This window comes from Anomalospiza imberbis, chromosome 10, assembly GCF_031753505.1.
Source record: "Anomalospiza imberbis isolate Cuckoo-Finch-1a 21T00152 chromosome 10, ASM3175350v1, whole genome shotgun sequence".
Lineage (NCBI taxonomy): Eukaryota > Metazoa > Chordata > Aves > Passeriformes > Viduidae > Anomalospiza > Anomalospiza imberbis.
Window position 1 is genome coordinate 1,324,243 of NC_089690.1, and position 246,450 is coordinate 1,570,692.

Sequence of the window (246,450 nt, forward strand, 5' to 3'; positions counted from 1 at the left end):
TTATCTGCTGTACACATGAGATTAGCAATCTCCTGCCTGGCTGTGATTGAAACCATGACTTGTTCCTCCTTAATGCCCTTAGAATTTGTTCTTCCATCATTTCTTCAAAGATTATTTCTCCTTTTATTGCTGCTCTGTGTAATCCTATTTTGGGCTGTCTTTTTATCCCTGTTTCATACTGCTGGTTAGAACAGCCAAATGTGGGGTGTCTAAAGTTGCCGTGGTTTAATTTGAGGCTTTTGACTGAAAAGAATTTGAATTTTTGCATGTGAAGCAGTGGTGGTTATTTACTGAGAGGTCTTATATAAGTAATTACTGAGTATGGGTTACATCAAGGCTTTGGCTTGAGAAAATGTTATTTCCATGCTCAAACATTCCAGGTTAAAGGCTGAAAGGTAGATCCTGATCCCCTCTTCCTTAATCCCAGGAAAACACAACATGGAGCTCCCATCCCAGCCACTTTATTGGAGAGCAAAGTGCCTTAAATCTTCTTGATTTATTTTATTAATTCTTCCCTGGTGCTGTTTGTAATCTGAGATTAACGGCATTGTTTGCTAATTTCATTGTTTTTACTATCATGGAAATCTCATTAACTAAAGGAAACATCTAAAACATCTCTAGGGCTTTATTTTTAAACAAATTAATCCCATTTTAAACAAATTCACCCCACCAACAGTTCTCTGTTGTTGTCAGCAAACTCCTCCAAGACTGGAGTTACTCCTGGTTGTTACATCCCAGGTTTGATGCCATGTTCCATAAGAAAACTGTGTCTAAACTAAGAAATCTCTGCTTTATTTGCACCTTCTGCCTTTCTCCTGGAATGTGAGGTTTTCCCAAGTCCATCCTGGTGTTCTCCCTCCCCAAACCTGTGTTCCTGGGAAGGGAAGTTGGTTCACCATGAGTGGGGAGCCACAGCTGGTCACTCCAGCCTCCCATTCCCTCTGTCCCCTGCTAACGAGCTCTTCAGCTCTTCGGAATCCTCTGCGAGCAACAAAAGCTGCTCCCACAACTTTTGGGAACAACCCCTGTATTCCCAAACCCCTGGTGGACACTGCCCTGCTCCCTGCAGAGGCTGGGCACTCGGGAGAACGGGGACCCCTGGGCTCAGGAGCCTTGGGACAGCATCCCTGCTGCTGGAGCTCCCAGTTCCTGATCTGTGCTGGGATCAACTGGGATTGCTGCTGGAGCTCCCAGTTCCTGATCTGTGCTGGGATGAGCTGGGATTGCCGCTGGAGCTCCCAGTTCCTGCTCCGTGCTGGGATGAACTGGGACTGCCGCTGGAGCTCCCAGTTCCTGATCTGTGCTGGGATGAGCTGGGATTGCTGCTGGAGCTCCCAGTTCCTGATCTGTGCTGGGATGAGCTGGGATTGCCGCTGGAGCTCCCAGTTCCTGCTCCGTGCTGGGATGAACTGGGATTGCCGCTGGAGCTCCCAGTTCCTGATCTGTGCTGGGATGAGCTGGGATTGCTGCTGGAGCTCCCAGTTCCCTGATCTGTGCTGGGATGAGCTGGGATTGCCGCTGGAGCTCCCAGTTCCTGATCTGTGCTGGGATGAGCTGGGATTGCTGCTGGAGCTCCCAGTTCCTGATCTGTGCTGGGATGAACTGGGATTGCTGCTGGAGCTCCCAGTTCCTGATCTGTGCTGGGATCAACTGGGATTGCTGCTGGAGCTCCCAGTTCCTGATCTGTGCTGGGATGAGCTGGGATTGCTGCTGGAGCTCCCAGTTCCTGATCTGTGCTGGGATGAACTGGGATTGCTGCTGGAGCTCCCAGTTCCTGCTCAGTGCTGGGATGAACTGGGATTTTACTGCTGGAGCTCCCAGTTCCTGATCTGTGCTGGGATCAACTGGGATTGCTGCTGGAGCTCCCAGTTCCTGATCTGTGCTGGGATCAACTGGGATTGCTGCTGGAGCTCCCAGTTCCTGATCTGTGCTGGGATCAACTGGGATTGCTGCTGGAGCTCCCAGTTCCTGATCTGTGCTGGGATGAACTGGGATTGCTGCTGGAGCTCCCAGTTCCTGATCTGTGCTGGGATGAACTGGGATTGCCGCTGGAGCTCCCAGTTCCTGCTCCGTGCTGGGATGAACTGGAATTGCTGCTGGAGCTCCCAGTTCCTGCTCCGTGCTGGGATGAACTGGGATTGCCGCTGGAGCTCCCAGTTCCTGCTTCATGCTGGGATGAACTGGGATTGCCGCTGGAGCTCCCAGTTCCTGATCTGTGCTGGGATGAGCTGGGATTGCTGCTGGAGCTCCCAGTTCCTGATCTGTGCTGGGATGAACTGGGATTGCTGCTGGAGCTCCCAGTTCCTGATCTGTGCTGGGATCAACTGGGATTGCTGCTGGAGCTCCCAGTTCCCGATCTGTGCTGGGATGAGCTGGGATTGCTGCTGGAGCTCCCAGTTCCTGATCTGTGCTGGGATCAACTGGGATTGCTGCTGGAGCTCCCAGTTCCTGATCTGTGCTGGGATGAACTGGGATTGCCGCTGGAGCTCCCAGTTCCTGCTCCGTGCTGGGATGAACTGGGATTGCTCCTGGAGCTCCCAGTTCCTGCTCAGTACTGGGATGAGCTGGGATTGCTGCTGGAGCTCCCAGTTCCTGATCTGTGCTGGGATGAGCTGGGATTGCCGCTGGAGCTCCCAGTTCCTGATCTGTGCTGGGATGAGCTGGGATTGCTGCTGGAGCTCCCAGTTCCTGCTCCGTGCTGGGATGAGCTGGGATTGCCGCTGGGCTGTGTCCCCTGGCCCTGGGAGGTGACAGGGATGCTCCCAGACATTCCCTGGCAGCTCAGCCTCGCTCCAAAGGCTCTGGACCTGTCCCCTGGCAGCTGCTCCCGCTTTTCCAAATCCCGGTCCGGGCGTTTCCCAGCCCTCCCGCCCGGGTTTAAGGAGCCCCTCCCGGCGGGAGAGTTCAGCCCAACCCCTGTTGGGTGGTGTTAGGGAATCTGAACGGCAGGAGGGAGGATTCATGAATATTAACAGCTTCTAGTGCCTCGGTGTCCATCGTGTGGCTGCTTGTGAGAGGCTGCTGGAAATAGATGGGACGGAGACAGGGCATTGATTCATTCCAGGATGAGGGGGGTCGCCCTAATGTGCTCCAAACAGCTTTTAAATAATGACTGCGGAGGAATTAAGACCAGTTTAATCCGACTAAATAATACTCCTAATGATAAACCATTAAAATCAAGTTGACTTTTAGATTCTAGCAATTGTATAAGACAAGGTGATTACACTCGCCATCAGTATTGATAATCATTAAAATAGATTAAACCATGGACTGGGAAATGAGAGATGCTGGGTGACTCTGGCAGAAACGCTGCTTTGACTTTCCAGCAGGGCCCCTCCTGCTCCCTGGAACTTCCTGCTGCTCCCTGGGGATTCAGGGACCAGGCACTGTTCTCCACGAGCCTCTGAATGAGCAACTCTTGAAACAGCACATTTTATCTCAAAGTGTCTTGGGAGGGTGGCTGCAGGCAACAGGAAGGAAAAGGATTGTGTGGTCTTGCCTTGGCCCACCCGCTCTGCCTGGAGCCCAACCCTTGTTCTGCTGGGGGACGTTTTCCAGGGTGGGAACACATCCAGAGGGAATGGCCCTCACTGGGAACTGAGCTTTGGTTTCTGCAGCAGCAGCCTGAGCTTTCTCCTCTCAAAGGAAGTTCTTGGAGATGTGGCCCAAAGTGACCCTGAGGAAGCTGAACGTTCGGAGCTGCCCACGAGCAGAGCCTCAGCTCTGAGCTGGACGTGGCTGGACACGAGCTAGCCCTAAAGCCACCAGCCCACGGGGCCAGAGCCAGGTGATCTTTGAGGCCCCTCCCAGCCCAAGCCATTCCGTGATCCTGTGACAATGGGAAGGACCAGAAGCAGCCAAGGCGAGGGGGACAGGAGGAACCCCCTCGTCAGAGCTGCTCTTTTCTTGCCACAGGCAGCACTTCTGCCCTGTGGATTGGCCGGAATCCCAGAGCTTGGTGGTAAAAATCCCCTCCACATGAAGAGAGAAGGTGTTCTGTGAGTGGACGGTGCAGAAGAGCTCTTAGGCACGTTGGAGAAGGAATTTCTCAGAGTTCCAAAAGGCTCCTTGGAAATGGAGCCCCCCCCTGAAGCGCTCCCTGCGAGCCACCTCATCCCTCTGAGGGCTCTAACTCAGCCTGCCGTGTTTGGGGGGATCCAGGGCAGCGTGGCTGCTGCTCTGCTCTGGGAATATTGATATGGAGCACTCACTTGTCTGTGCCTTCAATTGCAAAGGGCTTTTTAAAATTGATTACTGGTCTGGCTCAAGTTATTGGATGACCCTGTAAATACAGAGCGAGGATGGGCGTTTTATGATGTCTGACTTCCCTACAATATTTTTTTATTAAGTAAACCGTAATGGAAATATTGGGTTTTCATTCCTTGCTTGCTCCTTTTCCAACAATTGCCAGTAAATCAAAGTTGCAAAGAGCTGCTCCGTGCTGGCAGAGCTGACAGAGCCTGGTGGGCACTCATTTTGGAGATGATATCCCCTTATTTCTAGGCACTCAGCAGACTTCAGCGCTGATGTATTGACACTCCCAGCTTTCAGGTCAAGGAAATAGTGCAGGAAAGCATTTCCAGCAGAGAAATGCCCATATTTTAAAGTAAGGATTGCCAGTGGTAGCGACGCCAATTTGCTGAGGTACAAAAATGCCACGCTCAGAAAGCAAGGAAGTATTTCTTCCCTTCTTCTTCCAGCATCATGTCTGGGTGTCTCCATATCCATCGGGCACTTTGGACAGCACAGAAACCCCTGTGAGGGGGCCAGGCTTGGGCCACCTCTCCCATCACACATCTAGCACCCACAGCCAGGCAGCTGGGGCACCTCCCACCCTCCCGGGAAGGATTTCCCCCTCACATCTGATCCAAATCCCCTTTCTTTTTAAGTGATTTGTTCATAACCTGAGAGCAGCTGGCCTGGTTCAGCTCGGTTCCTTTAGGAGCAGTGATTCCAGCCAGGATTCCCTGGGATACTGGGAGCCCCAGGATGCTGGGACTGGCCGGGACATCGCTGCCACTCTGCCGGGATAAGAGCCGCGAGCCCTTATCCCATATCACATCCCGCATCCCTCATCCCACATCACGTCCCACATCCCTCATCACATCCCCCATCCCATATCACATCCCTCATCCCGCATCCCATATCACATCCCACATCCCACATCACATCCCGCATCCCTCATCCCACATCACATCCCACATCCCACATCCCATCCTGCATCACTCATCCCACATCACATCCTGCATCCCACATCACATCCCATATCACATCCCCTATCCCGCATCCGACATCCCATATCACATCCCGCATCCCTCATCGCATCCTGCATCCCTCATCGCATCCCGCATCCCCCATCACATCCCACATCCCTCATCGCATCCCGCATCCCACATCACATCCCACATCCCTCATCGCATCCCACATCCCTCATCGCATCCCGCATCCCTCATCACATCCCGCATCCCACATCAGATCCCGCATCCCTCATCACATCCCGCATCCCTCATCACATCCCACATCCCTCATCGCATCCCGCATCCCACATCACATCCCACATCCCTCATCACATCCCGCATCCCACATCGCATCCCGCATCCCTCATCACATCCCGCATCCCACATCACATCCCGCATCCCTCATCACATCCCGCATCCCTCATCACATCCCACATCCCACATCACATCCCGCATCCCTCATCGCATCCCGCATCCCTCATCGCATCCCGCATCCCTCATCGCATCCCACATCCCACATCGCATCCCGTATCCCACATCGCATCCCGTATCCCACATCGCATCCCACATCCCTCATCGCATCCCGCATCCCTCATCGCATCCCGCATCCCACATCGCATCCCGCATCCCACATCACATCCCACATCCCTCATCGCATCCCGCATCCCTCATCACATCCCGCATCCCTCATCGCATCCCGCATCCCTCATCGCATCCCGCCTCCCATCGCGGCCGGAGCCGCTCCCAGCAGATGGAGCAGTTGCTGTTCCAGCGCTGCCGAGCCGTGGATCCCAAACTCTGCGGAGCTGCGGCTCCAGCACGAACCCGCTGATCCTGCCGCTGCTCCCGGGTGTGGATCTGCCACGGGGCTCCCGGAGCCACGCGAGCCAAACCCCAGCCCTGCTTCGCCTCGCTCGTTTTAGCAGCCTCTGCTTGCCGAGCACGCCCCAGCTCTGCCCGTGTTTTCCCCGGCCTTGCCCGGCTGTGGCTGGGCACAGGGCCGCCGCTGCTGTAGCAAACCCCTTTCACCCGCTTTGGCCAAAAGGGCAATCGGGCGATCAGAGATCAGACAACACTTAGCAGTAAAACGTGCTCCAGGTGTGGACGGGGGTGTCTCCCCCCAGGGGTCAGAGGATGCCCGCAGAGCCACCCCATCCCTTGGCACAGCGCTGGGGCTGGGGCTGGACCTTGTGGCTCTGCACAAGTCCCCGACAGGGGCAGGAGGAGAGGGAACGGCCTCAGGCTGTGCCAGGGGAGGGGAGAGTTGGATATTGGGAGAATTTCTTCTCAGAAAGGGCTGTCCAGCCTGGCACAGCTGCCCAGGGCAGTGGTGGAGTCCCCAGCCTTGGAGGGATTTATCAGCCCTGTGGATGTGGCACTTGGGGACACGGTCAGTGTGGCCTTGGCAGCGCAGGGGGAATGGTTGGGCTCAATGACCTCAGAGGGCTGTTCCACACGGAACAATTCTCTGAGTCTGTTCCTTGACTCTGCTGCTGCTTTAAAAGAAATTGTTCCTAACCCATCGTGCCCTGGCTGCACACTGCCATGGGGGGTGATGTTAAACCCTGTGTGCCCGTACTTCTGTGATAATCACGAGAGGTAAAACTTGAGATTTTTCTATCTCTGCTGGAGGTGAACCTCGGGGTCCAGGTACCCCCAGAATTTGGAATGCTCAGCCAGAACTCCAGATGTTGCAGTTTGGAGCTGGCTCTGAGCTGGTGAAACACCAAGGTGTGATTTATTATTGCATCATTCGTCTGCACATTGAAAATAAGATTGTGTTACATAATCAGATCTCATTTGTTATTTATTGCTTTCTCTGCCTGCACAGATGGGGATGTTTCTCCCTCTCTCCTGGTGGATAATCCCTGTGGTTTTCCTGCTGGCTGTGGGAGGTGCCGTGGGATGGGTGGGGAGCCAGGGGCTGGAGGGACGGGATGGGTTGAAGATTTTCCAAAGAAAACCAACATCTTTTGCATGTTAGTGCCTTCAGGAACTTCTGCAAACAGTGAGTTCAGGGGCCATGGCTTGTTCTGAGAGGTGAAATGCTTGGATATCAAGCTGGTACTGCTACAAAAAATGCCCCTAAAAATGTTCGGTGACACCGAACCCCAGCACTGCTTGTGCAGGTAACTCTCCTGTGCCTGCCTGCTGCCTTTCCCTGGCAGTGGAAGTGCAGGCAGGGCAGGCAGAGTCACCCCCAGGCTCCTGCTGTGCTGCCTGGGCATGACAGTCCTGATCCACGTGCTGCCAAAGTGCAACCCTTGCTGCTCAGTGCAACAAAAACCTGCAGCACGAGCGCTTTCCCTGCCACTCTCCCTGCCCAGCAGCCTCCCAGAGCTCAAGAAGTGTTTGGACAACGCTCTCGGGGCGTGGTGGGATTTTGTGAGTGTTCTCTGCAGGGCTGGGAGTTGGACGGGATGATCCTTGTGGGTCCCTCCCAGCTCAGGATGTTCTGTGATTCTGGGACTCTTCTGTCCCACAGAGCATCCCACAGTGAGCTGAGCCCATCCACACCCCGGGTAAAATTCACATCCTGCTGAGAGAAAGTGAGAATTTAGAAATAGTGTGAGGTGAAAGGGCTTGGAGGGGCTCTGCATTGCACCAAAACCTACAGGTTGTTGTGGGTGCCCACCCTGCTGCTCACACAGAGCACTCAGAATAGATTCTGATCTCTAATCCAGATGGATCCAGCCTTGGAGCATGTCCTTCCTCCCAGTCTCCTCCATGCCCACACGTATCAGTTCCATCTCCCAAACCACAACAGACAAATGATTTGTGTTTTGGATCCTCCCAGCAAATTTAACAAGACCCCGGCGGTGCCGGCGCTGCAAGAACTTGCCCCAAGCACAAAGCTGGAGATAGGTTTGCTTTTAAACCCTCTTTATGCAATATTCCAGCTCATACTTAAAAGCAGGTGTATGATGGGGATGTAATAAATGTTGATCTTCTCGCTCCAACTCTCTGCTAATGTGATTTTTGGTGTTGCATCATGTAGAAAATATGAATTCTTGTTTTCTTATGTAGAAGTGCTGTCACAAACCCCAGCGAGTTTTCAGTGTGATGAGACCCTTAAAAAGGGGGGATTTTAGTTGTGTTGTAGTTACTGATGTCTTCTGCAAAGGAGATCCTTAGGACACGGGAACATCTCTGGCTGCCAGTGCTGGGAAACACTTGGACCCTCATGGGATGCAGGGACAGCGATGGAAAACCTCCTCAGCGTCTCGGCAGGGTTTGTGCTGCCCTGCTTTGTGCTTCTCTCAGGTTTTTCACTGGGGACCAGCCTGTGTCCCCTCCCTGCCTGTCCCTCACTGCTCTCATACAGACTTTTCCTGCCAGCCCATTGCTTGTCCAAACTCACTGCTGCCCTTAAGGTGACCTGGTGGCAGCAAGGGGCACAGGGACAGTTTCCTCTCCATGCAGAACTGCCCTCAGGAATGCTGTCCTGGCCCTGGCAGCTGCACAGCACGAGGGTTTCTCACTGACAGTCCCAAAGGTGAAGTTGTTGGTGAATGCTTGATCATTCCTCTGCAGCCCAAATTAACTAAACAACACCGGATCTGTTGTGTGGAATCAATGGGAATAGTTTTACGTGTTGGAGTGATCATAATGTGTGCTCTTCCGGGGCAAATATGGGAAAACAGGGTCCTTTGCTGGGTGGGGAGGGTGCTCCCCTGCTTTTCCATACATCCCTGAGCGAAGAGGGAATGCAGAGCAATGCAGGGTGACTTAATACCCAGCATGACAGACGGATAATCCACACCGATGTAAAACGTTGTAAGCACCAGCTGCACGTGACCAGCCTTCATCCGAAACATGTGTGGAACTCCAGCACTCCCTGCACCAACATTCCCCATACAGCACTCCCTGTGCTGCATTCCCTGCACAGCATTCCCTGTGCTGCACTCCCTGTGCTGCACTCCCTGTGCTGCATTCCCTGCACTGCATTCCCTGCACAGCATTCCCTGCACAGCACTCCCTGCGCTGCATTCCCTGTGCTGCATTCCCTGCGCTGCACTCCCTGTGCTGCATTCCCTGCACAGCACTCCCTGCGCTGCATTCCCTGCACTGCATTCCCTGCGCTGCATTCCCTGTGCTGCATTCCCTGCGCTGCACTCCCTGTGTTGCATTCCCTGTACAGCACTCCCTGCACTGCATTCCCTGCACTGCATTCCCTGTGCTGCATTCCCTGTACAGCACTCCCTGCGCTGCATTCCCTGTGCTGCACTCCCTGCGCTGCATTCCCTGTGCTGCACTCCCTGTGCTGCACTCCCTGCGCTGCACTCCCTGCACAGCATGCCCTGCACTGCATTCCCTGCACAGCATTCCTCGCCCTGCATTCCCTGTGCTGCATTCCCTGCACTGCATTCCCTGCGCTGCATTCCCTGCCCTGCATTCCCTGCCCTGCACTCCTTGTGCTGCATTCCCTGCGCTGCATTCCCTGCGCTGCACTCCTTGTGCTGCATTCCCTGCACAGCACTCCCTGCGCTGCATTCCCTGCACTGCATTCCCTGCGCTGCATTCCCTGTGCTGCATTCCCTGCGCTGCACTCCCTGTGTTGCATTCCCTGTACAGCACTCCCTGCACTGCATTCCCTGCACTGCATTCCCTGTGCTGCATTCCCTGTACAGCACTCCCTGTGCTGCATTCCCTGCGCTGCATTCCCTGTGCTGCACTCCCTGCGCTGCATTCCCTGTGCTGCACTCCCTGCGCTGCACTCCCTGCACAGCATGCCCTGCACTGCATTCCCTGCACAGCATTCCTCGCCCTGCATTCCCTGTGCTGCATTCCCTGCACTGCATTCCCTGTGCTGCATTCCCTGCCCTGCATTCCCTGCCCTGCATTCCCTGCCCTGCATTCCCTGCGCTGCATTCCCTGCGCTGCACTCCTTGTGCTGCATTCCCTGCGCTGCATTCCCTGCGCTGCATTCCCTGCACTGCATTCCTTGCCCTGCATTCCCTGCGCTGTATTCCCTGCCCTGCATTCCCTGTGCTGCATTCCCTGTGCTGCATTCCCTGCCCTGCACTCCCTGCACAGCATTCCCTGCCCTGCATTCCCTGTGCTGCATTCCCTGCCCTGCACTCCCTGTGCTGCACTCCCTGTGCTGCATTCCCTGCCCTGCACTCCCTGCACAGCATTCCCTGCCCTGCATTCCCTGCGCTGCATTCCCTGCCCTGCACTCCCTGCGCTGCATTCCCTGCGCTGCACTCCCTGCACTGCATTCCTTGCCCTGCATTCCCTGCGCTGTATTCCCACCCGTCTCATTCCGACCCCTTGCTGGGGCAGGGACACCCACCAGACCTCCAAGTATTCCAGAAGAAATGCCATTACTGACAGCCTGCTCAGGAGCAGTGCAAACATGCATTCCCTGCAAATTCGGGTTTTTAACTGAACATGGGCCTGTGGAGCCACCAGCCAGAGAACAGTGGTGACAGAGCTGTCGGAACCGAGCCTTGTCTTCAGAACCATCATTAAATCATCACGAGGTGCTGCTGGGAGAGGAGCACCAGCCCAAATTCCTTATCAATCCTTTCAGATAATAAGGCTGCAGTCAACAGTACACAGGGAAGAGGAGGAGATTTGGAAATTCCTTTGGAAAAGATCCAGCTCCTCTCAGAGTTCTCCTCCAGGGTGGTTGGAGCACTGGGGAGTAGCTCCAGGAGTGTGGGGGAGGCCGTGCCCAGTGATGTGCCCAGGAGCCCAGACCTGCCCAGGATGGAAGGAAAAACTGTTCAATCCTCTCAAAAGCAAGCAAAAAATTAAATTTTGGGTCTTTAATACATTAAATTTCCAGTTTCTAGGAGAATGCTTGCTCCTCTCCATGCTGGTGGTGCTCCCTCAGTCCTCACTGAGGACTTTGGGGTCCCTGGATTCTGCTCAAGGTGAAGGGAGCAGTGCATTTCGGGAGAGGGATTTTTAGATAATTATATTGATAATTTCGGGGTTTGCAACATTTCTCAGCTCCTGATCCCTCCCACTGCTGGTATTTGCTTTCCAAAAGACAAAATGGGGTTTGCATTTCCCAGCCACGCCAAACTTGGGCTCCTGATGCTCCACACAAATCGTGTCCCAGCCGAGCTCTCCGCTGCTGCCCTGAAGGAAAACGGGAATCTGAAGGAAGTGTGGGAAATGGGAAATCAAACAGAGTACAAAGAATAGAAGAGCCCAATTTTGGGGAGGGATGAGGAGCACTCCTGCACACAATCCCCCCCTCCTGTGCTGCCTGTGTTCACAGATTCTTGTTTTGACTCATCCTGCAGCTCCAGCTGTGGCAGCGGCTTCTAAGAGAGCGGCTCAAATACAGATTTGATGTTCAAGTGGAGGAATCAACGGAATTATTCAAGTGGTGCAGAAAAGCCTCAGCAAAGAGTGTGTGCAGCATCTCAGCTATTAATGCTTTATTCCCTAACAGCATTCCTCGCTCATTGAAAGAGCAGAAAGGCCTGATTTGGAATGCTCCAGTTTATATAAGAATATTAAATATGGAAAGCTTTTCCAAATAATAGTTTTATTAGTGCCTGCTGGGATCACACAGGGATCCAACCCTGCTCCGTGCAGCACCCGAGGCACCTCTACCCACACGTCCCAGGGTGACATCACACCTGGAGGGGCCACTCGGTGCTTCATTTGCATAAGAAGTTAATTAACAAGTAATTAAATGGCAGGAGTGAGGGCCCCACACCCCTGAGCAGCCGTGGATGGGCAGGGTTGGGTGGAGGAGCCAAGGAGCTCCTCTGGTAACCCTGACCTGTTTGGTGTTTTTGTAAAACCATCTCCGGATGCACCAGAACCAGGGGGTGTGGTTCTTATCAGTGCTGCTATCAGTGCCCAGGGTTTGGACTGCACAAACCTGGGTGGGGCAGGAGGGGAGCTCTGGGCATGGCCTGGGGGTGATTCCTGCTCGGGTGTAATTCCAGAGATAAATGCCCAGGAGGCTGATTTCTGTTGTGGTGTGATTCCACACACCCAAAGGTAAATACCCAGGAGTTTGATTTCTGTCCTGGTGTAATTCCAGAGATAAATGCCCAGGAGTTTGATTCCTGCTCTGGTGTAATTCCAGAGATAAATGCCCAGGAGTTTGATTCCTGCTCTGGTGTGATTCCACACACCCAGAGGTAAATCCCCAGGAGTGTGGTGGCTGTGTGGGGCACACAGCTTTACTGGAGAGTGCCTTTCCACCCAAGCTGGCTGCAGGAACACAAATCCATCCTGGACCCAGCTGGACAAGGGCAGTGAGAGCACCCTGCGTGCCACCAGCACGGTGCTGGAGCAGCATTCCCATTCCCAGGAACAAAGCCCACCAGAGCTGCCCCAGCGCTCCCCAGGCCCTGGCACAGGGGCAGCTGGAGCTGGGCACTGCTCTGTTGGCACGGGCTGCTGGGGGAAGTTCACCTTTTCCCCGTCTAGCTTTAATCCCGGCGTGGTGCCCTGTACACTGGCTGGGGGCTGCCACGTCCCCCGTGTCCCCTGGCTGGTGTCACACCCAGCCCCAGCTCCGGGGCTGCCACTGGAGCTCGTATTTGGAGCTACTCAGTATTCAGTGGCACCACTTACCTAATGCACGCGGATTTCATTCATTTCTGATTGATCCCATAATTACAAAATTTGTTTAAAGCTGTTATATTATCTCCTTATTTGACACAATATGGCACAATTTTGTTATAGTACTGAAAACCAAATAAGACAACTGCAGCTGGTAGCATTTCAAAGAGCCATTCCCTTTAAGATGAAATCAATCCTGTTTCAAGTTTATTCCCTTGCTTTAGGATCGAGGCTCTAGGGGTGTATTTTGCTGAAAAATGTCTTTTTGATTTTTCAGAAATTCTTCAGATTAATATGCAGCTGTCATTGCAAGGCAAATCCAGCCCGGCTTTCATGTGCTCCTCTCTCCCCGGGCTGTGGCGAGTGCCCGGCCCTGCCGGGAGCCACCGCGGCGCTGGTGGCAGCCCGGGCACGGCCACCCGGGCACGGCCAGCCGGGCCTCGCCCCTCGGCCCCGCCGCTGCCCCGTCCCGCACTCAGCGCCCCTTTTAAACCCGGCTTAACGCACGGGCCCGTGACAACACAGAGCGCTCGCGTGCTTTGCGCGGCCCCTGGAGTGTCCTTTGAAAAGTTGTTTAACTTGCAGATCATGTCGACAAAACTTTCCAAGGGGATGCTTTGGAGTAAATAGATGCTGAAGGCCTTAAGTGAAGTTGAACTATTTATATCAATATTTGACTTATTCTTTCAGCAGCATCGATCACAGAATCACAGAAGGGTTTGGGTCAGGAGGGACATTAAAGCTCGTCCAGTGTCCCACGGGCAGGGACATCTTCCACTGTCCCAGGTGCTCCAGCCCTGTCCAGCCTGGCCTTGGGCACTGCCAGGGATCAGCCCCAGCTGCTCTGCGCACCCTGTGCCAGGGCCTCACCTCCCTCCGAGCCAGGAATTCCTTCCCAAATCCCATCCATCTCTGCCCTGCCTCCATGTGAAACCATTCCCATTTCTCATGGATGTGCCCTACAGAGGCTCCACCTCAGCCCTGGCTCATCCCTGGTGTTCGGGGAGCAATTTTCCGTTTTCTCCCTGCATTCCATCCCCGCAGATCCACCCCGGGATGCTGAGGACCGGGATTATCTCAGCCCAGCAGTTCCTGCCCGGGATTTGCCTGGGTGGGCAGAGGAGACCCTGGGGGCTGCTGGAGCTCCTGCCCTGCAGAAAACACAGCTTTCGAGACGGCGTCAGAAAAAAGAAAAGGAGTTCTCTTTTTAATTTTTTTCCTTACTGAGTGGGAGGAAAGGAGGAAAAAGGTTATTTGAGTGCTCCTGTGGACTCCCGAGCCTGCCCAGCACCGCTCCTTCCCCTGCTGGAGCACCCGTCAGGTGAGAGCAGGGATGGAGCGCTCCGGGAAGGGGAGCGGGGCCGGTTTGGTGCGTTCCTGCAGGCTTTAAAGAGCTCGTCTCAGAGCGGGGACAGGGATCAGTCTCTTTTCTTGCAACTCGCTTCACAGAGAGCCCCGCTGTCCCCTGACATCTTCAAACGCGGCGCTGGCGGAGCGATTGAAGCGCGGCCGAGCGGGAGGCGCGCTCCTGCAGGGACGGGCCGGCAGCGAGATGAAATGCGGGAGATGCGCTCCTCTCCTCAAAGGCCGGGCCTCCCCTTCCTCACCAGCACCGAGCCTTTCAGAGCAGCATTCCTCTGCTTCCCCGGCTCCCCGAACCCGGCCTTGGCCCTCTCCCGCACCCAGCTGGGCACCAGCCACCCGGGTGCTGGGGTGCTGCCAGTGCTGGCTGGCACTGCCGCGGATACTGGGGGCTACTGGGGTGCGGGGGGTGCTGAGGGCACTGGGAGTGCTGGGGTTATGGGGGTGCTGGGGGTATCGAGATGCTGAGGGCACTGGGGGCATCGGGGTTCTGAGGGTGCTGAGGGCACTGGGGGTGATGGAGATACTGGAAGTACTGGGATTCTGGAGGTGCTGGGGGCACTGGAGGGTGATGGGGTTGCTGGGGGTTCTGAGAGTTCTGGGGGTGCTGGGGTTCGGAGGGTTCTGGGGGATCTGGGGATGCTGGGGTTGTTGGGGATTCCGAGGGATCTGAGGGTTTTAGGGGACCTGGGGTTGCTGAGGGTGCCGGGGGATCCGGGGGTGCCGGGGGTTCTGGGGGTGCTGGGGTGCAGCAGCTCGGGCTGCACCGAGCCCGCAGCCCTGCCAGCCTGGTCCCTGCCGTCACCCTCGGCCGGTGTCACCTCCCGGCTGTCCCACCCGGCCGTGCCCAGCCGAGGGCTCTCAGAGGCCGGGGCTGAGCCCCCGGCCGGGGCTGAGCCTGGCCAGGACCCTCCAGAGCCCGGAGCCGCCCCGGCTGCTGCTCCTGACAGCAGGGATGCAAAGGAACGGCTCTGGAGCGTGTTGGATAAATACAATGTTTGTTCTTCCTAATGGATTTCAGCAAGATATGGTAAATATTAACTCCCAGGTGGGGCAAATGCATAATTCATCAGCAGGCTGGCTCTGCCGGCTCCTGATGAACGCGTGGCAGCCCCGGCTGCGGCAGAGTTAATTCTCCTCACAGAAGCTGGGCTGGGATTTGTGCCGGGAGCAGCACCGATAACCCAGGGCTGGTTCTGCTCTTGCTGAGCAGAGCTCACACAGCAGCGAGGGCTTTGCTGCACAGCTGGGGCTGCACAAGGAGCTGGGGGACCCAGCCCGGACAGCTGACCCCAGCTGACCCCCGGGATTTCATTTAATCCCTCCCCAAATCCCTCCAGAGGAGTTAAGAGTGACTCTGAAAACCTCAGTGAGGTGATGCAGGTGAGCGGTTGAGCTGGGGACAGCTCTGACACCATTTCTGGGGGACAAGATGGGGTTTAGTCATTCATTATCCCTCTCTCCTGTGTCCACACACTCCTCTCTCTCAGCCAACACATCCCTGTGCAAACCCCACGGCACCCAAATGACTCCCTGCTGCTCCATCCATCTCCCAAACCCCAGTTTTTGGTAGGTGTGTGCTGAGGAAAGGGTTAAGAGTGGAAATCCTCCTGCATCGATCCTTGGCCATGTCATTTAACCCAATTAATTCCAGCACAGTAAATAGGATTTAAATTTCTGCTGAAGTGATTTGTTAAGTCAGGAGAGAAATACAGACCCTCACCTCCTTCCCGTTAATGAGATGTCAATTCATAAACGCAGGAATTTGATGCCACGGCAAAAATTGCCCCCAGAAATGATTAGAGCATCTCTTAAACTGGTGGAGGAAATCTGCTTTCACAGACTATTGGCCTTTCCACTTTTTCCTGGGCATAAATTAACCCCTGCACACACCTCGGAGGCTCTGGTGGCAGCGCTGGGTGACACCATCACCCTCTGGAGCTGCTCCATCACCGACCTGGCCTTGCAGTTGGATTTAAGCCCGAGCCTACGAAGTCAAGGCCTGTGCACTGACTTAGCAGTGCCCAGTTTTTCTCCTTGTTTGAAGCTGTCTTTGCCTTTGCCCCGTGTGGTGACAGCCCCACCAAAAGCCATCTCCCGAAATGAAAGCAGTGACATTCAGCACTGCGATTTCAGCCCTGGCTAAGTCGGATGTTAAACACCTTAGGGGTATAATCTCCTTTTAATGTCAGCACAACTCCCATTAACATTAATAGGGGGTTGTGTGGCGGCTTCAAAAGGAGAATATGCACCTAAAAGTGCAAATTAGCACTTACAAACTCTATTGATAAATTATTAAAGCAGATCATTAAAGCATAGCCACGCCTCCAGATCATTAGAGCAAGTCCAAAACAGCACGGGGGCATGCGCAGTGCTCCCTCATTAAAACAGCTCCTAAAATGCCATTTAGGCTCCAGAATGAATCCAGAGTAAATATTGGTTCATCAGCCCCTGCTTCGTGCAGAATTTGGAGCTTTAAGAGCTTGAACTTACCTTCTTTAAATGCAAATGAGCACCAGGCAATGCTTTAATGCAGGTCCCCGCTTAGAAATTGGTGTTTAAAAGGTAAATTAAAGCCCAAACCCCCAAGCTCGGGGCCACGCTGTCATCAGAGCTCTTTGTTGTTCTTTACTCCGGACAAAGCTGCACCCCCTGCCCAGGGGCTCAGGCCCGAATTCCCAGCTCTGCCACACCTCACCGTCCTCCCAAAGTGGTGCAGCGGGGCCCCTGGGTGACACCAGAGGCTTTGAGGGGACACTGGAACGCTCCTTGCCTTCCCCTCCTGGCTTCCCTCGTCCCCAGGTCACTGCACCCATGGCTGCAGCAGCTCATCCCAGCCCCGGCCTTGTCCAGCCCCAGGGATGTGCCTCACTGGGCACACTGGGGCTGGTTATTCCCCGCGGCGACGCGGAGCAGACCCCTCCCAGCTGGGTATTTATGGGAACACAGTCGCCCTAAAACCCCAAAAGGGGTTCAGCAGGACGCGGTCATCCTGTGGGGTATTTACTCAAGCTGTGATGATTTTCAGATTTCACTGCAATGGTGTTTCCTCAGCTTCAATATTCAGGTTGCCATGGTTTGTAGCATCCCAGTGCCCAACATTGCTAATTGATAGGGTATTGCCTTCACCCTTCCAAAGATATTTTTTTTAACTTAAAAAAAATGGTTTATAGTGTTACAACCAGTATCCTAAACACAAATCCCAATCTCCAAACCCATTCCCAGAACCATTAACCAAATTATTTTTGAAAATAGGAGTATTTATATTAATGTAGCAGCAAAAGGAGTAGAAGTCAAGAAAGCAGCCCCTCAGTGGTGATCCTGAGTTTGGGATGATGCCAGTTCTTTCTGCTATTGAGAATTTTGCAATGGGTGAATGCGAAGATAAATTTTATTTATTTATTTATGTAAATAAATAATGCTTCTGGAGGTAAATAAAGACACAAATTCAGCTGGGGAGGTTAGAACAAGAACAAGGCCTTGGTGCACCATCAGCCAGAGCTGGGTGCTGGCTTAGGTGCTGCTGTATTTTCCAGGAAAATTGAAAATGTGGATTTTGGGGGTGGGTTTTAGCACGGTTCAGCTCTGAGCTGGAGGCTTCGGGTGAAGCATCTGCCCAGGCACCTCTCCAACAGCCCCCGGTGTCACCAGAGCCACCAGTGCCCCCAGCAACGCCCCCCGTGGAGCCCAGCCGGGCTCAGCCCCATTAAACGAGTTTTAATTATTCCACACATTTCACTGAAAACACTCGTTCCTTTTTAAAAACAATTCTCCTCAGAAAACACGCTTTATCTCTCTAATAAGAAACCATTAATTAGGAGATGTTGACCCGACGAGCTGTGATAGTTTGGTGGCTGATGAACACTGCCTTTAATCAAACCTTTTACAAGCTGGTGGATGTTAACTTGTGGCTGTTAATTATTCACACCTTCAAGTATTCCGATGGTCGGAATATTTCATGAATGCCCTTCTTTTTATTTAACAGCGACGATGGATTTTATGAGCCAGGAATTGCACTTATTAATTTACAGTCGTTTCGCACTTCCATGGCAGTCGTTTGGCATTAACTCTCTGTTTAAAAATAATAAATGACCCCTGACTCTCTATTGTCTGTCCTAATTAGCATTTTGTCTTTTAAAGAGGAAAGCGTGTTTTCTCTTCATTAACAGTAATATTACCTCGGCAGACAATCAGTAGGTCCGTGATCTAGAAGCTGCTGTGGACGCCAAATTACCTCCTCTACCAAGACAAAATCAATTAACACCACTAGGGATGTCATTATTGTCACATTATGTCACCGGATATACTCCAGGGTAAATAAATGATTTGTGGAATTTTTAATGCCGGAAAGCCGCGGCTGAGCCCCCCGGCTGCTGGGACCGGGGGCTCCGGGCACTGCCCGGCCCTGGCCTTCCCCGGGGGAAAGGTCACTGTGAGCGGGCTGGGCTGAGCCGGGCTGGGCTGAGCCGGGCTGGGCTGGGCTGGGCTGGGCTGGGCTGGGCTGGGCTGAGCCGGGCTGGGCTGGGCTGGGCTGGGCTGGGCTGGGCTGGGCTGGGCCGGGCTGGGCCGGGCTGGGCTGGGCTGGGTTTGGCTGGGCTGGGCTGGGCTGGGCTGGGCTGGGCTGGGTTTGGCTGGGCTGGGTTTGGCTGGGCTGGGCTGGGCTGAGCTGGGCTGGGCTGAGCTGGGCTGGGCTGGGTTTGGCTGGGCTGAGCTGAGCTGGGCCAAGCTGGGCTGGGTTTGGCTGGGCTGGGCTGAGCTGGGCTGGGCTGAGCTGGGCTGGGCTGAGCTGGGCTGGGCTGGGCTGGGCTGGGCTGGGCTGGGTTTGGCTGGGCTGAGCTGAGCTGGGCCAAGCTGGGCTGGGTTTGGCTGGGCTGGGCTGAGCTGGGCTGGGTTTGGCTGGGCTGGGTTTGGCTGGGCTGAGCTGAGCTGGGCCGAGCTGGGCTGCGCTGGGTTTGGCTGGGCTGAGCTGAGCTGGGCCAAGCTGGGCTGGGTTTGGCTGGGCTGAGCTGAGCTGGGCCGAGCTGGGCCGAGCTGGGCTGCGCTTTGTTTGGCTGGGCTGGGCTGGGCCGATCTGGGCTGGGTTTGGCTGGGCTGGGCTGGGCTGGGTTTGGCTGGGCTGAGCTGAGCTGGGCGAAGCTGGGCTGGGTTTGGCTGGGCTGAGCTGAGCTGGGCCAAGCTGGGCTGGGTTTGGCTGGGCTGAGCTGAGCTGGGCCGAGCTGGGCTGCGCTGGGTTTGGCTGGGCTGGGCTGAGCTGGGCCGAGCTGGGCTGGGTTTGGCTGGGCTGAGCTGAGCTGGGCCAAGCTGGGCTGGGTTTGGCTGGGCTGAGCTGAGCTGGGCCGAGCTGGGCTGCGCTTTGTTTGGCTGGGCTGGGCTGGGCCGATCTGGGCTGGGTTTGGCTGGGCTGGGCTGAGCTGGGCCAAGCTGGGCTGAGCTGGGCCAAGCTGGGCCGAGCTGGGCTGCGCTGGGTTTGGCTGGGCTGGGCTGGGCCGAGCTGGGCTGGGTTTGGCTGGGCTGGGCTGCGCTGGGCTGAGCTGGGCCAAGCTGGGCCGGGCCGAGCTGGGCTGGGCTGGGCTGGGCTGGTCTGGGCTGCGCTGGCGGGGACCCCGAGTCCTGCCCGGAGCGGCACCCCGAGTGCCCCGCGTCACCCGCACCGGGCCAGCGCCCGTGCAGAGCTGGGAGAGGGCTCAGCGAGGGCAGAGAGCATTTTATAAACCATTTTATCGCCAGCCCTGCCCGTGTTCGCCGCTCCGACAGGAACCGCCCGGCTGCTCCTCGGCGGAGCGTCCGCAGCACCCGGGAGGTGCCGGCCTTAAAAGTGTCCCCAAGTTGTGCATCTGCCCTGCGTCGGGGGGTGTTTAATTAAGTCTGCTCTGTCTGACACGATCTGATGTCATTGTACAAGGAGATGTTCTTTGTTAGCAGCGCGCTTAGTTTCAGGCTCCTCTGTGTATTTGAAACCATGGTAACAGAAGAGTAAGCTAAAGCCAATGAGATAATGAGATATTCTCATTGTAATTGTGTTTCACGAGGGCACACGCTCCCATGGGTGGGATCCGACTGTCTTACAACTGCGAACAGAATTTAAGGGACAGGAATAAATTAGCGCGGCGGCGTTTGCCACAACAGCCGTCTAAACACTCCCGACGCGGCGCTGCCGCTGTCCCAGCGCCTTCCTGCGCGTCCTGCGCGTCCGTGGCGCGGGGAAAAACGCCGCCAAAGGGGGAGCGGTGTGTTGAAACCCCTCAGAACTTCAAGGAAGTTCAGGTCTGAAAGGCATTTAACGAGCTGCGAGGTGCTGGTTTGCATGATAATTGCGGTGGGCGCTGGAGAGGAGGCGATGGAGGCAGGGGAAGGGGGACCGGGCTGGAGCTGCCGCGGCCCCGGGTTGTTGGGGAGATTATGGGAAATCCCAAGTGGAACGCAGCCCAAGTGCCCGTGGGGTTCGTCCTCCTGCTCCCCTGGAAGTGAAATCCAAAGGTTCAGCCGTGATTTAAATTATAAAACTTTTTAGAGGCGCTGAGGAAGGGGGGAGTTTGTGCTCTCCCATTGTAAAGGAAGAGACATTTAAAGCGAGGGCTTGGGTTTGGAGAGCCCTGGGTGAGGTTTTCATTCCGCTCCCAGGCGGGGACAGCGGGGCCACACCGTGGGCAGCACTTCACACACGAGATGGACTCTGAGCACCACAAAAGCAAACTAGGAAATGTGATTTTAGGAGTGGAAACAGGATCAGATCTGCTTCATGCCCTAATTGTCTTCATCCTATAATTATCTTCATCCTGTGTAATTCCCAGCCAATGTACAATTACTGCTCTTTTCCCCAGAACATCTCCGTGCAGGCAGGGCCATTTTGGGTGGTGAGTGTGAGCCCAGGGAATATGGGATGGTCTCCTGAGAAAAGTCAAAAAACTTCTGGGAAAATCCATTTTTCCTGGAGCAGGAATAGCGAGGGGGTCCCCGGGAGCAGAGCTCGGAGCTGCTCCACCACTCGGGCAGGCTCAGGCAGGGGAGCAGCCACAACTTGCTCCACATTGTAGGCAGGGATGATTTTTATTAATGTAATTATTACTGTTGCTCAAAGAGTGCACTTCTGATGTGGGGACAGCTGACAAGATAAATTATATCTGTTGTCAGCTGCATGGAGAGACCTTTGAGAGATTTTAATTAAGAGCAGGTTCCCCCCAGCCCATTGTGAATCTTCCCCAGAGTGGGGCTGGAGCCGCACAGCAACCACCCCATCCAACCTCCCTCTGAACCATCCAACCTCCTTCTGAACCATCCAGCCTCCTCCCCAACATCCAGCCTCCTCCCCAACATCCAACCTCCTTCCTAAACATCAACCTCCTCCCCAACCATCTGAGATCCTCCCCAAACATTCCCAACCATCCAACCTCCTTCCCTACCATCCAACCTCCTTCCCAGTCATCCGAGATCCTCCCCAACCACCCAACCTCCTCCCCAGCCATCCCACCTTCTCCCCACACCATCCAACCTCCTCCCCAACACCCAGCCTCCTCCCCAACCATCCAAGCTTCTATCTGAACATCCAACCTCCTCCCCAACCATCCAACCTCCTTCCCAGTCATCCGAGATCCTCCCCAACCACCCAACCTCCTCCCCAGCCATCCCACCTTCTCCCCACACCATCCAACCTCCTCCCCAACACCCAGCCTCCTCCCCAACCATCCAAGCTTCTATCTGAACATCCAACCTCCTCCCCAACCATCCAACCTCCTTCCCAGTCATCCATGATCCTCCCCAACCATCCAACCTCCTCCCCAACCATCCAACCTCCTCCCCAACCATCCAACCTCCTTCCCAGTCATCCATGATCCTCCCCAACCATCCAACCTCCTTCCCAGTCATCCATGATCCTCCCCAACCATCCAACCTCCTTCCCAGTCATCCATGATCCTCCCCAACCATCCAACCTCCTTCCCAACCATCCAACCTCCTCCCCAACCGTCCCACCTTCTCCCCACATCATCCAACCTCCTTCCCACATCACAGAGATTTGGGGTTTGCCTCATGCACCCCAAAAAATTAGTTCCTATATTTGTTTGGTGTGAAACAAGGCCATGAAGTGCCGTATTTTACATGGGCACCACTCCTGGAGGCATTTCCCATTAAAGCTGTCATCAAATCATCACCACAACGGAGATAATCAGATATAAAAATCCCCTTTAAGTGGCTGGCTACGCTGTAAGCTTCTCCCTGGCACGGAGTCCAAAGGAAAGGTTTGTTTAGACTCTTAAAGGAAGATGATTTTCAGTGCTGCAGTGCCCGGGCACGCTCTGGCCGGGACCCGTGTGGGATAAAGGGTGCTTCAGCTGCAAAGCTGATGCAGAAGGATCCTCCAGGACCCAGCTGTGGGGTTGGATTGGTCAGTCCCACGCTCGGAGCTGTCCACACCCATCACTCCCCACAAGGTCCAAGGCCTCCCACGTGGACAGATGCACCGGGAAGGAAGAATATTTTAGAAGGTGTTCCAAAAGAGTCTGCCCAGATCTTCTCCTCACTGACGTGCCCATGCACAGAACAACTTGCCAAAAGCCTTCTCTCAGAATTTACCACAGAAGAGCTGTCTGACAGCCTTGTACAGGAAATCAGAGCTGTGTCGTGGCTTTTTAAAATTTCAGCAATATACACAAATCAAGTGCATTTATTAAATCAATGTATCATCATTTTTACAAGGAAGTGTAATATAAAAACAGACATAAAAGATTTCTAAAGTAATGCTACACATCTCTTTTGGACAAATGTTATTTCAGGGATTTATGATAATTCCTTTTCTGAAAGAAAAACGAAGCTAATTGAAACAAACTTTGTAGTTTCTATTAATGCCATTGGAATACAGTATGTGCTGCCAGTTACAAAGTGACATTGAAAGCTGATGCTGTTCTCAACAACACCATGATTTCTCAGTTTTATGTACTTTTTAATTTCCTCTGTGGAAAATCTGTTCTTCATAAAAAGGCTGCTGAACAAAATGTGGAAAAAGTTGATTCATTCCATATTTACATTCTTGCAAGTACCTGGAAATGAACCAATTACCAACGGGAGCCAAAAGAGAAGTTAGGAAAGTAATTTAGAAAACTCATCTTCTGACAGGCTCTGCCTCAGAAGTGCCCTGGGAAAGTCCTGCTCTGATTGCAAACCCCTTCCAGCCCAGCAGGATGGGGATCCTTGGCCCTGGCCCTTGTCCTTCTCTGAGCTCCAGACCCTCTGGAGCTTGGGGACAGCTCTAGAAAGGGGCCTGGACTCCTGTCCCAAACATCAACTCACACTTGGTCTGGGACCCCAACATGATCTCAAACCAAAACATGAACGTGAACTCAAAGCCAAGGCCAAAACCAAAACCGGAATCAAACTCAAAACCAAACCAAAGCATACCTGAACCTAAATTCAACCTAACCCTGACATGAATCCAACCAAAACCCAAATCCCAACCCAAAACCAAGCCTACACCAAACCCAAACCTGAGCCCAAATAAATCCCACACCCAAACTTGAATCTGAGCCCAACCCAAACTAAAACCCGACCCTAAGCCAACCTCCAGCCAAACCCAAACCAAAAATAATCAAACTCCTCCACAAACCCAACCTCCAAACCAAACCTGAACTTCAACCCTACCCAAATCTAGTCTCAAACCCCAACAGCCTCTCAGCCCAGCAGATCAGGGCAGGGCTGCTGTGGTTGCAGGAGAATGCTCTTCCTATTAAACCCTCAGAACCTCTCCTAGTTAAATTAAAAAAAAATAAAAAAAAAAAATAAAATTAAAAAAAAAAAAGGGAAAACCAAAATTCCCCAAAAGATTAAGAAGAAGGGGGGGGGTTACTTGGGCTTTTCCCAGTCCCACCCTGAAACCACCATGAGAGCAGAGCTGCCTCACCCAACCCCAGACGTGGCTGCTGCCAGCTCCAGCCTGAGCCATTCCCCCCTTTTCGCCGCAGAGTTTCAAGTCAGAGGTCGTGCCCTGCTGAAAAAGCCCCCCAGCTCAGGATGGGGGTTGTTTGGAGCTTCTGTGCCCCCTGTTGTTGGCTCAGCTGTGCAGGAGCACACGTTTTTCCCTAGGCTTGGCTTTAATAAAGCCTTGCCACCCCGAGGTGCTGCTTGGGGCTCGTGTGGCTTTCAGCGGCGCTAGGCCCGGACACAGCTTTATTAAATTCTGCCAGAGGAAGAAAAGGAGAAAGTTGACTTTCTGGCACTAATATGATATTTTATTCTCTTTTTTTTATATCCCCCCCCCAGCCTGGTGGCTTTCACACTCATATTGTGAGGGGTTTGGTGGCTCCTCGTTACCGGGAACGGCCCCGCTGGCCCCAGAGAAAGGGAGAAGCCTTGTCCCACCTCGTGCTTCACAAGCTGGAGCACAGCCTCTGCGAGGGTGGATGTAATGAGCTGGAGAGTTTTGCCTCTCTGAGGTTTTCGCACTTCGTCCCTGTAATCCCTGTTTGGATTTATTTTGGCAAGGTGGTAAACTCGGGATCAGGGATCTGCCCCAGCACCCGGCAGCCCCGCGCTGCTGCAGGGTGCCAAGAGCATTAACCTCCCTCCTTGCAGCTGTGGAGAAACACGGGGAGAAACTTCCCACATTCAGGAGAACTGGGAAAGAAAATGTCTGTTTTCTTGAAGAGGGAGAGAAAACCATTCCCCAGTCCTGCCCTGGCCACGGAGCCAGCATCGAAGGGGGCTTGCCTGAGCCCACGCTCCTGCCTCAGGGCTCTGCAAACCCTGGCTCAGAACCCCCTGAGGTGCTGCTGAGCCTGAGGATCCCAAAATTCTCACAGAAAGGCAGCACTGGGCAGGTGGGATTGACCCATTGATCCCGATCCCCAGCGGCCACGCCGCAGCTGCTGCACAATAAACGCGGCTCGCAGCAGATATACGAGCATTGATCTGATTCTAATAATCCTTTGCACTTCCACAGGGCTTTTAGGGAGTCTCCAGGGTTTCTAGGATTGTTCTTCATATCCAGAGCCCTGAAACAGCAACTGTCTTTGGTGATCCCCTTGGATCGGTGGGAGCATCGGAGCAATCAGACTTTTATAGGAGCAAAAATTAAAATTGCTTGATATGCAACAGGTTTCTCAAGCTCCCTGCCCCAAATCCTGTTTGTAAACCCAGCCTTTCGTGTTCCTCCCAGCAAGCAGTGAGCAGGGAAGTTGCTTTGTGGCCTCCAAATTAAATTAGGATTGATTTTATTTTTTTTTCCTACAGGCAGACTGAAGAAATATCTCCAGTTAAAATTGCTTTAAGTCCATTTTAAAGTATGCACTTTCATACTGAATTTAGCACACAGGCCGTTAGTCTTGTTATTTTAAATTAACTAGAAAATCAATTGAAAAAAGTAATTTCCATGCACAGCTGCAGGAAACTGTGGGAGCACCAACATGTGCTGCAAAGGGGTACCCGAACATCTTAAATATTAGAGGGTAAATGAACCACTGAATGTGGACACCTTAAACTCAGCTGAAATACACCACCGTGGCATTAATTAACTGCATCTGTATGGATGTGTCAGTGTTAGGTTAATTGTTGGACTTGATGGTCTTAAAGGCCTTTCCCAGTATTAATGATCCTGTGATTCTATATTTTATATAGCATATATATAGTTTTCTTAATATTTCTCCTTTTTCTTCTCCTTAGTACCAGTATTTTTAATTTCCAGCCTTCCTCCTTCCCATCTCCTCCTGCCCATTTCCATCCCCCAGATTCCGAGCACAGAACATTTCTGTTCCTCTTTGGAGCTGTTCCTGCCTGGTCTTTTCTGAGTTTCCAGGAGACAGGGCCCAGGTAACTCATGGGCTAATGGGGCCCTTTGCTGTTAGGACTGGCAGAAGAAATGCTGTAATATCTTTGCAAAATTTAATGAAAGAAGAAAAGCAAATTCTTAGCTGAGCAAGGGGGGCCAGATGTGCAGCTTCTCCAACAGGAATGGTTCTGTTTCCCCCTTGGATTTTCCATCCCAATAAGGGTGCAGGTTGTACATGGGATTTACGTGCTGGCTTTTGTTTTGGTGTTGATTTATTTATGCTGAGGCTATGAACTGAGTGACTGCAAAGTGCCTGCTGAATGCCATTCGGATAAATCACTGCTGGTATTTATTGTATTCCTTGCTGGACTGGTGTTGCACACTGATATAAAAAAAATGGACGGGAAATCAATGTGGCTCAGTGTAAAATATCTTGACTATAAAGATTTTTCAGATCTATCAAACATACAGTGTGCTTGCTGTGTCTGGAGGCCGTTCCCTTGACATGAGGATTGTACTAATTGTCCAAGTATTTGATTTAATTTGCAGTGGGAACCAGGAAGGAGCACACAGTTCCTACTTCAGGGATTTCACTGTGAGTTTGGGGCAGGAAAATGCTCTGTACGTAGGCAGCCATGGAACAGAATCCCTTCCATGAATTTGAGCCCAATCCAAAGCCCCCAAGGCTGTTTTCCCTTCCTTCCCCCGCGCTCCCTGGTGTAGGGATGCTGCAGGACTTCTTCACACCACAGAAATCACAACAGCACAAACTCTGTCCACAGACACTCCACAGATTTGTTCTGGGGTTAGGGATGTCCTTCAGCCTGGGCCGCTCTTGTTTCCTGGTGGGATTGCACAGCCAGCGTGGTGCCCTGAGTATTGTAAATGTGGGTGAACCTGGTGGGGAGAAATGCTGATGTGTGACTCCAGCTCAGAAGCTGAATGGTTTCATTATTAGAACTATCCTATAATACATTAATATACTGTTTAAAGGAGATACTAACACCACAAACCTACTTGTTCTAACTCCCGTATCTAACTCACTCACAACTCCTGACCCTCTCTGAGTGCAGCCACAGGTGGGTTGGATTGGCCATCAGCTCCAACAATCCTCACCAGAACCCAGCCAAGCCATCACCCCAGGTGAACAATTCTCCAGGCACATTCCCCATGGGAAAAAACAAGGAGCAGGAATAGAAATTGTTTTCTCTTTCTTTCCTCTGTGTTCCTCTATGAAAAATCCTGAAGGAAAGAAGAATGTGCCTGGCACACCCTGAGCCCAAGGTGCCTCCTCTTCCTCCACCATGACGTCTCTTGAAGAGGATTCTGAGCTGAGCAGGGCATGCCACAGCTGCACATGGACGGCTTCACCCTGATGGAGAGCAGGGCTGGGTGGGACACTGGGAGGAAATTCTTCCCTGGGAGGGTGGGCAGGCCCTGGCACAGGGTGCCCAGAGCAGCTGTGGCTGCCCCTGGATCCCTGGCAGTGCCCAAGGCCAGGCTGGACACTGGGGCTGGGAGCAGCTGGCACAGTGGGAGGTGTCCCTGCCATGGCAGGGTGGCACTGGGTGGGCTTTGAGGGCTCCCACGCAGTTCTGGGATCAGGGATGCGCTCAGCGAGGCTCGGGCGCATCTGGGGGTGCTCGTGTGGTCAGACCCAGAAGCAGCCTTTAGGGAGCCGTGAGGGGCTGAGGCGCTGCTTTCCCGGCCCGTTCCTCGCTCCAGGGAAGCTGCCGAGCCCCGCACCGCGTGTCCCGTCTCACCGCACACCGCGGCACCGCGGCCTCGTTAACCGGGGTTAATTGGGAAAGCGATCGCGCCCGATATCAGCGGGAAGCGTGTCCCCCCCGGAGCGGCACCTCCCCTGTTTGGACAGGAACGAGCAGAACAAGCCCAGCATTTCAAACATCACTCAGGGCCCGCCGCTCTAATCGCTGCCTGCCCAACCTGCCTTCGGTCACTAATGCATTCAAACGCCGCTAATGACACCGGGGATGACAAGATAAGGACGGGCTGCGGATGAATGACTGCACAAAGGCAACGTGGCAAAAGTAATTAGAGCCTCACGTGGGCCCAGACGCCGAATTTCGTGTAGAGCTGAACCCCCCCAGATAACCCCGTGTGCTGGGAGCTGGGGCTGGGCCACCCCGGGAACCCAGCTGACACTGGCTGCCATGAACATGAACCAATTTGCAGCGAAGAGCCAACCTCCATTTCCCTCCATTAATTAGACAAATTAATTAAAGCGCTCTTTGGAATCTATTCCCCATTCAAGACGAGGATGCTGCAGAGATTTTGCTAAATGGTTCAGAGGAGGCTTATTAATCCTGAAATGAATTCTATCAAGCCCTGTAAAGCACCAACTTCAAGTGCATTTGCAGAGAAGAAAGCTTTGCAAATCAGATAGGAAAGCTACAAAAGTGCTGGGTATTATCCTAATCTGGGGAGTGTTTAATTTGACACTCTTATGTCAAGATATTAGAAGAGAATGAGCAAATGGCCTGATAAATATGTACTTAAAGAATGACAATCCTCATAATCAGTTAATTTCTATTTATCTTGTGATACCCTTTTCTGCAGAAACTTGTATTAGAAAATAAATAAGATTACAGGGTAATTCTGAGAGCTGTAAAAACATAAAACACTCGTCTGCCCTTAAAGGCAAAAGTTGTGTTTTAGTGTGCATCACTTCCACAGTGATTCCATCCACTCCCAGACGTGGGATTGTCCCTGGCAGGGACTGGTACCACCAAACCCCCACCGTGGGCATCTCTCTGCAGCCCAGGGACAGGGAGCAGCCAGGAGCAACCACAGGAGAAGGATCAGAGCTTGGAGAACTTCTTATGCCAGAGCTTGGTGATTTCTCCTGCAAACCCCATTGTGCTGAGGAACTGAGCCTGTCTGAGGGAAGGCTTGGTTTGAGGGTCTGTTCTGCTCGGGCAGTGCCTGGGAGGGTTTGAACTCAAAATTCCTCATCAGAGAGGCCAAAGAACAGCCTTAAAGGCTTCAGGATATGACCCAGGCCTGAAACAATAGCCAGCCCAAAAGAAATGAGTTTATTATCTGCTCTAAAGGGATTTTATTGACTTGCTGAAAAAAAAAAGAGTCATATTTAATATTGAAGTATAACTTTTAAAAACAGAGATGCTGACTCTATAAAAATGTGCTCTGGAGCTGAGACCTTGACTCCAAAGCGTAATCCAGAGTTTTTTTTATAGCTGTGCTATAAATCATCAAAATTAAATGTTTGCATTAGCAGCGGCAGGAGAAGCCTATGCAGAGCGTGGGGATGTGTCACCCAGCACAAAGCTCAGCAACTGCACACCCTCGGGTGGTTCTGACCCGGGGGGGGCTGCGGGTGGGGTTTGCATCTACTTCTACTGGCTTTTGCTGTTCCCCTGTGGGGTTTTCCCCAGTGGAGCAGGCGAGGTGCGGGGAAGCTCCCAGTTCCCCGAGTCCCTGCTGGAGCTGGGTGCTATGGGGGTGAGCTGGGAGAGCAGGAGCAGGATGGGAAGAGGCTGCCCAGGACAGTGGGGCTGGAAAAATGAGGGGTTTTCCCCCATTCACATGGAGGGCCCCAGGCTGGCACCACCAGCCCTGGGCTCGGTCTTGCTGAGCTGTTTTCTCACCATAACCACCACAGGAATATCATCTTTATCCAGGAACTGTCCAGATCCCCCTGGCCAGGCTGGCCCCAGGGGGTTTGCAGCCCTGGCCTGGCTGGAGGAGGGTTTTCAGTGCTGTCCTGCACATGAACCCCTTCCCTGCGCCACTGCAAACGCTCTGCAGCGCGGCCAGCCAACCTGTTAACATCCTCTCCCTCACACTCCTGCAACGAGCCAGCTGCTCTGCCTAGGAAAATACAGCTGGAGAGGTTTATAAATAGTAAATTAAGGCTTGCTCCAGCCACTCCAGCTGGGCAGTGTTAGAGGAGTGAGTAATTCATCACCGGGGTGTCATCCCCCCTTGATGTGCTGCCCACCAGCCCCGCGCCGGCGCGAGCCAGGGACTCCTTGCCCCGCTTGGCTCAGCTTCCAGTTTAGTGTTTGATCCTTCTCTCAGAATTCATTTTGCCAGTGTAACCTAACCAGCTGGGGAAGTGTCGGTGACAGGTCGCTCACAGAGGCTCAGGGACGTGGTTCCCAGGGAGGGACGGGTGCTGCAGTGCCCAGGAGCCCCCACTCGGCCCCATGTCCCCCTTGGCCACTGTGGGGACATTTCAGGGCCAGTCCTGAACAAGCTCCAGCTCTGCTGGGCAGGAGGGGCTGGAGAGATGAGCCTGGACATCTGACACATCCTCCTGCTGTGACTTTGCTTCAGGGAGAGGGGAGAGAGGGCTTGGTCCCTCCATCTGTTGTGTGCATCAGCCGAGGGTCTCCTGGGTGAGTATCCATATCAAAACTCAATTAGAAAATGAGCCCTGCATGTGAAGGACTATTGTGTTCCAAGTATTTTTATAATTAAATCTGAGAAGGTGGGACAGGCTATTTATGAAGGGCCTTCACAGAACGTTTCCTAGTGCATGGAGGAAGGGGGTAGGAGAGTTTATATCATTATATCATTTTCAGTGCACAATGGGGAGAAATCTCTCTGAGAGGTCAGGATCCCAAATGCACATCAGCATCAGCATCAGCATCATCATCACCACCACCACCCTGCACTGCTGCTGGTTAATTGTTTAATACCCCCCAGTCACTGAGCAGAGAGGTTTCATCCCAGGACCTGGAGGGGTGCAATAGCAACCTGCACCTCCATCCCATGGAGCAGCCCCCAATGGAATTGCTTTTGGAATTGCTCAGAATCACTGAATCCCAGAATGGTTGGAGTTGGAAAGGACCTTAAAGCCCATTCAGTGCTACCCCTGCCGTGGCAGGGACACCTCCTACTGTCCCAGGCTGCTCCCAGTGCCTGGCCTTGGGCACTGCCAGGGATCCAGGGGCAGCCACAGCTGCTCTGGGCACCTGTGCCAGGGCCTGCCCACCCTCCCAGGAAGGGATTTCTCCCTAACATCTAATCCAAATCTTTCTTCCTTTATTTTAAGGCCGTTCCCCCTTATCCTATCACTATCTGCCTGTCTAAAAAGTTGCTTCCCTGCATTTTTATAAGCCCCCTTCAAGTACTGGAAATTGTGGGGCTTCGGCTTTGTGCTGCTGCTCTTGAAGTCCTGCACTCAGAGGAAAAGTTATTCCCTTTCCACATCCCTGCCTGAATTATTTCCCACTTGCAGAGCTGCTACCTACAGGATATAATCATGAGCACAGTAAATCATTGTGCCATGTCAAGCTGCAAGTGGTTTTGGAGTTAGATCTGGAGTTCAGATCTGCGTCTGACTGTGTATTTTATCTCAAATGTACTTTTTAATTTGTCCATCTAAAATTCTTCTAAATTTAGGGGGTATCCGGCAAGAAGAGGAAAAGTTTTTCTAAGTAACTGTGGTTATTTTACTGCCAAAGTCTCTGCAAGACATCTCAGCCCAGTGCTGGAGTTGGGGCTGTGTGCAGGACTGGATGTCCCTTTCCTGCACCCCAGACTCTGCTCTGCTCTGCCCACAGAAACGCCCAGAGTGTACACACAGATTTTTCAGCCACAAATTGCATTTCTGTTCTTTGCACAGATCTATTTAATCCCCATCATGATTTTAATAATTTTTATCTGTCCATTTTTTATTCTGTTAAAAAGCCAGTATGATGGCTCCCGTTAATCACCCAAAGGAGTGAGAGTTTTAATATTCTTCATTGCAGGTGAATATTGGAGGTACAGATGTCACCTCCTTTGGTGGCTCCATGATGGGGACATTGTGACAGCACAGGGCAGTGGCGAGGGGACGGGAGGGACGAACTCCTCAGTGCTGTCCTTGAGCTCCCCTTGCTGAGGGGTGGCAGGCGGGGCATGAGGAGGACTTGGCCAGCAGCAGAACAATTCAGGGCCCAGAATGAGACGTCTCGGTGTTTTCTGGGCTGGCTCCCTGGAGCCTGGCTTGGAGGCTGGGCTGCCTGAGCCGTTACCCCGCTGCCAGGGCTGCCGAGGCGAAGGCTCCGCGCCGCAGCGTCGCTGCAGTCACACTCGTGCCTCGGAGTCTGCATTGTCTTCAGAAAATAATCCCCACTCCCTTTCTCCTCATGAGGGTCTTTCCTGCCCAGCCAGGGGATGGGAAGGCAGCAGAAACTCTTCCACAGTCGGTGATCCCAAAGTGCATCGTGCTGGACACGGAGCATGGCTCTGCCAGCACCAAACCCCGCTGGCACCCACGGGCCATGGGGACCACAGGTCATCACAGCTGAATCAGCACATTAAAAAAATAACATCCTGGCAGAAGGGACTGTCTTCAAAGCACAAAGGCCAGAAAGAACAATTGTATTAAACTGCATTCATGAATTCATAATAAAGTTCAATTTGCCACCATTTATCATGTGACTTAAAATTAAATTGAGTTTTTAGTGCAAAAGAAAAGGGTTTTGTGCTTTTTTTGAAAATAATACAAAATATTTCATGCCGTTCACAAATCATTTGTATTAGCACCAGTGTATACAGATTAATTAATTTATTTTCATTAATTTGTCGCTGCTTCCCATTGTTCCATTATCCTCAGGGACAATCCTTATTCTTTCACGTATTTTTAAGCGCTAAAGAGTCACACAGACAAATAGCAGACTGAAAAGGCGCAGTGGCTTTAGTTGTCTCTTGGGTTTGGAGTGCTGGAAGGAGTTAAAAACCATGAGCTGGAGGAGGCCATTGTGGTGGTGGCATTGACCATGCCATTGGTGGTGACATTGGTATTGATTTGGCATTGATGTAGGCATTGTGTTGGCATTGATGTTGGTGTTGATTTTGGCATTGGTTTTGGTGTTGATTCTGGCTTTTTGGTGTTGATTTTGGCATTTGTGTTGGGGTTGGCACATTAGGACAGGACCCAGGAAATAGGGAGGCACCAAAAGAGAGACTCTATCCCATGAGGGTTGGCCTGTCAGAGGAAGACTGGCAGCAAACCTTCATCCGCACCAACACCCACATGGAAATCATGGAAATTCAAGTGCTGGATCTGTGGCTGCCTTTGGGCACTGCCCAGAGATTGTGCAGGTCTGAAGCAGGAGCTGCTCACAGGGACCCATCACCCCGTGCAGGATAAAGAGCAAATCCAGCCCAGCGTTCCCCGGTCGCCCCTGCCGAGCGCGCTCCTTATCAGCGCCGTTTGTGCGCCCGCCGAAAATAATCATCTGTGAATGGAGCCCTAATTACATTAGAGCTAATCCATTTTCCTCTCTGAAGCTGGTAGTCAACAGTTTATTCTCTCACCTCCGAGATGAAACCGAATGTCAATTTTGGAGATAACATTGACGTGAACTTATGTATCAGGCAAGTAGACAAATACCATTATAATCATTTATAATCCTTTAAAGCTGTGACTGAGAAGTGGCATTTGGACTGGATTTAAACTTGGCGTTGTCCGTGCGGAAGATTAACCGCTCCACAAGACTTTGATTTCGGAATATTGCCCATTAGAGAGTTTTGACATAGGAAATTGAAGTATTATATATAGTTTTAACGTGGTTAACAGAGTCTGACACAAACAATAACATTCCAACTTCAGTTAATTCTTTCGCATCCCATTTTCCCCAGCAGGGAAAACTCTGCTGTCGTCCAAAAGCACCCCAGCAGGACTTTGAAGATTATTCCTGCTGGATGGGAATTACACATCCCCAGCTCATTCCTGCTGTTGCCGATCACGATCGATGCTCTCCAGGAGCTGCTCTGCATCAGCCAACTCTGTTTGTGCAACAAACCCCGGCCTCTGGGGCCAACACCAGCCCACAAAATCATAAAATCATGGAATTGTATAGGTTGGCAAAATCTAAGACCGAGTTCAACCATTCCTCCAGCGCTGCCAAGGCCACCACTAGCCCCTGTCCCCAAGTACCACATCCACAGGGCTGTTAAATCCCTCCAGGGATGGGGACTTCACCACTGCCCTGGGCAGCTGTGCCAGCCTGGACAATCCTTTCCTTGGAAATTTTCCCTGGATGGAGCAAAGGAATGGCCAGAGTTCTGCAGTGTTTAGAGTTCATCCTTCCCAAATGCTCTGCAGGGGCTGATGGCAGAAGCCAGTGCTGACTGCTGACAAAGGAATGGATCTTATCCAGTGCCACTGGATTTTCTTGGTGACTCTTGTACTAAAACTACAAGTTCCAGACATTGCCCGTGCAGAGGTTAAGAGCCAAACCCCAGCAGGGGACGGTGCTGTGGTCCTTGCTGGATGCTCCCAGCCCTGCAGCTGCTCCAGGGAAAATGAGCACCAGGATCACACTTAGAGCTTCCAGGAGGAAATTAGTGATTAGTGTTTAACACTTTTTATTGCCATTTGTTCCTCAAAATCACAAGCAGCTTAGAAGGGACAGAAAGGAAATTTCAATGGTGGTGCCTGCTAGATGAGAAGGTAAAAAGGGAGGGTGGTCAAGGGAGAGGTGGAAATGCTCAGTTGCTCTGGTTTAGATGTTCTCCAGGCACAGGGATGTGCCAGGCTGCTGTGGGCTCTTGGTGTGAGGTGGGCCCTCTCCAGCCTTTGAAAAGCTTGAGGTGCTTTCCATGTGCCATTCATGGCTTCCAGGATTGTGCCCCGGTTGAAGGCCTCTCCTTTTACCACAGGGGGGATGTGAGTGACTGTGAGCAGGTCCCAGGGGAGTAGGAGAGCCCAGCCATGGTTGGACAGGGATGTTTGGGGCTCTGGAGGAGGCGAGGGGGGAAGGAGCCACCCAGGGCTGCCCCCACGTCCCCCCCCGTGTCCCCAGCCCGGAGAACTGGGTGTCTGTTGGAGGCACATTCCAGCCCATGCAAACAGCTTGCTGTCATCTGGCTTCAATCTGGGGATAAATGGGCTCCAGAAGTTTTGGAATATTTGTATAAGACCACAACGCTTCTTATCAAAACATTTCCCATTATTATTTTCCAGTCTTCCCTCCGTCCCCAGCTACCTCCTCCTTCCCTTCGGTGCCCAGCCATGCCCCAGCCGTTAGCAGTGCTATCATTTTTTCTCTCCATATGGGAAGCAGAGGAGAGCTTTCCACTAAAGAGGGCAGCCCAAATCCTGCTGGGGCTCCCAACCCATCCTCCATCTGCGGTCACACAAGTGTTTCCTCCCGGGCATTATCCCTGGAAATGAAAGAATGTGAACACACCAGGCTCATTTGTTTTGTGTGTTTAATTTCGGCGTAGGTTTGTGTAAGTACTTATCGTCTTCTCCTCGGGAGATAATCCAAGACAAATGTGCAGGCGAGAGGCAGCTTTAACAAATGGGGCTGCCTCCCGAAAACTCCGTGGAATAAATCGCGATGGAGGAGCAGTGCCGGAGCCTGGAGAAGGGATGCTCCCAGGAAGCACAGAAAGTTATGAACACAGCTCAAATCAGCACGACCCCATCATCAATATTCATAGAGCCCAGACAAAATATCTCATATTGGAGCTGCTCATAAATCAGAGGGAGAAGAAGGGGAAAAGGGAAGAGGTGAGGAGAAAGGGGAAGATAGAAAGGAAGGAATAGCTGGGGGACAAGGGGATGGGGAGTGGGGACTCGGCTCATTCACGGTAACATCTGCTCGCTCTGAAGTGGAACCACCTGTTAGTTTATTAAACTGTGCAATTAATTTATGTGGAAGGCAGGGAAGGCTATATCTCATCAAAACCTTCCCTTTTAGCCTCTTCCTCCAAAAGTGAGCTGGGTAAAACTCTGCATGGCACCATCGCTTCCACAGGGAATGAGGGAGAGTCCTCAGCATGTCCCCCCACAGTGCCCATCATGGCTGGGAGCCAACAGAATCCCAGAATCCCTTAGGTTGGAAAAGCTCTTCATGATCGAGTCCAGCCATTCCCCCAGCAGTGCCAAGACCACTAACCCATGTCCCCAAATGCCACGTCCACAGAGCTGTTAAATCTCTCCAGGGATGGGGATTCCATCACTGCCCTGTTCCAGGCTTTGACAACCCTTCCCATGAAGAAATTTTCCCTAATATCCCACCTAAACCTCCCCTAGTGCAACTTGAGGTTGTTTCCTGTCCTGTAACTTGTTCCCTCAGAAAAGAGCCTGATCCCCACCTGGCTTCAACGTCCTTCAGATGGAGGGTGAGGATCACAGAGCATCTCTACAAGGAACCTCATCGTCCTGAGCAGGCAAACAGGGGCTGCAAACCACCGCTCACACACATCCCAAAGGTTTGTCTCCGAGATCCTGCAGTGGCTGGGGACAGCATTGTGCAGGAGAGGTTTTGCACCAGCCTCTTGCAGCCCCGCTCTCCAGCACTCACCCATGTCAAAACACTTGAATTTTTCATTATCAAAAAAACCCAACCCCCCCCTCCACCAAAAAAAAAAAACCACAAAACAATAAAACCCAAAGATTTTCAATAATTTATTTCAGGCATCTATTTTGGAACACGTCCGAACGGCTCCTTCCTGCAAGTCCCCACCAGAGGAGGGCTCGGAGCCCCCAGGGGGTCCTGGGCCTTCCGAGCCCACAGGATCGGGCTCCAATTAAGTGCAATGCTCTCCAGATTTGGTTCCCATTATTGTCTTCCTTTGGCATGACCGACCAGAGCACTCGAATTGGAAAGGCCCCAGAATCTTCAGTCTCCTAAAATATTTTCAATAACGTTGAGAGCAATTTTCCTTAGAGCATGTAAGGATTTCAGTGGAGGAGCCAACTTTCCCAGAGGAATGATCCAATTATGAGCACTGGATGCTCTTGTCAATCTCTCCCTGAGGGACGTGGAAAATCAAAATTATGATTTATTTTTTTGAATGTGACAGTGAGCGTAAAGGCAGAAATCTAAACCCTGCCCTTATCTCCCCACGCACCCCCAGCTCCCTCTCTGATAAAGCCAGCTAAAAATACCCACTCGTTTCAGGCAGAACCTCCTGAAGTTCTGCTCTAATGACAGCACAGGCAGGACCCAGCCCTGGGAGCAGCTGAATGATGACTTTTTAATGGTGACCTTTGCATGTAAAAATTGAGTCAAAATTACTCTGCTTCTCGCTAATGTAATGAGGGAAATGTGGTTTGAACCCCGTGGTTTGTGCTCAGTGACATGGGGGAGGGGGGGAGAGGCACCAGCAGGCCCCCAAAAGCTAAAAATAGTTCCCACAGAGGGGCAGGGGAGCTGAGGGGGAGTGAGTGAGGAATTGGCTGTGCCTTTGCTCAGGATGCTGTGGGAGATGTCCCCAGGATGCTGATCACGGCCTGTGCCAGCTGGGATGGGCCCCTGAGGGGGACCATGGGCTGTGTCAAGAGGGATGGGACCCCCATGGGCACCAAGGGCTGTGCCAACTGGGAAGGAATCACAACAGGCACCATGGGCCATGCCAACAGGACTGGGACCCCAATGGGCACCATGGGCCATGCCAGCTGGGATGGGACCCCAATGGGCACCACGGGCCATGGTAACTGGGATGGGACCTTGATGGGGACCATGGATGGTGCCAGCTGGGATGGGACCCTAATGGGCACCATGAACCATGCCAGCTGGGATGGGACCCTGATTAGCACCGTGGGCCATGCCAGCTGGGATGGGACCCTAATGGGCACCGTGGGCCATTCTAACAGGGACAGGACACCCGTGGGCTCCCTTGCATCCCAACACCCTGCAGCCCCCTGCTGCTGCCCAGGCAGCCCTCTGCGTGCCCCCTGCGTGGGTGCAGCCGTGTCGGGGTGCAGGGGTGCAGCTGTGCCTGTGCCAGCCCTGCCGTGCCGCTGCATTGTGCCGGGGAAGGAGCCGCCTTTGTCTGGCAGGCAGCGGGGGGCCTTTGTCCCCACGGGGCCGCCTGGCTCCCGGGGCTGGAACACCAAGATCAAGGCGTGGGCAGTGGGATGTGCAGCCACCCGCTCCCCCTTAGAAGTTGTTGTTGCTATGGGGTCTATTGTTGGCAGCTTTCCCCCGGTGCTTTACATCCTGCACCTTGCTTTTCACAGGGTGAACAATAATGCAAACTCGTTTTGCTCCTGGAGTTGCCTTTTCCCAGTTTCCCCCCCCTTTTGCAACCTATAATGAGTGATAACTCTAAAGAACAGCACAATTCTTCGAGAGACTCTCCCCCCAGCTCACACCGTGCTGCTCACTGGGTTATTCTGCCCGAGAAGCCCAGGAAAATCTGCATATTTGGGGATGTATTAATTACCCAACGTGACATCTCTAACTCTGCAAAGATTGTCTCTGGCTAATGAAGCTGTCAGGGCAGGCTCCACGCCAATGCCACCCTGCCGTGGGCACTGGCCCATGGCCAGCACAGCTCCTGCTGTTCCCAGCCCCAGTCTCCAATCCCAGCAGCACAGGAGCAGGATCCAGCCCTGGCTGCTCCCATCATCAACACAACAGGTCCATCCTCCAGCACTTCTGCATCACCTCAGCAAAAAAAAAAAAAAAAAAAAAAAAAAAAAAAAAAAAAAAAAAAAAAAAACAGCTGGAAATCAAAACTGTTCAGTCTCATCTATTAATCCTTGAGGTTGAACCTGCAGCAGGAGGAACCAGAGCTTTGACCCCAAGTCCCTGCAGATCCTCTGTGTGCTCCTGCAGGGCTCTGGGGAAGACACATGGAATGAATTTGATTTGTGCCAGGGACAGGAGCAGGATCCCTAGCCTGGGTGCCAGAGGGCGGAGGATGGACAGGTGCCTGCACCAGCACACCACTCATTTCCTATTCATCCCCGTCCTCATCCCTGTTCCAGCAGTGGGGAAACATGCCGAGGAGCTTGTCCTGCTTCTGAGAAACCTCCCTGGCAGTGCTCAACCCCATGCTCCCATCCTCGGGAATCTGGCTTTCATGAAACCCATTGTAAGGCATGAATAACCCAGCTTTCCATGACGGGAGGTGATCTTTCCTGCTGATACACACTGGGCTCCCTCAGCTGAAACCCAAGTTGTAAAATTCCTTAAATGGAAATTGACATTCGTGTTTAAATAATTTTTTTATTGGTTTAAGAATTCCTAATGACGAGGAGCAGGAGGGCTGCTAGAGCGCGTGCCAGATCGTCTGCTTTTCTAATGACAAATGTTTGAATTAAAATAATTCTAATTAAATGGATGTCAAAAAAATGTTTCAGTTCGAAACACACTTCACAACCTCACATCACATCCTATCAAGCAGTGGAGCACATGACAAAACACAAAATAAACCCAGACCTTTAGGCAGACATTCCTCAAAGAGCAGCGGCAATTCCCAGCTGGCTGTGTCGTGCTGCCAGCAGCCAGAGGGGTGGCAGGGCCAGGAGTCACCTGCACCAAACCAAAGCCACTTTTGGGGTTTCAGTAACTCTGACATCAAGTGACTTTGTAGGGCTTCAGCTCTCCTGCAGGATGTGGGAATCATCACTCTCCCCCAGCACACATGGAACCAGAGACAAGGTTTGCTCTCCTCCTACCCAGGCTGGTTTTAAGGGTTGGATTTGGATGATTTCTCCTTTGGAGTGGTGGCCTGGGATCACAGAGTCATCGGATGGGTTGGGTTGGGAGGGACATTAAAGCCCATCTTGTTCCACCCCCTGCTGTGGGCAGGGACACCTTCCGCCATCCCAGGGTGCTCAAAGTCCTGTCCAGGCTGGCCTTGGACACCGCCAGGGCTGGGGCAGACACAGCTTCCTGGGGCAATGGGTGATTGCCCAGTGATGCAGGACAGACATGAGAGCAAACTGCAGCCAGGTGCTCGGTGTGCTCAGGAACGCTGCAGGAGGGAAAGGGGGGGAGTGAGGGACATCAGCAGCAACATCCCGGGGCAGCTCTGAGCCCCCCTCTCTGACCCCAGAGTGATGTAATAGGCCTTGAGGCCATTTATCATTTTCTCCATCTGACCCTTTTAATTTCCCATCCCAGGAGTATTTCCAAGGGATCCCCAGCTCCTCAGGGATGCAGGTGAGCCTGGCAGGATCCCATGAGATCCCCCATCCTCTGTCCCACATCCCACACAAGGCAGGGCCGCTCTGCCGGCAGGGCCAAACGCTGGAACTGGATCTTAATTACACAACTCTGCGAGAGGTTATTTTTATTTCTTTGTTTGTTAATGCAATTATTTAGCTGCCCTATTTTAGCCTTGACCTTGCAGGAAGAGGGTATTTTCCAGTCAGCATAATGCTTTATCTTTGAAAGCTCCAATCAATAAGGATAATTAATGATGCCTGCTGCAATGATAGCCTCAGCAATCATTATCCCACATTAATCCCTGCAGTCAGCCTGGGGTCAAGGCCATCTAAATCATTCACCTGGGGGTGGAGAAATTCAAATAATTTACCCATTTAAATCCAAGCAAACAAATCCCACTGTATTTTTCCGAGCCGTTTGGAAGAGGCTGCAGCCTGTTGCAGCCGTGGGTCTGCAGGAGCTGTGGATCCTCCCTGCAGGAATCCAGGTCCCCTGCTGGGGATGGCAGTGGGGGCATGCCCAGGGACATGCCACGTGTCACCAGCTTCTCCTCAGACTGGCAGGAGCAGGGGATGGTCCCACTGCCCACGCAGCAGACCCCCGTCCCAAAACTGGGATCGCCCGGCGTGGTTGTGCTGTGGGGGCATGAAGGGGGCTGTGCTTCTCTTGCAGGGACAAAATATCTCTGCCACCAACCCCAGGAGGGAAGATTTGTTAGCCTTTAGTGCTGGTTTGTGCTGGAAACCCTTGGGACACCCAAAGAGGGGAAAAGGCATCTCCAGGACATCTCTGAGAGGAGCAGAGGTCTTTCCCCAGGGTATTCCTGTCCCTCACCAGCCCCTCAAACTCCAGCCCATGCTCCAAGGACAGCCACCTGCACAACCCCTGTTCACCCAACTGCTGCTGCTGCAGGTGTCCCCAACCCTCCTGCCCATCCCACATCCCATTCCCAACCAGTATGGAGTGAGGGACTGGGAAGTGGGTATGAGCACAATCTGCAAACCCATTGATCTTTCTTTCTTCAGCCTGTACTTGGCACATTTATAATCTCTTAGGGGCAGGGATGCATGTGGGGCAGTGTGGAGAGCCCATGGAAAACCTTTGGCATGTTCCCTCTGGAATCTCCAGCCATCCTCGAGGCTGGGTCAGCTCCCATGGCTGCTGTGCCTGGCTTTTTTTAACATCCCCTGTCAGAGGGGTGCAGCTTTTTGACATCTCTGTGCTAGCAGTGAAGATATCCCTCTGTCTGCTCCATGCAAAGATAATTTTTGGGATACAGCCAGCACTGGGGTCGCATCCTGATACTTCCCAACGTAGTCAGCTGGGAGAATGCTGCATCCCTTTGACCCCAAGGTGAGGAGGAGGACAAGGATCCCATCCAGCCCTGGGTGCCAGTCCCAGCCAAAATGCCCATCCGGTGCTGCTGGGCGGAGAGAGGCACCAAGGACTTTGTCAGGATATGGAAAAACCCACAAAGCCAAGCTGGTGTTATTATAGAACGGCTGCAGAGCAATGTCCTTGGCCAAAACCCGGCGTTGTTGGTAATCGATACAGTTTTGCTGATCTAAGGCTGCCTCTGGTGGCCCTTGCAGGGCTGGGCTTTACAGCTGCACGTGTGGCCTGCTGCGATGCCCACTGCAGGGTCCACCACAAAGTCCACCATGACGGCCACAGCAATGCCCACCACGAAGTCCTCCATGATGCCCACCATGATGCCCACCATGATTCCCACTGCAATGCTCACCATAATGCCCTCCATGATGCCCACCACAATGACCACAGCAATGTCCACCATGAAGTCCTCCATGATTCCCACCATGATTCCCACTGCAATGCCCACCATAATGCCCTCCATGACTCCCACCATGATTCCCACTGCAATGCCCACCATAATGCCCTCCATGATGCCCACCATGACTCCCACCATGATTCCCACTGCAATGCCCACCATAATGCCCTCCATGATGCCCACCATGATGCCCACCATGATTCCCACTGCAATGCCCACCATAATGCCCTCCATGATGCCCACCATGACTCCCACCATGATTCCCACTGCAATGCCCACCATAATGCCCTCCATGATGCCCACCATGACTCCCACCATGATTCCCACTGCAATGCCCACCATAATGCCCTCCATGATGCCCACCACAATGACCACAGCAATGTCCACCATGAAGTCCTCCATGATGCCCACCATGATTCCCACCACGATTCCCACTGCAATGCCCACCGCAATGCCCACCAGAATTCCCACTGGGATGTCCAGGACCAGCAGTGGAGGATGCAGGACCAGCAGTGGAGCAGGGTCTCAGGGCTGCCCCTGTGTGCCCCTAGAGTCTCAGCCCAGCTCAGGGGCTTGATGGCACCCAGAGTGGGTGAAGTTTGAAATGTGCCAGCTTTGAGTCCCTCCATGGAAACGAAGGGACAATTTGGATTAGTTCTGATTTATGGCTCTGTTATGACCAAGTTTGTGTTTTCACCAAAGTCCTTCCCCCCCTGCCTGGAATTAATTCTAAATTAACAGCAGCATATAATTTATATGTGGACACATCCACATATTCAATAAATTATGGCCTAACTTTATAATTCCACAGCTATAATTAATTACATTAAAGACCTCCATTTTAAGCCCACAATTGGATAACCCTGGGAGACAATCCCGTTAGCATTTTTAATAAATACTTGTGTTTGAAGCTGTTGAACAGAGCACCTGATAACTGATAGAGCAGTGTTAACATCTGTTCCATTATTTCCACAGGACGTTGCTTTAACGTAATGCTCCTCACATAAAATATGCATTTGTTCTTGACTGTCAAGTGCCTCTATTATTTTATTAAAAAGTCAAAAAAGAATATAATCAGACTTCATAATTTATGTGTGACATTTTCATTACAGAAAACTTTATGCAAAATTGAATTCTAAAATTTAATTTCCTGTGATGTTTAAATTACTTACTATCTGGCTCCTCTCCAAACATTGTGATCACTCCAGGCCCCATATGAATTCCATTAAGGATATGTTTAGCTGCTGCCAAAACGTATGGGGTATTTTTCTATGTAATTCCAAGAATATGCTCCCTAAATTTATTTTGTGCCAGTTTAAATAGTTTCTCTCATGCAGGAAAGAAACACAAGACATTTTAACAGCTGCTATGGTTTTTTTGTTGTTGTTTCCCTCGGGTTTTGATACCCGTCGTGGTTCTTCAGTCCCCTTAGCCAGAGGAGAATTCCCAGCAGTCTGGGAGGACTGGATGGAGACCTGAGCTTTGGGGGTGCCCTGCTCGCCACGTTCTCTGTGTGCACTGGAAATTAGCACATGCAAATTAGGTGTAATCAGTGTGGGCTGAAGGAATATGGTCGGTGCTGCTTCTGTTCCCAAAGTCTGGGGTTTTTATTGCCCCAGCTCCATGTCATCTCCCTGGGATGTCTTCAGTACCAATGTAAGGAAGAGGAAGCAAATCAGGGCCTAGAGAAGGGCAGGAATTGGGAATTGTGAGGGTCTTGATGGAACATGAGGGGGTCAGACATAGAATCCCTGAATCCCCGAATCCCAGAATCCCAGAATCACAAAATCACAGAATCCCAGAATCACAGAATCACAGAATCACAGAATCACAAAATCACAGAATCATAGAATATCCCAATCTGGACCCACAAGGGCCAAGTCCAACTTTTGGGCCTGGAGCAGTGGAGGGTGTGGGAGACCCCAAGGAGGGAGAGGGGGATGCTCCAACCCCACCAAGACCCACAGGACACGTGGGGTCACCCCCTCCCTGGTCCCATCACCAGCAGGGGTGCTCAGGCCATGCATTTCAGCATCTCCCAACTTCATCCCTCCCCCGGAGCAGTGTCCTGGTTGTGAACAAATATTTGAGGAATGAACCCAGTGCCTCTGCCATCCCTGAGCTATCCCAGCTCTTCCTGGCAGCTCTTTCTAAAATCAATCTGCGTTTTGCATGGCCTCATCCACCCGGAGCCAAGGCGCTCTCAGCGCTGAGATCAATACATCCTCCCGGCCCAGCACTATCAGATTCGCTCCTTTGCTGAGCAGAACACGCCAGTAAAACTCAGCCTGCTTGGGAAAAATAGCCTGGTCTCATGGATCTTCAGAGAAATACAGGGAAAACCTTCAGGCGTGTTTTTGGAAACAATTCCAAAATTGTTGTTGCTGTAAAATTGCGATGTTTCATGTGCTGTGATTGATGGTGATATAGGAGTTGCCAAAATGAAGGTGCTCTGCCAGATCCCTGCTTCCCTCCCTTTGCCTGGAAAGTGTGAGCAGCAGTCACACCCTGGTGCCTGTGTGTGCCTGTGGGAAGAGGGACTGGGAATAAAGAGATGCTGGGAAAAGGGGATGCTTGGACAGAACCATGCCCATGCCCTTCTCAGTCAGCTTTGGTGTGGATCAGGGAGCTGAGCATGGTGGTGAACGTCCCAAGTCATCCCAGCACGTGCCAGGATATCACAGATCATCTCAGTAAATCCTAGTTCGTCCCAGCACGTCCCAGCTCATCCCAGCAAGTGCCAGGATGTCCCAGCTGATCCCAGTACATCCCAGCACACCCTTGTGCATCAGCATGTGCCAGCTGATCCCAGCACATCCCAGCAGCCCCCAGTGTTCCCAGCTCATCCCAGCTCATTGTCTCTTTAGGGATGTTCAGGAAAGGCCTGAGCTCACTGAGTCCAAGTCAGAGGAGAGGAGAGAAGATCCAAAAAGCCCTCACCTGCTTGGATAGAGAGGGATTTTGCACATGCCGGGGTGGAATCCCTTCCCCAGGGACACGGTCCTTGCTTGCTGGCCATGTGCATCCCCCTGTGCCAGGGGGATCTGATCCCACTGCGGGTAGGGGAGCGGGAGCAGGGCTGATGCTGGGAACAGGGATGTCACTGCTGGGATGGGCCCACTCCCAGCCTTCCCTGGGCACTGGGAGGCCAAACTGGTGAGTGGAAAGCTCCCAGCTGCCGTTGGGAGTTCCGGTAACCGGATCTACCCGGGCCAGTTGTGAGCACAGAACTAATAAAGGATGCAGCCGGGCCGATGCCGAAGGAAGGCTGGGCAGGAATAGGATGACAGAGCAATATTGCAGGAGGTAGGATCCTGCTGAGTCTGGAAGTGCCTGATTTATTTATATTCAGCTAAACTGAAATATTCAAAAGGAGAAAATCTTCAAGCCAGACCCTTTTGCTGCCTCCTTTCAGAAGGGAGGGATGTGTGTGGTGTTTGCCAGGGAATGATGCTCACCCTGTGCCTCTTCCAGTGCCCAGCTCCCACTAATTCAGGCAGCAGAATTCCAATATGAATTTTTTTTCTGATACCTTGTGGTTCACAGATTGGGAGATGACAAAATGAGGTAATTTATTATCAGTATATTAATTTATTTATTATTGAACACTTGATTAACCTGTACACTTTGCTGCCTGCTCATCTTCAGGGGTTTATAGTAAACGTATTCATTTATTCCTGGGTGTGAGCTGGTACCTTCATAATTCACCTGTTAATTCTGTACCCCTTAAACCCTTTGTTTAAGGGTTAAACACTAATGAAGGTAAAGCACATTCTCATTCTGGAGAGTTGCTTCCCTCAAAACCCACTTCCCCATTCCAGGCTCAGCCCTCCTCGTGTGAACAGGTCATGCATTTATATGGAGTCCAGCATTTGGAGCCTATTCCAATCCTTAATGGATCAGAACTGTTTAGGCAGACTGTAGTAAATATGGAGAAACGGGTATAGAGGGTGGTTACCATTCCTGCAGCCTGTTCATAAAATAGATTCACAGAATATCCTGAGCTGGAAGGGACCCCCAAGGATCCTCCAGTCCAACCCCTCCCTGGCCCTGCCCAGACACCCCAAAAATCCCACCCTGGGCATCCCTGGCAGCGCTGTCCAAACTCTCCTGGAGCTCTGGCAGCCTCGGGGCGGTGCCCATTCCCTGGGGAGCCCGGGCAGTGCCAGCACCCTCTGGGGAAGAGCCTTTCCCTGCTATCCAACCTAACCCTGCCCTGGCCCAGCCCCAGCCGGCCCCTGGGTCCTGTCCCTGCCACAGAGCGCAGAGATCGCTGCCTGATGTTGGCTGACCAGTGCTGTTGGTGGGTGAGGGACATTTGACCCTAGTGAGAAGATGTTCCCTTGCAGGTGAAGCTTTCCACAGCTCTCAGCTGCCCTTGGCCACCCTGGCAGCCAGCGCTGGTGCTGAGGGGAGTTTTGGGGAAGATCTGGCGTTTTGGGGCAGAAAACTTGAGGGAAAAGGCATCTCACAGTGCAGGCAGTAAAAATAGTATCGTAGGGAGCGGGGGGCTGTAATAAGAAACACGTTGGGCTGGAAATAACTTAATTCTGTCACAAACACCAGCTTAATGTATGCCCTTAAATTTGCAGCCATCTAGGTTTCCCTGCAACATCCGCCCGTATCGGGAGGATCTGCTCCATCCAGACACCGCGGTGCCTCGCGCCCGCGCTCGCAGCAGCTTTTAATGAGCATTTCTCTATTTATCTCATGTCACTGCTTCCCCAGCAGCCCCGTGCCCGGCCTGGCCAGTAAAAGCCATTATCTCTATTATGCTGCCGATAGCCCATCGCCGGGATTGCTGCTCCCTAATTGCTGGAGCACCCTCCTCCTCCTCCTCCTCCTCCCGCTGATAGATTACCCCAGGCTAACGGCCTCAGAGCCCGTTCCCCAGCGCCAGCCGAGCCCCAGCTATTGGGCTCTGCTCTCAGGAATAAATCCTAAGCTATCAATATATAATAGGGCTAAATAATCAACAGCTCGAGACGTTGTCTGCTCCGGGAGGGCTCCGCCGCGCCGGGCAGTTTTTATCGGCTATAATTAGCAGCAGGCAGAGCCTGTGCCTGGCCAGGCTGTGCAGGAACGAGGACAGGTTTTATGCACGTTCAAACATGATTTAATCGGCTGCTCTGCCTGTCTCGATAATGTGCAGGGGTGTAAAAAAGTCCAGCTGGCCTGGGAACGTGTGGGAAACATAAATCCTGCGGCGGGCGGCTCTGGAGGGAGCTCTGCCCTCGCCGCTGCAGAGGTGCCTTATTCCTGATAGCGGGGGAGCCGCCGTGGGAGAGATCCTGCCGGAGGATTTGCACGGGGCTTGCAGCAACCCGGACCACGGAAGGTGCCCCTGCCCATGGCAGGGGGTGGCACTGGTTGGGCTTTAAGGTCTCTTCCCACGCAAACCACTCAATGACTCTGTGATTCCGAGATTCTGTGACTGTGTGCTCAGCCTGGGGGCTTTGATAGGAGGGGCTTTGGATCCGCTTTAGGAGGGGCTTTGCAGCCAGGAGCAGAGGATGCTGTTGGAAAACGTTCCCAGCCAAATCCACCTGGGTAAAGTAGCTGTGCGCCAGCCACAGGAGGGCAGGAAGGGAAGGTGCCCCAAAACAAGGCAGTAAAACTATAAAGTTAATGAGGAACCCGTGTCCTTTTTTACAGTATCACCCTTTACAACCCCCTCCTCGGGAGCCAGGCTTTCAGGGGAGCACAGCAAACGCTGTAAAATGGATGTTTAATGTAGCTGGGGGCCAAGAAAAACATTGTATAATTGTAGTAAGCAGCTTGCTAAGTAAAGTGATCGCTTTTAAAGGATGAAATACAGCGTGGGTTTGAAGGGCTGCACAGGCTCCAGCCTCAGATTGCCTCAGTAACAGTTTCGTCCTTCCACTTACAAACATAGCTCTGAGAAGATTTGGGATGAACATGTCTGGCTTTTGAGATCAGCTGCTGGCTAGGTCTGCTCTGGGAATAAATGACTTGGGACTGTCAGTCCTCACCCCACTCACACCAAATTTATTTGATTTTCAGCCTTTTATGCAAACAGGATCTGTCCCGCTGTGTCCCAGCAGGGCACTGGGGCAGTGAGGGATGCTCCCCTAGGATAACCACCCTGGCTGCGCCCACACTTCAGTTTGGCTCCTGGGGGTTCCATGGGCCCCCAGCGCATCTCAGCCCACCCCAGTCCCACCAAGACCACAGTTCCAGAGCTTCCCAGCCTGTGTGATGTGGTTTGGGCTGGGTTTCTGAGGAGAAGGGACACAAGGAGAGGGATTTGGGTTTGGCTGGTTGGTGGAGTTAAAGTCTTCTTTGTATCCCAACACTCCGGGCCGATGGTTGCTGTTCAGCCCTTGTAAATTCAAATTACGGGGCACCTATGGCTTGGCTGCAGTTTCTAACACAGAAATTAATCTGTTGTGTGCAATCTGTGTCCTCAGGAGGTGGGGAGGGCACCGCTCAGGACTTGTGGTCTCTGTGGTGCATCTTGCCCCCCACCCCAGTTGTCCCCTGGTCCACGTCACCCTGAGAGCCACAATGCCCAACCTGGGCCATTCCCCAGGGTCTGCAACTTCTGCTGGAAAAGCTGCTCACTTTTCATGCAATATTTCCTATTCAAAGGTGCTGAGGGTGTCACTGGTAAGCTCAGTGAAGTGAGGGGCTGAGCCTTTCTGGTGGCAATCAGGAGATGGTATCACTGCAGAGAGCTGTGACCAAAGCACAGTCTAGTATTACAGTCACAACACTCTCAATTTGGGCAGAAAAAGCGAGATTCAAGTACAAAATACCCTCCTTGGCTCCTAATTCTGGGGCCTGTTCAAGCTGAGAATAAACCCACGCACCTCTGCTTTCTGTGTGTGCACATAATGGGAAATTTCATCAGCTGCAATATTCCCGAAGACAGGACTCGTGAGATATATCACATGTAAATGGACACATCATCTGAGCAAGGCCCCATTCATCAACAGCACTTGGAAATACAGTGGAAGATCTGATGGGATTATGTAGATCTCAACTATCCATGGGTGAATGAAATTGGGTAACCTTAGCAACCCCAGGTAGGTTTGTGCAGCTATGAATCAAACGTCAGCCCGATGAGCTCTGCGCAAAATAAAGAAATAATTCTTTGAAATATTCATAACAGGCTGCAGAGTATTATTTTATCAGGCTCTGCCTATTATGCATTTTGGAAGCCAGGTTTTAAAAGAACCAACATTAGCATTTACATCCCCCCATGCTGGCATAAATGCTTATAAATAAACCCAAGATGAAACACAACCAACAACTGCAGCAAACCAGGGCTCCTCTTCCTGCTGGTGAAAAGGGCATCTCCCACCAAGCAAATATTGCAGCTGGAGGAACAGCACAGGGGATGGGTTATACACAAAGGTTTGGAACAGCACCTCCCATGATCAGGTTGGATAAAAACAAAAGTTGTACACTGTCCTTTCACTTGTGTTAAATTCATCAGGCTGCTTTAATGCCAGGGAAAAAAAAAGTGAGAAAAGCGGAAAGTCTCCCTTAAAAGTTGATTAAATCAAGAAAATGCATGGTTTGGGGTACTTGCTATGCTGTTTTGCATATGTATTTTGGATGTCCGAGAGATAGTTTAAATATATGCTATATCTTCATTTAAAAATCCATAATTACATCTGAATTTGCTGAGAATTCCATATCCTCTGCCCTTGGCTCATGTTCAGCTCCAGAGAGCATTCAGGCACGCGCCAGCTTTGGTCTCCTCCACACTGAAGCACTGAAGTTTTCAAAGTCCCCTGATTTTTCCCACATGGAAACCCATCCTTTATCCCTGGCATTGCTTGGAGACTGTAGTTCTCATCCTGCAAATTTAGTTAATTAATGGCCACTGCAGTGACCTGCAGCAGTTAGGATCACCCACTCCAGGACAACCAACCTCTGAGCAACCTGGTCCAGTGGAAGGTTGGATGATCCTGAAGGTCGCTTCCAACCCAAACTGTTCTGGGATTCCATCATAAGGAAAAGACCAGGGCATAGCCAGGATGCTCAGACACCTCCAAGCTGCCTGCCCCACCTTGGTGCTCCCTGCAGATGTTCTAAGGTTTATCTATGGCAGAATCACAGAATTCTGCAATGGGTTGGGTTGGGTTGGGTTGGGTTGGAAGGGACCTTAAAAATCAACCAGTTCCAAGCCTAAAGCTGGAACGAGGTAGCTGAAGTTTTCTTTACAGCCTGAGCACTAGAAGTTATGTCGATAGTTGAGAATCTCACTTTTCCTTCAAAATAATTCCTCATACCTGTGGTCAATGAAAAAACCCAAACACATTTGACTCTTGGGCTCCAGTTCCCCCTTGCTTTCCAGGTCCCGAGCACTGGAGAAATCAGATTACAGCTCCCCAGTCCTCTCAGCACCACGTGCCCTGTGCAGGGCTCCGATTTCAGAGCCGGGAACCACCCATTTGTTTATTTTACGGTGCTTTAACCCACCCTCACGCTTAACAGGCTGGCAGGCTCTGCGCTCTGTTTCTTTATTTCCCAAGCAGCTCTTAAAGAATTAGTGTTTCCATAAATGCTTCTCATTCCCTTTAAACATTTTGGGTGGTGCTGAAGAGCTCGGCAGTGAAACCACCCTGAGAATTGCAGCAGCAGCTCTGGAGCTGCAGCCTTGTTTGTTCCAAATCACCTCCTCCGATGGCTCTCCCCAACGAGCTGGATTAATTGTTCAGGACCTATAGCACATGCTTCAGTGAAAATAAATTACTTTATTTCTATTACACCACCAGTGGCTGTGTAACTTAATTTCATTAGCTCAAACCTGTTGAGAGTGTTCAGATTTCCATGGCAGGACGCACTTGAAATGAAAAGACGCCTTCGATTCCCAATTAACAGAATCGCTCCCTTTCAACTGAAATGAATGTTATTGAAACCAATTAGCATAGACTGGAAAATCTCTCATTAATGAGGGGAGTGTGGGTGAGTAAACAGCAATGAAAAGATGAAATTAGAGAAGAGGCTCTTCTTGTTGGCCTGAATAATTACATGCTTAGTTGCCTAATTGTCTGGTGAAAAGCCTCGCCGTGCTGGTAACAGATTGCCGTGTTCATTAGGCTGCAAAAGGCCACCTGCTGCTGAGGCTCATTTTCCTGCAGTCTATATCCACGTGTTGCTCCCCAGGGACTGCTATTTGGACACAACACTGGCTGTGAAAAGCAAATGAGCTTGCCAATATGCTGCAATATTGTGTCCTTTATGCCAAGATACAGAAGCTTAATATGTCAAATATAATGAATAAAACCAACAGCGATAACGAAGTTTATGAGGAGAGTGACCTTCCAACACGGCCTGGTGCAGGAGGGCAGGGCCCTCCATGCAGATGTTCCTGCCTGGCCTGGACTGCTCTGAAATACAGAGCACAAAACAGAAATTACAACCGCCACCCCTTAGACAATGGCAGAAGGAAAGCCCACAATGGCAACTGGTAAAATTGGAAACAAATGTGAAATTCCGAGCACTAAGAAGGGCTCACGAAGCCCGGCATTGTTCCGATTTGCTCCGCTGTGGCAATAAACATCAAAGGCAGGAGGCCTCTGCTCCAGCCCTGCCTCAGATCATTCCGTGTTTTATAATTGCTGGGTTTATGGGGCTTTTAAGTCAGGCTTTATTGCACGGCGCAGTTGGCAGGCAGGAGTCACCCTGGGCACGGAGTCGAGGGGTTCTTGCTCCTCCGTGAGCCCCGACACGTGCTGGGAGTCCGACCTGCCAAGGGTGGGATGGAGGCATGGAGCCTGATGGAGATGTGGAATGTTGCAGGAGTGTCCAGAGAAGGGAATGGAGCTGGGGAAGGGTCTGGAGCTGGGGGGGCTCAGCCTGGAGAAAAGGAGGCTCAGGAGGGACCTTCTGGCACTGCACAACCCCTGACAGGAGGGGCAGCCGGGTGAGGGTTGGTCTCTTTTCCCAAAGAACAAGTGAAAACAGCCCCAAGTTACACCAGAGAAGATTTAGGTTGGATATTGGGAAAATTACTTAATGGAAAAGCTTGTCCAGCCCTGGCACAGCTGCCCAGAGCTGTGGTGGAATTTCCATCCCTGGAAGGATTCAAAAGCCGTGTGGGTGTGGCATCTGGGGACATGGTCACTGGTGGCCTTGTCAGTGCTGGGGGGTGGTCTGAGTCCCTGATCTTAGAGGGTGTTTTATTAATTAGAAACACCATGTTTCCTTGATTCCATGTCATGCACAGAGCAGGAGGAATTGCAGGGTACAGCAGGTTGGTTCACAGCCACCAGCAAAGAAATCAGGGATGTGTGGATCTGAGTATGGATATGGGTATTGATGTACACATTGGAGGGTTTTATACTGCTGCAAGTGCTATTAATAAAGAGCTGAGGTAACTAATACAAATTGCATTGGGAGGTGGCTGGCTGTTCCCTGCTGTCCCTCGTGTGGGGACAGGATCTGTGTCCCTGGCAGCATTCCCAGGATCACACTGGATGAGGAGCAGCCCTGTTGCCATTTCACAGCACAAAACTTCTTCCTCCCCAAAGTTAAAATGCTCCATGCCAGCAGTTTGAGCCCCTCACGATGGTGGCACATGCTGTGATATCACACAGAGCAGCCCCCATTGTCCCCACGTCCCACCCGTGTCCAAGGCTGGATGCAATGGGTCAAACACAAAGGCTCCAGTCGCTCCCAGTCAAAGGCTCGGGTGACCATGGGGGAACAAACGCTGCTGCTTTGCCAGGTTTTGGATTGCTTTCTGTGGAGAGGGGAGCGTGGAATGAGCCCCCTGGTGAACGTGAAGAATGGGAAGAGGTGATGGAGAAATGTTCTTATTGTCGGAAAGCAAGGATAATGTGCCTGGCAAGGAGCAGGAGCACACCAGTGGCACAGGTGGCGTTCAGGGGAGCACTGGGAATGTGGTTTCAGCGGTGGAGCCCTGTACAGGGCACTCCCCAGTGGCCTCCCCACCAACAGCTCCTTTTTAGGGTTTGCTGTAGCAAACTCTGCCTCCCTGACCATAATCACAGCCTTTATTTAACTCCATAAATGGCAGCACGTGGATTTCACCTCAATGATCCATCAAGTCTCCATTACAATCCCTTTGGAACAGCTGCTGCTATCTCCAGGAGTAGAAGCAGGCCCTGACACCGGAGCAAGGGCCTGTCCAGAGGAAGGAAACAAACAGGCCCTTCCCACCAGGACGTGCTCGTCCACTGACTTCTCTGGAAATCCAGAGGATTAGTGAGCACAGAAAACACAGCACACAAAACACACAGATCCTGCTCTGAACCAGGCCAGGAGCTGCTGTTTGACTCTGGACAAACACAACCTGCTGAGGCCTGCAGGCCCAGCTCCCGTGACAATGGTGGATCTGCATCTGCTCTGCCTCAGCTGAGGGGGCTGAGTAAAGTCTCTCCTCCAACCCGTGTCTCCAAAGAAAGACTCAGTAGTCTTCAGTCGTCCGGTCTCAAGGTAGTTTATTGTGTGTTAGCTAAAAGATTTTCTCCCTGAGCTGCTGCGGTCCGTTCAGCAGTCAGGCAAGGGCACACTCCAACAACAGGGGGCTGGTGCCCTCTTTTATATCATACATTATGTGTTAAATGTTTATAGTTTTTCCTCAATGCCCATCACCTGTCTTGAACAGTGACTTTCTACTCTAAACCAATCTGTGAGTGCCAACATCACCAAGAACATGGAGGTTAGGAAGGAGAAAGAAGGAGGACAGGGCACACCCAAATCCCTCCATCTTAGAACTTCTGACCCCCATGTACAAAACTCAGACCCCTTGGTACAAGGCCTAAAACCCCCCTGTACAGCACTCAAAAACTCTTCCTCTCACTTTGTGACTACTTCTGCTATAATATCTAAACTTTTGTGATTTCTTGTTCTTCCTGCAGGGTTGGTAAATTGTTCCATGGGTCAGGTTCAAAGCCACAGGGGTCTGCGGCTGCATTCCAGGGTCTCAAATGCTCCTGACCTGGGCCCGGAACATCCAAGAGTGTGCAAGGGACATTCTGGGTTCTGACAGCTGAGCAGTGACCCCAGGGGCCAAAGCTTTGAGACCATGCCAGGGGTGTCAGAGCAAACAGAGTCCCGTCACCCATGGACAGGGACCCCCTAAAGCCACCTCCATGCCACAGCTGGAAGGGGATGTGGCTCAGCAGAGCCAGGGGGCCTCACACCCATCTCCCCTCAGCAGTTACCACCACAAAAACCATTTATGGCTGTGCCTGAGCCCGTGTGCCCACCTGAGCCACTGCTCTGTGTCACACCCCAAAGCAAAATTACAGTTCCATGCTACTCTGAATGATTTTACAGCTCTCTCAGGTTTTATTCCGTGAAAAACCCAATGCGATTACATTATTTAGGCCACTTGCCAACTGGTTAAATATAATTGACTAAATTAATTACTAAGATCAGTTTTACAGCAGATTAGGATAATTTATTGGGCAGTTTGTTGTTTTCCTAATAGTCTCACCTGATTGATGGAGAGGCTTGGCTATAAATGATTTTTTATGACCGAGAACAGCAAACACAAACTTAATCAGGTGCTCCACTCTGGATTGAGGAAAGCCTGTGTAACTTGGAAAACGTGCAGATATAATTCTTTGGAATGCCTGTGAAAATTCTGAGTGATTAAAGGGGAAAAACTCAGAGAGAGACATTTATGTAAAGCAGCTGGTTTGGGGGGCAGCCCCAGGTCACCTCTGCTGAGCTTTGGGGTGATGGGGATGTGGATGAGAGCTCAGCCTTGGGGTTCATCCTGCAATCCTTCTGAACTGCCCATGCAGGGAAAAACTGGCACCTTTGGAGACTCTCTCTATCCAACACATTTTTGGGCCAAAAGTTATTGTTAGTGACAAATCAACAGCAGAAAATGGAGAAACAATGACCCAAACTTAATTAAGAAGATCAAAAAAAGAGCAAAGGCTCTCTGGGTGTGCAGCAGCAGGTTCAGAGATCCCCTCTCTCAGACAGGTACCACCTGCAGGGGGTGAGGCACAGGATGTTAATTTGATTGCACCCACTCCTTTTCATGCAAAGAGTGAATTGTTTTCAGACTGCTGATGATTAATGTGGTTATTGATTAGTTGATCAATAAGGCCATGGTGTCTAATTATTGATAATCCTTCCCCAAATGAAAGATCCGAGTGTAAGGAGTGCTACTTACAGAGCTCAAAATATAAAGTGATTCAGTGTGAAGCCTGGTAATTGAAAGTCAAACTAATTCCATAAATTAAATCACATCAATCCATAACATTTACCTGATAAATCCTTTGGAAAGCTTTATTTAACTCCCAGTTCTCATTGCAAAAGCCTTGGATGCTCCCAGAAAAGTGTCTCAAAGTCTGGGTTTGAGGTGCCTTTTGTTAATGCAAAAGTTTAATTTAATATAAATGTGTATAATAACGACACTGGTTTGAAATGTCTGATCTCACAGCTGTAACTGAATATTTTTGCTACAACTTTTTGCTACAACAATTTATTTTGGAAATTTAAGGATACCGGTACCAGTCACACCAGTGTATCACCTGTACACCAAATTGTTTTCCAAACTTCCTCTCTAATCCTTTTCCCTGCCAACCATTTATATCATATTAGATGGGGGAAAACAACCTCATTGCTTTTCTCTGCAAGACCTTTTAGGTACTTGGAAGAAGTGTAAATAAAACCTGGAAGGTGTGATCCTATATTTTATAAGTAAACTCATGGACCAATTAAAATAGCAAATATTTAGGCACCTAATTAATCCCCACAGCATCCTCTGGAGCTGTAATATCCAATAATCTAATTAAAGCAATTTTAAGTGACTCTGATCAGATAATCCTAAAATATCCCACTGCTCAGTCGCTGAGAATGGCCAAGATGAGGACATCCAAACTCTGGGCAGAGCGGATTCTCCACAGTTTCAGCCCAGGCACAGCAGTGGTTTTCCATGGCTCCCTGAGCACACGGATCTGCCCTGAGCTTGCTGTGCCAGCCCCTCAGAAGTTTTCATTTTGCTCCTGTCACGCTGCCCCTCCTGAACAAGCCTCAGTTTGCTGTTTGTTCCTAACATGATGGAACAAATTCTGGCTTTGGCCAGAATTGCATTACTGGAGCTGAAATAACAGCAGGCGTCCACGCCGGAGCAGGGGATTCGTGAATCCTCAGTAGAGGCTCCCCACACCCCATACCAACTCATTTAAATCCTGGAACACCTGAGAGGTGTCTCCGTGGGCTGTGAAGGAATCTGTGTGTCAGACAAATCACACTGGGCACCAACAAAGCCTTCCCTTAACGCCAGCTGTCACCTCTCCACGAGCAGCACCCACTGCTTTTCTCCTGTTTCATCTTTGCTCTAAACTTTCCAGCACCACTTGCAGGCACTGCTCCTGTTTGGGAACAATCCCCAGGGCTTCCCAAAGTTCCTGATTTCTGACCTCTCAGCCTGAGCACACATCATGGGGTCTCACCCAAATATTTTTTTTCTGGAAGTTTAAGTCTGTCCCAGATTTCCAGGGCTGACCCAAACACTCACAAGCTTGTTCCTCTTGCTCAGGAGAGCTGATTTCTGGATGTTTAACTCCTGATGGAACAGCTGAACAGATCTCCAGAAACTTTTTCCAGTTTCTAAGTAGCAGGAATGGATTTAAGCCTGTCTACCTGTATTTTATCCTCCCTTTTTATCACCGCTTGTAGGGAGCAATTCGTGACTCCTGCATTAACAACCAGTACAATTAAAAGTGTCCCATTATCGTGGGGAGCCCAGCAGTGGGTCCATGGTGGTCTGTGCCATCAGGGCACGGAGGAGGTGATGGAGCAGCCCCAGCCGGGAGCTCTTCTGGCTCTGACCCCACTCAGGGGGCTCCCCCCTCTCCCCTGACGCTGCAGTGCTGGGCAGAGGGGAAAGCTGGGACTTTTAAATATAAATATCAAGATGCCCTTTTCTCCAGGATAGGTTTCCCAGGGTTGTCCTGGCATGGCTGTGCTGCCCAGCCCTGCATATCCAAGTGCTGAACACCTTGGCTGTAAAGACACTGAGAAAAATAAAATAAACCCAGAAGGACCCTCAGCTTTTACCAAGGAATTCGTGAGGATATTCCAAAACTCTGTCTCCTGAGGCACATCCTTGCTGGCACTGGGCAGTGGGGAGTGATGGGCACCTGCTGGTGCCCATCTGAGCATGGGAAATGTTTCAAAGTGAGGGGTGAGGAATTTGGGTATATTGAAATGCTCTGCCAGGTCTTGGGCTGCATCTCTGCCCAGCCCAGTTATGGAAACTACAGTTGTTCTTTTGCCCTCTCCAATTTTTTTCTCCCAGATGAAAGACAGGAAAAGAAGACAAAATAAACAAAACTATATTTTTTAAATAAAGGGGTTTCTCTTTTAAAATCTAAGCATTGGAAGAACATTTTGAAAAAGACATTCATTAAGAATTTGTGTTAAATACAATGTAATGGTCCCCAGATGACAGCAGTGATTTGGTTCTAAAAATTGCCCCATATTTAATAACAGCATAAATCACCTGTAAAAGATTCTTCACACCAAGCGAAACTGCTTTACATACATAAACCCCATAATTTGTTTTTATTGAAAAGATTCCGACACTCGAAGGTTATTTATGTTTTTAATTTGTCTGCAATACTAAATAACTCCGTGCTCAGTGTGCAGGCCTGTGGGAAGCCTTGGATGGGCCGGGGGAGGCAGGGCTGGCTGCGGATCCTGGTTCTGTTTGGGGTGAACACATTGCACAGAACACCTTTGCCCTGAGCTGGGACACCCCAGAGCCAGGGGTGCAGCTGACCCCTCGTGGGTATGGAAATTTGTCATAAAGTCTTTGCAGTTCCCCACCAAAGCCCCAGCTCCAGCATGTTCTAAGCTCTTTTACACCCTCATTAGTCCCGGAGCAAACAAAAATACTGTCTCCCGGAGAGACAAAATCGAAGAGGTGAGTGCGGTTCAAGTATCAGCTGGGACGCTGTCCTGAGACAACATTATCGGTCCTTGGGGTGATGAGGGTGAGGACTTGCTGGGAGCAGCCCTTCCCGGCAGGTCCCACTGGGCTGGTGGCACCCTTCGGCGGGCGCTGGCCCTGGCACGGCCGCGGCAGGCACGGAGCCCCAGAGCCACCCGCGGGGGCCCGGGCCGTGCTGGCCCCGGGATGAGCGGGGAAGAGGGAGCAGTGCGTGACTGCGGGCTTCCCGGAGGGCGGGCACCACGGCGTTTGGAGTTTGGGCTTTCTCCCGCGCAGTACGAGCCTTGCGCTGCGAGCAGCCCCGGGCCGCTGGCTTTGCCCGGGTGGCAGCGCTGTCCCCAGGGCGGGGCACAGCCCCCCGTGCCCCCCAGCCCTGCCGTGCCGCTGCCCGATGCCATCGGGGCCGCGGGAGGCGGACAATGGGGTCTGGCAGGGGCAGCCCCTTGTCCCGGCGCTGTCGCGCTGCCGGCACGCGGCGCTGGCAGCTGTGACAGCCTGATTTAATCTGCGGGAGCCTCGCCGCCTCCGACCACTGCGCCGAGTCATTAACCTTGACTCGCATAATTGAATTCAAGGTTGATTGCCTGTGACCCTCCTCGGCGAGGTCCTCCAAATGTACATATTCATTATGAGGCGCGGGGCTAAATGGATTGCACAGGGAAAGCTGTAGCAATCAGCCTGCTTGGTATGCGAGGGGCGAGGAGGGCACTAATTGCATGTTAGAGCTGAGGATTAGATTATGAAAAGAGTGAGAAAATGAAGATAGATCCCTGTGACACTGTCAGATTAAGGGCAGCCGTGCACAGGAATATGACATTGAAAATTTACAGGGCTGTTAAGGGAAGGGAGATTTGAAAGGGGGTGGTGGGTGTTGGTTTTGATTTTTTTTTTTTTTTAATTTTTTAGAAATTCCCATCCATTTGCTCACTTAGGAGCTATTTAAAAGCACAAGCTGATAAATGCTTATTTTGACTCTCACTAAATTAATGCTGGAGTGGTTTTGATGTCTCTGATGGTGGCTGTAAGGAAGAACATTTTGAACATTTAGCCCCACAGCACCTACTTGTTGTTCAATACCACACGGAACAACCTGGCGTGGGGAAGGTAGGTGTCCCTGCCCATGGCAGGAGTGCCAGGCTGAGCTTTCCAAACCATTCTGTAACGATTCTGTCATTCGCGTCGCCCAGTCAGGGCCACCACGGTGCAAACACCCGATGATCCACGGGGTGACAGGCTCAGCATGCTCTGGGAATCCAGCAAAGCTCACCTTGGGAAGGGGGAAATGTCTGAGCCCCCAAAGCTTTGCCTTGTCCTGATCCCAGACGGGGCTCCCAGAGCCAAACCTGGCTCTGCCCAGCCCCAGAGGGAAGGGGGTGAGGGAAGGTGGCCACGAGCAATCTTTGGGTTCACATCAATGTTGTTGTGATAGCTGGGAAAGGATTTTCCCATGTTTTGCTGCAACTCCAACCAGATGGGATTTTTTTCTTGAATTAAACGAAAGTTAAGTACAAAAACATTTTGCCCACGGGGAATTCAGATTCTCAATGTGCTTTTAATAACTGTTTGTAAAACATTTAGGAAAATCTATGGCAACATGTATGAGGGGAGGGGGGAAATCAAATTATTCTTGCCTGAGGATGTTATTCTGGTATCTAAACTTTATGAATCATCCTGTGTGGCCCAATTTCTAGGCAGTTACACTGTGGAACAGAATGGAAGTGTCTGAATTTAATAGATGTAAAAATTCTTAATAGAGATGTTAATCGCAGCCATCGTCTGGAAATCTTTTAAGAACTTTATACTAATTTAGATGTCCAAACCTCTGCGGTCTAATAAAGCTTTAAAAACCCAGTTCAAATTAATATCCTTGTTACAACTGATTGCAATGGGTAGGCCCCAATTTTGGGCCACCTCTCCAAGCCTGCTCTTGTGTTAAAATCAGGCTTAAAATCACAGAATGGTTTGGGAGGGACTTAAAGCTCTTTTCATTCCACCCCCGCCCAGGAGCAGGGACACCTTCCACTATCCAAGGCTGCTCCAAGCACTGTCCAGCCTGGTCTTGAACACTTCAATCTGCCATAAAAATTGTGTTTAATTCCAGCATTTCTGGAGGTGGAAGCTGAACACCAAAATCCCAATCCAAACGTTTTGCCAGCATCACAGGGGTTATTGTTAAATAGAGAAATTCAGGTTGCAAACGGGGCAAAAGCTCATGCAGGTTTTTATCCCAGTCCTACAAAAGGAGGTTTTTGGGAAGCTTTTCCCCTGCTATTCCCAATTCTTGTCATTCCAGGTGTCAGAGGAGGCTGTGGGCACCAGTTGATGGAAGGACCAGGCAGGAAGCACCCAAATGCCTTCACACAGGTGCAACCTGTACCTTTCCCTGGCAGCAATCTCACCTTTTATGCAAAAACCCCTCTTTTTGCATAAGAAACAAGTCCTGGAAAGCTGCGAGCAGCATGCAGAGCTCCTGGGATCTCTCACCTTCCCCTCATCGAGGAGCAGAGCTCTTCAGCCAGGCTCCAGGTCACTCCCTGCTCAGGGCACCTGTCCCTCACCCACCTCTCCAGATCAGCAACTCCATTAATTTTATTAAATTCCCAATGTCCAGACCTTGTGGTGTTGTAATAACAACGGGATCGGAGGCGGCAGCACATCCCAAAAATATCAGCCTTGTGAATTGCCGGGGTTTTGGGGGTTCTGATGTGTTGAGGACATCATTAACGGGATAACTTTGCGCTTTCCATCGCGGGGCTCTGTCCTGAAAGGAGAGCTTCTCACTAAATGATCTGTCAGGACCACTGCTGGGTGGGTATGAGCAGAATTTTTATGTCCCGCTCATTAAATTACCACGGGCTATGACTTTCTAGGCACTGAAAGTCAGGGGAAATCGGTGCTGACTGACAGTCTGGGACTGCAGGTTACCAACAGCTGCCTCAAGTTGAATAAGACTGACAAATGACTGCTCCCTGCACAGGCCTGTAATAAAATCACCCTGCGACGTGCGGGTGTCTGTGCGGGAGGGTGGCGGCACCCACAGAAGGAAAAAAGAGTCGTTTATTCACAGGGGGGAAAAGGAGGAAGTTTCTGCAGTGTTCAGATTCAGCAGCAGCACGTTGCTCTGTGGAGTTACAGGCAGGCAGTGAGACAGCTAAAATCCATTTGTCTCCAAAAATCCCTTTGATTTGTTTCAGTTTATGAATGAGCTGCAGAGAGCAAGGCAAGTGCCCGAGGAATGTAAATGAAGTGGCTGTGCCATGCTCTGTGAAAAAGGCCCCCAGACATCTGATGAAGGAAATTTTCTGTGAGGAAAACCCAGTTTGTTGGCATTTTGTGAATCCTAAAAATACCCCAAGACAAATAGTCTAACTCACTACTGCTGAAATTTCATTTACTTACCAACCACACTAATGAGGCACTGCAGAGGGACTTCTAATTAGATCCACTTTATTCCTGTCACTGAAATTAATTTATTTGCTTCAGCTCCTAGAACTAGTTTGATATTATCCTGATTTTTAAGCTGGGCTGTACAAAGCTGGGGCTGGCTCTGATGTTTACAGCCTCCTGGCCCAAGGCTGGAAGTGCCGGTTTTGCTGCTGCCTGGAAAAGCAGAAGCTCTTTCTCAGCAGGTTTGGAGCATCCCTGTGCTGAGCAGGAGCCCGGGGAGCTGCAGCCCTGGGCTGGCTGTCCCCAGAGCCCCGGGCAGGGCTCTAAGTAAGCACTAAAGCAGCAATATTGTGCCACTTGGCGATTTCCTGCCTCATGCATATTCAAAGAGGGAAGAGGCTGCATGCATAATTCATCAGCCATTACGATTGCATTATACTATTTATACTATTACTTCGGGAGCTGTTTAAATTAAGGGTTACAAATGGTTCGTTTGTTTTCCCCTGCTCCGGCAAGAGGGTTCAGCCCCTCCAAGCTGCTGGGAGGGCTCTGGCCAGGGCTGGGGGCTCAGAGGGGTCCCCAGCCAGGACACCCAGGAACTTTGCAAACTTTTTGTCCCGCTGGGATTTGATTTTACAATGAATGGAGCCCCCTGGGTGAGAGCCCAGCCCCGGGGTCCAGGAGAAGCTTGGTTGGGACTCTGGGAATGCTGAATAAATCACAGCTGTGACACTGACATGGCTTCAAATCCTCCTCACACCCTAAAGTCAGAGAAACATGGGAAACCCTCAGCTGGTAACTAATTGTCAACTAACTGCTAAACCCCAGGTCTGGCTGCACAGATTATGACTCTTGGTGCCTTTCCAAACATTATTTTATTAATATGAATAATATATTAACTATTGAACAGTCTGGACTGCATCCAAACCACTCTGTTGTAAGTGCTTTGCTAAGACTTACCAAGGATATTTACTTCTCTAAACAACAGGCAACATTTGTATTGGTTTTGGTTTTATTATTGTTTTACTAAATAGTTATGAGAGCACCAAGAGGGGGATCTGAAGATTTTTAAAACGATTTGAAAGATAGTCCATAAAGTGCTTTACATCTTGGTGAGTTTAAAAGGTGAATTACTGTTCTTTAATAATTTAAAGAAAACCCTCCAGAATGCATTTTTTAAATGTATTTCCAGCTAAACACAGGATCCTGTCCTGGGCTCTCATCACCAGGGGATCACGTCAGGATGAATCACAGCAGTCGGGGCCGTGTAATTGAGAGCAAAGCTGCCAAGGGAAGAGCTGCTCCCCGGGGACACCCAGCAGATACCTCTGTTCATTACCCTGTGCCCAGGTCACAGGCCAGGGACAGATCTGATTTAGATATGACTTAAAATTCAATTTCTCAAAGTTTACTTAAAATTACTGAGTTCCACAAACACTTTTCTAGAGGGATGGGGCACTAAACTGAGACAGGCTTAGATCAGAGGTTGGGCTGGAGACCCTTTGTGGTGGGAAGTCCCAGCTGGAGCTCGGGCAGCAGGAGCTGGGCTCGATGATCTTTGTGGGTCTCTTCAAACTCAGGTTACTCTGTGATTCTCTGATTCTGTGAATAGGAAGGAATTCCTCCCTGTGAGGGCGGGCAGGCCCTGGCACGGGGTGCCCAGAGAAGCTGTGGCTGCCTCTGATCCCCGGCAGTGCCCAAGGCCAGGTTGGAGCAACCTGGGATAGTGGAAGGTGTCCTTGCCCGTGGCAGGGGGTTGGAATGGGATGATTTTTAAGGCCCCTTCCAACCCAAACCATTCTGGGATTAACAGATCTCCCCCACACCTTGCAGAGCTGCAGGTCTCAGGGATCACACAGCAACAGGAGAATATTCCATGAAAACAGAACTGGCTGTGACAGGAGGCCCTCTCTGAGTCTGCAGGGTCGGGAGGGACCCGGCCCTTCCCACGGCATTTCCCAGCCAACCTTGGCAGTGGATGCCAGGAGCCCACAGGGCTGCTCAGACACCCCAGAGCTCTTCCCCCACCCCTGGCAGCATCCTCGCCTCCCCCTGCTCCATCGAGGGGGTGGCTCCCACATCACTTTGAGGGTGGCTTCCACATCACCTTGAGGGTGGCTTCCACATCACCTTGAGGGTGGCTTCCACATCACTTTGGGAGTGGTTCTCACATCACTTTGGAGGTGGTTCCCACATCACTTTGGGAGTGGTTCCCACTCACTTTGGGGGTGGTTCCCACATGACCTTGAGTGTGGCTCTCACATCACTTTGGGAGTGGTTCTCACATCACTTTGGGGGTGGTTCCCACATCACTTTGGGGATGGCTCTCACATTAGTTTGGGAGTGGTTCCCACATCACTTTGGGGATGGCTCTCACATTAGTTTGGGGGTGGTTGCCACTCACTTTGGGGGTGGCTCCCACTCCACCTCCCCTTCACAGCTGAAGAGGTTTTGCTGTCCAGCTCGTTCCCATTTCGCTGCCCACCCCCAGGCTGGCTGTGACACGGGTGCGCACAGCTCTGAGCATCCCTCGGGGTGACCCCGCTGTCTTTGTTCCCTGCACCCACAGCCCCAGCTCCAGCCACGGGGAGAGTTTAACCCTTGCCGAGCTGCACAGACAAAAGTCACCTCTGAGTTATAAACTCTCAAAACTCCCTCAGACTTGCATTAACACGTCCCTAAGTGTATTTTTTTGCCCAGCAGACCCTTCAGGAAGGTGCATTTTGCCTTCCAGCTCGAGTTTCTGCATTTTTCTGCCTCGAGGGGAGATGCCGTTTCACCTTTCCCACACGCTGGGGGCTGGGCTGGCCGGGGACAGTCCCTCCCCGGCAGGGTTAAGGCAGTGAGCTGCCTGCCCAGCAATGAGGATCCTCTTCCAGACAGCCCATCATCCACTAATGGGACTTAAGACAGTTGCTGCCTCATCGGCAGGAGCGTAATGATCGCTGGGCAGGGAGAGACCCATTATCCATCATCCATCCTTCTCCTCTGGCTGATGATAATGATTTCTTAGTTCAACAGTGGTGCACTGGGACCTCGGTGCTTTGTGCACGACTGGGGTTTAATATCCTGATCAAGACAAATACAGATCGTGGCCGGGCCATGGGGCCACTGCAGAGGACAAAGCCAAAAGGCTCTCTGGAAAACTCAGAGGATACACAAGAGCCTAAGAAAACCTGAGAAGTGCTCGTGTTTTGTGCACTGAGGAGAAAGTCTCTCCCTTCCCCCACAGTGCACAACTTTGAGATGAGGATTTGTGTGTAAAGAATCCAATCAACAGGCCAAGGGAAAACCTAAAAGCTCTTGAAAATGCATTTTTACTTCCCATTTCATTCTCTCCAGCTGTTATTCTCCAACTCAAATCACTCTATAATTCCATTGATTGAATATTGTCATTTCAATAATTACAACTCATGGATTTAAACTGAAAGCGTGTAGATTTAAATTGGATATTGGGAAGAAATTCCTGGCTGGGAGGGTGGCGAGGCCCTGGCACTGGGTGCCCAGAGCAGCTGTGGCTGCCCCTGGATCCTTGGAAGTGTCCAAGGCCAGGTTGGACAGGGCTTGGAGCAATCTGGAATGGTGGAAGATGTCTCTGCTTGTGGCAGGGCTGGGATGAGATGATTTTTAAGGTCCCTTCCCACCGAAACCACGGCCATTGCACCACGGTGCTGGTGAGCAGTGTCACGGTGATGCTGAGCCACCAGGGCTGTCCCCTGTCCCACCCCAGCCCTGGGAGCTGTTCTCACCACTGGCAGGGAGGGGGTGAAGCCATCTCACCACACCCTCCCTGCCACTCTCAGCAACTTCAAGTCCAATAAAGGATGCTCAGAAGAAACACAATAGCGAGAGCGGAGTCGCCGCTGGAAATTAAATCTGAAAGACGAGTATTTATTCTTGTCGGGGCTCCTCGAGGAGCGCGGGCACACCGGCAGCATGTTAAACACTGCTCAGGTTCAGCCAGACAAATGTCCAGGCAGCTCTGCTGCAATATCCATTTGAAAGGAGCTTAGTGCCACGAGCCTTTCATCTCAATATTCCTGAGGCCGGATTTGAAAGTGCTTAAGGTTAAATATTGCTCACTCTTGGAAAGAACAGCTCCATCTGTCTCATGAAAAAAAAGCTTTCAGTCTTGGAGGTGCTCGGGGAAACTCACCTATAAACACGGACAGGAGAGGCTGCACAGGCAAAAAGACTCCTGTGGGCCCTGTCCCAGGAGGAATCAGCCCCTCAAACTGAGCAAGGATTAATCCAAAAATCCTTATCCACAAAATGTAATCTATATTTTCTGTGAGGCGAGTGAGCGCGACCCTGCCTGAGTCAGCGCTGCACAGCTGGATCCTCACATCTGGACATCCTGGAGTGTGAGGCAAGGAGAAAAGTCCTATCTGACCCTGAAGGATCCCAGAAAGGCACTCCTGACGTGGCCCCTGGCCTCAGGACAGAGCCTCTGGGTGCTCCTGGCTGACTGGAAGCTGCCACAGCATCTCAGAGGCGCCAAGAGACTCTCGGGCTGCAAAATGCCCAATTCACTTTTGAAAACTGGATTTAAGCAGCTGGTTTTGAACATTTGTGGTAAAAGAGAGACCCGAAATAGCATTGTGTGATTTGGGGTGAAGTGCCCCGAGGCCTGGTGATAATAATTGTAGTGCTCTTTAAAAAGAAAAATGACATTTTTTTCAAGGCGGTGAAAGCCGCTGACGACATCCCTGGGGAGCTGGGGAAGCTTTGGAGAGGAGGAATTCTGTCTTTTTAGAGGCTGACAAATGACAGGCTCAGCAGCCTGGAACGTGTCTCCTGGAGTCCTGGATCAGTCACAGAGTGACGCTGACGGTGCCCTGGGCCCGTGGTGTCACCGGCCAGAGGGACCATGACAACCTTGTCCCACAGCTGGAAAGCCATGGGGTTTTCCAGGGGAGCTGGTGGGAAGCTCTGCTTTAGGAATCACTCCCTGCTCATCCTCAGGGAAGGAGCTGAGGTGGGTCCTGCTGGCAGGCTGGGAAGTGTGGCTGCGTCTCCTCTCAGGAGTGAATCACCCTGAGGCTGCCCCAAGGCCAGGAGGGAGGTCTGTAGGGTCCCAGTCCCTGCTGCTGAACAGGTTTGTTGGAGTAAAACTGATCCCAAGATTAAGCTGCGTTTCAATAGCTCCTCTTCCTGTGAAAAACACTTTATTGTGCAGGTTCTCCTTCAGTTTGAAACCTCTTCCCACCACCATCCTCACTCCTGCTGCATTTCCCTGCTCTGCTCAGCCCTGTAAGGTCCCAGCATGACCTGGGGTCTTTTGAACACCCCCAAGCTCCAGTGTAATGATTGACTGGGAAGATGGTGCCACACTGGTCACTCCACATTGCCAGGAGGGGCTTCCAAGGAAAACTGGCTTTTAATATATTGATCACTGCTATTTGATTACACTGAGGAAAAGGTCGGAGAGAAAATGCCAATAACGGTGCAAAACTGGAAAGCAAATGAATGCTTTTCCTCCTGCCTCCTGCCAGCACCGCAGAGCAGCGCGAAGCAGAGCCTTGCACAGGGACTTCATGGCGAGGTCTTCTCCTTCCCACTGCACGTGAAGCAGGGAAAGATGTGTGGTCTTGTCCTAATTAGATGACCCCAGTCTGTGCCAAGAGGTCACACCACTGAGGTGTGGGTGCTGGGACAGCTCCTCAGTCCCATGGACACAGGAAAAAGGGTGCCAGGAACCCAAAACTGAGACACATTCTCAAAACCTATTTTCCAAATAGGTTTGAAAGAAGGGCTCCGATATTTTAAGTTGCTCAGGAAGAACAGAGAATCCCATAAAATCCAGAGGCACCTACACCATGGATATCCTTCAGCAGAAAGATTTTCCTGGACATTGGGATGTTCGTCTGGAGCCACTGCCAACCCACGCTCACCCAAAGGGGCTCTGTGGCCTGGGGGAAAAACAAACCCAGTGAGGAGGACCAATGAGAGATCTCACAGAAACACACAAAAGGGACCCAATCAATACCAATAAACTCCTTCAGATGGTGATTAATTAATAGCAATTAATTTTGAAAAGAAGAGGATATTGACTTAAATTGACAGAGGGGCTAACCTTTGAGCAATTCAGAGAAAATGTCTTTAAAGCACAGTGATTAAGTTGTAGAAAGTAATAAAAGGGCTACACTGCCTCCAGGACGAGCTGAACCCAGCTTGGGAGTGGTGTCAGGAGAGCTCTAATTAGACGTTGCAGCTTGAAAGGTAAATTGATTAGCTTGGCTCTGCCAGGTGGGATTTAAACAGGCATCTCAGTTTGGAATGTGTCCTTCGTACCAAGAGAGCCAGATTCTGGCAGATCATTAAAAAATGCCAAAAGCTTTGCAAGCTGGATGTGCTGCAGCAAGGGAGGCTCTGTGGTGTCAGGGGTTGGAGTGAGATGGTCCCTTCCAACCCAAATCATTCCATGGGTTTATGAGTCCGTGACACCTCACCTCCTGAGAGGTCACAACCGTTCCAAAACCTCCTTATTCACGGGAGAGCAGATGTCCAAATGTCCGCACGCCATCCGGGCCCTGCTGCTGGGATAGGGATTGATGCTTCACTGGAAAGCATTCCTGCAGGTTCCCTCACTCCTCAGAAGGTTTTGGCAACCTTTCCGTCTGATCCAGGCACAGGGATTGTTGTCTTTGAGTGAGCCAAGCTGCAGAGTCAAACCTGGGTTAGGCTGGGGGTCAATTAAATTAATTGTGAGCTGGCGTTAGGGACACGAGGCCGAAACTCCGCTCTGACAATTTGCTGGTAATTAATTCTGAGTAATTGGTTGTTGCGGGGCTGCATGTGGTGATGGCCCAGTGGGCAAAGCCCGTGGCCACAGCAAACGTGAGTCACCCTTGGTTTTGGGGCTTTTCCTGGGAATGTAAATTACTGAAAGCCTCCTGGAAAGGAGACAGGGACATCTGGTAGCTCTTTGTGGCGGGATCAGGAGACACAACAGCTCAGCAGGTCAAAATTGTCTTCTGAAGGTCTTAATTTCGTCTCCCTTTTCTTCCTCGACATCCTGAAGTCCTGGCAGATCATTTGAAGAGAGTCCTAACCATAATCAAGCAAAACCAATTTCCCAACGTTCATAAAATGCATCCCCCAGAATGACCCTCCATCACAACAGGATGCTCAGAAATTCCTGAAATCTGCTCCTGCTGGGAGCTCCCCCCGGGCACCAGAGCCCAGCTGTGGGTTTTCCAAGGAAGAGGCTGTTTCTTTTTTAGATAACTTTGCTCTACCTTTATTCTTGAGTGAGACAACAATTCAGGAGCTGAAGGAAATGGTAAATCACAGCCACGTTGTCTGGGATGCAGCACGTGGGCTTGAGCATTATCTGATCACTCTGTGGGCTTGGAAAAGTCCTCTCCTTTCCCAAAATGTGCCATTTTTAGCTGGTTTTTACAGGTCTGATGAGCCCCTTCAGAGCAGGCACGGAGCTGTTTACTAACAATTATTTCCAAACAGATAATTAAAAGCTGATTTTGATAAAACCTTAAAAATAGAGGCATTCTAGAAACCTTCTCAGCTTGTTTTGAAATAGCTCTTTTAAATGTCAGCAGATGAAAACATCATCCAGCAACAGGGAGCTGGGCCCTGTTTTGAAAAACAAATAGCAGTGATTGGATTCAGCTGTGCAACAATGGGAATGCTGGAAAAGCCCAGCCAGGGCTTCACCCCCACGGAAGAGCCCCGTCCTTCCCCCCAGCTCTGGGGCCACGGGCAGGAGGCAGAGCCCAAGAGGTGCCAGAGCCTCGTGGAGAACCCCTTGTCATCCTTGTTCTGGACAAAATAAAGCCATTTCTGTTGGCAGGGATTTAGGAGGGAGCCCAAGGCGTGGTCGGGTTTCTCCCTCCGAGCTGAGAGGCTGAAGACAGCCCTGTCTACAACGGCTCGTGGAGCAAATAATTATTGAGGCTGAGGACCTAAAATGACCTTGCAGAAAGAAAAAATTGTTATGGCAAGGGAGAAAAACCCACCCCAAGAGGGCCTATTGTTAATGGCTGGCACTGTTATAAAGTTCACAATTGGTAACTTATTTAAAGATTATTTTTCCCCGGATTTTTTGTGCTTTGTGCAAATCTGACTTGAAAGGAATGCCATTCTCTCAGCCCTCTCCCAACGCTGGTGTTTGCAGCCATGAGCAGCCCCTAAACTTGTATTTCAGCACTAAAGACAATTGCAGAAGCAGATCCAGATTCTGATAGAACTTTTTAAAAACAAATAAACATCCCCCAGTGGGATTTGCAGCCCGTGGCTGCAGGGCCACGCTGATGAGTGGGAGCTGGAAAAGCTCATTTCTGGGGCTCACTGAGGCACAGAAGGAACCAAACCAGTTCTTGGCTGTTCCAGCAGAGAGTGAGAGAAAAAAACCCAAATGCAGGGCTCTGAAAATGAGATGAGGTTTTTAGATTTCTCTCGATATTATTAATCTACAATGCTGCCTTTTAGCACTGTTGACCAACAGTTTAATACAATTTAAGCTGGCAGTGCTCCCGACGGCTCGGGAGCGATCACAAGCTGATTTTGGTGTTGCATTTTGACACATTAACGGGTGAGGATAGCACTGCATCCCATTGGAGTCAGCCAGGAGGTTTCTTCTTGCTTGTAGGGCTGGAGGAACAAGAGTGAGACCTCAGCCCCGGGGTCCCTGCAGGTCATGATCCAGCAGCAGACCCCCAGTGAGCCACTTCCAATGTGCTGGAGCCTTGAGCCATGAAAAATGAAGAAAGAAAAAGAAAAAAAAAAAAAAGAAGAAGCAAATTGAGACAACAGAACATTGGACTGTTCTAAATGTCAGTTTATCTCTGTTTTAAATATCAGTCTAATTCAATTTTAAATGTCAGGGCCTGATTCTCCTCCAGGTCACACAGGACTGGTGTGGGCCCCCCCTCCCTGCCGGGCTGCAGAGCCCAGGGATGCTCAGCCTGGCTCTCCAAGGGGGCTGGGGGCTCAGAGCCTCCCAAAATCACCCAGCAGCAGCCTGGCCTCCTCGAAAACTGGGAGGAAAAGGAGATGTGAGGGTCTGTGGTGCAGAGTAAAGGATCTCGTGGAGGGGACACCCCCTGACGTTGTGGCCACGAAGGACAAAGCTGCTCCTGCTGTGGCCTTCCTGACCACGAGAGCTCTGCTGGCTCCTAGGAACCCTCAGGAACACTTCTGATAGAAAGCTGTGGATTTTTTGGTCAAGACTTGCAGCAAAGGGACTTTTATAATAATATTTTACTGGCTGTAGCATGCCTGGTATTACACGGGAAAGAACAAGATAGGAAACACATGTGCAGATATTATTTGCTGCAGAAGTTAAATTCCATCAAAGACCACAGAAATATTTACGTTTCTAGTTTGTAATGAAAAACTGAGTTGTAATTATGGATTTGCAGAGGTGGGAGCACAATATCAGCACGGCATTTATAAAAAAAATATTAATTCCCAGTCCTGAAGCCCCCAGTCAGAGTGAATCTTGGAAATAAAGGGACACCTCCCTTCATAAAGCTGCTACAGCATGTCCATAATCCCCTTTCCTTTATGATCCAACTCATGCACAGAATTTAATAAAATTGTATTTGCTTTACCAAAGGCACTGAGTGCACACATGTGGAAGGATAAAGAGAGAATGTCTCAGGAAGGTTCAGCTCCATCCTGGGGAGGAGTGAGCTGGGAATGTGGCTGCCCAGCAAGGGCTGCTGCATTAAATCCTTGCACCTGAGACACCATCCAAGGTCGAGGGAGCCTTTGGAGCCCTTGACAGATGAAATCTTGTCTTCACTTTTGTCTTCCCTGAGGAGTCAGGGAAGGGTTTTTTGGGAAGGAGGCCGAGCACAGTGAGAGCTCTGCCCAAGCTGCTCTGAAGGGGAACCAAGGTGCATCCAAGGGATGTGTCCCAGCACAGTGACCATGATCCCGCTGTGTCCCCTCCCCAGGGGTGTGCCAGGGGACACTGTCCTGCCAGGCCACCAAAACACCTCCTAGAGGTCACCTCCCCTGAACCAGGGTGTCTCCAGGGAGCAGCATGTGGCTTTGTCCAAATTCACCTCATTTTCAGTTACTGACGCAATGCATTCCCTGTTGGACATCTCTTGGATTACCTTCACTCAGAACTGGATGTAGGACCAGGAATTTTTCACATTTTGTCCCCAAAAGCTCCAACAGAGCCAAATGTTGCTTCTACAAAGGCTTCTCCAAAGCCCACAAAGTCCAGAGCCCAGGAAGCGGCTCCTGTGGCTGCGGCTGCCAGGCAGGAAGCTCCTGTTTGAAGGGACAACATTCATCCTTCAAACAGCACTTTGCACACACTTAGGGGTGGGGATATTCAATGCAGGTGCTCTGGTGACCAAGGGAGCTCAGGAGCTCTGCTTCCCCAGCACTTTGGTCCTTTCCCCTGCACTGGGAAGGTGCAGATGCCCTCCTGGGATCACCCAGGTGGGCTTGAGGTGTTCACACACCTCTCCCATCACCATTTGGGAAAAATCCCACTGCCTAGTGTGGGTTTTCCTGGGAGAACCTTGAGGGCTGCACCTCCCAGCATTGCTGGCCCGGTGGTGATGCCCAAACCCTGCATTTGACAGCCCAGACATTGTTAGAAATACTTTGAAAACAGGTTAAAATGAAGACAGCTGATTTTTCAGTGCTCAGTCTGAGGCAGCAAAACTAATAACTAAAATAAGCTCTACTAATGAGCAAAAAACTCCATCTGGGCTATGGATGTGTCCAGTGGTGGTGACAACTCCTTATTGATTATGTTGAACAGGATTGCTCTCTAATTATGTGATCCACTGATGTCCTAAAAATGTTGCCGAAAACTCAGAGTTGGAGCTGGTTATTAAACAAGGTTTGAGCCCTGGGTTTCCCTTTAATCAATCATAACAATGTGGTTGAAAGGATTCATTGAGCACATTTGGTTTTCCCCCGGTTTTGCAGGAGTTGGGTGGCAGAGGAGCTGGCACAGCCTGCAGACCACCACGGCTGCTCCATGAATTATTAGGAGCTAAATTTCCAACGCTGCAGCCACCTCCCTGAGTGGTGTCACCCTACAGGCGTTAGGGGAGAGCATTTTAATAATGAAAAGCTTAAAAATTATAGATCTGTAAGGGTCAAATAAGCTGTCACACCTTCAATGAAGATAACAGATCTGTACAAACACCTAAAATATTCCTGCAGACTTTGGAATTTAGGCTTATGGCATAATAGAATTTGCACAATAATTCAATCTAATTGTGTAGGGGAGCTGTAAAACTGTTCCATCTCTGATGCTTTACTGTGCAGGGAAAAAAAAAAAAAGGATGCTGTTCCACCTTTTTCGCTGACATCTAATGTTTCAGGTTTTTAAAAATATTGTATAAAGACTGAGATTTATTTCCTAAGATGTTTCATTAATGGTTGTGGCAGGCAGCTGGCCTGAGGTTTGACACACAATAAAATCCATGTCAAGAATATTAAAGATAGTGCAAAAGATAACTATGAATTTACATTCAAACAGGCTTTTGACAAAGCCATTGCAACAGGCTCCTAATCAGGTCTTGAGACCCAGCCTGCCCTCTCTTTAAACCCGTGATCTTGAAAAGGAGCTTTAAATTGGAAATTATTACACATTAAAACCTCAACATGGACCAGATCGAAGCGGATCAATATCTTGCCGAGCACAATAAATCAGCTGCTGCTCTGCGGTTACTGTTTGCTGAACATATTTAAATTTTCTTGTAACAAATTAATTCCAACATTTTCTCTTGATTGAATTAGGGCAAGTGTTGGAGCTGTCACAAGTATTTCACTGCTTCAGGGAGACAAATTGCTCGTCTGGACATGGGTAACAAGCCAAAGTGTTGAGTCCCTGATAATCTTTCCACTAATTCTCCATTACAGCAAAATGAAGCCATAAATCACCGTGACAGCTGATCGATGCAAACATTGTTTCCGCCATGATTGCCAGCGCTCCCCGCGGACCCACTGTCCGCTCACAATTCCCGGGAATTACTCCCCGGCCAGGCTCCCCGGCCTCGCTCCGCAGCCGCTCCCGTGCCACAAGTAACCATCTCATTTCGGGGCTCTCAGCCCTCCCTCAAAACTGCAAATATCCGTCGTGGTGCCCCGTTTGGGGCAATCCGTTAAAGCTCGGCGCCGTCCCTCCCGCCATCGCTCTTCCAGCCAAAAAAAATGGGATTTTTAACCTCCTGTTGTATAAAATGATTCTGCGGGGTTGTAACAACGTCAGGCTCCAGCCCTGTCGCTTCCCCTTAACTAACTGGTGGCAAGTTGGATGAAATTACTTGACCCTTTATCGAGTTCTGCTAATGCCTTCTAAAAAAGAAATTAAAGCCGCCCGCGGCGTGGCCCCCGGCAGCTCTCCGTGCACATTTAATTCCAGGGAAGATGGATTAAGTAGCTCCCAGGACTAATTCACACGGAGGTGGCTCCGTGGTGCTCCTGGCTCCGGACAAGGAACCCGGGAAGGAGCCACAGAGCCTGGAAAACTCTGTGTGGGTTCTCAGCCACAATTCAGACTGGGAATTCCGGATTGAGATGGGGCTGGAGCGGTGCTCCGAGGGTGGAGGGCTTCAGCACCAAGTGGGGATGTGGCAAGGAGCAAAGATGGGGTAAGTGCTCCTAGGAAAGCCCCAGTGCCATGAAGGAGCTGTTTGCATGGCTGAGATAATGTCATGAAAGGGATAATAACAATGGAGAAGTGATTCCAGGAGAGCCTTAGGATTGCTGGTGGAATGTTGTCCCCATGTGTCACTGAGAGCAGCACGCGGACCCCGCTCAGGAACGACTCAGTGTGGTTGGGCCTCTGACCAGGCAGGGCTGGGTGTCACAGCCCTAAACTGTCCCAGCCACCAGGGCGCCTCACCATCCCCGAGAATAGTCAAGGTTGGAAAAGCCCTCTCAGACCATTGAGTCCAACCATCCCCAGCACTTCCAAGGCCACCACTGACCAATGTCCCCAAGTGCCACATCCCCAGGGCTGTTAAACCCCTCCAGGGATGGGGCTCCACCGCTGCCCTGGCACAGGACAACCCCTTTGGTGAAGAAATGTCCCAGATTTCCCAACCTGAACCTCCCCTGGCACAACTTGAGGCCGATTCCTTTGTCCCGAGAACAGCAAGTGTGTCCCATGTCATTGGGGAGGTGCCTGTGGAGAGGAGGAACAACAAATGTGCAAATGCATCCAGCAGATCCCTGCCAGGGAATAAGGTACTTCCTCATATTAAAGTTTCAGAGCTGGATTATTTTAGATTCCAACGATGCCGTGTTATCAGCTCTGGAACTCCCCTGTCAGGAGCAGAAGAGGCACCACCTTCCCCGGGCTGGTTATGGATGAGTGAAAACTGGGGAAGCAGCAGGTGGGTGGGAACCAAACCCCATTTCCTCCCATCAAGCACGGGGTGCTCCATCCTGGCAGCGTTGCAGCCTCTCCACGCGGCAAACCCCAACCCGTGCTCTGAGGAATTCCGTGGAGGAATTCCATTTTTGACCTCTCCCAAGGAGCCAGAATTCACCCCCCTGAGCCTGCCTCGGCCACAGCCCCTGATTTTCCCCACGCAGGACCGGTGCAGGGAGCTCACCCCGGGATTGTGGGGAAGGGTGAGGGGCTCCAGGGCATCCATGCCCGTCCCCTGGAGCCGCCCCCAGCCGATCCCAGCTGGGATCAATGCGGGATCGTTAGGGAGGAAGGACAGCGCTGGAGGTGACCAGAGACACAGGCAAGGATAACAAACCCCGGGCTGGCGTGGGTGTGATGGAGCAGGGAATTTAAGGAGAGCTTAAAAAAAATTAAAAAAAAGCCACTTCTGCAGCACTTCTGCGCCCTTCCTTCTTTTCCATGCTGCAATTCCACTTTGGAAACTTTTATTATTATTGAAATACACTTAATTGAGGCACGTTTAACTGAGATTAATTGAAATTCCACTGCCACAGCAGTAAATCAAAAAAGAGGGGGGAAGATCAGAAAGGATCTTTTCTTGACATTGCTAAACTCCAGCTTGTTTTGCTGTTCCGAACTGGAGCACTGCTAATAAAAAGCCTTGTTCTTTTGCAATAATTGTGCATTTTCAAATATTGTTTCTAAGAAAAAGAATCTATTAAAACCAGAGAAACAATCCCAAAGAAATGCCAGTCAAAGCCATTAAGATGCTTTCACTGATGCACTGCATGTAAATCTGATTTATGTTGGTTTAAACAGTTAAGAAATCCCCGAAATAACTTCATTTGTTATTTTATTGCCTGATTAATGGTTCAGAGGAACTGATTTGTAGCTGAAGTTTTACAGAACGCAAAATTAAAATAAGAGCCTTTTGTAGAAACGTCCCGTATTTGTTCAATTATGTGTTCAAAACTGAAACAAATATAAAAACTTCAATAAATATATTTTCTTCCAAGGAATGACATGCTGTGGGTTTGCTGTTATTGTTGGGTTTGATGTTTTTGCCTCTAAGGAGGTCAGCAATATGGAAACATAAAGGCCAATTTAATTTGTGCATCTGTGGCTGCCAAGTATTTTAATTCCGACAGCTGTGACTGAAGAGTTAATATTTTACTTGTCAAAATCCAAAAGGAGGCCAGTGAATCACTCTAATTCTCATTAAGAGGCTTCCCCCCAGTAGCACCCTAATTCAAAATAATGAAAGTAGAGACTGAGTGCGATTCTAATGCCAGTTGAGACCTATCTTTTAATATTTCTCTGGTGATGGATTAGGGATCGGGGAAATTCATCTCAGATCATAGAGCCTAATTTAATAAGGGATCATTCCAAGAGTATTGCATTTTATAATAATGTCATTTAATGTGTCGTCTTCCATTTTTACTGTCCCATATGGATGCTTACACGATGGTGCCACAGGGATAAACTTTTAAAGAACCAGGCTCGTTTTTCGTCCTGAAGTTTATCAAGGAGATGGTCTATTAGCCAGCTCTGGTAATTGTGGGGTGGTTAAAAGAACCTTCGGAAGCCACGGGAATGGTGACAAAAGCCCCACTTTCAAGCCCTGGAGTGGAGGGGAAGGGAGAACATTTAAAAGTATGTTGAAATCTGATTTTAGTGCCTAATGCAATTGTGCTGTTGCATGGAAAATGTGGGCACCTGCTTGTTTAAAACACATGCTAATAGAATCATTTTCCCTCTATAACCACATCTCCATACAACATTTCCCACTTGCTTCCTCAGTGTATTCCTGGGATTATTTAACTAATTGCTTCTTTGTGGGGGGGTTCAGGCCTATTTCCCAATGTTCTTTTCCCCAAAAAAACAAAGATTTGCCACACTGCGAGGGCAGCAACCTTCAACAACCATTAAGGGATTAGACAAAATTATTCTGTCTAAATATTTGGGCTCTGACATTTAATTGAATTTGTGTTTCTTGGCATTGCACTGAAGGGGAGATCCTGGGTGATTGCCACCCCAAACCTGAGCTGCTCAAGGTCAAGGAACAAGCCAAGCCCCCAAACATCAATAGCTGGAGATTGCCAGGAGCTGTAAAGCTGCAGCCTGAGCTTTGGGTAATCACACAAAGCCTTTAGGAAAAGTGGGGCCATAATGAGGACTTTTGTTCCAAATCCATTGGCGTGATGAAGTCTTTATTTTCAGGTAGCAACTCAAGGGCTGCTCTGCAAGGTTTGACAGAACGAGATCAAACACAGCCAGGCTGAACAGGAAGCAGCTGAGGAATAAACAACCTGCTGTAAACAATAATCTCATTACAGCAGATTTTTCCAGCATTGGAATGTGGTGTCTGAAAGGGAACACAATTAATACAACATGAGGGTTTTTCATATTTTCTCTTTCCTCCTGAGTGTTTTCAGTTTTGTTGTCTTTAGAACATTGTAACTCCTGGTATTCCTTGCACTTTTCCTCACACAGCTCAATTTTTTATCCCTGCCTTGTTGAAATTATTCTTCCTTGGCATTTCTTTTGATTTTCTGCTTTTCTCCTTTGACATTTTGCACTTCTTTCTTAAGTCCCCATTTGTTTACTGACTCTTTTTATTATCTTCCTTTCATTTTATTCCACTTCTCCCCAGTCCAGTTCTTTCACTCTTTTTCAGGTTTCATTTTTGAGCCGTATCTTTGCTTAAATCAACATTTGTAAAAGTCTTTGTATGAATTGGAGAAGCTTCGTCGAAATTTTATAGACTGAACTTTTTTCTTCTCACCGTGTTATCTCTTCACATGTCAGTGTCTTGTTTGTTAGACTTGTTGCTTTGGATTCAATATCCAAAGTTATCCCCCCAGTAGGAATGTTACAAATGTCCATGTCTGGCATCTGGAACTGCTTTAGGGACTCCTTGGGTTTGCAATGAGAAAATTATATTTATAACTGGTTTAAATCAGAAAAAAGGGGCTCTGGTTGCATCTAAAATAATTAAAACTGACTAGTTTATATTAAAGAATTAAAAACAAGCAAACAAAAAGTTAAATAAACGGGGGTTGAGGACTGTTTTTTTAATGACAGCTGCCTGTGTGAGTGACCATTTTCCATTCCCACTGCTTGTTTTTCCCCGTGTCACCTGCATTCCCACGCTGGCAGTGCTCCAGGCCAGGTTGGGCAGGGCTGGGATGGTGGAAGGAGCCCATGGAAATCAGGGTGAGGGGAGGAGGGGGACACCACAATCAATCCTGGGCATTTTTCAGAGCTCCCCTCTGGAAAGGAGATTCCCAAAGGAGGAGGCCCCTCCTCGGGCGGCTGATTTCAGGGAAGTTAAGCTTGTCCCAGCTGAGCTGTGTCTCGGGTTAAGCCGGCCCAGCCCAGGCTGCTGAGCTGCCCCTGCACACCCATCCCAAAGTGCTATAAATAGCAACATCCCAGTGGGACCAACGGGACCAGCCAGGAACGGGGTCCTGGTGAGCAGCAGAAAGTCACCCCTGCCAAAGATCATGAACACAGAATGTTTCCAAACGAAGTCATTCCTGCCTTTCACCCGCCCCTTCAGCTCCCTCACCCCTCTCCCAGCCCCGAGCCCACCCAGGAGTGCCCGTCCCCCCCTCCACCTCCTCCTGGTGATGTTAAATTTGGCATTTCTGCCTCCCATCACAGAGCTGAGCTGCTGAACTCCCAATTCCAGACTTGTGGACCCCCTGACAGCAGAAGTACTTTCAGGAGGACACTCCAGGAAGGAGCTTTCCATGATGCTCTCACTGCAGGTTTCCCTTCCTGCCTTGTCAGGCCCTGCCAGGGGATCCAGCTCAGCTCCACCACGGAGCTGCTTCCACCCCATCCCTGGAAGTGTCCAAGGCCAGGCTGGAAGGGGAATGGAGCAGCCTGGGAGGGTGGAAGGCATCCCATGGCAGATGAGCTTTAAGGTCCCTCCAGGCCTCTCTGGGATTCCAGGATCTGTTCACTGTGATGTTCACTAGATCTGCTCACTACTACCTGATGTCAGGTAGTAGCTCATGGCTTTCCTTTTGTTTCTTTCTGATCCTTAAATTAATTAGAATTCATTTTTAATCAGAAATTCACAGTCAGTTCACTACAGGAATTTGAGAGTCAATACTTAGGATAATAGAATTGTGCAGTTAAGTCTTAAGGCATTTTTCTTTAGCTGTCTGGGCAGGTATAAATCAGTCTCTAGAAAAAACCCCAGGCTGCCACAGCAAATATTCTTTATTACAATACAAAACTGATTTTCAACAAATAAAATATGCTGCTGTGGTCAGGACTGCCCCAGATCTCTGCCTGCTAAAGGATTTGCAGACAGCAGGCACGGGGAAAGACAAACACCCGTGAATTGATGCTTTAAAGATCAACCCCCTCGTACACAGCAACTGCCAATAGTTTCACTGAGCAGAAACCAACATCAGCTAAAATCCACCACGTCCTTGAGAAGGTTGGGCTCTTCCTGGAGCCCAATTGTTTTTTTTTTTTCTTTTTTCTTTTTTGTATCCAAATAATCAAGCCTGAAATGTTGATAAAGGGATGGTAGAAATGGAACCAGATTGGCCATGGAAATGTAGCCAGAGCACTCATCCTGTTCTCTCTGGTACTGAACTGGTATTTTTCCCTTTGCAGATATTTTATTAAACACCATTAACTCTACATCTGCTCCTCCAAGTATCTGCCCAGTGGGGGGTGTCTGAACACGAGGTAACTCTGACTCTGTCCAGGGGCTCTTGCAGTCCTTGATCCCCTGAATTCCAGCACTGCCGGGACTGAGATGCACAACCATCATTAACTTTTACTTCCCCATGGATCTCACGGCTGGTTCCCGAGGGATGGGCTGGGAAAAACGCTGTGGAAGATCCCTTTGGCCAGCTGGAGCTCTGCTCCCCTCCAGGAGAAGAAGGGCAAGATGCTGGGATTCATCTCCAGCAGCAAGGAGCTGCTCCAGCATGAGGCTTAAGATCCCAACACGTCCTCCCAGCTGGAAACCTTTTCACATCACTTTGGCAGAGCTGTTTGCTGCCCTGTGCTTTGAGTGGGAAATAAAGACGCTGGGAAATGACTGATCCGGGGATGTTTTCCCCTCTGAAATCCCAAACGGAGCCTACAAAGGGCTCGTGGGTGCCCCCGGAGCCCAGGGCTCTGTGTGATTTTTTGGCTGCAGAGCTGTGTTTAAACACACACTGCTCAAACACCCGGGGAGGGTTTCCATAGCCCTGCTATGGCCACAGCTTCGTCTGTAAACTGGAAACCCACTTTGATCTCTGCAAACAAATGTGTGTGGGTTTGTACACAAATAAATGTTAAACCAACAGTTTATTTTGGGGACCCGATGGCTCTGCTGAGAGCTGGGACATAAGTTGTTACTTAGGTTTGAATTTCCTTTAAAATGGATGTCAAAAATAAAAATTACCCTTTGTGAAGTTCCACTTACACAGACAGAGCTCCAGCTCAGTGAGTGCTGCTCACGAGACTTTCCATGGAGTCCCACCCACTGGAATATTATCCATGTGCTGCGAATGAGGGAACACAGTTAGAATTCAATGCTATTTTGCATTTAAATGCTCGCAGTTTGCTGGTGGCCAGGGTGAGGTTGGCAGTTCCTGTGTCTCTCTGTACAAATCCTGGTGGAGGGAAAAAGTATTGTTTACAGCTTGAAATCTTCTCTCTTCCTTCCCATCACTGCACATCCCCTTTCCAGCAAGGTTTCCATTGCCCTCACTCTTGGAATTGCCTTGCTGGTGGCAGGTGCAAGGCCAGGAGGACATTTGATGAGGAGGAGGATGATCTCCATGCCCTTCATCCAGCTGTGATGCCTTCAGAAACCCCTCAGTCCCCTTGAAGGTCCCTGGGAATGATGGATGATGGATTAATGGGTAGCAGGAAAATTGAATTTCCTGGTTGCACTCCATGATTCTGGTCCTTCTGTGGGACACAAATGTGCACGAGATGATGACGTTCCAAGGGCCAAACTGGGGATTTCCCTTCCCACCTTTACCTGCTGAATTTCCAAGCTCTGGGAAGGCCAGCACTGCCAGCCTGTGTGGCACAGACTGCCCAGGCTCCCTTGGGTTGTTTCATCCAGGAGAAAAATTGGCGAGTGAGCAAAGCATTCCACAAATCCATTGGGGTTTACAGAATTCCCAGAATTCACAGAATCACTGGCTTGGAAGAGACCTTCAAGACCATCGAGTCCAACCCAGCCCCAACTCCTCACCTAAACCCTGGCACCCAGTGCCACAGCCAGGCTTTGTTAAACACACCCAGGGATGGGGACTGCACCACCTCCCTGGGCAGCCACTCCAGAACTTTATCACCCTTTCTGTAAAAATCTTTTTCCTAAGATCCAGCCTAAATTTCCCTTGGCACAGCCTGAGGCTGTTTATGACAACCAGAGCATCGTGCCCAGCTGGACGGGCATCCAGAGGAGCTGGAAATGCTCCTGGTTTTGTCCATGGCTCCCACCAAACTCCCCGTGCCCCCCTCCATCCCCACATTCCCGGCTCCTGCTCCTCCCTGTCCCTGTCCCCAGCCAGGGGCTGCTCCCTGCCCCCATCCATGGCCCCTCCTGGATTTTCCCTGCCTGCGGGGATGGGTTCCTGCCGCTTTGGCCACTCTGGGCCACAGGGAAGCTCCGTTGTTCCTGTGGAAACCCAGGGCACTGGGAATATTTCTCTGTCTGCTCTGGGGTGTCCTGACCCCCAGGGGAGCACTGACTCTGACCCTCATTCATGGAGAAAACTTCCAAAGCCTCGAGGTAAACCAGAAACCACACAAGTGTGAAATAGATTCTAGAGATTGTAGAGAGTAGTTTAGTGTGTCACATGGGTGAGAAATTTAGGTTTTAGGATTTTTAGTATGTTATAGATGGGTTCAAGATGGAGGATATAGGGTGTTGTCTTGAGTTCCCTTCTTCTTTCTTCTTCTTCCTCTTTTTTCTCGGGTTTAGGTGGTATCTTGTAATTGGGTAGAAAAATCCGAATTGCGGGTCTTTAGGGGTCGGTTATTGGGTTAGAAAGGAAAATAATTTAGGCGTCACTTCTTAGTTGGGTAGCTCAGTTTTTGATTAGATTTAAAAGGCCTTGCAACACGAGGTCGTTGGCCATTTTTGTGCTGTTTTCCTGCACGCAGAGTCTGGTGCAGACAGTGTGCTGAAGTTTTGATAAGATAACAATAAACAGAGGCTGAAGACCAAGAAAGTCCAATGCATCTCTTGTTCCTGACACAGAACTGCTCCAGGAGGGTCTCCTCTGCCAGGGGAGCCCCCAGGGAGTTGCCCAACTCGGGGCCGGCAAACTCACAGTTCCTTCCCTATTGTAAATGCAGGTGAAGCTGGTGGGAAGAAATGCTGATGTGTGACTCCAGCTCAGAAGCTGAATGGTTTCTTTATTATAACTATGCTATAACACATTAATATACTGTTTAAAGGAGATACTAACACCACAAACCTACTTGTTCTAACTCCCGTATCTAACTCCTCACAACTCCTGACCCTCTCTGAGTGCAGCCACAGGTGGGTTGGATTGGCCACCAGCTCAAACAATCCTCACCAGAACCCAGCCAAGCAATCACCCCAGGTGAACAATTCTCCAGGCACATTCCACATGGGAAAAACAAGGAGCAGGAATAGAAATTGTTTTCTCTTTCTTCCCTCTGTGCTCCTCTATGAAAAATCCTGAAAGAAAGAAGACTGTGCCTGGCACACCTCCCCACTGCAGCAGAGCCAGGCCGTGGCTCCCAGCACCCCTGGCATGGCTGGGCTGCAGCTGCTGCTGCACAGCCCCCACAGCACCCCAGACCTCAGGGCTCTGCTGCAGCTCACTCCTCTGGCTCTTTCCTCGGCCTTGGCGTCCAAGGACCAACAGCAGCTTGCTCCCAAGACTGTTCTCAGGCTCTTGATTTCCAAGGAACTCAGAATCCCAGAGCAGTTTGGGTTGGGAGGGACCTTCAAAATCATCTCATCCCACCCCTGCCATGGGTGGGCACCTCCCACTGCCCCAGGTGCTCCAAGCCCCAGGGTCCAGCCTGGCCTGGGACACTCCCAGGGATGCTTCTCTGCAGGAACTGCAGCTGCTTTTGACAATTTGACACCTTTTTCATGTGAGACTGCTCTAAAGACTGCCCACATTTTCTGCCTTCCTGGGTGTCCCAGGGCAAACATTGGGAATCTCACAGCAGGAGAGCTGGGATGGACCTTTGGCCTTAAATTATTCCCGAAGACTTCCGCGATAAGAGCCACGCTCAGCCACCATCCAAGAGCCTTGGGCTGTAATTTCCTTAGATCTTTGAAGCTAAACAAGGTTGTGCCAATTGGAGAGCTGTACAGAAATCAGGAAAAATGCAATTTGTGGGCAATGCATTTCTTCTGTGCCCAAATCTGATTTGTTTGTTTGTTTGTTTGTTTTGTGGTTTTTTTGGGTTTTTTGTTTTTTGTTTTTTGTTTTTGTTTTTTTTTTTTTTTTTGGGGGGGGGGAATTTTTGGGGTTTTTTTTGGTTGGTTGGTTGGCTGGTTTGTTTTTGTTTGGTTGGTTGTTTTTATTTTTGGTTTTGTGTGGTTTTTTTTGTTTTTTTTTTTTTTTTTTTTATCCATTTACATTCTGCAGCTCCTTCTCTGGAAAGGCTGGCTGAAGGCAATCCTTCCATCCTCCTCCTCAGACCACAGGACCAGGGGGGTGCTGCCCACAGGGGGACCCAGTGCAGCCTCAAGAACAACTTGCAGAATTCTTATGGTGTTCTTGAAATTTTTGCAATTTCAATTCCATGTTGAAATTGTGACCATCCCCATTTTATAGGTGTTAAAATACAAAAGTCTGAGCATTTTTCAGGGCCAGGTTGGACTGGGCTTGGAGCACCCTGGGATAGTGGAAGGTGTTCCTGCCCCTGGCAGGGAGTGGAATGGGATGGGCTTTAAGGTCCTTCCAACCCAGACCCTTCTGTGATTCTCTGAATTTTAATTGCAAATGGCAGAACAAAAATTCTTCTTTCTGCTCCAGTTATTCTCTTGGCTACTTGAGCCTCCAGCATTAATCCACACCTCTGCTCCAAGTTCTCTGAACTGAGACAAGACCAAACTCCCCTTTTCCTCCTTGACCACATCTGAACCCCCAGAGATCCCCCCCATGAATGACCTACGATTGTACAAGCACACAGGAAACAGGTAAAAACAAACCCAAATCCTGCTCTGTGTTTGTTTTTATTTTCCTGAAAACTAAGCAGGACACTTAAAGAACTTAGGCACAACTTGGAAAGAAAAATGTAAATAAATTCTTACATTTAAGAGCCCTGGAGATAAATTACTCACAGGAGTACTTCACACGGAGCTCAGCCTGGCTAATAACACTTGGTTTGAAGTATATATATTCCGTTTCTGAGAGAAAGCTTAATTCATCTTAATTCATCTTCCTGCAGGCCCAGAGCAGAGCTGGCACCCTGTAAATCTGCCTCTCCATTGTTCCACAGACACAGCTCGGGGCAGATGTTCTGCAAGAGAGCTCGGAGGGAAAATCCACAGCACTTCCCCAGCCCAGGAAAAGAAGTTCTTGATTTCCAGCAAAACGAGTTCATTAGAAATTAATCCAAATTAATTATATCTGAACATGAAATAATGCATGAATTGCAAATGTTCCTGTTTCCTTCAGCAGTAGCAATGTGGCCAAATTAGTTTTGAAATTCATGCAGAATCCTTTACCTGGGTAGGAAAATATTGTGAACGGCTTGTGTAATTAAACTGATTACACATGTAAAAATTGTCATCTGCTTAACGTTGCAAAGCTCTTTGTCAGCTGCATGGAACAGGGACGAAACCCACCCTGGGTCTGGCACCTCTTGTGTTGCTGCAGGGGGTGGAGGACAGAGCTGCCGCTGCTTCCACCAGGTCAGGAGCTGGCCTGAAACCACCAGATCCCATCAGGAAATGCTCTCCTGCAGTTCCAGCCGTGTGGGAATAACCCAAATCCCACTGCAGGGGCTGGACAAGGAGGAAACCCAGCTAAAAAATGAGCAGGAGCCCTGTGGATGAGCTCACATCCCTGTGCAGAGTGAGGACGGATGTTGCAGCCGTGGTATCTCTGTAAATGAATGGCTCTTCAAGTAATTGGGAAAATCTAAACCAGGTATGAGATGACAAAGGGTAAGATGGGATTTGGGACGGAATTCCTGGCTGGGAGGGTGGGCAGGCCCTGGCACAGGTGCCCAGAGCAGCTGTGGCTGTCCCTGGATCCCTGGCAGTGCCCAAGGCCAGGCTGGACAGGGCTGGGAGCACCTGGGACAGTGGGAGGTGTCCCTGCCATGGCAGGGGTGGGCTGGGATGAGCTCTAAGATCCTTTCCGAACCATTCTGGGATTCTGTGGTTTCAAATCCATCAAATCCAGTTAATTCCTTGCCCCATTGTTTCCTTTTTCTTACAGGGTCAGGACTTCACCCCAGCAGAATTCCTGCTGCAGTCACCAAAGTCACTGGGAACATCCCTGAGTCCCCTGCCCAGGGACAGCAGGAACATTTCCATGTGCTTCCCATTGTCCTGCATTTAACCTCTCCAAGATATTTTGGGGCAATCCTTTATTTAATTTTCTTTAACAAAGAATATGTTTACCTTCTTCCTAAAGATTACCACATGGCCAAACACTTCCAAATCCAAATATTTCCTAAAGGAGAATCTGCATAATAATTAAAGTGTGTACATTAAGCGGAGGAGTGGTGAAAAAGATGTTCTGAGTGTTCACAGGGGTTTTGTCAGGGGATCCAGGCAGGATCTCGGTTTCCAGCAGATTGCCAGTCTGGGGAAGTGCAAGCCAAGTTTCCACTGCTAAATATTTACTCAAAGGACAACGAGAGGGTGGGAAGTGTGTTGTTGTTAATAATAACAGTTTGCACACTGCTGTCTGTGCTGGGGTGCCAAAACCCCCTCCTGGATCCTCTGGCACACCAGGAGGGGAGGCCACCTGGGCCAGCCCTCATCAGAATTCAGCCCACGTGAACTAAAATCAGCCACTCAATTTAAATCACCTCCAGCAAAGGTCCTTGATTCTTCTTCTGGTTCCTTCCAAAATTCAGATTTTTTTTCTAGGAGTGTGTAGAGACAGGGCAAGGGGGGAATGGCTTCAAACTGATGGAGGGCATGGACGGATGGGATTTGGGAAGGAATTCCTGGCTGGGAGGGTGGGCATGCCCTGGCACAGGGTGCCCAGAGCAGCTGGGGCTGCCCCTGGATCCCTGGCAGTGCCCAAGGCCAGGCTGAGCAGGGGAGAGTGTCCCTGCCATGGCAGGGGTGGCACTGGAAAGAGATGATTTCTAAGTCCCTTCAACCCAAAGCATCCCATGGCTCCATGACTCTGTAACACACAGACCATCCTTATTCCCCAAACAGTCTCCGCTGCCCGAGCTGCTCCAGCAGGGGCAACTCCACCCCCGTGTGGAGCTCCACTCCAGCTGGAGCTCTCATCAGGGGCTGGTGGGTCGTGCTCTCCTCCTGGAAGGAAAAGAGCGGAGTGGGTTTGGATTGTTGTGGAAGCAGGAATGGTGGCAGTGGCTGCCTGACATGGCAGTGATGAGATGTTTCCCCTGGTACAGGGAGTGTGCAGCTTGTCAGCCTCTCCCTGGGGCTCTGCAGGGGCTGGGTGAGAGAGGGTGGCTGGAGGTTTAAAACACTTGAGTTTCCCAGAGAACAGGAGCTGTGGGGTCAGTGTGCCCCCACAGCCACCAAGTTCTGAGCACAGTTCCCATTTCACGGCGATAGGAGAGCACTTCATGCCCACCCAGGAAGCCGAAAGGCTCGAGTGACAGTTCTGGTGCAGGGGACACGTTGAGCTGGGCACCCCAAACACCCACAGCTGGATGTGAACAGCTGGATGCGAGCAGCTCCCCAGCTGTGCATGCTGCCTGCCTCGTCCGGGAGCTGCAGAAGCCAAGGTGGGAGTTGCAGAGAGCTGCCAGAGGGAGGGGACGTGCAGGGGCTGCTGCTGGGGCTGCACACAGACCTGGGGGTGACCCCACACGGCCAGGGCTGCAGCACCAGGCTGGTGTCACCCTCCCCACGTGGGATCTCAGCCTGCAGGGCGCGGCAGCTGCGCTCCTGGGAGCTTGACTCAAACTGCTCTCGGTTCCCTGAACGAGCTGGGGAAGATGTCCATACAGCTCTGGCACTGCGTTTTGTCAACCCCAGCTTTGTACCCTCGGTGCTTTCAGGCTGCCTGTAGCTGCTGAGAAAGCCAAGCTGCCCCTCGTTCCTGTTCTGCCTTTTTACCTCCCCGTTTTGGAACCCTCTCCCAGCATTTTCCCTGGCTGATTTTTCCCTGAGTGAAAGGAGGCTGCTGGAAGCGCGTGGGTGTTTGGTGAGCAGCGTGCCCGACGTGCAAAGCCAGAAACCCTTTGTTATGGAGGAAAACATCCCCAAACCTCTTCCCCTGATGAGAGAAAAGCTTCCCTTCCCTCTCTAGGGAAAGTTGGGGCTCTGGTGAGCACGAGATAAGCTCGCTGCAGGAGAGGCTGCCTCTGAGCACGGGGCAGAGCCGGCTGCGGGCACGGCCCGGGGACGCACACACGCGTGATTCGGCAGATTCCCGCAGATCCTGCAGGCAGCGGCGCCGGGCACTCCCAGCACCAAAAGTCAGCCCACACTGGGCAGGGCAGGGCTTCTGTGGCTCTTTCCCCTTCTGTGGCTCTTTGCCCTGTCAAAGCAGGCCCGGGGTTAGCACAGGGCTGAGGGAGGCGATGGGCATTGGTGGCTCTGCTGGTCCTGATGTGCCCTCAGGAATTCGGGCCAGGGGCAGCTGGCAGAGCAGCACAAAGGCATCCCAAACCCCAGAGGCTGGGAGACTCGGGGTGTCGAAAATTCTGAGGATTTCCTTCACTCACACCAACTTAATTGCCTAAAGAACACCTGGAGAGAAGGCTGAGTGCTGGTGTAAAGTGTGAGTAGTGACAGCTCCCGTGGCTGGGAACACTCACTGGATCCTCCAGGAAAACCAGGGGCAGTGGCTGCTTGGATGCAGGAAAGTGAAATTTAAAAATGAGCACAACTTTTCCAGGTCCCTGCAGAACTTGCTGCCCACCTCAGAACCACCAAAGGGATCCAGACCTCCTGCTTTTATTCCTCAAACCTACACAGGAGGTGACTTTGAAGGTGCCCTTTCACCTGCTGGTACCTCCCAGTGAGGGAAATCAGGCTCAGAAATAGCCAGGGACTGAGGATTCAAGGGCAAACAAAACGGGAACAGCCACAAAATGGAACAAGTATCAATATTTACTGGGCAGGAAAGAGCACAGGCTGTACTGTCAGCACAACACATCATTTATTCCGTGGCTACCCAGCCACAGCTCCCTCCAAGGGATCCAAGGGCTGGATCCCACAGAGGCTCGGGTGCTTTTCCCATGCTGCTCCTCCAAAAGGAGACTGAGAGCTTGGCCTGGAGCGAAGCTGAGCTGTGGGAGAGCTCCACGGGGCGCAGCAGGTTTGTGCCCAGGACTCCGCACGTTTTCATGCACGCCGTTTCCCTGCCAGCGTTGCTGTGCGGAGAGCCCAGATCCGTGCAGGATCTGTGGGGTTGGGGCTCCCTGTCAGACCTCTGGCTGCTCCCTGCCCCGCTCTCCTCGCTCGTGCTGCTGCAGAGAGACAAGAGAACGTGGGAGCTGCTCCTTCAGCCCCGCAGAATCCTGCTGGGAGCGCCCCACGGGCTCTGCCAGGACAGGAGCAGGTGTTTGCTCCTTCCTGCGGGATTCCTGGATCCCTTCTCCAGCCCCCCTGCCCAGGCCAGCGCGTCCCTGTCAGCCCCACCCGAGAGTTTTATCTGCAGGAAGCGCAGATTGCGAGAGCTGGCTGGTTCATCAAATATCCATAATTACAGTTGGGGAAATCTACGGGGTTTTATGGAGGTTCAGACACTCTAAGAAATAAAATAGAAACAGAAGAGTCCTGGCCAACTTCTGTTGGCCTGTAGACTTATTAGGGATTCCAGTGCAGGGAAACCAGGAATGTGAGTATTCCTGTCCAAAAACATCCCGTTAAGGCTATTTTATTTTAATCACAGCTGTGCTAAAAACCACAGTTCTCTCACACCATCCAATCACCTTCCCTGATAGGATGAAAGCCCATTTTTCCTGACTTTTTATTACAAGCATCTTGAAGACAGACATGCCAAGAGCTGGGGGAAGGTTTGAGGTTCCCACTGCATCCACCACGTTTGTGTTACAACCTCAAAAACCTGCACAGGATTGTTGGGCAGCTCCACCTCAACCAGTTGTGCTTTAAGCAGAGCAGGTAGGACCTGGCAGGTTTATTTGGAGGAGGGAGAGGGTGTCTGAGGCCGGGGGTGAGGCTGCCATGCTCTCGTGCACACATTAATGAACTGCTCTATTCGGGATCAATCGACAGCACCGGTACTTTTATTGACTTTATAATTAGCAGTATCTTACTTTTGCTGGAATAAAGCCGTTTTACCTAATGTAAAATCTATCATTTCCAGCCCGTTATTAGCAGAGGAACGGCCGAGCTGCTTTGGCTCTTGCTGCTTGGGGGCCTCGCCGGGAGGGCTCTGACTGTCCCTGTCCTTATCCCAGTCCTTATCGCGCTCCTTATCCCTGCCCATCCCGCGGGGACACCTCGGGCTCTCCTGTCGCTGCCCGCGGTGCCGCAGCCGGCCCGAGGGACCCTTCCCAGCCCTTCCCAGCCCTTCCCAGCCCTTCCCGACCCTTCCCAGCCCTTCCCGACCCTTCCCAGCCTTTCCCCGGCGGGGGTCGGGGGCTGCGCATCCCCCGCCAGCCCCGTCCATGGCCGGCCCCGGAGCGGCTCGTCCCGCCGGCATTTCCCGGAGCTTCCCAGCGCCCCGGGAGGAGCGGGAGGAGAATCCCGGCGTGGGGGCAGCGGCCAGGCCGGAGCCCCGCGGGAGCGGCGGGCCGGGAGCGCTCGGTGGGCGCGGGCGCGGTGCGGGCTCCGCCGGGCGCGGTGCGGGCTCCGCCGGGCGCGGCCAGTCCCGGAGCCCCGATGCCGCCCTGGGAAAGATTCCGAGCCGTTCCGCTTTGCTCGCTTTTATTACCTGAGGGAACCTGACAGAACTCGTAAAGACACAATTGCTATAGAGCGTCCACCGGCCGGCTCGGCTGCCGCAGAAAAGCCCAACGCGAACGTCCCGGGCTGCGCAGCCGAAACTCGGGGAAAACTCACAGAAAGTGGAGGGGGAAAAAATGTTTAAAAAAGCTGCGCGGAGGCGAGCGGCGCTTCCTCGTCGTGCTGAGCGCTATCGGCGTGTCGCGACATCTATGGAGCAGAAAGAAACGTGCGAGATCTACAGGAGGTGAGAACACGGAAAAGAAAGAGCATCACCGCTGGCTGGACGCCGACAGTCCCGGCAGGGAGCTGGCACCGGCCCCCGAACCGTCCCCCCTTCAGTCAATAGGCAAAGTGTCTTAAATTCATTACTTGGCACTTATTGAAATTCGTGACGTCGAAAATGGATTAAAAAAGGTGAAGCAAACCTGAGTGAAACAAAATATATTGTACTGACAACAAATGCAATGAGATAACAGCATCTTGCTTTCTTTTTTTTTTTTCTCTTTTTTCTTTTTTAAATAACTTAAAATACACTAGAAAAAATATGGTCAATATAAATAATTCTGTTTTCATGGAGAACAAATAGATACAAAGCCCGTCCATACCAAAGTTCGCGTAGAAGAGCTTTCCCTCTGCCTTGGCAATAATCATGAGGGTCAGATGGCAAAATCTGGGATAACAATCACTGACCGCAGGGTACCCCAGGTTAAATAGCTATACGTCTCTCAAATAATAATAATAATAACCAAAAAAATCACAAGGTTACGTGAATAGATACACCTTTATGAGATAAAATGTAAATGTTTGACAGTCAACTATCAATTCACAAGTTATAGCCAAAATAAACTTTGTTCGTGTGTATCAACATATTTTACATGTACCCAGTACCTCTTATTGGAATTTGCCGTGGTGTCAAGTGGTGGTTGGGAATTAAATACTCTCTTTTTTTTATTCCTTTTCCTTTTTTTTCATTTACTTTTGCCCTCAGGACAGGAGAGACCCGGCAAAGGGAGGCAAACTCCGCTCTCCTGGCGCTTTCCGCTCCCTTTTATTTCAGAGGTGGGACAGCAAACGACCAACAAAGATTTGAGAGTGGAAAAGGTAGTGCTTGATCTGCCTCTCTCTGCCTGCTTCCCTCCAAGATTAAAGGAGAAAGAACCCAGCCACGTTTGTTTGTTTGCTTTTGTGGTTGTCTCGGTTTTTTTTTTTTTTTCTACTAAAGATGAGGGTGAAGTGCAAGTGAATCAAAGGACTCCATCAATGAAATACAAATACATGCAACCCGGAATGCTGCTGGAGGAAGTATCCCGGACAGTTTCCCATTAGAAATTCGCAGAGAAATCATTGTCTTTTTTTTTTTTTTAACTTTTTTTTTTTTTTCATTCGTCGTAGTCTTTCTTCTCTTTTTTTTTCTTTTTTTTTTTTTTTTTTTTTTTTTTTGTCGCTATTCCAGACGTGGTTGTTAAACTCAAGTACCTGATGCAACGTGAAAGGAGGCCCGCCTCTCTTATCAAATTTCTTGTATTAAAGTGAACTTCGCAGAAAAAGGTCAGTTTCAAAACCTGTGAACTTCCCAGCTGCGCGTCCTCTAATTCCTTAAATAAGTATATATCTCCCGTCCGTTTCTCCTCTCCCTCGTTTCTTTCCTTTTTCCTCTTTTTTTGACTCTTTTTTTCCTTTTTTTTCCCTTTTTTTTTTTTTGAAAAAAAAAAAAAAAGAAAAATAAAGCAGCAGCAGCAGCGCGGTCACAGCCCCAGGGCGGCGGCGTGTTTCTTGGCCTTCAGGCGCAGGTCGGCGATGCTGGAATTCTTGCTGGTGGTCTTGGCGGCGGCGGCGGCGGCCACCACGGAGGCGGCGGAGGCGGACTCGGCCAGGGTGGCCAGCGGGAGCCCGAAGGGGGGCGCGGGGAACATCATGTAGGGGGCGTGGGCCAGGTGCGGGTGCAGGTGATGGTGCGCGTGGGCCACGGCGCTGTCCAGCTGCAGCTGCGCCTGCACCTGCGGGCGACAAGCGCAGGGTGGCCCGTGTCACCCCCCCAGGGCCGCGCGGTCACCTCGCCACCCGCCCGAGCGCACTTGCCTGCTGGAAGGGCATCCTCAGCGCGCCCACGTTCACGTAGGGAGCCACCCGGCAGGCCTCGAACTGCGTGGCGGCTCCTATCAGCACCCCTGGGCGGGGGAACGGAGAGGTCAGCGCCGGGGGCCGCGGCCGGAGCCCCCCGCGCGGGCCCGCGGCGCGCCCCCGCCCCGCTACCTTTGTGCAGCTGGTTCTCCTGCTTGCGGCACTTGGCCCGGCGGTTCTGGAACCAAACCTGCGGGGAAGGCGAGCGGGACACGGGGTCACGGCCGCGCTCCTCGGCGGCACGCCGAGGAACCCGCCCGGAATAACAACAACAGCGGTAACGAGGACAATAACCCGGGAAACCCCCGCGGCCCCCACCCCGCAGACAAAGAGCCGCGGGTGCGCTCCGCTCCCCCCGCCCGGGCGGCCCCCGCTCCCCAGCTCCCAAAGGCGAAAGGGAAAGAGTCCGAACCCCCCGAAAATGGCCAAGCGCGGCGAGCACGCCCCAAGGAAATGATTTCCCGAGCCCCGGGTTCCTCTTTCCGCACCAGACTCCCAACAGGCTGAAATCGCCCTTGGTATCCACTGCTAACGGGCGGTAATGGCCTGAGAAGCTCGTGCTCATTAATAAATAAATTAATTAGCTTTATCTTACAGAAAAACTCAACAAGAACAGGGCTTTATGACTTTTTGTCTTCTGTTTTGTGGGGGGTGGAGGAGAATTGCAGTCCTAAAAGCTTCGCTACAAAGAAGTTTCGAATTTCTCTGTTCACTGGAGTGTAGCACAGAAGCGGAATAATTATCTCATTATCATAATAATTTAATTTGCCTGCACCGAAGAGGCTGCCCCGTTAGACGAGAACGTACTTTTAATATTGGAAATGGAATCGTTAAAATAAATTCCCAGCTTGGAGTTCTGCTGGCTTTGGGAAAGGAGGGAGGGAAAGGGGGAGAGCCGGTCTTAAAAGATCCCCGTTTTAACCCAGGGCTCCGCAGCGCATCCCAGCAGCCACATCGGCCAAGGAATCCTCTCCCCGCGCCAGAAAAATTGAAAAAAAATATAAAAATTGCATTTTTTTGAGGTCTAACTTTAAGAGACGAATATAAACGGGAATTCCTCCCGCCCTGTCATTTTCTCCAGCCAAGGAAAATCTGCCCAAGAGCCACGTTCGCCCTCAGCCTCCCGTGGAAACAAACGCGCCTTCCATAATTTACAAATTAGAGCAGATACGAGGCGAAATATTATTGAAAAGCGTTTTTTTTCCGGGAGGATTTCTAGGGAATAGGTTTAATCTATGTAAATCTCCAAAAGTTATTATGCACCCTGCGATTTGGCATCATGGGAGCGCGGATTATGCGCCGCCGCCGCCTCCTTTGTCGAGCACCTCCCTGCTCCATTTTCCACAGCCAACAACTTTTTGCCTTGGTTTTGTTAGGGTTTGGTGAACAGAAATAAGAAATAAATTTAAAAGCCATGAACAAACACAGTTAAAAACCAACCAACCAAAAAACCAACCGAGCAGCCAGAAAAAAAAAAATCCAAAAACAAAAACAAAAACAAAAAAAATAAAAAAAAGAGGGGGAGAAGAGAGGGAAAATGAAGACTTTTATTTTTTTTATTTCAATTTTTTTTTTTTTGTTTTTGTTCAGGCTCTGACAAAAGCTGCTCGTTTTGAGTTTTTCGGTTCCCCGTGCCGGCTCTGCCTCTGTCCTCACAACCCTACACGATGCAGGGGAACCCCCCAAGGACCGAGCGCATACTTGGGTGCAGATGGTGCCTGCGAGCACAAAGATTGAGGGGGAGTATCTGTTACAGCGATACTTTCCACCAGCTGCAGATGTTCGGGGCCTAAAACTTCTCCATGTGTTCCAGCAAATAATGACCATCATTTTCTCTTCTTTTATTTCCAGAGCGGAAATACACCGGAGCAGCTACATTTGTTCTCATTTGAGGGATCCCCTTCCTCCCCGCTCCCCAGCTCATCCCGACAAAACTCGCAGAAAGCAGCCCAGGAACCCGTTCGGAAAAAACTTTGGGAGGGTGCAAAGAGCAGGTTAAACCCAGAGAAGCCGCGGCTTCCCGGGAGGGCAGAAAGCTCAAAATAGTCTGGTTAATCCCAGACTTTCTGTATTTCATAAACCCGAACAAAGCGCCTCGCTCGATTTTCGTGCCGTTTCAACATTTAAGAACTACGAGGCGAAACGGGCAGAAAACACACGTATCATTGTTTCACTTGGCGGTGTCTAATTCAGCTTATGGTCGCGACATCCATGACGGGAATCGGTGTCCATGGATGAGCCGGGCAGCGGCACCGGGAGCGCAGCCCCGCCAGCCCCGGGAGCGGCTGCCGAGGCAGGGATGGAATAACGGCGGAGCTGGGATAAACCACGGCAGAACGAAGGGACGGGGACACAAATCCCGGGCAGGCAAAAACCCTGCGAGGCCGCTGGCAGATTTACCGGAGGAAGTTGGGAGCCGGGGAGCTGCCTCCTCTCCCTGGCACAAGGATGGGGCTCGTCCCCATCATCTCCCCGGCTCTTCCCGAGCTGCCCGTTCCCCCGAGCACCCGCACCCACGCAGCCCCGGCTACCTGCACCCTGGCCTCGGAGAGCCCCAGCCGCTGGCTCAGCTCCTCCCGCATGAACGCGTCCGGGTAGTGGGTCTCGTCGAAAAGCCTTTCCAGCTCGTTCAGCTGCTCCAGGGTGAAATTCGTCCGGCTCCTCCTCTGCTTGATTTTCGTCTGCCCTTCGTCTTCCATCGCTTTCGCATCCTCCTTGCGCTCCTTCAGCTCTGGGGACACTGGGCACGACACAGCAGTCAGAGCGGCGGGGCCGGGGGCACCGGGGCTCGCCCCGCTCCCGCCGCTCCCGGCGGCCGGGGGGAGGCGGACGGGAGCCCCCCGGGGCCGGGGCAGCCGGGAGCGGGGCCTGCGCGCCCGGGCCGCGCTAGGCCGCCTCGGCCGCTGCCGTTCCGGGCTCCGCCGCTGGCTCCGGTAACCGCTGCCGGGCGGAACGGGCTCCGCACCGAGCCCTCCCCTCCGGCCCCGCCGCGCCCCCGGGGGATGCGCAGCAACAGGTCCCCGGAGCCTCCGCCGGCCGCCGCGGCCCCTCCGCGCCCCGCGCCCCCGGGATCCGTTTCTCCTCGGTCAATTCTCGGCCGGAGACGCGCCCCGGGCCGGAGCGCGGGGCCCGCGCACCGACCCCCCGGGGCCGCCCGGCCGGCACGGCCCGGTCCCGCCGCGGCTCCCCGCCGCGCCGATCGCCTTATTGCAGGCATCCGACCAGAGATGCTCCGGGCGCTCCGCCGGTCCGAACAAAAGGGCGGCAGCGAGCCGCGGGTCCCCGCAGCCACGGGCACGGGCCCGGCCGCTTTCCGCAGCGCCCGAGAGCGGCGGGCGGCCCCGGTGCCGGCCCCGCGGTACCGCGCGGAACACCCGCGGGCGGATCTGCTGGAAGCCGCGGGGCCGAGCGTGGGCAGCGCGGCCCGGCTCCACGCGAGTCCGCGGAGCCGCGGGGGAACGAACGGGCCCGCGGGGCCGGGCTTTCGTTGGCGGCGCGGCTTCCCGTGGGATGCCGAACGGGAACAAGATCGCGTTCTGAGCAAGTTAAATCCGGGTTTAAACATTTTAATCTAAAAACTTCGAGGTCGGCCGCCGATCTCCCGCGGCTGGCAGAGCCCGGGCAGCCGCCCATCACCGCCGGGCGCAGCCTCCCCGCCAGCCCCCGTCCACCCGCGACCGCGGGCCGCTCCGCGCCTACCGACCCCGACGGGGGAAGGGGGGGAAGGGGAAAGGGAACAGGAGAAGGGGGAGCCCGCGGGGCCGCCGTTACCGTCGCTGAGCTTGGGGGTGGCCGCCTCGGCCGCTCTCTCGGCGGCGGCGTCGGGCTCCCGCGGCGGGGAGCGCCCGGCCGGCCGCGCCGCGGGGCTGCCCGTGTCCTCCCGGCCCGGCTCCGCCGCCGCCCCGCCGGGCTCCCGCGGGCCGCCGCCGCCGCGCAGGGGCCCGCTCTCCAGCACCTCGCGGTAGGTGATGAGCTCCTTCTTCTCCTTGGCTTTGGGATCAAACGACTTGGAGACAAACGCCGTCAGCTCCTCCATGGCTCAGGGGCGCGCTGCCCCGGCTCCCCGGGCGGGCATCCACGGGGCGGGGAGGCGGCGGCGGCGGCGGCGCCCCGGGCCGTGCCGAGCCGGGCCGGGCCGTGCCGCCCGACGTGCAGGGCTCCCGGGGTCTGATAGCGACGCCGCGATTGAAGTGGCACTATTTATACTTTGCAAAGCCGGCCCCTTGTTCCCGGCGAATTACCTCCCCTCGGAGCTCTGAATGGACCCCTTCCTTCCTCCCTTCCTTCCTCCCGTCCTCGCCGGTCGCCCGCCCGCCGCGGGGCACTGCGGCCACGGCACCGCCCGCCCGCCGCGCGCTGCGCCCTAATTAATTTAATTAGGCGCGGGACCGTGCGCGAGGTCCCGGGCGAGCGCGGCGCGGAGAGGGGCCGGGGCGGCGGGGGAGTGGCCACCGGGACGCGCGGGGGGGCGGCGGGGACGCGCAGGCTCCGCGCACCGCCCCGCGTGGGTCGGGTCAGCCCCGCAGCCCCGGGCACGGCGAACCGGAGCGGCCCCGGCCCCGAGAGACGCAAAAGTTCCTCCTTGGGCGCCCGAAGGCCCCGAAGAACCGAGGGGATAAATGACAGCGAGGGACGCGGCCGCGGAAGGAGCGGGCGCGCATCGCGGCGTCAGATTAGAGCCAAACACGCCAATATCGCTAATATTGTTTCCCTTTGTTTTTTTCAATCCCGCCGCGGAGCACTTTTGTCGACGGAGCTCGCCTCTTTCCCACCTTCGCTAAATTCTAATAAATTATTCAGAATTGTTTAACTCTTGCCTGCATATCGATTTTTCATTGACCTTTGGGGCGATGACTGCACATAACGGAGCGCTCATTCACCGGGGCAGCCTCGGTGCCCGGGGTGCCGTCGGGGTTTATTCCGGGCCGGTCACACGCGACCCTGTCGCGACAGGCAGCGAGTCCCGGTCCCCGCGCGCCAGGGGACGCGCGGGTGGCGCCGCCCGGGAGCCGCTCCCGCGGGGCGTTTTCGATCCCCGGGGCACCGGGCACCGGTGGGATTCGGTGGGACCGACCTCGCCGCGGCTGCCGACCGGCGGGGTGACCCTCACCGGCCCCTCCGCCCTGACATTTCGTTTATCCCCACGGGCGTTCCGCCCTTCCCGTGGCGGGGGGAGCGCGCGCTCGGGAGCCCGCGTTAAACGAACCGAATTCGGTAGGAAAATCGAATTAAGAGAAGCGATTCGATCGTTCTCTTGTCGTTGCCCGGCGGAGGCTCCGCCCGGCCCGGCGGGTCCCGGCTCGGTCCGTGCCCACCCGCGCCCGGCGCGCTCCGTCCCGCGGGCACGGCCGCGGTGCCCACGCCGCGCGTGGAGCGCTGCCGTCCGCCCGCGGGGGCGGCTCTCGGTGCCATAAAACCCCGAGCCTCCTTTAAATCTCCGGGACGGAACGAAAACCGCTCCGTGCCGCTGTCCCCGCGCGGCCCCGGTCACCCGCGGCGGGACACGGGGCGACCGGGACACGCCGTGCGCCCGTGGGTCGCCGCGTTGGTGGCCGTGTCGGGCACGGTGCGGACAGCGCTCCGCGGGCTCTGCACCCCCGTGGGCAGCGGGACCCCGACTCCGGGACCACCCACGCTCCCGTCCTGCCCGTCACCCGCGGCGTGTCACGCCGTGCGCCCGCGGGTCGCCGCGTTGGTGGCCGTGTCGGGCACGGTGCGGAGGGCGCTCCGTGGGCTCTGCACCCCCGTGGGCAGCGGGACCCCGGCCCGACCCCCGCCCGACCCCCGCCCGACCCCCGCCCGTCCCGCGTGGGCGCTCGCCGGCGCGCCGCATCGATGGCTCGGCGCTCGCTGTGGCCGCCTGGCCGCGCTCGGCGGTGGATTGGCGCTGCCTGCCCGCCGCCCCGGAAGGCGCTGGGCTCGAACCGGGGCCGCGGCGGCTCCGCCAGGTACGGGGGACAGGGGACACAGGGGACACAGGGGACACAGGGCCGGCACAGGGGGGCACTGGGGACATAGGCACACGGGACACGGCCGCTCCGGCCCCCGCAGGGCACGGCAGGCCGATCGGCTGTGCGCAGCGGCCGCGCGGCCTCCGGTGCGGGCGGCGCGGGCGGCGCGGGGGCACAGCCCCGGCGGAGCCCGCACGGGGGATCCCGGCTGCCGGAGGAGCCGGGGTGCGCAGGGTTTGGCCGCTGGGAAGGAGCCCCCGGAGCTGCCGGCGGTGGTGGCGGTGAGCGAGCTCCGGGAGCCCCCGGGGAAGTGCCGGTGCTCACGGGCCGGGCCCTGCTGGCTGCTGCCGCGTCCGCGTCTGCACCGGAACCGTGCCGGCGCAGATGCCGTGTCCAGAACGGGCCGTTCTCCGGGAGGATGTTCCCTTGAGCCCTGCGGCTCCGGGCGGTGCTCGGGAGGAGTGTGTGTGTCCTTAACGGTGAATTGTCCTTTGCTCCGCTCCAGGCGCTCCCCGGTGCATCAGGAGGCGCTGCCCCGCTGGCCTCAGGTGTGGGGTGGGCGAAGCTTTGGATGGAGGAGCTGAGCGAGCCGCACCCGTCTGTGCTGGGAAGAGGAGGAGCAGAGAAGGGATCGGAGCTGGGAAGGGGCTGGAGCCCCAGGAGCGGCTGAGGGAGCTGGGAAGGGGCTCGGCCTGGAGAAAAGGGGGCTCGGGGGGCCCTTGTGGCTCTGCAGAGCTCCGGCCAGGAGGGGACAGCCGGGGGGTCGGGCTGTGCTCCAGGGAACAGGGACAGGAGGCGAGGGAACGGCGCGTTTTGGTTTCCCGTAAGTACCAAGCAGCACGGGGCAGAGAGCAGCCCGTGTCACAGCTGGGCGTGTCTGGCTTCTGTGCAGGTCGGAGATGGGCCGGCGCTCCTCGGACACGGAGGAGGAGGGCAGGAGCAGGAGGAAGAAGAAGCACCGGCGGCGCTCCTCCTCCAGCAGCTCCTCGGGCAGCCGCGCCCACAGCCGCAAGAAGTCCGGCCGGAAATCCAGGTCCAGGTCGCGCTCCCGGGATCTCCCGTCCTGGTCCCATTCCTATGAGAAAAGGTGCATTTGTAGGGGTTCTTGGAACGGAGCTCTTTCCAGCAGGAAACTGGAAGGGTTTGGGGCCCGTGGGTTGGGATTTTAAGGCACAGATTGTTCTGAGCCTCTGGAGATGTGAAGCTGTTTTCATTGTGTCAAAGCAAAACCCCAAACCCACCACCATGACCAGGAGTGCCCACACCTCCTTCCCCCCAGGAGAACAGAGCAGGGAATGTGCAGATCCAAAGGGAACTTCTGCTTTAAACCAGGGAAACCCCAGGAGGTAAAATAACTCTTCCTTTCTTCTCCCAGCAGAGACATGTCCCTCTGCCCCAGGGTGTCCCAAGCTCATCCAGCCTGGCCTTGGGCACTGCCAGGGATCCAGGGGCAGCCCCAGCTGCTCTGGAATTCCCAGCCCAGCCAGGAATTCCCAATTCCCAATATCCCATCCATCCCTGCCCCTGGCAGTGGGAGCCATTCCCTGGGTCCTGTCCCCCATCCCTTGTCCCCAGTCCCTCTCCAGCTCTCCTGGAGCCCCTTCAGGCCCTGGCAGGGCTCTGAGCTCTCCCTGGAGCTGCTCCTCTCCAGGTGAGCACCCCCAGGTGTCCCAGCCTGGCTCCAGAGGGGCTCCAGCCCTGTAGCATTTCTGTGCCTCCATCCTGGATGTCTCAGTCTGGCTTGTTCTGATGAATTTGTTGGGAGGTGGAGCTGGAGAACTCTCCTGGTGTCCAGCTGCCCTGGGAGTCCAGGAGGAAATGCTCCTGCCAGACCTTTCTGGAGTGGCTGCAGGGTGTGCTGAGGAGGCACCTCAGGGGTTCATTCCCAGCCCTTTCTCCTGCTCCTGCTGGGATCTCCACCCTCCCCAGGGCCAGGGCAGGGAGCCTGGGCTCTGAGGCCAGCCCCGAGCACCTTGGGTCCAGCACGGCTCCAGGGAACCCAGAGGGGCCGGGGCTGCAGGGACCCCAGAGTGACCCAGGGCTCTGCTTTTGGGATCCTGCCTTTGCCCTTGGGCAGGCCATCGCTCCTGGCAGTTCAGGCCCTGTTCCATGTTGGCTTTATCCCTGACCCTCAGGAATCAAAGGCATCCGTTTCGGGAATTCCTGTCCCTCATCCAGCAGGAGCGACCCAGCCCTGTTCTTCAGCATTAACCTCTGTATCCTGTCCAGCGTTCCAGCTCCTGCAGCCCCTTCCCCTCCTGCTGGAGAATCGCTGAGCACATCCTGAATTCCATGATTGTTTAATTTTATAGATGCAATTAATATCTCATAACATACTGTAATATAACACAACATACCATAACATACCATAATATACCACAATATACCATAATATCATATCATATAACATACTGTAATCTAACATAGCATACCATAATATAATATAATAATATAATATAATATAATATAATATAATATAATATAATATAATATAATATAATATAATATAATATAATATAATATAATATAATATAATATAATATAATATAATATAATATAATATAATTAATATAATATAATATAAATTTTTACATTTTAATATTCATCACATGCAAAGGCCAAAAATAGGGAGGATTGTAATTGTTAATCTGTTAACTCTTAGGAAATGGGGAGGAAGCGTTAAGATTTTGATTTCATTTGGATTTTGGGTTTAATATCTTTTCTTTCACCTTTCTACTTGGCGTAGAAGAATTTATTCTGTGAATAGACAAAACTGGGAGGGAGGGGAAAATGAAGAGACCCTTTTGATTTCTGATTGGACTCAGGAGGGAACTGCCCTTAAATGAACTCAAATGAAATAAATTAACACTGATTAACTGATTACTGCTAATAGTAGTTGAGGACCCCACCCAAACTTCATTTTTTGTCTGGGATGTGGATTTTGGAGGATCAGCTCTTTAGGGCAGCAGTGGCCCTGTGTATGTGAGCTCCTTGTTATGGGGGAATAGTGGGATTTGAGGCTTCTGGAACACCCTATAAACCCCCCAAGTCTGTATGCGTTTCTCAGGAATTGTTGGGGGTTTGTTCCTGCTTTTGGGGGTTTTTGGGCAGTGCCACACTCACCCCTGGCTGTGTTTGCTCAGGAATCCTTGGGGGTTTGTCCATGTTTTTGGGGTCAGTGCCAGCCTTACCCCTGGCTGTGTTTTCTCAGTGATTGCTGGGGTTTGTCCCTGTGTTTGGGCACTGCTATCCTCAGTCCTGGCTCTGTTTTCTCAGGAATTGTTTGGGGAGCAGTGCCATGCTCCCTCTGGCTCTGTTTGCTCAGGAATCCTTGGGGGTTTGTCATGTTTTTTTGGGCAGGGCCATGCTCCCCGTGGCTGTGTTTTCTGATGGCTCCTTGGGGCTGTGTTGCTGTTTTGGGGGTTTTTGGGCAGTTCAGCCTCACCCCTGTTCTGTTTTCTGATGGCTCCTTGGGGCTGTGTTGCTGTTTTGGGGTTTTTTGGGCAGCTCAGCCTCACCCCTGTTCTGTTTTCTGATGGCTCCTTGGGGCTGTGTTGCTGTTTTGGGGGTTTTTGGGCAGTTCAGCCTCACCCCTGTTCTGTTTTCTGATGGCTCCTTGGGGCTGTGTTGCTGTTTTGGGGGTTTTTGGGCAGTTCAGCCTCACCCCTGTTCTGTTTTCTGATGGCTCCTTGGGGCTGTGTTGCTGTTTTGGGGGTTTTTGGGCAGCTCAGCCTCACCCCTGCTCTGTTTTCTGATGGCTCCTTGGGGCTGTGTTGCTGTTTTGGGGGTTTTTGGGCAGTTCTGCCTCACCCCTGCTCTGTTTTCTGATGGCTCCTTGGGGCTGTGTTGCTGTTTTGGGGGTTTTTGGGCAGTTCTGCCTCACCCCTGGCTGTGTTTTCTGATGGCTCCTTGGGGCTGTGTTGCTGTTTTGGGGGTTTTTGGGCAGTTCAGCCTCACCCCTGGCTCTGTTGCAGGCGCAGACACAGATCCAGCAGCAGCTCTTCCTACGGCTCCAGGAGGAAGCGCAGCCGCTCCAGGGGCAGAGGCAAATCCTACAGATCCCAAAGGTCCAGGTCAAAGAGCAGAACCAGGAGGTAAGAGTCTCCCCTAGGGAAAAAAAAAAAAAAAAAAAACCAGTAGTATTTTACTGGCAAAACATTGCTGGAAAATCCTGCCATAATTACTGAGCTTGGCAGAAATGGGAATAACTGCTGCAGGTGATGGTTTAAACCACACATCCCTGGAAATTCCTCATTTGGGGTCTCTGGGGTGCTTGCCACACACTAAATCTTTCAGTTACTCTGGTGAAACTGTTTTGAAGATACCTATTTTGCATTTGATTCAAGCAAAGAAACAAATAGGGGCTCTTGGTGTCATACAATTATTTGAAAATGTCTCGTGGATGTTTTTCCTTGCTTCCTGCTTTCCATAATTCCCACACGTAACGTTGGCTCCCTGAAGTTCAGAATGAACAGACTTTTCTCACCTGTGTTCTTCTTGGACAAGAATGAGTCTTTAGTTATGCAATCTTTTATTAATATTTAAGGATGTCTGCAGTGAAAGTTTGCATGCATTGGTTTGTGACAAACAAATATTTCGCAATTTAAATATTTAAAATCTTAGCCACACGTTGCAAAAGGTATTATAAAGTCTGCTTTTCTTCTTTAATTAAAAGATGCTCAGGTTGTGTTTGTGTGTGTTTTTCAATTAAGAGGTTTAACTGAAGTTTATCCTGGATACCAGGTTTCCCATTAGCATCTTCTATTGATTTTAAATTAATTATTGAGTGGATCAGGCAGATCAAAGCTGTTTGGGTACATATTGAAAATCTTCAGCCAGGTGATTTTATGTGCCTGCACTGAGAATTTGTTGAACCTTTTGTCTCCAGAATTTGTTAAACCAGGAGAGCTGTTGCCTCTAAATGTTGAAAAATTCTTGTGGAAAGATGTGAATATTCCCCTTTCTCTTCTTTGTGCTGTGTCATGACTTATTCCCAGCTGCTCATTGTTGAGTTGCTTGGGCCCTTTATTGCTGCAGTGCCTTTGTAGTAGAAATTTGATTATTTAGAGTTAGAAATAAATTTAGAAATTAAACTGCCTGATCCTGCCTGATCTCTCTTGGAGTATCCTCTCCATCTGAGCTGTGCAGGTATTCCTGTGAATGTCCACTTTTTTGCTAAGAAAATCAGTTTGAACCCACAGAAATGTCAGAAGAACGAGGTGAAAGGGAAGGGTTTTCACATACTCAGTGTTAGGAAGTGTGATAAACTGATTTAAAATGTTTTTTATTATAATAAAGCAATATATAATAAATCACAGGCCTCATTAGCTGTGGTTTAATGGTCATAAAATAATATGTGATAATTATAAATTGCAGCTCTCACTAGCTGTGGTTTAGTGGCCATCTTTTCTGGGGGATTTGATTTTAATCATGGTTACAGTATATGGAAATTAGGTGCCTAAAAACTTGAAAAACCTGGCTACTGCTAGAAAATGTATTAAGTAGCTGATGTATCAGGTGTTTTATATGTCAGGTATTTTATGTATTAAATATCTGATGTGTCAAGCATTTCATGTCTTGAGTGTGCAGCCCTAGAGGGGTAGAGCTGCACATTCCTTTAAATGCTGGTCCTGTTCACTCCCACAGAGGGAAAATATGGATAGACAACATCCTAAATGATCCTACAAGAGTCCAAAAGGCTAAAGTTAAACCCAACAGGACTTTATTCCACCCTTTATTGTAATTTTTCCCAGTCTGCTGTAGTGTGGCACTGAGCAGCTCTGCATTAATCTGATTTTGGGGAGTTAAATCTTGGTTTAGCACAAAGCTGCTACTCCAGGCCTGTGTTTGCCCCGCTTGTCAGTGCTGAGCTCTTGCAGTGATGCCAAATAATCCCTTTTCTGCCTCAAAATCACTCAGCCCAGGGGCTCACCAGCTTTCCAAGGAGTTTAGGATTCCTCAGGCTGGAAAAGAGATTGTGGGGGAGAGAGGCAATGTGATGGAGGGGTAGAAAAAATAAACCTACAAATAAAAGTGGTGGGAAAAGGGGGTTCAGGATTGAGGGCTCCCCATCTCTGCCTGTGCACCACCTGGGGCAGGTGTGACAATGTTTGTCCTGGAAAATGTGTGTGTTTATAGTGCTGCCATGGCATTCTCACGAATTCCAGCTGTAATTCCTGATTTTTTTTTTTTTTTTTTTTGTTCAGAGTGGGACAATTTACTTTCCAATGGTTTTTCAAGGTAAATCCTGGAGAAACCTCTTGTAAATAATTAATAAAATGATCCAGAGGAGCTCAGGCAGCCCCTGGTGTTCCTGTGGGGAGGAATGGGTTATCCAGGGGAATATTCCTGGGCATCTCCAACTTCTGCGTTGCCAGGGAGGGAGGAAAAGCTGCTGCCCCACCTGGAAAGGGGAGATCAGCCCTGGGTTTGTACCCTCCTGCTGCACCCCTGGAGCATTATCCCCTTCAGGAGGCCAGCAAATGCCATTTTTAAGTTTTGTTTTGTTTCATTTATTAGGAGTCTGCCTCTAGAAAATTACCTTCCTGTAGGAAGTTCAGGTCTGTTACGTGGTCTCTTTAAATGCCTGGAATTGTTTTTGGTGTAAATCATGCAGGTGGCACAGATTCTGTACCCTGTAACATCTTTTCTCCCCACAATCCTCTTTTAATTTGTTTTTCAAGGTAGTGAAGGTGGTGTTAAAAGTAATGTATTTTTGTAATAACTTCTCTAACACAGGTGTTTTATTGGAGCAGATGATTTACAGCTCTCCAGCAGTGCAAGTTTTACTTTGAAAAGTTGGATTTTTATAATGACATCTGCAAGATGTTTTGAATAGGTGTTGTTTGTAACCTAAACTGATTTCTTGTACTTTATTGGAGGAGATAACAAAACTTGTGCATATTGTGATTATTTTATTTTAGTTGCATTTTTAGGGTGAAAGAAGTGGGACTTCCCAGTATTGCTTTTTTTGAGAAAATAAGAAAACTTGTGCATATTATGATTATCCTATTTTAGATGCATTTTTAGAGTTAAAAAAGTAGAGCTTCCCAATAATAGTTGTGTTTTATTTGAGAAGCTAAAGAAACCTGTGCATGTGTTGGCTATTTTATTCTAGATGCAGTTTTTAGGGTGAAAGAAGTGGAGCTTCCCAGTAGTGGTTGTGTTTGATTTGAGAAGATAAGAAAACTTGTGCATATTATAATTATCCTGTTTGAGATGCATTTTAAAAGTCAAAAAAAGTGGAGCTTCCCAGTACTGCTATAAATTCCAAGCTGTCCTCCAGTGAGGGAGTACAATGCAAATACGACTTAATAAGATCACAAACTGAATTTCAGCAGAAACAACCAAGATTTACATTAAATTAGGAATTTTAAAACCGATTTAGTTTGTTTTACTGAGCATTTGCTTAATAACATTTCGCCTCCTCACAATCTTTTTAAAGCCAATAATTCGTCTGCGAAGCGCAGGCACATCCTCCTGTGGAAAAATTGGAAGCAACAGCTCCCTCTCTGCAGCCACGCATCCAGAGCTGGGAAGGAATATTTCAGCTCCACAGAATTTAATAAATCATCCCATTTCCTAATTTGATCATATTAGATGCTGATGTGGAAGGAGCATTTCAAATAGCAGCTCCTCATTAATATACATCAGGCTGGGGAATAGCAGGGAATACTTATGGAGGGATGTCACAGTTCCTGTTCCTTAGTTTACTAAGTGGAACAGGTTGATGTGATCCTGGGTGTTATTTGTCACTGTCTTGCTAAAATGGTTTGGGTCGAGTTATGGAGTCCAGGAAGACGGCGGCTGATAAATCAAAAGTGGATTGAGTGGACAGCAGGCAGTGATTGATACCGTGACAGGATATGAAGAAAGGAATCTTGATAGGAGCATGCCCGATATTGAATATGAGAAGGAAAATGGCCCTGGAGTATGGATATTATTCAAGGAAATGAGAATAATAATATCATCTTGAAATTATTGCTGGGTGAAGATTAGGAGAGTTCTTATTAGAATATTCTGCTGCTGTGGCATGCAGGAGCTCGGCTCCTGCAGGATTCTGGGCTGGATGGAACCCTGGGAATATTGGGAGAGCTTCCCCTGCAATTGTTCTGCCAGTTAATCACATACAAAATACTCTGCAGCAGAACTTACAGCACAAATCTTCTAATTCACGGAGCTTTAAGTAGAATTAACCAAAAAATGTTGACCTTTATTCCCTGATTTCAGCCACTCCTGGAGCTGCCTGTGAATATGCAAGTTTGCTTTATTGTCTGCCAAATGTCTTTGGCTTTTCCCATTATGTTAAACTGCAAACTGCTGCCTTGAAATATCTTTAATGCACTTCAACTTAAAAATCAACACAAAACCAGCAAGTGCATCTGTACATATTGAAGAAGAAAAAAAAGATTATGTGGGAAGTAATCCTGCCTGGGGAGCTGATCCTCGGCAGCGGGGCTGAAGGAGGTGTTGGATCAGGTTTTACATCTTATTTCTTTACCATTCCTCCGGTCTAATTGACTTCACGTGGCAGAGTGTGCAGGGTATTGCATCCAGGGGCAGGGCAGCTGCTGCTCAGGGCTGCCTTTGGAATAGGTTTGGGTTTGGGGATGCAGAAGCAGCTGCCGTTATCCCAGCAGCGTGAGCTGGAATTAACCTGGGTTCAGCCCTCCCAGCCTGGCAGAGTTCTTTGTGTTTAGCAGTTAATTTGTGCTGTTTAAAACCAGGGTCCTCAAGTGCAGTGCGAAGAGTCATTAAATAACTGATAGTGAAACCCCACTGGTTATGGATTTTTGGGGTCTTGGGGAATTTTCCTTTTTAATCCCTTCTTAAAAAAATTGCTGTTATATATTTTATTGAGGGGTTGATACTGCACAGTTTGTAAGACTTTTTAAAGATGATATCACTGAATGCTTTTGTATTTGTGTTACTGGTACCTGTCTTCAGTTCATCTCCTTTTTTCCATGCAGTTATTTTAGTGTGGGATTAAAGTGCTGGAGTCTTTCCACATTAAAACCTGGCCTATCACACCTCACAGCTGATAAGAACTAGTGGATCAAGACACAATTTGTAGTAATTTTGTCTGTCTGTCCTGCTCAGCACACGCTGGTGGAGAGCTTTTCATGGATTACAGAGCAGGGGCTTCACTATGAAAACTTCAGGAGGGATTTCCTCAAACAGCATTGGCCTAAAAGGAAAATAAAGCTTTTTAGGAGAGGAAATTAAAAGGGATGGACGCTTTGAGTGGACAGCAGATACATAAAGAGTAAAATTGTGATGGACCTGGAGAGTTTGTGGAGGAGCAGGAGGATGTAGAGGAGAGGTTGGTTAAAAAAAAGAATGGAATGTCTCCAGTGGTGGGCAAAGACCCGCTGTAGTGGTGTGGAGTTGGGCTGATTTTTAGGGGTGTTGAGGTGTGAATTTCAGGCTGCTGCAGCTGTGGGATTAGAGCTGGTGATGTTCCAGGTGGGAGCAGAGGCGTGGCCGTGGGACTGAGCGCTGGCACAGCTGGGGCCGTTCAGGGACAGGACAAGCTGGGGACAAAGGGACGGCTTCTGGGCTGGCCGTGCAGCAGCTGGCTCTGCTGGGAGGGTGGCACTGGGCAGCCAGGGCCCTTCTGCTGCAGGACACCAGGGGTGAGCAGGGCTGGGCTCACAGGGACACAGCTGTGCCCTCTGCAGCTGGGAAAACCCTTTGGCAATGCCAAAGGAGGAGTTCTCCAAAGAGAGGCAGACAGGTGTCCTGGCAGAAATCAAGCAGGGCTGTTTAATTAGAACATTGCTTTTGAAATTCCAAGCCATTCCATGCTTCTGTAATTTTATTCTTGTCATTAATTCTTAGGATTGCTTAATTTTTTGCCTAGTTGTAGCCACTGGAGTTACTATTCCTTTCAAGTATTGATCTGCAGCTTAGCATGTTTTTTTTTCCCCTGTCCTTGCTCCTCAAGTTAAACCACTCAGGTGCAATTATGTGAGGAATCAGTGTAAATATTACATGTTCCTCTCTCTTTTTACTGCTGGGAAAGTTTTAAGCCTTTGGTCCATTAGCAAATAGATTTAATTAAGATATTGCAGCATTTCTTTCATGGAACTTCAAATAAAAGCTTGGGGCAGGAAGGTGGAATTGACATTACTGAGTGTGATCCTGCTGATGGTAATGTCAGCTCATGTTTATTTTTCCCCCAATAAATCCAACCCTGCAGTTTTTATTTAGGATCTTGTTGCCTTCCAGGTTGTATCAGCACCAGCCTCTAAAAATATCTTTTTTGTTGCAATAAGTGACTTTTTCAAGAGGAATGATCAGTTTCTGTCTGTGGCTGCCCAGGAAAGGCCCAGAGGTGGAGCAGGAGCAGTGGAGATATCCTGGGGCAGCAGGCACTGCCGAGCTCGTTGCCCACCCTTAATTGACCACTTTGGGAAATTAAACTTCACAAGGCAATGCCAAGGGCCCTCCAGTTATCAATAAAGCCACAGAGCTGCGAGTGACAGCTGCTTTGATGCTTTTCATTGGTATAAAACCAAGAAAAGGAGCCTTAAAAAAGCTCTGAATACATAAGTGCTGTTCACTTGGAGCTCAGGCTCGGGTCTGATTCCATGGAAAGCTGGTTTTTGTGCAGCCCAGGTGCTGGGTGCACACTGTGTTTAAAGCAGAGCTCATCATTGCTCTAGAACCTCTCCTTCCTCCCTTTGGAAAAAGGTTGTTGGGTTTTCTTAGTGCTTCAGTTTTCTGTTAGGAAAAGGAACTCCCCTTAGTGAGGAGTTGCCTTTTTGATTTCAGTGTGTCTGCATTCTAAACCACTATGTATTTTAACTCTTTTTTTAAATTCTCTTTTTTCTCTGCTACCAAAGCTCTGGCCATGAAATAGAATCTGTTTTTTCTTTGCTGCAGTGCTCATGTTTCTCGAGGCAGCCCTGCAAAAGCAGATGTCTTAAGGGTGCCCTGGTAATCCAAGACCCTCTTTGCTCTGTACAGTGTTGCTCATTTCCAGGCTTCATTTCCAGGAGTGATTTTTCCCACCATGAAACACTAAATAGAAGAATTTATTAGTAAAAATTTACTTTTTATTCCCATCTTTCACTCTTTCTAATTTTGATAATGTACAGCAGGAACAGAATCTGGTTAAAATGGTGAAGGCAAAAAATGTGGATTTCTGCCAAGGAAGTGATATGGAGAGGTTGTGTGGAGTGATAGAGCAAGGGGGAGTGAATTCCCACTGCCAGAGGGGAGAGCTGGATGGGATTTTGGAAGGAATTGTTCCCTGGGAGGGTGAGGAGGGGCTGGGCTGGGATTTCCAGAGCAGCTGTGGTGCCCCTGGGTCCCTGGCAGTGCCCAAGGCCAGGCTGGACAGGGCTTGGAGCACCTGGGGCAGCAGGAGGTGTCCCTGCCGTGGATGTGGATGAGCTTTAAGGTCCCTGCCAGCCCAAAGCATCCCCTGATTCTCTGTGAGCCAGCATCCATGCCCTGGAATCCTTTGCTGCCAGTTTTTTCTGGCATTCCAGGCATTGCTCCTTAGCAGGACGTGGCTGCATGTGGGCAGGGCAGTCACTGCTGCAGGCAGGGTTTGGGGACCTTTGTCACAAACCTTATCCCGTAAAAATCCGTCTTCCTCTGGGATCCGGCTTGGTGCCGTTCCCAAAGTGTGCTCTGGGAGTGAGTTCATGATTAATCTGATTAAAGCTCTGCTGTCCTGCCACTCCCTGGCTGTCCTTTCATCCTTTGTGCTGCTGCTTCTCCTCCCACATCTGAGCTCCTGAGCTTTACGTTTTCCCAGTTTCCAACACTGAGGCTCCCAAAAATTCCAGGGTAAGATGTAGAGCTGATAATTTATCTGCTCCTAGTGCAGCTTTCTTGGCATCAAACCTCAGCCATGGCAAAGCTGCACTGGACTTCAGCGATTCCAGGTTTTCCCAAGCTGGGATGTTCTAGGAAGAAGAGGTTCCCAAAAGAAATGGGATAATTGCAGGCATGTGCAGAGCTTTTGTCCTTTTGCTGTTAAAATAGAGTATGAATAATTCTCTGAACAAAATATTTCATGTTAAATATGGCTGAGGGTAATGAAAAGATGGGAAAACTTGGATTTGTTTTTGCATGGTGTAACTGAAGACAAGTGTATTAGATAATGTATATTTAAAAACTGAAATCTAGAAAGATGTGGGAATTTGGTATCTATACCATAATTGTAAGTAATGATTGTATTCCTGTAGAATTTTGAGTCTAAGTTTTCTGCAGAATTCCTACATGCAAAGCCCCAAAACCCTGGGAAATGTGTTTCAATGGGGAGTTTCCTTATCCATGGGTATTACTGTAAGATATTCTCCAGTTGTGTTTTTTATTGGATCATATCCATATCTCTGAGGAGGGCAACCTCTCAATGAATTTAGAGGGTCAGGTCATGCTCAGCTCAAATAAATGATGTAAATTCTGGTTGTAATTCTGTACCACAGATTTATATCCTAGAAATGAAGGCAAGGCCAGCAGCATGGGTTTATTATTTTTAAGTCTGTATAAACTCTTAGATATCTATTTTTCCTCCATGGTTTTTGGTTCTCTTCTATGGAAGCATGCAGGGATAAACTGAATTATGATAGAATTTAAATTAATGTGTGGCACAGCACTGAAAAGCTGTTCCCAGACTATATCAAAAAGAGATGCTAAAAGTTTTCCTGTTAAAGCTCTGAGCTTCTTGATTGGAGAATGGGTGGAAAAAAAAAGCAAAGCCTTTTCCTATTTTTCTCCTATATAGTCTTCTTGAAGTTCTTCCAAATTAGATTTTAAATGCCAATTAGGAGGTTGAATATACTAAAATAAAAGCAAATACAACCAAAATGGCCTCACCTTATGGCTAGTTAGGCTTTTTCTCTCAAAAGCAGAACCTTTGCTCTGAGCATGGCTTTGAGAAAGATATTCAGCTTAATGAACACATTAATTAGAACCATAACTATTTATAAGATAATTAGAAACGAAGCACGGTAAACTGGGCTTTTCCTGCAATTAATGGAGGATTAATTACTGGAGGTAATGAAGTGGATTTTTAAATGCATTAAGGTGAAGTACAGAGATGTGCAAGGCTTTGTGATAGTTGCATAATTATTCCAGGCTGTTTGAGCAGAGCTCGTATGAGCTCGCTAATAAGCATCATTGCATCATTATGTATGCACTTAAAAAGACTTACCACCAAAATGACTGCCTAATTATTTCTAATTGGCAGGACTCTGTGTAGTCATTGAGCTGTTTGTAGCCATTTTAAGGTTCATTTAACTATCCTTGGGGCCATGTGATAGATGGAAAAAAGCTCCTGCTCCGTGCTGGCCTTGGCTGGCGCCGTTAATCAGTTTTGGTGGGCTCCAGTTTGAAATGCATTTGCTCCTGCAGAGGTCAAAACCTGAAGTAGTCCAAGCAAAGTTTGGCTTTTTGAAGCCACTTGACTGTATTCATTAGCAATTAGTAAAATAATTGTGTCTGTGGCTGTGTTTGGATTTCTGTCGGGCCGGGTGTGCTTTCATCGCCGCCCTTCTTACGGCGCATCAGCTTCCCAGGAATCCAGAGCTTCTTCCCAGAGCCCCTTCAGCAGCCTCAGTGCATGCCTTGTGTTCAGCACCTTCATCAGTCCCTTGTCCCTGGGGCAGCTCCCAGCATTTCAGCCCCAGCAGCTCCCCACTGCTTCCCGAGGGGAAGTTTGTGCCCCGCGACGAGGCAGGGCACCTCCGAGGAGCCAGGGCTGGGCGTGGGGAGAGGGAGCCAGGAGCAGCAAACCCTGCTGCTTGCCAGGGCTTGGGAGCTGGGGGCATCCGTTCCCAAGCTGCTGACAGCTCTGATATCCGAGGGCATCTCCCAGCAGCAGGAACCATCCCGGATCGGTGTTGGGTCGGCAGGAATTCCGTTGGAAACGTCGTGGCTCCCCTCTGCAAGCAGAGAGGGGAAAACCTCTCCTGTTGGGAGAGGGTGGAATCAGTCTGGGGGGGTCTTGTCTCCCCAGCTCTGTGGGGCTGAGCGTGGCATCCCGTTAGGAGAGCGCCTGGGAAGGGGCTGGGTGTAATCACAACCATCTGCAGGGCACTGTGAGCTACAGGAGCCACTCGTGCAGCTCAGGGAAACACGGGCAGCAAACCGCAGCCTGAGAAGAGAAAGGTCAGCAGTGCCACTTTGGCCAAAAAAATGGGGTTTGAGGGCTTTAATATTAATGCAGAACCCAAACAATTATTGTGGTTAAAGTGTAAGGTTGATTAAAAAGAGTTATGAATTAGAAAGGAGCCAAAATGTCATTTATTCATGAGATATTGGTTCAAATAACAGATATTGGTTCAAATAAAAGATAAAGGATTAAAGCAAATGAATTGTGGCAGTGTAAACTAAAATAAAAACAGATCCTTGAGGAGAACTGCGGAGTTGTTTCAATTTTTTTAAAACTGGTTTAATTGTGAGACTTCTCTAAGGGTAGTATTTTGATTACTCTGTAAGCAAATATTCAATACAGGAAAATGATGTAAAATACAAATAGTCTTTCTTATTCATTAGGAATTTTATTTTACGGAGTCCCATCAAATATGGGACATGTGATGGACATTGCTCTGTAGATGATCAGAACGAGGAAATGCATTTTAGAGTGAAACTGCTGTTTTAATTACATCCATATAATATGGAAAATGGGAAATTAAATTAAATTAACTTAGACTTTCAGTGAAAATGGTACCCACTTCCTCAGAGGGTGATGGTGGGAGGATGGGTTGTTCCTCAGCCCTTGGCTGAAAGGAGCATTGGAAATGTGGATGTTGTGGATCAGGCAGCAGGATGAAGCCAGAGCTGGAGCATTCTGGTGGCTCTAAAATACCTGAATTCTGGGGTGTTCCCTCCCTTCAGCCACGTGAAAAGATGGAATTCTCTGAATAATCCACTGATGCCTTGCTCAGAGCATCGCTCCTGGTGACTGGAGCTGGAGGTGGGGGAACAAAGCCATGGGGTTTGTGGGGAGTCCCAGCTCTGGGGTGAAGGATTCTTGGAATGGTTTCAGCTCACCCAGGGAGTGGTGGCACCCCGGTGGCCTGTGGTCACTCGGTGAGCCTCAGGTGATGGGGACAGGGAAGGGCTGGCTGGGATGGAGCTCTTTGCCCTCTGCAGCATCCAGGAGTATCCAGAAGAGAAATGCCAGAGACTTGGAGCTTGGTCAGCAGCAGGAACCAGTAAGTGAGGGAGAAAAAGTTGGAGAAACATGAAAAATACATCAGTAAAAAAACCCCAAATACACAGCAGTAACACCTGGGGACACCAGTGACTCCCAGAGGGGTGTCAGACACGTTTCCCTTGGTTAGTACGTTGGTAACTCAAGGTAAATTACACATTTCAGTTCTAAAATCCCACTGTGTTCCTATTCCCTCCCCTCCAACATCCCCAGGATGGTGTTAATGGTGTCAGTTAACACCACGGTGGTGTCAATCTTCCCAGAGTTGTGGGGATAGAATTGTGGAAGGTTTTGAGTGACACAACAGGTACTGGTTTATTTTTGGAATTGCTCAACTGCCTGGTTTGGGTGATATTCTCAGTGATGGAAACAATTCAGTTTTCATTTTAATTCTTGCCTTCAGGTCTGGAAATGCAGATGAGTGTGGTCCATAAGAGCTGCTGCAGACAGGAACCTGTCACAATTTCCTGGGTTAGCTGTGGCTTTGTGAGGCTCTTTTGTGTTTTAAACAAAAAGCAGAGCTTGGAAGAAAGTTCTGTGGGACCCTTCTTTAAACAAAGCCTAGCTGTGTACAAATCACATCATAATTCACCTTTATTCCCCATTTAAATTAGCACTGACACCAAGCAGTTTGTGCTCAGCATCATCAGCTGATCAGAACAGTCAGAACACATTTTGAAATATAACAATTAAGTACTTCTGTTGCTTTATGTACTTTTTTTAAAACAATCCAGATTTTGTTGTTCCTCTCTTTCTGGTGTGGTTTATGTGACAGTATTTTATGTAACTATTGCACATTCCACGAGGAAAACACTAATTTTTACAATAGTAAATGAAATATTCAGAGTTTCTTCCCTGGAGTTTTTAATTAGCCATAAGAATTGGGCTTTGGCAGGGACAGGGCAGGGTTAGAGGTGGTAACTCCCGGAAAAGGAGATTTTGGGGCTGATAAAGGTGGCAGCTCTGTGGTCTTCAGCAGTCTGCAGGAATGGAGCTGTTCAGTTTTCACCCAGGGGAATTTAAAACCAGCCCCTGCTTACCTCTGTCTGCTCTGTGTTTGTTACATGCAAAATATTTAAAGGGAGATGCATCCAGCTTGCATGGAAATTAGGAAATTATCCCTGTGTTTATAGAGTGTGCACTGGAAAATAGACACAAAATATCCAAACTCTTTATGTTATGTTGTCCCTCCACAGGATTTTGGGTGGATGGTGTGAAATATTTTTCCTTTTCTTGTGTGTTTCTAAAGCCTTTTCATGTCTTAATTTTTGGAGTCCAGTTATAGCAATTTTCATTAAAAATGTTAAGTTTATTTTGTTTTTATTTTGGGAAAATGAGATATTCTAAAAACCTATATTCCTCATAAACATGGTAAAAAGTACAGGTGGAATACCTTAATTTCTTTTTACATCTCATAAAATTTAAACCTCAACCTGTCTGGTTATCACTCTCTGGATTAAAGAAAAAAAATTGCCTTTTTTCAAAGCTGTGAGCACAGAGAATGGGTTCATTTGTTTTACTCAGGAAAAGGCAGAGACACAGCTTTTCATCCAGGTGTTATTATTTGTGGTGTTTGTGGTCATTATGAATCCAGTCAGTCTCAATATTCCCAGTCTTCCAAATTAGGTATTTATTTCTAGGAAATGCCTTAATCCTGTCTTTAAGGCATTTTTTCTTTGCCTTTTAAACAGTGTTGCAGTGTTGAAGGATGAGGAATAGTCAGGATTTTTCCCTGTTGTTTCAATTTTTGCTCTGTGCTGGTGCCACTTGGAGACTTCAGTTGCCAGTGCTGGTGCTGCATGACCTAAATTGGGATTTTTGGGTTTTTGTGCAGTTTCTGAGAGCAGGTGTGTGAGCTGATTTCAAATATCTGTTTAGGTAATTCCCTTCAGCTGTCTAATAACAATTTGGGGATGTGAGGACACACAACTATTACAGAGTCTTTAAGCTCAGACCGTCACTGGGGCCTCAGTCTTGGAGGTTTTATGATCCCAAAACCTGAGCTATTGGGTTTGTCCCAGCCAGACAGAGGAGCAGTGTTTACCTGTAATTAATGTGAGCTGAGGCACAGGGGAAGTGGAAAATCTCAACCTGAAAATCTCTCCTGTCTGTCCCTTAACATTATACCATAATATCAGAGGTGTTGTCAAATTTACAACAAATAATTGCCTGGGTCGTGATTCCATCTGGAAAATGACTTGGAGCCTTTTCCCTGGCTCTGGGATCCATCCAGGGCAGATGCAGAGGCACTCATGCCTGCACGAGGCAGAGAGGAATAACCTGGGCTGTTGGTCCAGAGTCCTGCTAGAAAGCTGCACCTTTGTTTTTTCAAATAGATTCCAGCTGTTTGGAGAAGGGAATAACTCCACGTGCTTGGAAGAATTAATTGCAAGGCCTGATGGATCTGCTTGCTCATAGAATATGGGGCTCATTTGTTGCTGTAGAATTCAAGTTTTCCCCTTTTTTTTTTTTTTTTTTTTTTTTTTTTTTTTTTTTTTTTTGAGAAAATATAAAATGTCTTTCCTCCAGGATCGCAGCATTTAAACTTTCATTCAGCCCATTTTTTTCCTGGTTGCTTTTCCTCAGCCTAAGCAGGGGAAGTTCTGGGGTTTGGTTGGGAGAGGAAGGAAATTCCTTGCTGGTATCTTTGCGTGGCAAATGAGCAACTCTTGTGCTTTTGCCTCACCTCGTGCTCGAAGCTCTTTGTATGACCAGAAGACAAGTTGGGTATTCTGAACTCAATTGAGCCTTTTTTTGTTTTGCTTTCAGATTATTGGAATAATATTTACTTCCCTTATCAGGCTTAACTTTGATTTTATATGGAAGTTTTTTTATCTAATGTACCTGCAGCTGGGTATTGCACCCCTTTTTTAGGTCTGTGTGGGGTTTTTGCCCTTGAATTCCAAGACTGCTTTGAATGAGAAAGGACAAGGAATGGGAAAAGCTTTTAGCTGTTTGTTTAATAGGACAATGTAACAGTTTCTGTATTAATTTTGATTTCTTTATTATTTTATTCCCTAAAGATTATTAGAATTAGATTCCAGATTTTTCTGCTCAGTCATGACATGGCCAAAGGAATATAGGGTTAGAAAAAAAGTCCTGCTTGGGGACATAATCTGAGAAGATGTGAGGGAAATTGATGTCAGGTAAAACCAGATGGGTCCTTATCTGATGATCTTAATTTGAGGTTGAATTTTAGGAAGGAGTCTTTAAGCAGATTGACAAGGGAAATAAATGGTTTATCTCCCTGCTTGGGTAGCAGCAGTTTAATCCGTGATTTAGCTCTTGGATAACGCTCAGTAAAGTTTATTTTTGGTCTTAGTTTGGCATGAAGTGCTCATTGAGGGGCTCCTGCAGCTGGCAGGGCCTGGTGGGCTTCTCTCCCATGGCCCATTCCTCAGTGCCTGGGTTCCATGGGATCCAGGGAGCTGTGCCTGGGTTCCATGGGATGGGCAGGGAGCTGTGCCTGGGTTCCATGGGATGGGCAGGGAGCTGTGCCTGGGTTCCATGGGATGGGCAGGGAGCTGTGCCTGGGTTCCATGGGATGGGCAGGGAGCTGTGCCTGGGTTCCATTGGATGGGCCAGGAGCTGTGCCTGGGTTCCATGGGATCCAGGGAATTGTGCCTGGGTTCTATGGGATGGGCAGGGAGCTGTGCCTGGGTTCCATGGGATGGGCCGGGAGCTGTGCCTGGGTTCCATGGGATGGGCAGGGAATTGTGCCTGGGTTCCATGGGATGGAGGCAGGGAATTGTGTCTGGGTTCCATGGGATGAGCAGGGAGCTGTGCCTGGGTTCCATGGGATGGGCCGGGAGCTGTGCCTGGGTTCCATGGGATGGAGGCAGGGAATTGTGTCTGGGTTCCATGGGATGGAGGCAGGGAATTGTGTCTGGGTTCCATGGGATGAGCAGGGAGCTGTGCCAGGGTTCCATGGGATCCAGGGAGCTGTGCCTGGGTTCCATGGGATGGAGGCAGGGAATTGTGCCTGGGTTCCATGGGATGGGCAGGGAGCTGTGCCTGGGTTCCATGGGATGGGCAGGGAGCTGTGCCTGGGTTCCATGGGATCCAGGGAATTGTGCCTGGGTTCCATGGGATCCAGGGAGCTGTGCCTGGGTTCCATGGGATGGAGGCAGGGAATTGTGCCTGGGTTCCATGGGATGGGCAGGGAGCTGTGCCTGGGTTCCATGGGATCCAGGGAATTGTTCCTGGGTTCCATGGGATCCAGGGAATTGTGCCTGGGTTCCATGGGATGGAGGCAGGGAGCTGTGCCTGGGTTCCATGGGATGGGCAGGGAATTGTTCCTGGGTTCCATGGGATGGGCAGGGAATTGTGCCTGGGTTCCATGGGATGGGCAGGGAGCTGTGCCTGGGTTCCATGGGATGGGCAGGGAGCTGTGCCTGGGTTCCATGGGATGGGCAGGGAATTGTGCCTGGGTTCCATGGGATGGGCAGGGAGCTGTGCCTGGGTTCCATGGGATGGAGGCAGGGAATTGTGTCTGGGTTCCATGGGATGGGCAGGGAGCTCTGCCTGGGTTCCATGGGATGGGCAGGGAATTGTGCCTGGGTTCCATGGGATGGAGGCAGGGAATTGTGTCTGGGTTCCATGGGATGGGCAGGGAGCTGTGCCTGGGTTCCATGGGATGGGCAGGGAGCTCTGCCTGGGTTCCATGGGATCCAGGGAATTGTTCCTGGGTTCCATGGGATCCAGGGAATTGTGCCTGGGTTCCATGGGATGGGCAGGGAGCTGTGCCTGGGTTCCATGGGATGGGCAGGGAGCTCTGCCTGGGTTCCATGGGATCCAGGGAATTGTGCCTGGGTTCCATGGGATCCAGGGAATTGTGCCTGGGTTCTATGGGATGGGCAGGGAATTGTGCCTGGGTTCCATGGGATCCAGGGAATTGTTCCTGGGTTCCATGGGATCCAAGGAATTGTGCCTGGGTTCTATGGGATGGGCAGGGAATTGTGCCTGGGTTCTATGGGATGGGCAGGGAATTGTTCCTGGGTTCCATGGGATCCAGGGAATTGTGCCTGGGTTCCGTGGGATGCAGGTTCTGGGCACAGCACTGTGGCCCCACAGCTCATTTAGGGAACTCGATGTCTTTGGGGTTGGTTCTCCTCCTCCCAGCTGATCTCCCATGGGTTTTCCAGCACCTCACCGGTGACCAGGGCACGCTAGATCCTTCCCAAGGACTCCTTGTAGGATAACCAAGGCGTTGTGGCAGAGGAGGCACCTTCATCCCCCTCAGAATCCAGAGCAGGAGGGTCTCCAGGAGTCTGGAGAACTCGAGGTGTTCCAAACCAGCTGCTTCAGAATTCCAGCAGTGTCCCACCCCTGGGTTCTGCTCTCCATGCTGCCTTTCCAGTAACTCCATCTGTTCAAAATTGCAGCGGTGGGATTTTCAGCTCCTCAATTGTTTGGTAGTGTAGCTACCATGGTTTAAAAGTGGGGAATTGCTGGGCTGAGTTGGTGCTGGTGTTCGGCAAATCCCTTTCCTCAGCTCTGCAGTTGGCATAATTTGCCACACAAAGATATCAGCAAGGAAATTCTTCCTCTCCCAGCCAAGTCCTGGAGCTGTCACTGCTTAGGCTGAGGCAAAGGCAACCAGGAAGAAATGGGCTGAATGAAAGTTTAAATGGTACAATCCTGGAGGAAAGACGTCTTACATCATCTCCAAAAAAGTTGATGGTTGTCCCAGTTGTTTTTATTTCATCCTGCTTCTCTCTGACACTGTGGATGATAATTCTTAATCTTAAATATACCCTTATTCTGAAATATGTTTTGTCACTTACCAACTGTCCAAACTGCTGGTTTGAAACGTTTTCCTCTTAGCATCAGTCTCATTTCAGGTTGAAACTCTTGACTCTGCTGCTGCCTACTTTTGTTATCACTCACCTTATATTGAACAGTAAATTTAAAACAATTACTATTATCATACATATTATCTATATTTAACTTCCCCAAAGACACACATTTTAAAACTGCAAGCTAATAATGACCTGCAATGTTTAGTTGAGGCAGCTACGCTGACATTATATATACATCTTTAATAATTCCTGCAGTCTGAATGACTGCAATTGATACCCGAAATTATTTTACCTTTCCAACAACTTGTACCATGATTTTTTTTTTTTTTTCCCTGGTGGTGAAGTTGAGTTAAACAAGGAACTTTCTCTTAATATGCTTTGAAAGAGAACATGGCATTTTGCTGCAATTACTTGTGTGTTTGCACTCTGGCTTTATTACCAGTCTGAGCAGCCAGGCTTGATGCAGCGCAGTTGTTCCATTGTTCTGGCCCAGCCCTTGGATTTATGGCTGAAGTATTAAAGAGCCCTGGATTTGTTGGCTTTTGTTTGTGGCCATTGAGCTAAAAATAATCTAATAAGGCTTGTGTCAGGTGAGAGATGCTTAGAAGAATTCCAGGGGAGAAGTTGACATCTCAGCACCGTTCTTTGGAGTGGGGGGTGCTGTTTGCCAAGAAAAAAAGATTATTTTTGCAAAAATTGGTCTTCCCTGGAAGAGCTCAAAGAGAAGAAAACAAACCCTGTCTTGGTTTTGGACTCTTAATTCCTGCTTCCATTTAAAAAAGTCTCTTTTGCAGTTGTAACCTTTTGAAGAGATTAGATTGGACCTCTAAGATAGAGTTCAGTGCTTTAGTGCAATATAATTGGGGAAATACTAAACGCCACTGACCTCATTTCCTTTAGAACAATGAGAATTAATAGTTGCACGTTTTATTAGGCTGATATTCCAGATGTAGTGTACATTTAATTAAGTGTAGTTTCCTTTTGGTTATGGTATGTGGCTCTGCTTTTTGTCGCAAATTCTTTCTAGTTTTACAGTTTTCCACATGTTTTCTTTCACCATTTATGATTTTTTCAAAGCGGGGCTATAAGGATTTAAATCACTTTAGCATGCAGCAAAACAGTTCCCATTCAAACAATAAACGCCATTTTAAAAAGCCTTTAGATCTTCTGTCACTTCATAAATATAAATGTATAAAAACATTATGCAGTTGTAGTGCCCACCTGCTAATTAAATGCAGATTTCCTCAAACTTGTTTTAAAATCCGCTTATTTGTTTCAACTCAGTCTCTGCTCAGAATACATATGGCCCTTGTGAAACTAATTATGCTTATGGAGCAGCTGTTAAATTTAGTGCAACTAATTTTATCCAATATTTTACATTTTAATTGATTACCTGTGAAGAAATTAGCAAATTAACACTTATTGTGCAGTAACTGAATGGGCTTTTATGGAGACTTTCAATTTTTACAAGCGGCCCGAGTGCTGATGGAATAAAGCCATTTCTTAGGGTTTGAGATAGGGAAGTTATTGGTGAGCCTTGATTATCTGGTGTGAGAATTTAGGGATCCCGAGTGATGCCAAGCATCTGTGTGTTCTGCAACTTAGACATGAAAAGCAGATTGGAAAGTAATGGCTTTTCACAGAATTTTGGGAACATATGGGCTTATCTGGATCTAAGAACCCTTTGAAGATCTTTGAACTTGACTAAATGACTTAACCTTTGGCATGGTGGGTGGTGTTTTTGTTTTGGGTGTCATTTGGGGGGAAGGGGATCCATGCTGGAAATCTCCTCTACAGCTTCATTTTTTGTGGTCTTTTTTTTTTTTTTTTTCCTTCCAGTAGTTCCATAATTTGAACATTTGGGGTCTTGCTTTAATAAGACTAATTGTGATTCTTGTTATTTTTCAACAGCAGATAAAATAGAAAATTTGTCTTCTCTGCCAGATCTGTGGTCTTTTGTTGTGGTTTGGTGATGAGCTGGGGACACAGATGACTTTCGGGAGCTCCATTTCAGGAAGTTTTATCTTGATTTCCTTTCCTGTAGATCTTGCAAGATACTTTAATAGGAATTAAGGAGCAGTAGAGAGAGAGTCTTCCCAAGGCCATGGAGTGATGGGACAAGTGGGAATGGCCTGAAGCTGATGGAAGGGAGGTTTAGATGGGATGTTGGGATGGAATTCATCCCTGTGAGGGTGGTGGGACACTGGGTGCCCAGGGAGGCTGTGCCATGGCAGGGACACCTTCCACTGTCCCAGGGAGCTCCAATCCTGGCCTTGGACACTGCCAGGGATGGGGAAATTCGGTGCAATAACTCTTTTAATTTTTAAAAGCTGTTTCCTGTATATAACTGTCACCTGCCACCAGTTCTGCACAGACATGGGAATGAGCAGAAATCCAGGAACTGAGCATCCAGCCTGCCTGAGCTGAATTTGTTATTTGCACCTGCAAAAGGTAGAAGTGAACTCCAATTCAGATTTGAGCTGAGAAACTGAAGTTCTTTAGCAATAAATATTTTAGATTCCTGTTACTCCTGGTGGGAGGACTGTGCCATTAAGTGAGGAGAGGCCCTGCATGAATTAAAGGTGATTTGTGTTGCTACAGGGCTTTGTTTGTTTTGTTGTTTGGTGTTATTTTCTGGTTTGGACTCATCTGCAGAGTTCTGAGAAGTCAGGGTTACCTGGGAATAGTGGATTTAGGGCAGTGCTCTGTAAATCCGTACTGCCTCATCATGATGTTTGTAAAAGCAGTGTCTCTGTGCCAAACAACAATTAGATTTAATATCCAGATTTCTTTCAAGTCAAAACTTCCTCTGCCTGAGGAGTAAGGATGGATGGATGGATGGACACTTTTACATTTGTGATGACACGCTGAAAATCCATTTTGAGCCAGCAAATGTTCTCCAGCTAAGAATACAGCACTGCAGTGGTAATTTGATCTATTTATTAGTGTTAATAGAGTGACCAGGATGGGAGAGCTGCTGCTGGAAGGTACCAGCTGCTGAAACAGGAACCCAGCCCTGACCTCTGGAGCTGCTCCTGGCAGGAATAGGGACCTGAACTCCCATGTGCTGGACAAATTCCAGAAATGTAATTTATAGCCTCATCTGGATGGAGGATTTTCTTTTGCTTAGTCTATTGCTGAGTTTTATTGAGCAGTTGTTGTTTCATAAAAGGAGGGATTTTGTCTGGGTGATTTGGCTTTTAAAGGCCTTGGCAGTTTCGCCCTCCAAGAGGTGCTAAAGAAACTTTTTATACTGTTTTAAAAATTCCCCGTTTCCCTCAGTACTTAATGGAACTTTTCCGTGAGGTGCCATCAGAACTTTCATGGGAATCATGGAATTGTAGAATCATGGGATGGGTTGGGTTGGGAAGGACCTTAAAGCCCATCTCATTCCATCCCCTGCCCTGGGAAGGGACACATTCCAAAGGCCAGGTGCTCAGGTAGAAGAAACCAAGGAAAACTTGACCTGATTTTTCTCAAATATTCCTTGTCCACTCAGGTAGCATTGACCCATGATAAATTATTAAATAAAACTTAGAAAATCCTCTACAAGAAATTCAGGAATAATGAAATCATTTTGGACACACAAAGATCCAGCCCTAATACTTCTTGATCTTTTTTTCCATTTTGTTGATGGATGAATCCTACCTTGTGACCTTGTGTGTTTTAAGTTATTTTGCATCTCTTTTCAGAGCAGGAGCCATGTTTTCTTTTTCACTTCTTTTGCTAAATTGTCAGTTTAAAGGTATTAAATTGTGAATTGTGCTACATTATTAGATCTATTTATTAAATTTATTGAAATTAAATAATAAAATATTACTATAAAATCCATAACTATAAAACCTTTAAATTGTATTTTGTATAAACCAAGTTTGTATCAATTCAGAATATTTGAAAGGTGGGGTATATTACAAGGCTGAGGTGCAGTGCTGGTGAGAAATGGCTGACTGGTTGTTCTGATGATGAAATTTTGTAACTGTGAAAGTAGGGCAGTAAGATCTCAGAGATTTTCACTCTAGATCTGTGTAGCATTTAAAAAAGTGTTTGGATTCAGGGCTGAGTAGCCAAAAGTTTCCAAAACCTGGAGATGAAACCCTTGGTAGCAAACTAGGCCTACTGATGTCAGATGTTTGACTTCACTAGGTAGTTTTTGGAGAAAATACCTAGATGTCTCTGCAGAGGAAGGGCAGAGGAATGGGTGGTATTTTGTTAGATTAATTTGGTATTTTACACTTTGGGGATCCTTTCTGTCTGCCTAGAAGCAGCCCCTTCTTTCTCTAGTGAAGGAGAACCTTCCTTCACTATCTGGCTGCTTCTCACAAGGGTTTTGGTGACTCCTCTCCTGCTTGTTTAGTTAATCCAATGGATCCTGTAGAAGATTTAGCATGTTTTAATCAGAATCTCTTCCCCAGTTGCTTTGGGGTCATTTTTTCCTATCAGTCTACCTGATGCCTTAGGATTGAGTTTTCATATTTTCCAGATTCTGTACTGAATTATAGCAGTATGTAACTCTGAACTCCACACACAGTGCCAGCAGCTCTCCTCACAGCTCAGGCACACACAACAATCCTTCTCCAGCCCCAGAACCAAGGACACCGCTGCAGCTTCAGCCCAAAAAGTGCAAACAGCAGGGAATGGAGGGGAGCAACCTGGGAGGGTGGGACTGCACAGCCTGGAGCTGGAATTGGGCAATGAACCCAAAATGGAAATGGACCAAAACTCATAAAAGTGTGAAAACTCGTGACTCAGGGTCCATCTTGGGTCCATCTGGGGTGTAGCCCTGCCTGGGCTCTTTTACTGCTCGAGGTGTGTCCTTTGAGGGATTAATAAATCCCTGCTTTTTTCCTTTAACTGTGCCCAACCTCTGTTCCAGGTGGCCTCTCCAGGCATCAGGGTCACCGTCACTGGATGTGTTTAAAAGCAGTCTGGATGTGGCACTCATTGCCAGGTTTAGTTGAGGTGTTAGGGCTGGGTTGGACTCGATGATCTTGGAGTTTTGGAGTCCTGGAATTCCAGACTTTCTGTGCTGACAAGCACTGTCCCCCAAGGGAACTCTGCATTGACCTGAGGCCGTGGAGAAGCTTCCAAAATTGATGGATAACACTGGAATTACGGGTGTGTAGTTTGATTAGAAATGTGTAATATCACAGGGTGGAAAACTTAGAGTTTGGGGTTTTAGAATACAATAATGTGTATAGAGCTAAGATGGAGGTTTTGGGTGGAGGCTGGTCCTCCTTCTGCACCTTCTCCATGGGTTTGGGTGGTTTGTGTAATTGGACAGAAAAGTCCACACTGTGGGCTTCGAGTGATTAGTTATTGGGTTAAAAGGGAAAGTAATTTAGGTGTCATTTCTTATTTGGATAGCTCAGCCTTAAAAGACCTTGTATGGAAAACTAGTGAGCTTGTAGCTTGTGAGAAGAACTTACAAGAACTTACTCGCTTTGTAGCTTGTGAGTTGTAGAACTCACGACTTGTAATACAGGTAAGAAACAATAAACACCTGAGCCTGAACACACAATGCTGAACATGTGCTGCCCTGATTTTTAAAAGTGTTTTCTTTTATAGTTTTTTTGAAAGTTTTAAAGTTCTCATAGAACTTCGTTAACCTTCTGATAACGTTTGCATATTTCTACTGGAGTTCTCACGCACTGTTCATGTAAATAATGATTGTTTTGCATTCTTCTTTGTGGGAGGAGAGAATTGATGGACTGTTGGTTTGACCAGTGTGGTTGGAGAGGTGGCAATTCCATCCTCCAATCCACTGTCGCTTTTGGAACTCTATATATTGCGAGGTCAGAAATAAAATTAGTTCTTTTTCTCTCTTGAGCTCACCAAGCCTCTGCGTACTCATTTTGTGTCCAGCAGCGACACACACGAATCAATCCCGACCCCGGCAGGGGCAGGAGAAAGAAGCCCAGACCCGGCAGTGAGGGTCTGTCCCAACCTGGTGCTTGTGTGCTTGTGCTCCGCGCAGGTCGCGCTCGCGCGCCCGGCAGCGCTCCTACAGCCGCAGCAGCGAGAGGTCCGGCCACCGGAGAACCCCCAGCGCCTCCCGGGAGCGCCGCAGGGGCCGCGACAAGGACAAGGCCAAGGGCAAAGGGAAGGAGAAGGAGCCTCACGGCACCAAGGGCGGGTAAGTGAAACGGCAAATGATGGAACGGCTGGAGCAAAAGCGGGCAGCAGCGCCGTGTGTTTTCATGGCTCTGTGGGAGCCCAGCACATCCCTCTGGCTGCCCTGGCGGGCTCCGGACCCCGGCAGGGGGCTCAGGGACCTTGGCACCAAGTCAAAAACACCTGTGGCTTCCATTTTAGCCCATGGGAAAAGCTGCCAGCTCTGTATGAGGAATTACAAACCACAAGGGTTTGAGTAGTGTGGTAGTTGGATTACCAAAGGGTGAAAAAGTGGAATTTTGGGGTTTTTAGAATGGGGTTCAGGGGACAAGATGGAGGGATTTGGGTGTGTCCTGAGCTTCTCCTTCTCCTTGCCCTCCATGTCTCGCTGTGATGGTGACACTTTTCTGTTGGTTTAAGGTACAGACACACTGTCCAGCATAAATGACAGCTATTGGCACGTTATTGTAAACATGGCACACGTAGGTTTTGGTATAAAATGTGAACATTGCCCTGAGGGCAGACAGAATGCCATGGCCGCCCTGCTGGACAGAGCTCAGCAGGGCAGAGAGAGAATGTTCTGGATAAGGGAAAATAAACAGCCTTGAGGAGCTGACCCTACACATCCAGACTCCTTCTCTGGCTGCTCGGGCTGGAAAAAAGGACTTTTACATTCTTGGGGTCACCTTGACACCCAGACCCTGCGATTGCTGTAGTGATTTTACCTTACCTTAAATTGTATTTTATATAAACTAAGTTTATATCAGTTCAGAATGTTTGAAAGGTGGGGTATTATTCAGAATATTTGGAGGGTGGGATTTGTAGGGTTTTACAGTTCTGCAACGTGGCAACATTTTGCACTAAGTGATGGTTTCATTTTCTACCCTTTCCCCCCCTCCAGCTTGGTTTCAGGTGGGTTAAAGAGCTTTCTGCCATTTGTTAATATAAACATTCTTCCCATATGTAATAGCCATAATTTAGGGGGAAGATGGGGAATATTGGAAAGCATGAGGGCTTATTCCTAAGAGAAGATGTGTTTCACTGTTCGCACACACCTACACCTCCTCCAGTGGCAGAAGTTCCTCCTGGGCTTTGCTTGAGGCTCAAAAATGCAGTTTCAGCACAAGCCTTGCTCTGGGTGAAGGATGGGAACCTTTGAGAGCCTGCTGTCAGTCCAGTTTCTGTTTGGGATAACTTGGGTTGTTGATGACAGATTGCAGGAAAGGCAGTGTAATTTTTTACATTTTATGTAATTTATGTAATTCCCTCTGCTTTATGGATCATGCTCTTGTGCAGCCTTTCCTGGGCTGTTTGTCTTTTCCCTCTTTGATCCCTTCCAAAAAAAAAAAAACAAAAAAAAACCACTGAGGTGTCACTTCATGACCTTCCCTTGGGTGGATTCCCACTGAAAAATGCTCCTGGGGGATTTCTAGGGCAGCACCTTCCACCCACATGTTGGCTTCTGGAATTTTCCCCTCGTTCCCTGCGGCAGCAGGAAAATTTCTGGTTAAGTTGGATCCAGTTTGGACTCTCCAAGCAGATTAATGTCTGGACCCAGAGTCTAGAAAGCCTCATTATTCTACAGAGCCCTTGCAGAACCTCCAGCATCAGGGACTCTGTAGTGGAAACAATCCTGTGGCCTCAGGATTTGAGCAGATCCTTCCTCAAAGGCACCTCAAGGACCAGGTCTGGTTCACCTCAAGGACCAGTTTAAATTCATGGCTGTTTGCAATGTATTTATTCAAAATAGCTGCTTTGGAGCTGTAATGAAGATCAGCCTGAAGCCAGATTGTGGGGAGAAGGGACATAAATTCTCAGGTGCTGCTTGACTTTATAGTTTAACTTTGCATAAAAGGAGGTATTTCAGCTTGGCAGCACTGCAGCTTATCTGAGAGATGTTGTATATTTGGGGCTTTACTGCTCCTCTAAAGGACAGAATCAAAATGCATTTTTTTCACTAATTAAGCAGCAAATTAGTTTGTGGCTCCTGTAAACCCTAATGATGATTTTCTGTCCTTGGCTGTGTTTGTAGATGTGAGGGGGAAAGATCTGTGCTTGGGGTTTTTTTGGGGCAGCTTTAGATTGTTTCAAGGGAGATCTTGTCGCAGTAAACATCCCAAGAGAAATTTCAAAAGTAAATAACTAAAATTATCTTTAAAAATAGCGTTCTGGGCATTGTCCTTTGGCATTCCCCGTTTCAGTGATGATTCTCCAGCGCTGAGCACTGAATTTCTGGAGTGCTGGGGAAGTACCAGCTGTTCACGAGATGGACTGTGAAACAGCTCAGCTCTTCTTTTACCCTGAAATGTTGTAGAGATGTTCCACTTGTCCAGCCATTATGGAGGGAAATCCTGCAGCCGCTGCTGGGAATGTGGGCTGGGAGTTCCCTCCACTCCCAAATCCCACATTTAGACCAGCAACATCTACATGCAGGAAGCCTTCAGCTGTCCAAGTCTGCAGAAGTGAGGGGTTCTACAGTAGTACAGTGTTTTCCCAGTGTTTTTTGTACTAATCAAAGCATTACATTCATCTTTTATTTATGCTTTTTGAAATTCACTTGTTTTAAAACAACCTGCATGCATGTTTTCATTGACCTGGTTGGGTGTGCTGTTGAATTTTGATGTTTCAGGTCTTGATCAGCTTCAAAACATGCAAATTCTGTTGTTCTGAGATGTGTTTTTCATAAGGCTCCTTGTTCATTGTTAAATTGGAGGGAGAAAGCTACTAAAAGCTTGTTAGTTTAAAATAACTTTTCCTAGGTTTATGGGTCTCATTGTTGCTTGTGTACTAGTGGAATTTGGGATTACTTCTCCAAGTGATTTTGACAGTTTTTAATGGAATAAATTAAGAGCAGATGATCCTCAGTTGTTAAGAGAAGTGGTGAACCATTAATCAAACCTGACCACTGCTTTAACTGCTGATCCTTAATAAGGTTATTGATACATTTGGGCATTAATGGTCTCACAGCTTCCTAAATACTTTGAGAGATCCCAGAATCCTGGAATGGTTTGGGTTGGACAGACCTTAAATCCTATCTCATTCCAGCTCCTGCCATGGGCAGGGCCACCTGCCATGGACCAGGTTGCTCCAGGTGGTCCTGGACACTGGAGGTCCAGGGGCAGCCACAGCTGCTCTGGGCACCCTGTGCCAGCCCCTTCCCACTCTCCCAGTGAACAATTCCTTCCCAGAATCCCCTCCATCCCTTCCCCCTGGCAGTGGGAGCTGTTCCCCGTGTCCTGTCAGTATTACAGAGCTGAGGAGTTCGTTGTCCAAACACAATCTCCATTTTTCCTTTCAGTTCCACACTTCAGGGCTTTGAAGGTTCGCTGAGGTCCTCCTGCCTGGGGACCTTTTTCCAGTGGCATTTCCCCAAACCCCTTGGAGCTGGATCCATGCCCAGTGCCCCATGGATGACACGTGGGTGGTTGATGGCTGTTGATGAGATTTTTGCTGTTTGGAGAAAACATCAGGAGTAAAGAGGGAATATTGGACTTTTCTGAGTCAAACTCTCCTGGAGCTTGGCACACGATTATTTTTCTCTTCCTTCTTCCCAGCTGGTGCAGTAGGAAGTATTTTATGGTAATTGGCCCTGATTTGCATATAGGTGATGGAGTTGTGTGGGGCAGAGCACCCCAGAACTCCTCGGAAGCTGTGCTGGGATCAAAGGGGGCCGTGCGGGAGCTGTTGTCTGGCACGGAGCTGGGGGTGTTGTTTGCATTAAACATTCATCACCCTCCCAGCCTGCCAGCAGGAATTCTGGGCTGGGCTGGCGTGTTTTCATGCAAAATTTATTGGGGAAGACGAGGGTTGTAGAGAGAGATCTCGTTGCCTTTCAGCAGCGGCGGAGGGGGAATGTTTGATTGGGAGGGGAGATTCCTCTGGAACTCTTGGTTCCTGTGTTACACCAGGAGCTGAAGGGTTGGGAAAGCTGCTTTTGTCTCTCCCAAGACCTTTTCCTCAAAATCTTACCTGCCAAAATCCGTTTCTCAAGAGCAGAAACTTGCAAATACCAGTTGATGTTCAGGGTGCTACAACGCTTGTTTAATTGGCACTGCTCAGGTCTCGCGTTCAGGAGTGCTTGTTGGTTGCTTGAATTCTCTTTGGAGTTTATTTCAAAGAGGCTTCTGAGGAAAATATAAAGTCCATTGTGTTTAGTTTGTAGCTCAGGAGTCCAAAAGGAAAATACATTCATTTTGGAAGTTTTGATCCCAAATATAATAAATAAGGATTGCTGCTGGGCTGGAACCTTGCGTGCTATGATTCAGCCTTGATCAAATCCTTGTTGTTGAATTGTAAGCATCCTAGAGGAGGTGCTTCCAGGAAAATGGAAATGGGCTGGTGGGAATTGCAGAGTCTGGCCAAAAATCAATCTTAAACATGGACATTCCTAGAAAAACTGGAGAACTTCTTTAAAATCTGTTTAAAATTAGCAACTGCATTTTGAATGCTGAAACCAAACTACTCCATCCTGTGGTGGAAAATAGTTTGAATTCTCATAGGAGAAATATCTTCTGTCAGAGGGGAAAACCCTTTCCTTAACCCAAGAGGGTTTATTTTCAGTGTCTGGGCTAAATTATGAGGACTTTGCAAGAGCTCCAGTCATGCTGCTGAGAAGTGCTTGTAGTAAAGTTTTTAGATGCTTGGTAGGACTTCTTGGTTCCAGTGATTTCTTTTGGCAGCTTCTTGAAGAACAGCTTCTAAGACTGAATGGCAGCTTGAGCCCCTTTGTCCAACCTGGGGTTCTCCAGGGTCTGCCAGGCACTTGCTTGGACTCCAAGTGGGTTTTCCAGGATCTTTAGGATGTACTGCCATGGCAAGGGAGTCACTTATCCACAGTAAAACCAACATGCCTCTTCTGTTGATTGATTAATTCATTTATTTATTCTTACTCCTTTTGCCTTCCTTTCTACCTCCAGCCTGCAGGCAGAATCCAAACAGGAGGTGACTGGAGTAGGTGATGAAGAAGTCATTAGAAGTGGGTCTCTGGGTGACCTCAGTGCGGAGAGATTTAATCCCCTGGCCTGTCAGGATGTGTGTTTGCTGATGGAAAAGGAGCTGAGCAGCTTGGGTTGGTTCCCCTGCCGTGCTCAGGGGAGGGATCCAGCACCACACCTGGGCGTGTTTGGGGTGATGGCTGAGGAGTCCCAGAGCTCTGCTGCCAGAGCTGCTGGTGCTGGGACGCAGAAGGAAGCAGCTGAGAGGCCAAACCAGGACAGTTTCCTCCCAGTAAGTCAGCTAAAGGCTAATGGGAAGCAGAGGAAGGGTTTTTTCTGAAAAGGACTGAGACCTCCATATGCCCAGAGCAGCTCGAGGGTCACTTGCCTTTGACCGAGATTTGTTGCTATTGTTGTCTAAGCTGTGTTGGCCTTGTTTTTCTTTTTGTTTGCTAAAAATCCCCGTTTAGGACTCAAAAGACTGGCCACTTATTTAATAGGCAGCAGCATATGGGATGATTTCTTTTCCTTTCACTCCCAGACAGCTGGAAAAGCCAGTGTGGATGGGACACGTGTGTAAGCTGTGGAGCAAAACTGTGCAGGAGGTGCTGGGGAGCCACTGGCTCTGGAAAATAAATAGATTTTAGTTCAGAGTAACCATTTCATCTTCATTCATTAAGTACTTCTTGAGCTAAGTACAAAAATCTAAGTTTTGTGTTCAAATTCTGTAGTTCAGACTGTCAGTTAGTGATGGCTGTCAAATGAGCTTCCCTGCTAAATTCATGGACTATGCTGAGGGAATTATATTCCTCCCTATTTCCAGAAATAGGTTTTGGAATGCATTTGAAGGCAGTATCTTCAAAGACACACATTCTTTTAAGCTGTTTAAAATGTTCCAAACTATCCGTTCCTTAAAACTGCCAGCCACCATGATTGTGCTTTTATAACTATATAATTTGCATTATCCTGGGTTTTGGGTGGATTCGTTCCTTGAACGTGGAGTGTTCCTGCTGAAGGAGGGTTTTGTTTGCCCACATGTCCAAGCACACACACGCTCCGAATGTAAACATGGAGTTTTGGGGTTTTTTTTTTCCCTGGGACACCTTGTGCTGGGAGAGCAGCTGACTATTGTTTTAATGGCCTCCCTTAATCTGGGCAGGAGGAATCCAAAGTGAATGATCCGGAGCTGTGCAAATCCAGTTAGTGTGAGCTGTAATCTCTTTACTGGGTTTAAGGAGTTGGAGTGGCACTGAGACACCCTGCAGATACTGAACAGCAGAGATACAGTAATCACCTCACCCTGCACCCTGCTCCTGCATCCTGCCACTAAAACCACCAGTCCCCAGCAAAGATTTAGGGAAAACCCAGCCCCAAACCAGCAAACTGCTCCTCAGAGCAGGCAGAGGAGGGGCAGGTCACAAACAGCCCATCTGAAAGATATTTGAAATTCACATTAAAATACTAAACTCGCTGATGCACCTCGTATTTTGGATTGGGAATGCTTTCTCTGGAATGAGCTTACCTGCTATGGAGATCACAAACCATCCATGGCTTTGATTAGGAAGGGAAGGAGAGTCTTTGTTTGGAGGAAGCATTTCTAATCCTGGTCTAATTTTGGACCTTTCTGTTGTTTGGAATTATCAAATAATGTGACAAACTTAAATGAAATAATCTGAACTGTTGATCAGTGACAGGGCACGAGGGAATACTTTTAAATTAAGAGAAGAGGGATGTAGATGGGGTATTGGGAAGGAATTCCTGGCTGGGAGGGTGGGCAGGCCCTGGCATGGGTGCCCAGGGAAGATGTGGCTGCCCCTGGATCCCTGGCAGTGCCCAGGGCCAGGCTGCACAGGGCTGGGAGCACCTGGGACAGTGGGAGGTCCCTGCCATGGCAGGGGTGGCACTGGGTGGGATTTAAGGTCCCTTCCAGCCCAAATCTCTCTGTGATTCCATGATTTACTTCCAGGCTCTGGCTTCACCCTTGGCACCTCCTGGTTCTGTGCAGGGCAGGTTGTTCCTACTCCGCAGGAGTAAAGCCCTCCAGATAAAACCCCTGTGCTTCCATTTTTCTGCTTCCACACCCTTTCACTGGAGTAATTTTCCATGGAAGAGGGAAGGCTCCTGGATCTTCCCATGGAGAAGAGACTGGCCAACCCAAATCTTCCATTCTGGGAACTTCTGGGTCTGGTTCCCATAGGAGATTCCCAGATGCAGAGGCTGCTCTTGACCTTCAAGTCCTTCTCTGTTCTTTGAGAGTCCCCTGAACCCTTCTTGGAATGAAGCTCCTTCAGTTCCCCAGCAGCATCCAGCAGCCCATGGAGCACAGTGGTCCTTGTGACAATAATTCAGCATCCTGTTGGGTTTTTTCCCTTTTTTTAGATTTTTTTTTTTTTTTTTAAGATTATGGAAGGCTGATGCATTGCACTTTTTCTGGGTGAAAGCTCTGGGAATGGCTTCCACTCCAGCCATGGATTTTTACATTATTTGCAGTGCAAAAACCAGCACCTTCAAATATCCATGAGAGACAGGGCTGGGAAATGCTTTGGGTGATTTCCAGGGTGGGAATGGGGAGACCCAGAGGGAAGATCCAGGATTCTCCTGGATCCTGCCTCGCTCCTCAGCTGCTCCCAGCAGCTGAAGTTCTTGTAATACAAGGCCCATGTAATGGTGAATTATGTTGGGAATGATTTTTCCTGGGCTGAAATCGAAGCAGCAGGATCAGTCCATTCTCTCCAAATGGATTAAGGAATTGATCAGGAAGGTCTGCCTTGGCTGCTCAGATCAGAATCTTTTGAGGCTGCTTAATGGGATCATGCTGTGTCCAGGAGGGAAAAGGGGGGTTTCCATTGATTATTGTCAGGTGGGCATTGCTCGTGCTTTGAAAAATATTAGGGCAATCCAGACAATGGATTTCTGGGAGAGTGTTCAGCACAGGAATGGGGAATGCAGGGCCAGGGCTGAGAAGTCTTCACGTGCCTGCCTCTGCCATCACCCTTTTTCCTTTTTATTTCCTCCTTTGCTCTGCCTTTATTTCCTGTCCACATTAAACAGTGTTAAAAAAAAAACCACCTGGGTGAAGTTTTGGACAGTGTTGCAGTGGGAGTTTCTGCTGGGATTAATTTACATCTCCCCTGTGAGTCAGGAGCATGAAGATGGAAGAGAAGGAAGGGGTTTATATGGAGTGGGAGCCACTAACTCTGATTTAAAGGGTCACAATCTGGTTTTTATTGAGGAGGACAAAAGATTAAAGTCCATCAATTAATTTATTTAAAAAAAAAAACAAAACAAGCTTTAGGCCCTAGAGCTTGTTGGAAACTCTTTCCATGAACTTTAAAGATAATTTTAACAATTCTGCTTTTTTCCTTTTTTTTAAACATTCAGGCTACAATAAGTCAGTAAATGGATAGTAGATAATTAGGTCTTGATGTTATAGGCTCAAAATTTTATATGCTGTAGGTTTTAGATATGATTTTTGAAAATTTTACTCTGCACTGTAATACATTCTGACTCGTGCCTTATTTGTAGGCTGTGCTTCTCACGTTGTTATGGGGGAGGAATTTTTTTCTGACAAAGTTTCCTAAGGTTTGAAAAATTTATTTGCTTCAATGTCCAGCCTGGCCTTGGGGCAGGGATCCAGGGGCAGCCACAGCTGCCCTGGGCACCCTGTACCAGCCCCTGCCCACCCTCCCAAGGAACAATTCCCAATTCCCAATGTCCCACCCATCCCTGCCCCTGGCAGTGGGAGCCATTCCCTGGGTCCTGTCCCCCATCCCTTGTCCCCAGTCCCTCTGCAGCTCTCCTGGAGCCCCTTCAGGCCCTGGCAGGGATCTGAGCTCTCCCTGGAGCTGCTCCTCTCCATGGCTGCTTGGTTCTCTTCCTTCTCTGTACTGCAAGTTTTGGAGCCAATTTTGGAGCAGGGCCCAGAAGAAGGGGCAGGGACTGATCCCAGGGAATTCCCCCTGGACCAGAGAGGCTGTGGAGTCTCCCAGGGAAAATTCCAGTGCCGTGCCCTCGGATGGCCCTGCTGGAGCAGGAGGTGGCCCCAGGTGAGCCCCTCCCAGCCTGACCCACCCTGGGCTGGGCATGGAGCAGGAAGCTGGGAAGAGCCGCGGAGATTCCTCCATGGAGATGAAGCCCCAGTGCAGGGGTTGCATGGGAGCTGCTTTGGGCATTGCTGGTAAGGAGTTCATCACAACTTAGGCAATAGTTTTAAAGTATGTTCCCCAGCAGTGCTTTTTGAAGCTCTGTCCAAATGGTTTTTGTAGCCATTCTGAAAATTTTACTTGTCTTGGATAAATGATCCTTCAGTAAGAGCCAGGACTTCTGCTCCAAAGCACCTTCCCATGTGGCGAATATGTGGTGCAATCCCTTTTTCAGTCTGGGAAGGGCCATTTTGGGAGCCCAGGATCCAATTTCAGCGTGGCAGGTTTCACACATGGTCCCAGTGATGTTCCTGTCTGCCAGCAGAAACCCAGGGCTCAGCTTTGCAGGCACTGCCTTCCCCTGCTCTGCCTTTAATCTCGTGCTGTGTTTATGTAATGCAATAGAAATGTTGCTAACGTGATTATACTTTTCTATCTTATTAGCTTCAATACTGAGCACAATAAAATGGAAAACTGTTTAAATGTTATGTTTAAGTGCTTGAGATAAGAGTTCTTGTAAATGAAATGTGATTACATTTCTGTAATAGATCTTCTCTGTCTGCTCGGACTTTGTTGAGCAATGTAATTCTTTTGGGATTGCTGTTTCTAAATTTGATTTCTTTTTTTTTTTTCCCTTTAATTTTGATATAAACAGCCATGTAAAATGTTACACACCACCAGACAATGCACAGAAATCTCTTGAAAAGGCAGGGTTTCCTGCGTGAGGCACAAAACCACGGCTCCATAGTTTTCTTTGTGATAACCAATTTGAATTAAACATAATTCCCCAACATCACCTTGAATTTCCATCTGTGTAACCCCGATGTTCTTAGGGGGTTTTGCATTTACCTAATGCTCTGGGCTATTTTCCCTCAGCACGGATGGCAAACTGTGACTATCTCCAAACTGGAGATGATATGAATAACAATTGTTTGCTGATCTTCCCCTGTATCTCCCTGCATAACCTGCAGCCTGCAAAGGCTGAGGAAGTGGCAGATAGCTTTTGTCATCCCTTATCCGGGCTGTACACTTGTAAGGAAGAGCAGGGATAATCGCCTAAATCTAATTAGGGGTTAAAAGAGGCCATGACTGTGATGTGGCAGTGAGACACCTTACTGTAGCAATCCTGTTTGCATTAGAAAAATAAGGTTGTCATATTGATTATTCAAATGAGCTTCTATTGGCCATGGCTCAACGGCTGCTCGCAGCTGAAGCACTGGAAGGTCCCAGCTTTGGAGCATACATTATGTGATGTCTTGTTTGCTAATTTCAGGGCTTTAAAACTCAGGCTGAGGGAGTTTTGTCGTGAGAATTAAGGGTTTAAGTGACCACTGGAAAATGAAGTTGAGCTTGCCCCGGTGATGGCTGGGATTGCTCAAAGCCATCCCATGAAGGCCAATGAATTTGCTTCACATCTTTTATGGAAAAATCACTATTGGAGTTAACAGATCTCGTTTGTGCATTAATTGATGTTTAGTTCAAAGTCAAACAGAGCTGAAAAGAATAAAGTAATTGCATTCAGATCAATTCCACATCCAAGAGATAGCAAATTCCCCCGGCTCTGACTCTGGGGGCTGCCTCTTAATTTTTACAAAAATGTTTATCTGCTGCTGGGCTATTACAGCTTCTCAAATATTTCTCAGCACTTGGCATTTGTCATTCCCCAGTCAGGACTGTGACATCCTGCAAGTGCAGGAGATGCCTCAGGATGTGCTGGTCTCAGCCTTCCTCGTTACCTGGTGACGCGAGTGCCAGACACGGAATGGGAGAAAGTGTTTTAAAAGACCAATTTATTAATTAAAAAAAAAAAAAATGGGCCCTTTTGTAGTGCACCAAGCACCACGTGCTAGGCTGTGTTGTATGTACAAAGAGTGGACCTTTTCCTGCTGTTCCTGCCACTGGTTTGTGCAGCTTCTGTCACTGCAGACTTACAAGGAAGAGCCCACCTTGAATCCCAGACGTGAAGCAGAGTTTGCAAATTTTACCCCGTAGCTGAAATGATTTCCCCCATTTCCCCTGCAGTTTGATCACTGTTCACTCCAGCTGTTGGCTGTGCTGGATTTCTGCTGCAGGGCAAAAACATACATCTAGAGACAACTAAACTCTTTAATCCTCTTGTACATAGGTACAAAGTTTTCAACTTTATTTTTTAATTTATTCACTTGATGCTTCCAGTTTCTTCCATTCTCTGCTTCTGGTACTGGATGAGTAAAATTTGTAAAATTTTACTTTTGTAAATTTTTTGGAAAAAGTAAATTGTAAAATTTACTTCTACATCAAAAAAAATTAACTGTAAAAGTTATTCACCCAAATGCTGACCTGGTTGACTGAAGCCATGATGACCAGAGGAAGGGGATTTTTAATAGATACAGATATTTTGTATATTATTTTTAATAAAAAAATATGTTAATATATTAATTTAAGTTTTGATAAAATTAAATTTATAAATTTTAATAAATATAGATATTTTAATAAATATAGATATTTTATGGGTATTTTAAATAAATATCTATATTTTGTATAATATTTCTTTATGTTGCTAGACATGTTTGAAAGGCCTGAAAGTTATCAAAAACTGTTGATGTAACTTTGCAACATCTTGCTTGGAGAGGAAGTTAAGCAGTGGCTTATCCTGTGCTGCCTTTGTGTGAAAGTCCTGAGCTTTGTGCTGAACCCATGCATGTGCTTGGAACAGTTCCAGTTCCAGCTTCTGGGGACAGCCCTTTGTGGCACTTCTTTGCCAGACAGGATAATTTTGTATATTGAAATTGCAGCTTTCAGCCCAGACTGAAAGTGGGGGAAAAGCCAATATATGAGGCTTTTTTTTTTCAGCAATATCAAGGTGCTGTTTGTGGAGATCAGTCCCTCATTTTGCACGTTCATTCTAAATGATGATTTTTTAAAATCGAATTTATTCATTAATGTTTATTTTCTCTTAATCCCTTTCAGCCACACGTGTTCCAATGTTCTCTACCACAATCTTCCACCAGCAGTTAGCAGACGATGCAGGTTGTTCTGACTGACATCAGTGAGACTGTCTGGATGCATTTCCTGAAGAGAGGGAAAGAAGGCAAATATGAAGAGTGTTGTAATAGGGAAAATCCTTGATCCTGGGAGCATCACAGAGAGGCAGAATTTTCAGTTGACAAAGGGGTTTTTCAGCTGCTCCTCCTTTCAGAAATTATAAAAGCTCAATTCACCCATAAGCTCAGCCAACTCTGGGCTGGCTGAGGTCACCACCTTGAAATTTGAGGTAAAAAGAAGCATTTTAACATGAAGCAGCACCACTTTGGGCTTGTCTTGCAGCATCAGTCTGCAGTGGCTCAGGAATGGTTGACTCAGTGATTTTCGGAGATCTTTTCCAGCCTTAGTGAGAGCCAGGGGAGGTTCAGGTTGGACGTGAGGACGAAGTTCCTCCCTGAAGGATTGGTCCAGCACTGGCTGCCCAGGGCAGCCCTGGAGTGGCCAAAACCATTGGATCTTACACTTCATAACCTGATTTAATTGCAGGATTTGGTCAAAGGCTGCACTTGGTGGTCTTGGAGGTCTTTTCCAACCTCAGTGATTGCAGGAGGTCCCTCCTGAGCAGCAGCTGGGGCAGTGACACAAAATCGTGGCTGCAGCTTACTGCGTGGGTTTGTAACTCGAGGTGTTTGTGGGGTATTCCCCTGCTGTTGTACGTGCAGGTGAACCTGGTGGGGAGAAATGCTGATGTGTGACTCCAGCTCAGAAGCTGAATGGTTTCTTTATTAAAACTATCCTATAATCCATGAATATACTGTTTAAAGGAGATACTAACACCACAAACCTACTTGTTCTAACTCCCATATCTAACTCACTCACAACTCCTGACCCTCTCTGAGTGCAGCCACAGGTGGGTTGGATTGGCCATCAGCTCCAACAATCCTCACCAGAATCCAGCCAAGCAATCACCCCAGGTAAACAATTCTCCAGGCACATTCCACATGGGAAAAACAAGGAGCAGAAATAGAAATTGTTTTCTCTTTCTTCTCTCTGTGCTCCTCTGTGAAAAATCCAGAGAGAGAGAAGAATGTGCCTGGCACAGCCAGGTCCTTTGCACTTCTGGGATTCTTGCCACCAGAAGTGCTTGCTCAGTGTCAGCTGGATCATCCACATTGCCAGATCTTCTGTATGGGCTGGGAATCCTCTGGGAAGTGCTGCCCTGGGAGGATTTGGCCACTTACTTGGCCTTTTATTTGAAATAGAATATTTCACTTCACCTCCAAGATTTTCAGGTACAACAGGAGCTGTAACCTCCTGTAACAGGATGGTTTTAACCACCAGCCTCCAAATTCCTTAAGGTCTGTGTTTCCTTGGAGCCTGCCATGTTTATGGTGCTCAATTCCTTCAGGAATCTCTTTTCTCTCTACTAAAAAAACAACCTTTGAAGGAAATCTTGGCTGTAGAACGAGACATGTCTTATGTTTTTCTCTTTTTTGGGTCTCATTTCGGTGGTAAATCAATAATGTGCAACACGAATTATTTTGATTTCATTGAAGAAATGCCAGAACACGAAATGCTGTTGGGATATTCTGGGGGAAGGTGTCCCTGCCTGTGGTGGGGAGCTGGAATGAGATGGGTTTAAGGTCCCTTCCAACCCAAACCATTCTGGGATTGCTGGTCTAGACATTGGCTGGCACTTTCTTGGGAGTTTGTTCCACCCTGCAAAGCCATTCCTGCTCTCTTTCCACTGGACACCTTCTCTGGGAACTGCTGGGAATGAAAAATGCCAAAGAAAACAGACGGTGTTCGTTTTTCATGGCAGGGAAAGGTTAAAAGCAAATTACTGAGAGCAAGAGAGTGAAATGAGTAAGGGCAATGTAATGTGTGAGAAGTTTAGATTTAGGAATTGGTGAAATGGGACGCCTGAAGGAGGTTCTGGAGCTACTCAAGGAGCATGAAGAGCTCAGGCACCTTTGCTTGGTGGACTTGGGGGTTTTTAGGCTGTCACATTTTCTACTAAAATTACAATTTGTGATTCAGGGGAACTTGCAGATCTTTCCTTGTTCTCACCAGGCTGTGTTGGACATCAAACTCCAGCCTGCGTCTGTGTTTTCAGCCCTGTCCCAAAGGTGCCCAGCCTTGTTTTGGGCTGAATCCTGTGAAAACCAAGGTGAGAACTTTAGTGATCCCTGTCCATCTCCTCTTCTTCATGAGCTCCAATTAGCTGGTTTTAATTTGATTTGATTTTTTTCCTCCTCATGCTTCTATTAATTTTGAAGCATTTCCAGGTTATTTTTATCACTCCGTTAGGCTTGGGTTTGGTCAGATGTGTTTGAGACTTGCAACCATTTTCTGTTTTTATTTCATTTTGATGAAATATTATTTCTTCCTCTTCATCTGTGGCCAGGGAACTTGAGGAATTCCCCCTCAAGCTTGAACAACTTTAGCTCTCCCTTTTAAAATTTTATAAATTTGTCTTTGCAACGCAGCCCAGCATGGAAGTTGTTGGAAGATACAACTTCCTTCCTTCCTGGGCCGCTTGGAATGACCATCTTGGAGAGACCAAGACACTTCCAAAGGTTTTCCTTAGAGCTACATTGAGTTGAGATGCAAAAAATTGTAAAGGAAAGCCTGAAACTCAAACCTCTTCTGACCAAAAAAGCTGAGGTAGGTGAGGAGATGAAATATTCTCAGATTGAGTGGATTTGCTCTGTTCAGGAATAGGGAAGTTCTTGTCTGGTGTAGGAGTGAAAAGCTGGGCCTGTGTGACATTTCTGAGAATATTCTGAGATCAGTCCGTCTCGGGGTCCAGGTGTTGAGGTGACCCCGAGAGTGTAACAGTCCTCGTTTCCCAGCCCAACAGCCAAAGAGGAGTCTGGATGCGCAGGGTCGGCTTCTCCAGATTGTTTATTTTCCCTTATCCAGAACATTCTCTCTCTGCCCTGCTGAGCTCTGTCCAGCAGGTCGGCCATGGCATTCTGTCTGCCCTCAGGGCAATGTTCACATTTTATACCAAAACTCCGTGTGCCACGTTTACAATAACGTGCCAATATCTGTCATTTCTGTTGGGCAGCGTGTCTGTACCTTAAACCAACAGAAAAGTGTCACCATCACAGCAAGACATGGAGGGCAAGGAGAAGGAGAAGAAGGTCAGGACATACCCAAATCCCTCCACATTGTACCCCTGAACCCCATTCTAAAAAGCCCCAAAATTCCACTTTTTCACCCTGTTGTTAATCCAACTCCCACACCACTCAAACCTTTGTGGCTTGTAATTCCTCATACAGAGCTGGCAGCCTCTCCCATGGGCTAAAATGGAAGCCACAGGTGTTTTTGACTTGGTGCCAAGGTCCCTGAGCCCCCTGCCCGGGTCTGGAGCCCGCCAGGGCAGCCAGAGGGATGTGCTGGGCTCCCACAAGCCCGGGCTGGGGGCGAGGAGGGAGAGGAATGAAACCAAAGTCAGCAGCTCAGCTCAGAGCGGCACTGCAGCAGCATTTCCAGACTGGCTGTTTATCCCTCCCAACAGGGGTGCCTGAAAACCCACGCGGTTTCAGGGTGCTGAAGTGGGATCCAAGGCAGTCCCAAGAGCTGGAATTCCAGCAAAGTGGGAATCTGTGGGGCTCAGCTGAACTTGAGCATGATTCCCAAAGGGCTGCACTCCTCCTCAGGGATATTGGAAACCTCTTTTTAGTCTTTGGGCTTAAAACCTGTGCATCCAAGGACTGCTGGGTGGTCCTGGTCCTTCTCCTGAGCTCTGGAGATGAGCTGGGGGTTGGTTCATCATTGATTTTTAATCAACTGTTTATTTTACAGCAGTGTTGGTGCCATCCTGCTGCTGGCTAGAGAGCAAATTTCAAAATAGAGAGCAAATCCCAAATTTCTCCTGGGTTTTCTGGGACTTTACAAATCTTCCTTAAAGTCCTGACTTGCTGTTTGAAATCTATCACTTCCTCTAAATTTCTGTTCTAAGTGCAACATCTTGTGCTCTTTCAAAATCCTTGAAAACTGTGTGAATTTTAAATTAATTTTTATTTTTATTTCTTTCTTTTTGGGACGGAGGGGGTAGTAGGGCAACAAAACCAGCTGTATCCTAGTACTTCATAGATAGAGGCATTTAGGCTTTGGGTTTGTTAAAGTATTTTTTTTAATTATAAGAACATCTCTGTGTTTAGAAGCTTTGAAGAACTTGTGAAGTGCAAAGAACAAAAATGAGGCTGTAACTTGTGGTGTTTAGATTTTCCATGAAAGAAAGCTTGAATAGAAAGGAACATTTGCATGAGAAGTGTGAGAAAGAAGTTGTCTGACTTCTAGTGATGGGTTAGAAAAACAATCAAAAATCTGGGTTCTGCAGATAGAATAAGAAGTGATGGGTGAGTGGGTCCCTGGGTTTGAGGAAAGGGATTTTTGCTGGTTAATGAAATAAATAAAAAGGATGTGCAGCTCTGTATTGGTTATAGGTTGGATAAGCTGAGCTCAGTTCAGATATTAAATATAAATTTAGCTTTGTTCTCTGAACTGAGATCCGTGGGGATTAAAGAAAGGAGGAAAAAATAGCAAAAAAAGAGTAATTTGTTTCTAAAGTCAGTGTAGAAGCTTTGAATTGCCACTGTAGAATCCTTGAGGTTGGAAAAATCTCTAAGATCATAAATCCCAACCTTTAATTATGAATATGCAGTAATAGAATGAGATCTGTGCAATGGAACCAAGGCTGTGTCTTGTAATGTGAATTTTGAGCACTGAGCAAACGCTTGAAGAGTTTTATTCACAGGTCTTAGCGGAAAGTTGTGTGCCAGCAAGTAAGTTTAAAATACTTAATAAACTTCTACAAGATTTTCTCCTCTTGGGAAGAATTCATGGCACAGAGTCCTAGAAAAGAATTCCAAATAATTAATTCGGATAAATTGGAGGTTGCCTTGTTTCCTAGGCAGAGCGCCTTTAATTGGTAACTTGATTTTTACTGAATATTTAATGAGCAACTGGCAAATGTTTCCCTAAGCACAATTTTCATGAACATTTACTATTTTTTGAGCAGTTTATAATGAATTTAGACAAAGATGGAGCCGTTCAAACACGATGTTGTTCCAGTGTGCTGTGAAGCCTTTACCAAAGATTATTGGAGAACTTGTTTAATGTGCATAGAGAGTTTAAAAAAAAAAAACAACCCCAAACTAAACAGGCTTGAGGTTTCCTTGTGGGATTTTTTTTTTTTTTTTTTTTTTTATCACCAGACTGAGGGCCTGAAGGAATAGAGGAAGTGAATGGACACCAATGTATCCAAATATCTCATTTTGCCCAAAAGCAAGTGCCGGCAGATAAATGCCCATAAAGGGATTTCTTTCTTAAGCCCCATGGATTTTTTTTTTCTGCAACTTTTTGTGTGAGTTCGAAATGAAAACCATTCATCCAGTGCCCCAAAGAAGGGCCTTATTGAATGGAATAACAGTGTAATGTACCATTGAAGGCAGGATTGAAAGTGATTATCTTGTTAACTCTTGACAGTTACCGCCAGCTTGAAATAGAACTGGCAGGCTTGATTTGCAAATGAATTAGAGCTTTTTCATTTGGTGCCAGGATCATCTTTTTATATTCTGATATGACAGATGCTATGTTCCATGCTTTTGTTTCTCTTCACTCTTCTACTTGCAAATAAAAAACAAAAGATTATGATAGTAATTTTATTTGCATCTTTTCTCTAGGAGTTTATTCTTTGTCTCGAAGTTTTTAATCTTATATTTTTTTCAAGAATTTGTTTAAGAATAGTATTGTTCCCGCAGAATAAAATTTCATTAGGTTAAGTACAGTAGTAATTGGGTGAATGAGGGGGATTTAGAAGCTTTCAGCAAATGGAAAATTGATTGTACTCAAATTGTTTTAGTGCTTAGAACATTTAAATTTCCTCCCTGACTTACACTTGCATTTAATATTCCTCAGTACCAGGAGCAGAGGAGAAGCTCACGTTTCCAAGATTTCTGCTAATGGCAGCACACGTGTAATTAGTGGCAGCCTCAGTGCTGTGTTTATATTCTGCAGCCATCCCAACACAGATGGGGAGGTGTTGGGTATGATAATTACTGTGCTCTCCCTCTATGTTCCTCATTAACCTGTAAGACTCTCTACCAGTCCGGAGAGTTTTTCCCATAGTTGTGCTTCCCAGGACTGGAACTTGCTGGGCTTTGTTTAATATTCAGCCCAGCCTTGTGGGCATTTCCACTGCTGGGCTCGCTGCTACTTCTGTAATCTGGTTTGTTCTTTGGGGCTAATTAGCAGCACTTCCGACTGCCACTGATGTCCATTATGGAAATGTTTTCCTACACTTTCACCTACAGGATGTGTTTTAATTGAATATCTACTAAATAATATTACAGAGAAGGTAAACCAGGCCAAAGTTGCCTAATTTATTTAAGGCTGGTTAACAGAGATGGTGACATTCCAGAGCCTGATGTTTAATTGCCTGTGTTTGCTGGGAATGCAAACAGGGAGGAACAAGGTTTCATTCCTGGTGAAGGGAACAGGAGTAGAAATCCCACCCAGCCAAGCCAAAGCCAGGGAAAAAAAACTAGCCAAAACCAGGGAAAAAACCAGCCAAAGCCAGGGAAAAAAAACCAGCCAAAACCAGGGAAAAAACCAGCCAAAACCAGGGAAAAAACCAGCCAAACCAAAACCATCCAAAGCCAGGGAAGAACCAACCAAACCCCACTCCAAGCAGGAAAACTCCAAAGACTTGCACGTTGTGATGCCCTTGGAATCACCAGGTTGAGCTGAGGAGTGGCTTTAAGGCAACCAGGACAGAGGAATCAGCTTTGGTCATTTATGGGATTTTCATCCCTGACCTGAAGCCTCCCTGAAACAAAACCAGGAGACTTTGGGTGGTTGTTTTGTCTCTTGTGATTTATGGGGTTTTCATACCTGACCTGAAGCCTCTGTAAAGCAAAACTAGATTTTGGGTAGTTGTTTTGTCTCTTGTTGGCCTGAGAAATACATGCAAAGAAATGCAGTATTTTTGTAGGGTCTGCTTGAAAATACTGCTTTTACCATCACTCTATTTTGGGGTTTTCCCTCTCTGTTTAGTTTCAGTATTGATGGTGTATAAAATCTTGGATTTTACTCTCTGAGCCAGGGTTATTATATATTTCCCCCTCTTGAATATTTGATGAGGTCTCTTGGGTACTGATTTTCCTTCTCTCTAGGATAACATGTTATGGAAATCGTTTCACCTTGTGTCCTGTGTAAAGTCCTGGTTTTAGCATGATTCAGTTTGGTTTGCACCATGTTCCTTGGCACTTCCAAGGGATTCCAGTGTGTTTGTGTGGGGGCTGGCTTTGGCTTTCCCTCCTGCTTTTGCTAAGTGACCTTCATAGGCTCTTCCTGAGGTCTTTGTTGCATTTGAATTTATTAGTAATTGGCCAAACTTCCTACTGGTTTTTCCCGAGATAAATTCTTTGGATTATTGGAGGGACCCACCCCAACACCACCAGGTTTGGAGTCTTCACACTCCAGGATCAGCTCCAGATCATTTGAAGTTGGTGCTTGGTAAGAACAAAACAACACTGCACGCTTCAAAAAAATAAAATATAATGGATGCTTTTCCTATCAGAGTATGGGATTCCCAAACCATTTGCTCCTCTTGATGAGTTTGTTGTGCAGGGAAGATTGGAAAGAGCAGCAAAAAATGACAAACTCGGCAATGTCTCATCTTGGGATATCCTGAGGTAGAAATAAAGTTGTGTGATCCCATGAAAATCTAATTCTCAGGAGCCCTGCACCCTCCAGAGGCCCTTTGACCTGAATTTTCCTCTAATGTCCATGTAGGTATAAATAACCCCTAGGATTATCCTGGCTTCTCACCCCAAATCTATGGCAAAACCAATTATCCACTATTAATTAACTGTGTATTAGTTCTACAGTTCTTGTGTGGAACTGCTGTAAATTCACTGGAAAGTACATTGTATGTGAAATTTTAAGCTTTTTTATAATACCTGAATAGGATATTTTGAGGACAGTGCACATTTTTCAGCTCCCTTGATTAATGATTAGTTTGATACAGGGAGTATTTTTAGGAACATGAATATGGTCCAGGTTAAAATCATGATTTCAGCAAGTGCTAGGGAATATTTTTAATTTAATTTGCTGGCAAAAGAAGCTCACACCACCTCAGTTACTGTGAGTTAAAGTAATCCCAAACCTGGCAAAACCTGGAGAATCCCAGAATGGTTTGGGTTGGAAGGGACCTTAAAACTCCTCCAGTTCCACCCCCTGCCATGGGCAGGGATGGAACTTCCTTAATTGAGTTCCCAGCCTCTTGCTGCAGCTCCCTGATGACCAGGATTCAGATGGAGCTGGAATTTTTTCCCCTGGCATTGCTGAAACGTTTGGATGAGCCTGACTATGGTATTTCCTGGGTTTAATGGATGACTTTAAATATATGCATGTCAAGTGGTGTTTCACTGCAAATCCTTGACTAAAGTGGGGAAAAATTCCAGAGCTTCTCTGATGGAAAAAGGAGAACTCAGGAATAAAATCCAACTTGCCTAGTGAACCAAAGAAATTAAGGTGCTGCACTGGAGAGGGTATGAGAAGGAAATACATTGGGAAGTCTGGGGTATGAAATGGAGTGAAACATAATTACCTGGTAATGATACCAAATTAATGCAACTTGATTGTTTCTTTTATGTTGTGAGCATTGGAATGTTGGATGTGCATAAAGCTGCTCCTGGCTTTTATTTGTGGTGTTTAATGGTTTAAAATTCTGCGGGCACTCAAGGCTAAGTGGGAGACTGAGCTGTGGCCACAGGTCTGATTTTGCCTAAAACATATGAAATGTTGTATTAATGGGAGCCTTATTTGTATAAATTATGATACTAATAATAGAATTTAAATATGTGATTATTTCACATAGTTATGCAAATATGACACATTTTATAATATAATTTATAGTATGTATTTAAAATATTTAATTATTAGATATACTTATATAAATATAAGGATGATTATGTAATATAATTTATAGTATAGATAATGTAGTATAGAATAGAGTGCAGAATATAATTGCATAAGATCTCGAATGTAATCTATTGGCTAACTAAAAGATAAAACCCTGCCATAGCCTGGCTGATTGATGCCCAGCAGCCTCAGGCTGGGAAGAGGTTTTCATTGGAAGTGACAGGTGCCCCAAGGTTTATTTAGGACAAGCTCAGCCTTGTCCTGGTTAGTTTGATAACGTTTTCCTTATGGATGTTCCAGCAGTGCATTTCCTGCGTTAGGGCCTTGTGTTACACCAATATTCCTGTCTGGGCTGCCTCAACTACAAATTGGCTGAACAGCCCGTGACACTTTTTCAATATTATTACATTAAACCAAGTGGATTTTGATTGATAACCTAATATTCAACTAATGCAAAACATCAATCATGGCAAGTATATTAATTATTTAATATTGCAGCCTAATTCAGGAATCGATGTGCTGCAGGAGGGGAAGGGAAACTCGCTGTTCCCAGAAGGTTTGAGACAGGGCATGATTAAAAAACAGCCCCACCAAGCCCTGCTCTGCTCCCGTGTGTGGGTTCGATACAAATCTTTATTCATTTGCCAATAATCTCCTCACATTTTCCACTTCAGGACCGTTTTTATCAGTTTTGAGGCCTGGGATTGAATTAGGGCTGCTTTCAGCACGGGCTGAGGGAGGTGCACAGATATTGATGGCAGGGATGGGGCTGGCCTGGGAGCTCCTCCACCCTGCCCTGCATCCCCTTCCCCGAGCACCCCAACCCTCAAGGGCCCGGTGGGACCTCCAGAAGGGATCATGGAATGCTCTGGGTGGGAAGGGGGATTCAATCCCATCCATCCCAGCCCTGCCATGCCAGGGACACCTTCCACTGTCCCAGGTGCTCCAGCCCCAGTGTCCAGCCTGGCCTTGGACATTCCAGGGATCCAGGGGCAGCCCCAGCTGCTCTGGGAATCCCAGCCCAGCCAGGAATTCCCAATTCCCAATGTCCCACCCATCCCTGCCCCTGGCAGTGGGAGCCATTCCCTGGGTCCTGTCCTCCATCCCTTGTCTCCAGTCCCTCTCCAGCTCTCCTGGAGCCCCTTCAGGCCCTGGCAGGGCTCTGAGCTCTCCCTGGATCCTCCTCCTTGGGATCTCCAAAACTGGGATAAATCCTGTAGGGCTGAGAAAAAGAAATTCTTCTTTCAAAGTCAAACAGGAAACGTACTTTTTTTTTCCCTCTCTCACTTCATTAATGACATTTAAATAAAAAAAGGCATAGCAGATTTTTGGAAAAGCTTTAGGAAATGGTAACTAATTAGCAATTTGAGTACTAGTAATTAGTAATACTGTAGTGTTAACTGGTTCCCTGCAGTCCTCACGGGCTGGTTTCTCCTTGTGTGCTGTGGCAATGACCCACCTTCCCAGAGGTGCTGCTGGAATTAGGGGAACCTGGAGCTGATGGGAGCAGGAACCATCTCCTTGTCTGGTGGGTTGGGATTTGGGGAATTTTTAATTTGTTTTCCATTGAATTTCATCCTTTTTTCCCATAGCAGGATATGTTAAGGATAAGTTTTACCTCTGAATTTTTGCTTTTCAGAGGTTTTAATGGGATACCTTGGTCCATTTATTTTTTTTTTTTTTTTGTAGCTGCCTTTATGTAAAATTCTTCCCATTTTCCCTCTGTACATTTGTACTTTTTGCAGCTTTCAGGGACTGGGTGCCCAGCTCCAGCATGGCTGCCACGAGCCATGGAATTAATCACAATTCCTTCTCCCCATCACCTTGGAAAGGGGCAGGGGATTTCATTGTGGGAGTGGTGGCAAAGCAGAACCAGGAAGGCACCAAATGTGGATTTGATAAACAGCCCCATGCCCTGGCCTGGCTGATTCTTTCCAGTGTAAATAGTGGGATAATTAGATTAAAAATGTTGATTTTAAATGTGTAGGGCTGGTGCTGTCTGAGGGTTGAATTCTGCCATTGAGCATTAGGATAATCAATATTTTTTTAGGTGTTACAGGTAAATATATGTATTAAAATTAAAAATTTGACACACTGGAGAAATTACCCAGCTTTGCCATTTCAGAGTTAAACAGAAATTGTTGCAGACAAGGGTTTAGCAACTATTTAGAACTTTTGTTCTTCTCTTACAGGGACTCTGCAAACATCAAAGCTGGATTAGAACATCTGGTAAGTTTTAATTTTCTCTTGAACATTTGCATCATCTTTGATATCTGCATTCCAAATGAACACTTTTGAATGAGCTTTGAATACCTTGAATTGAGAAAGTCAACCATTTCCCAGAGGGTCAGGCTACTGTTATTATGTGAAGGCACTCACATTTTCATTTATCTCCCCATTTCAAGGGAATTTTAATTTTTTTAAATTACTTTTTTTTGATGTCGAGATGAAATAAACTGGACTACAATCCTTGGATTGATGATTGCCTTAATTATAAACAAAAATTGTTTGGTGTTGGATTTTTGGCATATCCTGATCTGAAAACAACAAACTTGTGATTAAAAAAAAAAGTATATTAAAAAAAAGCGAGCCAGGGACACAATCAAATATTGCATGCATAAATATGGTGTGTTTGAGTCATTTGGAGGCTTTGAAAGAAGTGCACAGCTTTGTGTTTTCTCTTGTCTTTGCTTTATGAATAATGGATTGACTTAAATTCCATTTAGGGCTGCAGTAGGAAATAATAATTGAGGTGCAAAATATTTCTGGTTTAAGTAAACATATTAAACCCACAAGTGATGGCAAGCCAGGCTTAGCATTAAAAACTCATCAGTTGATCAAAACTGGGGAAAATAAAATCTTGTCACAAGTCAGAAGCTGGTTGAGCCTCACATGTCGGTACCAGCAGTCAGTAGAACATTAAATAGTCCATGTAAAGTGATTATTAAATCCCATTAAATTAAAATATTCACTATTAATGGCACATCCATCCTGAGAAGGGTTTAATTTTTTCATGGACTATCTAAATAATCCCTGCTCTTCCATAGTGCTGTGAAAAACATTGTGTGTCTCATTGGACAGAATTGCTTTCCTCTTCTTGCTTCCCATTCTGGGAATCACTTGGGAAGGATTTGGAGGAGCTCGGGCACCAATATCTCCTTGGAGTGCCAGAGGGGTGGAGAGGATGGAGATCCTGGTGGGGTGGAAAAGATGGAGTTTGTGGTGGGATGGAGATCCTGGTGGGGTGGAGAGGGTGGAGATCCTGGTGGGGCGGAGAGGATGGAGAATCCTGGTGGGGTGGAGAGGATGGAGATTGTGGTGGGATGGTGTTCATGGTAGGATGGAGATTGTGGTGGGATGGAGATCCTGGTGGGGTGGAGAGGGTGGAGATCCTGGTGGGATGGAAAAGATGGAGTTTGTGGTGGGATAGAGATCCTGGTGGGGTGGAAAGGATGGAGATCGTGGTGGGATGGTGTTCATGGTAGGATGGAGATTGTGGTGGGGTGGAAAGGATGGAGTTTGTGGTGGGATGGAGATCCTGGTGGGGTGGAAAGGATGGAGATCGTGGTGGAATGGTGTTCATGGTAGGATGGAGATTGTGGTGGGGTGGAAAGGATGGAGTTTGTGGTGGGATGGAGATCCTGGTGGGGTGGAGAGGATGGAGATCCTGGTGGGGCAGAGAGGATGGAGTTTGTGGTGGGATGGAGATCCTGGTGGGGTGTAGAGGATGGAGATCCTGGTGGGGTGGAAAGGATGGAGTTTGTGGTGGGATGGAGATCCTGGTGGGGCGGAGAGGATGGAGTTTGTGGTGGGATGGAGATCCTGGTGGGGTGGAAAGGATGGAGATCGTGGTGGGATGGTGTTCATGGTAGGATGGAGATTGTGGTGGGGTGGAAAGGATGGAGTTTGTGGTGGGATGGAGATCCTGGTGGGGTGGAAAGGATGGAGATCGTGGTGGAATGGTGTTCATGGTAGGATGGAGATTGTGGTGGGGTGGAAAGGATGGAGTTTGTGGTGGGATGGAGATCCTGGTGGGGTGGAAAGGATGGAGATCGTGGTGGAATGGTGTTCATGGTAGGATGGAGATTGTGGTGGGGTGGAAAGGATGGAGTTTGTGGTGGGATGGAGATCCTGGTGGGGTGGAGAGGATGGAGATCCTGGTGGGGCAGAGAGGATGGAGTTTGTGGTGGGATGGAGATCCTGGTGGGGTGTAGAGGATGGAGATCCTGGTGGGGTGGAAAGGATGGAGTTTGTGGTGGGATGGAGATCCTGGTGGGGCGGAGAGGATGGAGTTTGTGGTGGGATGGAGATCCTGGTGGGGTGGAAAGGATGGAGATCGTGGTGGGATGGTGTTCATGGTAGGATGGAGATTGTGGTGGGGTGGAAAGGATGGAGTTTGTGGTGGGATGGAGATCCTGGTGGGGTGGAGAGGATGGAGATCCTGGTGGGGCAGAGAGGATGGAGTTTGTGGTGGGATGGAGATCCTGGTGGGGTGGAAAGGATGGAGATCGTGGTGGGATGGTGTTCATGGTAGGATGGAGATCCTGGTGGGGTGGAAATGGTGGAGATTGTGGTGGGGTGGAGATCCTGGCACAGTTCTCAGGAGCTCCCCCTTTCTAAAGGTGCCCTGTGAAATGTGTTGAGAATCATCAAATGCAATAAAGAGCAGAGTTCTCGGAGCAGTTGGAAAATCCATCGTTTGCTGCTTCCAGGGGTGTCTCACTTGTGAGTTAAATCCCTTAAATAAATTTCAGGAAGGTTTTGTTGCCCTGCTGCTGGCAGGGAGTTGTCATCCAGTGGCTTCCTGGGATTTTCCTTGTGCCTTATAAAGCTGCTCCCCTCCTGACAGATTGACCATGGCTGGGGCTTGGTCTAAATCAGGGTTTCTGCCACAGCAGGAGCTGCAGGGCTGATTTATAGCAACAAATATTCCCAGAGGTGGGAAGGAAGAGGCTCTGTGGGCTGGAGTAGCCTGGGGAGGTGGGAAGCAGGAAAAGAGTTCAGTGGGGTTCAGGGTTTCTCTGGGACTGGGGCAAAAGGTACTGGAAATATTCCCTGTGGAATGATGATGCTTGAAGTGCTTTATGGGTTAACTCACAATAATTTGGAATGAAATTAATTGGCTGCTTTGTATTTAGAATCCCAGAACTGGGCAGGAAGGGACCTTAAAGATCTTTTGGAAGGGATCTTAGAGATCTCATTCCACCCCCTACCATGGACAGGGAACATTTCCCTGAAAGATCTGTCAAAAACCTCTGGATTTGAGACTTTTTTCTGTTTTCCCTTTGATCTTAGAAAATCTGTCCTGGGAATGGGTGCTCAAGGAAACAAACCGTTTCCAAAGGCACCCACAGGTAGGAATATTTGTGCTGGAAACTGTTCTATACCTCAGCATTTTGTTCATAAAGACTTTTTGGACTCCAGTAAATTATAGGGATATTCCTCCAAAGATTTAAGCCACATGATTCCAGCTCTACAGCTTTAATTCCTGCATCTCCAAATGCTTGTAAGGAAGTTTTTCCCACCTTAAGAGTCTTTATCTTGATTTGATAATCTGTTATTGGGTCCCTTCTGTAAAAAAAGGGTGTTCTACAATTTGGGATTTACAAGAGACTGGACTGACAGGACACAGGGAATGGCTTCAAACTGAAAGGAGTAGGTTTAGATGGAATTCTGGGAAGGAATTCCTGGCTGGGAGGGTGGGCAGAGGCCCTGGCACAGGGTGCCCAGAGCAGCTGTGGCTGCCCTGGGATCCCTGGCAGTGCCCAAGGCCAGGCTGGACAGGGCTGGGAACACCTGGGACAGTGGGAGGTGTCCCTGCCATGGCAGGGGTGGCACTGGATGGGCTTTAAGGTTCATGTATTTCTTTGATCTAGTCAACCAAAAAAAAAACCCCAAACCCCAACCAAGAACCCTTCTCCTTTATTCGGTGTTAATATTTGTTCAGGTATTTATTTTCATGAAATGTCAGTGTTTATGTCCTGGCTGGCACTGGCTTTTCCAGGCAGTTTGGTTGCAGTGCTGGCCCCTCACTGCTCGTGGCTCTCTGAGTTTCTCACCTGTGGTGTCACAGCTCCGTGGCCCTCGGGTGGCCACCAGACAGTGACGTCTGGCAGAGTCCTTGGCTTCCTAACAAGCTGTGGACCCAGCAGCCAATTATTTGTGTTCACAAACAATTAATTAACGCTCTTAATATGAGTAATTATGTTTATCTTGCTGTCCTGGCAAAATTCCATGCTGGTCAATTATGCTCTGCAGGCTTGGATTGTCTCTTCTGTCTCTCTTGAATTGTGTCTGTTTGTTCCATTCTGGGAGGAAGGGAGTGAAGGTTGGGGGTGGAGAGGTTTTCCTCCTATGGCCAAAGCGACATTTGTGTCCAGGGACATTCCAGATTTCCCTTTGGATGGGCTGGAGAGCCACTGAGTGTCCAGCTGGATGCACCAGCTTGGAAGGTGCTTTTTGAGGAGCAGTGCTGGCTCTGGCTGTGTCCCCCAGTGAGAGGGGGCCCCCAGTGTCCCCAACCCATCAGGTGCCGGTGGCTGACGGACCCTCTGGCTGTGCCAGGGTCAGCATCCCAAACATTGCCCTGGCTCAGCAGCAGCCTGTCTCCTGGAAGTCTTTGCAGCTCCTTCCGGAGCTCTGGATCAGGTTCATATCAGGTAATCACACTGCGGAAGATCAATGGCTTATGCATATCCATGGGAAAAGCAGCTTGTTTGGCTCCGTCTGCCTGGGGGGATGAAATCCAGGCTGCTCCTGCAGAGGGGCTCCGTGCATCCGAGGATCTGAGGAGATCTCCCTGCAGTGAGCGTGTATGGAATTCGTGTGCACGCGCCACTTTTACTTGTTCGGAGCTTTTGCTGCTGCTCGTTGCAGATGTGAATCAAACAGCAGTGCGACCGAACCGTTAGAGGCAGAGCGTTTTCATGGCAGAATACTCGAAGGCTTGCGGCAGTTTGTTGTTCCAACGGCGACAAATTTTGTGGAAACTTTGTAAGAGAAGCGAGTTTTACCTTGTCACTTCCCATTACCAGCGGGCTCTGAAACCAGAGCCGCCCCACATAAAACAGCACTTTAATGTCTCCGTGCCTTTATTAAAAAGTAAACTTTGATCACTCTCATTTACCACCGAGGCTGAGGTACCTCCCCCACCCTTGGCTGCGGGGGGGACCCCGTGACCTTCCACCCCCGTGACCTTTGTGCCTTTATTTTCCTTTCCCTTTGTCGCCCCGCTCATATTTACCCCATAAATTCGTTTGACTGCCGTTCTCCGCCGTAAATTCGGAGAGGCCGACGGGAGCGTGCCCAGTTCCCGCTCTGCAGGCGGAGGAGAGCAGCGATCAGCTGAAGTAAATAACGCTGTAAAATATAAAGAGTGTGATTTTCCCTGGCATCTGCATAAAACCCCCGGCACGTGCGGGTGTTGTTTCCAATCGCGCCGGCGGTTTGTTCGCAATTCCCGTAATTTGATCGTGGCTGATGAAAAGCTGACAAGATTTCCACAGCGCCCCATTAGATGAAAGCAGCATGAAACCAGAGGTTAATCTGCAAACAGATTTTCCTGCTTATTACTCTAATGATTCCATCAGATTTGATGTAGCAGGCTGCGAGGCGTCTCTCGGCAGCAACAGTGTGCTCGGGTTTGATCTCGGTGCTCATTAAATGATGGAGTAATTTGGGTGACCTCTGCCCAGGTGCACATCTCCTCATAATTGCAAGGCATTCTGATGGGGAAATTACCGGCGAGAACCCCGAGTATTCATCCCGCTTTCCGAGTGGAAAAACTAACAAAAGAAATATTGCATTAATTTTCAAATGATGATATTACATTTAGTGCCTGGGCCCCATATATCAAAATCTGAGAACTGCTCAGTTACTCGCTGCTCTTAATCTTAATGGTATCTGTGGATGTCAAGGGCATGGAGGAAATTAAATCGGAAAGTGCAGATAGACCTAAGAAGACATTATCTCTTGATGATTGCAGTTTTGATAGGTATTTCAGTGAATTTCATTTTCGCAGAATGGTGGAAGATGAGTTAGCCACCAGATTTTCTCATTTTTCTTCCCCGTGATTTATGTGAGTTGAGTATAAAACTTTTTATGGGAGTGCAGTTACGGCGGATGAGAGGTAAATTAATGCACTGGGTTTCCATCTCGGCCCCGCGCGCGATTGTCAGAGCTGTACATACGTAATGGGGTCCATCATTATTCAGGGTTGTTTACATTCAAAATATGTAATGAAATCTGTTCAGAATAATGAGGGAAATAAAAGTTTAGAAAATTGTAAAGGTCATGAAGTTTGAGAAATGATGCAATGCTCCCAAAATAACATTTAGGCAATATAAATTACATTATTATGCACCAACTCTGCCTTATAGAGACATGAAGATAAAGTGCTTTCGACGAGTAAAATGCTGTTAGTGCTCTCTGAAGTATGAGAATGTGTAAAATGTTTCTGATTTCATATTCTGGTTTTGTGCATATTGTGGAAAAATATATAAAGGAACTTTATGGAGGGCAGTGGCTGCTTTGCTATCCCCAAGTTTAAGTGCATTTCCTGGGAGGCTTTTCTCCAGCAAACAAACACTTTGGCAGAAGTGTAATTGATTTTTAATCTAATTACTGAGGCCACCAGCAAATTCATCTTTCTGGGGGGGGGGTCTTGCTCCTCTTCTTTTGGGGATTTTGCGTGGAGATCTTTGATCTGAATGTATTTTATTGCAGATACTGAAGAGGGATCTTGGCACAATACTGAGATGAAGCATAAATTTGCCCAACTATCTGTGGTCTGCACCTAAAATACAAATCTCTGCACCCTGGTTTTATGCAGGTGCTCCTCAGAATAATTATGTTTTGCCCTGCACGTTTTATATTGTACTTATTTGTCAGAAGAAGCAGCCAAAAGCGTGAAACACAAGTCATTTTTGGAAAAGTTAAACCTGCAGATCTGTGCCAGCCCAAAAAATGGTGCAGTGGGGGTGAGTTGATCATTGAATCTGAGAGCAAAGAGAAAATGCACTTTTATTCAAAGTATATAATCTTGATTGAGTGCAGGTTAATTCCTGTGTAATTAGGCATGATTTGGGGTAGGTTATCAGATTATTTTGAAACTGGGTGCTGATTTAGAACCCACGGGATCCTTGTGATATCTGAAATGCTTTACTTTTTTTTTTTTCGATTATTTTTCAATTGCTGCATTTCAATGCAAAGATTCCAAAGGGGATGGGATTCCCTTTTCCTGAAAAATTCTAATTTGTTTAGAGAAAATTCCTCACTTAGTGGAAAAAGTAAAGCAGTAATCAAAGTATTGACTGCTCCTTTTGTTAATTAATCTCTGTTACCTGTTGGTTGAGCTCCTGTTTTTCCAGCCAGTCCAACCTTGGCTGGAGCTGTTTCCAAAGCAGTTTATGATGTGTTAATTAAAATTTTTCATTTCAGAACCTGCATTTATCTGCTGCTATTTTTATGTTCTCCCACATCTTTGTTGCAACATAATGCAGCAGAAGTTTGAAACAATGATAAAAGATAAAAATCCATATTTATGAGTTAAATATTATTAATTGTATATATTTTATAAAGGTGTGGGGGTCATTCTACCTTTAATTTTTAAAGGTTAAATTAGGAAATAGATGAACTTATAGAATAATGACTGGATGATGTTGATACAAAAACCTCTGTTCTGTCAGCTCCTTATCAGAATGTTGAAATTTTTGGTAGTTGGGGCTATATTTCCATGCAAATGTAAATCTAAGGGATGATATTCCAGGCTGCAAGGAAATAAATAGAGGGGAGGTAATTTTTTAGCCTTTAGTGCAATATTATCCATATTTCCTCTCTTATTAAAGAACCCACACAGAGTTTTATGACTGTGTAAGTTTAACACTTCCAGGATTTTTTCCTTTTAAAAAGACCTGGATTTACAGATTATTTTTTTTTAAACCTTAATTACAACTCTCTTTCTTTCTGCTGAGTATTTAATCCATTTTGCTGTATCCACTCCCAGCAGGAAGGCCTTTTTCCTTGCTTTTTCTCAGGAATATTCACTGCAATGAATACATTGTTGTTTTCTGGTCCTTTTAAAGGAGCTCTTGCTGCAAAAACTGCTTTAAATTCCAAAAATCCCGTCCGTGTGCCCGAGCCACCCGGGCTATTTGCCGCAGCCATTCCCTCCTGCCTTTGATTTGCTTCCAGTAATCCATTGTTGCTTATTCCTGACATTTTGGGTTGGTTTCAGTGGAAACAAGATGGGATTTTTCCACCCACCTGGTGTTGCAGGGTTCTCTGGAGATCCTGGGTTGAAACCTGCCCTGCTCTGGGAAGTGGCTCCTGTTGAAGTGGAGGGAAATTAAAAATCCACAATTAAAGTTAGCAAATCCAGATGTTTTGGTGGCCATGTGTGTCCTGGATGAGAGGGGGGAGAGGATTTGGGGAATCCTCAGCTCTCAGCTCAAAGTGCTGCTGCTGTTTGGGGGCATTTTAAGGTGTTCTCCCTCTGATCCTAAATTTGAGTGAAAATGCCCTCGGATGGAAAGCTCGGAGTCCGAAGATCCTGTGGTGTTTTAGCAGGAAATTTGGGCATTCCGTTCAGAGCTGGGATTTTGTAGTTCTGCCTCATTTAGTTCCTCACTGGGCTCTGAATTTCTGGATTGGGCCTTGTCAGCGCTGGCTCTCTCCTTCCCAATTTTGGCAAATTGGCAGTCTCGGAGGAGGAGAACTCTGGGGAAGTTTTCTGTCCTTTCTGTCAAGGTTCAGGTGTTTTTTCCTGGCTCTGGCTGGAGGAGCCACATTCCATACCCAGGTTTTCCCTTCACTGTGGTGTTGGTGTCCAGTTAAGATGGACTCTTCTCTTCATCACTGGTCATATTTTCTTGGGCCTTTACATAAATTGAAATTTCAGGTTTTCTGCCCGTTGTTCTGGTTAATGATTTGCCTTTCCTAATTAGTCCATTCCTGATGCTGGAGTCTTTATTTCTGTTGAAATACCAAGAGCATCTGTGCATTCCATGGACGGAAATTGCCATTATTCCATGTTTTACATGATTTTTCTCCACTTGTGGTTTACTTTGATAAATTTAAGATGATTTTTTTTGGGAGCAGGTGGATCTGTATCCAGTCAGGACAATTCTACCATAGCCTATTCCTGAGTGGTGGTGTTGATTAATTGTATCAGAGGAAAAACTCAGACATAAATATAATTTTACTGTCCAATCTTTTCAACAGATTTATGTCTGAAAATGCAGGGGTTTAATTCAAATAGTGCCAGATGTGCTTATTATATTTCTGTGCTATTAATTCAGATTAGGAATTCTTCTGTGGGATTTTATTTTTATGTTTTTAATGTGAAAACCATTCCTCTGTCAATCTGGAATTTGCCGCCCTCAAAGACTTATATAAGGAAAAGATGACAACTGCAAATTTTCAATCTCCTTTGGTTTTGTTTTATTTTTTAGTATTTTATTCTCCTGTGAAGTGTCTTCTTATACAAATAAGTATTTTCAGTTTCTTTGGTAATTATTTTTTTTAATCACCCAAAGAGAAGTAAATGGCAGGAAAGGAATCCAGCATTCCTATGATAAACCTGTCCCACAGTCTTTTCCATAATTTGATCAAACTCTGTTTAAAAACTGGCTGGGTTTAGGCTCCTTTGTTGCTCTCTCCTGTTGGGATTTGCTGGAAGTGGGATGGATAAATATTGCAGGTGAAGGCAGGCCCCTGACTTACAGAATAGATTCAAATGTAATTTTGGGTGTATCCTGAATTGCCTAAATACCTGTCTGTTTGATTTCTGCCTTGGTTCTTCTCCTCACTGACACCTGAGGTCTCCTTTTTGCTGCCCGCGGCCCCGAACTGGGGATTTCCTGAACTGGTGCTGGTTTCTGGGACTGCAGCGAGGCAGAGGAGTTCTCCCAGTGGGAACTGCATTTCTCCCACTCTGGGCTGCTGTTACCACTGCAGCTGGCCAGGCCTGCCAGCCTCCTGCAGCCCAAACTGGGGCATTTCTGTGTAAATTGGATGGGATGTTGGCGCTCCCACACCCCCCCTGCAGCTGGAACACCGTTCCAGTCTCACAGCATTCCTGGCAGCAGTGGGATTTGACTGGTCAGTGCCCTGGTTACTGATCTGCGTGTCTGACCCAGGACTGGGATCACAGCTCTTGGCACGTCCATGGAAACACCAGCTGCTCTTCCCAAGCCATCCGTGTGTGTGGGGAGTGGTGGAATGGGCTCCCACACGGTGGGCTCTGGCTCTTTCTCCAGGGCCCTTAGGCGGTCCCTGAATGGGATTTCTTGTCCTTTTCCTCTCCTTCCTCCGGGTGAATTCCAGCCACGTAACACCAGAACCCCTGGATTCATCCCTGCTAAACAATTCCCTTCATCCCACCCAACCACAGCCTCTCTTAGGCCTCATTCCCCTGGGGAAACCTCTCTTTTACCTCCACTTGGGAATTTCTCTTGTGTTCTCAGCCTTGCCAACTTCCCTTCTTCCTGGAATTCATTCCAAACATTTGCTGTAGTTTCTGACCTGCTTTGGGATTATCCCCAGTAGTTTTGGGTAGCCACCCCCTCAGACAGCTGGGGAATGTGTGTTTGCTTTGCTCTTTTTCTTGTTACTCTTCTCCTTAACCTTTTTTTGAGCTCATCAAGCATTGGAAAGGTCAGATAAATGTCCCCAGGAAAGGCATGAGAGGATGGAGTTAAAGCAGGAGGATGGATTTGTGCTCTGATGAGGAGTTAGTAATTACTGTTTATTTACTGACTCCTTGGGTATCGTTTGGATTTTGCTTTTAAACTGGGATTTTACCACCTACACTTGCATCCAGAGGAATTTGAACCCCAGGAGATGACATGAGAAGATCCACAGTGGATACAATCACAACTGACTTTCCATTTCCAATTTTCACCTGTTTTTAAATTAGGAGTTTGATTATTTTCATTAAACAGGTTTGATTCCCCACATCCTCTCTGCAAGTCAAACATAAAATTATGGTTTCAGGTAGCAGGTTTTCCTGGGAATGGTGAGGGCTGGATTTGTCTTCATCAAACACAAAGAGAAAATATTTGTGTGAAACCCCCCAAAATTGATCACCATCACCAGAAATTGTTGGGCTTTTATCCAGACGTTTTGAGACAGAAAAGTCCTGCAGGTGAATTTTACCCCAGCAGTGGCAGGGATGAGCAGCAGGAGTGGAACCTGTCCAGTTCTAGCACATCTCAGGCATTTTCCATATGAAATTCCACAATGATAAAAATTCAGAAAGGCAACATTGCAACTGAAAATGCTGCAGCCTCATGAGCTGCTGGAATCCTGGGATAAAAGTTTTCCAGTGCTGCCAAGAGCCACATGCTCTGCTCCACAATATTCCCAGTGGCTGCCTCCAGCAGAAACTTGGACTCTCTTTATAAACTTTTTGTTTCTCAAATTGTTTTCCTCAGTGTTCTCAAGTTTTCACTTTAATATTGTTTCCACTGTCAAGAACATTTACCATTCATCCCAAATAGCAGGAATAATTTTAAAAATATGTTCTAAAGCTGAATCAAAGAGTTGTAGTCTATTAATGAATTGAGAAGCTGCATCTCCCTTGAAATGGAATGTTTGGGAAGCTAGCCATGGCTCTTCTGCCCATCGCACTCAGCTCTTGTTTCCTGGAGCTGTGAGTGACAAGCAGCTTGTGTGGGCATTTTTACACTAAACCCACCAAATTTAAAGTTGCGGGTCTGGTTTAGTGAAGTTTTATTAAAATACCTATTTATGAAAGGAGTAGTCATGCAGTGCAGTGGATGAACTGCAAAGAAACACAAGTTAAGGGTGTGCTACATCTTCACAAACTAGCTGCCCTTAAGAAATGAATGATCTAATGCAGTTTTTGTTTGAAATATTAAAAGCTGTTATGAATCACAGGGGTGTTGATGGTGTCCTATGGAACTCCATCCTGTTCTGAGCTGGGATTCCAGTGTCTCGCCAGGCACTTTTGGACACGTGTAAACTTCATTGCTGGGGATGACCTCAGGTCATTTTACAGTGTGCTTGTTAAGGAATTTTAGGGAATTCCTCTCCTGCTTTTACAGTTAGTAACCAGCTGGCACTGAAAATACTTCTATTTTTCCTTTTACTCTCTTTGAATTCTTTTCCTTCTGGGTTATGCTTAAGACCATAAGGAAAGTACAAGGGTTTATTTTGCTCGGCATCACTCTGGGTAATGTTTCCTCCACCAATCACTTCACCATTTTGAAGTTTCCTGAGGCTCTAGCTGAATTTTTTCACTTAATGGTCCCCTAAATCAATACTGACCCCGGGTAGCTGCTTGTTCTCACATATTGCTCCCGGCTTGTTTGAGGCTCTAATTGTAGTTTTCAGCTGAAATCCCCTCTGTCCTTTTTTCTCCGAGTGCTGGCCTCATCCACCAGTCGGAGAGATGTTTTCTGGGGCCAAGCCAGTCACCTTTATTTCAGAATCCTCCTTCCACTCCTTGGTTAGGGCTTCTTGATTGGTGAAAAGGTGTCTGTGCTGAGTTCTCAGTGGGTGAACGATGCCCCTGGAGTAATTAACACCTGGGTCTAGGGCAAAGGGGGAGATGCCTCCAGAGCAACTGCCTGGGCTGCTCCCAGTGGGAAACTGCTGAGTAAAGGAAGGATTTGAGTCTTCCCTCCCCTACACCAACAAGGCACATCCATAACTCCGTGGGAGGAGTGGGAAAAGGTATTTGGAGCTCCTCAGAGCAGCGGGATCAGTTGTGGAGCTCCGTGTTTAGTGCTGGGAGTGACATCTGTACAGCTGCTGTTGCTTCCCTTCTCCTCCTCTGGAGCCTGCTTGGCCTTTGCTCTGTCATGGAATTCTCGTGGGCGTGGTGGTGCTGGACACAAATATCCTAAAGTTGCCAGTGGAACATCTTTCTCCAGTCAGTGGTGCTGAACAGTGGTGGTGGTGTGGCCAGCAAGAAGGGATCCAGGGATCGGTGAGATCCAGGAGTTTTGTGGAGGATAACTGCTGTAGGAATAGGAAATTGTGTTTTGGGATGCCAGAGCCCACCTGTTGCATGAGGTGCACAAAGACTTGGGCTGTTGATGTGCAGACGTGAGCACAGGTGGTGTTTGACACCAAATACTTTTCCTTCTCTGCTTGTCCTGCAAAATTATGCTGAACTCAACTAATCCTGGTGGGAGTTTTTGAAAATTTACAGTTGTCATGGAATGGAGAAACCACAAACCCAAGTAAAGCTTCTCTGAAACTGAAGCTGGGCCGAGTTGGTTCTGGATAAAAAGCAGATCTTTCCCTTCCTCTCCTCCTGTGATGTCCTAAAGATGCCAGAACAGATTGCAATGATCAGTTCATGGCAAGAAGAAGAAATGGGAAGATAATTTATGATAAATTTCAAGATGCTTCTTGCTGCCACCAGGACTAGTGGTCAGGTCTGATGGTAGGATCCGTATTGCAGCTATAATAATAAATTCTGCTCAGTATTTCTGGATTTATGCAAACAGCAAAAATCTGAACTAAAAATAGTAGATCTCTATACAACCACAATCTGGATCTTCATTTAAATTTCATTTTAATGCAGAATCTCTCCTAGTGGAAGGAGCAGTAAATTCTTGGAGTAGAAATTGTTCTGTCATTGTCAGCCTCTCCTCATGGGGGTAGGTGAGGGTGGTGAGGCCATGCAGAGCATCACCAGTTGGGACATTCATGGCAAAGAGCTCTGCCTGAATAAAGTCATGGAATCGTGGCATGGTTTGGGCTGGAAGAGATCTTAAATCCCATTCCCACCCCTGCCATAGCAGGGGCACCTTCCCAGGCTTCTCCAAGCCCTGTCCAACCTGGCCTTGGGCACTGCCAGGGATCCAGGGGCAGCCGCAGCTTCTCTTGTCTGTATTTTCCTATTTAATTTTCCCTTTTGCAGCCATTTGTGCTCTTGAGAAGAGTTTCCTAAGCTGCAAAGCGCCACCAAAAATTCCCGTCAGGTTTTGTTTTTAGTGCAGGGCAGAAACCTCCCAAACTTCTCCGACGCTTCCAGAAATAACCAACTTCTGAACTCCGTGACAAATAGGGTTTGTGTATCAATTTAACTGTGGCCACGTCTGAGTGGCTTCACATTTAGAGGGATGGCAAACACATTGGACACAGTGCAACATCACTGGGACTCATTAGCATAGTGGGGCCACAGCCAGCAGTGTGCTCCTCAGCCAACAGATGTGCAGCAATACCTTCAGGAGAGGGAAGAACCACCCCGGATAAGAGAAAAGTGTGAAAAACCCGCCACATTAATCACATTAAGCCCAGTTTTGGAGCGTTTTGTGGAGCTGTGTGGAACGGGGTCGCCCAGGAGCCAGGCAGGATTTGGGGTTGGAGGGCTGGGAGGGGAGCTGGGCGTGGGCTGGTCACGGTGCCACAGCCGCCTCGTGGGGATGGGGGTTTGGGTCAGTTCTGGAGATTTCCTTGGGAATTCCTCCCTCGGTGTTTCCAGTCTGGAGTTCCTCTGGCTGGTGTGGGTGTGGAGTGGCTGGAGGAGGCAGGAGCTCTCTGAGGGTGGGAATGTCCCATGGAGTGTCCAACCAGGTGTGAGCTGATCTGTCCTCTCTTGCAGACTCCTGCTGAACAGGCCAAAGCCAGGCTGCAGCTGGTTCTGGAGGCAGCTGGTGAGTAAATGAGAATCTTCAGAACTTTGCTTCATTTTTGGGCTATCAGGTGGGATTTTATCCCTTTGTGTTTGGCAGATGCTGATCCCATTCTCCATAGCTCACTTATATTTCAGGTTAAGGTTAAATTGGTTGGCATCATCACTGGCACTTAGTAAAGCCCTTTAAGGAAATAAATATAAGCCTTTTTTTACACCAAAACCTCATGTTTATCCTCTGGCTCCTGCTGCTACTGAGATGTTATTCTGTGCTCTCAAAAATTTGTTTTTGTTTATTTTTTTGCAAGTTTCTTCGTTTTTAGCATTGTTTTAGATCAGTACAAGTGTGTATGTGTGTATATATGTGTGTATATAAATATGTGTATATGTATTTTTTCCTCCTTCTGGAAACCCTCTGTTTTGAGGAATCTCCTCACGTTGCTCATGTACTTATTTTCCAAAACCCATCCAGCCTTTTGCATTGTCTCTCTTCCAATACATTCCTTGTTCTCCAGAACTTTTAATAAATCTTTGAAGCATGTAATTATGAAATGGATGTGACAGCCCTGACCTCAGAAGCACAATTTGTGTATTCTGCTGCCATCGATCACATCTCATTTTTTAATTTCACACCTGGGAGATGTACAAAAGATAACTGGGGGTTGTATATCATCATGACCTGGGCTCCAAAATTTTCCAAAGCTTATCAAAGGTCTGTGACATTATTACATTTAAATATCCACCACTGAGGGCTGGATCTTAGATTGAAGCTGCAGGTTGTTCATAAGGAACAGAAGAGATTTAATATCTTTGTGTCTCTTACAATCCACAATACAGAATTAAGTTCCTTCCTGGCTTTATTTAAGTCTTGGTCATCCCCGGCATTTATGGGATCATCCCCCACCTTCTTCCCCAAGTCCTGCATTCAGTCAATTAAATTTAATTTTTATTTAATTGCTGTGAGAAGAGGTTGGAAATGTTGATAAATGTTGTTTCAATATATTTTTGTGTGTTTACTCCTTGCAAAATCAGCACCTTTTAGTCTTCAAACTTAAAAATGAGTTTCTGCTGAGCCATTACCCAGCAGCTTTTTGAGGAGCTGAGGCTCAGCGGGTTCATTGCTGTTGTGGTGCTGCTCTGTTTGAATGTAATTGAAATCACCTCTGTACTTGAGTGACGGTGAGTGGAGCTGTTGTCGGTGTGCACAGGGCTCTGTGCAGGCTCCACCCCAGGCTTGGGAATGAGCTCATGGAATATCTGTACCCGTTACAGGGCTTGCTCCAGCCCCGCTGAGCCGGAGCAGGAAGCTGTGCTCTGCTCCCCGTGGATTGTCCATGGATCTGGTGTTGAGGAGATGCTGCTCCTCCGTGGTTTGCACAGACAAAGCAGCGGCTCCAAATCACCTGCAGGGGTTGTAGGGACGCTGGGGACAGGCCCTTCCTGCTTCATCCCTGCTGACATCATGGAATCATGGAATGGTTTGGGCTGGAAGGACCTTAAATCCCATCCATCCCCCCCGGCCGTGGCAGGGACACCTCCCACTGTCCCAGCCCCAGTGTCCAACCTGGCCTTGGGCACTGCCAGGGATCCAGGGGCAGCCACAGCTGCTCTTGAATTCCTTGTTTGTATTTCCCTAGCTAAATTTCCCTCGTGGAGATATTTAGGATCTTGAGAAAACCTGCTTATAGAATTTAACCTAGATGTTATTTTAGGAAATAGCTGCTGCTTTCTCTGAAAGGCAGAAATCAGCAAGTAGTAAAGCAGGCACTTATTATTGAGATTTTTTTTCCCCTGGTGTATTTGGAGATGGGAATTGTGACTCCGGTCTCTCGTTAGGAGAGCAGGTAAAATAAAAAATATTCTCCTGGGTCTGTGGGGGAGGAGGGTAAGATGACCATTTTTATATTTAGGTTATACAGTGCTGAGGAGGTTTTTCTCCAAGTCCTGCATTCATGCTGGCTTCATTAAATATTTTTTTTCTTGATTAATGTCAGTGTTTTGTTCTCATTAAGCAGAGCAATATGGGGAGGTACTCAAACACTTCAATTCGCGAGACAGCAACTGAGTTTTGATTTATAAAACCCTTCATTCCTCAGAAGTTGTTGGTCCCAGGTATAAATTCATATTTTCACGATTTATCGAGTCAGATTTCTTAATATTGAGGTGCCGGGGAGCCTTGCTAGGCTCCTCTGACAACCTCCCACAAGTCGCCGTGCCCGAGCAGATGTTAAGCAGGCAATAGTTGAATGTTAATTTGGAGAGGCTGGGATGTTTAAGCCCATCTGAAGTATGTTCCATGTGGGCCTTCCAGACTGAGCGACAATGCTTTGTCTCTTGGGAGAATTTCCAAGCTAAACCTCTTTCTTTTCCTCGCTCTATATGGACTCTCTCAAGTCAGTATAAAGCAGATCATCCCTGGGCTAAAGCTCTCCAGCCTTTGTTGGCGGGCTCTGTAGGGCTGTAATTAGGCCTCCTGGCAGGCCCTGCCGGCCAGTTAATGGTCATATGGAGTTCTTCTGAGGCAGACTGGCTTTGTGTAAATCCTTGCTCGCCATCTCCTTCTGGGTCACTTCCTACCAGGCCGGGGCTTTGTGCCCTGCCCCGCGGGCGGACGGGGAGCAGCGTCCCCTGACCAGCGCCGGCTCCGGGAGCGCCGCGCAATCCACCCGGATAATCCCCAGTGTAAACAGAGGATTTAGCTCAGCTTCTGTCACTTACAGTTGCCAAACCACTTGGGTGTCTGTGATTTCTTTCCCAGACTTCATTACCGAGGGACGGAGAGGATCCGAGCTGGGGGTTTGTGTCGAGCGTGGCTCCCGGCGCCGGTTTTAGGGAGAAGTTTGCGCGGTTTCAAATCTGAAATCCCAAGCTTAGGGCAAACCTCAGAACCTGAAAGCTGCTTAGCGCGTGCTGCAAATGACATGGCACCTGTGCTTTCTCATAAAGATTAAAATATGGAGGAATACTCCCAAAATGTCAATAGATTCCCGTGAAATAGCACACGGATGTTTCAAACTATCGATGCTGCCGCCTCCTCCAAAGGGCTCCGGGAGCTTTTCCATGGTGCTAAGCAGAAATTTCTTACTCTCCATATAAAGACGACGACAAAAGGCAATTGATCTGGATTTTCAAAGGTCTAGAGTTGAAATAAGGGACTGATCTGTTTTTGGGATCTGCATTTCAATCTCTGGCTGAAAGAGCAGTCAAGAATAGGGCGTTTTGTGCAAAGAATTCGCCGGAGTTTATTTAAAGGGAACTACAGGACCGAGGCACTAAATGTGAGGTGATGAATCTGGGGGAGTACAAATCCCAAACACTTACCATGTATCAGATCCAGTTCTGGATACTGGATATTTAACTCATCGTCTTTGAATTATGCTACCAGATTGCTGCCTTTAATTTTGTACCCTGCATCTTTATTGTATTTTACATATTCCTCAAAGAGAAAGTCATGGAATACGATCAGTGCTTCGGCCTTAACCGTGGTAAATACAAATGTTTTGTAATTCTGACTGCTTTTTTTTTTAATCTACCCATTCTACCAGGAGTTATTGAGGAGAAAAAGCCTGATTTGCACTCAGTGCCTGATAAATATAGGCAAATATTCTCTGCTTTTGGGTATCAAAATGCCTCATAACAGATGTGGCTGAAAGGACCACATACGTAGACTGTATGATTTTAGTCTGGTGGAACTAATAGGATCACTTGCTACTTTATAGATTCTTGCTTTTCTTTTACTTTAATAAAAACTGTTTAGTTAAATAGGTTGGCCTCTATTTTGCTCTTTTCTAGCAATGCAAAGCAGTCGGGCAGGCAGGTGGCAACAAGTATGAAAAATTTCCTTTTATTGGGGCTTCTTTTCAACTGCCAAATTTATCAAATGTTTATGGATTTCTCGTTTTGATGGTGGCTTTCTTTCAGCTTTCTTATTTGTGTTCTGTCCACTGAGAACTCGCTGGCTTTAATTTAAATTTGTAAGTATGCAATGAATTTTAGAAGGGTGGATAACATGTGCTGTTGTAGACACACAAAGGATGAAATAATACTTAAAATATTTTACTTCTTCTGTGGAAATTTAAACCAGGCTTTAAAAATAATTCTTGCCCCAGAAATTGCAAGAATTTGAACTTTTAACAAGCTTAAAAGTTCTGAATATTGAAATAAAAATATTAACTTAGTTGCTGTGTAGGTTTGATTTAATATAAAATTCTAATTTTTATCAATTTCAACTATTTGTTTTGAATAGTGGTAGTTGACACTTAGATAATTGAATTTTACTTCTATTTATATAAAATCCTCTGTTTGGAGAGCAAAGGTGTCTTCCTTGAATCATGTTTTCTCTTTGTGACAAATGTGGATGGAGGTGCTGCAAAGGGTTTTGAGGGTGTTCTGTGGAATTTCCTGAACCCCCAGCAAGGAGAGGAATTTTCATCCCTAGTGAGTCTTCACCAGTCCAGGAAGTCTGTTCTGTTCCCTGTGTCAAAGGAAGATAAACTGGAGTTACCTTGGGAAGAGCTCGGCAGGGACTGCTCAAACACCTTCTCTGCATGTCCTGCTCTAGGGCCACCTGAGATTCCAGAATTCGGGAATGCTTTGGGTGGAAAGGGACCTTAAATCCCACCCAGTGCCAGCCCTGCCATGGCAGGGACACCTCCCACTGTCCCAGGTGCTCCAGCCCCAGTGTCCAGCCTGGCCTTGGGCACTGCCAGGGATCCAGGGGCAGCCCCAGCTGCTCTGGGAATCCCAGCCCAGCCAGGAATTCCCAATTCCCAATCTCCCACCCATCCCTGCCCCTGGCAGTGGGAGCCATTCCCTGGGTCCTGTCCCCCATCCCTTGTCCCCAGTCCCTCTGCAGCTCTCCTGGAGCCCCTTCAGGCCCTGGCAGGGCTCTGAGCTCTCCCTGGAGCTGCGGAGGTTTCTCCTGTTCTTGAACACCAGCTAATTTAGGAAATCCATCTCATTATGGAGTTAATGAACCCAGTTTTTAGGTCAGCTGCTGGTTCCCACTCAGCAGATTTTGATGTCAAAACCCATTTCAGTGACAGCATCCGGAGAAAGAGCACTTGAAAAAGCTCTGAGCAATAGAAGAATGAAACCATTGTTTAAAAATCAAGAGGGTGTACATTAGGTGACGTGGCTACTTTTTATGTTACGTGTTTGATGGGAATTTCAGGTGTTTTAAGACTGAATTTCAGAAAATTAAGGAAGTTTTTAGCTCACCTGGGTGCTCCACACCAATGAGCTTTACAGCCAAGCTGGACAGAGACACATTTCTTCAGCCATTCCTTGCCCCTGAGCTCTTGGCAAAGCTTCATAATCTCATTAGAGTTCTAAAAAAATGAGAATTTATGCTCACAAAGTGACATCTGTAGAAAAAAAAGTCTTTCTCCAATTAATTGCTTTTTAAACATATTAATTGTGTTATCTTTACAAAATTTGTGATTTCTGAAGTGCAGCTGGTTTGTGGTGAGCAAAGTAAATGCTTGGATAACAGTAATTAATTAAATAATTTAAATTAATTTGCAGGATTGCTGAAAAAATACAGGATTTTAATTGAGTGTAGGCAGAGAATAAATGTGTTTGCAATGAAATAATTCACTTTTGCAATGTATAATATCATTCTGTTGGTGTCTAAAAGCTGTTCTCTTCAGGGACCTCTTTTAGGTTCTTACAAGAGGCTAAAAAAAATTGCTTTGAACCATTTTTGTTGAATTTCAATTTGTTTTTAGAGTAAGAAGCCAGTGAGGAGTTGTAGGGATGCCATAATATAAACCAGAGCCTGTAAGAAGAATTTAGAGGAACTTCATTAGTTAATCAACATTTATTGCCTTCAGAAATCATTCTAAAAGCTTTTAGAATTTCTATTTTTTTGTTACATTTTTATCGAAGGTCCTTTTTTTTTTTTTTGTTGTGGCACCAAAAGTATCTCAGGCTTGCATGGTGCCTAATGGGTTTCTGTAATATTGCAGCATATGGGATCCAGGATTTTGATGCAAATCTCTGTGCTAATTATGTGCAGATGAATCTTGCAAGCCTGCTATTGATCTGCAGTCAAAGACAATTTTTCAGTTAGCTGAAGTTTTATATCAATTCATATTTAGCAACTTTGCTGTAATTTAATTAGCCACTGGTTTGGCTGTGCAAACCATATGTGGTCGTGGGGCTCGTTTGTTTTTAGCAAGTCTTCTGGGAAATGTTATTTCTTAATATTGGAGGGGAACTGTTGAGCTGTGGTGTTTTACGTGGTCTGCCACAGGCTCCTCTCTGTCCAGCTGCCCTCTGTGGGCTCTGGTCATGCGGGCATCCCCAGGAATGGGTGTCCAGGAGCTTTGTGCTGGCTGTTTCCCTCGTAACATCTTTGGATGTTTGGATTTTCTGCAGGTGAGAGTGGAGAGTGTTTTTATCCACGGATGTAAATCCCAGTGGTGGATTTTACAGCCTGAATGCTCAGGAAAAGGTTTTAAATTGCCCCATCTGCTCTGGCTGGTGCTGTTCTGGTGCTGGGGGCCTCCCTAATTTCCACATGGCAAGTGTGCTGGAATCATCTTGCTGAAAGGAACCTATGGATTAGATTAGATTAGATTAAATTAATTACAAATCCCAATGAGGGTGGGCAGGCCCAAGCTGCCCAGAGAAGCTGTGGCTGCCCCTGGATCCCTGGAAATATCCAGGGCCAGGTTGGACAGGGCTTGGAGCCACCTGGGACAGCGGAAGGTGTCCCTGCCCACGGCAGGGGTGGCACTGGCTGAGCTTTAAGGTCCTTTCCAACCCAAATAATTTCATCATTTTCTCAAAGTATTTCACAGGAAGTAGAAATAAATCCCTGCTGGTTTTGTGCTTTCCCCATCCATCCTTTCAGGAAAACCTGGAATGCCAGCACACAAGCTCAGCACTCATCCAGCACCTTGCTGTGTGCCTACACCATCTCCTTGTGACTCCTGGATATTCATTTTCTCAGGGACAGTATTTAATATGGGTAATAACCCCCTTGTTTTAGTTATTGAAAGCCCATTTATCACAACTTTATTAAACATGGAGAACTAAGTGTGCCATTTTGGCCAAGTGCTTTCGCTCGCTCGTGTTCTCTTTGTTGCCCCAAATGAATGAAATTAGAACAAACAATCTCCGAGTCATTTGTAATCAAGCGCTGATTAATGGACTTTGGTTTCACAGCCATTATTCATTCAAGAACACCTGATATCTTTCCCATAAACAAATCGTGTTTGTCCAAATTAAGAAATTAAATGAAGCATTTGATGAGTTTATGATTGACCCTTCCAACTCAGAGCCCATTAGTCAACGTCGTTATCATGCAAAACCGCCTGACTAATGTGCTGCCCGAATGTGCTGCGTGGATTTATTATGATTTCTGATTAATGCCTGCTGCAGGCCAGACCACGGGATTGTAATAATTCCTTGATTTCCATTTGAGCGGTCGCTGAAGATTTTCATCTGTGATGAAATGCATTTGTGTCCCATTAGATTTAGAGATGATTATGAGGTGTCGGCCGAATAAATCTTAGCGTGGAGCAGAGGGTGCTTGGCAAGGACTTTTCAGTCGTGGTGGGCTTTTTGTGAGGCTGCTGCCTGTCATTAGCAGGGATTTTTGGGTGGTTTAAGGGGAGTCCTCGTACTCAGGCTTTTGCAAATGTTGGGGGGTCATAGAGGTTGATAGAAATAAGATCCCCAACATATTTTTATATGTGAAACATTTCTCCTCATACCTAAGGGGCTGATAAGAAAATTTTCATTTTGTTGTTTACATACATTTTTTCTATGAATACCTAATATCAGTATTTTCTAAAGTATTTTCCTGGGGGTGTTTGGCAATTTTAGTGACTTGGACAGGATTTTATACCACATTTTCTGCTGAAATAGTGCTCTTGAAAAGCAGATGTCAGACTTCTGCAATAGTAGGTTTTATCACTCCTCCAAATGTGAAGCAAGGCAAGTTCACACTGAATTAGATCTGCATCAGATGGTTTGAGCCCTGTTGCCACAAGCCCGTGAAAGAATCCATTGGAAAGGGCAGAACAGCATCGTCAGTAAAAGGCAACAGTATTGGAAACTGGTGTCCTTTGCCAATCTCTCATATTGATCACCCCAGCAAGGAAAAAAGAAGTGTTTCAAAACACAGGTTATGTGAAAAATCAAATTAGGTTCCTTTATTGCAGATCCTCTCTTTAATTCCAGTTCTTTCTCTTCTCTGTGTGTGCACTGTGATTTATTATTGGAGATTTCTGAGCTGCTTTCTTTAAGCCATCGTGTATCCCCTTATGTTCTTAAAATAGCCACTAAAAGTATTTAATCAGTAGTTTCTTAAAGGCTTGGAGCATTTTGTGCTGCTGATCTGAAGCCCGTGGGGAGTTTTCTCTGGGAAATGTGAATGATTTTATAGTGACGAGTCTCTTTGAGCAAGAGGCAATTGTGGTTCCTTGGGACAGGGCTTGGAGCAGCCTGGGACAGTGGAAGGTGTCGCTGCTCCTGGAAGGGGATGGGACTGGATGGGCTTTGAGGTCCCTTCCAGCCCAGCCTTCCTGGGCTTCTCTCTCCCTGCAGCTCTGCGTTTGCCTCCCGTGCATTCCGAACCTGCAGCAGCCCTGGGGTTGTGTCTGCATTTTCTGCTCTGAAGTGTGGGTGAAGCTGAGGGGCAAAGGAAATAAGTCGTGGAAGAGGATGTGGAATTCCAGACTGGTTTGGCGTGGAAGGGACCTTAAAGCCCACCTCGTTCCAGGGACCCCTTCCATGGGCCAGGCTGCTCCTTGGCCTCCTCCAGGGCTGGGGCTCTCTGTGCCCCTCGAGTTAGAAACACGTTATTTTAAATCAATCTGAATTACCCTTTGGCCTGTACCATTCCCAGGTTTCCCTGCAGTAGGGACTGACTTGCAAAAGTTCATTTTCCAGCCTTATTCCCAATATTTTGGTGTCCTTTGTGAGCGTGGCTGTCCCCCGTTGGCGCTGGCCCTGCCTGGCTGCACCTCCTCTGGGCCTTTCAGCTGGCCATTATTGACATTTTCTTCCCAGGCTCAGCAGATAAACGTCCACGTTCAGCTGGTGGAGGTGATTATGTGGGGCCGCCACCAAAGAAACCCTAAAGCATCCTATTAGCAGGGCCTGAGCCTGGGAATAAAGGCCCCAATTACGGAGCAGTGGCGAGCCCTGCCGAGGCCCTCCCGTGACATTAATGGTGTCTTTATAACCTTTTTAACTTCTGCTGCCTCTGACAGAGCGCCACAGTCACCGCCATGGCTTTGCCCTTGGCAAGCAAAACCTCATTTGGAGAGGATAATAAGTATTTACTATTTAGATGGCTGGCAATAAAATTTCTCTGAATGAGATTTTACGGAGAAAACGCAAACTGATTCAATTACTTCCTTTAATGGACTGGGGAGAGCTGTAATAGCAGCTTGTGGAAGCTCCAAGTCTCATGTTTAGCTTTTTTCTTTCCTTTTTTATTTATTTATTTATTTAATTTTCTGTGTATGTGAAAATACAAACTGATTCTTTTCCCAAGTAGAAATTATATCATGGAATCATTAATGCTGGAAAATACCTAACAACCTCCGAGCTCATCAAGCCCAGCCCTTAACCCAGCATTGCCACATTCACCATTTTCACTGGAAAACTCAATCCAACTTTTCCCTGCGCGTCCCGTGATTTTAACCTCAAATATTGACAGTGTTATAGGGGCAAAGAGTGTTGGGAATCTCTAAATATTCTTACAGAGATTTCCTTTCTTCTGGCCTCAGGGTGGAATGGGATGTCAGTTATGTCTTAAAAATAGGTATTTCTTGTGAAGCCATGGAGCATCCACTCCCTCTCAAGGCGTTGTAGAGCACAACTGCTTTAACAGCTGGGTGTGTGCCAGCAGAAGGGATTTCCCAGGTGATGTGGGATATTTCTGGGATTTCGGAAAAGGTCCTTTTAAGGACAGGTAGGAGAAGCAGTTACTGAAAGTTTTTGGGTTTCTGGTATTTCTAAGCAAAAAAGCAGCTTGTGAAACTGATCTGCAAACATTTATTTATTCTCTACTATATCCTAACCCCAGCTGTATATTAAATAAGTAAAATCATCCTGATCCATGTTTTAAAGAGTATTTCATATGATGTCTGGATCCAGGATGGAGCTGCAGGAGAACCAAGTAGAAATTCTGGAAATCCATGAATGTGTGTCCACACCAGAGCACCAATTCCATTCTTTTCATTCATTCAGAGAATTCCGTGTGTTGTTGCTGGGATAAAATTAATTGAAATGGAATTAATCCATATTATTTTATGTTAAAATGTTTCTGTACGTGGGTGTCTCACAATTTACCAATTTCACTGATTAACCCCTTTTATCCCCTGGCATCCATGTGGATTTTTCTCTCTTTTTTTTTTTGGAATTTTTAATAATTTCAGGAAATCTGTGTTTGTTGCATTAGGGAGTGCCAGGGACAGCAGCAAACTTCGTTAGTGCAGCTCTGGAAGAAGACACAGGATAATATTTCCTTCCCTTTTTTAACCATCAGTCACTGTACGGAGCCTCTGCGCCAACAAATTCATAACCTCCTCTGTATTTGATTTTAAAAAAATAAACCCAACCAACTTTTGCTTTCCCCAGTTCAATAACTCCCTAGAAATGTGCTTTTATACAGTGTAACTCATACAATCCTGCACGGGCTTATAAATTGAAATCCCACTTTTTTCGGACGTTCCTGCCTGGATGACTGATGGCTGTGTGTATTTGCCATAAAATTTTAATTATGACAGAGTTATGAATCACTGCTGTCGCTGGTTAAAGTGTTAAAAAATGATGGGTTTGTTGTTTATTAAACTTGGGAGCGTGGAGGAAGGGAATGGAAAAGGCTGGAGTTGTGTTGCGATCCCGAGCTCGGGTGTTTCCTCCGGAGCAGCCCTGGAGCTGATTTTGGATGTGCCCTTCCCTCCCTGGGCTCTGCTGCTGCCCAGGGTGACAAATGCCATGAATTTCATTGCTTTAAGCATCCCGTGGCTGTCCTGGGTGGGGTTTATCTCATCCCATCCCTCGGGATCAGGGTTTGGCTGTGGCTGCAGGAAGAGCAGAGCAGCCCCGCTCCTTCCCCGTGTGAGCATGGGGATAAAACCAAGGTGTTCACTGAAAAACACCAAATATTGAAAAAATATCAAGGGGCTAGAACCAGAGTTGTGCAGAACTTTCAATGGAAGGTGGTTTTTATTAAAAGTGTCAGGTTTTGTTACCAATATCAGTGTGTTTCAACACAAATTCCCTTAGAACATCACAGCGCCCCGGTATTTCCCAATTTTTTTTCCCAAATTTCAGGCAGCAAACGTGTGCAGCAGCACCTGATGTGTTTGGCGCGTGAGGAGTTGTTTTAAAGGACCCCACTTGGACTTTTTCTGCCTTAAAACCAGCTTTATTTGCCTTCCCCTTTGGCCTGGCTGGCAGGGCAGGGCTTTTCCTCGTAGACAGAGGAACAGCTTGGAGCGGTGGCAGGGCTTTCGTCCCTGGGGGATGAGCCAGGCTGGGCTTTTCAGGGATGTGCTGCACAACAGGTTGATGCCATTTGGGCACGAGCAGGGAGAACACCTGGGGGAATAGGGGATGAATGGGGGGAGCTGGGGCAGCGGGGGCCTATTAGTGCTGCCCACTCCTGCCACAGGCTGGGGTAGGGCTAAATGAGTTTTAACGGACAAAGCTGGGGGATTAGGAAGTCCTTTATGGTTTGATCCATGTGGAATTGGGCCTGGTAATAAGGAACGTCCCTGTTGCGCTGTAAAAAATTCCAAAATTTAAAATACTTGTCATTTGCACTGTAATTTCAGGAGTAGCATCTCATTTTTCTTTCTCATGGACATGAAATGTTGTTTGACAGCATATTCTATTTGCAATTATTCATATTTAAGTGGTTTAAGTCACCTGCTATGGAAAGAAACTTTTGACAACAGCATAAATAATTCTTGGAAGTTGGACTGGATGGCCTTGAAGGTCTCTTCCAAACTTAATGATTCTATTAGTTTATTTTTAGTAAATTAAGTTCAAAATCAAAGCTCAGCTTCATGATTAATTTCAACTTACTTAATGTTTTTGTTCATCTCGGTGAAAATAATGGATCTGTGTGTTCATGATATTATTTTAATTGATTCAGCTGGTAACAAAGTAGTGAATGTTACTGTAACAAAGGAAAATACCAAAATATAAAATACTAAATATTAAATACTATAAAAAATTCAGTTTGCTGCTGTAAGGAATCAATGGCACTTTTAGGAAATCCATCATAAAGCTGGGGTAGGATTAAAACCATTAACCTCGCTCGCCTCCCCTCCCTCCCTCCGAGCTCAGGATTTTCCATTAGAAAGGAGGGCTAGGGATCAATATGAAGATCTGTTGATAATGTTATATTAATTAGAGTAATCAAACCCAGGCTTGGAGCATGCCAGCTGCCAGGCAGAGGGAGCAGAGCAGAGACCCCCGTGCTGTCCGTGGCTCTGACCCGGGCAATTCCCAGCCGGAGCCGCTGCTGCGCCTCCCTCCCCTCGCCCTTGCTCTGGGGGGCACGGAGTGTCCCCAGCGCCCCGGGCAGCCGTGCCCTGCCAGCAGAGCTGTAATTAACAGCTCCAGCTGCTGCTGGGGGGTGCCTGGGCATTGATCAGCCCGGAGACGGGAGGCATCGACGGGGGGACGCAGGACGGAGCGCGCGGAACGCGGCTGCGGACGCGGCGGGGCTGGAGCTGGCCTGACCCTAATCCTGACCCTAATCCCGACCCCAAGACCGACCTGTGCCCAGCACAGCCCCTCGGCCAGCGCTGCTTCATACCCGCTCTCAGCACGAGGGCTCAAACCAGCCTGGCCTGGGTAGCACTGGCTGGGGGCTCTTCAGAGGAGTGGGAATCCAGTATTGGCAGAAAACAGGGATTGAAGCAGTTAAATGGGTTTTTGGAGGTAGTTATTACCCTGCTTGCAGCATTTGTACAAATTGTAAAAATAATCTTTTAATATTATTTCCAAAAATGTTATGATGGAAATTATCTGAAAGAAAGGGCTGATTTTTTTTTTTTTTCTAAAGAATTTTTTTAATAGAATCCCTGAATGGTTTGGGTTGGATGGGACCTTAGAGACCATCCAGTTCCACCCTCTGCCACCTTCTGATGGATGCCCCATCTCTGAAAGTGTCCAAGGCCAGGTAGGACAGGCCTTGGAGCAGCCTGGGACAGTGGCAGGTGTCCCTGCCCATGGCAGGGGGTGGCACTGGATGGGATTTAAGGTCCATTCCATGGTTCTATGCTTGGGCGACTGAGCAGTGCAATTAAGAGTGTGATTAACACAATCATCTTCATTAAAAAGCACAAATTCCACATAAAGGGTACCCAGACATCCCGTGGGTGCACGTGCAAGTTCAGAACCGGGTTCCTTCTGATGGATGAAGGATGATGGGCCTCAGTGGTGCTCTGCTGCCAGTCCCACACAGTTAGGTGCATTCCCTTTCCTCATGGTTAAAACCCTTAAACGCCCAATGACATTTCAATATTTCAAGTTATTTCTGTTCTCTAAGAATGAGAGAAATGCCCTCCTTGAAGTACTTGGCAGAGCTCTCCCATCCGAAGTTAAAGCTGGCTGGAAATGAAACCTAATTGGGGAAAGTTTATGGAAGTTCTGGTGTTGAATAAGGCTGCTTATTTATTACTTTGCTACAGCTTTATACAAATATATGGATGCACATGTGTCTGAGGGAAAATTATGCTGTCCAGACTTACGAGAGCCAGTTGGAATCTCTCAAGGTTGCAGATGAGCGGTGGAAATGCATGTGTATATTATCAGCTCCGTGCCCTTGGCGGTGACTTCCTCCCTGGTGACAAATCTTTCTTCGCTCCTCTCCTGGAAATCAGTGCTTTGGTGGTTTTCTGTCTTGGATTTGTCTGTTTTCCCACTTGCTCTAATGGGCTCTACTCGAACTTTTAAAAACAAGCATTTATGTGAAATGCATTAGACAACACAGTACTCCAGAAAAAAATGTTTGATACCCCAAATTCCTTCCTGAATTATTTAAGTGCCACTGCAGCAAACTGTTTACTCAGGGATGTTCAGCCTGGTGTGTAGTAGGGGTGTAGTTTTCTTTTAATGCAGTTATTGAATTCCAACCCACAGAGCCTCTGGCGGGGTTCCAGGAGAGCTCTGCTGCGCCGAGTGAAGATAAATTGTTTGTTTTCAGCAGCATTTCTTCATCTTCATCACTTAATCTGCAATGAAATTTTACAGCCAGCCACTGAATATTTAAGCAATATATTTACCTCTTTTATCCTGGGGGAGTATTTAATGAGGCTGAGTACAGTAAATGGTTGGAGGAGTTCAGGGTACAGGCTGGGAACGTGGAGTTTCCCATCCTTTTCTCACCGGGATGAGCTCGGCGTTCCCAAGGCAGCCGGGCTGTAATCGAGTGTGTGCTGGCATGGGCTGCAAGTCCTCCCCACAAATCTTTCCTTGACACACGCTCCCCCTTTTGGTGCCAGATGTCATCAGGTTCTTCTGGCTGCCTGTCTCGTGATCCCGCAGTTCCAGCTCGGTCAATCCCGGCAGTTCGCTGCGCCTCCACCCCGAACTTTTCCAACTCCAAGTTTTCCACCTGGTCCTTTCCTGATTTTCCAGTGCCCCGTCCAGTGTCTTTGTGAGGTAACACTCCTTGGTGCTAATGTTCTTTTTCTTTAACCATCTCTTGGTGTTTATGGACTTACGGGGTTTTAAAAAAAAAAACTTTTAAAAGTGCTTTTTGATCTTTTCATTTTGTTGCTTTATGAAGGTTTTTTATTAACATCGTGGTCAGAGCGGGAAATGATCGTACGTAGGGTGAAATTACAGATTTCCTTCTTTCTTCAAAAAAATCCTCAAAAATGCTTCCTTGCAGCACAATCTGAATATTAATTGTGCTCCATTCTTGATTAAGTATGCTCCACGTACACAGCTTTATGCCTTATGTTTTCACTCCTGATGTTTTTATTTGGGTGGGAAACAGGAGCTGGAAATTCCCAGAGCCCTCCCAAGGTGCTGGGGCCGCTTTGGCTTCTCTCAGAGTGGTTCCCTGTAATCAGCTGTGCGTGCTCCGTGCTTTATTGCTTCCTTTCCACAGCCACAGGAGTTGTCATCTACTTGATTTTCACTTAACGTGGCGATTCCTGACGGTGGGAAATTGGCAGATGAAAGAAGGGCTCGTTCGGCATCGAAGTTTTGGGAGAGAATTTTTCAAGTTTGCTGACAAGCTGTCAGGCTCAATTCTGCCCTTACCCCAGAAAGAAAAGCTGACTGTCATTGCCAATCTACAGCCTGTAATGACAATTGTATTTGAGGCACAGTGCCATTTTTTCCCCAGAAATCATTTAAGTAATTTGTCTTTGTGGTTGTGTTTTAAGCGAAGAAGTGTTTTTTGAATTAAAATGATTTATTTGTGGAATTAAATGGAGGAGCTGGTACGTTTTCACGTGAAGGTAGGTGGGTAGTACAAGATCAGGGTGGTTTCTCATGCAGATGCAGTGGGTGGTGGAGCTGAGTGGCGGGCAGATCCCGTGAGGATTGAGTGTTCCCTGGGATGTGGGACGCAGTCCCTGGAGCTGCAGGGCTTGGTTGAGCTCTGCTTACAACAGGGTGCAGGACCTGGTGGTGCTTTGGGCTGAGATCCTCGCAGGAAAGGGAGCACTGAAGTCACTGAGGAGGAAAAAAGCAGCCTCAATTTGTCCTTCAGAATTTGTGTGATGGTTTTGAAAGCATTTCCCTCGAGTCTGCAGGGCCTGGGCAGGGACACCTCCCACTAGCCCAGGTGGCTCCAAGCCCCATCCAGCCTGGCTTCCTCCTCTCACCTGCTCACCAGATCCGTGGCAGCCCTGTCATCTGTCCTCTCCTTTCTCCACCCATGGTGTGCCAGAGGGAAAGAAACAGCTCTGGAACAAATACTGGCTGAAGAACAATTTAAATAAATTGAATCAAATTGGAGTTTTTCATAGGCATCGCTTCTTGGTTTTCTGGTTGAGCTGGGGATTATTCCTGAAGGATATAGCAATAAGAGCATTCTTTACTCCATCACTTTTTGTATACATGGAATTTATGTTTTTGCTCCGAGATGTTGCTGCTTCTTTGGTCTGAGTAGTTCAGGGGCAGGTATAACTCCAGGCCATCCTTTTACTTTCCCTAGCTCTTTGTTCCTTGAGGGAGAGGAAGCTCTTTCTGTCTCATCAGCTGGAGGGAATGGCCTCAAGTTGCACTGGGGGAAGTCTGGATTAGATCTGAGGAACAATTTCTTCCTGGAAAAGGTGGTCTGGCTTTGGAATGAGCTGCCCAGGGAAGTGGGGGAGTCTCCACCCCGGAAGCATTCAGAAAACGTGTGGATGTGGCACCTGGGGACAGGGTTAGTGGTGGACCTGGAAGTGCTGGATCAGCAGCTGGACTTGATGACCTTGGAGGGCTTTTCCAACCTTAATGATCTCCTGATTCCATGATTCCTACCCCTGTCCCCTTAAAGAAACTCACCTGAAGGTGCCCTTTGAACAGTCCCCTTGGCATCACCGAGTTGTTCTGAGAACTGGTTTCCTCCCCAAGGAATCCCATCCAGTTCTGCTGTTTTCCTGAGCTGGGCTGCAGGCTGGGGGAGCAGATCCGAGGTGAAACATTGCTTGGTTGGGAGATGTCGAGGTGGGTAGTGTACACCCTTCTCTGGGATGGAAACAAATCCTTGGAATATTTAACAGCAGCCCCTGCAATGAGTCAGAAGCCAATTAATCCTTAGTGTTAAACCATGTTTAGGTTGGATTTTCCCTCCAGCGTGTGTTTGGGGGGGAAACTGTGGGAGAAAGAAAGAAAGAAATTAGGGATGCACTAAATAATGGATGAATGTACCTAGCCAAGATTTGCTGATTAAGTCTTCTTTAGGATTATTATTATAAATAGGGAGTGCCAGATCCTCAGCTGGAGTAAATGGGCTTGGCTCGGCTCAAGTCAGTGGATTTGTGCCAGCTTGAATTCACTGAGGATCTGGCCTTTAATTCTGGAAAAGGAGGATATTTGGGGAGGAGAATGATGGGGGCTGTGAGAAGTTTGGTGATGAGAACACTGTTTTCCTGGTAATATCAGGGAAAAAATGTAAATGACTATTCTTTTGAATTTTGTAATGAGATTCGAGGAACTACTTGATGTGATTTCATTAGATGGAAATTACTTTTTCCCCAAGTAGCTACATCTTAACCCCCTGCATGAAGGAAGGGAATATGCATGGAAAATGTGGTGGTTTGTTTAATTTTGTGGGTGATTGTCTCTTGCACCAGCATTTCTGCCATTCCTACCTAAAAAAATACCTCGTTGGCCATCCCGTGTTCATTGGAAGGAAATAGGAATAAATAGAGATGATTGTGGAAATCTGTTTCCCACTCTGCTTTTCCACCAGGAGTGAAGTGGGCTGGAATTTCAGATGGCAGCGATTTCAAATCCAACGTGGGGTCTCATTTGGCTGCATTTTAGAAAGATATCAACAAATCAGACTGCAAAGCTGCTGATTTGGTAATTGCTGAAAAATACCCAAACAACAATCTGTTTCCATAGCAAAGGAAATGCACATTGTTCAACAATACCTTAAAATACAGTGTTTGACCCTCTGGAGTGGACTCCAAAAAAATCCAGTTCTGAAATAACACTTTTGAAAGTGGAATATCTTGGAAGGACTAAAGATAACACCAAACAAGTTTTCTACATTCCCAGTTGTCCTGACCACAGAACGAATTTCTCAGTCAGAGGAGGGCACGGCTTTGTCATCATTCTCCAGTACCATCAAATCCAGTGTTTGACCATTTGGAGTGACCACATTTATACTTAAAAACCAAAAAAAAAACCCCACCTTTTTAAGGGGGGTATCTCGGAAAGCCTAAAAATAACATCACGGAGCAAGTTTGTTATATTGCTGATTGTTGTGACCATAGAATTAATTTCCCAGCCAGAGGGGGGGCACGGCTTTTTCATCCCTGCCAGCCTCGGAATATTCAGCGTGTCACAGATGTTCATGAATAATGTCCATTTAGAAGCGTTGGCAGCGAGCTGGCGAGATGAATGAAATGTTGGGGGGATCTGACAGGCAGCACGCTGCTTTGTGATCATTCCAAAGTTCTAATAATCTCCCTCACCTTCCCTGCCTGCCTCTAATGAAAGAGAATAGGTGATTGCACCTCGGGCTATGTTCTGCGCCTAATGACTCCTCCAAAGGCGGATTTATGGAGAAAAAATTAACTTTGAATGAGGATTGAATTGGCCCTGACAGGCTGATAGACTGTGACACAGATTCTGTGGCAAAACAGACGTAGCCCTAATTGATTATCAATATTTTAAGCAAAGTGATGAAAATAAGCATTAAGTGATGAGAAAGGCAGTCTTAATACAGTAGGCAGTCACCGGGATCCGGGAAGTCTTCGGGGAGCTCGGCCCCGCTCGCCGGAACGGGATTTTAGCTGTCAGTTCTTCCCCTTCCCTGCCCCACAGCCCGTGCCCCTTCCCAGCCTCTTCCCCTCCCGGATTTGTGCCTGGCACGTTGATATCACGGCCTCACTCTCTCCAGAAGTTGGTTTAATTTTAACCCCTCTGGACTCGGGGCCGTTTAGCGGGGTTTTGGATATTCTCTCCTTCCTGCTGGGCGCTCTCCCAGCCCTGTGCCGTTCCTAGCCAGCAGGTGAGCCACAGACTGCCTCCTGGAAATGGTAACAATGGCAGAAACCAGGGGGAAATTGCCTGGTTGGAGGGAAAGGGTTTGTCTTGATGATTATCTTGGTTGTACCCAATAGAAACAAATATCCTGGTTACACCAGATAACTCCAAATATCTCGGTTATCCTTTGGAGTAAGACAACGTTTGGGTTTTGCCTGTGGTTTTTCAGTTGGGTTGCACTTGACTGGATTTATCTTCTACCAAAAATCCGTTTAATATCTGGGAAAAACCTCGGGGCTGTGAGCCAGGTGCTGGTTAGCTGTGCCATAACAGAACGTTTATCCCAGAGAAAGGAATATTTTCTGAAATGACTGAGGGAAGGGAACTGAGCAGGAATGCTGCTGAAGAGGTGAGAAATAGCATTCCTACACCAGGAGGAATCCCTGGGATAACATCTTCCTTCCAAACACTGGGCGTGTTCCCCCAGGAATTCAGAAAAGCTTAAAATAACCAGGTTTGGGCTTCTGGGGAGTTTTTAAGTGTGACTGGCAGAGCAGGGGAGGGGGCAGTGATCCCCTCCCTCCCCCTCATGCTCAGGGCTCCAATATCCATAATTGGAGTCTGGCGTAATTAAATTACAGGGCAGCAGGGGCAGATGTCCCATGTTTGGGAATTGGGCGTTTCAGGTGTCATTAGGGAGGACAGGGAGCTCCCGTGGCACGGAGAGATCCGTGGCCACGGACACGATGCACTGGGCAAGTGCCCACCCAAAACATGGATTCATGGAATCACAGAACCCCGTGGATTTATGGGATTAATAGAATCATACGCTCATTTAGGCTGGAAAAGCCCTCCAAGAACGTTGGTGGTGTTTAAATTTTGGGTGAAATGTTACTAAAGGCAAAAACACAGAAAACCAGCTTAAATCTGGAGTGGTAAGAATGTGTGTGGTGGTGTCACTTTTCCTCTGGAACTCAGAATTCCTGGGTGCTGCTCCTGGTGTTCCTGTCAGAGGAATTCTCTGAGCAAGTGGTTGTTTGGAGTTTGTGCTGGAATTTGTCGGGTGGATAACAGATAATTTTCCACGTCAGCCTATGAATATTCAGCAGAGAGGATTTCCACAAGCCTTGATAAATTTAATATACCAGAGAAAAATAGCATGTAAATTAAACAGGGCCTTGTAAATTAATAATGGATTCCACTTGTATTTTTATATGTGAGCTGACTGAATATTTTATAAGTGCAAAAATGTTTGTGTTTAAAAAAAAAAAGTGAAGTCTTTCTGATGAGCACTGTGGATGGTTGGCTGCATTTTAAATGAGATGTCTGTGTGTTTTTACAGTTTCTTGGCTTTCTTTTCCTCAGACACATCTTGTGTTTTCAACTTTGAGCAGTTGGAAAGTCCACAATTAGGTTGAATTAATTTATTTTTCCAAACCTCTTGTGGTTTGCAGTTGTGGGTGTTCTGACGCTCCTCTCTTTTTAATTTTGACAGGAAAATGAAATCTCCTTAGTGAAGGGCTGAGTCTTTTCCATGCACCTTCCCTGCTTCTCCCATGCACTGGGAGAGGGCTCAGCTGCAGGGGTTCCTCCCTGAGCCTGGGCCACACTTTCCAAAATGCCCTTTCCAGCCCCAAAACCTCCCCTGCCCTGTTTCTACCTTGGAATAATTCACACTTTTCCTGTCTTCTCTTAATTAGCAGCTTTGCTTGGAATAATTTCACCTTGGCACAGTGTGAGGCTGGTCAGGATTAAAGCATCAGCCATCCATCAGGGAGTGACTCTGCTTCCCAAACCTTTAGCACTTCCAGGGGTTCCATGGAATCGTGGAATTGTTTAGGTTGGAAAAGCCCTCCCAGACCATCAAATCCAACCCTCAAGTTGTAAAGATCTTTTAATGTTGTTTAATTGCAGCTTGGTTTGCGAAAAGTGAATCTCTTTTAGTGCTTTTGATGGCACTTGAACAACAATATATTCACTATATTGTAATAATAATAATAACAATAATAACAGCATTGAGGAGGAGGAGAAGAAAAGAACAGAAAGGAGAAGGAGAGGAAGAGGAAGGAGGAGAAGCAGGAGAAGAAGAGGAAGGAGAAGAAGAAAAGTAAAGGAGAAGGAGAGGAAGGAGAAGAATGGACACAATCCTGTGCCATGTCCTCCAGGATGACCCTGCTGGAGGTTGAACCACTTGACCCACTGTGGCACCTCCCAGCCTGGCCCATTCTGGGATTCTGTGCAAAAACGACGGAAAATGTGAAATGCTGGAAGAGAATCTTCGGTGTTCAGTCCTGAGAGTAACTCAGATTTCAGTGCCTGTGTTGGTTGTGGTGGACAGAGCCCTGTGAGCTCGAGGACTGCTCTGGAGGTTTATGGGCTAAGTTAAATTGTTGTTAATGAGCAATTCTGTGTGGAGGATTGTCCTCGTGATACTTCCTAAATTGCCCCATTGTCCCTCTAATTAACCAGGACTTGAAAGGCCAAGCTCTGCCTCTGCCCCAGTTTTAACTTGACTTACAAGGACTGGAAATCAGCGATTTAAAGTTAACAAAGACAAGCTAAAAATTTATTCATTGACCAGCAGCATCTTTCCTGTGTGTTTTAATATCTTTTTGCTACTGAGGTACCCAATGAATTGTTCCTGTGCAGCAACAAATCGGGCAGGAAGAACAAAGTAGCTCAGTGGAATAGATAAATCAAATTTAGGCCTGGTAGTTTATTGAATCTAAATTGTGCCCAGTTGGCCCACGAGCTATATGAGCAATCCATCTTGTGCTGATAATGGAGGGTCTTGAAATCCACCTGATGTTTGCATTATTAAATTCCAGCCTAATGAGCTCTGCTAATACATATTGAAGACAGTTGTAAGGAGCAGAATGGGAATGGGAGCGGGATAATTTGAAAGAAACATAAGCTGAGCATTTTACATGACTCAAGGGGTATATCTACAATTACACATATCACCAAAATTGAATTTAAATGGAATTTCTATTATCCCTGTCCTTTTACCAAGGAGAATAAAGTGTAAATGAAGTAAAAGTCTTTAGAGTTACTCGTGGTTTGGTTTTATTATGGGATTTAATAGATTCTTGTAATGATCTTCAGTGGCAGAAAAAGTTTTAATATTTCACGGCTTTAAATGTTGTCTAAATATGTATAAAATCGTGGAGGTGGACGCAGCTGTCAGTGCAGTGATTGGATCACTTGGTGGCACCCTGGCCAGGCTGTGCATTTTAAAAGTGGAGCTGGTGGCTCCAAAAAGGAAGGACCCCTTCACCCCCCTCCTGAGTGGAGTTTGGCTTTCATAAATTATTGCTTAATTCAGGAGGTGCTGGGATTAAATATTTGCAGCTCTGACTGAGCTGTTACCATTCAGAGCAGAGTTTGTGGTGATTTCCCTCCCTGGGAAGGCCTGGTGTAAATGCTGGATTCCTGGTCCTTTTTGGTTCTTTTCTTTCTGGCATGGTGATACTTTTGAAAACTTAATATTTCATCAAGTATAATGTTATTAGAGACTTATTCTCACTTAGTTCACTCATCAGGCAGTGAGATGGCAATAAAAGAGAATGGCTCCTTTGAGACATTAATGCTTTGGAATAAATGATGTGCTAGAACAGAAATTTAATTAATTTACAGAGTATATTGATAGTCCCTTGTTACTGTGCTGTATATTTTTAATCTTCTTTAACATCTGTAGGAAAGTGTTTGAAAACCCCTGCAGTTGAGCAACTGGTAGATAATTAAGTAATAAGGGAAGAGGTTTCTAGAGGGAAAAAGATTCTTTTTAAAGAAGATTGTTGTAACATGGATTAAGTACTGCTGCTGTGATTTGGAGTGAAGAGAAAATTGTGTACTACCTGATAAAGTCCTGGGGAAGAGCTGCCTGACTCCCACTCTGAACAGTCTGCAGGCCTGGAAATATTGTTTTGTTTCTGTTTTATCTCAGGCTAGGTCTGATGGATTACTCACTATGGCAGCAAATCTGCCACTTCATGGATGCACCGCCTTTGGGTCGGTGCAGTTCGGTCTGGGGGAAACTGCGCTGGGCAGATTGGGGTTTAAAGAAAGAAAACCTCTTAAAAGTCTCTTAAGGGCTTTACTTACCCCAAAATGAATGTGGGGATTTGTATTGAATTAATATTGCCTCTAATACTGACCTGATATTACCCTCCATAATCCCATTTATTATTCCTTAACTGTGGGAATGACTTTAAATAAAATCAATGAAGAACCAAGTTCTGGTCTGTTAGGCACGTGGATTTCATTGTGGGACCTGCAGGAAGGAACATGAAATTGGGTTTAAAGCCCTGGAAGCGTTGTTTGGCAAGAGGTTGTTGACAGCCCATCCCTGGCAGTGCCCAAGGCCAGGTTGGACACTGGGCTGGGAGCACCTGGGACAGTGGCAGGTGTCCCTGCCATGGCAGGGTGGCACTGGGTGGGATTTAAGGCCCTTCCAACCCAAACCATTCCATGATTCCATGATTTGATAGGATAGATTTAACTAATTCCAACTCGTTTTCTTCTTTTTTAGCCAAAGCAGACGAAGCGTTGAAGGCCAAGGAGAGAAGTGAAGAAGAAGCCAAGAGAAGAAAGGAAGAAGGTGAGGAATTTTCTTTTATTTCATAACAAACTGAAGCCCAGGAAGTCAGAAATGATTGTTTTTAAGTGTCCAAGCTCCAGTGGGGCTGTGAGATTTTCCTCCCTGGGCTGATGATGGAATCTGGTGCCCTGAGCTGCTTCTGTGCGGTCCAGCAGGTGGAATAATGGAGCCACGTGGATTGAAATGCCAGGGAGTGATGGGAAGAGACACTTCCAACATCCCAAGGGAGCCAATCCAAACGATCCAGGAGCCTCAAATCCTCACTGGAGCTGTGTGGAACCAGTGGGCTTTAAGGTCCCTTCCAACCCAAACCATTCTGGGATTCCATGATTTCCTTCCAAGAGGGAACTCAGGAAAATTCCCCATTTTTGAAACCGTGGCTGCTGAGAATTTCACTCAAAATCAAAGTGTTCTAATCTTTAGTTTGTTTTACCTGGGGACTGTTTTACCTGGGATGCTGGGAGGAATTAATTGGTGCTCCCAGTTAATCCTGCCTGGAGAAGGTTCTTGTGATACCAAAGGAGGAAATTCAAGTGGAAAAGTGGCCCAGACATGGCAGGAGGGGGAAAATCCAAGTTTGACTGGAAAAGGGACCAAACCAAGGAGCTGTGGCCCGTCCCCGTTGTGATTCCTGGATTTTGGAGCCAATGGCTCAGGGGGAGCCTTTCCACCTGGAGGAGTCACCCAGCCAGGCTCCCGTGGGCACAGGGATTTTGGGATGAGCTGGTTGGGTCACACCAGCACCAAACTGTAGGGAAAATACACTGTTTGGGAAAATTCTTGTTTGGAAAAATACACAGTTTTTTGTGCTCAGATCCCATTGTGAGTGGCAGATGTGCTGGCAATTGCTGTGCCAGCAGGGACTGGGAAGGGTGAGTGTGGAAAGGCAGAGGGAAGAAAAAAGGGGCTGTTCATGACTTGGGAACAATGGAATTTCCAGGGAAATGGGGAGGAAAACTTCTCTACAATTTATTAATAAGCCATGAAAACTGTCCTGGGGTGGCTTTGAAGGGCTGTGAGGACGTCACAGTGCTGGAAAACGAAGAGAGGATTTTTTCTGAATAACTCAAATTCGTCCATTTGCTGAGGAGCTGGCTCCCAGTTAGGAATGAAAGAGTTCATTCTCCCTGGAAAATACAAAGTCCTGTTAAATTGTGTATGAAGCATTGGAGCATTCCAGGACATCCAGGGGAATTGCACACTGGGAAACTCCATTTTTTGTTAAGTTTATGTCCCATATGGACTCAAAATTCCAGTTTTAGGTGGGTTTGTGTCCCGTGTGGATTTGCAAACAGGACATTTATCCAGTGCTTAGAGAGTGTTCCCTTCCCTGTCCCAGGCTGCAGTGGCATCTTTTGCTTGAAAATGAGCATTTTGCATTTTTTTTCTTAGTTCTTCCTTCCTCACGCAACATCTCTGGGTGGTTGTTAACCCTCTTTGATCCCTCATGGGATCCCTGAGGTTGGAAAAAACTTTCCAGACCATTGATTCCAAACTGTGACTGATCCCCACCAGAGCACCGAGTGCTACATCCAGTCATTGAAATAAAATAAAGCAAAATGATATTGAATTAAATCTTTAAAAAATTTTCTACATTACTATTTAAAATAATTTTTATTTCTGTAATATCCCTTATTTTATTTCCCTAACTAGAACCCTCCAAAAGGAAATTCCAGCCCGTGCAGACAGCCTGTGACTCCTTTACTCAGGAGCTGCAATAAAAATAATTCTACAAATAAACCAATCCTTTCCCAACTCATAAAAACTGGTTATTGCCCACCCCATAGCGAGGGTGTCTTAACATTCCTTTTATTGTCATTTTATTGCCAAATCAGGTGTGAGATTAGACGTTGGATGTTCCATGTAATCTGCTCGGAAATCAAATTATTTGACCTCCAAGCCCAGCGCTGCCCCTTCCCGCTGGTTTCCTGTTAAATATGCAGCATTTCCCCAGCATGAATAAAAAATCGAGGACAAATTAGAATCTACAGACAGCTGACCCCAGCTCCAGATTAGAGACTGGGGGCTTGTGCTGGTTTAAATGTTTTAATTACCATAGTCCCTCCAGCCCAGTGAAGGACAAACAGCAAAATGCTGATTTTTTTTTTTAAGTGACTAAAAAGCAAAGCAAGAAAGAAAAAGGCTGCCCCCGCCTCATTTGAATTTTTCAGTTTGATTACATTTGCACTTCCATTGGAGCTATGCTAATTTGCTGCATGAAATTAGGTCGATTAGCAAAACCCACTACTTTTCCAGGAGCATTTTCAGTGGTTGGATTTTCCTAGTTTGGTTTTTGTTTACTTGCTTTGGAGCTGCCTGAAAAGTGACAAAATCCAAAGGGGATTTTGCCACCCAGCTGTGTTTTACTCCAGACAAATTCCAAGGAGGTGAAGTGGACAAGAGGAAAATTGAAAAAAAAAAAAAGCAAAGGAAAAATTGGAACACGTTGGACGGTATTAGGGAGAGGTTTTGGGCTCGTTTCTCTTAATCTAGCACGAATAATAATATTTTTAAGTGTTGAGTTTAAAATACACCATGGCAGGGCCACGTGTGGGGAGGAGGAGCTGGGGATGCACCAGAAAACCAGGAAAAGAAGTTGTTCTGGAGCACAGCAGAATAGAAAACATGAATTTTTGGGAATCAATCATCCCATAGGTGGATGGATGGGAGTGTGGTTCTGGATGGGGCAGGCATTATCCCAGAGTTTGCATTTCCTGCTGCCTTTGTACTGGAATTTGCATTTCCTGAAGCCTTTATCCCAGAATTTGCATTTCCCAGTGCCTTTATCCCAGAATTTGCATTTCCCGGTGCATTTATCCCATAATTTGCATTTCCTGCTGCCTTTATCCCAGAGTTTGCATTTCCTGCTGCATTTATCCCGGACTTTGCATTTCCCAGTGCCTTTATCCCAGAATTTGCATTTCCCAATGCCTTTATCCCAGAATTTGCATTTCCTGCTGCATTTATCCCAGGATTTGCATTTCCTGCTGCATTTATCCCAGAATTTGCATTTCCCAGTGCCTTTATCCCAGAATTTGCATTTCCCAGTGCCTTTATCCCAGAGGTTGAATTTCCTGCTGCCTTTATCCCAGAGTTTGCATTTCCTGCTGCATTTATCCCGGACTTTGCATTTCCCAGTGCCTTTATCCCAGAATTTGCATTTCCCAATGCCTTTATCCCAGAATTTGCATTTCCTGCTGCATTTATCCCAGGATTTGCATTTCCTGCTGCATTTATCCCAGAATTTGCATTTCCCAGTGCCTTTATCCCAGAATTTGCATTTCCCAGTGCCTTTATCCCAGAGGTTGAATTTCCTGCTGCATTTATCCCAGAGTTTGCATTTCCTGCTGCATTTATCCCGGACTTTGCATTTCCCAGTGCCTTTATCCCAGAGTTTGCATTTCCCAGTGCCTTTATCCCGGGATTTGCGTTCCCGTGCCTGGCCCGTGCCAGCCCGGTGCTGAATTGATTCCTTCTGCCCCCCCCACCCCCGGTAAGCACTGCAGCATTTTGATAAACTCCGGGGAAATAAATTTGGCAGAAAATCAGCAGGAGTAGATTTAATTATCACTCCGAGACCTTTCCCTTTTCTGGCTTAGCGATCCCAAAACCCCGCGCCTTTCCCCGGAATCCGCGCCGAGCTCCGCTTCCCAATTTGTCCCTCCGCGCCGTGATAAGCCAAGCAATTACTGGTTTATTGATTTTTCATCAGGGCAAATTTAAAGTTGATTTTTTTCCCTGCAAAGGCAGGGGTGATTAAGTGTTTCCCGTCGGTTTGGTCCCGGAGAGCTCCGTGGCAGAATCCAATATCCTGAGGTCAACCTCTGCAGGGAGATAATTCGGTGTCTCGGCCACGTGTGAGGGAGAGGAATCAGGGCTACAAATGTGAGGGGATATCTGTGGAGACAGTTTAATTTGTTCCATTTATATGAACAAGTCGTGTGGCACATGCTTGGAAAATATCATTTTGAATAGGCTTGGAAATGAGGCCCACGTGGGCAGGGGGAGGGAGGGAGGGAGGGATGCAAACGAGAGCGGGAATGTGGCTGGGAGACAGCTGGCCCTTGAACAGGGAATGAACCCCATCCCTGCGGCTCATTCCTGGGTTTTACTGAGCTCCCTGTGCTGCTGGGGTGACTTTTCTTCACCAAAAGTTAAATCCTTCAAGTCTTCAGGTGCCTCCTGGCCAAACCACTCCGTGGTGCTGTGATTCCGTGATTTTGAGTGATGGGGGGTCACGGAAGCAAAGTTAGAATGTGCAGAAAACCTGGAGAACTCAACTTTTAGAAAATCCCTTAAGTATAAACTCTATAAACCCAAATTAAAAGTTTTATTTTTTTATATTCATCTTTAACCTGCTGGCCAGGAGTCCTCACATGAAGAATCTCATCCAGGGCCACCACAGAATATCCTGAGCTGGAAGAGACCCACAGGGATCGTGTGTCCAACCCCTGGCCCTGCCCAGGACACCCCAACCCACTGATTTCCCTTCCCACTTCCTTAGGAGGGAGTTAAAAGCCTTTCCCTGGGTGTAATGGATATTAAACCACAGGCTGGACGTGCCAGGAGAAGATTTGCTGGGGTGAGGTCAGTCTGTAATAAGTTAAAGTGCTTCACTCAAGCCTAGATTGGGATGCCCTGAAGTTCATCCGTTACTGCCTGAGCTCCTCGTTTATCTGCAGTAAATTTTCCTGAAGTTCATTGTGGTGGCAAAGACCAAACTCAATCTGTTTAACCCCCAAATTATTGAGTACAGATCATACATTTAGACGAGGGCATGGATTGTTTTTCCCTGGAATTTCCAGTATGCCTTGCTTTTGCCTCCCAGGTTTGGAGCCCCGCCCTGGGTGTCCCTGGTGTGCCAGTGTCACTTCATTAGGCTGACACCAACACCTGGTGTTGTGCTGCTGCTCCAGCGTCTGGCACACACTGTGATCTTCTTTTATCTCTGCTTAATCTTCACGTTGCTGGGTTGGAATTGAAAGGGGGCAGGAACAAATCAAGGGGAAAATAAAAAATGCCAAGATTTGGTGCAGCGGCAGAGTGTGGCTGGTTAGGGAGAGCAGCCACGTGGGGATAATGAGAGATGGGAAGGGTAAGGGGATTTTGGGGTCTTGGCCACTCTGTGTGTCCAGAGCTGAGGGAAAGGGAATTGGAAAGGGGATCGATGGCCCCCCATGGATAACGGCTGCTGGAGGAATCAATTCCTGCCTTTTTATTAAAGCTGCTGTAATTAATAATCACTTCTAAATGTCTTCCTTAAATTTTGCCCTGCTTTGTGCCTGCCTGTCCTCTCCTGTCCCTTTGTATTGCAGAGTTCCCTCTTTTGCTTCCCTGCTTTCCCTGGAGAGCCCTGATCCCAATGTCCTGGAGCTGCTGCAGGGCTGGAGCCCCTCTGGAGCCGGGCTGGGACACCTGGGGGTGCTCACCTGGAGAGGAGCAGCTCCAGGGAGAGCTCAGAGCCCTGCCAGGGCCTGAAGGGGCTCCAGGAGAGCTGCAGAGGGACTGGGGACAAGGGATGGGGGACAGGACACGGGGAATGGCTCCCACTGCCAGAGGGCAGGGCTGGATGGGACATTGGGAATTGGGAATTCCTGGCTGGGCTGGGATTCCCAGAGCAGCTGGGGCTGCCCCTGGATCCCTGGCAGTGCCCAGGGCCAGGCTGGACACTGGGCTGGGAGCACCTGGGACAGTGGGAGGTGTCCCTGCCACGGCAGGCTGGGAATTAAATGAACTTTAAGTTCCTTCCCACCCAAAGCATTCCATGAATCTTTAAAAATACCAAAGCTGATATTTGAGTGATTTTATTTTAACAATCACAGCTGGGGTCATTACAGTTTTACTGTTCTACAAGTGAAACAGAAATTTATGATCTCCCTAACAGGGTAATTTATGATTTATTTTTACAAATTAAGTCTTGAAATCGTCTTCAAATTTCAGGATGAGAAACAAATCTGATTTCTGTACCTCATTAATGCTGTGTGTTTCCCTGTCATCTCCATGGCATTTATTTGTGCTAAAGGAGAAGTCACTTAAGGGAATGGGGTTGTAAAAACCATCATGGAATTGCTTATTGGACTTCAGTCAGTTGAAACACAGATTTATGGCTACGTATTGAAAAGCTGTTTCTAAATGGCAAATAAACAGGGGTATATGGGGAAAACAGGGATGTATGGGGAAATAAATAGAGGTGCATGGTGAAAATAAACAGGGGTGTACGGAACAAAATTCCAGATCCATTTGCTCAGACCACAGTCCCTGTTGTGGGGAATTTTATTTTGATAAAAATTAGGGTTTTGTGGATCTGGGCCCCATCACACAGGTACTTCCAGAGGGGTGTTTTTGTGGGAACCTGTGGGATGAGCATGAGACTTCACTGGGAATTGTCCTATTTAGGCTGTCTAGGGCTCAGATAAATCGGGAGTTCAGAGGTGGAGGATATTTTATTGGTGCTGGGCAGGCCTTGAGCTGGAGTGAGTGACTTTATTCCATGTCCCAGCTAAAGGCTGGGAAAGAAACAGAAAACTAACTTGAACCAAGCAGCATTTCCTAGTGTGCGTTTCCTCTTCCCAGGCACCCCAGGATGTCTGGGGGCAGCCAGAGGGGGTTGGAGCTGCTGTCCCTTCCCCCGAGGGGGCTCTCAGGACCGGAGTGGGAATAAAGGGCTGGGAGTTCCTGACTCGGGGCCCCGGTGCCAGCCCGGATCCCACAGGATCCCTTGGGCTCTGTGGGGTTGCCACACACTGGCACAGGCCAGGGGGAAAGCAAGGAGCCCTGGGCACGTGCCAGCAGCACTTTGGGAAGTGACAACACAGAGTGATCCCTGGAAAAGCTGGAGAGCCTGCAGGCTGCAGCCCCGCTGTCCTGCACGCTCCCGCACTGCTTATTTCCACTTCACTGCACCAATATCTTCCCTGTATCCACTGCAGAATCCCATTTTCCTGTCATTTCTCTGCTGCTGGGCCCTGGCATCCAGCAGCATGAGCAGGAATTCTCGCTCTGCCCGTGTCAGTGTGTGGTTTTAACGTGGACAAATGGCTCTGTAGGAAACACCCGTGTGGGATCCCCACTGGTGAGCCTGTACCTCCAACACAGAGGTTATTTGGGATAGAGCTATGGAAAAGATAGAAGCAGGCAGTAATTGCCTTTAAGATCAGAGCACAAAGCATTACCTTGGATTTTACAAGGCCAGCGAGCAACAAAAGAGCAGTAATTTATGAGCTCAGCGTAAAAGAAGAGCATAATTGCATTAAAAATTAATGCTAATGAACACTAAAATGGGGAAGGTGGTTATGATGAAAGTTTGGATTCATCTTCCCCGGGTTGAATGATGGCTGGTGCCTTGATTAATGGCTTAATTTCTATCAATTAGCGGGGAGAAATCTCCACTGAGACAAGGGTAAATTGAGCATTGAATTACAGGCCTGGCTTTGTGTGCCCAGGAAGGAGCGCGGCGGCTCCGGTGGCAAACACAAATCCAGCAGAATTCCCTGTGCCAGCCACTGAGAGCCCGGGCTGGTCTCAAAATCACCCCAAAAAGCCCCAGAACGGGGGTGCAGGGGGGAAGGCACGCAGGGACGTGCAGGGCCCCAGCAGCAATTTCACCTTCTTAAATTCAAAGTTCGTAAAGTCAGCGTCCTTAAATGATATTTTCTTAAATTTAGGGGTTTAAAATTCAGAGCTCACTTGCTGAACTTTCCCCTCCTGTTTTCTGCTGCATTTTATACTTAATGCTCTGAGGTCTTTAAAAGAAAAGCTGTTAGTGTCCAGACTTGGCTTAAAATCCTGTAGAAATGAGGTTATTATCACTATAATGTATCAAAATAGCAAACTTAGAGTAGCCTGGTACTCTCTGTAGAACTCTCTGCAGTGTTATCTGTAGGAAGTACCACAGTGCTCACAAAATGCTATTTTTAATATATTTTAATGATAACCTCGTTTCCACAGGATATTTAAACAAGCCTGGACAAAGTTTTTCTTGTTAATTTGCATTTTTCCAGCTTAATTTGTAAATCCTGTGTGCTCCCCGTAGTAAATAGATGCTGGAGTACTCCCAACTTGCTACTTTAATAAATTCAATTGTATTTTTCAAGTGCTTGCAGTGAAGTTGGGAGCAGGGAAATGAACAGGCAAAGGTTTCTCTGCACAGTTTCTATTTTTGGGGTGCATTCATTGCTCCTGTGCCTCTGGCTGGGAAATCCTTCCCTGGAAATCCCAACAGCTGGGAAAGAGTGTGGGAGCAGAGCTCAGGGATCGGGAAGTGGGAATGGGAATTATCCAGGATGAGTTATGGGAGGGATGTGGGGGATGGAAGCTGATCCTGAAATGTGGGATGGATCCTGCAGGGATGGATGGGTCCTGCAAGGATGGATGGATCCTTTAAGGATGGATGGGTCCTGCAGGGATGGATGGATCCTGCAGGGATGGGTCCTGTAAGGATGGATCCCACGGGGATGGATGGATCTCGTAGGGATGGGTCCCGCAGGGATGGATGAGTCCTGCAGGGATGGATCCCACAGGGATGGATGGATCCTGTGAGGATGGGTCCCGCAGGGATGGATGGATCCTGTAAGGATCGATCCCACAGGGATGGATCCTGCAGGGATGGATGGGTCCCGTGGGGATGGATGGATGGATCCTGTAAGGATTGATCCTGCAGGGATGGATGGGTCCCGCGGGGATGGATGGATCCTGTAAGGATTGATCCTGCAGGGATGGATGGGTCCCGCGGGGATGGATGGATGGATCCTGTAAGGCTCGATCCCGCAGGGATGGATCCTGCAGGGATGATGGGTCCCGCAGGGATGGATGGATGGATCCTGTAAGGATGGATCCTGCAGGGATGGATGGGTCCCGCAGGGACGGATGGATGGATCCTGTAAGGATGGATCCTGCAGGGATGGATGGGTCCCGCAGGGACGGATGGATGGATCCTGTAAGGCTCGATCCCGCAGGGATGGATTCTGCAGGGATGGATGGGTCCCGCAGGGATGGATGGATGGATCCTGTAAGGCTCGATCCCGCAGGGATGGATCCCGCAGGGATGGATGGGTCCCGCAGGGATGGATGGGTCCCGCGGGGATGCTCCGCTCGGAGCATCCTCGGGCTCGGCATCTGCGGCTCCAGCGCTGTTGAGTGAGGCGGTGCCTCCCTCTAACGGCAGCGGAGCCCGGCCGGGAAACGGGATCAGCTGCAGGAGATCCCGGGAAATGCCCCGGGAGATATCCCGGGATAGCCCCGCTCCGGCGTGGGCAGGAGCGGGAGGGACTTGGCGTGCCGGGAATGCTGCGTTCGGGGCTTGTGGCAATGGGACATTTCTGGGCTCGTCCCCTCTGGATTCTGCTCCAGCTCTTGGGAGGTCTCACCTCTGGAGTGGCCACTGAGGCTCCAGGGAGGGTCTCCAGGGGGGAGTTCCAGAGAGGATCTCCAGGGAAGTTCTCCAAGGGGGATGTCCCAGGAGGGTCTCCAGGGAGGATCTCCAAGGGGGATGTCCCAGGAGGGTCTCCAGGGAGGATCTCCAAGGGGGATGTCCCAGGAGGGTCTCCAGGGAGGATCTCCAGGCAGCTCCCACTGGCTGGAGTTCCAGCACTCGGGCTGGGAAGGACTCAGGACTCTGGGATACCGTGGGATCAGGGTGGGGACAGCTGCTCCTCTCCTGATCCAAACAGGAGGCATTTGAGGCAGGAGAATCCCTGAGAACCAGAGCCCCCGGGCTGGTGAAGTCCAGAGGTGTCACAGCCACAGTGAGTCCCACCTGTCCTGCTGGATTTTCCTCCTTTTCCCAGTGCTTAGTGCAGAATCCAGGATCTCCCACAGCCAGGGAGATTTTTGTGTCATCCACTGCAAATTACCCAGGGAAAACTTCATTTTTCTTTAATTTGTCAGTTTGTGCAGCTTGAGTAAAACTGGGATCAATTAAAAACCATGGGATGTGTGAAAACCCAGTTCTGGTGGAAAACACACAGCTCTGTAAGGCAGCTGCATAAAAATATCACTTCCAATAACCCCAAATAAAATGGGATCAAAGGGGAAATATTTTCTGCTGTAGTTGTTTGTTTAGTCTGGGATTTGAGGGTGTTTCCTTCTTTTAATCCTCAGCTCAAAAGAGCAAGAAAAATTAGCAGCTTTTTTCTGTATTTCAAAGCTTTTCATGTAAAATGTGTTATATTTTTAAATTAAATTAACCCCTTAAATCTAATTAGTAAAATAGGAAGAAACAGAGTCAGAGGAATATTGGATGTTTTTTGTCATTGCTTTGATTCTGGAGTTAGACCTGCTTGAAAAAATCTTTTTAAGTTCATGTTCATGGTCAGGATTATGGATAAGCAATGAATCCATGAACATTTACACTCAGAGATTATCCAAGAAATATTTAAAACATGTTTTTTGTTTAATGGATCTTTCACAAGATATTATTGGTCATTTAATGCTTCTATTTCAGTGATTTTAAAACTCTTAGTGGAATAAATTTTGTCTTTAAGGAAAAAATGGGAATATTTTAGGCAGAGCTTGCAGGGAAGTTCTCCTTTCACCTGATTTGTAGAATCACAGAATTCTCTGTTTCTTTTACTTTTATGTGATTCTCTGCTGTTTCTAATTATTGTGTGTGTAATGTTTTGGGGTGGCATCAAGAGAATTCTGGCACATTTTAGTTCTCAAGTGACATTCCAGGTTATTGCTGCTGCAGCCTAATTCCATAGGAATTTGCAGCTATAAAGCTGGGTGTGTATATTTACACATGGGAGGAGAGCAATAGGTGTGAATAGAGATTGTAAAATGCTGAATTATCCCTGAAGGATGATGATGATGATGTTCCCAGTTAAACTGGGAAAGCTCCCGCTTGCCAGGGTGGCAGGGCTGGAAATCGTGCCTGCTGCTGGAATCACCTATTTATTAAAAACCAGCCCTAATCCAAGATTTCTTTCCTTTTTTTCCCACCCTAACAGGGTGAAAAGACTCGCCGTGCACTGAGTCAGTATTGATTTTTTTTTTTTTTTTTTGTCTGAAGCCTCGGAGCTTTCTGACTCCATTATTTTTGATTTTCCTATGAAATACATATCCTTGCCCCTGACAGCTGACAAACAACAGCTGGAAGTCGTTTTATCTCCCCATAATGTGTTTGTCAAAACTCCCCTGCGCTAATGGGCTCTGCTTCCTCCAGTCCATTTTCCCCCGTTAATGTCACTGATGTCATTGGCAGCTTTTAGTGATTTTTGCCCCTTCCCTAATTTGTCATTCCCATCACTTTGTGCACGATCTGGGTGGGATCCTGGAGCTGCCTGGGATTTTGTGAAACTGGAGCTGAGCTGTGGATTTGAAATCTCCTTTTCCTGCCTTTCTATGCCTGGCCTTAATCAGGATCCTTTATTTACCCTCAGACCAGGTGTATCCAAAACCTCAGTGAATTCCGATTCCCTCTCCTTTGATTTATCCCAAAAATCCTTGGGAATCTGTTCTAAAGGAGAAGGTTTCAGCACCAAGGCAGCAGGACTTGAAAACACAAGTTTAAATGTAGGAAATTCTTTTTTTTCCTTCCAAATCCCTCAAAAAATTAGGTTTAAAGTCGTATTTATGGACTTTGCTTGTAGTGCAGCTCCTGTCAACTTAGAATTATGGGATGGTTTGGTTTGGAAGGACCTTAAATCCCATCCAGGGACAGGGCAGGGACACCTCCCACTGTCCCAGGTGCTCCAAGCCCTGTGTCCACCCTGGCCTTGGACATTCCACAGATCCAAGGGCAGCCCCAGCTGCTCTGGGAATCCCAGCCCAGCCAGGAATTCCCAGTTCCCAATCTCCCACCCAGCCCTGCCCTCTGGCAGTGGGAGCCATTCCCCGTGTCCTGTCCCCCATCCCTTGTCCCCAGTCCCTCTGCAGCTCTCCTGGAGCCCCTTTAGGTTCTGGCAGGGCTCTGAGCTCTCCCTGGATCCTTCTCTTCCCCAGTTATCCCAGAAATCCTTAGGTCAGCACTTGGAATGTTCCCAGCCTCACTGGTGTTATTTTTACTCAGAGCTTTCCCTTGTAACAGAAGATTTTGGGCTGCATTGCACGAGCAGTTTTTCCTGGTGTGTCCCAAAATCTCCTTCAGGCATGGCTGGGACAGGGCCTGCATCCCAGGATTTCACCAATGCCATAAATCCCATAAATCCCATAAATCCCACCTTCCCTGTGCAGACCAAGCCACCCTCCTGGACCAAGTGAAGCGAGTGAAGGAAATCGAAGCCATCGAAAGTGACGCCTTCGTCCCACAGAACTTCAGGTCCAGCAAAGAAATCAAAAAGGTACATTTTCCTTTCAAAGGGGACATTTTCCTTCCAAAAGGGACATTTCCTTCCAAAGGGGACATTTTCCTTCCAAAGGGGACATTCTCAGGCCCTTTCTTGCTGCATTATCCTCTCAGAGCCAGGAGGAAGCTGCGCTATTTAAGGATTTTCCACCGATGAAGGAGCATCAATGTTGAGAACCTGAAATCCACCTGAAATCCCACCAAGGACTCCCTGTTTGTCTCAGGGTGGGTTCAGGGAATTTAAATGTGGCAGAAGTTAAGGAAATCACCTGGTTTGAAGACTTTTTGTTTAGGAGAAGCAGAAGAATTGAAATCCCAAAGTAACTGCATTTACTTTGTAATTGAAGTGGAGATGATTTTAATGCTGCTTAACTAAAGCCAGACTTTAAGTCTGTATTTATTCCCTGAAAAGAAGCAGCTTGGTTTTCAATCAGCTTTCCAGACACCCAACAGGAGACATCCAGATCCCAGAATTTCCCTGGATTTTGGCCAGCAGGTGTTGTAGGGAACTGCTTTGGGATGTCTTCATTTTCCCACCTGGCAGGGAGTGTTTGGAATTATCCCTGGCTGTTTCCCCAGGAATGTACAATTTGCCTTTCTGGAAATCTCCAAGAATCTGATGCAGCTTCTTCAGGAAGTGATCCAAAATCCCAGTGGTGCAGTTTTTCCAGCTCTCTCCCTACACCTTTTTTTGGTCACTTCATGCCCTTTGTCCTGCTGAGGATGCTGAGAAGTCTTTCCATGAGGATCCTTTCAGGGAAGACAGCCAAGTGCTGAGTTAAAATACTGCCACAGTTGGGATTTTGGGATAAAACACTCAGATTTTGTGTGTTTGTTTCTTTTTCAGTCAGCAGAACCTCCTGAGCTCCAACAGGAGCCTGCGAATGTGGGAGCAGGAGCCACTGAGGCAGCAGCTGCTGAGAAAGAGCCTCCAGCTGCCAGCATTCCCACTGCCATCAAGTACCAGGATGACAATTCCTTAGCTCATCCAAATGTGAGTGCTTATCCCATCTTTTTAGCCTGAATTTATCCCACCTTTAGCTTTAGGGCAGCCCCTGGAAGGAGAGCAGGGCTGTGTGACCCCGCAGCCTTCGCTGTGCAGCTCCTCACACAATCCCTGCTCTGGCAAAAAGAGATCCCACTCCTCCCACCACCCAGCAGAGCAATCCCACAGGAGGTTCAGCAGGAGTTTTGGAGCTATAAATGAATTTCATAATAAAATGTAATTCATGTAACACTGGGGAATTTAAGATAGATAAAAATTCAGGACAAATTGGTTTCTGTAGTTGGAAACCTGGGGGGAAACTCAGAATTTGCCCATTTTGCCAACTTGCAAAGTTTTAGGGACAGGCTTCGGATAATTTTAAATCATTGTGGCTAAACTTGAGCAAATCCCTTTGGGAGAGCTTTAGAGGGAAATAAAAGGTTTTTTTAAGCATTAGCAAGTTAAAAATGACTTGCAGTAAAGAAATCAGTGTGGGTTCTGTAGAATGGACACAGAGAGCAGAGACCAGGACATGTCAGTGATGAACTGCATTGGAGCTTTGCCTTTCCAATGATTAGGATTCTTAAGACCCCTCCCAAGCCAAACTATTTTAGGATTCCCTGAAAAGTCTCTGCTTTTATTGATGCTTTTGGCTCACCTTTGTCTTTAACCCCCGTGAGCTTTTCCTGTGGGCACTGGGGCAGTTGTGGGTGCTCCAGGGGATGATCACAAACCTGGAGCTGCTGATTGTGCCAACTTTTCTCCCCGTGCCAGCTGTTCATGGAGAAGGCAGAGGCTGAGGAGAAGTGGTTCCAGAGGCTGGTTGCTCTGCGCCAGGAGCGGCTGATGGGCAGCCCCGTGGCCTGACAGCCCCCAGGACCATCCCAGGCCACTTCCACGCGGAGCTCCTACACTCAGCTCTTCTTTTTGTCTCTTAGAGGAGATCTGAATGAGATGGGCAGGCAGGGAGGGTTTCACTGGATAACCAGGAATGTCCTGTCCTGCTCCACCTGGATAACCAGGATGTTCTGTCCTGGTTCCCCTGGATAACCAGGAGTGTTCTGTCCTGCTCCACCTGCATAACCAGGAATGTTCTCTCTTGGTTCCCATGAATAACCAGGAATGTCCTGTCCTGCTCCACCTGCATAACCAGGATGTTCTGTCCTGGTTCCCCCGAATAACCAGGAATGCTCTCTCCTGCTCCACCTGGATAACCAGGAGTGTTCTCTCCTGGTTCCCCTGGATAACCAGGAATGCTCTCTCCTGCTCCACCTGGTTAACCAGGAGTGTTCTCTCCTGTTTCTCCTGAATAACCAGGAATGCTCTCTCCTGCTCCACCTGGATAACCAGGAGTGTTCTCTCCTGGTTCCCCTGGATAACCAGGAATGTTCTGTCCTGCTCCACCTGGATAACCAGGAGAGTTCTGTCCTGGTTCCCCTGGATAACCAGGAATGCTCTCTCCTGCTCCACCTGGATAACCAGGAGTGTTCTGTCCTGGTTCCCGTGAATAACCAGGAGTGTTCTCTCCTGGTTCCCTCCAAGCACAGTGCTGGAGATGGGCAGGGCAGCACAGCCAGGGGCATTTCCTTTTTTTGGAGGGAATTCCTCAGGTGAAGAACACCTGGCAGCCCATGAAATACCATTTTATCCCACCCAGTCCAGAAAATTGTATAGAGCCAGGTGGGAGCTGGGAGATAAGTGGGAACTGAGGCTCAGGGCTGGGACAGTGAGGGATGGGTGGAACCCTCCCTGTTATCCCTTCCTCCTGTGGAATCCTGGACATCTGGGCAGGCTCCTGGCTGAGGGAATCCTCTCCCTGGATGTGTTCATCCATCTGCTCCCACTTCCTCGCTCTGGAAGGGAAATGCTCCACGTTTCCTTGAGCCTCTGCCACTGCTGCAACTCCAAATGGGGAATTTTATCAACCTCATTTCTATAATTACCAAATGATGGAACTGGCACACAGCTGCTTCTGGGCAGTGCCTGTTCCCAGCCCATGGAGCTCCCTTGGGCCAGGGGGGACTTCCAAATAATCAAAGTTTAGTGTGACCATCTGAATTTAGCCCGGATAAACTTCCACAAAAATCTGCCCATCATCCATCTAAGTGCAGAAAATCAACCAAATCAAATAAATCAAATAAATAAAAGTATTTCTTCAGCAAGGCTGGGAGGAAATTGTCACATCAGGAGAGGAGAAAACTGACCTCACCTGTGGATGTGCTCCCTGGCGCTGCCCTGCATCAGCATTCCCTTGGGAAGCTGCTTTTTGGGATTATTTCTCCTGGTTCTCAGATCTGTGGTGATACAGAATGGAGACTCACTCTGCTAATGGACTTTGGTTGTTTTATTTTTTTTATTTTAGGTCCTGGATGTAAAAGGAAAATGTATTGAATTTGCATTCTGACACATTTTTACTTCCTTTATGAAGTGTTAGTTTGATTTTATCCTGCATCAAAATATTCCAAGACCTTGTCTGCAGGAAAAAGTGGGGAAAAATTTGTGTCCCTTGTTTCATTTCAGCATTTTCAAATGGTAAAATTTGTCATTGCTGTGTTTTCTCATCATCTTTTCTGTTTCTTTCGTAGAAAATAAAAACTGTTTGATGTCCATGGAAGGTCCAGGTGTAAATTCCTCTTTTCATGCATTGTGTTGGATAATTTTGGTGCTTTTATTGGATGTGAAATGATTTTTTTATTTGCAGCCCTGTAGAATATTAGAAAATGCTACAGTAGGCTGTAAATAGATTTAAAGTAGAGTTTGTTTATTTATTGTTTATTAATCAACATCTAAATTTGGAGGAGAGTTGGGAGCAAGAGCTGGAAAGAAAATGAAAATAACATTTAGATAATTTAAATAAATTAAAATCAATAAATTAAATTAATGAAGTTAGTTAATTTAAATAAATTAAATTAATAAATTTCAAAATGTTTAGATAACATTTAGATAATTTAAATAACATTTAGAAAATGTGGCTGAATGGAAAATGTACTGAAATATTCCAAACACCACTGGAAACACGGAGCAAATCAGGATAAAGTTGATTTTCATAGTTCCAGCAGCAGCTCACTGATCAGAATATCCATGAATTCCCCAGGAATTCACTTTTCTTGGAATAACAACCTGGGGATTGCCTCAGGTGGTTCACTGAAGAGGGATTTTTCTGGTTCCTTCCCCTGGATCATGCATGGGGGTGAAGCTTGGCAGTGCTGGTGCTGGGGAGGAAGGAGCCGTCAGGCTGGAGTTTGTGCCAGCCCTGCAGGGACGCTGCCAGGGGACACTGGGCTGTCCCTGCCCAGGGCAGCTCCCGTGGCACTGGACAGAGCCGGCAGTGCCAGGGGGCTTTGCCCACGGATCCTGTGAGGGGCACAGAGCTCCTGCAGGGCTTGGCTGGCAACATTTGGGCTGCAGCAGATCCCAGTGGCACAAACTTGGCTTTTCCTTGAGCAGCAGCCTGGGATCAGCTCTTCATTTTCCTGCCAGAGGCAGGCAGGCCTGGGAGCAGCAGCAGAGGGGTGGGGTGAGCAGCAGGAGCCAGCTTGGCTGGGTGGGTTCGGAAGTTACTGCTGGAATTGTTTTACCCTTGGATTGTACATGCAGGTGAACCCGGTGGGGAGAAGTGATGATGTGTGACTCCACTCAGAAGCTGAATGGTTTCTTTATTATAACTGTGCTATAACACATGAATATACTGTTTAAAGGAGATACTAACACCACAAACCTACTTGTTCTAACTCCCATATCTAACTCCTCACAACTCGTGGCCCTCCCTGAGCCCAGCCACAGGTGGGTTGGATTGGCCATCAGCTCCAACAATCCTCACCAGAACCCAACCAAGCAATCACCCCAGGTAAACAATTCTCATTCCACATGGGAAAAACAAGGAGCTGAAATAGAAATTGTTTTCTCTTTCTTTCCTCTGTGCTCCTCTATGGAAAATCCTGAGAGAGAGAAGAATGTGCCTGGTACAGCCTTGGACACTTTAGAAAGGGAAATGTCCAAGGAAATGTGCCCTCCACCATTCCAAGGGTGGGGCCTTTTTCCCTGAGGAAGAGGGAGGATATATGACCTCATCCAAATTAATTCATGTCAGCTCCTGGCCATAAACCCCATAAATGTGGGCAAATCATCACCAGCAGCCTGGATAAATGCACTGCTGGCTGCAGCCCACACTTCTGATCCAATAATGCCACTTGTCTTAATCCCCTAAATCTTAACCTGTGACAAAAATCCTGGGTTTTAGTTCCTGTGATTTTCAGTTCTGATGTTCTCACAGTTAGGACTCTTTCCTACAGAACGTTCATTTTTTCCTGGTATTTCCCACTTTGCTGCTGGGGAAAGGGAGCAGATTCCTGAACAGGAAAGGGACAGAAGCAGCTGGGTCAGTTTTCCCTGTAAAACTCAGGATTTTGGCTGTGTTTGGCAGCCTGGGACGTGGCTTTGTCGCTCAGGACTCTCTGATGCACAGAGTTCTTGCTGATGCCAGACTGCCTGAGCTGTGGCAGATAAAGCTGGAACTGGAGCTTCTCTGACTCCTGGGAGTCAGCAGAGCCCTCTCCCCCAGGAATTCCAGCAGCAGACTCATTCCCAGAGCCTGCAGAGCAGCCAGCCCCCATTCCCACCAGGAATGCTCCCTGCTCCTCATCGCTCAGCAGCTCCAGCACTGCTTGGTGTGCAGTGCTCGGTCTCTCCCAGCCAGGTCTGGTAGGCTCTCATAGACAAACATCACACCCTTGATGGCTCAGCTGCCTCAGGTGGCATAAAAGCAGCAGGATGGCTCCCGTGACAGGGCTGGAAACAAAAAAGTTTTAATAAAAGGCAAAATAAAAAAGCTCTTTACAGAGAAAAACCGAGCCAGGGCAAGAGGTTCTTGCTCCTGCTAAAACACTTCACAAAAGCATTTACTTCTTTTGTTCTCTTCTTTTCTAGGGAATTGCTCAGGTGGGATCTTTTGGCTCCTGTCCAGTTGGCTATCTTTAAGTTTGAGGCGAAGTCCCCAAGGTCCTGTGAGGTGTCTTTTAACCAAATTGAGGAGAGAAACTTGTGGGCTTTTCTCCTTTTTAAGGAGACAAAGGGTGACTTTTTACTCCATCAAGAGGGGCACGTTCCTACAGGTGTGGGATGACTGCCTGGAAAGGAGCTGGGGTTGGTTTGTAAGTGGTTATCATTGTTATTGGTCCAATATTTAGGAAGATTTTGCTGCTCAAAGGATGCTGTCAAAGGAAACCCTCCTGGCGAGGAGATCAAATGTTGTCCCTGCTGCTGCAGTCACTCCAGGAGGGCAGCACGGGGTGACCCCAAGGCCTCTGTCCCAGCTGCAACCCAAAACCAGCCCTCGGCATGATGACAGTTTTCCATTTGTCAGGTTTCAAGGAGGGAGTTATTTTTAGTGGGGATCCTTGAACTCCAGAAGCCTTTGTGAGGAGGGATCAGCTGGAACCTGGGGCTGGAGGGGGCTGGGGAGACTCCTCAGCTTGAAAGTGATACAAAACCTAAAGCCACCATTAACCAGGATGGAAAACACTCCCCTCTTTTAGTCTGGGCAGCATTGGCTGGTTTGTTTTTCCCAGTTTGGATCCAGAGCAGCAGTGGCTGGGCTGGGCATGGCTCAGAGCCCCTGAGGCCCTCTGGAACTGCCACACGGGGGACTCCAGGTGGCTCCTCTTTCTGGAAGGAAGCAGGAGCTGAAGCCTGGGGGGAGGAGGGGGCTCAGTGCTTCCAGCCCAGCTCCCACCTTCCAGGTGCTCTGCTCCCACAGAAGGTCTGGAGCTGCTGGAGAGAGGCCAGGATGGAGCTGCTCCAGGGCTGGGGCCAGGCTGGGACACCTAGGGGTGCTCACCTGGAGAGGAGCAGCTCCAGGGAGAGCTCAGAGCCCTGCCAGGGCCTGAAGGGGCTCCAGGAGAGCTGGAGAGGGACTGGGGACAAGGGATGGGGGACAGGACACAGGGAATGGCTCCCACTGCCAGGGGCAGGGATGGATGGGAGATGGGGAATTGGGAATTCCTGGCTGGGCTGGAATTCCCAGAGCAGCTGGGGCTGCCCCTGCATCCCTGGCAGTGCCCAGGGCCAGGCTGGACACTGGGGCTGGGAGCGCCTGGGACAGTGGGAGGTGTCCCTGCTGTGGCAGGGTGGGAATTAAATGAACTTTAAGTTCCTTCCCACCCAAAGCATTCCATGATTCTCTGATTCTGTACCAGTGAATTTAACAGTATTTTGTTATAAATTCTTATTTCAGGCCTTGTACAAAGTCCTGAACTGGGCAGCTGGGAGCTAAGAGATATTTAAATCAAATGTTAATTTCCACGTTCTGACACATCTCCCTCCAGCCCTTACTTTTATCTGATATTTACCAACAATTTATCAGAAGCTGATCACTGAAATCAGCTCTGGAACAGCACAGTCCACAGGCCTCTCCCACTAAAAATACACTTAAACCTCTGGAAACTGCAGAGCAGCTCTGAGCCCACCTGGGAAGCAGCAGCTGAAGGGGTGAGGACACCTCATTTCTGCCAGCCCGTGGGAAATGGAATAGGAGCTGCTGATCCCTGCAGAGCTGCTGGGGCTGGAGCCCTGCTGGGCTGAGCCTCTCAGGTTTCCTTCAGCCCTGCTCCTGGCATTGCTGGGCAGGGACTGGAGCAGGGTCCCCAGGTGCTCCCATTTCTCCCAGAACAGTTGGGAAACCCCAATTTTTACTAAGTCTGCTGTTTCTCACTAGCTGGGTAAGCAGAGCTAAATGTTTGGAAGTTTGGGGCTGCAAGAAATGTAATTAAGAAGTAATTGAGTAATAAAAGCTGGTTTGTTTTTTTTTTTTTTTTTCCTCAAGTGAGCAGTGAAACCTCTCCTGGCTGATTAGAACTGACAATTTATCCTTGCCCTGCCTGTGAAATCAGCCAGAACCTGAGCTGGTAACTCGATGTTGTGATAACTTGTACACTCAGTTTGTCCAGGACTAATTGGAACATGGAATTAATAAGATCTGCTGAGGTAGCAGGAGGAATTTTTAGCTGCAGCCACAACCAGCCTGAGGCAGGAGAGCCCTTTGGAACAAACACAGCGTGGCCTCAACTGGGCACGGGCTTCAAACAGGGACTGAGTGCCTTCACCTGGTGCCAGTCCCAGGAAAACTTGGATTTGGATCCCTCTGGGAAAGGGCTCCTGGGATCCCCAAATAAATCAAGCAGCTCCTGCTGCCCTGGTGAGATTTTTTATCTGTTCTGTACTTTTGTCTGATTTTCCAGCTTGAGGCTGTGGCCAGACCTGGGCTCAGTTTTGATGACCTTCACCATTAACCTGAGACAGATTTCCCCTGGGAAAAACCTCCAGAATGCCAGGATCTCTGCTCCTGGTGCCTCTCCAGCTGTGCAGAGGAATCAGTGCCTTCCCTCAGGTGTTGCTCTCCCTGAGTGCAGCTGAACGAAGCACCAAAATCCAGGTGGTTTTTCCCTCTCCTCCCCTGCTGCCGGAGCTGAGGCTGGAGCAGGGATTTTCCCTCCCTTGCAGAGGCACAGAGAAGTTGCCAGGATTTAAGGAATAACTCTGACATCCCACAGAAGGTGTTCAAGCACCCTCAATGGGTATTTTTGGTGACTTGGGAATGGCAAACTGAGAGAGCTGCAGCTCTGGATCAGAATTCCCTGTGCTTCCAAAGGCTTTATCTATCACCAGTGACTGCCCACGATGGCAACAGAGCCCATTTGAGCAAATCTTAGTTTGGATCACATCCTGGAATCAGGGATGGAGCTCCCACTGCAGCCAGCTCCTGGCCATGGTGTTGGGAAAAAACATTTCTGTGCCTCAGTTTTCACTCTGCTGAACAAAACCAAGAGGAGAAGATAAAGGTCACAAAATTAGGGCTGATGAAAAGAAATGCTGGTTCACAGGATGGAGAATGAAGGTCGGGGATTCATTAAAGCCCAAACCTCAGGAACTCTCCACTGGATCATTGCTGTGGAGATGATTTGAAAAGCAGCATCCCAGAACTTCTCAAAAATCCCAAAGCTTCTCCTGGCTCTCTTGGGAATGAGTTGGGATGGCAGCGATGTGCCAGGCCTGGGCTGGCTGTGTCACACCCGGCTCTGGGGACAGCTCCTTACCAAACACCCAGCCTGGGGAGATCCTGAGGAGGACACCAGGGAGACATCCCAGCTAAGCCAGTCTGGCCATCCCTGCAGGAGCTGCTATTCTGTGCTCAGACTGGTGTTTGACATTGGTATTTGTAGCAATTCTCAGCTTCCTCAAAGAAACACACCAAAAAATCCAATTTTCCCAAAATCCAATTTTCCCACTTTGCTGAGACCTTACGGACACGGAAATCTCGGAGTGCCCATGACACACCCCGAGGGTCCCTCCTGCTCTCACAGGACATCTGCTGCCCTGCCAGCGTTGTTTATTAGCTCATCCTTAATTGACAATCTCTAATTTGTGTGGGTGGAGGGGGCTGGGCTGCAGTGAGCTATAAAAGGAAGGTCATCAGCAGCCTGCAAGAGCTGGTGACAGCTCTATTTATAGCCCGGCCCAGGCCCCAAAATGTGTTTCTTCCCCTTTTTTGGTGCTGCAAGTTCAGGGTTAGGAGTTCCTGCAGGCAGGAGTTCCTCCTGCAGCCTCTAAGTGACTCCTTTTATCAGCTGCAGACACACAAGGGCTGGTTTTTAGGGATATTTCCTAATTATGCACAAAGAGAGGACATGGGGAGGTTTTCTGTCGCAAGTTGTTGGGTGGGAAATGGAAAAAATTGGAATAATAGTAAAAGACATTGACTTTTTTTTTCTATAGAAAGGAGGAATTGTTTTTCCCTGGCTTGCATCTTGTATAAAATAGGGTTCAGCTTATCCAGGTAAGGCTGACAGCATAGTCCTGAACAGGTATTTTATATTTCATCAGAACAAAACCACCTGGCTCGGATTGCTCCATTTCCCTCGTTAGGGTAATTAATTTCCCAACTTTTAGACCTTGTCAGCCAGCATCTTCAGAGGAGACTCACCGGATTCAGATTGGATTTCAACAGAAAAATCTGCTGATAATGAGCTAAGGAGCATTAATTGTTTCTTTCCTCTTGCTTTCTTCTTTGTGTGTACAAACCAGGTATTTCCTTTGGAATTTGCTGTTTCATTTCCATCTGTATTTATGCTTTAAAGAAGGGAACCTTGTCATTTAGTTCTAAAAATTAATGAATTTCAGTTCTAAAAATTAATGAATTTCAGTCTGTGTCGGAACCTTGTCATTTAGTTCTAAAAATTAATGAATTTCAGTCTGTGTCCAGCCTCAGGAAGGGCTCTGGCTCCAGTTCTCCCAGCCCAGTTTGGCACTTTTCCCATTCAAACACATGTGCAGGAATGCAATTTTCACCTCCAAGTGTTAAAGTATCATCCCTGCTGCTTCCAAATAATCCTTTGGATTATTAGAGGAATTAGAGGGGATGATTTCCCAGAAAGGCAGAAATATTCCTGGTTTTCAGCAAGTGTTTCCCACACATTTTAGTGTATTTTATACAAAAAAGTTGATCACAATCACAGTCTTCTTCAGCATCACCAGAATTGATTTTTACTCTGGAGGGAACAGAAAACACAAACCCAAATTGGTGGGAAAAAAACCTTTCAGCATGAGGAGTTAAGAGGAACTCAGGGGTTGGAAGGAAATGTTTGGGGCAGGAACCTAAACAGGGATCTTTGGAATGGAGAGAGAACAAGGGAATTACAAATACCAACAAAACATCAATATGGCAAAATGACCTTTTGTTCTGGCTGAATGTGCTCAAGAAAGCTCTGAAGTCTGGAGCAGATTTAAATAGTCCTATCACCCAAATGAATAAGGATTAAGAAGGTAAATTAATTCCTAAGGGAAATCACTGTAGATCTCATTAGCTCAGGAACAAGATACCTTAAAACTTTTAATTAAAGATAATATTTACTGCAAATGAATAAGAGTTGGCAGGTTTCAGCAGAAACCATAATCTCATTTATGCAAAGTTTTCTTCTATTAAGGCAGACATCATTAATCTCATTGGAGATGCCCTCCAGCCTGACAGAGCTGCAGCACGAGGAGTTCCTCTCAGAACTCTTTTAATCTGCACAAAGGAACTGCAGCTGCAGCAGCCCCAGACCTGGAGAAAGGCTGAGCAATTAAAGAGATCCCAGTGCAAACACAGCCCTGCATCCCTGGCACCCAGCATCCCATAATGAGCTCCTTCCAACAGCTGCAAAAGGGGCAACCCCTGCAGCCTCATCCCTGGGATCCTCACAGGATCCAGGAAAGTGGGGAATTAACCCCTGCAGCCTCATCCCTGGGATCCTCACAGGATCCAGGAAAATGGGGAATTAACCCCTGCAGCCTCATCCCTGGGATCCTCACAGGATCCAGGAAAATGGGGAATTAACCCCTGCAGCCTCATCCCTGGCATCCTCACAGGATCCAGGAAAATGGGGAATTAACCCCTGCAGCCTCATCCCTGGGATCCTCACAGGATCCAGGAAAATGGGGAATTAACCCCTGCAGCCTCATCCCTGGCATCCTCACAGGATCCAGGAAAATGGGGAATTAACCCCTGCAGCCTCATCCCTGGGATCCTCACAGGATCCAGGAAAATGGGGAATTAACCCCTGCAGCCTCATCCCTGGGATCCTCACAGGATCCAGGAAAATGGGGAATTAACCCCTGCAGCCTCATCCCTGGGATCTGCAGAGGATCCAGGAAAATGGGGAATTAACCCCTGCAGCCTCATCCCTGGGATCCTCACAGGATCCAGGAAAATGGGGAATTAACCCCTGCAGCCTCATCCCTGGGATCCTCACAGGATCCAGGAAAATGGGGAATTAACCCCTGCAGCCTCATCCCTGGGATCCTCACAGGATCCAGGAAAGTGGGGAATTAACCCCTGCAGCCTCATCCCGGGGATCCTCACAGGATCCAGGAAAATGGGGAATTAACCCCTGCAGCCTCATCCCTGGGATCCTGCACAGGATCCAGGAAAGTGGGGAATTACCCCCTGCAGCCTCATCCCTGGGATCCTCACAGGATCCAGGAAAATGGGGAATTAACCCCTGCAGCCTCATCCCTGGGATCCTCACAGGATCCAGGAAAATGGGGAATTAACCCCTGCAGCCTCATCCCTGGGATCCTCACAGGATCCAGGAAAATGGGGAATTAACCCCTGCAGCCTCATCCCTGGGATCCTCACAGGATCCAGGAAAGTGGGGAATTAACCCCTGCAGCCTCATCCCTGGGATCCTCACAGGATCCAGCACTGGAGCTGCTCTGGCTGGGAGAGATTTCATCCCTGGGAGTCAGAGCTGGCACAGAATGAAGCAGGGCAGCGTGGGTGATGTGGAGTGCTGGGAAAAGCTGTGGCAAAGTTCCACATCCCTGTCCCAGGGTTAGAAATAATTTCTTTTCACAGGGCTGAGTTCAGGGAATCATGGAATGGTTTGGGTTGGGAGGGACCTTCAAGATCCACCTGGATGGGCAGGGACACCTCCCACTGTCCCAGGCTGCTCCAAGCCCAGTGTCCAGCCTGGCTCTGGGCACTGCCAGGGATCCAGGGGCAGCCCCAGCTGCTCTGGGAATCCCATCCCAGCCAGGAATTCCTTCCCAAAATCCCACCCAGCCCTGCCCCCTGGCAGTGGGAGCCATTCCCTGTGTCCTGCCCCTCCTCAGATTCCCTCCAGGAAACAAGCTGGGATAACCAGGTGGGATTAGAAGAGCCTGAGTATTTCCATGGCAGCCAGGAGAGGGGATCCCGTTCCATCAGGATCCATCTCGCTGCAGGGATCTGGCCCAGAGGAGACAAGAGACATCAAAGGAGAACGAGCTGAGGCTGCAGCACTTCTGCAGGTCACGGCAACCAGGTGATGCTGCAGCCTCAGCTGCTGGAATTTCCTCAGATCCCAGGGTTTGGGACTCGCTCCAGGCTGGAATGGGAATGTTTCTGGGGAGTGACTGGTGGCAGGGAATGCTGCCAGGGAAAGGGTCACCCTGATGCCTTCAGTTCAGCTTTTGTGTTTTCCAGACTCTGCACTGCCTTAGTGTGTGACTCTGAACTCCACACACAGTGCCAGCAGCTCTCCTCACAGCTCAGGCACACACAACAATCCTTCTCCAGCCCCAGAACCAAGGACACCACTGCAGCTTCAGCCCAAAAAGTGCAAACAGCAGGGAATGGAGGGGAGCAACCTGGGAGGGTGGGACTGCACAGCCTGGAGCTGGAATTGGGCGATGAACCCAAAATGGAAATGGACCGAAACTCACAAAAGTGTGAAAACTCGTGACTCAGGGTCCATCTGGGGCAGAGCCACGGCCGGGCTCCTGTACTGCCCAAGGTGTGTCCTGTAAAGGCCTTTTATAAATCCCTGCTTTATTCCCTGATCCTTTCCAGCCTCTGTTCCAGGTGACCTCTGGGGAGGAGGGAGCAGCAAATAAACCAGCTCAGGGGGGCAGCTCTGCCTCTGCTGGGCTTTTTACGACCAAATCCCGTTCCAGTTGGGATGGGTTTCATTGCTCAGACACAGAATTCAGCTTTGTTTCAAGCCACACACAGAATATTACAAATATTTCAGTAATCTCAGCCTCTGCACTCCAGTTACTCAAACATTTTAGAAGTATTTAAAACTGCTCTGAAGGTAAAGTCTATTCACGCTAAAAACACCACAAGCAGTGTCTTTAGCATAGTGATTAAATAATTTACAGTGGTCATTTATTAATTACTTGTCAATATTCTGATTAACAGAGATGCTGTGGCTGGTTTTAGGGCAGCCATCCCAGGCTGGAATGTTCACTTGTCACAAACCAGCCAGGCGGATTTCCTCTAACATAATCCCTGCATCAAATACAAAAATTCTGCAAATTCTCCTGCTCCTGGAACTTCATCTTCTCAAAATGTCCCGTGATTAATGCTGGGAAAGATCTCCCACATCCGTGCTTTCACTGAAACCTCCCTTTGACGACAATTCCAAAGGTTTGCTGGCTTCCCGGTGCCTGCTGCATCCCTGGAACGGCTGCTCCTGGACTCCTCTCGGTGCCGTCCCACGTTCCGCCCGCTTCCAGCCGCCGGCAGGAGGCCGCAGCTTTATTTTACTGCCATCTACTGGGAAAAAAAGAATTTTTTTGTTCTCAAATCCCGAGGAGCCGGACGCGCCTCAGCCCCGCGGGGGCCGGGCCTGGCCCCGCCTCGCACTCCCCAGGCCCGGGGCGCAGAGCGGGGCTGCGGGAGCGGTGGCGAGGCCGCGATTCCCGTATGTACTTCCCGCGGTTCCCGCGTTTATTTCCCGCGGTTCCCGCATGTGATTCCCGTGATTCCCGCATTCCCGGAACTTCCCCGGTTCCCCGGAACCTTCTGGAGCGGCGGCCCCGCGGTCGCCACGGCAACGGCGGCGCGCGGGGAGCCCCGCCCCCCCGCGGCGCGCCGGCCAATGGGAACGGGCGGGGGTGGTCACGTGCGCGGGCGGGGCGGGGCGGCGCGGTGAGGAGGGGCCGCGCGGGGCCGGGGGCGCGCAGAGCGCAGCGGCCGCCGCCATGTTCGGGGGGCTCCGGAGGTGCTTCGAGGACGATCCCTTCTTCAGGTGAGGGCCGGGCGGCTGCGGGGCACGGCCGTGAGGCGGAGGGGGACCGGCCGAGAGGGGGCTGAGGCGGCGGTGGGCTCCGACGGGCCGGTCCGGGGCTGTAAAGGGGAGGGAGGGGTGGGTGTGTGGGGCCGACCGTTGGCTGAGGCAGCTCCGGGGGCCGGGGCAGGTGTCAGGGCCGGGGCGGGTTAAAGGGATCGAGGCAGGTGGAAGGGATCGAGGCAGGTGGAAGGACTGGGATCGGGACGGGTTAAAGGTGTTGGTGCAGGTGTCAGGACCAGGGCGGGTTAAAGGGGTCGGTGCCGGTGGAAGGACCGGGACCGGGGTGGTTAAATGGGTTGGTGCGGGTGGAAGGACCGGGATGGTTAAAGGGGTCGGGGCGGGTGGAGGGACCGGGACCGGGGTGGTTAAAGGGGTTGGTGCGGGTTCCAGGGGTCAGTGCCGGTGGAGGGACCGGGACCGGGGTGGTTAAAGGGGTCGGGGCGGGTTAAAGGGGTCGGTGCCGGTGGAAGGACCGGGATGGTTAAAGGGGTCGGGGCGGGTGGAAGGACCGGGACCGGGGTGGTTAAAGGGGTCGGGGCGGGTTAAAGGGGTCGGTGCCGGTGGAAGGACCGGGACCGGGGTGGTTAAAGGGGTCGGTGCCGGTGGAAGGACCGGGACCGGGGCGGTTAAAGGGGTTAGTGCGGGTTAAAGGGGTCGGTGCCGGTGGAAGGACCGGGACCGGGGTGGTTAGAGGGGTCGGGGCGGGTGTCAGGACCAGGGCGGGTTCCAGGGGTCGGTGCAGGAGGAAGGATTGGGGTCGGGGCCGTTTCACCGCCCGTGTCCCACCCGAGCCCCGCTAAAGCCGTTGTAGGGGTTAAACGTCCTCAGCGAGGTTCAGTAGCGGAGACTTGAGTTTGCCTCCCCTCTCAGCAGGGAAGGGTTTAATCCACATTTCATACAGAGGAGCTCTTCACCTCCTTGGCTGGAGATTCTGGAGTTTGCTCTTCAGTTTCCTAAGTACAGGTTCTGAGCAGTGCAGCTCATCCGGATTTATGTGCGTGTTTAATTAATCACTTAGCCGCAGGCTGTCTCTGCACTCCTCTCAATGCCAGCACTACTTAGAACACCAGGTGTCCTTCAATTAAAACTTTGCCACGTGTGTGTGAGAGCACTGATGGCAAATTGTCTCCTTGTGCTCATTTCCCGAGGGGACAGTGGTGCTTTTCCCCAGCAGATTGGGTTTTGTTCTTACTCCTGTGAGGCACAGGTTGTCCAGAGAAGCTGTGGCTGCCACATCTCTGGAATTGTTCGAGGTTGGACGGGGCTTGGAGCAGCCTGGGGTGGAACAGGACCTTTAAGGTCCTTTCCAACCCAAACCATTCTGTGGTTCTGTTTCCCTACCATGAGCACAGTGGTATACACTTGAATACTTGTGTATTCAAGTCTGAGCCCAGTTTATTCCCTGTGGGAATCTTCTTTTGCCCCTGGAACCTAAATATAAGTAGTGAGTGATGCAAATGCTTCTCCCCTCAGCCAGAGCTGCTGAATTACCTGCTCTGGTCCCATTTCATGTCTTTGGTCAGAAACTGTGATTTATAGTGGATGAAAATGGGATCAGAGCATGCTGAGGAGTGTTGATAATTATTTCAAATCTTTGAAAAAACTCTCAGGAATTTAATTAGCCCAGATAAGGGGTGGGTGAGGAAGGGAACAGCAGGCCCTGTGATGTGGTTTGTTGTCTGGATCTCCTGGTTACTGGGAGCTCTGGCTCGGGCTGCTTAAAGAAGACACTCCTGCAGAGCCACAGCACATTCCAGGGGAATTCCCAAAGCTGTGCCACATAGACTAGCACTCTTGGTTTCTAGGAATATTCCTGCTGTTATATGAACTTGTGAGTTCTGTTTGGGAAACTTCCCTATGCAGATCCACTGCATGAAATTAAAGTAATAATAGAAATTAGGTCTTGTTTGAAATAACATTTGCTTATTTATTGATTTATTCCTTGTTATTGTAGCCACTGGTGTAGGGAAGGAGGGATTGCAGGGGGTGGAGGTGGGGAGTGTGTGTGAAAGATGAGCTGGAAATTGAGACTGTCAATTTTCTCAGCACTGTCCTGTCAGGCTGCTTTGCATACAGTGAAGGAAATGAGCTGATTACCTCAGATAAGATTAGCTTCCAAAATAGAGTCATAATGGGCTCCAGCTGCCTCATAAGGAGAGAGTTTGGTGCTGAACTGGAAATAGTGCTGGCTTGGAGCAGCTGTCCCAGGGAAGCAGCAGTCACTCACCCAAAGGTGCTGGGCTCCATCCCTGAAACCCTGCCCAGGTGCAGGAGTTGTTTGCCCTGCCAACTGCACGCTCTGCATTTAATTCTCTTGAGTTTGTTGTGCCAGGTGCTCTCTCCAGAGGGAATCTGCAGCCTTACATAACTTCCTGAGTAGGGAAAACAAATCTAATATTTCCATCTAATAGCTAATTAAAGAAATCTATATTTATATCTATATACATCTAATACAAAGTACAGTTTACAAAAGTGATAAATGGGATTTATTGTTCTAGGACTGATTTTTCATGCACTGATGTAAGCAGTAACATTATACTTGCATGTTTAATGTCAGGTTAAACATACTAGACAAAAGTCTGTTACTGCAGAGTGCTGGAAGAATAAATGTATAAATTGTCTCCTTCCCGAATTTAATTTAAAAAATAATTTAGTGTTCAACACGTGAAGGGCACAGATTGGTGTGCAAAGCCCTGTAAACTCCTCACTTTCTCCTCATCACTTCTATGCTATAACAAAAATCACGTCCTTCTCATCAAAAGTATCTTCCCCTCCCAAAAAAAGGTCATATTTAAAGTCAGTAATTGTTAAATTAGAGTGCCTACACCTGCTGCCATCCCATAAAATCTGTGCTTGGAGCAAGGATCTTAAAATCCTGCAGGTCCCCTGCAGAGACTGTGCCTTGTTCGGTACATCTGTTTGTCAGGGTGAGCTCCTCCTCTTGGCATTCTGGCTTGAGTTTCAGTCATTGGAACCATCAAGGTTTAATTCCTTGGAAACTTTGTCTTCCACATGGATTTTCTGTTCCCTTTCCATTAGGTTTTACCCTATCCATCTTTTAATTCCTTGGAAACTTTGTCTTCCACATGGATTTTCTGTTCCCTTTCCATTAGGTTTTACCCTATCCATCTGGTTTTACCCTATTCCAGATCATACCAAAATTAGGGTGTTTCTTTTGAGGCTTTTCAGCATTGAGTCTTTCTATTAATGATACCCTAGAATTGGGAATTGGGAGCCTTTCCTTCTGTTCCTAAGGCTGCCATTCCTCAGTCTGATTTCCCTGTCCCTGGTACTAAGGAGCTCTCTGTGTGTGATAACCAAACCTCTCTGGGGTTTGGGATCTGCTGGAATTGTGCACATCCCGTGGTGGTGCCCGTGTGATTCCCTGCCCTTGGCTCATGGCAGCACTTTTTCCATCTGTTCTTCATCCTGGGCTGGGTGAGCTCCTTATCAGCCCAGGGCTGGAGCCAAGGCTGGGAGAAGGGCTGCTCCATGGCATCACTGGAACACTTCAAAAGTCTCTTCTGGGATGAATTTAAGTCTAGGTATAGCTTAGAGGGACATTTTTGTGTTAAAAAATCTTACTTCACAATGAATCCAACCTCGTGTTTGTCTTTTTCACTTGAAAGGGAGAAAAAGAAGCATTAAGTGTGACTTTGGCACAAGATCAAAGCAGCCACGTGATGTGGGAACTGTTTTTTGTGGGGCTGGAGATAAGAGGTGGGGAGCAGCAAAGCTGGGCAGGAGATCACTGGGCAGGGAAAAGTAATGAGCAGCCTGGAGCTTTTCCTCCTGAGATGTCCCGGGAAAGGCTGTGCTGTCCTGGAGGGTGTGGAGAGTGCCAGGAATTGAGGGGAAGGAGGATGAGGTGTGGTAAATAAACATACCTGGGAAGTGACTGTTCACAATAATAAAGTGGTTTTCAGTGGGGTAGCAAAGAGGAAGATGAGATGGAAGGAGGAAATGAAGCAGGGTCATTTGTGTGGGAAGTGTTCATTTGCAGCCTGGCTCTCAGGCAGCAGCACTGCTCATACCCTGTACTTGTGAAAAATTCCTGCTTTGCTCTTCTTTTGGCCTTCATTAGGAATATCAGGGCTTGTCCAGCTTGGAGAGCTAGGGAAGTTGAGCAATGTTTTCCTTGCAAGCCACGCTTTGGGAATACCAGTGGAGGAGGGGGAAGATAAGAGGAAAACAAAAAGGCAGTGAGAATCTCTTTCCTAAGCACAGGAAAGGGGTGTGGGAACAGGATTTATGGAGAGGGAAGGCACAGGTGCAGCAGGGGGTGACTATAGGAGATGGAACTGGCCTGAATTGAGAGGATAATGGGTGTTTTTAAGCATGTGGGACAGGGAGAAGGAAAAGGAGGATGGGAACTGTCAGCAGGATAAATTTGAGGGATGAAGAGGCATCCAGTGGGACACAAGTTCAGTGAATAGGACTGTGCTAAGCTTCGGAATATGAAGGGGGAAAACTTAAAATAAATTACTTTAATGTCAGGTGTTGGAGGTGGAAATAGTAAGAAATAAAATATGTGTCAGTTTATTGTTCTGGCAGGTATTAAACACAGGCTGGAGTAAAAGGTGTAATCAAGGATGGATATTTTGGAGAAGATGAGGAAAGAAGAAAAGGAATAGGCACACACGGGAGGGCAGCTGAGAGAAAGTAGATCTCAAACACCCAACCTGAGAGATGGGAAGGGAAGAGAAAATCAGAAGTTATTAGGAATGAGAGATTGCGCAGTTGGGTCCCATTAAAGTAAAAAATGTGGATAAAAACCCCTATGGAATGTTAAAAAACAGAGTTTGAGCTATCCTGGAGCCATTGTCCCTCAGCTGGAATAACCCAGTGCCTCTCTGGCATGCAGGGATCCCTTTGCTGCCCACCATGAGCACATGAGGCAGATGATGAGGAGCTTCTCCGAGCCTTTTGGGCGGGATCCGTTCCTGAGCCTCCCGGAGGGAGGGGAGAGACCGGCGGAGAGGAGAGCGGGCGGCAGAGCCCAGCAGGACTCGCAGGTGGCCACGAGGGGCACCCGCAGGGTAAGTGGCCCCGAGCTCCAGGGGCTGCTCCTGGAACGGGCATTTCCTGGGAAACAGCCTGGCTCTGCTCTTGGAGCCTCCTTCAGCTCTTCCACCACTCGGGGAAACACCAGGGTTCCTCTCTTGGTTCCTTGTTTTCTTCTACTTCTGTGCAGATGAGCAGAAGCTTTAAGCAATGACCCTGGAGGTGTAAGGGGCCTTCACACGTAGCTTGAAGGGGTGTAAGGGGAACATTTTCCTACAGATGTAACACACAGAGATGTTCAGAGATGTGTCATGTAGCTCAAGGGAAGAAAGAGGGCTAAACCTATTTTTGGTTACACTTAATTTAAGACTATATGGCATAAGTGAACCAGAAGCCAGTTCATCAGCCTCATGTGTCCCTTAAGGAGATCTGACCACGTTCATTAAGTCCTGATATTAAATAATGGTACTGCATCTGCAGTTATATTGAAACCAGTAAATTCAGTTCAGGGGAAGGAGTATACTTTATTTAAATGGCTCACTTGGTGGTTTTTTTTGTACACGTAAGTAAGAAAGAGACAAAATTCTTGTTGAAAAGCTCTGTGGATTATGCTGTCACAGCACATTTCTTATCTCTGCTAAACATCTGTCAGGGTTTTACTGACCACTGAACAGACAACATTTAATGAACAAACTGATCACTTACCCAGTGCTTGCTTTCATAAATATAATACATTAAATGTTTCTGTTAGAGAAAAGCGCTTTTCTCTGTTAGAGGAAAGTGTCCCACACTCTCTGCACATGTATTTCCTTTTTATGTTAACTTGACTTAAAAAGGTGCCTGGGTGTGGCTGCCCTATCCCTGGAAGTGTTGGAGGCCAGGTTCTTTCCAGGTCCCTTCCAGCCCCACCCATTCCATAATTCCATGATGTATTTGTGCCTTCCCTGTGCACTTCAGTCCCTTGTGTGCAGCTATTTCAGTTTGATTTCCACAAGCCTGGCTTTCACCACCTCAGGAATATCCATCCATGGATTTTAAACCCTGTTTCAGCTTTGCAGCTGGGAATAAACACTTCATGCTCTGAATTTGGGCTGATTGTTAATATTCTCTCAGATGTAAGAAACATGTAAGAATTAAAGCTCAGGGAAATTGGTGTGAAATTCAGTATTTCTGTGTTACCAAGTGAAACTGATGGTCTGTGTTTAATTGAAGTGTTTTTTCAGCTCTGGGCATGCAAGACCATGATATCTAACCCTTATCTAGAGCTGTATTTATAGAGGATTAACGTTGGGAGCTGGTTCCTTTCCCTGCAGATATTCAGCAGCTGCCTCCCTGTTGCTTTCATGCTTCCCACTGGATTTTCAGAGACCGTTGGAGAAAAGGCAGGTGACAGGCTGGTGGCCAGGCCAGGGCTGGAACAGAGCCTGTCACCTGCAGCTCCAGAGGGGAACTGGCACATTCCTTCCCCTGCTCATCCAGTTCCTGGCAAATATAGAAACTGCATCTAATTAGGGCATCAGCTTCCCTCTGCTGATCCTTGGGCCTTGCATCAGTGGTGCCTAAATCCAGATCAGAGCTTTTCCTTTAGAGAAAGAACCTGTAAAGCTCAGGGGTTGTGTCCCTGAGCTGTGTCCTGCCCTCTCTGTGTCCCTGCAGAGAGGGACAAATGTGAGGCCCAAACCCTTTATCTGTGGCTGTGGTAAAAGTTACAGGTACAGGAGCTCTGTGGCAAAAGAATTCCACAGCTGCCAAAGCCTTCCCAGGATCTTCTGATGTTCCTCCTGTTCCACTGAAGAGCTGTCAGATGTCACACCAGTCTCAGCACTGATTGCTTTGCCTTGTCTTCTCAAACTGCTGCTCCACCAAGGACTGAAAGCCTTCAAATTACATTTTTATGTAGGAAAAGGTGGAGCTTTGCTGCCATGTCAAAATACACTTAATTCAAATTACTGACACGGATTAGTAGTGTTGCAATAATTGGATTTTTTGGGATATCTGATGAGCCTCTATATCAGGCAAATGTTTAACAGCTTTTAGTGGCTTTTTAGTGTTACAAAATAGAGTTTATAAGCTTTGTATGCCTAATAACTCTTACTGGTGAGGACTTGGTATTAAGAGAAAAAAATATATATTACTATTTAAAGCTCTGCCTCATCTGTCCTGACAGAAACCTGAGGAGTTCCTAAAGCTATTCCAGAACTGGAGAATTCCTTCTTTTTCCGTCAAAGTTCCTGCCAAGGGTTTGGTCCTGCTGGCACCCCATGTGTCTGCAGGCCTTATCTGACTCTCCAGTCTGGGTTTCCTGGAAACACCCCTGTGTTTCCCAGGATCTCTCTGCCCTGCCTTGCAGGACTCCTCAATATCCGTGGGATGATTTGTGGATTTTAATCAGCTTTCAGGGCTGCCTGACTGGAATGGAGCATTGCAGGGTGGGGCCTGAAGTGTGAAATCAGCACAAAGGTTCTTGTGGGGCTCAAAAGTTTGCCAACCTCCAAGTGCTTTTCACACACTCTTATCAATAGTTATTAGATGTGGTGGCAGTTAGGATTTTCTAATATCAGTATAAATATATTATTTCCACATACCCAGGGATTGATTAATTAATTACCAAGGCCCTCCTGAGTGCTTTTGATTAGATGGGAAATGTTTCATGTGGTCTGCTGCATATAAAAGTAATTTCTGCTGTTCCTGATAATAATTCCAAATGTTGCTCCTTTTTTTCCAGGCCACCAGCTTCTCCCTCATGCCCTTTGCAGGTTTTGGGAGAGGGGTTAGTATCCCTGGAGTAGCTGCTGTGTAAGCTATGTGTAACCAAAGCATGGCAGAGGCTGAGCTCTGTGCTTGCATCCTGCTTGTGGTGCTGTTTGCAGTTTGGGAATAAGAAAATCCAGGGAAAATCCTTCCTGGGGCAATAACCTCTGGATGTGGATAATCCCCAGGGAAACTGCAAACTTGGAGTGGAGAATGCTCTTGTGGGGGTGGCACAAACCCACTGCTGCCAGTAGGGCAGAGCAGCCCCTGGAGATGGGATTGGAGTGGTTTCCAGCTGTGGTTTGGGCTCTGGAATATCCTGTAAAATACCCATCATCTGCCCTTAGTTCTTTCCCAGAGGATTCAAATTTCTTGTACTCAGAAAATAAGTTGAAGATTTTCTGTCCTTTAATTTTACTTCATTTTGGGCTTAAATGCAGCTTTAAGTTTGCAACGCTGAAATACATAACTCTGGAAATTATTTTATTGAAATTTAAACCCTGAAGGGTCATACAGAGCAGAAGCTGGCGAGGTTTATGAACACATTTGTGAAAGAATTGGATATTTGAATATCCAAGGAACATTTCTGGTAAATAAACTCATTTTGTGACCAGTTTGACATCAGAGTGACAAGTCTTCCACTTTCATCTTGCCAATATTTCCATCTTAATCCAGCTCCCTCAACTGCCTTTTGAAAAGATGCATTTTGGCTTGTCTGTGTGTGAAGTGCAGTCTGAAAAGCTTTTTGAGTTAAAAATGCATGTGAAAACCAGCTCCAGGACCGGGAGAGTTGAGACTGTTTTAACTGGTCTTTTTTCCCCCCTTTTTTTAGTGGGATGCAGATTTTGGGGATCCATTTTCTGCAATGGACAGGATGATGTCAAACATGAGGAACAGCATGCTGGAAATGCAGAGGAAATTTGTGAGTTCTTTTGGAAATCATTCTGAAATTCATCACACTGGAGAATGCCAGTTATTTCAAATATTCCTCAGAAAATAATGCCAAGAAAAATGGGACTAATCTCAAGGAGACAGTAAAAATTGAGGGGGTTTTGCCCAAATTATACTGTGTTTATAATTTTTCTTTATTCTTTGAAGATAACACTGAAGTTTTATGTGCTGCCAGGAGGGTTAATTTTGTGAAGGGATATTTTCCATAATAAAATAATAAGGAATAACTCTTACCCAAGTTTTAACTTCCATTCATGGACCTGCCTTGCTTTGTAGGATGACCTGTCCATCCAGCCCGAGGGACACAGTTTCAGCTCCTCCTCCATGATGACCTATTCCAAAGTGGGGGATGAACCTCCCAAAGTTTTCCAAGCCTCGGCCCAGACCCGCACAGCTCCGGGAGGGGTGAGTGATGCTGGGATCCAGCACTGGAGCTGGGCACTGCCCACGATTCAGGTGCAGCCACACCAAAGCAGTGTCTGCAGCTTCTTTTCCTGCAGACAGTTACTCCTGGAATTCACAGAATCCTGGCATCACTGAGGTTGGATGGAGTCCAGTCTGTGCCTGATCCCCACCTTGTCACTGGGTGCCACCTCCAGCCCTTCCTTGGACACCTCCAGGGATGGGCACCCCAGACCTCCCGGGGAGCCCTTTCCAATGTTTATTCACCCTTTCCATGGAGAAATTCCTGCTGATGTCCACCCTGAGCCTCCCCTGGGCCAGCCTGAGGCTGTTCCCTCTCCTCCTGTCCCTGTTCCTTGGGAGCAGAGCCTGACCCCCCTGGCTGCACAAAGAAAATTTAGGGATTGAGGAAAACACAGGGCTCTCAAACCTGCTCTGTATTAAAGGTCTGATTCCCTCCCTGTAATTCTGTGCTTTAAGTACACTCCAAAATAAATTATAGTCCCATTCAAGGCTGGGAAAACTGAGCACAGAGCAGCAATTTTCCAATGCCCTTCTCTTTGCTGTAATGAATCCTTTTCCTGTCTACTTAAACTCCAGGAGAGGCATTGATTTATGCAACCCCTGCTTTCAAAGCACCCCTTTGCCCAGACACTTACATAACCTGAGCTGCAGCTCCCTTGCAGCTGTTGTGTCTAATCCTGCCGGGAACTGGGAGTGGGAATGTGAGCCTGGCCCGGGCCATGAAAGCCTACACAGGATCCCTAAAGGCCATGGGCAGGATTGGCTGGGAATGTGTCCCAGCTCCAGCACACCCGTTATCACAAGGCTTCTAATAATAGCCCAGGACACTGATAAGGCCAGCCTGGCTTCCAAGCCAGTCGACACCACAGCCCAGTAACTGGTTGTTCCTCACGCTGGGAATTTTGGCATCGGGTGTTGCTCTTTCTCTTGCCAAGGAGAGTGTTGGAAACTTGGCTCTGTAGCGTTTTCAAACTGAGGGGTTTTCCCCCAAGAATTAATACCCAGTAAAAAAACTTGAGGTGGTGTTTTACTTCCTCTCAGGTGGCTGAAGGAAAATAGGCTTGATTTGTGTTTTGTTGGTGTGTTTGCAGCCAACACAGGAAATTAGAGAATTGGAAAAGCCTGGAAAACCTGACTTTTTTAAAGGAAAGATGTAAAACTACTGGGGGAGGAATTAACCCTTTGCGTTGGCCTGGAGTAACCAGGACAAGGGGGAATGGCTTCTCACTGCAGAGAGCAGGGTTGGATGGGATATTGGAAGGGAATTCTTCCAGGGAAGCTGGGGCTGCCCCTGGATCCCTGGCAGTGCCCAAGGCCAGGTTGGACACTGGGGCTTGGAGCAGCCTGGGACAGTGGGAGGTGTCCCTGCCATGGCAGGGGTGGCACTGGATGGGCTTTAAGTCCTTCCAGCCCAAACCATGCTGGGCTTCTGTGAACTCTTTTACCTCATTTTTAGTGGGAAGGACACTCAGTTCCCTTTTTGGTTTTTTTTATTTAACAGATTAAGGAAACAAGAAAAGCACTGAAGGATTCTGAAAGTGGCCTGGAGAAAATATCTGTTGGTCACCACATCCAGGATCGGGCTCATGTCATCCAAAAATCCAAGAACTCCAAGACTGGGGATGAGGAGATGAACCAAGAATTCATCAACCTGGATGAATGTAGGTGTTTTTAGGGAGCTAATGGGCTTTACCCTGTTTCACACTCTGATTTGGAAGCTCCAGCTTGAGATATCTTAAAAGGCACTTTTAGAATGAAAGTCTCCAAATCCAAATTCTCCTTTACAGATCCCCAAAAACAGTTGCAGGCCATGTGGAGAATTGTAGACTACAAAGTTAAAAATGACTACCCAAACTCCATAATACTCATTAAATGTTTTTTCCACTCTTTATTAACATTTCAAATAAATGTATCTTTTCCAGCTGAGGCTGACACCTTTAATGAGGAGTGGCAGAAGGAGGTCATGAAGTTCAGGCCTTGCCGAAGCAGAGGAGCTGTGGAAGCTTCAGGATCCAGAAGTGGCCATTACAGCCTCAGGGAAAGTGGATCAAGAAGGTAAAAATAGCTCCCTGCTATCCTGCAGGATAAGGAAATTCCAGCAGCAGAAGGAAAATGCAGTTCTGGAGCAATGTTCCAAGGGGAACTGCAGGTTTTATTCCTCCTTCCTTCATGGAGATTGTGACCATTGTTGTTCGTTTTCCAGAGAGAAGCCACTTGGAGCTCCAGGATCCAGAGTGCCCAGGGATTCCTTGGAGGCTCTCAGTGTGAAAGGAACACACGTCCCCCTGAAGGGCTCCAGGAAATAACTGTCCCCCCTCCCTGGGGATGGAGGTTCCCTGGAGCAGATGATGGTGCTCAGTGCTCGTGTCCATAAAAATACACCTGGATTTGTGACCAATCTCTGCTCTGTGTTGTGCCTTTGCTCCTCCTGCTTCTCAGTGTCCTCAGACCTCAGCTCCTCAGTGAATCCAAACCCAGCAACCTTCTGCCTAAAAGCACTTTATGGAACATCTCTAATCCTGGTAAAACCAGCTTGGATTTGCAGAGCTGTTCTGCTCTAGCTGCACCAGTCTCAGGCTTTACTAAGCCTGGTACTGCAGCTCCTCCTTCCCACTCTGACTTGCACAGAAAGCAAATTTCCTTTATTTTGGGTTGCTGAAATAATTACTGATTTTCTAGGTTAATTAACAGAACTTGAATACACTGGAAAGCACTATTATCTATACCTTTAAAATCATATTATAAATTGTTACAGAACCCCCACACTCACCTTGGAATAACATAAAATGAGAAGAAATACTGAAATATGACAATACTTTACATTTATCAGAGTTTTTATGTTAATAAGCTGTGCTTGCACCTCATTTCCTGTGCCTGAACTTTGTATTCCCGATCCTTTGTTTGTTTTCTGTGGAGTTAGCCCATCATTTTCCATTTTGACCATTATTGTCTGTAGTATTTAATTAATTATCCTGTAGTAATAATAGTATCCTGAGATCAGCTGCAACTAGGAGTTACTAATGGGAAAAATACGTGGGAGAAATGAGTTTAACTGGAAAGATTTCACCATTTCTTGTGTTCTAAAGAGTCCTGGATACAGGAACCCCTCTCTGTTCTGTGTTGTGTTTTACTGAGGGTAGGATGACCCTAAATCTACACTTGATAGGAGTTCAGAAGAGCCAGCAGTGTCTGAGAGCAGGAAAATCCTGGGATCCCAGGTGTTCAGTCCCTGTACTGCTCTACCACACAGAACTATCCCTGTGGTGTAGCAGAAAGAATTACTGTAAATTAAATAACACTAAATAATATAAATTAATAACATAAATTATAATGTAGCCATTAAAAGTACTGTTTGTATGATAAAATAGGGTTTAGTAAGTTAAGAGTAATATTTGTTTGGCCAAAAAGCCTCTAAATCATATTTCATCTTCCTGCAGTTTCCCCAGATTGTTTAATTTTAATTAATTAATGTTTATTAATGTGCAAGCCTAATCAGCAGCACTTCTGCTGAGCTCTGAAAAGGGAAGGACAATTTGCTTATGGTCTCTTCCTGAATTAGAGAAGTATCAGTGGCAATAAATTGATGTGATCAATATTCATGGCAATAATTAAACCATTTAATGAGCAGTGGGGGTTGGGGGAGCTTGGACACCCCTTAAAGTCAGAGCTCAAACCAGGGGCTCGTTTTCCATCCACTGGAAACAGCATGGATTCTGCAGTTAATTAATTTGTGAGATAATCTTCTCGGTAATTAACAGCAGCAGTGTTTTCTATGTTGGAAATTGAGCAGGAATCTCGGAGAGTTGCCACTGTTAAATTGAAAATTCACCTGGTAACTCGGATTTTTGTGTGAAATAAAAGAAGCACGTCCTGGGTTTGAAATGACAGTGGGAAGAGGTGAATATTGCCTCCAGCTCCCTTTGCTACGCCAGGACTGTTCTCCAATGCAAGGCACAAGTTGTGCTCTGTAAAAGCATCTGAAACTGCAATTCTTTAATAAAGTTATTTATTATTTATGGGGTTTGTTGGTTTATTCTACACTGCAGAGGGACTTGTGCATTATTTCGTCTGGGCTGCTTTGAAACAATTCAGTGAAGGAAACCTGGGCTCTGGGAGGTGTCCCTGCCCAGGGAGGGGGGAATGGGATGAGATTCAGCAGAACCACTCTGGGCTCCCCTGGAAATCCTGTTTCCAGAGGTGACCGTGCATTTTCCACAAAAAATAAAGTTTGATGGAACCAAACAGAGCACACAGAGGGCCTCTTTCTGTTTAAGAGCAGCTCCTGGAGCCTTTGCAGGTATGAAAGGAAGGAATAATTTTATATCAAGAATATATTTTAACACTTAACGCGTGTTCCAAACGGGTCCCTGCGCCCCATCCCAGCCTTGTCTTGCCCTTCCCCGGCACTTCAGCTCCCCCGGGCCAGGGAGCTCTGCTCTCCAGTTGTTCCTAATTCCTCCCAGTTCCCAACTCCCGGGGCTCCGACCCGCTCCATGGTTTGGCTGAGATCCGCCCCTGTCGGGCCGCAGTCGGAGAATTCTGTGTGAGCACAGCGGGAACCCCCACGGCTGCCTCAGGATCGCAGCCGGGCAGGGACCAGCCCGAGAGCGCTCCGGGATGGGCTCGGTGCGAGCCGCCCCTGTTCATGCGGCCTCGGGGCTCCGCCCGGCGCCGCTCCCTGCGGGGCCGGGCAGTGAGAGCCTGCCCTCCTGCCCTCTGCGTTCCCCCCTCAGGGCTCCCGCCCGGTGCCGCTCCCTGCGGGGGCCGGGCAGTGAGAGCCTGCCCTCCTGCCCTCTCCGTTCCCCCCTCAGGGCTCCCGCCGCTCCCTGCGGGGCCGGGCAGTGAGAGCCTGCCCTCTCCGTTCCCCCCTCAGGGCTCCCGCCGCTCCCTGCGGGGCCGGGCAGTGAGAGCCTGCCCTCTCTGTTCCCCCCTCAGGGCTCCCGCCGCTCCCTGCGGGGCCGGGCAGTGAGAGCCTGCCCTCTCCGTTCCCCCCTCGGGGCTCCCGCCCGGTGCCGCTCCCTGCGGGGCCGTGAGGGGCCGGGCAGTGAGAGCCTGCCCTCTCCATGCCGCCCTCGGGGCTCCCGCCGCTCCCTGCGGGGCCGTGAGGGGCCGGGCAGTGAGAGCCTGCCCTCTCCGCTCCCGCCCGGTGCCGCTCCCTGAGGGGCCGGGCAGTGAGAGCCTGCCCTCTCCGCTCCCGCCCGGTGCCGCTCCCTGAGGGGCCGGGCAGTGAGAGCCTCCCCTCTCCATTCCACCCTCGGAGCTCCCGCCGCTGCCGGAGGGGCCCGTGAGGGGCCGGGGCGGCGGTGTGAGCCTGCCCTCTCCATGCCGCCCTCGGGGCTCCTGCCGCTCCCTGAGGGGCCGTGAGGGGCCGGGCAGTGAGAGCCTGCCCTCTCCGCTCCCCCCTCGGGGCTCCCGCCGCTGCCGGAGGGGCCCGTGAGGGGCCGGGGCGGCGGTGTGAGCCTGCCCTCTCCATGCCGCCCCTGGGGCTCCCGGGGCTCCCTGAGGGGCCGGGGGCCCGGGCAGTGAGAGCCTGCCCTCTCCATTCCCCCCTCGGGGCTCCCGCCCGGCGCCGCCGCTGCCGGAGGGGCCCGTGAGGGGCCGGGCGGGACCGCGGCGCCTGCGCGGGGCCCCGGAAGAGGCGGGAGCGACCCGGGGCTGGAGCCGCGATTGCCGCCGGGGCTGGAGCCGGGATTGGAGCCGGGAGCGGGGCCGCAGCCGGGGCCATGCTCAGGGTGTTACGGGCCGGGCTGGCTCCCGGCCGCCCGCGGCACATCCAGGTACCGGCGGCGGGACGGCCCCGCCGTGAGGGGACGGCGCCCCAGGGAGGGGAGGGAGCCGGGAGCAGAAGGGATGGAGGGCGGAGGGACAGCCCCGGACGGGCCGCAGCAGCTGCAGGGAACGGACAGCCACCGGTCACATGGATGGGGACAGGGAGACCGGGAAGGAACAACACCGGTCACATGGATGGGGACAGGGAGACCGGGAACGAACAACACCGGTCACATGGATGGGGACAGAGAGACCGGGAAGGAACAACACCGGTCACATGGATGGGGACAGGGAGACCGGGAACGAACAGCCACCGGTCACATGGATGGGGACAGGGAGACCGGGAACGAACAACACCGGTCACATGGATGGGGACAGAGAGACCGGGAACGAACAACACCGGTCACATGGATGGGGACAGGGAGACCGGGAACGAACAACACCGGTCACATGGATGGGGACAGGGAGACCGGGAACGAACAGCCACCGGTCACATGGATGGGGACAGGGAGACCGGGAACGAACAACACCGGTCACATGGATGGGGACAGGGAGACCGGGAACGAACAACACCGGTCACATGGATGGGGACAGGGAGACCGGGAACGAACAGCCACCGGTCACATGGATGGGGACAGGGAGACCGGGAACGAACAACACCGGTCACATGGATGGGGACAGGGAGACCGGGAACGAACAACACCGGTCACAGGGATGGGGACAGGGAGACCGGGAACGAACAACACTGGTCACATGGATGGGGACAGGGAGACCGGGAATGGGCAGCAGGGCGGGCGGTGCGGTGGCAGCTCCGAGGTGACCCTGGGAAGGCCACTCGGCTTGAGGTGACTGGTTCGCCATAGATTGACAGGAAGCCGCGGGGAAGCGGTCTGGCAGTTTAGCCACGGGCACAGTGAATCCCAGGATAAATCACGTTGGAAAAGCCCTCCAAGACCATCGAATCCCAGCTGTGCCCGATGCCCACTTTGTCCCCAGCCCAGAGCAGTGAGTGCCACCTCCAGGAATTCCTTGGACACCTCCAGGGATGGGCACTCCAAACCTCCCTGGGCAGCCCCTTCCAAAGCCTGACCACACTTTCCATGGAGAAATTTCTCCAGGTGTCCAACCTGTGCCTCCCCTGGCCCAGCTTGAGGCCATTTTCCCTTGTCCCATTCCCGGTGTCCTGTGAGCTGTGCTGCATCCACTCCTGGCTGAGCCAGTGCCCTTCTCCTGCCTTGCAGCTCCTGCTGACCTCCTGCAGGCACTGCTCCTCGGGGGTCCTTCCCAACGAGAGGATCAGGAACATCGGGATCTCGGCTCACATCGACTCCGGCAAGACGACGCTGACGGAGCGGATCCTGTTCTACACGGGCAGGATCGCGCAGATGCACGAGGTTGGGCTGAGCTCCCGCCGGGATCTTCCCAGGACTTACCTCCACACTGTGTTTTGCTGCATGAGGGAGGATGCTCAGTCCGTGCAGCATCACTCCTGCACGTGGATTCACAGTATCATGGAATGGTTTGGGTGGGAGGAGAACCTAAAGGTCACCCATCCCACCCCCTGCCATGGACAGGGACACCTTCCATAGATCAGGTTGCTCCAAGCCCCATCCAGCCTGGCCTTGGACACTTCCAGGGATGGGATAGGAATTCTTAGCAAACTCCTTGAACTAATTTTTTTTTATTTCTCCTAAGGTGAAAGGTAAGGATGGAGTTGGAGCTGTCATGGACTCCATGGAGCTGGAGCGACAGCGGGGCATCACCATCCAGTCTGCAGCCACTTACACCATGTGGAAGGACACCAACATCAACATCATCGACACGCCAGGTAAGGGCAGCTGGCAGCACCTGGGGATTGCTGATCCTCATGGATACAGGGGATGTGGTGTGTCTTTGTGTTCCTGGTTGTGACAGAACATGGAGTGATGGGTTCAAACTGACACTGGGTTAGATGGGATACTGGGAAGGAATTGTTCCCTGGGAGGGTGGGCAGGCCCTGGCACAGGGTGCCCAGAGCAGCTGTGGCTGCCCCTGGATCCCTGGAAGTGTCCAAGGCCAGGATGGAGGGGGCTTGGAGCACCTGGGACAGTGGGAGGTGTCCCTGCACATGGCAGGGAGTGGAATGGAGTTTAAGGTCCCTTCCCACCCAAACGCTTCCATGACCCTGTGCTCCATCACTTGAGCTTACAGGACTCAGTGCGATTCCCTTGGCTGTTGCTCCTTTCCAGTACATTATTCAATTTTATTTGTATTTGTTATCCAGGCCATGTGGACTTCACCATCGAAGTGGAGAGGTCTCTGAGGGTGCTGGATGGAGCCGTCCTGGTTCTCTGTGCTGTGGGAGGTGTCCAGTGCCAGACCATCACTGTCAACAGGCAGATGAAGCGTTACAACGTCCCCTTCCTCACCTTCATCAACAAACTGGACAGGATGGGCTCCAACCCGGCCAGAGCAGTGCAGCAGCTCAGGTTTTGGCATTTACAGTGATTCCTGAAATTCCATCCCCATGGCAGGTCATTAGGAACAATATTGGAAAGGCTTCTCTTGGGAGCTGCAGTTTGGAGAATTCCTGACTCGAGGTTAAATCCTGATCTGACCCAGGACAAATCTCCGTTGTCCCAAAACCCCCAAATACTGGTGTCAGCCAACACTTGCAGTGACCAAGGGCTGGGGTTTGATGTTTATTTTGTTGATGGAAATGTATCAGGACCCACTTTGAGAGCAGCTTCTTAGTTTTCCCTAGATCCTGGTGCTGCTGAAATTCCAGCAAGGAGGTGACACGGGTGCTTTGGATTCCTGGAAGTGCTGCTTACTCCCAACCTTTCCCTGCCTAATTAGATCCATGAGATAAACTCATTAATACTCATTAAGGGAGAAGCAACTCTGTTAATCAAGCAATCAGTCTCAAAGTGGTTTCCCCTGCTGCCTTTCTTGTGGGAGTTGCTCCCTGGGCCTGCTGGGATACAAAAGGTGGGACACAAAGCCCTAAACCACAGCTGGGTGGTTTTTATCCATGTTGGCAGATTTGGGCACTGTCCAAAGGACACGACACAGGGATTTTGTAGGAGGGGGATGTTGCTCAAAGACCATCTGGAGTGCACGCATAGAAATTACTTTTTTCTTCTTTAATTCCTGTTTTCCCTTTTTCAGATCCAAGTTGAAACACAATGCGGCTTTTGTTCAGATTCCAATTGGGCTGGAAGGAGACTTTAAAGGAATTATAGATCTCATTGAAGAAAAAGCAATCTATTTTGATGGGGCGCTTGGGTAAGTCCTGGAAATTGCTTCTTTTGTAGCTGGAGCTGCTTTTTGCAGAAGGAATTCCTGCAGTTTCTCTTCAGAGATGAAACCCAGCTCTCTGGAAATTTGGGATGGGCTTGTGCTGGGGCTGAGGGTCCCCCTGCAGCTCTCCCAGGCCTGGGGCCTGCAGGGAGCTCTGGGTGGGGGTGGCTGCAGCAGGACTTGGTTGCTGTGAAGGGGTGGTGGCCACACTTCCCACCTGGAGAAGCAGGAGACTGCTCCATGATGGGATCATGCAGTGTGTGTGGCTCCCTGGGATGAAGATCAGCTGTGGGTGAGCTGTTGGGGAAATTTTCCTGATCCCTGCCAGGAGTGGGAAGGGCTCTCCCACACCAGAGATAACACACTGATGTTCACAGGGGATTTTTCCCAGGATCCACACGAAAGGTGGATTGTTCCCAGTCAGGGCAGTCATGCCATTCCCTCGTGGAATTCCTGGGAGTCACTGTGTTCCCTGTGTGTGCAGGCAGACCCTGAGGGTCGAGGAGATCCCGGCTGAGCTGCGGGCGGAGGCTGCGGAGCGGCGCCGGGAGCTCATCGAGTGCGTGGCCAACGCCGATGAGCTCCTGGGGGAGCTGTTCCTGGAGGAGAAGATTCCCACAGCTGCACAGTTAAAGGTACCTTCCCTGTGTTGGCTGTTCCCTCACCTGTGTCCTTGTCCCCTCATTCCTCAATAAATGTATCAGGAATTCTGTTCGCTGGAGTTGCGTCACCTCAGCTGAACTCCAGCTCTCCCCAGGGAGGGCCCGTTCCCAATCTGGTTTTGCTTTGCATTGGGAAGAATTCCGGAGAGCAGGTTTTTTGGGAAGCCCTTGTGTTGAGGGGTGTCCAGGGGACTGTGGGAGCAGCTCTTTGCTCCAGGAGTGGACAAGGCCAGGAAAGCCAGGGGATTGGGCTGTGCTGCAGGAGGAGTTCACAGGGATATTTTTCAGCTGGCAATCCGAAGGGCAACGCTGCAGAAATCCTTCACCCCTGTCCTTGTGGGAAGTGCTCTGAAGAACAAAGGGGTGCAGCCACTGCTGGATGCTGTCCTGGAATACCTTCCCAATCCTTCTGAGGTGGAGAACTACGCTCTCCTCAACCAGGGGTGAGTGCATCCAGCAGCTGGAGTGCCCAGGGGCAGGGCTGTGGAGAGTGTCCCTGCCCATGGCACTGGCTGGGCTTTAAGGACCCTTCCCACCCAAACCAGTCTGGGATTCCATGGAATGGTTTCAAAGCAGGAAACATTCCTAACAAGATCCACAATCCTTTACCATTGGTATCAAGCAGTGCCACCAGCATTTGGCACAAAGTCCCAAAGCTCCTCTCTCATTCGAGGGTTACTCTGTGCTGGGATTTTACCACATTCAGTGTTGTATTTGGACAATGATTGTCAGATAATTCTTTAGAATTGATGGCAGCCCTTAAAAACAGGCCTGCCTAGAGGAGGGAGCACATCCCAAGTGTGTAAATAGCATTTTATTCTTATGGACATGAATCCCAGAATCTCTGAGGCTGGAAAAGAGCTCCAGGATCATCGAGTCCAAGCTGTGCTCAATCCTCCCTTTATCACCCAGTCCAGAGCACTGAGTGTCACATCCAGGAATTCCTGGGACACCTCCAGGGACAGGGACTCCAAACCTCCCTGGGCAGCCCCCTCCAAGGCCTCCCCACCCTTTCTGTGGAGAAATTCCTCCTGGTGTCCAAGCTGAGCCTCCCCTGGCCCAGCCTGAGGCTGTTCCCTGGGAGCAGAGCCCACCCAGATGTGTCAACCCCAACAGCAGAGCCCATAAATGTTCAGAGGAGACTCCTGTGTTGGTTCCTAACCTCTCCTCCCTCTCATCCCTGTTTCTCAGGGATTCTCAGGACCAAATCAAGTTCCTGTTGAACTCCGCTCGTGACGATTCCCAGCCTTTTATCGGCCTTGCCTTCAAACTAGAGGTGAGTCTCACTCCGCTCCTTCCCACAATCATGGAGAGAGCCCAGGTGGTGCTACCAAAACTCACCTACAGCAGACTTTTAAATCACTTTATACTGAAAAGCAGTTCATATTTAACTTCAAATGAAATTTAACTTCTTTTTTAAAAAAGGGCTTCAACCATAAAATCTACAAGTGCTGCCAATTTGGAACTTCAGGGTGGGGTCTGGACCTCAAGTATTTCCTGGTTTTCTTGAACATCTGGGGGGTTGTTGGCTTAACTGACATATTTTCAGGGAAAAATCCTGCACTTGGAAACAATGGGATGTGAGAGAGTTAGAGAGAAAAAAGTGCAGAGATTTAAGCAAATAAGTTGTTTGCTACTTAGAGAGCAGCACTTCAGGATTCTTATGGAATATGGAAAATGGCTGGTCACATTCCATGGTAACGTGTGTCTCTTGGGAAGGTTTGGGAGTGAAAAATTGGTTCAGAAAATTGCCAAATTCCATTGTAGAGCCAAGTGAAAGCTGTTAAAATCTTTCATTTCCCTTAGTAGTGTGGAAACTCGCTCCACATTTAGTCAGTGCAGCTGGTGCTGGAATTGGTGCTGGTGATGCCTTGTGCAGGCTGCTCTAGAGCAGAGGCTGGGCAGAGTCACAGAATAAAGCAGGGATTCATTAAAAGGATCTCCTCCATGGATCCACCTTGGGCAGCACCAGAGCCCAGCCAGGGCTGCACCCAAGATGAACCCAAATGGTCCCAAAATGCACGAGCGCTCCCGGGGGCTCTCACTGGGATCAGCTCTGCTCCATTGGCACATTGCAGTTCATTGTCCCATTCCAGCTTTAGCCCATGCAGTCCCATCCTGCTTGTTTTTCTCTCTCCAGCCCACGTTATTTGTGCTCTTGGGCCTGAGGTTTGGATCATTTGTTCTTGGTGCCCAGCTGGAGAAGGAATTGTTTTGTCTCCCTGCTCTGTGCAGAGAGCTCACCATCCCATAAGGTGAAGCTCAGAACTGCACACTAAAGCAGCACAGAATCTGAGAAATAGAAAAGCTCAAACCTGAGGTATTGCTGGTTCCCAGAATGATCAGACTTTGGTGGGTTGTGCTTGCAGGCTGGCAGGTTTGGGCAGTTAACCTACGTCAGGGTGTACCAGGGGATGCTGAAGAAGTCAGATTACATCTACAACACCCGCACGGGGAAGAGGGTCAGGGTGCAGAGACTGGTCCGCATGCACTCGGACAACATGGAGGTGAGTGGATCCCTGGGGACGGGCTGCCAGCCCTGGAGCGGCCGGGCCCCTGGAGCGGCCTGGCCGGGCCAGCGCTGGCCGGGCCCCTGGAGCGGCCTGGGTGATGATCCTGAAGCACAGGATGGCCTTTGCTTCTTAACAACTTTGCTTCTTGTTTGATCCTGAATTAATCCAAGCTGAGCCCTCCCTTTTGTCCTTTGAATAAAGAGGGAGATTTGCCGGGCTTTTTATCCAAGCTGGAAGTTTTTAAGGAGCTCAGTGTCAAGCTTTAAAACACAGTGTTTGTGGATCTTCTATAATCCAGGTGGAGTTTGGATGTGAGGGAAAGACAGAATCAATCCTGGAATGGTTTGGGATGGAAGGGACCTTAAGGATCATCCAGCCACAAGGGCAGGGACATCTTCCACTATCCCAGGGAGATCCAAGCCCTGTTCAGCCTGGCCTTGGACACCTGCAGGGATCCAGGGGCAGCCACAGCTTCTCTTATCCCAGTGTTGTCTGAAGAGGAATTTTCCTTCCCTCAGGATGTAAATGAAGTTTATGCTGGGGACATCTGTGCCCTGTTTGGGATCGACTGTGCCAGCGGGGACACGTTCACAGATAAAACCAGCACTGACATCTCCATGGTGAGCCCCCCTTGCCCTGGCTGCCTCAGGCACTGCCAGTCACCAGGATTTTGTTGGAATTTATAATTCCCTTTTCCTTGGCCACACAGGAATCCATCCACGTCCCTGATCCTGTCATTTCTGTGTCTATGAAGCCTTCCAACAAGGTAGGAGCCTTTGGATCAACCTCTTCTCCCCGAGTTCCCTCCCTCTGCTGCTTTGTGATTTTATGGAAGTCTAAGCACTGTTTGAAATGTTTTATCCCAACATCCAAGATTTTATCCCTTGCATAACCCAGGGCTGAGCTGGATGCTGTCACTCAGCCAGAAACATGAACTTGAAATAAATAATTAACACTTTAATCAAGAGTTTTAAATCTTCCATAAAGTAACCCAAAGAGCAGAAATGCTCAGCAGTGGATGGGAAAACGTGAGGCTTTTTTCTTGGAATGACTCATGGATGCTGAGTAAATCTTTGCTTGTGTTTCAGAATGACCTGGATAAATTTTCCAAAGGCCTGGGCCGCTTCACCAGGGAAGATCCCACCTTCAGGATCCACTTTGATGAGGAGAGCAAGGAGACCATTGTCTCTGGGATGGGGGAGCTGCACCTGGAAATCTATGCCCAGGTAATTTGGGAAGCACATTCCATGGACTCTGCTTTTCCCATCTCCTCTTGCTCCTTCCTATTCCTTCCAGCTGCTTAGGGAAAAGTTGAACTTTTAAGTCAACTTTTGAAGGTTCTTTCTCTCCAGTGGTTCCATTCTGAAGGCTTCTGAAAGGATATTTTGCCTGGAATATTTTTAGGATTTGGTTCAAATCCATAAAAAATGTATTAAACACTACACTTTGCTCTAGCAGCCTTTGCTTATAATAATTAATAATATCTAATTATAATTAATTTCTATAGAAAAATCCTCTGTTTCTGTGGTTTTAAATGTATCATTCCCTAATAAAAGCTGGTGGAGGGAGAAAGGAGTGGTTACAGGGATTTGTTTCTTTCCAGCTGATGTCTATATTTTAATCTTAACACAAAAAGATGTATCTTAAATATTGACAGAATGAAGAAAAAGTGATTTTTGCCTTGAAAAACTAGAATTTTAATAACATAATTCATGCTGTTTCCTTTTCCTGCATCTGAAGCTGCAGGTCTTAAAGAAGTTGATGGGGAATAATTTGTTAATTAAAAAAAAAAATTACAGAAAGCCCCAAAAATCAATCCAACTCCCAACCAAAAAAGTGATTAATCCTGATGAAGTTACTAAATCATTCCCAATGGAGTAACCCTAATCACTGTGGGTTTTTTCCTGCAGAGAATGGAGAGGGAATATGGTTGTCCTTGCACCATGGGGAAGCCCAAAGTTGCCTTCAGGGAGAACATCTCTGCCCCTGTGCCGTGAGTATTCCTGCTGGGAATTGTTGCATTCATCCCCTTGGAGGCAGAGGAAGTCCCTTTGGAATTCTGGGATCCAAAACACCCAGGAAAGTTTCATTTAATGGCTTGTACCAGAGCTCTGAGCTGCTCCCAGGACTGTTCCCAGGGGTGCTCAGGTATTCTCAGGAGTTCCCAGAGATGTTCCTGGAGGTGCTCAGGTGTTCCCAGGGGTGCTCAGGAGTTCCCAGAGGTGTTCCTGGAGGTGCTCAGGAGTTCCCAGAGGTGTTCCTGGAGGTGCTCAGGAGTTCCCAGAGGTGTTCCTGGAGGTGCTCAGGAGTTCCCAGAGGTGTTCCTGGAGGTGCTCAGGAGTTCCCAGAGGTGTTCCTGGAGGTGCTCAGGAGTTCCCAGAGGTGTTCCTGGAGGTGCTCAGGAGTTCCCAGAGGTGTTCCTGGAGGTGCTCAAGTGTTCTCAGGGGTGATCAGGTGTTCCTGGAGGTGCTCAGGAGTTCCCAGAGGTGTTCCTGGAGGTGCTCAGGTGTTCTCAGGGGTGATCAGGTGTTCCCAGGGGTGCTCAGGAGTTCCCAGAGGTGTTCCCAGGGGTGATCAGGTGTTCCCAGGGGTGATCAGGTGTTCCTAGAGGTGCTCAGGTGTTCCCAGAGGTGTTCCCAGAGGTGTTCCCAGGGGTGATCAGGTGTTCCCAGGGGTGCTCAGGAGTTCCCAGAGGTGTTCCCAGGGGTGCTCAGGAGTTCCCAGAGGTGTTCCCAGGGGTGATCAGGTGTTCCCAGAGGTGCTCAGGTGTTCTCAGGGGTGCTCAGGAGTTGCCAGAGGTGTTCCTAGCGGGGTGCTCAGGTGTTCCCAGGGGAGCTCAGGTGTTCCCAGAGGAGTTCCCAGGGGAGCTCAGGAGTTCCCAGGGGAGCTCAGGTGTCCCCTGCTCCTGCGGCGTGGCTCTGGGACACTCGGGCCCCGCGCTGGGGGTGCCACAGCAGGGTCACCTGCCAGGGCAGCACCTCCTGTGGGGCACACACAGCACAGTCAGCAACCCCTGCTGCCCCCTCTAGCCAGCCAGGAGCTTTCTCATGGAAAACTTGGGAATTAAACCCAAGGGAATGGGAGTGCAGGGCATCAGGAGCAGTAGAGCTGGAGCTGGGAGGGAGATCCCTGGATTATTAGTCAAGAGCTTCTCTTCCCAGTTTTCTCTGGTTTTCCTATGAAAGCACCTGCTCAGATCCCAAAACTTTGCTGGAGAGTAGCACAGGATGTAAATGCTGTTCTGGCAGCCAGTTTCTGCTGGGGGTTACTGGGATTGCTGAGGTCTCTCTACTGGGCCACCAGTGCTGTCCTGGGCCATGGAGGCATCCACAGCCCAGCTGGAATTCAGCTGAGCATCCAGGATGCTCCAGCTGCCCCTTCCCTTTATCCCTGCCCACTCTGGCACTGGGATCTCCCAAGGGAGAGCTGTGAGGGACCAGTTTTGAACCTCAGCCATCCCCACCAAAGCCCCAGAATGGCTGGAAGTTGCTGCTTTTGTTCCTGGAATGCTGAGACAGGCAGGGATGGGTGCCCTGAGCTCACCCTGCAGGATCAGATCTGTGTCTGAGCTGGAGCTCATGCAGCTGCAGTCTTAAAACACCCAGAAAAGGCTTTTTAGGAATAAAATCATTTACCTGGGACACCATTTCATGGAGTAGAACCACAAAGTCAAACTGAAGATCTTCATCACTCCTTTTCTGGAAAGACAGGATGAAAAGGGCTGAATCTGGGATTCTTCCACCTCAGAAAAAGGGATTCAATTCTCTGTGGTTATCACAAAAATTCCCTGATGGATCTCAGCTAAAACTGGCAGCTCCTGATCACAAATGAAGCAGGTGGAGCTCAAGCACTGTAACAAAACTAAAGCTCCTGGTTTGAATTTCTGTGCACTGCAAAACTGCACTGGAGACAGTGAATGTAAAGCTTTAAACTGCTAATTCCTGCCTTACAGAGACCAGATCTGTCAGGAATTCTTTGGGATGGGAACGCCTCATTCTAGCAGGTGTCAGTTTAACCCAAACAATCCCAAAAAAAAAATTGTCAAGAGGATAAGGACACTCCAGAGGCCTTTCTGTGAGTGACAGCCAGGGATTCTGAGTGACAAAATAAACCCTGGCCTTTGGAATAGATTCTCTTCCTGTGTTTTCAGGGAAAAAGGGACAAAGCTAAAGAGATGGCAGGTGGGTTAGTTAATAGTTATTTGTCTCCTTTATCCTTAAGTTTGTTAGAGAAAAATCTTTAAACTCTTGCTGGTGCACAGCCCTGCAGCAGCTGTGAATTCTCTAAAATGCCATCAGAGGGAGCAAAACATTCACAAATCCTATTCCCACAAGGAATTCCTGTCTTTCCTTCAGACCCAGAACTTCCTGGGAATTCACTGTCTGTTCAGAGGGACAAATCTTCTGGAGCTTTCTGTTTTCTAAATACTAAATCCTGCTGCTTTTTCCTGGCTCCTGTGGGAAATTGCCTTGAATTTAAAGCTGATGATCACTTTAGGGTTATTTTAAACTCAGAATCTATTTTCTCTAATAGAACACGGCAAAACTGGGAGGATCTGTGGAATTCTGTTAACTTAATTTATTGTCCTTGCCACAGCTGCTTAGCTCATGAATTCTTTCCAGGGAAAGCCAAGGCCAGGCTGGATGGGCTTGGAGCAGTCTGGGCTGTGGAAGGTGTCCCTGCCCATGCAGGGGGGAAGGGGATGAGGTCCCTCCAGCCCAAACCAGTGGGATTCTGTTCCTGCTTGTAACTCACCACTTGCTTCACGTGTTTAACTTGGGCAAGGTGGAACTTGGTGTTTTCGGTGGAATTCTGCCAGATCACGTAGCCAGAGGCCACCCAGGCCAGCAGGTGGATGGGCTCCAGCTCTGGGGGAATGTTCCCGTGGCTGTCTGGAACCAAAACCAAGAGTGGATGTTAAAGAGAGCCCTTACCAGAGCATTGTCACCTCACACAGGGCTGGCAGCTCAAATCCCTGTCACACAGCCTTCCACAGCGTTTGGAAGAGCTGCTCCATCTCCACAGGGTTTTCCTCCCACTTCACACAATCCTGCAGTGGTTTGGCTTGGAAGGGACATTAAATCCCATCCAGTGTCGCCCCTGCCATGGCAGGGACACCTTCCACTGTCCCAGGTGCTCCAAGCTCCATCCAGCCTGGCCTTGGGCACTGCCAGGGTGCTCTCCTCCACATTTTCTCTTAATAGAAATTCCAGGTCTCGAAGGCAGGGGCTGCTCCGAGGTGAGAGCAGCCCCTCGTTGTCCCTTTGGGTGTTGGAAGTGTTGTGCCAGGACCCCCTCAGAGGGAGCAGGAACAGGTGACAGTGGCAGTGCCAGCTGCTTTTCCAGAACACTCAGAATCAGGAATAAATGCAGTGGCTGTGATTGCAGACCCCCCCAAAAGAGCCCTGGCTTGTACCTGGGATGTTCTCAGCCACGAGCTCCTTTTCCAGGCTCCTGATCCAATTGTAGAACTCCTTGTCTGCTTCCTCTGTGCTCCTGAGCTCTCCTTGCACTGTGACCTGCACATCTGGAGCAGAGTTTTTGCTGCCCAGGTGATAGAGAACCTCAGCAGTGCAGTTCACAGTCCTGTCCTGTGGCAGAGTTAATGATGTGCATTATTATGTGATTGAATATGTGTATTACCAGCGTCATTTGCACTTCTGAAAATGTCATTTTTATGTAGTTGCTGTTTTCTCTGAGTCTGGTCTGGAGAGGTTTGTGGTTATTTAAGACAAGGTTAAATTCCTGGCATTTCTGTGACTGTTTAAGGGTGGGATTTGCTTTCTGCAGTGATGGAAGGGGCAGTGGTTGGGGTGCAGAGTGTCCCTTGTGCTGTTCAGTTGGAGCTGGCTGACACTGAAATGTCCTTGTCCTCCCTGCAGCATTGCCTGGTGGTGTAGTGGAAGATACCACGTGGGCAGTGGGTTCCTTTTGGATAAAATTCAGCCTTTTTGGGGCCTGATTGGCAGCACAGAAAAATCGGGAGCACGATTCAAAGTATTAAGTGCTGTGTGCACAGAGTGTGTAATTAAGCCAGTCTGACTCACTTTGTCCAGGACATCCTCCAGCTCCAGTTCCAGGTGGTATTTGTGCCCCACACCATCAATGTCCTAAAGAGGGGAAAATATTAATAACATTTAGTTTGGCAAATGTTGAGTGGCTGCATCCTGGACAAAATCAGAGAATCCCGGGATGGTTTGGGTTGGAAGGGACCTTAAATCCCATCCAGTGCCATCCCTTGCCATGGGCAGGGACACCTTCCACTGTCCCAGGTTGCTCCAAGTCCCATCCAGCCTGGCCTTGGACACTTCCAGGGATGGGCACTCTTACCAGGGCCTCTCCACCCTCATAACCCCTGTGAAATGCCAATTTTGGGCTCCTCTGTGATGCTATCCAAGATTTTGCTGCTTGGTTAGATACTCCCCTAAGAGCGTTCAGTGCTTCCTTCTATTAATTCCATTTTACAGGTTATTATGAACTGGATCGTGCCCTGTATTTTCCTGGCTATACAGAAGGGAGCAGGTGGGGTTTGCTGTGCCCTTGTTTTGGGAGGGGGTTTGCTGTGCCCCCGCAGTGCCAGGCGTCCCTGCAGACCCAGGGCAGGCTGAGCCGTGTCCTGGCACCCACAGGCGCACCCAGCACCCTCCTTCTCCTCCCCGGGAGGTTCCTCCTGGCCCGGTGCCGGTGCCGTGCCCTGGGCAGGGCTCTCTGGGCGCTGCTGTCACCGCAGGTGACACACGGGGTGTGTCCCGCAGCGCTGACCCGCCCGCGGTGACACCGAGCTCCTGCCAGGACCCCCGGAGGACACAGGCGGTGTCAGCCCCGCGGTGCCAGTGCCACAAGCCCCGAGCAGCTGCGGCTGGGAAGGGCCTTTGCACATCACCCAGCCCAGGCGGGGTCACCTGCGGCGGTGACACCGGGACGCGCCGGGAGGTCTGGGATGTCCCCAGAGCGGGACCCGCCGCACCTCCCGTGCAGCTGTCCCCGTGCCCTGCGCGCTGCATGGGAGAAGCCCTTGCCGGTGCCGCTCCCCGGGCCGGCTCCCCGGGCGGGCTGCCGGTGCCGCTCCCCGGGCCGGCTCCCCGTGCGGGCTGCCGGTGCGGCTCCCCGTGCGGGCTGCCGGTGCGGCTCCCCGTGCGGGCTGCCGGTGCGGCTCCCCGTGCGGGCTGCCGGTGCGGCTCCCCGGGCCGGCTGCCGGTGCCGCTCCCCGGGCCGGCTGCCGGTGCCGCTCCCCGGGCCGGCTGCCGGTGCCGCTCCCCGGGCCGGCTGCCGGTGCCGCTCCCCGGGCCGGCTGCCGGTGCCGCTCCCCGGGCCGGCTGCCGGTGCGGCTCCCCGGGCCGGCTGCCGGTGCGGCTCCCCGGGCCGGCTGCCGGTGCCGCTCCCCGGGCCGGCTCCCCGGGCCGGCTGCCGGTGCCGCTCCCGTCCCGGTCCGTGCCGCTCACCTGGCGCCGGGCGCGGCGCAGCTCCCGCAGCTCCAGCCCCCGCCCGGGGCCGCCCCGCAGGTACCGCAGGTAGCCCACGGCCGCGGCCGCGGCGCGGGCGGCCGGGAAGCGGCTGGGAGGCAGCTCCATGGCCCGGGAGCCGCTTCCTCCTCCCGCAGGAAGCGCCGGGCGGGGCCGGAGCGGGCGGGGCGGGCTCGGAGCCGCGGGACGGGCCGGCTGCTGCGGGGGCAGCGCATCCCTGCGTGACAAACAGCGTTAGATGGGATGTCGGCAGTGAATCCTTCCCCGGGAGCCTGGGGAGGCCGTGGCACACGTTTTCCAGGGAATCTGTGGCTGCCTTATCCCTGGAAGCGTCCAGGTTGGACGGGGCTTGGAGCAACCTCGGACGGCAGAAAGCGTCCCTGCCGATGGAATTTTGAATTTAAATTCTCTTCCAGCCCAAAGCAGTCTGTGATTGTCTGACATCCAGAATGGGCATGTTTTCCATAGAAAGCCGTGGTTTGTGTCACGAGTGACCTGGTGTTTGGGGGGGGGGGTTGTTGGGGTTTAGGTTTGAGTTCACCCACAAGAAGCAGTCGGGAGGAGCAGGCCAGTACGGCAAAGTGATCGGAGTGCTGGAGCCCCTGGAGCCAGAGGACTTCACCAAAGTGGAATTCGAGGACAGAACCATTGGCACAAACATTCCCAAGCAGTTTGTGCCCGCTGTGGAAAAGGTACAGACCTTCCTCTGTGATCCAGGAAATCCTGATTGCTGTTGTGTTCCTGCAGCAGCACCCACATTTGCTGTGCCTGCCTTGCCCCAGGAAAGGAGGCTTTTCCCGTTGCTCCAGTGGCAGCAGGATCACAGCTGTGTGGTTTTACTTCATGTCTTGCATTCCTGGGGTTTCCAGTTAATTCGGGAGCTGCTGTTGTCTTTGGTGGTGTGCGCTGCCTCTGTTTCCTTTGTGAGAGCCTCCTGCCCAAGCTGCTTTTTCCTGGCCTCATCTGCTTCTGGTTGTGGCCCCATAATTCTCCTCCCAACCCCAAAATGTGTAACTTCTTCTGTGACTTCTCTGAGGCCAGTTATAGAGGAAACTGTAATTAAGCTGCATTTCCTGCCTCAGTTCCCAAATTCTCTTTCTTTATCTCCTCTGTGACTGCCTTACTGTATAATTTATTACACACAGCTTTAATTAACCTACCAACATCTTGGAATTCCTGTAATAACCTACAATTATTCCTTCATTTTTCCATTATGCAACGCTTAAAGGTTTTTGCCAAATCCTGAACAAACCAAAGTCTTAAAGGAATCTTGTTCTCCAGGCAAGAGCTCTTTGCACACTGAGCATTCTTTTGGGGTTTGGCCGTGGAATCTGTTAAAAAGGCAAACCCTGAGGCCGTTTTTCCTTGTTCTGTGATTTTTGTTTGTAAAATCGAATGGAGGTGCAGAGACTGGCCGTGCAGCGGCTGCAGGTTCCTGCTGCTGACTGGGAGTTGTCGTTCCCAGGGGTTCCGGGATGCCTGTGAGAAGGGTCTGGTGTCGGGGCACCGCATCTCCGGCGTGCGCTTCGTGCTGGAGGACGGGGCCCACCACATGGTGGACTCCAACGAGATCTCCTTCATCAGGGCAGGAGAGGGAGCCCTGAGACAAGGTACGGGCTCCTCCTTGGATGGGTTCTGCTGGCTGGTACCCATCCATCCATCCATCCATTCATCCACCCAGCCACCTATTCTATCCCTCCCTCCTTCCTTCCTCCCTCCTTCCTTCCTCCATCCATCCCTCCATCCATCCATCCCTCCATCCATCCAATCCCCTCATCCATCCATCCATCCATCCATCCATCCATCCATCCATCCATCCATCCATCCATCCCTGCTTCCTTCCCTCCATCTCTCCATCCATCCCCCCCATCCATCCCTCCTTTCATTCCCCCAAAGCTTTCCCAGTTTTATGGAGCAGAACACGTGCAAGAGTTTATAGAATTTGTGAGGGAGGCACAATAATTCCTGTGGCTGTACAAAGGAAATCCTGTTTTCCTAGAATTCTGTACAGCAACACCACCCGTTTCATCCTTACGGGGTAGGAAGAGAACATTTGGCCAGTCTGGGCCTTTTTTAGGAAACATTCCTTCACTGAAGGAGAGTTAAACACTGGAAGGGGCTGCCTTGGGACTGGTGGCGTGACAATCCCTGGAGGTGCTTAGACAACCTGTGCATGTGGCATTTCACAGTAGGGTTTAGTGAGCACAGTGCTATCAGCCAAAGGTTGGTTTTGATGGTCCTGGAGGTTTTTTCCAACCTGAGTGATCCTGTGATGGTGGCTCGGGGAATGAAAGGCCGGGAGCTGGAATTCCATGTGTTGATCATGGTTTTTCCCTGGCATTAACCACAAACCATCTGCTGCTGTGCATGGGAGCAGCTTGCCTTGCACCAGGCTCACCTTTGATGTTGGATTCCTCGTTGCACTCTTCCCCCAGCCATGGAGAACGCTGCCGTGCGCATCCTGGAGCCCATCATGGCCGTGGAGGTGGTGGCTCCCGTGGAATTCCAGGGAGCCGTGATAGCTGGGATCAACCGGCGCCACGGCGTCATCACGGGCCAGGACGGCTCCGAGGGGTACTTCACTCTCTATGCTGAGGTCTGTGCTCGCTGCCTTTCCCTCGCCTTTCCCTCGCCTTTCCCTCGCCTTTCCCTCGCCTTTCCCTCGCCTTTCCCTCGCCTTTCCCTCGCCTTTCCCTCACCTTTCCCTCGCCTTTCCCTCGCCTTTCCCTCGCCTTTCCCTCGCCTTTCCCTCGCGTTTCCCTCGCGTTTTCCTCAGTTTATGTGGATACAGTTGTAGGTTGACTCAATTTCAATGTTCCTTCTTTTATTTCCCTCCTAAAAATGATTGGAAAGGATCGCTGGGTGTTTTCCTGCTGGGTGAGGGGCTCAGGACAGCCACACCCTGTGACCCTTCTGCTTCCCAAATTATTTTTGGAGGAATGTCTGGAGATACCTCAAACCTTGCTGGTTGACTCATCACTGAATTTAGGATATTCCAGTTCCTGGTGCACTCAAACTCTCCGATTTTTCTTGCTGAAAACACACTGCAAATATAAATTAATTAAAATAACAGATACTTTACAACAGCAGACCATTAAATCAGAGCTGTTTACAGACAGCACTGACACTTTATGTCATAATTGGGATTAATTCGCTGATAGGCCAAAAGTGATGGAAAAAAACCTCATTTTGAGCAAATGTGTTTGGATTTTAGGTGCCACTGAACGATATGTTTGGATATGCCACAGAGCTGAGGTCTTGCACAGAGGTGAGTCCTCCTAAACGTGTTTGGTTCTGTAAATTTGGGCTCACTGGATCATCCCATCCATGGCAGCTGCAGCAGGGAATGAGATCAGAGCAGAGCTGGGGAATTGCTGGCCAAACAATTCTCCTGTACCTGAGGAGTTCTGTTTGGGTGGGATTGCAGAGGATCCCTGCGTGTCACTTCACACACAGGAGCTGGGTGCCCAGCAGGCTTGCACATGGCCCATCCTCACTTTCTTTTCCCAACTCTACAGGGAAAAGGGGAATACACCATGGAATACTCCAAATACCACCCCTGTTCAGCCAGCACTCAGGAGGAAATCATCAACAAATACCTGGAAGCAACAGGGAGACTTCCTGCCAAAAAGGGCAAAGCCAAGAGCTGATGGGATTCCTCTGGAGTGCACTGAACAGTTTGTCCCAGTCTTCTCCAATGGCTCACTTTTCCAAGCCATGGAAGCAGCCCAGCCTGGCTGGGTAAGGTGGGCTCCAGTGGGATTTGGACTTGGAATTTTAACATAGAACCTTTCCTCTGGGGTGGTGTCAGCAGCACCAGGGGATCGCCACGGGATTACTCTGTGTAAATGCTCTTGTAACAAATAGATGTTAAAACACGACTGATGATTTGTCTTAATCAAGATCTTTTAAAAAAATTTTATTTTTTACTTGGTATAATAATTTTATTTGGAAATGTTAAACTGAGGTAAGAGCTGCTGGACAGGTACGGGGTGTGAGACATCACTTGGCACGTGGTGCTCCAGCTTCCCTCCAGGGAGCAGACAGGGTTTTCCCCTCCAAATCCTTTGGAAATGGCACAGGATCCTCCAGTCTCAAGCCACTGGGCAAAGCCATCAGTCAGTGCTTGTCACCAAATCCACTTCCACTGGCGCACAAGGATGGAGCCGAGTTGCCAAGGGTGTTGGGAGGAGCTGCCTCTTCCTAAAGCTGGGAACAAGATGGAATTACTGTGTGGCTTGGAGATGTGGATTTATTGGATTTGGGGTGTGGATTCTTGTATGGGCTTGGCTTTTGGCTCTTGGTTAGAAATCCAAACCAAAGATCCCTTTTCCCAGAATCTCACAATCCAGAGGCTGAGTTGCAGCTGATGTTCAGCTCAGGAATCACTTGACTTTGCTGACTCACAGGGGTTAGGTGAGAAGATATTCCCATAATTCTGTATTTGTAATTATTCCCAGAATGTCCACGTTGAGTTTTCTTTCCTCCTCCCTGCCCTACCCAGCTGAAAAGTGTTTTTGCAGATTCCAGTAAACAGGGGGTGAAGTTCCAGTTCAAACCCAGCGACATTCCTGGCACAGCACTGGGGTTGCTGCTTCCCAGACAGAAACAAGTGGAGCAGCCAGGCTGCTTCTCCTCTGGAAGGACTGGAAAATGATTTATGGAAACCTTGGAAAAGGATTTGCCAGGGCCTGGAGCTGCTGAGGGACCCCAGGCGAGATGTGGGGTGGCCGTGTGGTGCTGCCTCGGGTCAAATCCCTGACTCCTGCACATCCGTGGCTTTGTTTTTGGGAATGCTCAGCTGGAATTCATTCCCAGAAAAGCCCTGCAGGTTCTCAGACATTTGGAAGTTTTCTAGAACAAGCAAATGTAGCACTTTCCCCAAAATTTGGAGAGGTCTGATAAAAGCAGTGCGAACACAGGACCAGAAACAGGATGGGGTATGATTTTATTTGTGTTTCTGGGGTTTATATTTGTGTTTCTGAGGTTTATTTCTATTGATGTGATTTCTATTTCTGTTTATGGGGTTTGCATTATGTTTAGACCAGTTGTGATGTGAATTCCTGGCTGATGAGTTCTGCCAGATGTGCTGGTTCTCCACAAACCTAGGAGAGAAACAAACCCCAAGAATTTTGCTGTATGATTTGGGGTTTTAGGCTGAAACTTTGGTCTAAAAGTAGCTGGGGGAGGCTTTGCCTTAGAATTCCAACAGCTTTGTTACTTATCCAGAAGTTCCTAGGGAGTTCCTGAGCTGCTGTGAGTTTGTGAGCAGCCAGTTCCACCACCCTGGTGCTTGGGAAGTGCCTGATCCTCTATTCCAGCCCTGCAGAGCAGAGGCAAAAACTAAGGAGACAAAAGCAGAACCCCAAAGTGCCAAATCTATCCTATTTTCTTGGCTTAGTTGCAAAAAAATATCTGAATCACTGGCTTCTTTAAGGAATGTTGGAATTTTGCTGCCTGGTTTCACATTTCTGATGATGAGAA

General features: G+C 48.8%; 5 protein-coding genes and 1 long non-coding RNA gene across 10 annotated transcripts; 3 read left to right on the forward strand and 3 right to left on the reverse strand.

Annotated features, from left to right (window-relative positions):
* Positions 1-64,753: 64,753 nt before the first annotated feature.
* LOC137479684 (uncharacterized) lies at positions 64,754-67,293 on the reverse strand. Its single transcript, XR_011002433.1, has 3 exons — positions 66,960-67,293; positions 66,700-66,788; positions 64,754-64,987 (listed from the first exon to the last, which is right to left on the reverse strand). It is a non-coding gene; the product is annotated as an uncharacterized lncRNA (long non-coding RNA).
* A 22,428-nt stretch (positions 67,294-89,721) lies between these two features.
* On the reverse strand, positions 89,722-95,647 carry SHOX2 (SHOX homeobox 2). Its single transcript, XM_068200159.1, has 5 exons — positions 95,188-95,647; positions 93,948-94,156; positions 91,549-91,606; positions 91,375-91,463; positions 89,722-91,292 (listed from the first exon to the last, which is right to left on the reverse strand). The coding sequence occupies exons 1-5, from the start codon at positions 95,450-95,452 to the stop codon at positions 91,041-91,043; spliced, it is 873 nt and encodes a 290-aa protein (XP_068056260.1). The 5' UTR covers positions 95,453-95,647; the 3' UTR covers positions 89,722-91,040.
* Positions 95,648-97,273: 1,626 nt separating this feature from the next.
* On the forward strand, positions 97,274-201,170 carry RSRC1 (arginine and serine rich coiled-coil 1). The gene is made up of 11 exons (XM_068200160.1): positions 97,274-97,364; positions 97,873-97,917; positions 98,260-98,454; positions 101,342-101,461; positions 124,318-124,476; positions 147,627-147,663; positions 162,014-162,065; positions 185,220-185,288; positions 197,460-197,566; positions 198,419-198,565; positions 199,331-201,170. The coding sequence occupies exons 3-11, from the start codon at positions 98,267-98,269 to the stop codon at positions 199,421-199,423; spliced, it is 972 nt and encodes a 323-aa protein (XP_068056261.1). The 5' UTR covers positions 97,274-97,364; positions 97,873-97,917; positions 98,260-98,266; the 3' UTR covers positions 199,424-201,170.
* A 10,784-nt stretch (positions 201,171-211,954) lies between these two features.
* Positions 211,955-223,675, forward strand: MLF1 (myeloid leukemia factor 1). 2 transcript variants are annotated; one of them, XM_068200163.1, is made up of 8 exons: positions 211,955-212,103; positions 217,010-217,184; positions 219,875-219,919; positions 220,733-220,822; positions 221,128-221,256; positions 222,779-222,938; positions 223,200-223,332; positions 223,481-223,675. In XM_068200163.1, the coding sequence occupies exons 1-8, from the start codon at positions 212,057-212,059 to the stop codon at positions 223,581-223,583; spliced, it is 882 nt and encodes a 293-aa protein (XP_068056264.1). In that variant the 5' UTR covers positions 211,955-212,056; the 3' UTR covers positions 223,584-223,675. The 2 variants fall into 2 exon arrangements, with proteins under 2 accessions (XP_068056264.1, XP_068056265.1); XM_068200164.1 differs by lacking the exon at positions 219,875-219,919.
* Positions 223,676-226,897: 3,222 nt separating this feature from the next.
* GFM1 (G elongation factor mitochondrial 1) lies at positions 226,898-244,895 on the forward strand. Its single transcript, XM_068200162.1, has 18 exons — positions 226,898-227,054; positions 228,288-228,440; positions 228,742-228,874; positions 229,310-229,514; positions 230,197-230,313; positions 230,813-230,963; positions 231,279-231,433; positions 232,182-232,266; positions 233,360-233,497; positions 234,022-234,123; positions 234,213-234,269; positions 234,592-234,729; positions 235,414-235,496; positions 241,496-241,658; positions 242,432-242,576; positions 243,402-243,562; positions 244,181-244,234; positions 244,485-244,895. The coding sequence occupies exons 1-18, from the start codon at positions 227,001-227,003 to the stop codon at positions 244,614-244,616; spliced, it is 2,226 nt and encodes a 741-aa protein (XP_068056263.1). The 5' UTR covers positions 226,898-227,000; the 3' UTR covers positions 244,617-244,895.
* Positions 230,815-241,108, reverse strand: LXN (latexin). Of its 4 annotated transcripts, none has more exons than XM_068200168.1 (6): positions 240,946-241,108; positions 239,551-239,613; positions 238,920-239,094; positions 238,259-238,395; positions 237,139-237,201; positions 230,815-232,700 (listed from the first exon to the last, which is right to left on the reverse strand). In XM_068200168.1, the coding sequence occupies exons 1-6, from the start codon at positions 241,072-241,074 to the stop codon at positions 232,536-232,538; spliced, it is 732 nt and encodes a 243-aa protein (XP_068056269.1). In that variant the 5' UTR covers positions 241,075-241,108; the 3' UTR covers positions 230,815-232,535. The 4 variants fall into 4 exon arrangements, 3 of the variants coding, with proteins under 3 accessions (XP_068056269.1, XP_068056267.1, XP_068056268.1); XM_068200166.1 differs by lacking the exon at positions 230,815-232,700 and adding an exon at positions 235,292-236,484 and having other exon boundaries at positions 240,946-241,107; XR_011002434.1 differs by lacking the exon at positions 230,815-232,700 and adding an exon at positions 236,399-236,484 and having other exon boundaries at positions 237,139-237,353.
* Positions 244,896-246,450: the final 1,555 nt, after the last annotated feature.

Bases quoted from the DNA above. Each gene is read 5' to 3' on its own strand.
- SHOX2 (XM_068200159.1), bottom strand. From the start codon at position 95,452: ATGGAGGAGCTGACGGCGTTTGTCTCCAAGTCGTTTGATCCCAAAGCC. The intron at 91,607-93,947 runs GTAGCCGGGGCT...CCTTCCCCGCAG, and splicing joins TCTCCGAGGCCAGGGTGCAG to GTTTGGTTCCAGAACCGCCG. The intron at 91,293-91,374 runs GCAAGTGCGCTC...TGTCGCCCGCAG, and splicing joins TGAGGATGCCCTTCCAGCAG to GTGCAGGCGCAGCTGCAGCT.
- RSRC1 (XM_068200160.1), top strand. From the start codon at position 98,267: ATGGGCCGGCGCTCCTCGGACACGGAGGAGGAGGGCAGGAGCAGGAGG. The intron at 162,066-185,219 runs GTGAGTAAATGA...CTTCTTTTTTAG, and splicing joins GCTGGTTCTGGAGGCAGCTG to CCAAAGCAGACGAAGCGTTG. The intron at 185,289-197,459 runs GTGAGGAATTTT...TTCCCTGTGCAG, and splicing joins CAAGAGAAGAAAGGAAGAAG to ACCAAGCCACCCTCCTGGAC.
- MLF1 (XM_068200163.1), top strand. From the start codon at position 212,057: ATGTTCGGGGGGCTCCGGAGGTGCTTCGAGGACGATCCCTTCTTCAG. The intron at 212,104-217,009 runs GTGAGGGCCGGG...TCTGGCATGCAG, and splicing joins GAGGACGATCCCTTCTTCAG to GGATCCCTTTGCTGCCCACC. The intron at 217,185-219,874 runs GTAAGTGGCCCC...CTTTTTTTCCAG, and splicing joins CCACGAGGGGCACCCGCAGG to GCCACCAGCTTCTCCCTCAT.
- LXN (XM_068200168.1), bottom strand. From the start codon at position 241,074: ATGGAGCTGCCTCCCAGCCGCTTCCCGGCCGCCCGCGCCGCGGCCGCG. The intron at 238,396-238,919 runs GTACAAGCCAGG...TTTTGGTTCCAG, and splicing joins CGTGGCTGAGAACATCCCAG to ACAGCCACGGGAACATTCCC. The intron at 237,202-238,258 runs GTGAGTTACAAG...CTGTCTTTCCAG, and splicing joins TTAAACACGTGAAGCAAGTG to AAAAGGAGTGATGAAGATCT.
- GFM1 (XM_068200162.1), top strand. From the start codon at position 227,001: ATGCTCAGGGTGTTACGGGCCGGGCTGGCTCCCGGCCGCCCGCGGCAC. The intron at 228,441-228,741 runs GTTGGGCTGAGC...ATTTCTCCTAAG, and splicing joins GGATCGCGCAGATGCACGAG to GTGAAAGGTAAGGATGGAGT. The intron at 230,314-230,812 runs GTAAGTCCTGGA...CTGTGTGTGCAG, and splicing joins TATTTTGATGGGGCGCTTGG to GCAGACCCTGAGGGTCGAGG.